The 217,614-nt window shown below is 39.6% G+C and overlaps 3 protein-coding genes across 7 annotated transcripts; 1 reads left to right on the forward strand and 2 right to left on the reverse strand.

Annotated features, from left to right (window-relative positions):
* Positions 1–33,219: 33,219 nt before the first annotated feature.
* On the reverse strand, positions 33,220–51,959 carry KBTBD11 (kelch repeat and BTB domain containing 11). 3 transcript variants are annotated; one of them, XM_062571123.1, is made up of 3 exons: positions 51,902–51,959; positions 36,214–36,333; positions 33,220–35,928 (listed from the first exon to the last, which is right to left on the reverse strand). In XM_062571123.1, exon 3 carries the CDS (start codon positions 35,856–35,858, stop codon positions 34,044–34,046), a length of 1,815 nt encoding a protein of 604 aa, XP_062427107.1. In that variant the 5' UTR covers positions 35,859–35,928; positions 36,214–36,333; positions 51,902–51,959; the 3' UTR covers positions 33,220–34,043. The 3 variants fall into 3 exon arrangements, 2 of the variants coding, with proteins under 2 accessions (XP_062427107.1, XP_062427106.1); XM_062571122.1 differs by lacking the exon at positions 51,902–51,959 and adding an exon at positions 51,552–51,628; XR_009957782.1 differs by lacking the exons at positions 33,220–35,928; positions 36,214–36,333; positions 51,902–51,959 and adding exons at positions 50,746–50,939; positions 51,552–51,627.
* Positions 51,960–59,721: 7,762 nt separating this feature from the next.
* Positions 59,722–176,455, reverse strand: ARHGEF10 (Rho guanine nucleotide exchange factor 10). 3 transcript variants are annotated; one of them, XM_062572969.1, is made up of 29 exons: positions 176,375–176,455; positions 162,176–162,245; positions 144,713–144,886; positions 143,149–143,439; positions 141,833–141,896; positions 140,645–140,724; positions 139,468–139,524; positions 135,771–135,934; positions 132,136–132,252; positions 130,706–130,820; positions 128,507–128,619; positions 123,290–123,367; positions 122,890–123,069; positions 122,194–122,310; positions 121,052–121,141; positions 119,423–119,593; positions 118,612–118,757; positions 115,628–115,803; positions 99,688–99,803; positions 98,032–98,159; positions 97,393–97,493; positions 96,020–96,141; positions 92,514–92,600; positions 90,757–90,980; positions 89,410–89,567; positions 79,220–79,362; positions 72,924–73,098; positions 65,773–65,895; positions 59,722–63,718 (listed from the first exon to the last, which is right to left on the reverse strand). In XM_062572969.1, the coding sequence occupies exons 2-29, from the start codon at positions 162,210–162,212 to the stop codon at positions 63,204–63,206; spliced, it is 4,062 nt and encodes a 1,353-aa protein (XP_062428953.1). In that variant the 5' UTR covers positions 162,213–162,245; positions 176,375–176,455; the 3' UTR covers positions 59,722–63,203. The 3 variants fall into 3 exon arrangements, with proteins under 3 accessions (XP_062428953.1, XP_062428951.1, XP_062428954.1); XM_062572967.1 differs by having other exon boundaries at positions 121,052–121,144; XM_062572970.1 differs by lacking the exon at positions 132,136–132,252 and having other exon boundaries at positions 121,052–121,144.
* Positions 176,456–197,562: 21,107 nt separating this feature from the next.
* Positions 197,563–203,765, forward strand: CLN8 (CLN8 transmembrane ER and ERGIC protein). The gene is made up of 3 exons (XM_062572971.1): positions 197,563–197,665; positions 198,726–199,395; positions 199,716–203,765. The coding sequence occupies exons 2-3, from the start codon at positions 198,853–198,855 to the stop codon at positions 200,028–200,030; spliced, it is 858 nt and encodes a 285-aa protein (XP_062428955.1). The 5' UTR covers positions 197,563–197,665; positions 198,726–198,852; the 3' UTR covers positions 200,031–203,765.
* The last annotated feature ends 13,849 nt before the right edge of the window (positions 203,766–217,614 follow it).

Genomic DNA, 217,614 nt, shown 5'->3' on the forward strand with positions numbered 1-217,614 from the left:
ACCATGGTGGGTCTGATATGCTCAGATGTGACTGAGCAGTAGTGGCTGCTCATCAGAAATCCTGCCCCATTCGGGAGGTGTCCAGCCCTGCAGATATTTGTCCTGTGACAGGAGCGCACAGGAGTCAAGGGAGGAAGAGGAGCTCTGACGAAGCTTTGTGACATGCATGAAGAAATAATCATATTTATTCAGTCTGGAAATAAAACTGACATTTATGGGAAAACCTTGGTGTACGGCAGACCTAAGCAAACCTCCCGACTGGGCCCATAATGAGACAGCTGATCACTGAGTCAGCCATACATGATAAAGAGGGGTTCCACTGTGTTTTAGTGTAACAAAATTTCTTTACATATCACTCGTACAGGAATGGAGTCAAGACCAAAGTCAGTAAGCAACAATTAAGATCTTTCAGTGCCTGCTGTAAGAAACTTTGATGCATGAACAATGTATTTTAAGTCAAATTTTTCTTTTATGTATAAACGTAAGGGAAGCAAAGCAAGATGTGGAAAAAGCTTTAGCCAGCTCATTCTAATTGTATTCACAGTATTCATCCAAGCTTCCTAATAGCTCTAAGGATTTTTCTCACTCTCTTCTCACTATCTACAACCACCATGTGCCTGACATAAACTTCTCCCTGCTTCTCATTGAGCTTAAATTATAATTCAGACTGACAGAATTAGACCTACAGAAATGGGTACAAGGGAATGAGTGCAAGCGCACTGAGCATAGATGTTGCTTCAGAAGCATCTGCCAAAGTAATTAGCATGTAATAAAGCAGAGTAAATCTCCTTATGCAGCACCTTCTTTTCTCTCCTATTGCATTTTCCTGTGGAAGGTAAAAGGCTGATTTTCAGGAAAGCTTTAATGTTCTCATTACACACTCTGCTTTTAATTTCTTGTTCTATATTTATTATCTTTTAAAAAAATGGAGGAATGTGCAGCCTGCTCTGGCTGTCTTTACGTTTGAGCTCTCTTCTATTTTAAGTTGTTTCTTCAGGGTGTGGTTGGATGTCCAAAATGTGAAAGCACATCTTAAGAGTTGTAGGGGACACACAAGAGGCAGGAACAAATCATGCTGGGCAGGCCCCACGTTGTCTTCAGGTAAGTCAGTAGATAGATATTTCTCTTCATAGATATTCAGAAAACAGAGTAGGAAGTGGAAAATGTAATATAGTATAAAACAACAATGTGGAAATTTAGGCACCAGAGCACATACTATCCAAAAATCATCCAGCATTTTAATCATAAATAATTTATATTACAGCATAAAATATATTTTCTCCCTAATTCCTTTACCTTCCCTACAGAAATTGTTTCCTAAAACTACTCAAAAAAAAAAAATAAAATAATAAAAAAAAAAAGGCATAAATTTAGCAGGGTATCAGGCATATTCAAATGCTTAAAATTAAGCATATGCTAAAATCCTTCACTGAATGCGGTCTTTTAGAATTACCTCTCTATCTTGTATCAAGCTCTTGATTTGGATGTTTAGACATACATAGGTTTAAATAATAGCTCAGCCGTTTCTCTATAAGATGAAATGGAGCCTGGAAACGGTTACATTAACTACTGGAGGGAGCATCAAAACAATAATGAAATGTAAAGACGTTACAAGAGGTGTGTTTTTTAGCCTACAGTGCCTTAATGGTGGCTTTTTTTGCATCTGAATGCAGCAATGTGTTTCCCAAAGACTGTTAATAGGATATATTGCCCTATACTTTCACCTTTCTGCAGTTCCAAGAAAACCTAATGCATCTTTGCCTGATTGCTTCTGCAGTCCAGTTTTGTTAACATTTTAGCTCTTTATTTTTTCAAATGCTCTTAATATATTTATACATTCATATGAATTAGAAGATTGGTAACTAGAAATGAAATTTTGCATCTCTGCAGCTGTCCTAATTGTTCACAAAATCCTATGCTAAGTTTTTTAAAGCCATGTCATAACAGTGGATATTCACAATCAAAAAGCATGGATTTCCTTCACAGATATCCAGGTTCTAGGCTTTCCCTCAGCATTATAAATGAAAGATGAAAAACACACATTCAACAATTCAGCTATAAATTAAGAAATCACATTCTTTATCAGCTTCTGACTTTGGTCAAAAGTTCAGGAGTATTATGTGTCTTATCTAAAAGAGAAAACTGTATAAAGTGGCGTATGATTTCCCAGGCCTTCTCTGTCCATCTGAGAGGTCCAGTTTCCAAAGCCGTGTGGGGCAGTGCTCCTGCTCACGCAGTTTAGCTGTCAGAGGAGCAGCAGCCCCACAAGGCTCCGCAGGCAGCACCATGAATGTGTTCACTCAGCAGTAACCCTGAGCACAAGTCCCCAAGGGAGGATGCATCTAACTGTTTCTTACAGGCGGGGAGAGAACATCTCCTTCCCAGCTCCTAAGACACTTGAACATTTCTTTTTTTCTACTTCCTGCCTGGTTTTCTTTTCTCTCTTTTTTTTTTTTTTTTTTTTTTTTTGTTTGTTTGTTTGTTTATTTTCATATTTTGATGTCATTTCTCTTCCTCCAGAGGAAGGCGGTGCAGCTCCTGGGACAGTGGACAATGGCAGCAGCAAATACCATTTGTAGAAGCTGTTTTAAGCACCCAAACCGGGATTTTCAATGGACATTTCTATAAAGTCAGCACGAACGACCTCCAAAACATCAGACACTTTTACCACCCATTGAACAAATGCTAAAATACTGGAATATACAAAACGTTGGGTTTTTCCCTGCAACATAAGTGTCGTTATTTTTATCCAAGAAGGAAAACACACCAGTGAGTTACAGTGAGTGCCAAGTCAATCATTCTTAAGATATTTAAATTTTATCATGTCACTCCAAGATCTAAGGCCCCACTTTAGAGCACATCAGTCAGTGGCAAGATTTTACTGACTCAGACAAGCTCTGAATCATATCTTACTTATTTTAGTGTCTCCTTAAGGAGTTGACCGACGTTTAGCTCAACCACAAACAGAAAATACAGGGTTGCCTGGTGCAACAAAATGTTTCAACTGTTTATTTTGAGAGTTATTGCAGGTGGTAATGCGAGTGTATTTTCCAGTTTGCTTAGGACAGCATAGAATATTCTAGAGTCAGTCATGGGTTATACTGTAATTAAAATTAGGAGTTGGCCCAGTGGGATTGTTTAACTAAACATGTTTTGCTGAATCTTAGGGTAAGCAAGAAAATTACAGTCTATGACCAGTAACGTGAAGTTACAGTTCAGCATTCAGAAGATTGTTTGTTTGATTGTTTTTAATTTAATCAAGTATTTTGGAATTTTTTCTGATAACATTAAATGTAAAGAGCAACATTTACCACAGTTAATATGAAAAACCATACCATGGGAGACTCCACTATCTATATATCACCTCACTTTCAGTCCTTCATTTACCAATACAATCTGATAACTTATTTTTTTTAGCCAGGAATAAAGATATAGACCATAACAATTTTGTCTTATCCTGGTAACTTTATTCAAGGTATCATACAATACATACTGAAATGTTCTGCAGGTATCTGTTGTAGCAATACTTATCTCTATCAACTAATCTCAAACTCAGTAACAAAAAATTAAATCTAGATGGAATCAGAGGTTAGAAGACGGAAGAAACAGGAACTCCTTGCATCACAGTCATGATATCCAGAGCTTTCACCATAGTGGGAAATGCAAAGGAAACAGCTATAGTCCAAAATTTACCAGTCTGTTCTAATGCTTTCAGGTTTTCATCGTTGCCAACTGGAAGCAACTGCCTTGGAGAGCATTGGTTGTCCTATTCCCCACCACTTCTGTATATCGAGTAAGTTATGCCTTCTCTGTGCTCTAGCAGGGAGTGGGGGAACTCAGCATTCCTCTGCAGTAAGTGAGGAGTAAGAGAATTCAATTTTGTAGATTCTCTGCCCTGCTCTTCTGGACTTGTATTTGTCCCTGGATGTGTGGGAATAAAAGGGATCAGAATTTCAGCATGGGGCAGTAGAGTCAGCTTATTCAAATAACATGCAATTTGTCCGCTCATGCTTCACAGGGAAGAAGGAGAAGGAAATGAATACAAAACAGATCACACTTCCAATCAAACACACAATGAGTCCAATGTGGGGGTACACAGTAAGGTCTGAGAAGGATCGACTATTGTCACAAGCCAGAGAGGGAAAAGACAATTGCATTTGCAGAGAGCCCTGGTGGAAAGACCTGAGGAGATGAACCCATGTCACCTGCCTGAACAGGTGAGAGCTGACTTGAAAACTTTGAAACATATGAAATTCAGGCTTATCCTACTATTCAGGGCTATTACATAGCTATGCTGTGTATGGCCTGTGCCATGTCTGATACACTGTCAGGCCTATAGAAGTCTTGCATACGACTGTAAATATGTTGTCAGATAACAAGCTGTTGGTGTATTTATTCCTGACTTCTCGCTGGAAGAATGATATTCTTTGATTCCAGGGCTAAATGACTCGCATCCACAAGCACTTGAAAGAGTAATACAGTGACCAGGATTTCACTGTAAACAAACAAGCACACTTGCAGATGGAACCCAGGCATTCTGTAGGAATGACAGCTGCTGGATCCCTTAATTCTTTTCTTTGCTACTACTGTAATTCTTTGAAGGACAGGTTGTTAATACTGAAAGAGCAGAGTTCAAGACAAGCAGACAAGAATTGTGCTTGCACCACTGGTCCCAGACAGGTCTCCAGCTGACCTATTTTAACAGATAACGTTTGGCACATTTAAAAGAAGAAAACATTGTGTTTCTGAAGTGCCACTAACTGAGTCCCACTGACTCATGTCCATTTATCCTGTAGGTTCTTCTCCAGGTCTTCAAAGGCAGTGCCACGGTGCATAAAACAGAGCAACATTTTGTTATGGAAAGTAAACTAAAGAGTGTTATTTGGTTACTTTATGCTATTTCTCTCCATGATATGATTTCTGGTGCTTCCAATCGGGCAATATATGGAGCTTGCCAGTTCTAACCATTACCGCTACTACTCCACAGTCTTCATACAGCTGCAAGCACTTCTGACAGAGAAGTTTCACTGAATCTTCATCCTTGCCATTTAACTGATATTTCCTCTTCTCGGCATTCTCTTCTTTGGCATTCAACTGTCACTAAATCAGTCAGCCAGAGGAGCTGACATCAGTGTCCTTGTTGCCTCTTCAGATAAAGACTCATTTGATTTCAAAGGGAGTTTTCACCCACATAAAGACTGTAGGATTCCTCACACAAACTTAGGTAAGTAAGTTATTCATATTTTGTTTTAATTTTTTTTTAAAAGTCATCTAGTAGTAGCCCATGTGCTGACCTTCTTGAATACTCCTCTGAAACCACATTTTTATCATAGACTATCATAGACTAGAAAACCTTTATAGATAAAAATATATGCATTTTGATATTTTTTATATTACTGATAAACCTTATTGATTTCTGAATCAAGAAATTTTTTTCATGATTCTTAACTTTAACCTGAGGAAGTTATATACACAGACAGCTTGATATTATTACATAGAAATGGCAGTGAAATCCTTCCTTCAGAAGTAATATAGAGCCTGATACTTTCATATAGAATTTCTGTTGCAATAAGGCAGCATTAGGTACCACTGTGTATTCTACTGCAATATATCTTAAGTAATAGATAGACAGATTCAGTGAGCTTCAGGACCAAAAAAGGCTTTCTTCCAGCTTAATAAATATCTTGAGGCCTAGGTCACATCAGAGCTGCACAGAATTTAAAACTTTGAATGCTTAGGACAGCTGTCCTCCCTCCCTGGTGGGCCTGTCCGGTTACACTTGTACCTGATCCCATTCTCTGGCAGGGTTCCCCAAGTGACACGAATACTGTAGGAGTGCAGGAGAGGAAAAAATCTTGAGCTCAGTGAGGTCGTCATGATGTCTGGGCATTTACGAGAGGACAATATCAACAACAACGTAAGCTCACAGCAACCACTAGGATTGCTTAGGACACCTCAGAGTGACAGATCCTTGCTCGAAATCAGCTGTTCAGCGTTTCCAAGGTGTAAGAACTTTGAATGGAAAGATAGAGTTTGAAGCCAGAGAAATCATCAGGGTCATCTCATTTGTCCGTCATGGTCTGCTCAGTTATGTTTGCTACATTGGAATGGTGACATCATGAAACTGAAAAAATATGCGATCAAAGCACCACTTGTCATGTGTCTACTGACATTTTTCATAAAAGTAAATCTGTCTTAACTCGGACATCTCCAGAGATTAACACTTCCTTATCTTGTACTAGGCTCTAATATTTAGTTATATTTACTCTCAAAAATGTGTGCTTTTTTTCCCTTGAGTTGAATTTGCCTTCCGTACAGAGTTCTTGTTGGCTTCTCAGATTTGAAAAATAGACTATTTTCTCCTTGAGGAGGTGCCCACACATTAATCCATATATATGTGATTTTTCCTTCTTGCAAGGTAATTCTAACAAAATTAGGACATACTACCTATGGGCACTGGTGGTGGATTGAGAAGGACCTAGATACTGTACACACACTAGTGGTAGAAGTGTTCTTTGAAATATTTGCTGTATAAGGTTTGGAAAAGAGATAAGATAGGAATATAGGCAAATGAGGGAGTCCTAGGTACAGCACTGATGACCAAGTAGGGGTTTTCTGATGAAGTGAACAGTTTTCACCTCCACATTATGACTGCCAGGTGTAAAGTCTATTTCTGATCTTTCAACGCTGGTGCAGCCCACGAGCACAGCAGTCTGTTATCAGGCATTTTGTGGATAGTGAGGAGGACTGAAGAAGGAAAACAAGTTTGATTGTGGTATCTTTATAATGGAATCTCCCAGATGTGAAGAAGAGCATGGGAGAAAAGTTAATGACTCCTTAGAAAACATAAGAAGCAAATGATAAGTTGATATTATATGTCGACCTTTGGATAGTCTATCTTGATCTGTGTCTATCTCTGATTAACATTAAACAATGGAGTGAGTAGTTTGAAGTAGTATGTTAGACAAAGTGAACCTTGTAGAAAGAGGAAGCATGGCAAAAGGACACCAAAGGATTATGTTCTTTTCAGAGGCTTTCTGGGGAATGCTAACTGAGCAAGACTGCATTGCATTCCTGTAATGTGATATAAAAACCTCAACTTGAACTTTAGCTCTGTTGATAGAGAAAGGTAGTACATTATACTTTGTAGAAGGGTTTTCCAGCTTAATCTTAGATAGGGTGAATACAAAGAAGTAAACAGCATAAGACTGAATGTGACAGCTACTAGTTGAGAGTCTTGAGAGCCCGGCTGACAGCTTGGAAGGTCATGTCTGCATAAAAATTATAAAAGAGCCAGCAAACAGGAGTACATGGAATGATCTTAGTGAGTTTAGATGGGCAACATAAAATGATACCTGTTCTTCTGTGGATCTCTCTTTACATATATATATATATATATATATATATATATATATATATACGTGATATGTATCGTGCTATATCTCATGCATGATACATCCTGGAACAGAGAAGGTGTCTCTATTCCCAGTTTCAAAAAATATGGCACTAAGAAGAGGATAGATCACTACACATGTATCTCCCTGCTAGTAGAAAGAACATGCGTGCAGTGTCACTCCCTGCCCAGTGGAAGGGATTAATAATTCACATTAATAATTCACAAGAAGCAGAAGAAAAGGGAGATGTCCCATCACTAGTACCAACTAAGGGGATGACAGGAGGACGGATGAGACATGCCAGCACTTCTCCCCATCTACAAGACACAGAACAAGTAGGGTTACATATAACTTACCAGCATAACTAATCATGCTGTCCATACACCTTCTTTTGGGGCTCTCCACAGACAGTCACACTTCCTATGGACTGACTTCACAGGCACCTGCAAGGTGATAGATGGGCTAATGTTGAAAGGCTGCCACCAGATCCCAAAAGCAGCCCTCCACATCCAGCCCCTCCAAACTCACAGCTGCCAAGGTACCATATCTCTCTCAAGGAGCCCTTGACCTGAAACTGATTAAGAGGATGGAGAGTGCTCTGCGGAACGGCACAACACATACGTTTGGTTTGCATTGTTCTTTAAATCCTTCCTAAGCATCTGCTATTTGCCATAGACATGGAAAGCACACTAAAAGTACTTTAGGGCCTGGTCTAATAAAGCCATTCCTCTATTAAAGCAATGTTTGTAAAGTATACACCCAAGAATGTTAAAAAATAAAGGAACAAAGAATCAATTTATGTTCCAGAAGCTAATGAAAATTTGTTTGCTAAATATAAAGTTTTGAGACAAAAGACTAGGAAACTGCAACTGCATAAGGAGGTAAGATAAATCAGAGTGCATATAAAAGAGACCTGGAAATTGAATGAGTTTATGGAGAAATCAGAAAAGGAGCTAAGTACAATGATGTTCTTCTAGTTAGACACATTACAGTCAACAGCCCACCACAGATCAACAACATGAAAAAATTTAAAACAGCAGCTGTCCAGAAATAGGAACATCTATATAACATGTTTAAATGTAATGATATTCTCAGTCACCTCGGACTTCTTTCAGCATGCAAGATAGTTTCCTGACTTGATAATCTGTCCTCCATTTCAGAAAATGCCAAGTCATTTCATTCTACCATTCTTAGATTAATCTCTATGTACATTTTTAAAACTTCCACACAAATATTATCAGTGAATTGCCATGATGCTGATGAGGGGATTGGACCACCTCTCATATGAGGAGAGACTGTGAGATCTGGGATTATTTAGCCTGGAGAAGAAAAGGTTCAGGGGGAATCTGATCAAATATGTGTATATATCTGGTGTGGAGTAGTAATGAAGATGGAGCCAGACTCTTCTCAGTGGTGCTCAGTGGCAGGACAAGAGGCAATGGGCACAAACTGAAACAGAAAATTCTAATGAGGCATAAGAACAAACTTTGTCACTGTAGGGGTAACTGAGCACTGGAATAGGTCGCCCAGACAGGCTGTGGCGTCTCCATTCTTGGAAATATTCAAAACCTCCCGAGCAACTTGCTCTAGCTGACCCTGTTTGGAGCAGGGCTCTGGACTAGATGAGTCCAGAGGTTCATTTCAGTCTCAGCCATTCTGCAGTTCTCTGATTATCTGTCAGGGAGCCACACAGGCCGGGGGCTTCCCATCATGGGGGCTGGTGGTGATGGGGGCTGCCAGCAGGGAATGGCCAGGGCCAGGGTGAGCGTCAGGGTCCCATGGCCAGGTAGGGCTGTGCCATAGCAGGCTGGAGCTGGCACCGCTGCAGCATCAGCATCACGTCAAGAGTCAGCAACTGATGGCCATGGGCTGCATTGAGGTGGGGCTCCAGGGGGGGGGTCCAGAGGGAGGGGGCACTCGGGGCCCCTTCATTATCTTTCATTGCAACTGTGGTGCAGTAATTATTGCAATAATAATAATAAGGTACAATAAAAATTATTTTTAATGGAATAATTACATTTGAGAAAGAAAGGAGAAACCCTCTTCCACTCCACTGACTTTTCTTCAAATACACTGCATACTATCAGCCATCAGTAAAATTGCGTTGATCAGGAAATGTCTACTGTCTTACTTAACATATAAAATATAAAATTATGTGACTCAGGAATCCAAAATAACATAGTACAGTTAGCATATTGGCACTTAGCATATTGGCACTCAGACAATTAGCACTTTAGAGCTGGCCAATTTTCTTTTAAAGCTTCATTTAACTTTTGCAATATATTATGAATTTCAAGCTCTGGTTTCAAATAAGTAAATCTTAGTAATTTTTTCAGTATTGCTAATTATCTAAACTCCATGCTGCCATATTCTTGATAAATATCAAATTCCATATTAAATAACATAGTTACAGTATATGAAGTATTAGCTTACATTCAACAGAAAGGGATCTAACATGCTTGCAGTCTGTATAAACAATGTAAGTTATTGCCAGCAGATGGTCAGGATATATCTATACCAGGCAATGATGTATGATTCAGAAAACCCTGAATTTCACCAGTCAAACCTCTTTAGGATCAGCAGCAGTTTAGCTACATTAACATGGTTCTAAACATAAGTTAGTAAGTCAGACAGATTTACAGGTTTATATGTGAGCACAAGTTAAGACAGCTATATTCCTATGAAGTACTGCACTGCCCCATGTGGATACCATAGCTCAGATCAGCACTAGCTTATGTGGATCCATTACTCAGGTTTGATGTGTAAATATCTGGATGTAGGCTGATGCTTTGGGAATCTGAATAGAGCTGCTCAGGAAAATGCTGGTGAAATTTTGTTTCTGTTACTGAACACCTTTCCCAAGCCTTTCCTCGACAGGAGTACCTCTGTGGATTTGGAGTTATTAGGAAAGGCTTCTCAGATCCCCAGAGTTGTTTCAGGTCACACTCAAGATATATTTACACTTCTTTTGAATTTATGGGTTACACTTCTGACTGTTCTCTCATTCACACCAGAAAAACACAAGACAGCAGATTTGCCTGGGGAAGCTCTGGGTGTAGGGCCCCACCAGTAATACATAAGTGGGTGGGGAGGTGAGGCCAGGCATGCACCAGTCAGGCAGCTGTACATGAAGTTGTCCACAAAAGCCTCACAGATCTGAATGCTACAGGTTCACCCGCCCGAGCCCAAGGTCAGAGAAGAGGAGAAGAGGCCAAGCATACATTTCTGCCTGATGTTGGAAAGTAATCCTCGGAGTGAAGAAAGCAACATTAGATTATGATGTGAATGTACCCTTGGAGACAGGCTACCAACCGCGCCGAGAGGGTAGGAGACGGTGGCAGTGCTCAGCCATGTGCACGGAGGGTTAGCACGTGCCCTGCATCCTCCCATCTCCACCCCTCACTCTCATGCAATCGGTGTTTGGGATCATCGCTGTCCAGCCCCACTGCAGCTCCTCCTCTTTGGTATTAACTGCTGCAGAGATTAAAGAAGGGGTTAAATCTTTCCTCTCTAAATGACCATTTCTGTCACTGTACTTAGTCTAAAATCTGAATAGTCAATGGCTATATATGGGGGAGTAGCACAGGTAGAAGAGGATACAGGAGGCCAAGGCCAGGACTTGACCCGCAATACAGTCAAGGGAGGGACTTTCATTTGCAATATCATGAGTGTCAGTATTGCCTCCCTTCAAGAACTATTTCTGAAACTCAGAAATTATCTTATAGTGACAAAGATTTTTTCTGTCTAGTCCAGAGTGGAATATAGCTGTGATGCAAAGTTTCTCTCAGATAAGATCTGTTCCCTGAAAACATTATCAGCATTCACCTTTGTCAGCCCTTCATGCCTTTCTTGGGGAGCAGACCTAGGACAACTGTTGGTCAGAGGAATAGCTCTTTTGGGACCATTGTAGCAGCCATAATACCAGCCCTTTGCTTCAGACCATTTATTCTGAAAACCATTTCTTCCAGGATCATTTATTTTAGAAACTATTTTAGCCCCAGTGGACTGAGAAACAGCAGAGCACAGAAAAAAGATTTAGAGCTTCTCCACTCCAATAAGTACAGGATTTGCACAGCTAAAGATGTTGCCCACTCTCTACGTGACTCCTGAGACAGTGTAAAATCAACTAGGCAATTGAAAGAGAGAACTGTACGTGTTCTGCAACAAGGACATCTGCTACAGAAGCCACAGAGCAAAAAATGTTAAAAAGTAACCGAGAATGACACCATATCCATTCGTACCAAATAGAAAAAAAAGATAAATCATTTGTCAGTCACAAACACACACGTTCCTCCTTTATAAATAAAGTAAACTCTTTGTACAGTCGGATTTTCAAGGCAGGGAAAGCCGTCTGGACACTAAGTCACTTGTCCTTTTTCTTTTCCATTAAATTTTTAAAAATGCAAGAATAAAAAAGTCAAGAGGCATGCAAGATCAGGCTTCAGCAGTCAAAGTTAAAAAGAGATTTCTTCCCTAATGATGCTCTTCTCATTTGAGTCAGACTCCCATTTGTCTTTCAAAATCTCTTCCTTCGGAGTTTGCAACGTGTTTTAAATACCACCACGATGCCATTAAATGAAAATAGTCAGCCCATCCTTTGTGAAATAAATCCTTACCCTGTCACAAAAATACAGAACTGCTCAGTCTCCACCCCTTGTGATCCTCTCTGAAAGCATAGATAGCACTAAATTTTTTCAGAAAGCACTTAAATCAGAGCTCATTTTAGATCGAAAGACTGTGAGCTATGCAAGGTTACAGAAACTGTCTTGAAAATAACTAGTCCTGTAAAACACATTTGCCAGAAAAACAGCTTTATTCTTACCAGAGCCTTGCTATTTCCTCTTTATTTTCCTTTTTCTTTTTTAAAAAGCAAGTTTTCAGACAGCCAAGGCCATATGTTCTGTCTAGCTATTCATCTTACTCCCTCGGGTTACACTGAACTACTTAAGTACAACTGAGATCCAAATTTGGCTCACTAAATTCATTTGACAGATGGGCTAGAAAAATGTCATTTGTAAGAGTTACTTGGATAGAGATGTAAAACTCTTTTCCATTTCTCAAGCCACTTTCTTTTCATTTCCTAAAACATACGTACAATACTTCTCAAGGCTTGTCTGAATACGGTTACTGCTTTAGCAATCACAAATATAAGCAATTCTGTCAAGATAAAATATAGATTTTAAGTGTTTGGTTCTGTCAGACCTTTTATTACTGCTGGAATGTTTCCTACTTTCAAAGTTTCCTCATAAGCTTCTTAATTTATGGAAAATTTTATAGAGTAATACTGACATCCTTGAATCATTTACCAGTGATTGTGGAATAGTCAGTGAAAAAATGCAGTCATTCCTTTAGAACAGTCCAACACATCCAGAGCTACAGAAAGAATGGAAAATCTTTTTTTCTCTACCTTTTTATGATTAGAATTTGCTTCTGCAAAGTAATAAAAATGCTTCTGCACAAAATAAAAAGTAACATTGGGCAGAGAGAGAGAGAAACAAAATCAATGTCAGCAGGAGAAGAGCAAAGACACAGCGATTTTGTTTGCGATTACTAGGCTCTGTAGGGATCTTCACATCAACTCCTTTTATTGCTTTCTATTTCTCAAAGTGACACAAATAAAGTTGCTTTTGCTGCTGTTCAGTGCAAGTCACTACCCACTAGATGGGGCCCCAAGGCAAGAATTTCTCAGCAAGCACTCAGACCACTGGGTCTGCCCTGAGAAATTGCATTTCCAACAGAAAAAAATAACAGGAGTAAAATAAGGCTTGAAATACCAGAAGCGCAGACAAGTTTAAGAGTTTGAACTGAATTTGGAACTCAATTCATAAAGGGACTTAAATTCTACTAACACCTACATCAGAAAGAAACATAGACCCTCAAAATCCCAAATTGCTGGCTACTTAATCCTTAAAAAACATAAAGTCCTTTCAAAAAAGATGTCTCTATATTCTCCCAAGAAAATTCAGACAATTTGATATATCTATTTTTGACCACACAAAGCTGTCTAAGGTTTCATTCATCCGCAAGTGGAGTGTCATTGACAAAATAACGTGAGTGACATCACATATTTCTACCCTATTAGTCCAAATATCAGCAAAAACATCATTCCTCAGAAAAATGTGTTTTCCACAAGCCATAGTCCTTGGATGCCTTTCAGCTACAGCTGGGTCTGCTAGACATCCAGCCTCTAGCAGATGTCCACCAACTTCCCTCCTCAGTCCCTGCTTCAGAGATCATCCCTGGCAGAAAAGGTGTATCTCCACCTACCACACATGAGATGTGGTTAGAAACCAAAAATCTCCATGCTTCCCAAATAGTGTCATAACCATTCATCCAGGGCATCATTCTGATTCATATTCACTTTAGCCCACAGCTGTTGCTCATTTAGCCTGCTCTAAGTTGATCCTCACCTGAAGATTTACTGCCTTGTAGATGATTGTCCTAATCTAGTGGATCTGAATGTGGCCTGCTGGTATTATATATCTTATCCACACAAGGCAGGTGAAGTTCCCTCAGGTCAGAAATGAATTTGAGCTTGAATATCTATATTGTAAATAAGTACTGCTGATGAGGTCTCCTTTTACCTACTGATGCATGTTGTGGTGGGATAAAACTGTTTGTTAACTGTTTATTAACCTCAAAAGAGGGATCCAGCAATACACTTCAGTTAGAGGAATTGGTTTCTCTCTTTTTCAGAAGGAAGAAGTCTTCTCAAGATACTTTCTTTGTATTTCCTACACGGCAGCAAAGCTGATTTTCTTCCCACTTTACTGTCCTCTAGAAATTTCCCTCTCCAATGACAAACTCCTGTCATATATTGTATTTAATGTATATTTTATATGTCATATATAAAAATATACATGCTACTTATATATTATAGAGCATATATACAATATAGATTATATGTAGTGCATATATATATATATATATATATATATAGAATTATATTACTATATTATATTATATTCACCTGAACAAAGGTAAATTATGCTTTTATATACAGTGTGTGTACATATATATATGTACACATTTATACTATATATAGCATTACTCTTGCTCATGCTAAAATGGACAATGTGTGCCATTCTGTTTATGCCTACCTGGATCAGACCTTGGACTATCAAACTTCTCCAAGAGGAACTTCTGAAGACAGAACTCAGTGGCTATCCCCATACTAACAAACCAAAAACATATTCCCAGCCACGCAAATGCAGTGCAGACACTATTGTGTCAGGGTGCTCCACAGCACCCTTTCGGAGTAGATCACATGGCAGAGCAACAGCCAAGATTCAGCATGGGAAAAGGATCATTGCCACAGAGGGCTGACCATGCCAGCTGGCCAAACTAGCATGGCCAGCCCATGCCAGTTGGGCTAGGAGACAGTAATAAGCCTGTTTATTTTATTTGTAAATATTTGGTTTGTAAATCCAGAACTTGGTAGATTTAAAAATGGAGCAGTTGCTGAGAATGAAAAACTTCCAGGCAATATTGGTATTTGTAGTGTGGAGGTGAGACAGCTTACAAAGGTGATCCATGCATATTAAGGCAGGGACACCAGCAATCCTGGAAGACTATAACTGAATCGGGAGACAATGATATACAGAGAGAGAAGTGGTAAAATTAAAATTAAGAAAGGGGAATCATTAAAGTCCAAAATCTGGATTCATCAGGAGCAAAGATAGACAAGACTTTTCTCTGTGTGCACACAGGTTGCCACTGAAGGAGAAACATGAACTCCAGGAGACATTTGTGTATTTGTGGTGTCCAAAACAGGAAAGTGTCTCTAAACTGTTAGACATGGAGTGAGCCAGTGGTTTCTTCCAAGTCTTCTTTCTCAGGACCTGAGCAGGGCAGCTTCAGACTGAAGAATACTTTCTCTCTCATTTACAGCTCTTTCAAACCAGACCATCTCCTATCAAGCAAATTAAGGAAGGAGGAAAGAAGCCTATTACATCATCCTCATGTATTTTGCAGCTGTTCTTTGCTCCCTCCTACACTTCATCTGCCGCTGTTTTCATCTATCCGCTCTCCCACTTTCACTTGGCTCTTTTACAGCGCTATGTCTGGAAGATTTTCCTTAGTCACTGCATGCCTAGCTGTGCTGGGGTCACTTTCTCACCCACCTGCAAACATTTCCTCCCCCACAGCATCTCTGGGTACTCTTTCCATCAAACAGTTAATTAATCAATTATTTCACATCTTTTTGTTATTATTTTCTTTAAGAGTTTTTGATTTTCCATGTTAATTCCCCCCATACTTGATTAGACTATAGCATTTCTTAGCTCTTTGCAAAGCTAGACAAGAGAACTAGCACCAATGAGTGAGTCTACAGGCTCTCAGACTGTGTGCTCAAACTAATTAGAAGCACATATTGTGAGAAATATGGCATTCTTTTACAATTTATCCAGAAATGAATCAGTCTGAAAATTCAGAGTCCTGAAGGCACACAGAGCCATAGCACTATATGGCTTGAAGACACTTTAGGAAGTTACAAAATGCAGAATAAGTGCATTAAGTGCCTTTAGCCAGTGAGATTCCCAATAAGAACCTAATAAATAGTCGAGGATGTTGTGCATCCTTAGGTAGCCTAGCAGGGAATTTTACTATCTAAACATACCCTGAATCTTTTTTTGCTGCAGAGTAAGCAAAAAATAAACTGATTTCTTCTTGCCCTTCCTAAGGGAACAAAGAGAACAACTGATCATTATTTCTTTTAATAGCAACCTTTTACATAACAGAAGACTTCTCATGTTCTCTGCTCAGTGTTTCATTATCTAAATTAAACACATTCAGTGGTCTGAGACTTTCCTCATTTTCTAAACCTCCTGGTCCTCTTGCTGCCCTCTGAATTCTCTTCAGTGGATCCACATTTCCCATCAAGGGAGTGTCTAAACCTAGTGCAGTATTTCAGCTAGTCTCACCTCTGCCAGGAAGAGAAATGTAATTAATTCCTCTGCCTAATAAATAATGCTACTGTTGAGATTTTTTAAAAAAGCAAATCTCCCTTTGGTATATAACAGTTTGTAATCCAATAGCCTTACTCTTCCAATATCACACCTAGTGATTTGGTGAGTTCTGTCACCTGGCAGAAATAAATTGCATTTCACATTTAATTTCTCCTTCACAAGCGCAGCATTTTGTCACAAGCCAGTCATTACCTTTGCTTAGGAAGTGGGGGAAACCTTCACAAATCTTTATAATAATCTAGACTCTGGTAGAGCCCTCTTTTAAGCATCCAGCATTTTTTAGATAAGTGTGACCATTCTGGATCCCGCTCTGCTAGGCTTTCCATATATATTTCTGTATATAGCTCATCTTTGTCATGATTCTGCCATATGTCATTCCTGACAAAGTGTTATCTGCCTCTTACTGAGTGGTTGCTCTGTATTTGAAATGCTCTCTTTTCTTCTTCTTAAAGCATTGGATTAGGAGACCAGTTTCTTTGTAAATTCTCCATACCTTGCTTTTTATTCCACTTAGAAATAAGCCACAGTTTTCTGGCCTTATTTCAGACTTTTCACAATAGCTATTCACTGTGTGATTGCATCTCCAGAAAAAGATGAGGAAGAAAATGCATCCTGTTACATTTTCTGGGATAATATAGATCTGAACAGCAAATTCCTCCTTGCTCTCAAGTTCCTTTTTGTTGCCAGCCATGGCATATGGAGAGAAGACATTGACACCCTCTGTGTGTACGAGGCAAAAAGTAATATCTGAAAAGCAGACAGCAGGAAACTGGTATGCTTGTTTCTACAAGAAAGGGACAAACACAAGACAGACCAAATGGTTAAACAGGCATATTTACAGTGTTCAGCTAGCTAGTTTTCCTTTGTGAAGCTGATGTGAAATGAATAATGTAACATTAAAACAAAAAATAAAACAAACAAACAAACAAAAAAGCCATACCATTTATTTCAACTATTACATTGCCTAAACAATCTAGTAACTGGACAGAAAAGAAAATGGCTTTTAGTATGTCCAGGAGTTGAAGAATTTGATTCTGGTGGGCTCAGGAAAGAAAACTCTAAATTCAAGCACCTTCAGAGGAATACTGTGTTCAGATCAACAGCCCCAGCTCACTTTGGAAACCCACAAAAACAAATATGTCATAGACCATTTCAGTTATGTGTGACCCACTTGGACCTTCGTGTAATGGGCAAGGCAGTAGCAGAAGTGTCTCCCTGAAAAATTGCATTTCAGTAGTTATATCCTGAAGCAGCAAAACCAAGATCTGTATCTACCAAAATAGTCACATCAGGCACATATAGTAAAGACTTCCTGGAGCTGCAGTAATTGTATTTTGTTACAATTTAAAATATAATAACCTTACTGGTTAAAAGACCTTATGCACTATTATAGGTGCACTTTCGTTCTTCAGGACTCCATATTTATCATCTTTGCACTATCTTGACAGAGTTGCTGTCAGCTTCTCCAAATCTGTCCTGCAATTTCCTATAAATTTTCAAGGCCATTCTTAAAGAAAAGAAAGGTAAAGTGGAGACATTTTATTCAGTCCTAACACATTAAAGCAAAATCCTCTAGAAAAGGCACATTTTTAATATCTTTGCCAATCATTCAAATGAGATTTTTCTCCCTGTGGTATTTATCCTTCTGTTTGCAATGTGACACTGACGCATGCTTAGTTTCACTCAGAAATAATCCCAGTGAATCCCATGAGCAAAATTTGATCCCATTAGAGTAAAAAAAAACATTTTCTATTGACTCACCCTGGTACAGCATTTCACCAATAAGATTGGTTTAGTACTAGCAGTTAAGCATAAGCATGATAGTTTGCAGATACAGAGGTTATTTTAGATAAAGTTTGAAGATATTTTATGCCTATTTAGGAAGAAAACTAATGCATGTATAAGGGGCTATATAATAGTCTTTAAAGTCTTTAACAGTCTTGTTAAAACTATTCAAACTGAGAAAAAGATACCTTGGTGTGACACACAGAATAATAATCACTTGAAGAATTGAATATGGTTTTAAAGATCCAGTGTTTTATGCAAGCTGCTATGACCCCTTCGAACAGCAGAGGACACGCAGTTCTCCCTATTTGTTCCTTCACTGGTGTCCAGCGAGAAGAACGGTGGGAACAGTGAGGAAACTCGGCCTGAAGGACGACCAAAGAGAAAGGCCCTTTTGTGCAGCTGAATAACCAAAATTCCACACACTCACTTTCACATACAGACAAAAGAGGAAAGCGAACACTTATCTCTCCTGTTTTCCTACTTTTACCGAGGTCTGCAGCACAAAATCTCTCACAGGCCGGTTGTCAGCAAAGAGGAAGCATTTTGTACACAGAAGCCCTGCCTGAATGATTAGCAATATCACTTACCACAAAACCGACACAGCAAGAGAAACTGCTGTGAAAAGACACGACAGAGGAGAGGTCTGAGAGCTGAATGAGCAAATAATAAATAGAGCTGCTGCTTTAATCATTGCACTGAGTTTCCAGCTAGGAGCTCGATTCTCCACACTGCTGAACCAATATGAGATGCCAGAGAAACTCCACAGTAGTCAGTGGAGAAGCTGGGGTGAAGTAAACCTGAAATAAAACTAGCTCATCAAAGTTAAATGTAAGTCTAATGCTGCTCTCCTACTTTCACACCACGCTGTGGTGTTCCTTTTGCCATCCCTTGTTAAGCAAGACAGATGCACAGCAACAGCTGAGAGTTGTTGCTCAGCTCCGCTGTGAAGAGTGCAAAAGGCATGAGATTGGAGTGACAGTGAGAGACATCCCTGCAGGCAGTGATGATGGACCACAGCTGGGCAAGGGAACACAGCTTTCAGCTCCGACCACAGGGGCGTTGTGCTCTTTGCATTAAAACTCTCTTGCATACAAACTGATGAACACAGAGAGCAAGGAGCAGAGCTCTGAGCCTGTCCACGGGAGACTGTAACATCAAGCACCTTCTTGCATCCCGTCTGTCTTGCCCTGTATCTCTTGGCACCATTGCACTGTGTTGACACGAGAAGTTAAGACTGCCTTCAGCCTGAGGGGCCTAGGACAATGAGGTTTTCAACTTCTTAAACTGCAAAAGGCACTAGGGGAAGTCTGAGTGATGAAACAGTTAAGAAAGGGTATGGCAGCTCAACTGCCAAAGATTTTAAAGGAATAGAGCCAGTCACACAGCTGAAAATAGTGTTTGGGCAGATAACATAAGAGAGCAATTTGTTTTGTGAATTTCAGCGAACTGGAGCACTTCTAGAGAGAAATATAGTTCTATACAAACTCAGATTTCTTATTAACTGGAAGGTATTGCCACCTCCATTCCTTCAGTTGAGCATCTCCTGTATGAAGATCACAGTACTTCAGAGACCTGGTACACCACTTTGACCTAATATGAAGCCTGAGTGCAGCCAAGTTCAAACCCAATTTGTATATCCTTCAGTCACAGAGACAGGTAGCATTAAAATTCTTCTAAGAAGACGCCACTGTCTATTATGTGTTTAGTATTGGTCGCTGACATTTCCATGAAGAAAGGTGGAAGAGATGGAAGCAGCTAGGAGGGTTCAGAGTGTCAGAGCCGCCCACACTGCAGGAAGCACGACGTTTGTCAGGCTCCGAAGAATTGGGCGCTCTTGGCACTTTACCACAAGTGCAAAAGTTGATTTGTTTCAGATACAGTCCAGAGAGTGGAAACAGCATGGAGAGCCAGCAGACTTGGTATCAGAGGTTTCCCCAGTCCTTTACATATAACGTCAACATCACCAGGACTGTAACAAGGACCAAAAGTGTCTTTTTTGCTATCTAGCTGGACAAGCCTCAGCAGCCAGTATCTCTGCTGCCACAGCCTGCTTCCTCCCCCTTGCTGTTCCTCTGAGCTCTCAGCTGCTGGTGGCCCCAGCCAGTGGTGGTGGCCATGGGAGTAATGGGAGCAGTGCTCCTATAGGCTGAAAGAAGCCATAAGGAAGAAGAGGGGCAAAGAGCAAGTTGCGTGTGAGCCCCAGCTCCCTCCCCTGGTCGTTGTAGGCTGCTGAAGACATTGTCAAGGTGACAGCATCATCAGTGGCTGGTGAAGGGTATCTAGCAATCCCTTTAGCTCTGGATTTAAGCACTTTGTATAAACTGGCACTATGAGCAGTACAGCTCTGACAGCCTCCTCCCACACAACTCCTAACTGTTATGCTATTAGCATTTTTAAGCTTGGCTTAAGCCTGCAACAGGTGCCACTTGATGCTGTTTTGCCCAGCTATTCATAATGACATAACTCTTTCAAATCATCAAAATGGTTGAAAACAAATAATTTCTTTTTCTCTATGTATTTCAGTGCTTTCCTCCATACCCTGATCTGAAACCACAAAATAAAAATGATTTGTCTTCTTCGGCTGCAACAAAAGATTTCAAGGAAGTGAATAAGTAACAGTAAACCAAGGATGTGACCCAGAGGAGGCATTTCATTTCTTGTGCTGATCAGGAGCTGAATGCAGCTCTCCACCACTTCAGCAGTGAACCTTTCATCTGCTCCAGCACTCTCAGACCTCTGCTTAGTTTACTCCAGAAGCGAGCTAGTCAGCGTTGCAGTGTAATGCTGGAAAAGGAAACCGAAGGCTGCACGTGGGAAAAGGCCCTCTGTCTGAACACGTGTCTCATCTTCCCGTGGTTGCGTATGCTCTAGCCATGTCTCATCTACAACACGAGACTGTCGGTCCTCCTGTGCGCTCCAGCACTCCCACACTCACAGGATCGCCTCGTTGTTTATCATCAAACCCACGGGTTCACATGTTTATGCACGTCTTTGCTGTCTGTCACTTTACTTCTGCTTGTTTTGTTCAGATTCATATGCCACCTACTAGTAACGGAGCAATAGTTTTGTTCCTTCTGTAATAAGCAAGTTGCGTCTGCTTCTGGAATAACTTGATTTTTTAACAGTTGTAGGAACATCTGTCAAAAGACTCAGAATACTGTTCATTTATCCTGGGCTATTTTTGACTGACTTTCCCCCTCTTTTTTCATATAGCCAATCCAGTTACGCTGACGTTTGAAATGACAAGCTAACTTAAAGTGCTGCAGCAAGTACTTCAAACTCTGTCTCATGCGAATCTCTCTGAGCTGGGTTACCAAGCACTGTGGGTAAATTACCGGCAGCCTCTTGGAGTTCTCTTTGCTGTATATCAAACCACACTATCATCATCGTAACTCAACCAGTGATTGTAACCATGGGATATCTTATTTTAAAATATCTTGGAGTACATGCCATAGTCACCTAGGAGATGCTGAGTGAGTAGGAGTTTAGCTACTGATAGCTTTGACAAGTGATATTTTGCAGGGTGAATCAACTAAAGATAGAACCTTTCTTTAGTCAGGAAGTTTTCCGTGTGAATGATGTAAAATAAAATACTAATTTTTTTTCTGAAAATGCAGTTGCTTACAATTGTGTTCATACCTCGCACTTTATAAATAGTAGTAGAAGGAGTTGGAGAGAAGCAAAAAAGCAAACAGTGTAAGAGTGAAAAACAACAGAACAGTCTAAGGAAATTACTGAAATCCCAGCTACCTAAGAACAGATATCTGTGATTCCTGTATATAATTATATGAGCTATTACCACTGGTGCGGTGCTCATAAATATCACTATGTAGTACAATGGAAAGAAAAGTTTCTTTTGTGTATTGTCTGCCTAGACATAATCTCTTGAAAAATAATCAGGTGTTCCTTAAAACAAAGAGTGCTTTATAACCTTAAAAAAGGTCATATGAAAAGTGTCATACTTTTTCAAATAGAATAAAAATGTGGTGAAAAACAGCCTTTAGGCTTAGCTTTGTTTGTTAGCATAAAACAGTGACCTGCACACAAATCTTTGCCTATTGCCTTTTAACTAAAGGAGCTGCCCCTTAGTTTTCTTAGATCAAAGAGAGAAACAAAGGAAAAGAAAACTATATGAGGAGAAAAAGAGAACAATAAGGTCTCTGTTTCCCTCATGAAATTTACTGGAAGAACCACAGTTTCACTGCAGAACCACAAGCCTTTTTTATTTACAGATTCAAAGCCCCATGTAAAGTTTTTGAAGATACTTGTGCCAAATTCTGTTTCCAATTACCTGCCTTTTGTGTCGTTTCATAAGTGAGGCTTCTACTGAGACCATAATCAGCAAGTAATATCCACAGTTGCAGGCTTGGGCCAATAGACTATTTTCCTTGTTTCTGGTATCCTCATGCTGCAGGAAAATACCTTGCTTACTATCAAAAGAATACATCTAAACATAGATATATTTGGTTTCAATTTATGCAGATCAGCAGCCCAGGAGAACACTGGAAAGTGGATATAAAGGGAGACTGATGAAAAGCATTCTTCCTACAGCACCTCTTGAAGTTTTTTTCCCTTCCTGTGACCAGCCTGTGACAGTAGATGAAACAGGCCATGCAGGATGCTTAAGCACCTAGATGTGACAGTTGGCCCTGTTTGCTAAATATCAGTATCGACAGAGGATTTCCAGCTCATAGGCCTAAATGGCTCTAGTTTAGGAAGGATGGAGAAGCTATATCTAGAAGGACTGGAGGAAGCAACTCTTTCCGTAAGCAAGCTGTGGGATTGAAATGGAGCAAGGACCCTCGCTAACTGGTTTGGATGGAGATGAAGTTGTTTGCATTGCTGATGGGAACTGGTTAGCATTGCCTCATTCTTCATTTTGAAATTTTAAACCAGAAATGGTGTGGCAACCACCAGCTGCCTGGCAGAAGCAGGCACTAACACTGAACCTCGCCAACAAACACATTTAAAAGGTCCTGACAGAGGGTTGTGTAGTGCATTTTAGATGTCCTTAAAATATCCTTACATTTGCATGTGGAAAGACATTGGCAACACTGACCTAACAAGCCAACTCTGAGGAATTATAAATCAGTGTCGTTCCATTCATGTATGCATTCATGTGTTCTGATCTGAAGCCCTTGACAAGACCTATGAAATTTCATAAAAACGCAACCCTTTCCAGGAAACAGCTTGGTTGTTTGCTCCTTTCCACAAAATATTAGGTTATTTATTTATTTGTTTTTACTGAGAGAATTATCTTTTCCAGGATCTATAAAAAGAAATGCTTGAAAGCTATAGGTCCACTTTGCTAATCTTTGATTAGCAAAGATTATATCCTTATAAGACTTTAGTTGGAAGAGAAAATATGTAGGCTCCATCCATTTGAATGCACACAAAGGACTCCAATGAGCTATTTAGTGCTTTTGATTGTTAGAATTAAAACAATGACAGCGGCAACTGCATGATCAGCCCCAAAATCTTATTGTAAAAAATAAGGTTACAGTGTTGAAAAGTCTAAGTTCTTATATGTAGACTGGGAAGTATTGAGCTGTATTTCATGTGAAGGGAGCAGGAAAGACTGAGAGGAGGAACTCCACCTTTTCACTCCACTTCTCTCCAGACCCTACACATCCTTCCATGAGCAGAAAATACATGGACTGGAGGTGAAGGTAGAGCATTACCGTTCCCAATCTGTGTAAGTCTGTGTATTAACCTGCCTGATTCCATCTGATGCATTGACAGAAAATGCAAGAGTAGGCAAAACTTTAACTGGAATTATTTCCCAGGTGATTTGCACCTAAGATGAGGCCTTGCTGAGAGAGCTGGTTCACAAGCCTCCTTTCACTCCTCTGACTGGTTCTTGCTCCCCTGCCGCCGTCAGCCACAGCACAGCAGCACACGCTCTGCGGAAGGTGCCATCTGCAGTCACCCTACTGCCTAGGCTCACCTGTCTGTTTCTTAGTGGCTTCAGAGGCAGGGCAAGGTCAAAGAAAGAGAATGTACTATCTGGGATCTTCTGCATTTGAAGGTGAGCAAGGAAGCCCTGGCACTGATTAGGAGACCTGCAGTACATTCCTCTTGCTTCAAAAATAGCAGCGATATCAAGGGTAGCTAATAAGAATAGTGATTCTTCATTGTGCCTTCAAAAATAACGTCTTTTCCAAATTTTATTTTACCACATGTAAACTGAGCTATTTCTTGGACTTCCAGGAGTTAAGAGCTACTTGTAATCTGAGTAAGAGAAAACAGGGAACCATGCTGTCCCTAGAGATCAAGAAACGAGTAACAATCCAGCCCCTGTTCCTCTCTTGTTCTTGGGAGAGGGAATATACAGTTTTACTCCTTGCAGTGGTGCATGAACACCCATCTGGGTTCAATGAGAAGATGGAGGGAGCCAAAAATCCTTCTGCTCCTCATGTCCTTCCAGTTCCTGCTTGCAACATGGAGTATCAGGTGAGCAGCCTCTGCTCCATCTTCTTGGCTCTACAACACAATGCCCCCTTCTAGGCTGGGATAAAAGTATGGTACAGGCTGATATAAATACAGATAAATATATATATGTATGTATACTGATATATGCCTATACACTTGACACTCTAAAAAGCCTGGTAGAACAACGGCAGCAAACACCATGAAGCAGACTGAGTTAAACCTCCTCCTTGGCAGTAGTGCATCCATGCTAGCTGAATTAGGGCAGCATGACCTTGTCTGGACAATTCAAATAAACATGCTTATTTCATGTGATAATTAACACAGACTAGCATGACACCTTTGTATTCCAGCTCTGTTAAAGGCAAACCGGAATTGGACACAGCCAGAATTTACATTTAAATAAGACTTGATTAATCAAAATAGTACTTCGCTAACAAGGAGATAAGAAGATCTCTCTCTCTCTAACAAGAGATACCAATTCACTGATGAATTAAGGTGATTCTAGCAACTTATTTTCAGTGATATTTTAGCATTTTTTTTTAAGAGAGGGGGCAGAGTGGCACTTCTGAGCTATATTATCAAACTACATATTTAATGTGATTATGAAGTCTGAGTCAGTATTTGCTTTCAGAAAGATATGCAGGAGCACAGAATTACAGTAACAATTCAAAGGAAAAAGGCTCAACTTTTCTCAGTTAGCTTATAGAAGCTTCTATACTGCACTGCTCCCATGCCAGAACTCTCGTGAACCTGCATGATTTTGAGAAGATGTCCTAATATTTTAAATCGTATCTTTAAGAAGACAGTCTGCCTGCAATTTCTGTTTCATTTGCTGCTTACCGTTCTGGTGTCATCACCAGTGTTTATACAGCAGAAAAAAAAGCAGAAAGAGGCATCACATTTACATTGAACTTATAGCTTAAAATCTGATCATAAAAATATAAATTTCTATTATAAATGAAAAATTTGAATGTCTGTTTTCACTCTCTCCAATATCTTGCAACTTCCTATATACAAAGTCGAGGCATCTGAATCTGGAACTTCATTATGATCTAGAGATAGACAATGATGGCAAAAATTCATTATCTTGTGTTCCCTAAAGTTAAGAAATTATTAATCTCAATTTTTATTTCTTTAATTCTAATCAGGATCAGCTTCTTATCTACAAAAAATAGGGAGAAGTATAATCCACCACAGCAGATAACATATTTGTTTATTGATGCACAATGCATAAAAATAGCTGCAGATTTTTTACTCACAAGCTATATGATTTTTCATATGTGCAAAGAACCATACAGGAGTGGGAAAAAAAAAATCTAACAAATGCACTAAAAAGCTCTCAATAAATTAGGTGCTGACCCCTGAGATACTAATTTCTAAGTGCTATAGGAATGAGCCTAATTCTGCAGCAGTTTGTGCTCGTGTCCCTCCCCAGAGACCTCCTACCTGTTTGATACTTTTATCCTGCAGCTACTTTATCTCTGCTGAGCCTACTGTAACCATGGTTTGCAGTGACTAAAAGCACAAGTAAACTCAACGAAATGAGCAGAACTCTTGGAACTACCTTAAGTCTGCAGTATGATTAATTTAATTGCTTGCAACTTTATTCTTTTCTTTAGAAAGCAGACTGCTCGTGGTTTATTATACCTTTCTGCCAAAAAACAGATGCACTAAGTCTTCCCCACCTGATCTAGAAAATTAAGATTTTAATAAGATTGTTGCTGTTTCTTTCTTTCTAGGGAGTGAAAGAATATTAGCAGGGCCTAGTCTAAGGAAGGAAAGTCTTCCTCTTAAGAAACGGAAAAGGAGTTTTTCCAAATCTACACCCCCCCCCATGGCTTAGTGGAATAATCATGCAGGGATAGAAGAAAAATCAACTCACAGAGAAAGAGGGAAAAGGGGGGAGGAAGAAAGAAGGGGGAGAGGAATGGAAAACAGAAATGAAAAGAACAAAAAAGGGAGGAAAAATGTCAAAGACATAGATGCATCACCTTCAGAATTCCCCTTATGTAAGCTGCTCATGGGGGAAGCTCATTGAGAACCGGTGCTGTCAGCACACTAAGAGAGCACAGAAATGAAACAGAAAGGAACACCAGTAAAACTACCAGGCATATATTGTTTCCTCTCTCCTTTCCAAGGACTTCTCGGCACCACTGCTATCCTTCAGAAGAAACTCATTCATCTCCTTTCTGTTATTCCTTAATGTTGAGTAAATTGTCAAGCAGGTGTCACTGTTGTGTCACACCTTGTTCTCATCCCTCGGCAGCTGAGTTTGCTCACCAGCAGCTGCTCCTGATGGCATTTATAAGATGCAGAAGCTCCTCACACTGCTTTCAAAAAGAAACCTGTAGGCATTGTCATAACTGAGTAATAAATGGCTATCGCTTCCATGACCTAATTTTAACTGCACTATTTTATTTATACTGAGGATTCTTTCTCTTTCGTGCATAGCTGCCTAGATAATGCAATCTTGAACCAGAACAAGGGTTTGCTTCTAGGAATGATCTCCATATTAATAGTTACTAATTTGAGCTGCCTTTTTCCTTGCTCACAATTTGTACATCTGTCCATAGGTTGTAAACTTGTGTTTGATGACACTGCTGTTCTGTGCACTTAATAATTACTTGGTATATCACGGGAGTTCCCAGATCTGTGGATTCACTGCTTATGCAGTCTAGGAACAGACTATCCCTTTGTCTTTTCTCCAGGAAGACTTCTCACCCTTCAAGTGACTACAAGTCAACACCATGTATCTCCAGATGTTTTCAAAAGGAATCCTTTGGGATATTTGAAGTCCAATACATGGCTGTAAATCATAATAAAAATGTGCATTGTACTTGGAAACAGATGTTAGCAGGGGTTCCTCTGCACCCAAATTAAGATGACTTTGAAACCCACATGCATTTCTGTTACAGCTGATAGTTTTGGTATTTCAGAATTGGAAACTTCCAGTTCCACGTATCAGGACACAAGCTGTTGGAACCACCCATATCATTTATCAGATACAAACAATGCTAGAGACGATGGCCTAAACATCCTGAGAGACGTGGGTGTAAAATTTTCACTGAACCAAAGTGGCGTATACGCTTATCTCACTTGAGATACAATTTCATTTGCAGTATGCTTCCTGGTGTCTAATTTATAGCCCATCAAAAAATGACAGAGAGTTAAAGAATTCACATTTAGTGAAGTTAAAAAAAAATGTACGCTCAAATCAGGGACTGTCTACTGAACCTACTCCATTAGCTGCCTCTCTTTCTTCATTCTCATACAGGCCCCCAGTCAAATATAATGGCCTGAAAACTCTAGGGCTTGAATGGCCCAAATGTTCTGGCAACGTAATATATTTGATAGAACTATTCTAGATTTATCCTGATTTAACTGGCAGCAGAACTGGACTGTAACAAAGAAAATTGAAATTGAAATTTGTACAGCTTGCATGTTTGGGTTGCTAAAGAAATAATATAAGTGACACCAGGTCATACTCCACCTAGTCTATCTATGAATCTTGGAGCTTTCAAAATGGTTGTATGACTTAATTTCAAGCCAATTATCTGATAAGGGAAAACAGGAGTAGAAAATAAGTACCAAATTATGACTGATTCTTTCACTTACACTGATGTGAATCTACTCCAGTCAAAAATCTGACATTTTTGACACAACACAGGAGAGTATACTGGGAAAGCTTACATATAACTTTTATAAGTAAATATTTTAATTTGTTGACAGAAAAAAAATAGGAAGCAAAAATTAACTGAACTAAAGCTTGCACTAGTCTGTACTTTAGGAAGTGCTTTCAGTGCGGAATATTTCACTTTCACAATATCCAGGGTACGGTGACATTTCACCATTCCAGCACTGCAATGCAAAAACGTATGAAAACAGTTCCTTCTGCTTATCCTCAGAAACATTTCCTAAACATTCTACTTTTGTGATAATCCATACGATTTTGTCTTAGAGTTATAGTAAGAACAAATACAACACTGTTTACTGTTTGGAAGGAATGACAAAAAAAAACACCAATTACCCAGAAATCCCTATGGGGGAGCATATGCTTTTTGTACGTATTTATTTCATTACAGAATAATTTGGGGTACATAAAAAGCTTTACAGTGACCTTACCTCTATATAATTTTAAAATGAACCATTAATACATCAGTTACACATGTAAGTCACCTGAATTGTGCACAGTGTCTGAAGCATTTGCATTAGTTAATCTGTGGTAAGTGGCAGCATCAACATTGTTATCTCATAATTTCACAGATTTGTCCAAGGTTTACCCACTAACATTAAGACTCAAAAGCAAACCAGAAGACTGTTGCAAAAAGTAGTTTACTAAACATTGTAGTTGTCTGAGATGTGTTCCAGCTGCAAAGTGGTAAGACTAATGAAATAATTTTCAAAAGCTGGGACTGTTTAAGGAACATTAGAAAAAAAATTGATCATGTATTCATCATTGTTTCAAGTACTGACTTTGGTTTCCCTTCCCCTCTATTTTTTTTTTTTTATTTTAGCTGAATAGGTATTCTGTCTCCCAAGTGTCATCTTCCCTCCTCTCTCTCCCTTTCACTCCCATTTCTTCCCACTAAGCAATTTATGAAACTTAAGAGAGCCCCTGAAATAGAATGCCAGTTCCTAATACTGGCGGCTTAATTCCAGCAACTGTTAATATAACATTCAGACCCAATGAAATTTCTGTGACTGTGTATTTTGAATGCAGAATTTTACTCACAGATCTTCTGTGTCTATCTCTACTTTTAGTAGCAGAATTGTAAATTCAGAAGTTCCAGTAATCTAGTAAATTTGTGGAACTATTATAAATACACATCTCAGAGTAGAAGGTTACCCAGTAGCTATATTTAAACAACAACAACAAAAAAAAAAAAACCCTTGCTACAATATTACTTGCGATCATACTGGTAACAGCTATGCAGAGATTTGCTGTTCAATTCAATGACAGTCTGGTACACAGAATAATGGCAGACAAAAAAAAAAATCATTAAATGCCTGTTACTATAACTACTCAACAGTACTACCATTTCCCCTTCCTGTGCTTTCTTAAGTGTCCCAAGAGTAATGTCATTGAAAAAAAAGCCCAAAGAAAGATATAACTCCATCTAGATCCTCTGGGTTCTTTCAAGCAGAAAGCACTCAGCATCAGCCCAGACATAAAGCAAATCACCCTGTATCAATGCTAAGCTCTGTGATAATAATAATAAACATATTAATGAAGCAGTCAATGAAAGGGCTACTATAAAGCAGAAAAGCAATAGGCCGCTCATGAGCAACAGATAACCAGGATGCAACACTCTGAGAGCCAATTAAACAGCACAGGAGAGCTACAGCTTTAATGTGAATAATTTATTCTTTTACCAGTTGAAACTCTACCAAGTCCTTATTTACAATTTTGGTTTTTTGTGAACAAAATTTACATCAGCTACTGCACAATTTTATTCATTAATAGGGTATGATTTGCATCCTTCCCATGTTTGCTTAACAATGCCTATTTTGATCAAATAGGGTTTTCTTCAGCCAATTACTCCTTTGACTTGACTTCCAAGTGTAATTAGAATTTGTACAAATGTCTTTGCTGTAACAGAGAGTCTTTTAATGGAATCAGTTAGTAGATGAAAATAGTAAATGTCTACCTGCTATTAGCATTTGCTAAAAGAGCCTATTTCTTTATTCAAGCAGGAATTTAGGTTTAGATGCAATGAAGACTTTAGGCATTTCCATGTTAAGCACTGCAATGCCTCTTTACCAAGGCTCAAGCCCCTGAGAGAAATCCAATCTTTGTGCTTAGTTCCTCAGCACCGTACATGCAGTCAGTCACTTCAGACAGGCACACCAAAAACACACTGCCTAGGAAGCTTTCTAAAGAAGAAAACTTGTACAACTGCACCAATATATGATGAAAATGCACCTTTTCCCATGCAGGAGCTGCAGCCTCGAATCTACCCAGAACCCACTGCAGGAGCCTGCATTTTACTTGGAACATATAACTGGGAGATGGGAGATGGGAGATGGGAGATGGGAGATGGGAGATGGGAGAGGAGAGGAGAGGAGAGGAGAGGAGAGGAGAGGAGAGGAGAGGAGAGGAGAGGAGAGGAGAGGAGAGGAGAGGAGACGGGAGGAGAGGAGAGGAGAGGAGAGGAGAGGAGAGGAGAGGAGAGGAGAGGAGAGGAGAGGAGAGGAGAGGAGAGGAGAGGAGAGGAGAGGAGAGGAGAGGAGAGGAGAGGAGAGGAGAGGAGAGGAGAGGAGAGGAGAGGAGAGGAGAGGAGAGGAGAGGAGAGGAGAGGAGAGGAGAGGAGAGGAGAGGAGAGGAGAGGAGAGGAGAGGAGAGGAGAGGAGAGGAGAGGAGAGGAGAGGAGAGGAGAGGAGAGGAGAGGAGAGGAGAGGAGAGGAGAGGAGAGGAGAGGAGAGGAGAGGAGAGGAGAGGAGAGGAGAGGAGAGGAGAGGAGAGGAGAGGAGAGGAGAGGAGAGGAGAGGAGAGGAGAGGAGAGGAGAGGAGAGGAGAGGAGAGGAGAGGAGAGGAGAGGAGAGGAGAGGAGAGGAGAGGAGAGGAGAGAACTGACCTGCCTCAGGCTTACCAGGAAGGTGACAGAGGCCACATAATAGGAAATGCAGCTAGAAACACATTTCTGTTGTCAGTTGTTAGGCTGCAATTTTGCAGAGAGCATATAAAGGAAATAGGTTTGATAGACAGCTACTAACGAAGACCAGACTCTGCTCTCACTTAGACTGTGTAAACAGTGAAAGTGGCTAGGCACTTCATACAACCTTTCCTAGTGATACAAGCTAGCAAAAATACCACTGCAGGTTTGCAGAATGTTTACTGTTGTAAAGATTATTTCCAAATATATTTCTTCATGATAAACAGCAACAAATATTGGAAGCAAAGAAACATTTCATTTATTCTTTCCTGAAAGTCTGTGGCATATTTTCGCAGCTTAAATCACAGCAACTTCCCAAAACTCATCTGGCAGCATTTTCATGCTTTAGTAGGAATTAAAATGCAAAACTGGCTTGATTCCTTATTATATTGTAGTATAAAGACTATACTACAAAATATTTTGAAATAAGAAGTTGTATTGTATTGTAAGATAAGACAGGTATTTTACTGTGTATCTCTGGTGTCTCTACTAAATCAAAATCTGGTCTAGCACTTAGGTCTTGAGTTTAAGTATGTACCTAAGTGTTTTACTACAGAACTTGAAATACTTTCTACAGTTACATAAAAAATGATGCTGAAACAATGCACCAATTTTCATTCCTGCTCAAATTACAATATTGTAACTTAATTAATAGCCAACATTTCCAAGGATTCCTGTCTGAAAATTAAATTTATCATTCAGAAAAAAAAAGAATAATTCCTTTGTGTATCCTCAACAAGTACGCCATCTGTGGAACAAAACTGCACTGCACAAGTCTGTACTCAGGCTAAGATAAACACCACACTCTGCAGTCCTACCGCTCCCATCTGGCTGATGCTTTCACTTAGCTCATTAGGGAGCAGACTCACTCAGCTAAGAATTTTTAGGATTGGACCACTGTTTTCTAGAGAACAGCTAATCAGATCAGCTGTTCTAAAACACTGCACAAGGCAGAAGGGAGAAGAGGGAAAAGAAAATAAGAGAAGGAAAGGAAAGAAATATTTATGAACTTCACTATTCTTTCTGTGAAGATGCTGTCCCTGAGGACAGAGCCTGCTGCCTTCCTTTGGAACTAGCAATAGGATATAAGAATGTTAATATTCTCTTTAACTGAAACATCTTAAAACATAAAAAGAACTGCTGTTCTTTGATGTAGGGACCCTATGTCTTTCTAGACTATGAAACTATACTAGAACTTTAAGTATAAACAATTCCCTTCCATAGTTTGTGCCAATTCCAGGCTGAATTGCCAATAGTAAAACTCTAATTCTGTTTTAAGAAAAATGTTTCTCTGTGATTTACTGTAAAGCTAAAACATTTACCTTTTCTATTTTTTATATATATATAAAACATATAAAATAAATGCAAGTGCCCTTTTTAATATAGTATGTCTCTGTGGACATCTTACACTTTTCCAGGTCTGAATAACTTGACAAAAAGTATGCTCCAGCTTTCCACAGGCAGGAAGAACCTTGTATCATTTCACCTTGTTAGGATGCTGCTTCATGAACAATATCCTCTAAGGTTTCAAAATCCAAATGATAGCATATGTCATCAGCATGTACGATAATTGATGAGTACTTTAATTACAGCAATCATTAGATTGAAAAATAAATAAAGCAACCTCTCAGTCAAAAGATAGGGAAACAACATCATGCTAGTGTACAGTATAATCAACATGTATAGAACATTCCTGTTTTCAATGTACTCTGATGGTCTTGCACTAAGTTGGAAAAGTTTTTTGCCACAGGATAATGAACATACAGTGAAATATTTATGCTGTCTGCAGTCTATTTCAAAGAATTTACATTTGGTTTAATTTCCTTGACCTGCAGTTAATTAAAGAGCAGTTAAACTACAAAATATTTTCCCCAACTCTAGTGGCAAACATGGTGTCATGTTAATCTGTTACAGTCTGAACAGCTTCAGTTCATTTTTGTTATAATTTAAAACCTCTGATAAAAAAAATAATAAAATATTGTCTTTTTATACAGAAATCATCACCTTTTTCAGATAAAGAACATACGAACAATTCATTTCTGCTATAACATAGCACATTTTAAAAAGATAACTTGCCTTTTTTGTGTGTGTTCTGAATACGAACATGTGGTACACGTTTGTGGTGCTTAAAACTTTAAGTCTGGTATCTGTTAAATCATTCATTGTAGCTGAAATTCCTAGGACCACACTGTGTCATGTCTTCCTTAAAGAATCTATTGCACCAAAAATGAAAGGCTGTGATTCAGATGATCTTCCTATACTTTTCTAACACAGGAAACAGTTGGCGTAACATAAAAACCCATACTTTTCTAACACAGGAAACAGTTGGCTTAACATAAAAACAATTTCAGTTAAGCTAAATTGCCATCAGTGTTTAATCACTCAGTATCATCTAGGAGAGAAAACAAACAGCAGAAAATGCTCCCGCCCAGATTGCATCTATGCGTATACACGTGACCAACGCTATCAGTAACATCCAGTTATGACACTGCTGTCAGGAATTTTTACAAATCCAGGTGTAAAAAAGTTCTCTAAGATTGGGAATTGGCACAAACATAATCCAGAGATGATCCTTTATAGCAGCTTTTCCTTCCATTTGCTTGGCTTTTCACACACAGCAAATGTGAGATGAGTTACAATGACCAAGTGACTCCAGACCAACATCGTGGGAGGAGACAGGATAAAAGGGGGGGAGACCCTTCTCTCTGCTAACATCCCAGAGAGGGTCCCCTCTGCGGGTAGGAGTTTATGGGTCCCCCACAGCCACAATCCAACCACTCGCTTGGGAGGTACCAGCCAGGCTGGCCACCTCACAGCAGGAGTGGGCCCTCCTGGTCCCCAGCTTTGTCCGGCTTCTCAGGTAGAGTGAGCACGAATGGGAGGAGGATGCCCTTGGCATCTAAAGGGGCTTTGAGCAGCTCCTCATCAAAGGTGCCCTTGAGCCCACCATCCACTTCTACCTCGCCATCCTGGGCCAGGGTGAAGCGGAGAGTGCCGGTCCGGTTGACACAGTAAATGGTGTTGCCCAAGGCAGCACAGCGGAAGGGCTGGATGGGGCCGGTGCTGGGCCGCAGGCTGGCACACTGGCTCCAGCGCTTGGCCACTGTGTTGTAGCGGAAGACCTCAATGCCACCACCAGTCCCGCCACCCGGTGCTTGCTCCCCGCCGCGGCTGCTGCTCACATCGAAGCGGTAGATGAAGCTCTTGAAGGCCACCATGTCGGCAGAGCGGCGGCGGCTGCTGTTGTAGGGGCACTCCTGCCATTCGTCACGCTTGGGGTCGTACTTGAGCAGGCGGTAGAAGAGGGACCCCCCCGACACGTAGATCTCCCCGTTGCAGGTGGTGGCTTCGTGGGCCACGGCGAAGGCGCCCTTGGGCAGGGGCGCGACGGGGCTCCAGCGGTCGGCCCGTGGATCATACCTCTCCACGGTGAAGAGGCACTCGCCACCCACGGCATACAGGTAGCCATCCAAGGCCAGCAGCTTGAGCTGCGAGCGGGGCTGGCCCAGCGGGCGCACTTGGCTCCAGGTATCGGTGAGGGGGTTGTAGCAGAAGACCTTGTCGGAGAGGCGGGCGCGAGGCTCGCCGCCCGCCGGCCCCGCCGCGATGCCCCCTGCCAGGAAGAGGTAGTTGTGGAGGACGCACATGGCGCAGCCCTTGGCGTTGGCCTCCTCGGGCAGGCGCGTCAGCACCCGCCACTCGCGGCTGGCCTCCTGGTAGCAGTGCACCAGGGCGCCGCCGTCCTCCAGCGACGCCACGGAGGAGGGGCTCTGTGGGCGGCTGCTCTCGCGGCTCTGCGGCCGGCTGCCGCCGCCCGGCCGCTCGAAGGCGTCGCTCACCTCGGCCACCAGCAGGCAACGCCGCCCGGCCTCCATGCGGCGCCGCAGGATGAGGTCGCGCTCGGCGCCGCTGAGGCGGCCGTAGACGCCAGGCTCGCGCAGCACCTCCAGGTAGCGGTCGCTCATGAAGCGGTAGGCAGCCTCGCGCAGCTCCGCCAGCCGCTGCTTCTTGGCCAGGCAGAGGAGCTGGTAGCAGTTGTCGAGGCGGAGCTGGGCGCGCATGGCCTCGGCGGCGCAGTGCAGGGCGCAGGGCATCTGGAGCACGCGGGCGCCGCTCACCACCTCGGCCAGGTTGTCGTGGCGCACCTCGCCCATGCGCGCCGTGTACACGTAGTCGATGAGGAGGCGCAGTGCCGCGTAGCTCACGCCCTTCACGCGCAGGATGTCGCGCGAGGCGCGCGCGCGGAAGTAGTCGCTCTTGGCCGCCAGCACCGCCTTGTGCGCCCGGATGCGCCGCCCCGACACCTCGATCACCAGATCGGGCTCCTCGGCCGGTGGGCGCTGCGGGCCCGGCGCGGCCTCCGCCCCGGCCTCGCTGCCGCCGCCACCTGCCTCCTCCTCCGCCTCGGCGGCCACACTGTTGACATCCCACTGGCTCTCCACCACGCGGCCGGCATCGGCCCCGGCGGGCGGCTGCTGCACCCCGCGCTCGGCAGCGCTGAAGCACAGCGAGGAGCTGAGGCCGCAGGGGGCGGCGAGGGGTGCCGGCGGGGCGCCGTGCCCGGCCCCGCTCTCCTCCGCCACCACCGCCGCGCCGCTGCCCTCCATGGCGCTGCTGCCCTCCATGGCGCTAGCTGCTCCGCGCCGCCGCCGTGGCCTCCCGGGCGGCTCCCGGCCTGGCGGCCACGGCCATCACCTGTGGGAGCACAGGGCAGAGCTGAGCCAAGCCGGGCTTCCCGCCGCCACCGCGGCCCGGTCACGCCGTGCCCCCCACCGTGTGCTGCCCACCAACACCTCAGCCCCTTTCTGGCCACAAAATCACCACGAAAGCCTGAAAAGCAACTCTGTGTTTTCCCGTTATTCTACTACAACTAGAAGCCGCTCGCCTGCACAGCATCCTCCACAGCACGGCCCTTCACTGTGCTGAGGAAAAACGTCCTTTGCAATCAGCTACTTGGGACTAGTGTCGTAATTTATTCACCTTCTGCAATGGTTTCAGTGGAAGATAACAGTCATAACATATCTGGGACGAAGATTCCCCCCGGCCAAGGTTTCCTCGGTGAAGCTTTCTTCGTATCACTGCTTCGGATAGGCAATGCCCCTGTTTAAAAGAAAGTGTAAAAAGTTCATTAGTTTTCAGATAGTTCTGTCAGCTTGTTAACTGCAGTTCACTCAGAAGTTTTGGACAAATTTGGCCATTTGTCCCCCTAATTGAGGGGATCTTATTAACGTCCAGAAATACCTTAAGGGAGGGTGTCAAGGGGATGGGGCGAGACTCTTCTCAGGACAAGAGGCAACAGGTATAAACTGAACCACAGGAAGTTCCGCCTGAACGTGAGGGGAAATTTCTTCCCTGTGAGAGTGACAGAGCTCTGGCACAGGTTGCCCAGAGAGGTTGTGGAGTCTCCTTCTCTGGAGATATTCACCTGGACGCAGGTGCCTGCCTGGACACAACCCTGTTCAACGTGCTCTAGGTGACCCTGCTTGAGCAGGGGGGTTGGACTAGATGATCTCCAGAGGTCCCTTCCAACCATTCTGTGATTCTGTGATAATACCCTAAAGTGACCAAAATTATGCTAATAAGATTCTAACTGTTTACAAAACACTTCCAAGGATTTTTTCATTATGACAGAAGTAATCTGGCAAGTAGGTAACAGTATGTAGCTGTAATACATTAGCGATGTGAAACAAACGTTATAGGGACTGGTTTATGCCTGGAAGATTTAAGACTTCGGCTGGTAAAAAGCAAAAGTGGGTAAAAATCACAATTTCCCAGCTTTGGTTTAAGTTTTGATGAGTTCTATATAAAATTTGTCCAAAGTTACTTAATTTCATATAATATGGATCTGAGTTTCTGATTCTATTATTAAGGATGCTAGTAATTTCCATAAAAATTCTATTTGACACATTTTTCACAATTCGCCTAAAAGTCACTTCTATGTAAAATACACTTTGTAATTTCCTTTCGGTAGAAACTATTTATTTAGTCTATTAAATTTACATTAGAAAAATCTAACTCTTCTGTGGTTTCTTTCCTGAAAACATAATTGGTAGATGACTTTGTCTGCAAACTCCACAAAGGGAGATGAACCCTACAAGCCCATACTGGCACAAACAATCTTCAGCTACATGGTAGTATAAGGGATGAAGGATTTCTATTTTGGACACTCGCCCTGCAGAGGTTTTTGTATTACATCTCAGTACAGTCAGATAGATAAGAAAATGATACTGAGGTTTGATTTCTGGATATTTGCGCATTTGAGACCATAATAAGGTTAGGAATTTGAAAGTAAATCTAATATTCCTTGTACTCATTCCCAAAATGAGTACTTTTCAAAAATATTCTGTTTACCATCCAGGCATTTTAAGATCTGGTAGTTACAAATGTTTTATTAAGTTTTATGAACTGTGGGTAGCCTTAATAGCAAATTTCTTGAGGTCTACACCCAAACTCCGCAGCTTAGGCTTTATTGTCTTCTGAAATCCATCTCCTTTCTGCAGCTTTATCTTAAAGAGGAGAACTGCACTGGCCTTGGTGTACAATTGGTGTGTATGTGTAAGACATACTGATTCATTAGTAGCTTAAACTTGGTAGCATCCCCATTGACATGATTTTATTTTTCAGCCTTGAAATAGACTTGAGCCTTCACAGTACTGAATCCACTATGTAACCATGTTTTAATTTATTTTATTACAGTGCAGATACTAAGATCAATCTACTTTCTGTTCCAGGTGTTCCAAAGAGTCCCAATGATCAACTTTATTCAAAAGCAGTCTTTGCAAGTGGCACTTCCAAAATGATAAAGAACAAATGCAGACAGTAAGAAGAATATGTAGAATGTCAGGTCTTGAACTTACTAAGTTCTGATGTACTCATACACTAATAAAATTGATACCATTACAACATAACTTGTAACATAAGTAAATGATTGAAACATTCTGCCTGCTCTGCTCTTTCATGCAATCTCTGAGTGCTGTGATGCTCAGCCCATATGTCTTGCTGCTATTACAGATAGCTTGACCTCCTCCACCACTAACACTTAAAAGGTGTTAATATGCTTTCTCCTATTGCTGTCAACATTATGATCCTGCCAGGATCCAGACACCTCAATTCTCTGACCACTTGTCTTAAACTTCATGACTTACATCCCCCTCTACAGGAATGAATGAGCAGTATTATATAGTTTCAAGCTCTTAACCTACTACTCTACTAAAGAAAAAAAGAAAGGAAAATGCTAATGAAAATCAAAAATATGACCAAATGAATGTAGAAAGTCAAAAAGCAGTAGCTGTAATATAATTGTAATACCAATAATATTTATATATGTTGAAATGTGTTTCCTGCATCATGTCTAAAAGGAAAATCATCAATTATAACACCTAAAGTTGTTAAAAATGCCATCCAGAAAAAGTGGTTTCTGGAACTTTCTCAGGTAATGAAAATTAAAAGGGTGAGATTCTCCTCAAGCACAGTAATCATACCTTTTTACATATTCAGAAATTTGCTTGGCCTCAAAGTTTGACTTGCCACTGAAACATAATTGAGAAAGAAGCTACCACCCAGCATTGCCATAACAAACACCTTAATCTTCCCCTTGAGTAATCAAAATGAGGAAGAAGGACTGGCGATACTGCTTGCTAATAGCAAGCAGACGAATTCTAAAGAAAATGATGTCTTCTGGTGTATTTATAGCTAACTACCATGAATATGTCGGAATTCATACTGAGCACACAGAGGATTTGAATCAAAATATCACATGCAATTTAGACAACAAAGAACATTACAGGGAAGCTGAAGACCTGAAAAAACTACAAGCGGGTTTGGAGGACTTTGTAAATTACAGACCAGTGATTACTGTAGCAACCTCAGCGCTTCTGCCTAACTCAAAACAACATATAAGAATTGCACAAAGAAAAAATTGAAAAACAATTCAGAGAAGCTATGGAACTTTTCCACTATTGAGCAACACGACTGATTCCCAGTCATGAATTTACTATAAAACAGGAAGAAGCTGAAATGGACTGATGGAAATACAATACTGAATTCCTTCTTCCTCTGTTACCAGTTAGGATCAAACAAATGTATTTTTTGTTTTTCGAATCTACACTCATGAAAATGCTGTATTGCTGTTTTGGTGCCACAGAATGTTCTTGAATTATGGAATTAAAGAAGATGATAGTTGAATTCATAACTTTGTCAGTTCAAAAAGATCTGAACTCCTATTGATCTAGCGTTGCTTAAAAAAACTTGGTTTTAGCACTTTTGTCAAAACTTGCAAACAACAGGTATTGGAAAAGCAAACAAGCTGTTTAGAGTGCATAACATGTGGGTTGATTTCACTTTTTATACTACTCTTTAAGACAAAAGACGGATTACATGGATTGGAACTGTTTTCATTATCACGGGTTTTGTCCAGGGATGATGTAATGTTATGGACAGAGGAAGAGCCAACAAACACGAACGATATTTACAGATTTGGCAATGACACATTTACAGTATCCTGGATGTGTGCCCTCAATCTCAGATGCTGCAACACATCACTAGTAACAGAACAGATAAGAAGATGTAGCTTTTTCTGAGAGAGGAAGTGTAACGAAGAGCTGCAGGTAAGGTTTCCCAGCATTGCATTCATTTGGAAGTTCTTCTGATAAAATCTTACTAAATGCTTGTTTTGGATTGATCTTTTTTTCCCCCTTTCGTGTAGTGCCAACAACCTCTGACCAAACCACTGTCCTCTAGGCAAGACCCACTTTCTCTGGGGAATATGTGCATGAGGGAGGAATTGGGTTATTGCCCTTCAATTCACAAATGAAAACTACTCTGACTCATCTCCAGGGTAAATTAGAGCAGTCCTTCCCCGAACATAAGAAACACTAATTTACATAAACAGGCTATCCTCCCCAAGGGACCATACACCAGTTAGAACAGACAGAATGCAGTTCTGCTCCACCTTAGCACAGGAGATGCTTTTATAAAAACTTGTTCTGCTAAATTTTATCTCAGAGAATTCCCTCAAGACACAGCAGTCATCTGACTGTTGAGACAATTAAGGAGTCTAATAAGGCAGGATCAGAAGGGAGAACACATCTCTTATATTTATTTAAGAAAATTAAAAGACGACTGTTAAAAGTAGAATTGGCCAATACTATCACAGAGTGAAGACACCCAGCTCCAATCTAAGAGAAGAGAAAATCTTCTGGAGGGCAGAGGCAAGTGTAAAGAGGTTTGCATGGTTACAAAAATAGTCTGATAGCCTTCTGCTTATTGACCAGATCTGTGAAATCTGAAAAAAAAATCTTTTCCTAACTGGGGAAAACATTCAGAACCTAAACTGAGATGCCACTTCTCTGGAAGAGCTTGCAGCACTTAAGTCTCGCATTTTATTACAGTTTTAAACTCCAGATCTTAATTGTTTGCTTAACCTCCTACTTTTAAGGACAGAGAATGATCTTTCAATGACCCACCCCTAGAAAAATTTCAGGAAGAATTAACTTTTGTTCTTTTCTTTTTTTAAAAATAGGAGCGATCAAAATTGGGATTACAATACAATCCTATTGTTTTACCCTGCCTACTTTATATCTATCTTTTAAAGTACTGCATCCAGAGTCAAGTTGTCTATGTAGCTTTTTGTGACCTCTCAAAGTGCTATAATTTTCTCAGAATATTTAATAGAGGTATGAATTCTCTCTTCTCATAACTGCAAAATTTCCATACAACCATAATGAAAAATAAACACTTAAGAAATGCAGTTTCTGATTACAGACCAGACGTGAAACATGTGGGTAGCAGTCCTTCATCAGGAACTCAGAGGAAGAAAAGGATGTGTATGTCACAGGGAGTAAGTCAGTCATAACAGAAGTATTATCAAAATCTTGATGAAAGGGCTATTGTAGCTAGCAATGAAAACTAAAAATATACAAGTTTTAAACAGTCATCATAACCAGAGAAAAGCTTTCATAACAGTAATATGTGTAGGGATGAATATTCTCTAAAAGGAAAATATTTTTCTGAGTTCCTTCCAGTTTAGACTCTTCAAAAGTAGTTAGGCAAGATCAGTGTCCCTTAGGAGCTCTCACATGAGAAAGGAAGTAACACTCCCACAAAAGCAAAAGTTAGCAAAGGTTAAGTGCAAGTCCTCTCTAATATCTTTTAGATGAAAGAAAGTCTAACACAAAAAGAACAGTCAGAAACAAGATTTTAAATGTTTATAGTACCTTTGGGGAAAACTCCAGAGCCACCGTCTTTGTCACTAATGCACTACAGAGCAGGAGATAATAGCATGGCAATACCATACTGAATATATTAAAGCTTTTTATGAAGAACTGCTGTTAGTTCTAGAAACTAACCTGCAATTACAGTTTAAGATATAGAGGGAGAGCATGTGGTCACATATGTGATAAACTGTAGTTTGGTTTCTTTCATCATATCTGGATGCAGCTAATATCGCATTGCACAAAAGCTGCATGCAACATACCAGCATAAAGCTGCACCCAAAATGCAGTTCTTGGATGTGTAAACAGGGAAATCATGAGTAACAGTAGGGAAAGGCTACCTTTTCATCTACGGCATTAGTAGACTGGCAATGGAGCATGCATGTACGTACTATGTTCCAGGGTCTACATTTTGGAAGCACTAATGAAACATCAGAGAGGATAGATATTAAAACAAATGGTTTTAGAGAAAAATAAGTCAGTGAGAGACTCAGAACAACCAAGATTACTCTGACTGCACACTGCGTCTGCCACAGAGCCCTGCTGTCAAGCAAAAAGGTGGTACCCGGCTTGGGTACCACCCCACAACCACACTTCTGAGGCTTTGGAGAGGTGCTGTCTGTGCTAGTAGCTTGGCAAACAGGTAGAACAAGCCTTTGTCTGCTGAGAAATACAGTGCAGACACTTCTTAAGGCTTAGTTTGTTTATTTTGTGACTTCATTACTGTGTACAAGTGTAGAAACATGAAAATGGTGCATACTGCTGGCCTTCTTAGGCTAGTGGAGAAAGGCCTAAACAAGCCAGGGAGTGGAAGCTTAAGCAAAGCAAAATACTTATTCTCCTGAGGTTAAAAAAAAATACCATCACATACAACGGATACTGAAAGTTTACATGAATTCATGGGAAGACTGAAGTATCAGTTCACGGAAGAGAAATCTACTTAAGGTTACCAAATACACAGCAAACACTAAAACTACATCAGCAGAGGAACCTGAACTAGAAAATGGTCAGAGAATATTAATATCCACAGATAATCAGTATCCCATAGGGAAATACACATTTTTACCCTGCTTTTACATGCTTCTCTATATATCATCTTATCATTACTGTGGGAGGCAGGATACTGGGCTAAGAGCACCTGACTCAGAAAGATCATTACTCTCATCTAGAGAATCTGAAACATATGATTAAGGAAAGTGTTAGATTATTGGTCTCTACATGTTTTCAAATCAGGAGTGAATGCCTTACTGGAAGGCACTTGGACAAACACAAAGAGCTGGTCTCAGTTCGGGAGAATGAAATTTAACACGATCAAACTAGTTGATTTAAATTCTGATCTTAAATTTTGGAAATCGCCGTACAATAGAACTATTCATGTTGAGCACAACATCAGTTTTTATGACTAAAAGCTTGGTTTTGGTGTTAGTGCTGTGAACTGTGTGTTATGATGTTGACCACAGAAATGCTTTTCAGCATGAAACAGTGTTGTAAACAAATAGTTGCAAAAATGCTCAAAGTATCTAAGAACACTTTAGTAATGTTGATACTAACAAAGGAGGAGGAAAATATAGACTGAAGCCTGTAAAACCAAATCAAGCAAATCAGCAAATTTCTTTAAATAGATTTCAGAAAATCAAAGAACCATCAAGCGTAGTTGTTCCTAGATGAGCAGGCAATCATTTGCTCCCAACAAATTTACTGCATTTTGCAAAAAATCCACTGCTTTTCAATAGAGAAGATGGGCCAATATATTTGGAGAAAAATTCCTTACTTAAGATAAAACTAGATTTTGCTTTTAATATCATTATGAAAAGGACATAAAGATTAAAGAGCCGAAAGCAATAGAGATCTGTCAAAGTTGTGCTTGAGAAAGAAAGAATTTGACAAGTAACAATATACATCAAAGGAAAGCTAACAAAATCCCATTCTTCTGATACTTATGCCTAGGAGAGTCACTCCTTTTCCTTAAAGGAAAGCTTCTAAAGAAAAGAATAATAACCCCCTTTATTTTCCAGAAAAACTCTACATCAAGCATTTAGGGGGCAAAAATCGTTTAGAGAAAAGGAAATGAATCAGTGATTTCTGGGCAAATTAAGTAAACGATACTTAGAGAGGTAGAGGTCTCTCAGAGACCCAGTGAATGGTATTTTTCTCACTTCTGGAGATCATGTGTTTCTTTGCTATTTTTACCCAGATGCATTTTCAAGTATGATGTTAGTCAGATTTACAAAATAGTTCCAGATTTCTGTAGATATTATCTCACACAGACTTTGGACTGAATCAAAGGGTGGTCAACGGAGGTGCCACAATTCTAAATGTGGCAAAGGCCAACACTGCGGGCAGTTTATATGGTAGATGGCAATACAACAGAGATAGACCTAAGGCACTAGCTCGAATAGCAGGAACAGTCTAGCATGATAGCACAGAGCCCATACTCCCTAACTTATCAGAAAGTAAAATCTTGCACAGACTTCTGCCTTCTGTGTCCAGTTCTGGGCTCCCCAGTACAAGAGCTACTGGAGAGAGTCTAGCATAGGGCTACGAAGATGATTACAGGACTGGAGCAGCTCCCCTATGAGGGAAGGCTGCAAGAGCTGGGTCTATTCTGCCTGGTGAAGAGAAGACTGAGAGGAGATCTTACGAATGTTTACAAACATCTTAGGGGAGGGTGTCAAGAGGATGGGGCTGGACTCTTTTCAGTGGTGCCAAGAGGCAATGGGAACAAACTGAAACATGGGAAGTTCCCCCTGAATGAGGAGGAATTTCTTTCCTCTGAGAGTGACAGAGCACTGGCACAGGTTGCCAGGAAAGGTTGTGGAGTCTCCTTCTCTGGAGATATTCAAAACCTGCCTGGACGCAATCCTGTTCAACATGCTCTACATGACTCTGCTTGAGCAGAGGGTTGGACTAGATGATCTCCAGAGGTCCCTTCCAACCTCAGCCATTCTGTGACTCCGTGCCACAGCAAGAGTGCTGCTGGTAGAATGTGCTATGTTGGGCCTTCAACTGTGAACTATTAGATGACTCACAGGAGTCTGATTTTTTATTATTATTATTGCATGGAAACCAGGCCAAGGCAGAGAGATACGTTGCAGGCCTGGGGTCATATCCCTACACAGAATTGATCTGTGGGAGGGATGCACATCCCACTTCTGCTGGACAGGCACACACAAATGGATTTTGTGTGTCTGAACTGTACTGCACTATACTACTGATCTGTTACCAGCTCCTGTAGTGCCATCTGGAACATACAGACAGGCTCACCTGCAGTCTGCGGGTACAGGTAGGTGCCAATTGATTGAGATCCTCAAAAGATAGCATACAAGACCTATGAAGGGCTAGTCAATAGTCAAACACTAAAGACTGTGATGACAAAGTGCTCAACTCATGCTGCCAGGAGGTGGTGATTGTTGTTTTGGGTGCCTTAGACCAGAATTCTCTCCAACAGAAATCTAAATTATTTTAAAAGATAGTAATACTGACTGTTGCTACTTCCCCATTCTCTACAATGATTAGAGCACTGACCAAGCCCATAGAAAACTTGCTGATGTTCCTTCCTCTGTCTGACAGGCTTGAAGTTCTCAACTGCCAACTGAGTGCCCTAACAATCAAGCCCTGGACTATGAGGTTGGTTATTCTCCTTCAGTCTAAAGATATACTACTCGTTATAGAAACAATCAAAATGTTACTGAGGGAGATAAAGAAGAATCTTGGGTTCTGTCCCCTGATGTATTTCTGACACTTCAAATTACAAGGCAAAGTAAAAGTGAAAATGATTCTTGGAGCAGGGCTTGGAAGCCAGAGCTCCACCACCATTCAGCTGGCTGGTTGGATGCCCAAACAAGAATCAAGGATGATCTCTCTTCCTTTTCTTCTGATCAATCTTGAATTCTGTATGCAAGCAAAATACATGTGAGATGATAGGTTGTTTGGATCCTCTTATTTACTGGGGGTACCATAATATCAGGACTATGCAATAATGCTTAATAATGAAATAATTTGCGGGCATTCATGGCAAAATCTACCCGTTTTACTAGATAGTCATATGGCATTTTCTTATACATACTTTAAATTCTGTTTTCATTAGATTTCAAAATCTAATTTATTTATTTTTAAAAGACAAACACATGTTAACAGGAAAAAATAATTAACTCCTTAATGTGCAAACTAATCAGGGGCTTTTAATAGATACATACTTAGGAAGGGTGAGTCTCTGACTCTGCAACTCTTTCATAGCCATGTTACTGTTTAGTTCTGTATTTCCTTTTCACTTTCAAATCTGCTGACTTTGCAGCATTTTGATCCCTAAAATAACGTATTCTTTTTTAGGTTTCCTAGCCTGAAAAACAAGTGGTAAAAACAAAAGCATGCAAGGGTATGTACTGTGCATGTTCTAAGCAAAACAAATGTCAGAGAAGTTTACCAGGTGACTGTGTTTGTCCAATGCACCTCCAGCTGTAGAGAACATCTGGAGACACCAAACTAATTCCTCAGCTGCTGCGTACTGGCCCCGTTCCATTGCCTTCTGTGGGGCAGGGCTCAATTATATTAGCTAGAATGCGATCCGTAACGGCTTGTGCTAAGACTAAAAAAACACTTTTGCTGATTTCATGACAGAAACACATGCCAGAGTCTCAGACACTTTGGTGGCAAGACTCTGGCATCAGAAAAACCAGCAGGCTATCAGCACTGACCTCACCAAGTGATGTTTTTCAATAGCAAGTGTATAACTGAGGGCTTATCAAAATATAAGGCTACCCCATGCTGTCAGTAGAACTGAATGGAGGAAAAGAGAAATTTGAGTGAAATGTATGCTGTTTGTATTACAACAGAAGTTAACCACAAACCAGAAGGGTACAGTTGCTGACCAGTGTGGGATAGAAAGACAATAGGTTCCTACTAAAACACTATTATTTCCATGGTCTAACACTTTATGCATTTGTTTTGTAACATACCTTTTTATTAAAATGTGAATTTCATATGCTGAGTTTGGGTATTCTGGAAAAAGCTTTCTGGCTTTATTGATTCCTCTGTCTTTGAGTATACTTATTTTTGGGGTTTATAGTTTAGTGCAGGTGAGTCAATATTTTCCATGATATACACATTCTTCTCATTTAATAGGGCAGTTGGTAACATTTAAGATTCCAGAATTAAAAGAAAGAAGGGACTGCCTGGTTATCTAATCTTACTCCTGCAAGAACAGGCCAAAGAATTTCACTCCTGCATCAAGCCAATAACCTCTGGTTAAATTAGGTCAAAGTGCTCTTCTGTTCTAGTCATCTGTCTCAAAGCTATGCGGCTTCTCTGTTTTGGGCAATGATCTCGCTGGAAAATCAGGTGTCAAATGGATCATCTTGGAGATGCTGAAGAAATATACAGGCTACTCTTCACTTTACACAACACTTTTTCTTATTTTACCCTTTTTATCTGCTGACTTGGCAGCATTCTGCTTCCCCAAACGATCTGTGCTCTTTTTGAATAGACCTACAGGCTGACAGTATAATCATGAAGGATGATGTTGATCACAGCTATCTTAGGATTGTCCCATCTGCTTTTTGACTTCCTTACACAAAGAAGTAAAGCCTATAGTAAGGCTGGCTAAACTACATGGCTCTTTCAAGTGGATACAACTTTCAAGGATACAACTTTGTTAAATGAATGCAATTAAATTTGCGTCATGTGAGGCAGTGATGATGTTTTCCTTGCACTTCCCTGCACTGGGCAGAGCTGAATTGAGACAGGACCTGGAGATCTGGAGTAAGAATCAGGACTTTCAAGTCAGGACCTGGGCCAGAAAAGGGGTTTGGTTTTGTGGCTACGATTGGGGGGTGTGGGAAGAAGCACTGGTTGGAGGATCTTGGCTTGTGGCTCTTGGCCATTTTGAGATTTTGATATTTTGCTCATAGATCAAGAAGTCAGGCTGCTTTTAACTAGGAAGAGATTTTTCTTTCTTTCTTTCCTTTTCTGACATTCCTTCTCAGAGCATATATTAAGGCTTTCAAACACTGCTCTGAAAGGTGCCTGATGCTAGGGGTGCAATAAAATTACTTACGTCCCTATTAGGCTTCATAATATCTTAGCAGGGATACAGTCCAGACACTGGGCTAACATATGAATCTAACAGATCCTTGCAACTCTGTTGTCCATCACAAAGGCATTCTGGCACAGAAGCAGGAAACCAGCAAACAAGTGGTACAGGCCTCATCCTGACCTGTCAGAAGCAGCACTAGTGGATATAATCGTTTGAACATACATGAACAATCTTTGCTTTCTTTTTCCTATACCACTGTGTAAAACTCCTTGGAAAAAAGGCTACTGATTAACTTCAAAGTTCACAAGCAAATGACATTTACTTTACTGCTTCTGCACTTGCTGTGAAAAACAAACTCCTTCAGAATTGTTACCAAGTTGTTATTAAACGAGAAGTATATTGTCCTTTTACTGCCCATTTTATCTAAGTTTCATACAGCTTTTTGATAGAGTCTAACATCACTATAAATCCCATCCTTGTTGTAGTCAAGGGAAATTTTCTATTAACTTCTCTGGCATCAGGATTTCGTACGCTGTATGCACATAGAAACATGTATGATAGTTTATTTTAAACTGAGGCAATTCAGGGAGTTGCAGCAAAGAAGAAATGAAGGAAAACTACAGGATAAGAGGAAAGCTTTCCCATGAAGAAGTCTTTGATTGACTGAATCAGAACATTTATTGTTAGCATACCATTCCCACAGGAAAGTGTTGGTTTTTAGTTCTTTCCATCTAAGTCTTTAAAATAGGCCATAGAAGTAATAGTTAATCTTCAGTGCTCAAGGCCTGCTGTTCAATACACTTGCAAGGAAGGGAGAGAGGAAAGTAAAACTACTTCCATGTAAAACAAAACAAAACAAAACAAAACAAAAAGAATACAGACCTGTGCCAGATTGATACTCTGAAATCATTCAAAAGTCTAAGAACGTGTTTCAGCAGTTAGGATCCACGTGCAAAGCTTAGCACTCTGCAGCTTAAATACTCCTGCCAGAATCACTGTCCAGAAAACCAGCTTTTGCTAACCTGCGAATGTTTGTGTGTAAAATAATTTCTATACTACTAATCAGTGCAAATCATGTTGTGACAGACAACATAACAGCACAGCAGCTTCTTGTCCAGCTTACACAGATTTCTATGGGATGGTTGAGGTTTCTGGCATGTTTCCATGTGAAATAAAAAAGGTTGTCAACCAGCCTGTTTTAGCCAGAGGCATGGCAATGGCAGCTCAGGAAACAATGCATCTGAAAAGCACGTATGTGACACATCTTTCTTCTCCCTCTGACACACAGTGCAAAATCTGTTCAATTACTGTTTTTTTTCAGTTTGTTTTGCATTAAACAAACAGAACCGATCACAAATTCCTGCCATCCTCACTGATGAGCTATAAGAAAGTAGAAAATACCAAATGTGCAGTGTAGGACAAAGGATCTAGCCAACAGCTTTTTGTATTAATAGCCAGTCACTCACATTATTATTACACAGCGCTGACCCAATCCTGTAATTCTTTCAAAGTCAAAACTACCAGTTAGTATTCAACCAGCATTTTAGGATGAGGATAGAGAAAAAGCTACAGAATTGTCACCACTAATGTCTAATAAAAACTTTACTACAGTCCCAATCCTGAAGGGATTTAAATGCACACCAGGCTTTGATAACTGGAGTAGCCCCATTCATTGCACTAACGCTGAACTGTGCACACATGCAAACTGAGTGTGTGCTTAAGCCAGTGCAGGACGAAGGCAAAATCTCTCCCTCTGTTCACTACAGGGTTAGGTGATTGCTAGTGCTGGCACAAGTAAGAGGAAAGGAATGTATGCATGGCCCAGGCTAGACATGGAGCAGGGTCCCTTCCCTTTTCAGTGACAGCTCAGTCATATTTCAGATTAAATTGGCTGTCAAATCCTGAACTCCTGTGAAGTAATTATTTTTGAATAAAGGGAAGTAACCATGCCTATTCTCCGATAAAATAATACTAATACTAAAAATGAAGCAGAAAGAACAAATGATGACAATTCCATTAACAGGTAAAACAGTAGATATAAGAACTGTCATGTCCCAATAAGGCTAGTAAGACTAAACACAATGAAAATGAGCTAATTTTTAATGAGTATTTCCATGTGTCTAAATATATCAGCAGTAGGAAATGACTTCTCAGCTTCTGTTCATGGGAAAGAAACAGCCTCCTAACTGCAATGCTGCAAATCTCAGTTAGTAGAAATAGCAAAATCCCTGTAAAAGCCAGAGGATCTCCTAAGACCAAAAAACAACAAAAAAAAGAAAGATAAAAAAAGAAAGTTTAATTCTGTTCTAAAGAAACTGCACCATTTCCTTTCATATTTCATTACATCCATCTTTAGCAGCCAGCTACCCCTAATATCCTCTTGCAACAGAATACTTTAGGATGCTGAGTACTCCAGTAAGCAGGCTCTAGATCCAGTCATCTAACCACATCCCTGTCTCTACGGTAACCTAGGCCAGCCCTAAATACTATAAACGTGCTTTACCATGGGATAGTTAATGGCTTTCACTGAATGCGCTAGACAAATAATGGCGATCTAACATTTACTGAAGTTTTAAATCCGCCAATATTACAGTCAAACATTTGACTGTAGAAAAAGCTTTGGCTATTATTTTAACTTGGATTTTTTCTTCTTTATATAGGAAAGTGATGTAAACAAATCAGAAGCAAGGAGGCTGTCAGTGATTTCAGTCTTTCTGCACTGACAGGCAAACTCCTGCAAACTCCAAATGATAAGAGTGTCATCACTGACCTCAGTACCACCATCGCCAGAGGCAGGGAAGGCTGGGGCAGGCAGGGGTCAGCCCTTGGCACATCCCCTGCCTCTCATCAGACAGTGCCATTAGTCCTGGATGACTGGAGGGCCTCATTGGCATGCCTTAGATGTCCCAATTAAAGAGTGAATAAATAGTGTGTGATGGGCCCTGGGAAGGAGAGGATACATAACTGGCAGGAGAGGTGATGGGCTAGAGAGTTACACTGGGGAACAAACATTGTTTTGTCAATACTAGTGACAATTTAATTATCATTTCCCAAAAGCATTCCATTTAATATCTTTTTCAGGAAATAGATGGTTAAGTCTGTGAAAAATGCAGGAGTTCTTTAGCTTCTCAGATCATATAAAATGATTTTTCTATTTTATTACTTTTCTAATTTTTATTGCCCTACTTTTTCTAGCTTTTTGTTCTAATTTTCTATTGTTCAACTTAATTGCTGTGAAAAAGCTTTACTGAATAACATTTGTATGAGGTTTTTATTTATTTATTTATTTGCCCTGATGCGCAAAAAAATAGGTTGCTACAGAATTTTTAGCGCCATATGTTAAGTCTGGGGGTTGGGTTGGATTTTTGTTGTTGTTGTTTATGAAAGACCGGACATAAAAGCCTATTCAGTTCAGACAAACATAATGCTCTAGGTCTTCTCTTCAGGCACTGCCACCTTCCGCGCTGCAAAAAAAAAAAAAAAATCACGTGTATGTGTACACCGAAGGCTCGTACCATTCATGTGCTTCTAGCAGGCTGGGGAGGGATGGCATGAAAAAGGAAAAAAAAATTAAAAAAAAAGAAAAAAGAAAAAACAGCATTACAGCGGGAAGAGCCCGCAATGCTGCTATTACACACGGAGACACCGGCGCCCGAGGCCGGGGCGCTCCGACTGCCAGGGGCCGGCGGGAGCCGGGGCGGCCGCAGGCGGGCGCGGAGCCGGGGGCTGAGCCGGCCGCGCGGGACACGCTCCGTCCCCGCCGCCGCGGCGCCCGGGCGAGGGGATTAGTGGGGACGGACGGACGGGAGAAGCCCGGTCAGAGCCGACGGGGCGCCGGGTCCCCGCCAACGCACGCGGCTGCCGCGGCGGCGGCTCTTCCCCTCGCTTCCCCAGGCACCGCCGCGGCCCGGCCCCGCAGCCCCCGGCCCGGCCCCGCAGCCCCCGGCCCGGCCCCGCCGTCCCTCCCGCCCGGGAGCGCGGCGCGGCGCGGCGGGACGAGACACCCCTCCCCCGCACGCACACACACACCCCAGGCCCGCTCCCCGCGGAGCGGCCGCGGCGCGGCGCGCACTTACCTTCGGGCAGCGCGGAGAGCGCTCCCGGCGCGGCTCACCGCCCGCACCCAGCCGCCGCAGCGGCCGCTCCGGCCCGCGCCCCCCGCGCCGCCCCTCGGCCGCGCCGCCCTCCCCGCGGCGGGGCGGGGCGGGGCGGGAGGCTCCGCGCCTCACCGCCCCGCGGAGGCCGTGCCCGCCGCCCGCACCGCCGCGGCCTGCCCGCGCGACGCAGCCCGCAGCGGCGGGGGGCAGCCTTTGTGCGAGCCGAGCCGAGCCGCGCCGAGCCAAGCCGAGCCGAGCCGCGCCGAGCCGAGCCGAGCCGAGCCGCGCCGAGCCGCGCCTTTGTTCGCGCCCTCCCCCCACACACAGACCTGTTGCGGGCGGCGCGGCGCGGCGCGGCTCGGCTCGGCTCGGCGCGGCGGCTCCCGGCGCCGGCGGGCTGCCAAGGCGGGAAGCGGCCGCCGCGCTGCGCTGCGCCGCGCCGCGCCGGCGACGCCGCACCTCAGCGCCGGCCACCGCGCGGCGCGGCCGGCGCCGCCCTCCGCGGCGGGCAGCCGGGGCGACGCCGCTACCTGCCGGGCCGCCCGGGGCGCCCCGGGGACGGTCGCCCGTCGGCAGCAGCCCGAGGGCCGCACTTCCCCGCGCAGCCTCCGCGCCCGGCGCCCTCCCGCAGGGCAACGAACACGGGGAAGTTCCCAGGCAGATCCTCCGGGCTATCCAGATTCCTGGCAACCGAGAAGGGGCTGGAGAAAGGCCAGGCGGCTTTCCGCCGGCTGTGATTTGGTTGTGGGTCCAGTTTCATCCAGCTCTCGGAAGCGGAGGCTCTACTGAAGATTCCCAGAACCAGGCGCTTTCCCGCTCTCCTGAAATAACTCACGCTAGAGTACCTAATCTGTGGGTCTGCTCCCGAGGGAGTCGGCGCACCGACGTCCCGCTGCAAGCTTTACTCGGAGCTCTACCAGGACACTGCGCGGTGCCTCACGAGCAGACACCTCATCTCCGAGCCTTTCTAATCCATTAGCAGCGTCTGGATAGTCGTGCTGCCGTTCTGATAGTCTGTTGCCTGTGATACTGCTTTCTTAAAAACACTCTTCTTCTGTAGCTCTTCCTGCCACCCCCAGCGTCCTGTCAGGCTGGTTCTTCTGCCGCAGCCTAGCGCGCGGCCTCCGGCTCTCGGAGACGCTCTTGGGCGGGCTCGCAGAGCTGCTCCCCTCTCCTCCCTCAGAATTAGCCTGCAGGTTCACCCCGTGTGCGCCCATGTGTAACCAGGTCTTCCTCCAGTTTCCTGCTGGTGGTGATCAGCATGGTTAGGCGTCTGGCTCATTTCGTTCCATTGCTCGTACTTGGTCTTCTCTTCCGCTGAAACTCTTGCACTGTGTGTTAGATGTTACTGTCCTTGCATACGGTGCTGGATAACTGTAAACACTCAAAATCACTGGCTGCACACACGTTACGCACTTACTGAAGTGCCTAACACTGAACAACGCTGAACTAGAACATTAGTTTTCAGGCTGAGGTCATGTCTCATCCCTACTGAGAGAAGCCAGCGTGCTTTTTGGTACCACAAGATAAATAAGTAAATAATGATACAGTGTTGCAGAGAGACTTAAAGTAATTGGTCACTACAACATGTCTTTAGCATAGCTGTGAATTTCCTGCTATCGCCTAATTTGGTTCCATTACATTATTGGAGTTTTGGCTTCTGGACATGGATTTATTCCTAGCTAGCTAGAAGAAGCTTCTGTGTAATACAAGCAGATGCATTAAAGCCTGCCAGAAATAACTTTTCTCTCCTGACATCAGGAATTAATCCTCCTGCTGTTTTATGTTACTTTAAATGTGATATATTTCAAGATCACACTGAGACTAGACAACTAACACAGATCTGGACAATTATTTTCATTTTTAAAATCTTCACTGCTCCTTTTATTTTTGGATGTGCCTCTCCTTGAGATGCCTGATTCCTGTTTACATTAATGAGAGTTATGTGACGATGCTAACAGTATCGTATCTGAGACCATATGAGATCTGTCTGGCTCATATTTTCTGACTCCGTGATTTTAAGAACTACTGAATTTGGTTAGCTCCTCTTCAGGTTTAATTGTTATACCACACTCATCTCTGTGTTAAAACATGGGTGTCTAAGCTGTGGTTGCTAGAGACAACAGAAAATCACTAGCTAGGAAGAGACATTCCACACATTTGTGGATCATACTTGCCGCTGTGGATACAGCTTGCAGAAGACTTCTACACACTTGAATTCCACAGAGGTGCTAGCCTCAGAAGTCAGGTAGCATTCGGCTGTTGCAGACTTTATGTGCAGTTGCTCTGACTGAACATTGTTAGAGGTAGATCAGGTTAATTCATCTCCCTTCTATTTTTTTATTAAATTAAGCTTAAGGCAGCAATTCCCAAACTTTCTGGCTTCTAATCTGCTGCCCACACTCAAAGTTTCTTTTAGGCCACCATGCACCTTTGCCATCAAACCTTAAAATAAAAAGAGAGAGATTTGGTTCTGGGACCTGCAAACCTGTTACCATAACTTTTGCAAAGTACCACTGCTCACTGGATCATAGGCTGGAAAGTTTTCCATGGAGAATAAGGCTGCTCATCTACTAGCTTTTCAGTTTTTTAGTAGATGACTGTAAAAACTAGGACACCCATAGCAGAATTCATCTTGTTTTTGTTCTCTATTTAACTTGTATTCCCTGAGGCTCTGTTTATAATTAGTGCAAAAGGAATAAGTATGTCTGGAGGGCAACTCTTCTCACCTGTCTTAGCCATCTTATCTTAGGATGAGGTGAGTCATCCTTTGGTATTACCTGTTTCACTCCATTAGCTGTAAAGTAAGGCTGATACAGATTTAGACAACTCATTTGTAAACACCTAAATTATGGGAGATGAATCAATGCTCCGTGTAGAGAAGGCCCTGTCCTGGCAAGCAGGTATCCAACAACTCAGGATATCTCATTTGGTGTTTCTGCCTGTAGCCCCGCCAACGTGACAAATATTCAGGGGAACTGATAGCTTGTAATTGCTGTTACTAGCCATCAGGACTTGCTGAGATACCTGTCTTCTGCTACAGCTGATTAGCCTGGAGCAACAGCTATAGAGTGGTGAATATAGTGAGGCAAGTAAAGGCAGAAAGGGAAGAGCTAGCTACTAGCTCCACATTGCCCAGAAACTGCAGCTAGTTCACACACAGTGGACTTCATTCTAGACACACAGCCCCTTCCTCTCTGCCTCTCACATACCATCCGTAGTGCTCAATAAAATTACAAGATAGTTTGTAACAGAAGAACTTTATCAGATATTTCTCTAGTTAAAAAAGAAAAAAAGAAAAATAAAGGGAAAAAAAAAGAAAGGAATCCAAATGAGAAATAGGAAGTTTTCTTCATCTTTTGCACATCAGATTGGACACAGAATGGGCACCTTTCTCTCTATTTAATATAATTTTCAGGCAAAACAAAAGCACCTCTTTTTTTTCCCCTCCCAGAAGACATCAGACTGATGCCTCTTGTGCAGAAATAGGCAACAGATCTAAATGATATTCTCATTATAAGGATACCTAATGGTATCCAGATCCAGATATACCTGTATTTGCCCAGAGCTTATTAGGGTCTAGCCTGCTTATAGAAGATACCGTATTTCTTAACTTTATCCCACTAGTTTCAATAGCAACTGCATTGCTGCGGTTCCCAGCTCTTAGGATGTCATGCAGGACTAGGCTGCCCTAGTAGAACTGGGGTAAATGCACTGTTCCTCAGTAAAATTAGCAGGTGAAGCATGTCAAAAAATGATCAAGCCCAGTGTTAGAAGGTTTGATTCCTGGCCTATCTACAGAAGTTCTTACTTAAGGAGGTTAGGAACCATTTAACAAAATCATTAATTCACCCAGGTAAAGTACCTGGTGCATATCCTAGACTAAGAGGTTTCAAACCTCTGTAGGTAAGGGGCTTAGTGTGTGGCTCTTGTGGGCGTACATAGGCTCGCTTTCCCAAGTGAGGTAGAGTCCCTCGGGCAGAGGAGCTATAGGAGCTGGGAGCTGAGCACTGACTCAGTGCTCACTCATTTATCCAGCTAACTGCGTGGGCTGTGCAGCCCTCACTGAGTCCCTGTTTTTGTGCCTGCATGTCCAACACACTAGCTAGTAGTGCTGGTGTATCTGCACAATCTAGACATGGCCTTGGTGTCTGCAAGGTGTGGACTATTATTTGTGTTTTAGATTGACACAAGGGTGTCCTGGATGAACACTGCAGCTCAGAATTTGGGAGCTAGCATAGGTAAAACTCACTTGTATTCCTCCTGTGCGTATTGCAGTAAGTATCAAATATGTGTGCCATGGACAGCGGCAGCGGTTGGTATCAGTGGTCCCTGCGGTATCCTGAAATCTGGTAAATGGCCAGAAGCCAAAATTAAAAAAACAACAAAAAACAAACAAACAAACAAAAAAAACTTGACTCCTTTTGCTCATCCAGTGTTTTACAGATGAACATTCCTGTGTGAAATGTTTCTTGTTATTGTAACAATGGCCTCAAGGACTGGTTTGGTTTCTATTGCTGGCACAGAAAAGACAGCTTACTTTATTTCTGCTGAGCAGCCATAGATGCCTAAAATCAAATCTTGTGTATGTGGGATGCATAAACCATACATGCCATAGGCATGTTGTACAGGTATAAATTGTATCTGGAGAAAAGTACATCTCACCAAGCTGATCTGTATTTCCGTATTAATTTTCACATATCCATGTAATTCTGCCAAATAGCAGGATTTTTTTAAAAAAGTTGCACACAGAAGAGTTATCGTCTTATAGCAGATAGAGTGGTAATAGCCATAAGGAAATATATATCATAAAGATTTCTTCAGTGTTGGGTTTTATACACTAGAGACAGATCAATATTGTTATTAATTTAAGACAAAAGATTTTTTCCAGGATGGCACTACAAAGGAACCTGTACAATTGCAGATGTTTATCATCCAGCTTTTAGTTAAGTTGAAGGCACTAGATAAGGCTAAAAGATGAGGACCATACAACATTTACATAGATGAACAAATGAGAAAACATGCACATAATCCCTTAAGTCACTAAAAAGATAATAAAAAAAGATAGGTTTGAAAAGTAGAATTAAAGCCAATCTTGCCTTTTTTCAGTGCTATGAAATGATCCACTCAACATTTATTTCCAGTCTTAACCAGCTATGGGTTGTCCCACCACCCGTTTCTTCCACATGCAACTGTGACTATGGATCTTTTACTTTTGAACAGAATACCTTGTAATTAGTACGCTTCTCCTAAAATACTCATGTACCAATAAGACTTCATCAGGTATAGCTATAGGCTCTAAGCAACCGTCCTCGCCTGGATGGTAGGGTGTGTGCGGGGACAAGAGTGCCACGCGGATTCCACCTAGCACAGATTTGGGATGCATCTCAGCAACACCAGCAGTGCTCTTGGGTTCAGCAATGCAGATGCAGCTTAAGTTAACTGATGGTGTCAGATGCTTCTTATCAGGATTAAGGGCTTCACAGACTGCTCTTAGCAACATTGTAGAAAAGTTGCATTTACAATTTTTAGCTGAACTAAGACTAATCTCCTCCTTTGTGCACAGTCTGTGCTAACTCTCCAGCAAAGAAATTTCTTTATAAAGAGAACATTAAAAAAAAAAAGAAGTGTTTAGTGTAGACTGACAGGCTTGTTCTGCAACATGAAATGCAGGCAGAAAAAAAAATCCCCAAAACCTCCATCAAAAACAACCTTTACAATTTTGCTCTGCAAGTTAATGTATTTTTATACTAACATTTAAGATGACCCTGATGCTCAGAAACCCATAAAATTTCTCCAGTCAGGAGTAATGAAAAATAAAATTAAATTCGGTAACACTGTAGCCAAACAGTATCTGTTTTCTTGGATTTAGAGCCCTTCTTATTACAAGTATTTGGGCATGTGAAAATATACAAATTTCAGTGGAAATTAGGTAGTTAGATGCTTGGAAATGTTCAATAGAGGCTCATCTCAATCTTTTGATGTCAAAATACCCTTTAGAATCATGTTTCCAGTGAGTTCTCAGAGTGATTTCATTTCCCCAAGACTTTTTGTCTTAGTTCTGGGTGTTCTGGCTCATCTTCCAGGTTGGGACACACACATTAATGATCGTGGTGGTTATCCCTGGAGTGTAACAGTATGTATGGCAGAAGAACTTGCAGTTCTGCTGTCAAGGCTTGTTTTGCTGGAGGGGAAGAAAATTCCCTTTGTACGCTTTTGAAGGTCATGCTGTGAATGACTAACCACCTTTATAGAGCAGTTTATGGAGCTTAGCCAAAGCACTTGAAGTGCTTTAGGTCGTAAGTCCACATTGTTAAACTTCAAATGAATTTCAAATGGAGTCACATAGTAGATCTTCACAGTTGCCTAGGAAATTTTCCATTCTTTAATCTGCAACTGTTTCAGTGTAATTATATATATATATATATATATATATATATATATATATATATATTATATTATATGTATGTATGTATTTTTTTTCCCCCTGAAAAATCCTGTTAGCCTCCAAGGGCAGGTGAAGAAGAATGCTTCTGAAAGTTCAGTAGCTAGGCATGCCTTTAAAGAAAATGCCATATTCAAGTACATAAAAGTGTGAAGGAGCAGAAAATCAACTAATTCTGAAAATCTTGAGTTAGCTATCTCAAACAGCGGATAAATCTAGCACAGTAAAAACTGCATTTGTGAGAGAAGAAAAATACAGATTCTACATGAAGCTACAGAAAACCTCTCTATATCTGAACTATGAATGGAGTAAGCCATTCATTATGAATGGAGTAAACCATTTTGAGCTGTGGCATGATGCAATCAGCTTCAAACCACCAGACTAACACTGAGAGTCCTCTTACTAAAAACATGTGCAAGTGTTAAGTTCACACTAATAGTTTGTGCTCTCCATTATGATCAGTGGCATAAAAGAAATGTTTAAGAGCAGTGGGAAGAATCAACCTTTTAAGTGTACCTATTTCTGTCTACTTAGGTTTTAGACTGCTAGAGTCCCATCCTATGTGCAGCAGATCATATGGAGATGTCTTAAGCTACATCAGAATCAAGAAACCAAAGAGGGAAAGCCCATCCTGTAAAGACAAGTACCACTGCACAGTTCGCATCCGTGCAGTTAAATACACTTTCTTTCTCCCTCCCACCCTTGCCAAAGATCCAAGATGAGTGGCCTTATTCAGGCTGCCTAATGGGAGCAGGCTTGTCCGAGAGAGCATGCCTGTGATCACAGCACAGAGCTCAAGCTGTACCCCTGCTCCTGCCCGGTTTACTGGTAAGGACAATTTCAACAAAAGCACCAAAGGGGCAGTATGCAATTTCTAGGACTCAGCCTCCAACCCATAAATGAACTGTAAATTCTCATTGGGACAAAATCCATCTTAAGGTATGTGAATGCACGGCATCCTGCACTCATGTGACTTAATTTTGTTTTGTATCTTGACTATTGTAGCAATAAAAATGGCAGGGAAACACAAGAAAACATCAATAATCTTCTGAAATAAGAATAAAAAGTCAGTATTTTTCAAAGCAATAAATAAAATAGATGTGCTATAAAAACAGGAACAAAAAGAAAGGTTTTAATAATAATTCCTTTTACCAAACAGCTCTGAACAGCTCTTCTTTTTTTTTATTTATAGTAGTGCAGGTACACACAAAAAAGCTATTGCTGAGTGATGAACACAAGTCTCCTGATAGAATTTAAACATAAACAAGGGATTTTGTATTTTTCCTTAGGACAGATTAACTATAATGAATTTCCAGTTAGTAGCTGAAAATTACTTTCTTCTGTTAACATTCCTTTGTCATACTAATTTTGAACATTAATGGCTGTCATTTTTACATATTGTCATGCAGGCTGCTCAAATGTTGCATTTTATCCCATGTAGACAGCACAGTTTGCTTGAGTTTGCTTGGTCAAAATTTGGGTCCATTGATACAGTGGCCAAAGTATAAGAAGCTGCATACTTTTCAAAAACTGCATTTACTGGTGTTTAGATCATAGAAGCTATAAAAATTCAAAAATATATCACTTTATTGTCTTAATCACAAACCCCATTTTCCTTTTCATTAATCCATTAAAAACCCCATTCATTAATGCATGCCCATAAATTGTAGCCTTCTTGTTAAAATGACGACTCAAGAAATGTAATTTTGATTTTTATGACTTTTTTTATTAAACATTTTTCTCAGTTTATACTTTGGACATAAATACACAAGTTTTATGGCTCATGTTACAAAAGATACTATTATTTATTAGAAAATATATATGGAATATATTGTAATGCTTACATTTGTTCTCCTTTTCTCCTACTCTTTTCCATAAATTCTATTAATCTAGGAAAGCAGCATCAGAAAGCAGAATCCAACCTACCTAGCAGCATAGTCTACTACAGCTATAAAGATTATTTGTCATCTGCAAAATACCTTTTGGTTTGTGTTTGTTTTCAGAGTAAGGTAAAATGTCAGTTAGTGTTAGAAACTAAACATTGCATGTTGTGCACAATTAGTTACTAGAAATCTAGTTCATTACTCTGTGTATTGCTATAACAAAATATATAGCTTCTCTATTACTTTACAGCTTAGACAGACATGTTTATTTTCAAAATAGTATAAAGCAAATAAAGGATCCAGTTCTGTTCTTACTGAAGTCAGTGGCAAAACTTTGATGGACTTTCAAAAGAGCTTTGCACTTTGTTTCTACTGTTTTATTAATAAAACTGAAGAAAACTACATTTCAGCTGGAGGATGGGGTAAATTTCCCTTACAAGTTTAAAACTGGCATGCATTATTGCTAGCAGATCCTGTAATAATTCTACACACTTTCCAGTTGAATATGTGGTGGACTCAGCTTACTGTTCCTAGTGATAAAGACCCATGAGAGAGTGTGTGTAATCCTTCAGCCACGAAAGCAAGGAAATGCAATTCCATACTTAAGGAGCATGCAAAATCAAACTGGTAATCTTTTTACTGTAGTGAAACAAAGGGATATTAAATTATATATGCTTTATAAACAGAAAAATCTCTTCAACATTTTTTCAATATACATACATTAAACTGTACAGCTTAGTACTTCCACATAGTGGGCAAAGAGCAACTCCCAGGGCCATAGCTATGGAAGAGCACAGAAAAATGCAACTGTCCTTGATCCTCAAGGTCTGGCAAGATTAGGCACTAGGCCAGGAAGAAGAGGAAAGGTTGGCCAAAAGTTGCCAGCAGGCTGGTTTAGAGGCATTCTACTTTTTTTTTTTTTTTGGTGCACTAGGACTTATGCTAACACTAAACCCATACCAATGATGACAACACCCTACTGAAGGTGTGAGATACATAGAGAAAGATAGAATAAAAGCACAAAGCAGTAATGAAGACCCTACGCCTACAATCCAACCCATAACAGAAGTCCTTCACAACTCACTGGAATCCACACTGTCCATTATGGGTCAAGAATCTTCCTGTTCAGATCTGGATGCAGGATGTGGCCCAAACTCTACTGAAAAGGAAGCTGGGTGGTATGTCATTTCTGAAAGGTCCATTCTGGTGCCATCTAGCAGACAAGATTCACTTGCACCTTGTGAACTTTGTGTCCTGTGGCAGGGAAGACACAACATCATTGTCCTGCTCCATCCAACTTAGTGAGTCAGCTCACCCACTGATTTTGGATTCACCTTGATACTAGTTTGCTTTCTAAAGCAGATGGAATGAACATTTAGAAAGGTATGAATCTGTTGCAAAATAAAAACAGAAATTTCAGTAATACCTAAAAAACATACTTGTTTTTAAACTCTGTCTTATATCGAACAAGATGATTTGCAGTCTTTAGTATGGTTTACCTTGAAATGTAACATGCTAGGAAACACTGTGCTTATGGCTGATGTTGATTCAAACTAGGCATATTGAAACAAAACATGGTGAAATCACGGCATTCATATTAGAAATCACAAACACAATTTGAGGCCATTCCCTTACTGTAATAAAAAGAGTCTCAATGTAATCAAAAGTTACACTTAATTCTAGTCAATAAAAACACTTGACCTATGCTCTGTATCAGATACATTTCTTTTATATTTTACTGAATAGATCATTGGTATTAGAGTTCTTAATGTATCTAAATGAAACTTAGTCCTAAATTTTCTACATCTTTCAGTCTATTGTCAAAGGAAAAGGACATCCTCAGTGAATCTATTCAACACACTATTTGAATTAAGCATCTATTTTAAAAATGTGTCTCCTCACCATTTTTGGTAATGTTTGAGCTGAAGGCTTTGTCTGATATTTCACATGCAGAGAGAGAAAAACCCTAGCACAAAAACAACTTTAGTAGTCACAATAAATTTGAAATTCCTTTTGGAAATATATCCATTCCTTAAGAAAAGATGATTAGGTTGCCATTTAGAATTCAGCCCTCTACCACTACCAAAGCAACACCTTGTCCCAAGTGAAGAAATGCAAGAAAACAGTGTGCACGGTATTTTCACAATGTACATTTACAAGATGATGCTCTTCTGAATTTCTGAGTGAAAAGGGGTCACCACTGCTCAAGTATGACCGTATCCCTGCTGTCTGCAGTTGCTCAATGACATTAAGTGAAAGATTTTTACTAAGGATGCAGCACAAATCAACTGACATGTATACCCACACTGATTACATGTACTCCCTATAGATACTGCAATATTAAAACATTTCTGTGTTCACTGTTAATTTACTGGATGGCCATGCACTTCTTCGTGTTACACCTGCTTCGCTATTACAAACCGCAAGTTTACACCTGCTTAAAAATAGCATAAAGTCTATGCCTAGCTTTGATACTGGGTGCACCTTCCACTGTCAGAAAGAGAAGGTGTTAGCAGCACTAGAATGCACAGCTGCTCTATATCTGCATTTTCTATTTATCCTAAGCCACAATGTCCTAGAACTTTCTCTGTACAATGAAGGAGAGTCACAGACACACTGCACCTACCAAAAAAATTAACGCACTTTTTATCCTGCAAAGTTTTTCAATAATACTGAACATTAGAAATAAAACGTCTATTTTCTATGTTCAAATAAACAATTACCAATCAATTACTAGAACTGGCTTTTGCATGATTTTTTTCCTGCTCAAACGCAGGCCTGTAGATTATGTCACAAAATATTATAGAGATTATCAAATTAATATTAGCCTGTATTAGAATACTTATTGTTTAAAAATATTTGCTAATTTGTTAAAATCTACATCATGTAACATATCATTTTGGAAAAAGAAACAAACAGCTGATTTACATAAGCAAAAACCAGCATGCAACATGGCATGTGTTCCTTGCCTTCCCGAAGTGCTATAGAACATAATGATGATATTTATAAATGTGCATATAAATAAGGCAGAGATTCTAAAAACATTTAAAAGGGTCTAACAAATCCTTTGTTTTAAGAATCAAAGACAGCATCAACAGCTAAATGTTTTCCAATAACCTAATACTGAAGAGTGTTCTAAATATGTGAAAACTCTGTCTTGCAGCCTTTAATCAAGTGATCAATTTCTAGTGAACTTGGTTCCATATATAAAGTCTATTAGGTTGTGTCCTAATCTGGCATTTGCTATTAAAAGATGATATCATTTTTTTTTAAACAAGAGAAAGTATCTTGGCTTTTATTCACTTAGATATTTAACAGTGGGATTTGCCAAACCATCACTGAAGACACTAGTTCATCTTGTCGCTGCTGTTTGGTCTTCTTGTTCACTCTTCTATGACCTTGACCTCCAGAAATTACTAATACTGAACTTGCTTTCATTTTCTTGGATCTCTGTCTTTTACTTTTACATGAGATACTCTGATCCTTCAAAAGCTCATAAATGTTACTGTCCTCCGGTCTATGTTCTAGAGAACTTGATCCATGAGACAACGTCAGGGATCCAGAAGATGAAGACAAGTCACTTTTTTGTGTGATGGATCCTACTGAACCTCCCAGCCAAATCGCAGTATCGTGGGTACTACTAAGGGAAGAACCTGGTCTCTCATTGTGCAGAATGTTCTTTTGCTCATCTTCTTTGGATTCAGAGCTAGGAGGCAGGCTGCTCCTGGATTTGTTTTTGTTTTTCTTGTTTATAGCTGCAGCCATTACAAGAAATTTGACTGGGCCATTATGTGCATGGTATGACACCATTCCTCTTCCTGGAGAGGAAAAAAAAAAGAGACAATTAAAGAACTTTTATTTTTTCCTTTTACCATAGAGTTCCACCACAATTAGTTCAGAAAACCATAACTCTTAAAATGTTTAAAATGTTTTTATATGCATCCATTCTGTTTTTAGCCCTGTAGGTACAGAATGTACAGAAAAAAAGGAACCAAACACATTTAATGTGCCATAAAGGTATTTTAAGGACTGTATTAAAAAATCAGCTAAACCAAGACCTTCCGAGTTTAAGCTGACTTACTTCTGTGCTGTTTTCTCAACAGCGGGAGTACAAAAACTGTCCACTATCTTCTTTTTGTTGGCATTGTCACAAGCATAATATTGCTAGTTTTCTCCAATAATCCACAAGCAAAATATCTGGTTTTCAATTAAATCTACTGTACCTTTCCAGAATAGCATAAGAACATCTGTTTCACTGTAATAGATTTTGTCACACTGTAAAGCAGAAAATAAAACTCATCCTTATAAATTGCTGTCTAGTTACTATGGTAGATTCATAAGGAAATGAGTGAATAAATTCAATTTAAATTTTTGAAGAATGTAAACAGTGGGATGTTGGAGGTATAAGGGAAGTTTTACACTGTGCTAATTGTAAGACTGTATGAGAAACACATTGCCAAATTCAGAAGCTATGACATTACATGTGTTTTTTACAGCAAAAATAAGAAAAAAAATGTAGCAGTCTTCCAAATAAGCTATAATATGAAAAAGAGCTAGGCTATTGAGGAAAAAAAATCTCAGCCCTACAAATCACCCCATCCGTTCCAAACTCCCTAATACATTCTAGGATAAAAAAAAATAATTCTACTTTAACAGAAAGTGCAATGATACCAAGATGAATTATCACTATTAGAAGTACAATTTTAAAAAGTTAAAAATTTCAAGTTTTCAGTTCAAATTACAAATCTTCTGAGGATTATGAAAATAGATCTCCAAATATAATGTTGCTAGATCTGTGAAACGTAACAGATCTTGACCCAAAATAAATGTTAAGAATATACAGGGAAGATAAACCGTAATAATCAAAATGGAAGATGTTCTCATTATGCAACTACGCATTTTCTTATATTGCATCTATTTGTACAGACTTTTCCTAGCATAGGATCCACAGATTTCATGTTTCCTCAGAAACATTTATCCATTGTCACACTGGACTACTGCTACATATTTTGCTGAACACAGCAGATTTAGCTTTCATTTTGGCAAAGTTACATAGGTTTCGTTGGGTTTGTTGTTTGTTTGTTTTGTTTTTTTCCTGAAGGAAGTTACAGACTGCTTGCCTTATAAAGTCTGCCAGCTTCCCTCCATAGCTCAGAAGCTCTGGCAGAATTCTAAGACCAAAATGTAGCCTGGCAAAGGTCCCATTAAACACACTTTTAAACTTGCTTCTACTGGTAGTGAAAAAACTTGCAAAATGATCCAGCAACATTGGTGTATTTGCATTTGAAATGGTATAATGTGAAAATAACTCATAAAACAATCTCTCCAAAATACAAAAATATTGATCATTGTCAAAAAAAACCCCTGAAATATACTCTGTCATAAATTTCAAGTCCACAGTTTTGGGGAAAAAGAGCACAAAAATGACTTACTGAATAAGGAGTCAGAGAATATTCTGAATTTTCAGTACCTATGTCTCCTAATACATATTCTCCCCAAATCTGGAAGAAAGATTATTTGGACTTTCTTCTCATCCCCACACATTTGACACTACTTTGACAGGATTCATGTCTACCCTATTTTTGTTCCTGAAAGAATAACTTTTTTTTTTTTTTTTTTTTTTTTTTTTTTTTTTTTTTTTTGCAGCAAACAACTGAGATAAAACTAGGTTAAGTGCCTGGACATACTGTAAAGCTAAGGAACAGCAGCAAATAAAATTTCATCACAAAGCTGTGACATGTCTAAGCAATGTATCTAATATAATATGTATCTAAACAATACATATACTTTTGCTGACTCACTTAAGTTACTGAAAGAAGAAAAATGAAGTCTTCAGTATAAAACCGTTCTACACAATCCAAATGTCACTCACCAGTTACTTTGGGAATCCCCTGCAAGCGAGGTACTGGTAATGCTACTATTATACCCAGATTTGTTCCAACCAGTAACAAACCATGGCACACCAGGAGGCTGGTCACAGAAACACGCTGCTGCCCTGTGAAGTTTAGGAAATGCTGCATTACTTAAGAGTGACTATTTTTGCTTGGATCAAAGTAACCTCCAGTAAACACAATCAGTTGCATATAGTTATACTGTCACAGCCTGATTCTGCAAAATGCTTAGCAGAAGTGCAAATACATTGCTGGATTGTGGTATTAAACTTTATTTGTGTGATAATTTACATACTACTAAACTTCCAAAATATTTTGTTGTAAGATCTCTAAATCACAGTATCTAAAACAAGACATAGATTATCGTTACAGATATGCTTTTACAAATAGATCATGTTTTTATATTCTCAACAATAAAACTGAAAGACATTCAATTTCACAATATTCATTGGTATATTAACACACAATGTTCGAGACAAATCTGTTCACAATTACTTTTTTCTTTTCATTTTGTGAGACCGTTCCTAGAGTACTATGTCATGGTTTGGACTCCTCCACACACAAAAGACATTGGTATACTGGAACAAGTCCAGCGGAGGACGACCAAGACGACTGGTGGCTGGGGCACATGGTGTACAAGAAAGGTTAGATCTGCTGCCTCCACCTATCTGATGGGAGGGTATACACAAGGCAAACAGGCTCTACACAAATGTGCACAGTGACAAGGTAAGAGGCAATGAACTAAAGTTGAAACATGGGAAATTCCAAATAGATGTAAAGAAAAGCTTTTTCAGCAATGAGGGTGGTCAAACACTGGAACAGGTTGTTCACAAACACTGTGGAATCTCCATCACTGAAGATGTTCAAAACATCTGAGAAACCTGGTCTAATTGGTCTGCTTCAAGCAGAAGGACAGATGAGATGATGTCCAGAAGTCCTTCCCAAATGCAATTATTCTATGATTACATTACTTTCTACAAGTTACTATTTACAGGATTGCCGTTTTCCTTATGGAAACAAAGTCATTTTTGCTTACAGTAGAAGACTAAAGATGATTGATTCAATTTAGCTGGGTTTTCAAAACGTCCTTGGCAAGTTTGGTAAATGAAAATGGAAACTACTGCCTGCCCAAACTTCTACCATGACCCAGGTTTATGTGAATGGGCATTTGAACTCCAGTGAAGCCCTCCAGGCTCAAAATGTTCGTGTAATTATGATTATCTTCACATGCTATGATAGCACTAATTCCCTTATTACAACTATCAAGCTGTTAATCACTTCATCAGTAGGTAGAGAATTTGGATTCCACATACTACACAGCCTGGATGAACCAACATGTTCCATGCTTTGCAAAAATACCTTAATTACAATGTATCACAAGTGAGTGTATTTTCCACCTCTCCCCTCCAAGCTGAGCTGATTTCCAGCCAAGAACAAATGAATTACAGACCCACTGGGAAAGCAACGAAGGAGCAGCCAGGCTGTAGCCCAAAAGTTAAAGGACTCAACTGAAAAGCAGTAGGCAAACCACAGTTCAAATCTTTTCCCACAGAACTTCACAAAAACAAAATACTTATCTAGCAATGGTCTAGCAGGGCCAGATCTGGAATACCTGCTTTGTCTGTTCTCAGTGCACCCTAAAGGTAGGAGGATTAGTTCGCTCCCTCTGCAGATGTAATAAGTATGAATAAGTTGAACAGTTTCCATCTACTCCTGCAGGTCATCAGCCACACCTACGTATTTTCAATTTAACTGTTTAGGTATCTATGCTGGTAGTATTCCATCATCCTCCTACAAATAGTCTATATCTATCAATAAATTACAAGTCTTTTAAAGCTTTTTTATATGAGGAATTCAGTTTCCAAAACAAAGTACACAAAATTGCTCCTTCAACACTGGCTGGCTGGACAGTCCTTTGAGGGGACTGAAAGTTGTACATCCTGATGTAGTCAGAGGATAGAGTGCATTAAGATGCCCAAAGATGGAAAGAAAAAGAAGAAATCAGAACCTAGAGTGATGACACAGGTGGCAGCTCTAATTACATCAGAGAATAAAAGAAGCCATGAAAAATCCCACAATAAAAATTGCTTGTACTGTTTCCAAAACAGTATATATAACACATAGTATTAGTCTCCCCATTGTCTGCCAATATGTATTTTGCCAGTATCTTTGTAATAGTTCAAACAAAGTTCAAATGTAGATGTCCAAACACCTCTCTGAATACTGCATTTTTCAAAAATTAAGATCTGAATTTTGTGATTTAGAGCACATCAAGTTATCATGATGTCATGAGGTATCTCCCACAACCTGGGCCATAGCAAATGCAAGGTAACTATAGCTTAGGTAATTCCATTCCATTCCATTCCAAGCTTGTTTTGCAATGTACAAGCAGAAATATTTAAGCACAATTTTAATTTTTTTTAAATTGTCAAAACCTCCACCTTTACATTTGCCTGGCTAATCACTTTCAGGAGCAAGATGCTCACATTTTTAAATAATAGGTCTTAAATGCTTTAGAGGTTTTTCAAAATGTAGAATAATATGCATGCTTTCATATACCAGCCCTGAGGCAAACTTTAACTGGAAATTTGCATTATTGTTTCAAATTATCAGCCAGCAACTCAGAATCTTAAACACAGAAGAAAACCTACGCATGAACCGTCTATAGTGAGGTCAAAGGAAAACTGCTTGCTTTGAAATCTCGGAAAAGCAGGAAACATCTGCACCTGAAAGTACAATTTGAAATACCATATAACAACATAAAAATGATAAATAGATAACAAATTAATATTTTCATAGGTGCTTTTATCTGCTAACCATAATTTGAAACCTTACTTTTTATTTTGATTTTCCACTTCAGAGAAAATACGAAAAACCAACTCTCTTGAATGTGCAAAAGCACTTGAAAAAAATACTAGTGGTTTTGGTTATGGGAAAGAGAAAAATATAAATGCCCAAAACAATCAAATATTCTTATCTTTAAATGAAAGCTTTCAGAACACACTGCATCAATGCAATGACGAAATTGTTAAACTTGTAAAACAATCTAACCAGACCTCAAATCTACTAAGAACTGAAGCCAACTATTAAATTTATACATGGATAAATAGCTTTATTGACTATGTTTCTGCTCTGTGTTCACCCTTCTCAGGTCTCAATTTCTGGCATGAACCCAACAACAGGATCTGTGTAAATCTTTTTGTGATCCCATGCAGCTCTTTGGAATTCAGCTCTAGGAAGGTGCAAGGCCATACTGGCACATATCCTCTTATATGATCTTCCTCTCATTATTATATAAAAAACTATCGAAAAAAGACCCCCCGGACAAATTTGTCAAGACGGCCTAAAATTTTCCCCAACTTTTTATCATCTCACAGCAGTAAAATCACAATCCAACTGTGTTTTATGGCATGGCAGCTGGTAGGGACAAAAGTAAGCTGTAATGCTCGAAGGATAGTTTGTTTTCTGCAGAGAGGAAATGATATATTTTTTCTTTGCTTTTCTCATCTGCTCCAGGAAACATATACGAACCATTAGAGGATATATAGATATAAACAGAACACAGAAACATAAACGGAAATCACCTCTTTGTTAAACACATAACCTGTCATCATCTATAGGAGCAAAGGAATTATATATATCAAGGTCCTAATCTCTTTAAAAAGACAAACTCTGTTATAGCTGAAAGGAAAAACATGTTTAAGGATATTTCATTACTCAGAAAATATTGAGTGTGACTGACAAAACAAGTATTACTAACAAGTGGACTGTGTACTTATGTTTAGCTTTTTTTTTTTTTTTTTTTAATAACCTTTTTTTTTTTTTTTAACCACCTGTTCAGAAAGCAGAAAACTGCTTGAGCCACTAGAAAGCAATCTAGCTCTACTGTGTTTAGTGAAAATAAACCTTTGGTAGTGAAATGAACAGTTACTAGCACCTATAATGATTATGTCCTTTACCTCAACCATTGTCTTCCTTTATCATTATTGTATCTGTGCTTTCTGGTGTTATATAATAAAACACAAACTTGTTACAAAGTATTAGGAAGTATTTTATGGTGTGTAGTTTTGATGATAAGCGAAGAGTGGTTCTGTGGACTACTCTGTTGATTAAATGTCCATCCCATGGTTGTTTCAGTGACTGAGGTTTATCTTCCAGTCCCAAGTTCCTCCATACAAAGTTCCCGTAATTCCAGAAAGTGAGAATTCTTGCTTCTTCATTTAAAAAGGTATGTTCAGTAGACAAAAGAATCATGTTTATATCTCCTTAGCCAGAACTTTGTAAACATAAGGTGTATAAATGAATTCTCCATAAATGAATCATGATAAAGTGCTCAATTTAGGCGGGGCAAAAAGCTATTTTTGATTCATGTTTTGAGGATGTCTGCTTTTTTACATTACTAAACTCTGCTGAATTGCAATGACAATCAGTTCTTGTGCCATTTCCCTTATACTTCGTTATACTTCATTCTTCAGTGACTCTATCCTACCTGGTGTGCTGCAGGGTTAACTTTCTTAAAGCAAAGCAGGCACATCCGTTATGATACTCAAAGCTGTCTTCTCCTATTTTCCACATAATAAAATTGTGGAAAATTAGTGTTATGAGAACTGGTTACTATAGGAGAACTAGTTACTGATATTATGGGAATAGATTATTAATTATGACAACTGATTACTACAGCTATACTTCTTTGTAACTCACAGTGACCATTCCTGACATAGTGACAGTAAAATTTTTTTTTACTCTCAGTGTATAATAATAATTGTCATTAACTTTATGGAGTTATGTTTCTCTCATTTACTTTGCCTTTAAATGAATACTCTGGTATCTCCAAGCAGCCAGTTGAGCCAATATTACGTATTGTTGCTTCTACTAGAAATCTGGCAAAAGGTGTCCAGCTTCTTGAAAGTTTCATCATGATCTTGCACTACCTTCTTTCCTCTTGTTATGTCTCTTTGTAAGATCCTTAACAATATTTTTACAGCTATTTCTTTCCTGAATTTTTACTTATCTTTTCTTTTTAAATATTAAGGAACACCAGCTGGATTTCAGAAACCTAAGAGTTGTTTCTTTTAAAATGAAAAGACTTCCTGTAGCACAAGCAGCACTTCTAAATATTAATCACCAAATCCCTAAAAATCCTCATATTTTTAAAATATGGAGCTATTCCCTTCTTAAATCTCGGTGTATACTATACAGAGTTCGTCTTATTGCTGCTGTGGCTGCTTTTAGTTCCAAAAGGCTCTTACTGCTGTTTTATGCAAGCCTCCTCCTCTTCTGCCTTTTAGCCTTTATTGTTACTGCAGTATTAATGGGATCATAGAAATAGACCCAAGAGGTGCTGCTAAATAACTGAAATTCATTTCATTTTTAGAATGGATTCTTCCTCTGGAACATTTGCTGTAATGCTGCTCTGCTTCTGAAATAAATTTCCATTCACTATAGTGCTTTTTTGGGGGGAGAGGGGAAGACAGAGAGAGACACACACAGAGAGAGAGAGAGAGAGAGAGAGAGAACCCAAGAAACTTAAATTGACAAGAATGACACCAAAGAGATATAATTAGCTAAAGCTCTTAAAAAAATCATCTAGTACATCAGCAGTTTTATTACCATGGCAATGCACACTGAAGCTGAAAATTTTTGAAGATGATGTATAAGGGAGGCCCTACTTTCTTTCTATAAGCAGCAGAAAATATTAAAAGTTAATCTTCTTTTTATACTAATCTTCATTTCTTTGCATAACTGGGATGAATTCAATAAAATGACCTATTTAAAGGCAGGACATTTGCTGCTGCTCAGTGCTGGAGCTACATTCAAACAGCAAGGGTAAAAAACACTCTGTACAGAATACTGTAAAAATGACACAATTCAAAACAGAGTTTTATTGCAAAGCTGATGTGGTCTGCAAAAAAACAGTGTAAGACAACAGAGACTGAGGAAGTGATACATCTTTTGATATAAAATTTATACCTAGCTCTTGTAAGAAAACAAATATAATCTCAGTGCTGTAAGAATTGGCTTCTGCTAAAAGCAAAGCAATACAGCTAGCACACAGTAACACCTGTGGTGGCCAGGTTTACTGCACTTAAAGCACACTTACTGTGTGGGCCATATGAATCTCAAATCAGTTCATTTATATATCTACCACTGACACCCGACATCTATAAAAAGAGATAGAAAAAGCACAGTTGTCCCCTTATGGACGACTCAAACCCAGAGCTGCCAGTACCTTTTTTCTGTCTGCCTCTTTTCCTGGCATTGCCACAGCTTTCACGTGGGGCACTCACTGGCTCCGAGGGCCAGGCAAAGCTGGCTCAGTACAGCATAGGCCAAAGACATCCCAAAGCCTCTGCTCTCCAGTGCTACATGGAACTCCAGTGCATACATCCTAACACTGGTGCTGGGCATTTGAGAAAAAGTGACAGAAATAGGTGTATTTCACTCACCCAATTAATTACATAGAGAGTCCTAGCTACTCACTAGCACAACTGATACAGGCCAGAGCAACTGTCTATGACACTGATGATTTTGAGACAACTGAACAGCTTCCGTCTTAGAACATTTAAAGATTTGTTGTTTATCCTAACAACCACAGCTTTCATCTTTATTTCAAGACTAACCTTTAATTAGAAAATTGGCAGCTCCAATCAGTAAAACCCTGAACACACTCCTTAATGGAAGTATGTGAGCAGTTCAACTAACTTCACTGGGACTACTGAAACGATTAAAGTTATGCAAGCGTTTTGTTGGTTTGGATCCTAGGCAAATTGATCTCTTCATGTGCTTTGATACCAAGTCCCAAAAGCAAATACTAAGCTTGGCAAAGCAAATATTTTCACGACAGACTACATTGCCCTACTCTTTTAGGGTTATAAAAAAGAACAGATAAAACAGGAGAATTCATCTGCTCATAATTACATTTATAACTTTTAATAAGGAGAGCTGCTCACTGCACACATTGTTCTTCTGAGCAGGTAAGACTACAGTTTACCAAAACAAAAAGTTGCGAGATAGTTATCAGCATCGAAGTTCAAAACAAATGTTCTGGCTCAGGCCTACATCTACAACACTCTGGAGAACAGTAGTGATAAAGACAAAACAAAAATGTTATCGTATGATGTGATTCAGTCACCTGGCAACATATTGTGAACAGGCGTGGCAATGTTAATGTCCTGGAGGTGTTTCAGGGTCTCAGTGTGGAACAGGCGAAGTGTAGATCCAGATGTGAAGGCAATCCAGATGCCTACGCCAGCAACAGCCATGTGAGAGATTACCATCCCTTCTTCCTGATGTGCTTCAAACTGGCTCTATAAGAAAAACAAAATCACTGAGAAGATGCAACTGAACTGCAACATTCAGCTTTCCTTATCAGCTCTTCAGTGTTGGCACTTTATCCTTGTTCTCTCCATGTCAAATACTAGCTAGCTTTTTTCACTTTGTTCGTGCTATGTCTTGACTGTTTTAACTGTTGTATATGATGTGTTAATTTTTCTGTTGCCTTTTTTTTTTCCTTTTTGGAAAATGCATCATCATTTCTATAAAAGGATCCTCAACTTTTGAGCAAAAGTTACAATTTATGATAAACTAACTTCACAGTAACTTACATAGTGTATTTACAAAACATTTGCATGGTGAAAACTGGCAGTTCTGTATATTTCTTTATTGATACTCCCCTGGGAAAGTTAATGTATATAAAGAGCCCAGGAATGGGCAGGATTTTTTCTAATATATTGCTTTTATCTGTAGTACAACTCCTGTTTCAAAAAATATAGGAGAGTTTTTTTCTGTACTGTGCATTAGGGGTCATTTCAGAACAACAATAATAAAATCAAGGAAAAAATCATCTTTAGAAAGTAGATTGTGAATATATATACATTATTTGCTCAGCTACATAATCACATGAGCCTTAATATTGTGGCCTGCTTTTTGACTCAGGCATTTCTGAATTTTGTAAGTATTAGCTATTTCAGAGTCTTGCCCTTCAGAATACAGATGCTGATTTTTAGAAATGCCCAAATCCACCACTGTCCATTGCATCCAGTGGAGCAGTGCAAGGCTTTCGGGATAGAGCTTTTCCCCTGGTCAAGGGCCTTCACAGTTACAACTTCTGCATGGCTCCAGGAAGGTTGAAACTTCTCTATCTGCCCGTGTTAAAGTGCAAGAGAAAGCTGTACTAAAGTTCTTTAATCATTAACATGAAGTAGGGATTTTTTTTCCTGTTTTTGTCTTGTAAGTAAACCGCCTCTGAAGTGAAACACAGCCTTTTAATGTTGTGCCAGTCATTATCATATATAGGCAGTTATTCTGATAAACATAAAAATTCCTTGGCTAAACAAATGACACTGTTCATTGGATGCCTATCCTTCCCTGATGGATACGGAAATAAATGGGGTGCTCTAATATCCACAACACATTATATACTTTTAACTGTATCTGCAAACAGAATGCAGAAGTTTCCCCTCCTCCTTGTTAAAAGCACCCTTAAATTTTCCTTGTTAGAGTTAAATTTTGGTCATTTTTCATCCAAATCTAAATCACACATTTCTCAGGCTAAGCTTTTTTTTTTTAATTAGTCTAAGATTATCCATTGAAAATACAGGGGATAATAGATACATAGTTCAATTTCTGCATCTAAATGCAGTGAACAGATTACAATCACAGATAAAGGAAAGAACTTTGAAATTTCACAGACTACAACTTTTGATATTATATTTGAGGATTTTTTTTTTCCATTTTATTACTGAACACTCCAAAATACTATAAAAATTGGTTCTTTCCACTGACAAAATGGCTGATTAAAATTAAGAGAAAGATTTTTGTATGTTCATTTGATTATACAATTCTTCAAGTGTTCAGTTTTCAGAAAAGGAACAGAGAAGCTTTCCTTTAGCTACTAGGATCTTGTTCAGTTTTGGTGAGTGTTGCTATATTGCCTTTTCACTCCTCTAATGATACAAGAATACAAGTGAAGCACCTCTGACACCTACATTTATATTTGCTCTTTTCTTCAAATAACCTCTATTCATTATTTATCAAATAATCTACGCAATTAAAAATTCATGCAATTTATTCAACACTAGAATCTATCCATGAACAATACCTCTCAGAGTCAGACACAGATCTTAATCCTAAATTTCCTGATTTTCTTCTAACACATTGAAGTCCCATTGGTAAATGGGTCTTCAAAATAACTACCTTTACAGAATCATGCATTGCTACTCTGATGACCAGCTGACTTTTTAAAACCTTCATGGGGACTGATCTAAGGCCACTGAAGTCAATCAGCAGCTAGTGTTTAGAATTAGAAATGTAATTCAGTTCATCATTTAAAATAGAAAAAAAGTCTCTATAGTGTTCTGACCATACCACAGATGACAATTCTGTTAGTGCAACTGTAAACAACTCACATATGCATTTTTGCCGCATTGCATATTTACCAGCTAAATCATTACACTCCCATTCTGTCTGTCCTGCAGTTCGAACAGCTGTCTGTTGAAATATTCGGAGACATTTAAAGAAAAGTTAATCTTCTCAGCATCATAAGAAGCATTTAAAAAGAAGTATTTGCTTCAGAGGGTCTTCTAACATAGATCAGGAATGTTCCTCAAATCTGGACATTGTTACAAATATAAAATTTTTGTATTGAGGATATTTTGATCTCTATTTCAACTACAGTTCTACATGAAACCTAATAGCTGGCCTTTTTCTTCAGAGGTTTTCTCCCCTCCCAACAAGAAATGAAGATGCAAAGGGACATCTTATTCTTTGTTATTTTTTAAAAAAAAATAAATTAATTTTATATTTCTCCTTTGGTTTTCATAATTACATTCCTCTCTGCCTTCTTCTCACAGTCTAGCTTCAGTTTAGCTTTTTTTTTATTTCTTTCTTTTCCCCCCTCCTCGTTTTCCTGTGCCTTGGGCTCTCTTGCTCAAAATTTACTGCAACATTCGAGCTGCAGAACACACTTGGGACGCCACAGTAAATCCTTCCCGCAGCGGAGGCTGACACGGCTCACTGCTGTTTCAGCAGTGTGGCGCAGAGCTGGAATCTTTCTTTTTAGGGACTGCCCATTTGCACAGTTGTGATTCCAGATCCAAGCAGCTGTGCCAAGAACTGAACCAGGATTTCTGAGGCTCAGTGAGAGGTGCATAATGGGCATCATTGTGCACGCAACAAAGCAAATGACTTTTACTGCTTTGAGGAGATTACAGAACCTGGGCAACATACACTTAAAGAATAGGGATTTTCATTTATTTAGCTGAACATTTCAGCTTGTTCTACTTAAATTGTTAAAACTAAAGTAACTCATCTATAGTTAACCAACTTTTTAAAATAAGCCAAAATAAAAGAGGATGGGATATCATTCATTTGGGGACTTTTATTCTGTTAAATACTCAGGGATTGTGTTTTGTTTTTAAACAAATACAGACTGCCTTTTCAGAGCCTAAGGGTCTACGTGCATGGAGACCACTACAGGATCAAGTTCTGTATCCAGCAGAAACACAACAATTGCCAGATCTAGGGTCAAGACTCAGGAGAAATTCTTTATTCATAGAAAGAGTATCAGAATATGTCATTGATATATAAGAGCAATTGATGTACTTCTCATATGTCCCTTGCCAAGGAGCTTGAGACATTGTGCCAGTAAAAGCCATTTCCAGAAACATTATGACTATGACAGTAGCATATCATTAAAACAAGTGAAATAAGAGTCTTATCCGTATCAAAGGTGGAAAAAAGTGGGAGAAGTCCCAAAACAACATAAAGGATGCTCAAACTGGTTCACCTACTTATAGTTTTTAAAAGTACCAAAAAGAAAAAAAAATGCTTATCTGAGAGTATTTGAAAAGAAGGGAGATTCGGAATGAGACTTTTCAGAGGACAATGTACTCTGCACTTAGCAAAAACACTAGCTAAAATGAGACACCTGTGAAGTAGGGAGGGCCACACTGGGAATATGTTCATGAAGCGGTCTTGAATATGTTCATAGCTTGCACAAATATGGCTTTAAAGGCCACTCAGGTGCTTTTATACCTAAGCAACATGATACAAAGCATACAAAATACATGCATAATAGTACAAAGTGATGAGCAAAAAGGCAGCTGTAATTTGAAGGATATGGAGAAACAAAGGAGTTCTGCAAAGAGTAACAGTCGAGCCCTGTGCAACACCTAATTCCTGCTGAGATAGTAAAGAAGAAAAATATGCAAAAAATTCTTGAGTCAGTGAGTCCACCTCAATGAGAGAGGACACAGAGGGAGAATAAGTATTTCCTTCCTGCTGTTTCTCCACCTATAGCAAAGCTTCTGCTTGGCACAGCAGGAAGAGGGAGTTCAGATGTATTCGACTACTAATGTTGTTAAAATATTCCCCACAGAAAGAATCTAAATTTCCTTGTATAGAATACAATTTTGAAACAATATTGCCAGGAAACATAAAACCAAGAAATTATCAAAACAAGCCAGGTAACTGAGCAGCTAGCAATAGAGAAACTGTCAGTGGGATGTGCAGTCAGGTGAGATGATAAAAATGGATCAGCACCGGTATATGCTTTAGGACCAATAAAAAGGCAGCAGAAAATAATCATTTGCAATTCTACGAGGAAGATGACAAGCTATGGCATGGATATTTGTGTGAAACAGAAAAAGATGACTGTCAGCCAGCCACACAAAAATTTGTCAGGTTCTTGAACATAATTACCCGCACACAGAAAATTTTACTCAACCCAGACACATCACTTCCAATTGCGCCATATCTTGTATGTTGTTTGCTGCAATATTCATTGTCTGCAAATTAATTACAGCTATAACAGTCAGTAGATCTATAATAATCTTAAGTCTGAACTACAGCGGACAGGCTAGTTTAAAAAGCACCACGAGGATGAAAAGAAGTGGTGCTGTTTTGGGGAAATACTTCAAGCAACAGCTGAAAAATTAAGCTACCATGTCCAAAAGTTATTGATAGAGCATTTGCTATTTTGTCTCTTCGAACTTCTGTTTTCAAAACTGTAATCCACTGTTCTATGTTTTACTTTGGTTGAATTAACTTGATACAGTCTTTAATCTTTAAAGCTTGTCTAATCCTGATTTTGTTCTGTTGTGCCAAAATAGCACAGCATAATCCAAATTGCAGTGACACCATCTAATCTAGAAGGAACTGTGATAGAATGAGGTCAAAATTACTGAACTAATTAATATAGAGATCTGGTTTTATATAACCAAACATGCACACATGTAATTTGACTGTGATTATTACTGTTGTTATGTATTTCTCAGTGAGAATTAAAGAAATTCATTATAAATTTGAGAGAGTAATTCCAGGTGTCCCAGAGGTTACCCCCACCAAGCTAACAGAAAGTTCTTTTCAAGCAACTGTCCAAATCACTTTTGCCAAACCTTCGTTCATCATACCATCCAACTTATTAACAAAACAAGCATTAAAGAAAAACAAAGCAAGAAAACATATGATTGGAGCTTCTACTCAGAGGAAACAAGTCACCAAAAAAACACAGGGAAGGACAGAGGAAATTGTAACGTGGCTATTTCCCTGCAAACCCATGACAATGACTCACAGAATCAATTGTACCAAAGAGACAATTGTTGGGAGACAACAGGATCATCAACGAAACAAACAAACAAACAAAAGCAGTAGCAAAGCACACAGAGGGGGAAGGCTGTGCTCGCATCACAGAATCCCGCTGGAAAGAATTTCATGCCTATAAACATCATGAAACTCAATCCAATTTTGTTGTAGGTTGAAGGAGAGGCTTTAATCCCTACTGTTTCATAAACTCTATTCAGGCCACTAAAACATCACTTCAGTGGACTGCTGCAATTCTAAAAGAAACGTGCACTTAAGGCTTTTTTGGCAAACGCAGTCATAGATATGCACTTGAATCCTTAACATTCTTCTGTTCTTCCAGAAAAGCTTCCTTTTGTATAATTATTCATTAGAAAACATCTTGTGCAAAGGAAATTTTTGTGTGCCACTGAAGCAAAAGTAATGAAAAACATGTTAAGAAATCATCACAAGATGGAAGTCACATCTAACTACGCAGATGCAGTCTCTTCTAATTAAATCTGTTCTGGAATTAATAGACAATTCCTATAGGAATAAACTTTGCTGGGTTTCCTTGAATCTCATTTTTAAGCAAACCTATTGCCCCAAGTACTCAAGTACCATGCACCTTATGAGTACACTGGGGAAAATGGAAGCAAACACTTTGATCTAATCAGACACAAGCAATGAAAGCCTCGGTAAAATGTCAAACTGGAAGGAGTAACGTTTCATAGAAAGCTAACCAGCTGAAGTTATATTTCACAAAAAGCTTCCTGAATCTTGAAGTTTCTTAAACAGATTTTAATTTTTAATTTTCACCACTTATACCCTGCAGCCTAGTATGTGAATTATGCTTTTAAAAGCATTTACCTCTATGGTATGTGTCACAGTACTGATTATAAAAATTTGTCCACCACATGCAGCCCAAATGGTATCTTCCATCACCAGCAGACTTCTAACAGGCAAAACTCCCAATTTCACTATCTTCTGAGGTTCTGTACTCCATGCTCCATCTTTAATAAAAAAAGAAAAAGAACGGTTATACACAATAGAATTGTAATATCTGTTTTAAAATAGTTTTGAAAACATTACTGTTTATTGTGACTGACTTAGGAAAATCTAGAAAAGCATCAGTAGACAAATCCACAGGCTTTAACATGAAACTTGTAAATATACAAAGAATGGAAGTAATGATACTGCAAAGCCTATCATTCAAATCTCTGCAACCTACCACTTCTAACGATGCTGTTTTTTAAATCTGTAAGTTTACCTTCCAGCCTAGGTTGGTAACGATAATAGAATATTGAGGAAAAACACAGATGTTCATATGTGTTAACTGAGCAAATTTTATCTGGATTAATTGATTAATAAGGAATCTCATCTTGCCGTTCATATAACGGCTTTCTTTTCTGGAAGAAATGTAGACAGAAATTCATGTCTGTAACAATTTTCTTCCAACTAATGAGGAGCTCACAGTTGACCTGCTTCAAGATAAATTAAGCTTCATTCAGGAAAGAATGTGAAAAGCATTCAGTTTCCGATTCTAAAGTACTCTTTTGTTATTTTCCCCCAGTTATAACACAGAGTTTTCTGTGGACCGTATTTGCAAATCCAAAGTATATTACAAATATAGAAGTTGCAGAATTAGTTTTTCAGAGACCTGCTGATGAGAAGTACATGCTGCCAATTACCGCTGTGGTCACTTCCACTTGACAGCTCTTTGAAGCAAGGATAAGCAGATCATTTCTCCCCAAACTTAACAGTTAACAACATGAACTTCTTTAAATACTTGTAGATATGTCTTTTATATTTACATTTTGATATACTGAATAGAACAATTATTTCAGTTTCAGTTTATTTCTGTCATAAACACTCATTAAACATAGAACATCTACGACACTGCACTTCTGCCCATTATGCTTTAGTAGTAATACCAAAATATAATAATGCATCTGTTTTTACAATCAGAGAAAATACATATCAAAAAGACTTCGTTTCCTTTCTTGACAGCCTTCTTCCTGCATAAGCCACAGAAACATTGTTACACTGTCCACTTTACTGACACTGGTTTCAGCTCAGTAACCAACTAAACTCTGATTTATGAGACCAAGGTAAGTATGTCTTTAAGCGGACACTTAACGTAAAGTGTATTTTTTCTTTCTCTGTAACAGCTACTCTTTGCTTAGGTACAAGGGGTGCCAAAAATCCTGCTTCACAAAATCAGGAGCAACAACAATAACAAGCATCAGCTCTTGCCTACTTCTGATTGCTGCTGCTATCTGTGATTATAAAAGCTTTGCTGAGTCACTCCCAGAATGGGACTCTGTTCTGAAGGCAGCTTTGTAAAAAATGACATCTAGTTTCAGGCTGTCACAATCATTTTCATGATTTGAGTTTGTAAGCAAGGAGAGTGTTTCCAATTACTGGCCCACAAACTCTCCTAGTGATGTCAAAGTCATCCTAGGTTCTTCATGACTCATATGTACCACTAGTAATAAAGAAACTTCTGGAAAAGTTTTTATTTGCTAGCTACCACATTATTCTGAAATTAAGCTCTCAGGTGGAGGATGCTTTAACCACTGCACATCATTCAGTGCAAAACCTTCAGAAAGCGCGAGCTGCACGTGGGTGCTTGCTTTCAGCTTTCTCTGTACAAAAGGCATCAACTGCAGAAGCCGTAGCAGCATCTGTGGAGTTCACATGATCCAAGATCATGTTTCCTTTTTAGAAATAAAAACAAAACCTAATTCTAGTATAGTCTTACTGCCTCTTCTGAACAACAAAGACTGAGAATTTGGACAGAGAGCAAATGTGCTCAGCAAGAAGTTTTCTTCTTTGTGTAGTTTTTCAGTCTGAACAACATATTTTACCTACAGACAAAACTGTTCACTAAACTCAGCAGCTCCTCTTCCTAATTATATTCAGCAGTCTCTATACAAAATATAATTGATATTAAATGACAGGTAAGCAGGGATTTTCAGGATCCAACTGTGTACTCTGGAATTTAAATTTTGCTCAAATCTCATTTCAGGTCTTTTCTGGATCTGGATGCCTTTAGCTTTCATGTAACTCCTCAGATAGCTAAGCACTAGCAGTTTTGATCAAGTCTTATTTAAGATCATTAACTATCAATTGTAACAGCTCCTGAGCAAAAAGGATTATTAGCACCAATGCCAGGTAGATGTTAATTTGAAAATCCAAACTCAAAAGCAATATATTGCAGGGTAAAAAGATGGACTTCATTTTTTACTAACCACTCTCTGTAGGAAATTCAACAAATGTGTGTATCAAAACTCATTTGCCGCAAAAAAATTTTTCTGTTGGTGCTATTAGCAAGCACTTAACAATCCAGTTAGATTTACGAATTCAGTGTGATTTGACAGATGAAAAAGGTTAGATGTAGACCTCATGTTCTTCATATTACCATGACTTTACACAAGGCAACCCCAATCCCAACTTTGGTATCAGCACATGAAAAAAATCAGACCCTAGCCATGTGATATGGCTATTTTGCAGTATTTTTTTTTCCCAAGCACTGCTCCCTTATAGAGCTGATAGCTTCTGAGACAGTGAACAGAAAAAGGAAAAAAGGGCAGGGGGGAAGGTTCTCTAGGCTGGTAATTAAGACCGTATTTAAATGATAGGTCAGCTGCGTTCTTCTCCTGCATCAGTGAATGATTAATTATACAAAGTGGGACAGCATCAGGAGGCTGTGCTTCTCTCTCTTTCTCTCTTGGTGACCAGGGAAATCTCTGAAGAGTTTGGAAGCATAGGTACAAATCCTCTCAAGCAAAGAAAAGGATTAAGCTTGGTAATCCAAAATACTTCTGTGAATGCTATAACCACAGATTGCTGGACAGGACTTTTTTTGCTGACCAAGAATTTTTCGTCATAGCCAAATTACTTGGAAAATTTCAGTCTCATTCATAAATTGTTTCAAGATGCCCAAAATCATACTTTTCAGAAAACATACTATTGTCTGCCTCCCTCTTGAAATTGCATCAGACATTACTAAATGCTTTCCTGCACAGACTTCATCCTTGATCCTGGTTAATTCCTGTAATCTAATACCAAGTTCATTGCTTCTAAATGGAGATGATGTTTCTTTTTACTTACATTTTACTTGTCTAGATAGCAGCAGATTCAAGGTATTATGTAAGTAGTTCTACCAAGTTCATTGGTACTATACATATATTTAAAATTAGGCAGAGCATTTGCAAAGATATGGAACGGCTTCATTTGTCTTTATAAGTATTTGTATGGTTACTAACTTAACATATTGACTCTCTTGTAAGAAGAAAAAGAAACAAGACATAGGGGTTTAAATAAAATTTTTATTTAAAATTTCCAGATGTCCTCAAAGCATACAACAGGACAAAGCCATGCAAGGAGCCCAGCATGATCCCTTGCTGAGTCTTCAAAGTATTTTGTGAAAACCAAGAATTAACCAAAAGAAAAACAAGCATTGGATAATGGGGTTGCCAGAGAGCTGACTGGAGAACACCACAGCACTGTCCATAGCATTGTGGCCTGTTCTAAAGTTCTGTTTATCAATATTTTTTCTATTTAAATAAGGCAATAGTTTACTTTTAGGAAGGCTTTCTGGCCATCTTTGTTTCTGGAATGCTGAAAAGCCACAGACAATAAATTCATCTTTCATCTGTAAGTATATTACTGTATGAAATGCAATATGCAGTGCATACATCCTGTAATAAAAGCATAGCTTGCACTCTGAGCAAACACAGGGTCAAAGCCTGACACCTGCAGAAATAGGGAGGAAACAGTGGGAGAACAGATTGCAATTTACTTTCTGCTTTGTGAGAGAAGTCCATACAAATTTTAATAATATATAAAAATAACTGTGCAATATATAAAGATAACTTTGTAAATTTTAGTGGATTGGGATCTTAGATTGACCTTATCAAGGCAAATATACTCTTACTTTGGATAGATCAAATGCCTAGTAAATACAACATGACAGTCTCTGGCAGTCTCTAAACATTATTGTAGTCTGTTACAGTAATCAATAGGGATTGCAGCTATAGCTATTTGCAGGAATGAGATGCATCTGAAAAATCTGAGTACAGGGTCAAATACAAAATCAAGTATCAGGTCTTTTAGAAATAAGTTCTCACAACTTCTAATATTTATATTAGATGAATGTTTAAAACATGAGAACATAGCTTTTAAGCACCATTACTGATATGTACTAATATCTGCATTCTGTCACTGTTTATCATATCCTCTGTAACATACATTTCTTCTGTGTCATCTGTACCATAATTTATATCCCAATGCTAAAAAGTACCTGCAATATTCATATCAGGTTGCTTAGCTGCATCAAAATAAGAAAACTCATGCTCATAAGATACATCTAAGCCTTTCACGTATAAGGATACTATTTCCATTGATATACTTTGTCATATGCCATATTATTTTTATGAAGATTTTTTTAAGAAAAAGTTATCCTACCACTCATTCAAACTGAATCAAGTAGGTAAGAAAAATGTTAAAGCAGTATTCATTTTACAGGACAAAATATTGACCATTTTACTTTTTCTGTGTTTTGTTTCCACATAACCCAATGAAGGGAAGAACTATTGCTTTATAATTTGCCAGTGCTCTCAAGTCTTTATATGATACAACCTGAGAAACTCTTTTTTTCTCCTCAAAAGTCATTTTACAGTGCATAGTAGTTTTCCCTTCCTTTCTATACTTTCAGTAGGCCTGAAAGTAACAGGCTTTTTTGTTGGTCATTTCCTCTTCTGCTTAGCAGCACTATTGATGATTTCAACAGAGTTGCCAACACAGCCTTAGGAATAGCAGTTGTTAGTTTATTTGTGCAGTGGAGCACAAACATTTTTTCCATCACGTGGTACATAAACCAGCATTATTGAGGGATAAGTTGGTAGATATAGAAATAAAGAGAAGTTTAGCACATTTGTCATGTGGAAATAAACTGGGGGACTTGGATCCACCCTTCTAAACAAAGTACAACTAGGAATCCAGTGTGCTGCACTGTATAGCCAATTTTTCTAGACATGCAACAAATTCTGCATGCTGAACAGTAGGACAAAGTCCTACCTAAAATTACAAACACAGGTAACCCTGGAAGTCTCAACATGAGAAAAGCAAATAAGACTAACTGATAGCAATGTCAAGATAATCCCAGTATCAGGCAATAGTGCCAAAAGTGGTAATACAAGTAAGATACCAGTATTTATTTCTGTTTCAATAGCACTGCTCTAGTCTGTTTCCCAACAGCTCAATATCATTCCTTATTTTTCATAGCAACACCCCTTATTTCTACTTCAAGTGCTGACCACATGCCAGAACCACAGACTCTTCAGACACTGCAACAGCAGGTGAACCCACCCGAGCTCTGAAATGCAACATTAGCCCTTTACATTGCACTTGCTCCTCCTTTCTTGCACTTGTCAAAGTACACATATCAATCAAGATGATGTTTATATTCCTAATGAACTGGTCTGACCTCTTTTAACTGTTCCTCCTTATTCTTAGAGTTGCTTTTAATTTTCCTTAATCAATAATCATTTTCAGAGGACTTATATCAGGGTCATGAAGCCTTTTTGTTCTGATAAGCTCTCAAAGCTCTTGACCAACTCCAGAGATAGTTAAGTTTTTACCAGTGAAGTCTCTCTGAAGCATGTAAAATTCTGCTCTGTGCATGGCCAGAATTGCTTCAGTTTTTCTTCTCATATCACATTTACATTTGACTGGAATACTCAAAAGTTCAGGATTCCTCCTTTAAACCCTGAGGTCAGAACCATACAGCATGCACCTAAAGGAACAGGCTCAGCAAAAAACCTAATGGCAATTACTGTTTTCATTAAAACATATAAAACATAAAATATTTACTCTTATGAATGTATGGTCTCAGTTCTCCCTATGGCAAAAGAGGTTCAAACCAGCATTTGCTGGCTTCCAGAGCAGAACTCTCGCCACCTAGGCTAGGGATACTCTGAACAGAAAAAGTAGCATTCCCAATCCATTCTTTCTGTCAAAACTGATCTGCTTTTTTTAAAAAAAGGAATTAAAGACTGGGTCAGAGGGCAACAGAGCAAGGTTTTATGTATTAACTAATTAATTACACATTTGATAAAAGGGAGATCTCATTTTCACTGATAGACTAGTGCCTTAGCCATTGAAATAGTGTATGAAACTACATGTCCTCTCTTCCTTCTATCCTTTTTTAAAAAAGGAATGAATCCTCAACTCATTCCTCAACTTAAGACATTAATAGTAAGAGCAAGTTCTGCATTGTGAATCACAGGTGGAGAAGGATATTTCTCCAGCCCAGACGACCTTGGAAATAGGAGGACTTTAAAAAATGCTTTTTTCCAGTTTCTAATAGCTTGTTTGGATATTTCTCTAATCAGCATACTGCGTACTGTGAATTTCATTCTTAGGTAGGAGAGTGCAAAGGCTCTTCCCAGGTGCTCCACACTCAAGTTAGAGGCTCCAGCTTCCATCACATGCCTAAAAGTGGTAGTCACTAGGGTCACAGCAGCAAGTCTTTTCTTGTGCATCCATTCTTTAATCTTAATTGAACCAAACTCTTTCTGAAATTATGAATATATTAATTCTTCTACTGTTTGTCACAACCATTCTGAGTTTTTATTTTCTTTTTCCTGTTTCTCTCCATACCCTTTACAAGTCTTTTTGGAAAGGAAGTATGTATCAATGTTCTTATGAGAAGGAAGTACCTGGAACTGACCACAGTATGCCAGGAACAATACACTTGTATTTTAAAAAGGTTGTGATTTCCCTTTCCTAAGATACTTCTGTGAATTAAAGTCAAACATGCACTGACCTTTTTTGCTATTATGTCACTAAGAAAACACATCTGCATGGCCGTCTGCAATCATGATAAAGTTCTATTTTAATTATTTTAAATATAGATGAACAATAAACTTTTTTCCTTAATCTCATGTAGAAGTGTTTTGTCTGGAAATATTCTTAATTCAGCCTGAGGAAAACTCTAAATACCCAACATTTCAGACTTATATTTTGCAAAGTTATTAGCACCAAAAACAAGTTTTTAACATGGAAAGAAAGAGTCAGGTGAACTTTACAATCAGCATCACCACCTTATGTAACAACAGCATTTACACCCTGGCATTTTTATGGTTCCCCAAATGAGTCTTTTCACTCACATAAAATTAAGGATGAGTTTCACTTATTTTTAGGACTAATATATCAGTTCACTTACATCCTAGTATTTGTGTGACACTGACACTTTTACAAATCACCATCTTAGCTCACATTTAAGAACTGAATAGATTAAGACATCAGTGTCTCACTGACCCTGTTTTCAGCTTATGTTCAAATATACTTAGGCTCAAAGAATTTATAACTGATAAATGAAAGCACACTGAAAGAGAGAAGACCAGGAAAACATGACTGCCCTTCATAAAGCAAGAAGTGACACCGTGAATTTCCAACTGTCCCACTAACATAGCACATATTCCTCAGTTTCCTATAAATTCTTTTTAGTTCCTATTTTAATTTACTTCAAGACAATGCTTTCTGTAGCCAGAGACCATTCAGGATGCTGTGGATTTGACAAAACCCTCTTGTGAGGAAAGTCAGAAGAGAGCACTTGCTATCTCTAAACAAGCTGAGTATTTGCACATATTGAGCCATCTGAAAACAACAAGAGAAATCAAAGCTATTTGTGTACTGAACACAAATGACAGAACTGGTAGATCTTTGGCTGCCTGTGGAAAGGCATTGACCACCGGCAGCTGAACTTACCCACTACACAGTCTGGCTTCAGAGGAAGAAACAAAAGATCACAACTCCCAATAAAAACTGTGAGGTGCATTTGCAGCCTGGAAGACAGATCTCCCCCTCTTATTCATGGAATCCCACCAAATGCTGCACAACTCTTTTGTCTGTGCATTAGATGACATTTGCCCTTCTCTAAACACAGGCTTCAAATCAGAGCATCTTGTAAAGCATTTTCCTAGAAAATGACTATATTTCACTTTCATTTTTAAATTCTCCTTAACCTTCTTTATGTTTCTACGTCAAAGACAAAATAGAGGTATGTGGTTGGAAAATGATTCCTATATAGAGCAGAAGCCAACACTGATGAATTGCACAACACTCTTACTAGGCTGCGTTCTCTGTCCCTCCTGTTTCAGCACTCAGATTGATCTGTCTGGTAAAATAGGTCATTGCTCATAAAAACACCCCTTCAGGGCTGATTGTGTCACATGACTGTGGCAGTAACCCATGAGTACTATGAATGCTAATATGTAACAACTGATTTGCACAACTTTTATGAGGCATGGAGAACTGAATTAACAATGTGGTCAAACTGTAAGGGAAGGCACTTCAAATGAGTCAGAAAAACAAGAATGTCTACTTCCCATCTCAGAGCTTTGGCTATCCTGAAATAGAAAGGGACAGACTTTTTGAATATTTAATTGCACAGAACTGGTCTCTTCAGAGGAAGGAAGAACAGATGATCCTGGTCAGATAAATACATTTTGCCGCTCACAATCTAATTCTCTGTGGTTAATAGCTCAGCCCCATTCCTCTGCAGACATGCAATCCATGTGTCCTTTCTTACCTATACTGCTACAGATGCTACAATTCTTTCTGAAATGTTCTTTTATGAAGAAGTTCAGCTGCAGTCTTATACAGCTCAAATATATCAACTTCTTTCAGAGAAGATGACAGGTCTATCTTTCTACCTCACCCAGATATACAGGGGAACTGAAGCATCAAAATGATATCGTGATCAAGGCCACCCGTGTGTCTCCAAAACAAGGGCAAATTTACTATTCATTGAGAAAATATTTTTAAAAGGAGCTGAACTCTAATATTTGGCTTCAGATCAGAGAAGACAGCTCGCTCAGGGAGACAAAAGGAAACCCACTGAGCTGAAGACAGCAACTGGTAAAAGGAAATCTCTTTCCCAACACTTTTATATGCTGCTTGAAAATAACAACAAAAAACCCCCACATCTCTCAAACCTTTCCCAAACTAAGCCTTTTCTAACATTGGACAATATGTATTATGTATCATTTGCTCCAAAGGTTCAAGATACTGAAGTTGTCTCTTCAGTGGGAGGCTGGCAGAATTTACTAGTTGAGGAACAGTGCCTCCCAAATGCAGCTCTACTGCTTATAGAGCCGGTCTGATCATATAAGCACAACACCCACAGTTATGCAGCTCATGTTAAGAAGGTGCATCAGCTCCTTGCTGGCTCTGCGCTTAGCCAGGTTAGGCGTCTCTGGGCTAGCATCTCACTTCTCCAGGGACTTGCAAACTCAGGTCTCAAATTCTGAGAAAAGCCTCAAGGCTTTCCAAGCAAAGTAGCTCTACAGTGATGCAGTATGGCAGGAAAATTAACTAACACCCTCTGGAACAAGCAGTTCTGCACAGGAAAGGACCGAAATCAGCTCTGAAGAAGCCAGTTCTGGTTCAGTATTACCAGGCACCATTCCTTTACTCAAATTATTTTGGCCAATTATCTAGCTAGATACAAAACAACAGACTGGAAGGGTAATGGGAAAGGAACCTTCTGTAAAATATGAGAAACACATACAGAAAAGATTTCTCTCTATCCACACAGTAAAAATTGAGTTACTATTTCAAATGAGATATACAGGAATTTCTACTAACAGGGAGTTTTCAGCTTTCGAAAAAGCAGAGAAGTAGAATGGAATTAGCATTGTACTGTGTAAAATACAGTCTATGATTTGTTATCTCATATACTCTGGACTTTCAGAGCACTGAAGATTTTAGGTTTAGCTTAAGTTTTCAGGGCACAGTTTCAATTTTTTGTAAGTATTTTATGGCAGCAAATGAAGTGGGAACAACAGCAAAGAATCTACTACTGCTCAGAAAAACAAAAAAAGTATGAAGTATCCTTTCAGAAGTATATATTTTTTCCTATAACTGTAGTAACCTTAGGTCAGCAGTTACGCAGAAGAGGAAAAATATAATAGTGGAAATCTGCTACTGCCAAAATATACTGACAAGGTTGTTCCTCAGGATATTATCAAATCACATCACTACTTTACCTTCTGCTTTTGTGTAGACTGCGATGTTCCCATTTACCAAGCCAACAAACAAGTTTTGAGACATATATGTTAAGCTCATAACAGTTGATTTTTCAGGAGCAAAGAAGTGTTGAAGTCGAATTTTCTTTGAGCCTTGGCAACTTTTGTAAATAGATATGCTATAAAAAGAAGCAAGAAAAAATAGGTCTGCAAAGTTATGCTTTGTTTGGTTCTTAACATAATATACAACAAAGATTTAGAAAAAAATATCAGGAAAAAACATTTTCACCTTCCACTTGCAGGAAGATGAGAATGAAAGGGACTATATCTTCACCCTCCAAAATATCTACACAGGCAATTTACCATTACTTAGCTATGACGTGACAACTCTCTTTGCATTATTTTGGCTAGAGAAACATTTCTTCAGCCAAGAGACATATAGAGACATATAAAGAGCCCTGGCCCAAAGTTCTTACTAAATCTTAGACTTTCTCTTTGTTTCAAAAAATATGGATTAAGTATTCCTGCAAAACTAGGGAAAAGAGAAGAAAAGCTCACCATCAGACATCAATTACACTTTCCATTATTCTTAGAAATTATCACTGCAGGTATGTCAGGAATATTAAATAGGCAATTCTGGAATTAATTGTATTTAGTGTTTAAAGATAACCAGAACAATTAGATCTGGTAATTTTTGGAAACACAGCATTTTCCTTACAGAGAACTTTTTCCCTTTGATTTTATATATTCTGGCTGTAAACCCTCATAAAAATCACATACTTATGCTCTCACTAGCTACATCTCAGTTTGTTAGCTTACTGACCCACAAGTTCAGAAAACATAGCCCTGTTCTTCAATATAAATCAAGTGATGATGCATTAAGGTCATCAGATCAAACAGAGCAAAATAATTCATGTTAATAATAAACAGCAGTATCATTTATTCACATGATAAATTCTGCACAGTATCACAATGTAGAAGGTTAACGTGTTCCTTATTTAATGGTTTGCCATTTTCAAAACTTTATAATACCTAAAAATATGTTATAGCATAACAAAAGTAATATTTATATTTTTCACTCACGATATATGATGGATTAAGCCTCTTTCACAGATGCATGTTATTTGCATTTCACATACTACATAGCATATTTTAAAATCACGTGGAGCGCGTTTTTTCTTGATTTAGTTGTAAGGGATAGTTTGAGGTCACTGACTATTCATTAACACATTTGAAAAAGAAAACATCTTCTAGGAAACGTTTCACAATTTTACTATAGAGTGATAAAGCTAATGTTATAGTACACAGTACTATAACACATGAATAGCACACAGTATAGTATTACAGTACACTAAAAATGAGAATCACCTTCCTTCTTCCATGCCGAGGCAAATTGTAGGAACATTAGAAGCTTTTGTAAGAACATTTTCAGTCTCAGGAGCCATGTTTAGCTGTTTTGGTTTCTCCTCCTCTGGTATGTAGACCATGCAGAGAATCCGTGACTCCACATTGAAGCATTCAATAACCTTGGGGCTGGAGTTTTGAAATGACACTATTGCAATCTGGCCCATCTGATTAGTACAACTGCCAATCTGAATTAGAAAGAGATGAAAAAGGGCAAAGACTGATATCTGTCCCCAGCAGGATCAGCGCAAACAAGAATGAATTCTTGGAAAGTTAAAGAGCATATCTCAAGTTATACACAGGAATATAAGCTTTCACAGGTTAAGACAAGACATAAACAAGAATAATTCAGCACAAATATAATAGTTTTAAAAACATTATTAAGAATACAGAATTCCCCTACATATTCATACAAACAGTTCCGAGTTTTTCTTTTTTGAAAGGAAGAATATTACGGCCTCTTTTAAAGTCATATGCATGTGTACATACATAATACAATGCAATTACAAAAGAATATCTGTGCAGTATACTATTTTAACAACCAGTTTTAGTTATCCCAGATAGTCTTACAGTATACAACATAGCTGAAGTCTGTCCTTTGCGCAGTAACAGGTTTACAAGTAAATGCTGTAACCCAACAGAAAGGGAAATTATTAATATAAAACATTTTAAAATTTGCTGATACAGGAAACTTATCCCTGATCCAAGACTAAATCTCATTAATATGTCCTCAAATCTACATAGTTTAGGGAGCTGGAAAGAGTGAAAGATGTCTGCCTGAGCAGAACAAAATGCTTTTATATAATTACTTTTTATGTTTATATGAAACAAAATAGGGTGACAAAGAAAAGAGAATATTATGCTGCAGTAAAAAGATTTTATTGGCATATCTTTGTGATGACTGTTTACAATTAGACAAGAACAAATTACAGGTCTTCTTGAAAATTACAAGTCTTCTTGAACTTGTAAGTTCAAGGAACAGGAAGTTCCACCTGAACGTGAGGGGGATTTTCTTCACTGTGAGAGTGACAGAGCACCGGACCAGATTGCCCAGGGAGGTTGTGGAGTCTCCTTCTCTGGAGATACTCAAGGCCCGCCTGGATGTAACCCTGTCTACCATGCTCTAGGTGACCCTGCTGAGCAGGGAGGTTGGAATAGATGATCTCCAGAGGTCCCTTCCAACCTTACTGATTCTATGATTCTATGAAAAGGATGACTGACAAAAACCATTCCTAACTTTTACTTTTAATTCTGCAGGATTCCAAAATGTCAGCCCCTATAATCACAGTATTGTAGTAACAAGAAAAGCTACAGAAATCATTAGAAGTTTTAAAAACGTATTAGCTATCTTACTTTGCCTGCTGGAATATCTGCATATGACTAAAATATGTTTTAAAATAAGGAAATAAATAGTGGGACAGTGCAGTCTATCATATAGGTTTTAGTAGTCTTCATTATCAGCTAGCTTATAACGTCCTTCTACATGTGTGCAGCACTTTGGAATTCATACTGTGCCACACAAAGAAATCACACACAAATAAAAAGCATATAGAGAAAATAGTGAGATAACATGGACAAAATTACTAGTTAGCCATTACAGAAGTCAATCTAAAATTAAAAAAAAAAAATCCACGCATTTGAGATCTGTACGCTGCTAAGAGTCACAGAAAATAAGAAATAAGAAACAAAATCCTTTTTTAACATTTAAAAATTAAACTTACCCAAAGAAAACCATGTTCCATGGAACAGGAATCTGACTCTGTATCACCAGACAGGTAAGGTTCAGGATTATAGGCAACACATTCAATCTTCAAACAAAGACAAAGAGAACAGTTAACGCATTAAGAAGATATGCCCATTCCTTCATGTTTAGGCTGTAATTAACATTTAAGCATATCACAGAATCACAGAGAGAGAAGGCAAGAGGCCAGTCTAGTCCATCCAGGAGGCAGCGTCCACTGCCCACCCATCATTCTCGCAGATGCCTTATCAAGTCTGCCCTTGAAGATATGACATGCCAAAGACACTACTAACTTGCTACCTGTTCTGCTGAAATGCTTCACGATCTTTGTAATTTTTTTTTTTGCAAATACTCAACCTAAAGTCCTTCTTGCTGTAACTGTTAGTCTGTTACTTCTCATTTTAGTCTCTAACACAGATTATTTCTTTCCCTTTGGCAGTGACCCTTTACGTATAATAAGACTGCTATACACTCTCCTCACGTCTCCTCTTCGTTAGGCTAAAAATAAGCACTTAATTCATTCTATCATTATTACTATTATTTAATAAATCTTGTTTTTAAAATTCCTGATTGTCATCACTGTTTTAAACTGGCATCTCTCCATCAACTCCATATATTTGGAAGTGCAGAACTTTCAAAACTGAACATACTGTCCTAGTAAAGATGTTAGTAATACTACTAACGAACGATTAACTCTTCTGAACCCTGTTTGTACATTCCATTGGTTATTTGCTCTTTGTAACAGTATTACATTGTTACCAACCCTTAGCTACTAAAAATTACTTTTAGAGACCTCCTACTCAACCTCCTCCGCAATTTGTACTTGTGAAGCAATTTATTTCTGCCTGAGCATACCTTGTGCCTGTTCTAGTGAACATCATCCTATTTTTTCCAGATTATTTCTCCAGGTATTTTATTCATTTTGAATACTAATCCTATCCTCCGTAATACTCCCACTCCCTCCCAACTTCATGTCATCCTGTCGCTGTCAGTAAATTAATAAGCACAATTGAGATTTCGTTGTCCTGCTTATTTAAGAAAATGTTCAAACTAGTATCAGACTCAAGATAAATCCTCTAAATTTAAGTCCATCTCAACTCAGAGAAGCATACAAGCACCAATTTATGGGCTCTGAACAAAGGCATTTTTATGAGCAGTCCTGGATTTCCATTTTCCCTACAATATAAACAATAAAACATCCTAAAGTTTATGCAAACACCTTAAAACATATTAAAGTAATTCATAATAGCATACAGAATGATGTTCTGCACAGTAAAAAAGTTCCTGATGGTATTACATTTTTAAACAAAGTTCTCTATAACACACACTGATGTTCTCGTCTCAGACAACAATGATACTATGATAATATTGCTTGTGTTTCTAGAGACAGTATTAGCTTAGGCATTTCTACAAAACATAGCAATATATTATCACTAAAGTGAATGATTAAAAAAAAGAGTAGGTATAACTTAGAGTGCTAAATTCTCAGTCTAATTTATTTAATTTTTGAAAGAGCAAAGCATTTCACAATTCTCCTTGAAGTCAGCAGGCATCACCAAGTGATTAGCAGTAGCAAAATCAAGGTTATTTGTTTACCAAATATTACATCATAAAGATAAAAGATGTAAACAGAGGGGGAGAAAAAGCGGGGAGAAAAAGCGGGGAGAAAAGAGCTCACCATGCCAATTTTTGCATATCCTGTTTAAACACATGTTAAAGTTGTATTGCAGTAGCTGTGACAGCTAAATACATCACTAATGAAAGAAAAGGCAGCCTGCACATTGGGTGTTTCTTGAGCTGCTTGTTATGTTTCCATGTTAGTTTGTGTCATAGTCAAAACTAAGGATGTTTTCCATATTTAAGCAGTGGTAGCTCTCAACTTTGACAGAAGCTCTTTGCAGTGTGATGGCCTCAGGTGTAAATGTGCTCTAACGGAAGAAATCACTGGCTCCATGTACTGCCAATCCGTTGGAGCAGCATACCAAGGGCTAACAAGCTGGGTCAATTGAGCAGAAGGTCTCTTCCTACCCCTGAACTGTAGTCCTAGCACCAAAACTGCTGATGAAGCAGAAAAACAAGAATAATACTTGGATGATCTTGTCCAGCAGTATCTAGGCCTTAGAAGCATGACAAATGACAGTCAGGCTCAAATCCAGCAAAACTAGCAAAGCTGACCTGCAGCTCAGCCAAACATTGGCATGCACAGTCCTCTGCTGAGGTGACCGTGGCAAAGACATGTAAAGACAACAGGCTTTCATTTTTTCTTGTGAAACAAACAGATCCTGTTGTAATTTGATTGCCAGAGTTGGAACAGGGCCTTCATGGCACCTTGCATGGACCTATAGGACTTACAAACACACTGACTCTAAGGAAACAAAGTATTTTAAATTTCCTTTAAATTAGTTGGGTTATTTAGCCAGTGATGACCTTAGAAGGTGCTCAGTATAGCCAAAGCTGAGTGTTTGATATGATATGAATGACTACAGTTTTATGGGAGACTGGAGACTTTCAGTAGACTTTGGTTGCTGTAAACTGCAGTGCTACTCCGAAAAACAGTGTCATAGGGATGGCTCCATTTAACACCCTTATACATTTCAAATGCATTTCCAGCCAGTAATTATTTTTTCCGCTAATGTCTAGGCCTGTATGCTCATTCTTTAAGTGAAGCTGCCAGCTGAGCTTCCTTCCTGTGTAGGCTGTCCTAGCAATGAAGATCTGCAGACCTACTCAGGTTTTAAGTGGTACCATGCAATAATGTCAACATTATGACTGGCTGTACATATACAACCTTACTTCCACCAGTGTTTTTGCACAAGCTTAAGTGACTGACTGATGACTCAGCAAGAAATTCTGTTGATGCATAGCAAGCAAGAGTATCCAGCACTGTTCCCTTTGACATGATGTATTTATTTTCCATCACTAAAGCTACGGGGGGTAGATACGACTTCAGACATAGGAACAAATACATTCAGACAATGTTTATATTACTTTTCAGAACAGAACTACAGTTTTATGTACAACCCTATAAGATTGAATTAAATTCAATAATTTGATCTCTGTGCAATCATGAAAATATGCAATTTGAGCAGGAGTCAGTGCAGTTACACCAGTCAAGGAGAGCTATGGGTGACGAGATTCCTACACCCCAATTCTAAATAGTAGTTTACTTTGGCACGCCAAACAAAGACAAGAAAACCTCTAAAACATTTCAAAATTTCTAGCAGTTTTATTTTGATTGAGTGCTGATCTTACATCTGAAATTGGACATCATACTATATGAAAGTAAACACAATGTTCCTTAGTGTCTCAAAGATGGTAGGTATTTTGCACTCCTGTGACCCCCTTGGAGTTTCCACTGCTATTGGTCTTACCACAAGGTATATATTAGCAGTAACTCAAGAGAGTGGGGCTGAATTTAAACTAATAGAACTATCTACAGCATGGTATCCTTTGGTCATTGTTATTTCACATAACAATTCTATTTACCTTAAACTCTTGTTGTTTAGCCATCATCACTGGCATGTGTCTAACAAGAAGAGGATGTTTCTCCTTTTTGACCTGATTTCCATCCTCTTCTGCACAGAACCAACCTAACAGGTTTTCCTCTGCTGTAATGGCAAGAACAAACAATAAATATCCCAAAGTAATTTCATTGAATAATTGCACACACTTGTCCACAGAACAGAACTGAACTTCTTTGAAATTAGTTCATATCGATCAGCCCTTCTTATGCCATCTATGTTTTTGAAAGAACAAATGATGGCCTAAAAGTATGAGCAGAAATACAATATAGTAGACCACATACCTATTAATAATGCAAAAAAGAAGACCTAATACTAGTTAAACATGAAAGATGTTTTCTTAGCAGACTGGTCAACTATCTTGTCAGTAGGATATTAAAAAAGGAACAGGCACATTCGCTTAAAAACACTATCAAATCTCTAGCAAATATGATCTGCAAACACCATCATTTCTCTGCCTAGCTTAAGTGCCATCACTAACAACTCCTATTTATTGTAATTGCAAGGCTCTTCCTCCTGGAATGATTCAGATGTTTACTCCTTCCTTTTATTTTGTCTGCCTCCAGTGAGATACAAAAAGTATCTTTTGAGGAGGTGCTAGCAAAACTTGCTTTCCATTGGTTGTATATCTTAAACATATCTCGATTTAGGCACACAAAGTGCCAGGTAACTTTTGAAATTAGGCCCCTTCTGGAAGTACAGAAGTCTAATAACATAGCAGTATAGCACATTCCTCACTGTCCCAGTGAGATCAGGCTTGTTACTAATGATCTCTCCAGTGAAGATGACAGGGTTACAAATAAATAAATAAATATCTTCCTCAACTCCAAACTTGTGTCTCAGGTATTCACCTATAGAAATATCCTATTATTTTAAAAGTATGAAAGTAAGTTTACTTTACGCTCAGAAAGCTAAATAAATGAACTCATCAGCTTTACTGCCATCTTTTAGCTAACATTATTCCTGAGCCAAAACTGAGAAATTTGATCCTGAAAGGCATATGTTTGAAAAGTTCATAAAATCTGAAGACATAAGTTTATAATAGAGTAATTTCCCATCTCTCTGTCCTCTACCATATTTTATTAATTCTGATATAGATATATCAGTTAGTAATGATTATTGCAGACCTCATTAAAATATTGTGGAAATTATCTTCCTTCATAATGAATCCTTCATCCTTTCTGGAACATCATTACCTTGTAATGATATACAACTATTTCGCACAGTATTGCGATTTTAATATCTTCAGGCAGACTTTCACAAAATAATTTCATTTTCTGTAACATACTGTACATTCAGAATTATCTTGAACAGTTCGTATAAGTAACTAAGAATTACCAAGGGCCAGCTTAGCCATTTGTAAATTGTTGATCCAAGACTGTTTGATTGCAGGGGTAAATGTATTGAATACAGCTGTAAAGAAAGTTGGCCGCCCAGACCTGCGAGATAGGGAAAAAAAAAAAAAAAAAAAAAAAGTCATTCTTGAATAAAGTATGAGTGAGAGATACGGTCAAGGCTAAAATGCTGAGCCAGATGACAAAATCTCATTATTTCTTTATTTCAGAAAAAACAAGGTTCCATTATAAATATGCAGGCTGTGATGCAATATGCCATATGCCCTTCCCCTGACACTTTTTTTTACATGAAGTCACATGAAACAGATCATCCCATGGTAAGTCAGTACAACAACAGTGGCTACTCCCTATAAGGTGTCATTTCCACAGCTACTCTTGCATCTAGAAAATCACACGGAGGAACAGGAGAAAATCTACAGTGCTGGAAAAATCTACAGTGCTCTGGAATAAGTGAAAATTGCCATTGACGTGATGGCAATTAATGACATGAGAATAGCAGTCAGAGGCTAACTGTAGAGACAAAAGAGGAGAAAGACCTAAAGATTCTCAAATCCTCCCTGACAGGTCTATGCCTAAGACATAAGTGCATTTTGAAAGCTTCAGAATCAAGATTACTACTGACTTGTCCTGTTTTCCTGGAAGTTGTAGCTGGATTCTACAGCGATCTGCAGCTCTGATTTCATCTTCTTTTTTCAAGATAAGTTTTTGTAAGCCTGATGTCCAGTCATGGGCTACTGATTGGTTTAAGTTCTGAAAAGCAAAAAGTAGTTTAGATTCAAACTGGCCTATTTCCAGTATGCTAAGGTGATCTTTGCAGAAAACTAGCAATTCCTGAAATTGACATTTTAATCATGAATAATTTAGCCAGATTTGTAAATGCATTTCAAAAAATACTTGTAAAGATTTGATAATATATTTTATACCATGATTTACTCTCACATTGTTCAAAGTTTCATGATGCACAAATTATATAACCAAACATTTGTCTGATTAACAAACATGAACTTGCTTCAAGTGTGTAAGAGCTTTCTTCTTCATTTCAAATGAACAGCTATAATGACACCTCAAATTTTGTTTCTAAAAAATCTCATGAAAAAAGCCTACAAATCGTACTTCCACTATGTTTTGTTCAAATACTTGAGTCAAAATATTTATGTGGCAATCATGAAAGGTCTGCGTGTGACTGGATTGTGTTCCAGTAGGATACTGAAATAATAACCTCCCTGCAAGCCTAGTAAGCAGTCACATGGGTAAGTATATTTGAGCGACAGTAGTTAGCTACTGCTACACAAAAGTACATTAATTTCAAACAGCTAGAACTCTGCTGAAGTTGAAAGCTGACCTCCTCACCTAAACTGTTTAAATTAATTTATACATCTCTATCTGAAAAAATGCTTAAATTTTACAATTGCCTTACATTATACAAATGCAATTGTATATTTTAGTGGATGAATGTCTTATGTCTGATCTGTAATATGCATATGCTCAGTAATTCAGCTGAAATTCATCTTTAAATACTTGCAAAATTTGTCTAAAAATGCCGTTTCCATAAACTTCCTTCATAGTGCATATTTTCACCCTGTTTGATTTTCTGTTTAATGTCCTTGACTCAGAGGACAAGATATCACAAGAGAAACTCAGCTTACACACACACACACACACAGTCCTGTATTTGCAGGTAGAGGTTTAAAAATGTGCCCACGCACGAAAGTCCTATGATTATGGAGAATTCATTTTGAAATTCAGTGTTAACTTACTGTATCTATTTGCCAGAATACATGTTGAAAACGGGATGTGAATAAAGCTGAAGGAAATTACTGTTAAAATTCCATTGAAAATCCATTAATGTTTTTATGACTTGCACTCAGTCTTAAGTATGGCTTCTCCCTGAAAGCTAGGATTATGTGTTTGGGTGGGCATCAAATGCTTTCTCCAGAAACACTAAAACAAAGAAAAAAATCAGCCTTCCTATTACTACATTGTCTGATTGTAAGAAAGTAATTTCTTAAGACTAAAATGTAATTCTTTTTTCCAAATAAGCTTAGCAGTTACTGAGCAAATGCAGACACTTGTAGTATTCACCTACACATAAAAACAACAGAGAAAAACAAGATTAGAAAGACCACTGTAATCTACTTATAACTCTAAACATTTAACAGTAAGTGAATTACTGGAGTTAAAAATTATTTTACTCTCTACAGAGATATCCTAGGGAGAGATAACTATACTACTTTACAACAGGAGCATATCTGAAAACAAATCCAGCTTTGTTTATTACCTGATAGTTTCCTTTAAGGCCACTTATTAATTGACTAATCTGACCAACTACATTCAAATCATGTAAGAGGTTCTGTAGATCATGGTACAGTTGCCCGGGTCCCATATACAGCTTGTCTGCAAAGAATAAAAACATTATATTATATATAATATAATATAATAATTATATATATATATATAATAAAAAGATGCAACTCTCAGTTAAAGGAGGAAAGCAGGACAAACATAATACTATTAACATAAATCACTACTACTTAATACTGTGTGAAAATTGAGCATATCGTAGCTCCTTTGTTCCTTTTATATTGTAAAAACAACTAATACACTGATATGCAGCTAGGTGTTCACTATTTCTGAAAATCAGAGTGTTTTATTTATATATGTATATCATGGCCCTTTTACTTTGCTGCTCCATATGCCTTCAATGTTCCCACAGCCAGATAATTGGCAAATGCATCACAGGAAATTATAGGTAGCAGTGTTATACTTTATTTTGTCTGTGGATATCCTGGTGTTACCACAGGCATTTCCTTTCTGCTCACTTTATCACTGCCTTTTACAGTTACAATTAAGACTAGAGGTTGTTCCTCTAGTATGAAGAACACTGTCTGTAAGTTTAATAAGCATGCACTGTAACTGTGCCAAATATCAAAGCTTCACTGGCTTCAGCAAGGGCTAATTCCCTAAAATCTCTAAATGACATGGAATTTTTCAATAGCATCAATCAGTAGATGTTTTTGTAATACATTAGTTTAAGTGTCCTTCATGAATATTGCTTTTGATCATGTGACTAGTCCAAAAAAGTTATTGGCAGACCTCACTATGATGATTTAAAACCCATTATTTGTTAAACCACGATAACAAGATACCTCTGGATCATATAGCCACCCTAATTCTGAGATAAACCAGCAATCTCACTGAACCACTTGAAACTGTATTACAATTCTGATTAAGTATAAAAGGGATCCGCACTGAGATCAGCACTAAATCTTAGCAGCAGCAGAAACATTTTGCCCAGACCATCAGTAAGTACACTTACATTCATAAAAGAACACCGTAACTCAGAAAAATATTCTGATTAATAGGATAAGCTGCCTACGTGAAAGCCCAAAGCCTGTGAAGTCCTGCCATACTTTGATTCACAGCACAGTGCTAGGAGCAGTATGGACGCACAGCTCTCGTGGGAACAAAGCTCTGCCCAAACCTGGCGGGCTCTGCCCACCTGGACCTGCACAGGCTCAGCATGTTCCCCTTCAACTGAATGACAGGAGCTGCACCGTATTACTGCACCAGGAAACCTCTACAGGTTGTTCAGTTTACCCAGTTTAGTTTCTGAATGATAGATTCCTTATCCTTACCTAGCCACAGTTTTGGAAGCTGGTTGGTCAGCAGATAACTGACCTGGGCAGAATAATTTCAAGGCAGTGCTGGCAAGATACAATCAAAATGTAATGCCTGGTACGCTCTCCCAGCCTAGAGGCAGACAGAGCACCTTGCCTAAAAGCAGTGCCAGACAGCTGACACAAAGAGGTAATCTAGTACCAGAAACACACTGAGCAGCCTCTGAAGTGCGAAAGAATGCTAGCGTGCTTTGGCATGCTCCTGGCCTAAGCCAGGTAACTCCTCCGTTTGCTGCAGGAGCAAGCATGAGTCACGGGCCCATCACAGGCGATGGGCTGTCTCACATGGCCACCTGCCCTGCAGCATAAGACACCTGAGCAGCAGGAACACAAGCTTCGCCAAGAGGTCTTGCTGCCCATCCTGAGAACATCATATTTTCCAGTTTAGACACAAGTAGCACATCTATTTCATAAAGTTGCTCCTGTGACTGGCGTAAAAAAGAAAGAAAAAGATTTCTGTGTATTGCCCTTGTGTACTAAACAGGGAACAACTGCACTTACTACTACTTATCCAGCCAGAGAGTAGCTGCAACTTTCAGCCACTGTTCTTTGCCTGTTCTGCATGTTAATTAAGGCTACAATGCAGCCTTTCTTATCCTCACAATCAAATCAGTCTTTAAGAAAAGATTATTCAACTTACTGTATACAGTGAAAAGAAATAATTCCAAAGTAGACCCAAGAGGAAGAGTTTTTAGATTATGTTCTGCAGAGTGTGTTTTTAATTTGTTTTAAAAAATGTAAACACTTTTCAGAAACTGTAGACTGCATACATTCATTAAGCTGCATTTTTACTTTCTTCAGTCCATATATTAGAAAAAGCAACACCTGAAAATTCAGAACAGTTGTCTCCCTGTATCCCTCTTCTTCTGTTAGCTTACATCTAAGTAATGTCTACAATAACTCTAATTTATTAAGTGTCAGAATTGCTAGTTCCTAGATGCATCAGATTGCTTATTTCAAAGGGTCTACCTGCAAAGAAAATCATTATTCAGTGTTAATAGGAGTCTAGTAAAATCTAGCTGAAAGCCATGACAATGTGTTCAGCATTATAAAAGATACAAAATGAAACCATTATTGTCCCAAATTTCTATAACAAAAAGAGAACTTCTGCAAAACAAAGTTTAGCCTGATTGTGAGTAACTGGCAGTGTAGTTTAGTTTTTGGCAGGAGTCCATTTACTTACCTGTTGTTTATAAATTCCACTATTAAACAATCCAAACTGCAACACTGAAAAAGTACTATGACTATTTCAGAAATTTATACTTGTGGGTCTGAACCAAGTGAAAATTTAGAAGTACTATGCTGTGAAAAGCTGAAAGCATGCAAGGAGTCGCCTGTACAGTATGGATACTTTCAAGGGAATTTCAGTTACATTTTTTGTATAGTTTAAATGGCAGTAACATTTTTTGCAGCTTCATAAAGACAGAGTTATCTGAAATTTCATTTCATTTAATTAATGAAAGCAAGTCAGAGAACTCACATTTACCTGCAAACTGTAATAGCAAGGGTTCAGGCAACTCTTAGATCTTGTGCCATCGCCTTCAACTGTGGCCATAAAGAAAGCTTTATCTACTTACACAGATGGATCTTCCTCCTGCAGCACGTAACTCCACTGCACCTCCAACAGCTGTCCTCCACAATCCTCTGCCTTGCAGCTTCTAACGCTCTTATAAATACCCTATTCCCATACCCTATTCATACCTTGAGAACAAGGTATGAATCTTGAATTTGATTCAGTAATTGTCACCTGAGTCGATTTTATCTGTATCATGCATATTTCATAGGCTTTTAATAAATCAAGATAAAAAAGTGCAATAAGAGTGTCAAAACAAATTAACCTATGTATATTCTGTCATGTAGAAAAAAGGAACTGAAGTCATTTTAAGCTCATTCATTAAAGAACAAGATTTTAGCACAGAAAAACAAAAAGCAAATGAGAAAATAATTAAAGAGCATTTGCTTCCATTTTCTGATATTCTAAAGGAGAAGTGGCCAAACTAAGAAGAAACTTAATTGGTCAGTCAAGGCCAGGCAAACAGCCATGGTTATCATCATTCTTTCACAGAGGTCCTTAGTGAGCACAAACTGAAACACAGAAAAGTAACTGGGCTTAAGAAATCAAAAACGATATATTAATCAGAAGAGAATTCTGTCAGAATTTACGCGTTGGTTTATGTCTGGATAGTTACAGATCACAGCAACTTCACTTCTGAATTTGGTCCTGTAAGGGTTAAACATAACTTCTTTTAAAATAGGATTAGCCTGTTTAGCTCCTTGGTGGTTAACAATACGTTAATAGTTGATCTATTGGGGAATTTTTGATGAAGGGTTTTTTCCTAGGTGAAGGAGGTGGGGCACATTCTAGTCTAGAAATGTGTCAGTTCTCACATGAGGTTTATCAGATGCGTTTCTCAGTTCAGAGCCAGAGACGGAGCAAGAATCTACTCAACAATTGCCTGCTTCAGCCTACACATGTTCCCTGACCATTACATTGCTGGCTCTTTTGGGGTGGGTGTTCACTCTTTCTTTTTTTCCATGGAAAGCACTGAAAAAACTCTTGGCTTCATCCCAGCACAGACTGATTAAAAAAAAAAAACAAAAAACAAAAAACAAAAAAAAAATAAAACTTTGAAAAGCTTTACAAATGATAAAGCCATTTCCTTCCCATTTCTAAGCCACTCTTGCTAATCATCAAGCTCCAAAACAACTTATTTTCCAATGTGAAAAACCCCCATGAGTTTAGAGAAGGTTCTCCCCAGCTGTAAACATCCTGAGTGTTACAGAAAACGATATGCCTGGGTTTAAAAAAAAAAAAAAAAAAATGCAGTATGCTATAACCAATAATCACACATATGAATCAGGAGGCAAAGTTCTCTGCATTCCACCTCCAGATGAAGGGTGAAATCTTGGCCCCAGAAGATAGCAGGATTTTTTCCAGCAACTCCTTTGTTGCTAAGATCTTTCCAGAGGAATTCAAGGCCTGTTGTTCTGCAACAGGCAAACTGAATGCCAAAAAATGGGAATTCATTCAAAATACACAGTTCCTTGCTCAGTCTTATTATGAAATCTGTTCAAGACAGAGCTATTAACAACCACTCACTCACTTTAAAAGGAAGAAAAAGGGTTTAAGTTTATATTGATTTTTGACCCTAAGTGAACCTGGGGTAGGAAGATTCCACTTTTAAAAGCAATTATCTGTAGTTGAGATATTTTTGAGTATAACATAAACATCTATTTTGCCTGCTTATTTTTCTGTACTATTCTCAGTATCACAGCTTTAAATTCACCACTACTGTTTGACTTGAAGTAACTCCTAACAACTCAAACAGAAGTAATCCTTAGCTCATTTACATCAAGCTACTTAAAAAAAAAAAAGTAGGAAACTCCCTAGGTGTGGTTTAAGTCAGCTTTACTTGGCTCAGGCAAAATTAGGAGGTAGAAGCTGTGGGTGGAAGCTGTGCATGCATATGCCCATAGAAGTGTCTGCATGTTCACTCGTGTGTGTGGGCAGAGCTGTCTTACTCAGAGCATCACTTTGTCACATTCTGGGATCAACAAGAAACTGGACCTGAATTCAAGGCTCTCACTGCCTTTTCTTGCAGCTAACCTGCCTCCCACAACATGCAGCTCTTCCCACACTGCTCGTGGCAGCTCCCAGCAAATCTCGCCCTGCTGGGCCAGCACAAGACTGGCACAGGACAGCAGCACAGGTATCTTTCGGGGGTATCCACAAAGCAACCAGTCCCCTGGTACCACTACCTGTCTGGCTCCTCTAAATTTTAAATTCTTGCAGGCACTGCAAGCGTATTGGACGTTATAATCCTGAGCTGATCATGCCCCAGTTCTTGCTCTCAATGAGTTACTAAGGGAGAGATTTATTTACAGTGCTGATATTACTTGAACACATTTTCTTCTAGCTTTTGCTGTATATTCTGTTTCTGGCGTGTGAATTACAAATTTATGACAGATTTATGCTTCTAAAGACAAAAAAAAATTGTTACAATGTCTGGAGTAGATGCAGACCTCTATAAACTAAGCATCTATAAACTAAACATCTATTTCTGAGAAGGTAGACATAATGACTCAAGTTGTCCCTTCTGAACCCCTATTTATTCCAAAATTAGAAGGATTTTTTTCAAGAAGTAGTATCACATAAATCAAAGTGACATGCAAATGAAATAAAAGCCTCATTCAGGATACCCACTCATATGTATCTGTATCATTCACCATGTTAAAGGCAAAAACTGTAATGGATATCTCTTCTACTCTAAAATAACTCATCTTGACAAGATCTGCCTTGAGTATGATCATATTAATGATCTTTTTCCCCATACAGTTCATAAACATAATACCTCAATATTACTGCTTTGAAAAAAGATGTACTGGCATGAAGTTAGAACTGATGCTTCACAGAAATTCAAGTTTATTATAAAGATTATTTTAACTGATTGAGACAGATCTCTGAAGTTAGGCTATACATTAAATGAAATGAAATTTGATAGTGAACACTGACACGTGAAAACTACAACCAAAACTGAGAAAGGCTGTTTTCCTGAGTACAGTTCCAGCCTTACTGAGGGAAAACAAAAAGTTAAAGGCATGCTTGAAAAGATGCCAGATTTAAAGACCACCCTAAAGGTTGATAAGATCTCAAATTTGATTTGCCAGCTGTGATTTGGTCTTTGCGGTTGAATGTACTTATATTGCCTCCTCCCAGTGAGCCATCTGTGCATATCCAGGCAGCATATCAAAACTTAAAAGATTCAAGTATAATGAAGGGAAGAAACTTGGGAAATATTCAAAGCTCATTTTGAGCATAAAAATCATCTGGGATCTGGAGAGAAGTGGAAGACAACTTTAAAAGTTGCTATGTCTGAGAAAGGCATAACAAACTGGAATTTGTATGATACCATGCACTCGAACAAAACAGTAAAAAGATAGGCCTCTTCTACAACTTTTAAGCCTGCCTTTGAACTTCAGAAATTTGTAGTACTCTGGAAAGTGGATCCATTCACAATACCAGATGAATTCTTGATCAGCTCATAATAAACTAGACAGATTTCATGAGACAGCTTAAACTATTTATCTTGAAAAATAATGTATAAATAATATATTTAAAAATTAAGTGCAATTAGAACCTTTTTTTTTTTTTAATATGACTTCTTGGTTATCCCAGGAATTTTTCACTGACTTTACATAACAGAACAGTATGCTGACAGAGTGCCTCACTGCTCAGTTTATTGCGTCCACCTTTGAGAAGGACAAGAATGGAGCCTGTTCAAGAGACAGTGTTATACCTGAAGTAAAACAATTTCCTGTTCTCTGAATCTTGAGTTTGAATTTAAAGAAAGAAATTCAGAACCATTAATAGGGCCTTAGTTTCCTTTACTGCAACTCAGGAATTCTTGCCCAATACCTAGATACTGGATCCTGCTTCTATAGATATACTGGAATGAAAATATATAGGATGCCATAGCAGCTGTAAAGAGTTTAACAGATCTTGTACAACATATGAAAAACAACCTTCCCAAAAGATTATAGTGAAAATAATTTTCTCAAAGCAAGGGAGAAGGATTGCCCTCATATGACATTTTCATATATAAGCCATTTATTTCAGTAACTGATAAGCAGACTCGGGGGAAAAGATTATGAAAAGAATTTCTGAGAATATTGTCATTCATTCAGCAATTGACACTAATGCCCATTGTAAAGTACTATACACTCTTCACTTACAAAAACCTTTGAAATAAAATACCTAGCTTTCACTTAGAAGCCCAGTGATGAAAATTCCTTTTTGTCCTTAAACTTTCTCTTGCCCAGAACTTGACACATCACCCCACCAGCCGGACACAACGGAAGCTTCTCCTTACCTCTAATTCCTTGTTTCTCAAAATTCTGTATCAATGTTAAAACCAGTGATAAAGCAGATGAGATTTTATTTTTAGAGGTTAAACTACAAACTTCCTGCACATTCTCTTATGTAAGCAAAGCACTTCACAGCTGCACCATCACAGCACTCACTCTATTTGTATCTTTCAACCTGGTTACACACACTGTTCCTGTTTCCATGGACACCCAAGGAAAGCATTTGGGTAGAGCTGAGGTATTTTTTGTTGTTTTTTTACAATAGCACTTAAATAGCAGATTGAAATTTCAGTGCAATATCCAAAACATTGTCCTGCGAATCTAAAATCCTGGTTTAAGAAACATGATTGGAAGCAAATGAAAACACATATCAATTTAAAGTTTATATAATGAGACTTCTTGCTTTAACCCTACTTGTTCTTTTATGCCAAATCAAACTCATGATCTCAATAGTTAAATGCTCCTGAAAAATCTGAGCCATTATAGTTCAAATGTAGCTTACTTTAGATTATACGATACAGGTCCAAACCACATAAATACTTAGAGTGGTATCAATCACTAGATTCTGAACCTACATCAGATGGGAAATCCATCATGATCTCAGAAAACAAGAACTTTGTTGGCTACCATCAATAAAATGGTAAGCAGCTCTACTAGAGCGTAACTCCAACTTAGATTTAGCTCTACTAGAGCGTAACTCCAACTTAGATTTATTAACAGAATCTAACAGAAAGAGCACAGAAACATATACAGAGCATGAGGTGATAAGCAATAAAATCTTGAGATTATTAGAATATAAACTATTAAATTCAGACATAGAGCAAACAAACCTAATTATCAATATAGTTAGGGAGTAACAACATCATCATTCAACATGAAAAACCTTATCATAAAAATCAAATCACATTTCTCAGCCTAACCTCTCCAAGCAAATAACTTCTAATCATACTTTAACCATGTAAGCACCCAGAAGTAATTTCTATAAGCTTAATGACCAAAGTTGAGCTTCTAAAACCCTTTAACATATCTATTCCAGCTGTCATGTAAAGCAGGGGAGCTCTATGAGCCCTAATCACAGATAAAGAACCAAGTCCCAGAGGTAATCCAGTACATATATAGCAAAGCTGGGAAACAAACCTCCCAGGTCTTAGCTCTGGAAAGTATTTTTAACTTCACATTCCCATCAGCTGCTAATATCTTATTCTCAAGTGGTAATTACGTGAACACTGAGACTTGTCTCAATATATGTCTCACTGTATCCAATCTGAACACCAAAGAAAAACAGGCTGCACAAGAAACAGTCTGACCACAAAACTGCTTATTCAAACAGCTTGAGTAATAAGAAGATAAAATCAACAGCCTGCAACTGCAAATACTGTGCAAAGTATCAAATGCAAATACTTCAGAGTACTATACTATCAGTGAGTAAAATTATGCAAAAATGTCACGGAAAAGCAAAGCCTTTTAAGAGAGGTTGCGCAGAGAGGTTGTGGAGTCTCCTTCTCTGGAGACATTCAAGGCCCACCTGGATGCAACCCTGTCTAACTAAGATAGTGAGAAGCAGCTTTTATGTTATGAATGCAGCTTAAGAATTATACAAAACTCCAGCTAATCCTGACAGGGAAGGGAATTTTACAGATATAATACCATAAATATGTTTTCTGATGACAGAAACAGTTGTGCTGTGCCAGAGAAGGAGGAGGAAATGAAAATAGTAGGGAACATGAAGAAAGGAGCTGGAGTCCCACTACGCTGACAAATCTGGAAGCCGCAGTCTGGCTCCACAGCTGCACGCCAACAGTGGTAACTGCAAGATGTTTTCCGGAACTACGTACTGACTGCAGTTATGGATCAGAGCAACTTCAATCCCTGGCTCTGTTCCCATGAGGAAGGGCAAATATAAAGAGGCTTTAGAATGAAAGAAAAGACTTGCCACAGCTCTTTTGCCATATCCTGCTGCAGCATCCCAAAGGTCAGGTAAAGACAGCCCAGATCAGGAAGCCTCTGCACTCGTAAGAAGAGGAAAGAGAGCTGGAAAGGTACCTTGGTGGGGGGTGTAACCATAAGGATGCAAAGCGTCAGAGAGGAACTGGATGTGAGGACATAACAACCAGCATAAAAAAGCAATGAAAGTGCATGTGTGAATACATTTAAACAATGAAGTACCGCCCGGTTCTTGAGGATAGGTTTGCTGATGATCACAGAATGACTGAGCTGGCAGAAGTTTTCATTGGAGTTCAGAGATTTAGAATTCAGAGACAGATTATCACAGAATCACAGAATGGTTGAGGTTGGAAGGGACCTCTGGAGATCATCTGCTCCAACCCCCTGCTCAAGCAGGGTCACCTAGAGCACATTAGACAGGCTCATGGCCAGGTGGGTTTTGAATATCTCCAGAGAAGGAGACTCCATAGCCTCTCCGGGAAACCTGTTTCAGTGCTCTGTCACAGTGAAGGTTTTCCTTGTATTCAGGTGGAACTGCCAGTGTTTCAGTTCGTGCCTGTTACCTCTTGTCCTAATAACTTGGCACCACTTAAAAGAGTCCAGCCTTGATACCCTCCCTTAAGGTATTTGTAGACATTGATAAGATCCTCTTTCAGTCTTCTCTTCTCCAGGCTGAACAGGCCCAGCTCTTGCAGCTCTTCCTCATTATCATTATCTGCAACTCATATGAAAACTGTACTGCAAGGGGCTTAACTCCCTCTTTCATTCTTGCTTGTATGGATATACCTAGGTTTCTACTCATTTTACTAGTTAGCGTCACGATGTTAAACTGACCTCTAGCAATTCAGAAGAAGGTTTATGAGAGCTGTACGTCAAACCCTATAACGACTAAAAATAATGTGGCAAGAAAAGAAAAGAATCTATCCTAAGTAGGTGAGACAAACATGTAACAGCTAATTTAATCTATACTTAATCCACCAGTTTGTTACACTTATCTGCTTAAGAAAATGAACTACTTAATGGCACCTGGTTTGCTCAGCCAAATAGGCTGCATCTGGAATTAGATTTATTTAAAATCTCTGATCTTTTGTTGACATATATCAATGACAGTTTACATTTATGAACATGTTATATCTCCTTTAGCACACAATATTATTTTCAATAGTTTTAAAACAAAGATTTACATTGTTACTCTACATATACTTCACAGAGATGAAAGTTGGCTGAACTAGCAGTTTAGGTCATATCACCGTTTTTAAAACCTTATCATCAATGCTAGACTTGAAATGTCATTTAATATTTAGTCTTGTTTACTCTGGACACTCTACTACCATTGTCCAGTCTTAAAGTGATGATAAAGTTGTCTTTTCCTTCCTTCACCAATTCTGTCTCAGAAGACAAACCAGCAGAAATCAGCTTCAACAGCAAGGGCTACCACAGAAGCGTTATTCCTGTCTTTGAAAAGGACTTGATAATCTTGAGCAGAACAGACAGAAGCACAAGCACACACTAGCCCTACCTGTTTCCCTGACAACACTCAGAGACCTACATAAGCTGACTGCATAAAACAGAAGGAAACTCAGAAGAGAAAAATCACGTCGGCATTTCAACATGGCGTTACTACGACATTTGACAACAAACAAAAACCATGGAGATCTAAACCACAAGCAAGTGGAAAGGAAGTACCATTTTATCCCAGTAAATCTGATCAGGAGTGCAAACAAGTCAAAGCTTAGCAGTGCTAAAGTCTGACCCTGTTATGAACTGTAAACCCGTGAAATTAAAAATAACATTAAACCCCCACCATAAATGTAAACATGCTGAAGTGTTACTTCACTTTACTGTTACCTCCTACACTCACAGCTATGGGATATATAGAACAGATGGGCCTTGCTCATTTTCTCAATCAATTTTCAGCCATATGGTTAAAATTAAATGATTCTTTGCTTAAGTAATAGTCCACAGTGTTTACCACTCCTGATCAACATGGCCAGCAGCAGTAAGCCATGACATACTGACAGACACTTGGCTTCCCACCCAGAAATCAAAAAATGTTTAGCCCTCTTTTCCCTTTGTTCCTTCAGATTCTTTATAACTTGGTCGTCTTAAATAAAGACATTGTTAAAGACTTTTACAGCTCATCCTTTTCATCCTTGGCTGCCCTGACAACCAGAAAAAACACTGGTTGTTTCCACTACAGCACCAAACTGAAGTTCATCTCAGCAGAGAATTCATAGTTCACTGTCCTTCAACAGCTTGAGCAAAATACTACCACTAGCAATAACATTCGCTAATGTCTAAGAAACTGAAATTCTGTGCTGCATATTTGACTTTTGCCTATTTTCACTGCCTTTAAAGAACAGTGAAAGACGTATTTTCAGTGTTTCTATGTTCAGCGGGGAGATTTGCAAAGGCAGGCTAACTGTTCTGATCTTTTTGAGGGGAGTATAATACATCTTGATGAGAAGTTAAAAATTGCCTTTGGACACTTTTTTTATATTTTATTGGAAACAGGACTTTTAGAACAGCACTAAACCACAAGTTGTGTTCACTGCTCTTCGACCCATCTTTTTTTTTTTTTTATCAGAACAACACAGGTAGCATTTAACTTACTGAGCACGCTCTTTCCATAAATTCAATCAACTTCTCATGTTTTTTTTACTGAATGAATATCATTCACTGGGAAATAATCGTCTGGAAGAAGAGAATTCACAAACTGACATTAACGAAAGTGTTTCTTCTTTTGAGCTTTTCAATCATTTATTACATAGGAACGTGTCCACATTACATAATCCTGTTGCTGAATTCTCTTTGGGACTTGGATCATAGATCTTGTTTCTTATATTTAACAACCTCACCTAACATTATAGTATTTCTCATATCTTCTCACAAAAACAAAGCAAATGCACTCATAACTCTGGAAAACACTCTTCAAATATGTCTTTTTGAACTCTGTTATACAATACAATTCTTTCAACACAAGTAAATCAAAATCAAGAATATACAGCTTGGTGTTCATGCCTCTCTTCTGATATTAATTCAGTTTCTTTGGTGCTATCAATGTGATTATGCTTCTTCACATGGATTAACATTTTTAAAAAGATTGAAATGGAGAGAAGAACAATTAGTAACAGGCTACCTGAAACAATATGTGGATTTGTACAGAGAGAACTTTATCTTACATCTTTCTGCAAATTGCTCCATAGAAAAAAAATAGTGCATTAGGCCTCTTCTGGAATCTCAAGTTTTGGCACACACAGTTAAAATATTTCCATTGCAACTGTCTGACTAGGATGTCATAGACTTTCAAGCAAGAATGACTCCAATATAGGAAAAAGAATTTTGCCTGATTTGCAACATGAAGAGCATGCCATTAAAAAAAAAGTAAAATATTTTGTGCTTTAAATATAGTCGCAGGTTATAAACACAAGTTATAATTCTACCTTATTAGAAAACACCATTAAGAACCCTACAAATAGAAGGACTCTGCCAAACAGCTTAGACTTCAAGCTTTCTCAATGTTTGTATTTAAAGAATTCCTATTCCACCTTCAGTGTTGGGCAGAACAGCAGCACCAAGGCAAAAGAACATGAAAAACAGAAGCAATATAGCTGAATACATTTTAGGAAAAATTTTCTCTATTCTTTCTCAATTTTGCCACACATTTTCTCACGTCAAAAGACACAACACTTTAGAAAAAGAAAAAAGCTAGGCAACCAACTCCTAATGTCTTCTCTTATTAGAATTCAGAAATAAAAGCCTAGTACATAAAGCAGAACTGGGTAAAAAACGCAAAATGATGATTTTGCCAAGTGAAAGCAATGTTCATGCTGCCTTTGTTTCCTACATAGAACAGTACTAAAGCAGTCCCTTGATTTAAACGTACTTGTAAAACCTTTCAACCTTCCAACTATTCTTTATTACAACCTCTAAGGGAAATTCAAATTTCTCTGTAGCACCCAAAGTGAAGTCTGCCTCTTTAAACCACACTATCCTTTCTTGCAGCACAGTAGAAGCCTGACGTGCCAATTGCATTTAGCCAGCGCTGCTACTGAAGGATCACAGTTACAGCAGTTACGACCCTGACTAAAAGTAGTGATTAACAGAAATGACTCCAAAAGAACAGAGTACGGAGCAAGACAAATTAGATCAATAATAGGGAGATACACTTAATACAGTTGCCTCCTCACACAAAGGATTCTAACAGGGGAAAAAAAATACTATGATATGAGAAATGTAATTAATAACCAATAATCCTCATAAGGACACAATCAGAATTCATCAGGAATCCTCACTGATTACAACAGTAATGTGAGAATATTAGCATTACAGGAGCCAAATATTTAATCTGGTGTGCTGCAGATACAATCCTCCTTTTCTGCATCTTCCAGAAATGGAAAAGGTAACACTGACCTACTAACTGCTTTCACACATTATCATCATTATTCTGTAGCTCTCCAATTTCCACAAACTGGAAATGGAAGCTGAAAACATGTTTCTAGCTAAGACATGCAGAACTCTTACCAGATCTCCTGGAAGCTAAGATTTGGTATGTAATATCGTTAATTGTTTTTGATTATTAGATGTTTAGACTGCTTTGGGTCTGGATGTATTAAAACTACCTTCTATGAAGCCACTGGGATTTCATCACAACAATTTCTTAGTACACCCTGAAAACGGAAGACAACTCATAATGACTACAAAGTCATGTAATTTCAGCCAGAGAATGATTAAATATTTAGCTGGTAGTGCCTTATAATTTGTATTAAGTACCCAGTAATCTCACTGATGAAGCAATACTACCATGATGAGGACTGTGTCATCACTGAATATAAATACAGCATCTTAGTGGGTGTAAATAAGTACGAAATGGTAAACTATTACCAAAGTTTTACCGGTCCTTCCTCTCTGCAGAAAAATTGTACTTTCTGGGCTACTTTAATCTTTAGTAGCCAAGAAAACTGGAACTAAGAAATTCTACGGAATAACTAATGCAACTGAGTCTGTCTCTAATTGAGACAGCCCGCCTAAGTCTGTATTCACAGTGACAGCTAGTGTTGACAAAGGAGTATATGCAAATAGGAAGGCTAAGCTCACTTCCTCTTTCACGACTGGTTAACATTAACCAGGATCATATGGCAGAAATGTATAATTAAAACTAAAGGAAGATTTATTCATTTGTATAACCAGTAACTTTCATATTCTGTTTTTAATTCTTACACTTTGACCCTTTTGCTTAGAAGGACATTGATCGGGGTTTGCCAACAGAACAGCAAGTTCACCTGTTAAATACCATTTAAGGTGAACATTGAGACTCTAAATGATGTGTAAAATTATTTATAATTTCATGACATTTGGTGATAGTATCACAAAAAGAAAAAACCTCAAAGCCAAGAGAATCAAGTAGGTTCTACAGGATTGTTAAGATGAGAGTTTTTCTTTCTTCCTTCATCCTCTGCTTCCCCATCTGATGTCCCTACAGGGCAAGAACTTCATCCAATCCACTGTGAAGCTGCTGCACAGTCACACTAGGAATATCACAATGAACTGTTCCTCCCACACTCTCCAAGAGAAGGAACCTCCCAATTCTAGGTAATACCCTCGTTATACACACTTCCTGTGGGGTCAAATATAGAGTAGCTGGTAATGATAATTTAAGAGCTTCAATTTCATTGCCCATTAATGTCTAAAAGAAGTCACAAAATAAAGACAGCCTTGAAATTGAAATCTACTTAACTTTAAAAAGTTTTGCGAGTTATTTATGAGGGCTAACAATAACCACTCTGGAGAACATGGGGAGGTATTAGATACTGCAGCTGCATTTCAGGCAATTCTGAAGTATAATATTTACTTCTTAAGGAACAACTGTGGGAAAACTCATGAAGCAAGAATGTAGTGTTAAATAAATATAGTGTGAAATAAATGCCCAGAGATAGCACTGAAACCAATCTAAATTACAATCCGTTAATAACTCACAAGGGATTAGAATCTAGATATACTAAATAAAAGATTTAAGCAAGGATATACAAATAATTCATTACATATAAAAGGCTAACTACTGAGTAAACTTGAAATTCATATATCTCTTCAGGGTATGTCTTCAGGCAGGCTTGTAGGAGAGACTAAGGAGCACAAAAAGAATTCTCTAACTTCAGAGTTTGAAGTCATTTTGGGGAGAGATTAGGAGGAAATTACCTACCGGCACATTGTTTCACAAACATTCACTAAAATCATCATTATTATTATTATTATTTTGAAGCACTTGATACTGGGTTTGAAGGGCGGGAGACTGTGGGCTCCAGTGAAATAACTTCTACCCTGTAGCAACCACCTGCATCCAGGCTTTTATTCCACAGAAATAGCATACCTTGTCTTTTTTTACCAAGGTAAACTTCCCTGCACTAACAATAGAGTAAGAATATATGCCCAACTAGCTACAGTAGGACAGCTGGCATACCATACAATAACCTCTTTGCATATCCATGCACAGTCATGCTTTTATGCCATAAAACTGTAAGATGAAATAAACTCAAGTAATTCACATTGTAAGGCAAGAGACTGGCTATCACTTTATGGATTTTCAGTTTTCAATAAAGCAGTTTATTACTTTTCATATTACAGAAGTCTTCAGGCAGAAAATGTTTTCCTTTGCGTTCAGTAGCCCATTCAAATTCAAATATAAGTTTTAATAAAGATTTAAAATATCTAAGTAAAAAAATGTCTGTCACTTACTTGGCTTAGAGTTAATGATGATGCTCTCAGCAGAGTGCTGAGGTGGGAACCTGCAGTTCTCCCCTTGGCCCTCACTGCTGCCATACTCTATGACTTCCACCTGTCCCAGTGGTACACTCCATTTCAATAAATACCTCTGGCCAGTTGTCACGATGCCACTGCTTTCATAGGAAGAGCTGGAAGACGCACAAATTATTGCTTTGATGAGCAATTATGTTTCATAGCATTCTATTTCTTATTTTAACTTCAAAAACCTGCTGCATACCAGTTTGAGCACTGTGCGCTGCTTTAAACAAATATATGCATCCAACTGACTTTTGTGACTGACTTTTGCAGTGAATGTGAAGAGCAGCTACACAGGCGCACTTAATCATGTTTACAAACAACACACAACTGCCAACAGCAGACCCTATATTTCTACAGCAAAACATTAATTACCATCTATTGAGATCAGCATGTATTTCTAAATCCTACTACAAGCGCTTAGGACATACTGTGGCTCCATCTCTTTCCCAATTTTTTTTTAATGGTAAGTGGACAGTGCCTGAAACAGGGCTAAAAAGTTGTAACTGCTGTATTTAGTAAAGTATGGATGATAAGACTTTTGAACAACTACCAGGAGCTGAAAGGTCAACATAATTTCCCAAGAGCCATGACTCAATATTCCTGCCGAGCCCTCTGACGCAGGATGTTCTTCATGGCAGGCCCTTTGCAACGGTTGTGATATCTGCATGCAAACTACAGGAGCAGCTGCTAAAGGAAGCATGTATATCACAGAAGGAATTTCAGAGGAAACAGGTCACTGAGGAAGCTCACTTAGAACAGAAATAGTCCTCATATACCTTTGCCTTTGTTTCTTTTTACCCCCTTATTCAAGCACACTTAACAGATGTATTATAAAAGACAAAAGAGAGATTTGTTTCCTTTAATGTTCACTTCACAGAAAGCATGGCCAAGATAAACAACTTAAAAGCAACCCAAAAGAGTGTTTCCGAGAAATTAGTAAAAGGTATTTAATGAGAACAGTCTCTCAAAACTGAAGTTCAGGTAGTCGGCTACCTTTGCAATACAGTTTCAATCAAGAGACAAGTATGAACAAAAAGAACATTAAATAACATAGCTTATGTAAATATTTATGAATTCTAGAGCTAACTCAAAAGAAAGCAAACAAGGCAAGACAGAACACAGATGCTCTGTCACTAGGGTTAGCATTCACCTCATCTAACTCCTGCTGCTTAAAACTCAGGTTTCTGTTTTAAATTGGTCATCCAGATTACATGTGAAGAAGGATCTTCTGAGCAGCATGTGCTCTGTAGAAATACATGTCTTTTGCCAGCTACAGAAAATTAGTTCTGAATCTACTGTCCACAGACTCTTGGGATTTTTGACTACTTCTGGAAAGTCTGACAAAAGGTGGCTAAGAAAACTGAGTGGAGATGTGCTGCAGGGTTGCCTGTGCACATAACATTTCTAAAAAAATCTACAACTCCCTGGGAAAATTTGTAGGCACGCACAAATGGAATAGTTTGAAAATCACTACTGTAGAAGAAACCCAGCTTAGTTTAGAAGCTACTGTTACATAAATTAACTGGATTAGAAAGCAAATCTTAACTGCTGGAGAAAAATATCCCAAAGGAATTAATTGAAACTTTTTTTGATTTAACAAACCCTTGTGACACACACATGCTTGATTACCATTCCAAAGAAGGTTGCTCATTACCAGTAATGTCCAAAGGAACAAGAGTGCTGTTTCTGACAGCTGAAACAGTTGACTAATAAGGAACTCAGCAACTTGACATAATCGTGAATTTTTCATATGGACAACAGTTTGCATATTGCTGCTTCAAGGAAAAAATCACAAAAAATCTAAACATTCATGTCACACAAAGAGATAAAATAAATGAATAAAAGCAATCTTCCCCCAAAGAATTGTAACTAAATATGCAGCTGTTAATAAAGAACTCAATAAAGAGGAAAGGAAAAATGTCACTACCTCTGGCATAACTGGGCATTAGCTTGTGCATTTTCTGAAAAGCAGAGTTATTACAAGGCAGCGTTCACTCACTAATATAACACTAGCATTCATATGATTGAAAAGTCTGAGTGTTTTCACACTTGGAGATAACTTACACACTTCAGTAACAGACAGAAGAGATCAACTCTCAGATTATGCTTAAGAAAAGCTGTTCTTGAGACGGTTTTGGTGGCCCACATTTTCTCTGTCAGAATGTATTAACACACAAAGCAAATTATGCTGTAAGCAACATTTGAAGGCAAGTCTGACCTCAGCACACAAAGATGTGCTTGACTAACAGTAATAGCTGTAGCCAACTAAAACACAGAAGGCACTATGAAAAAAATGCCTTCTTCAAAGCACCTCAGCTTTAACCTTTCAGCCTTTGCTCATAGAGATGAAACTTGTCTCCAGCTGGACCTTTCTTAGTGAGTTCTGGGGCAGGAGGAGGGCTTGACTACATTCATTAGCTTCATCTTTTCTTTTTAACGTGAAAATTGTGTCAAATTATAAGGGTGTTTGTGCGTGTATCTGTGCATGTGTGTGTGAGAGTGTGACACGGTGAATTTAAGTAAGAGAGAGAGGGGAGAAGAAAAATCCTACCTCAGAATTAAGCTCAAACTCATTTTCTTCTACTATCTAAATTAAGTGCATATTGACCCTATGAAACCTCCGCTTCATTAAACACTAATAGACAGCAATACCTAGACACTACAGAATTTTTCTATCTGTAATCTCCAATTGATAAAGATTTTCTACAAATTTATTCTAGAATTTTAAAACACGAACAGGTAACAGAGAAGAATGTAAGAAGGCTATTTGTCCATTCATTATGACGGCTGACAGAAATCAGTAGCATTAGTTTAAAAAAAAAATCCAGAAAGAAAAACAAAAAACAAGCCGTCCAGTAAGTGCCATTTTCCCAGCTCAAGTCTGAACGACCATTTAAAAAATATTAATTAAGTCTTACCGTATATTTACTGTTGCACACATCAACACATCATTTAACATGAAAAGCCGTCGTTCTTTGGTTTTGACAATTTCTCCTTTGTCATTGTAAACTGTTTCAATCATATCATCAGTCCGTATGAGGTATCTGTTTCCACTACTAAGTAGCTAGATTTTAAAAACAATCAAGTTTGTATATTATACATGGTACATCCAATATTCAGTGCAAGAAAATAAAAGAAAATACAATAGATTATCACTTGCCATACTATTGTTAGTCATTAACAATCTCAAGAAGATTGCTCCTTCTTTCCTACTAAATGTCTTTGAAAATTCTTTAAAAACATTTCTATTGCCTGATCCAAATAAATGACTGAAATAGGTTGTGATGTTCCTTACAAAAAAGAAAGATATTGGGCATATCCAGTAGCATATCTTAAACTGCTCTTTAGTTAGAAACACTGCAGTGTAAGAAACTGGTTTTGCCTTTTTTTACAGGAGTTATTCCTCAAAGTCTTCTCATGCAGAAGATCTGTACGAAGATTTGCCATAAAAATAGGAAATAGCATTATGTTCTATGCTGTCACAGAACACTGATACTGCTGTTGATATTTCAGCCTGTAAAATGCTTCAGCTCACAGTAGTTTTAATCAGCAAACCTATTTAGCCCTGGAGATAACTTACATCTCACACCTACCTATAGAATGACCCTATACTGCTGAGCACTACGGAAAAGGCTGAAGGTGTCTCCTCTGTGTTCACTCTAAAGACTGCTCAAGACATAGAAACAAGTAATACACTAACTCTTCCATCACATATTCTTACTTCCTAACCTTGTTCAGATAACGTTCATTCATTGCTTTTGCTATTTGTTTTATTTCACAGCGCTGATCCGCATCCCTTTTCCTCTCATTTAATTTCTCTGCCAGTGTTTCAAGTTCTGTAAGAGCCATCTGTAGAGGTAACCTATCAGGATGTCCTTTATTAGTATTCTTCAACATATCCTGAGGAAAAATGATAAAATAAAATAAAAATCTGATTTAATTTCAAGTCAAACTCAAAATATCACAGAAGTTTATAGTACGCCCTCTATAAAGTTACAGTATCATTCTTTACCTTAGTATTAAGACTAAAACCAATCAAAAAACTCCTAATAAATATTCAGAAAACACTCCACTTACCTTCCTGAATATCCTTATAGTTCAAAAAGATACTAAGTATAGTGTATTTTTAGGAAGAACGTATAGAAAAGAAACTTGAAAATAAATAATAATAAATATCAGAAGATGCAAATAATGTTAAACACAATTTGAAAGTCAATATTATCGTATATGCAGATATCTGTCAAGTGGAGTAAAATTAAACATTTCTGACATTTAATATTATAATATCATATTATTCTCATTACTGTTATTATTTCTCATTAAATCACTGACAGTGCATTCATCCCAAAGTAGGATAACAGTACCTGCCTCACTGAGGTCACAACAATTTCTAAAAATCTCTCTCTTTTGTAGGCTTACATTGAAACCATTTGAATGAAATTTTGCTCCTTTCCAGCAATACTTAAGCATCCTTACATATTCACTATGAGTCCTACCACATTATTTTCCATCTCTTCTCCTTCCTAAAAAGTTTTAGCCACAGCTGCCTACCTGTGAGCTCACCCCACGACTACCTTTGCTCTTTCTTCCACAGTAATTCCTGGAACTTCATCCTGATGCCTGTATTCCTCTGTGACACCTACGAGAAATAGCTAACACACAGTGGTCTTCTCTGCCAAAGACCTGGAGGGGTTCCATAAAGATTTACAAATATTATGTTCACCTGTAGCAGGTCCTCAAATTTTAAGCTTAAATGCACAACTACACTGGAACTGTGCTCATATCACAGTGGACAACACTGTGTTGAGATGAGACCCTGGGGCACCCCCAAAGCCCAGCTGTCCTTTGGGAGGAAGACGAGACACTGCAGGTGAGAAGGAGCTATGAGCCAAGCAGTACAGGAGAGAACACTCCATTGTTTCCGTGTGTACTGAACTATCCACACATGAATTATTTTCTCCTATATGTCACTTAAACAGCAAGTAAAATAACAGCACACAGCTCTTAGCGGTATTTGAAGCAATATTATCTAGCAAATTGACATAAATGAGTAACATGTTAGAATTGCAGTTCTACTATGAGGTGATTTACAAACTAAATCTAATCTATTAAGCAATCTACAGTAAATCTGATTTATTAAGATTTTCCTACAGTATATTTACTGACTGTCTCTGGAAACAGACTAGGAGATCAGAAAATCATTATCATGCACTGAAATTTGTTCTTAGTATTTCCTAAGATCCAGAGATAAAACCCACTACAGCATGCCTCTCTAGCAGAAGACAGTTGCAAAGCAGTCCCACATGTGAATACAACAAGAACATTTATTAAGTAAATCTTGTTTTAAATAGTATTTACCTGCAATAGTAGAATAAACTGTGGAAAGCGCTGGATAGGTTTCATCATTAAACCATACAGTGTAATTCGATCAGGGCTTGACTCCTGGCACTGCTGCAATACAAGAAAGTCACACTGTTTATTCACACAGGCGCATTTCCATCCATTACAGATTAAAAATGAAAATATTTCCTGAAAATTCTTTTATAGCATTTACATCTGTTAATAACAAGGATACTGTAAAAATCCCCCAATTACATTTAAAAATACTACATCTTTTTGAAAAATCACCATTAAAATGATGGCATATCATTAAACAGAAATCCCTTTAAATAAATACAGCTGGGTGAGGTCTCAATAGTAATACATATACATTAGTATAGTACATTCATGCTTTTCATATAAGTAGTGCACTGAAATATCTGCTGAACTTCCACCACTCAAACCCAAGGTACCTGTTCAGGGTCTTAAATCTGAAAATGTAAATAAATTATTTCTTGACTTACAGTCTGTAATTTGCTATTGCTGCTCTGATTCTTAGGGTTAAGAGACTGCAGTCTTTTGCTTCTTAGGGCTAAGAGACTATACCTTTATCTACCAACACATTTTTAAAAGGAAAGCACTATAATGTCAATGCTAAGTAAACAAAATGAGATTTTAATTTTCTTTATTAAAGGAAACTAAGGAAAAGAACACTGGTTTATGTTGTTAGTGTTCTTCACACTCAAAAAGAACCGTAACAACTGTTTTGGTTATCAGAACTAGCTGATAAAACAAGAAAAATTTCATAACTATTTATATGAAGCCTTTCAACTGGAAATATTTTGACCAGACTCACAGCTGATCCAAAATAAGGAGAACAGAGGAAATTTTCAATACTAAAAAAACCCAGCAAAATCAAACAGTATTAAACAAGTGTAGTGCTTAAATTGCTATTTATTGCTACAATTATCAGCTTCAAAGCAATTCTCTGTATTCACCTCCACAAACATTTTTGCCCACTGTGAGTGAATTCTCTTCCATTTATGAAATCCATAAATCCACAGTCTACAAGAACAGTCACATCATACATAGGACCATTAATTAAATTTCCTCCTAACTTATCATTTATGCAGCCTTAATTATATCATCTACTCAGTTGTTTTAAGTTCAAATGTACTCACTTTTAAAAAATCTAGAAAGGCAGGCTTGGTGGCACACGTTTTCTTGAGAATTCCCACTGCCGTACTGAAGTTGTTTACATATTCACTGTATGCGTCCAATACCATAGATTTAGAAAACTGAAACAGTAAAAAGGAAAACCTGAACTACAAATGACACCCAAAAGCGTATTTATTTAGACCTCTGACAGCTAAGGACTCGCCTCAGTTAGGAGCTAAGGTCTTCTACTTGGCCTATTGGTGGCTCTACAGAAACACTGATGATGCAAAAAGTGACCTTTGTGTAAAACAAAGGATGGGAACCTGAAGACATGAAGGCTGTGAATTACAAAATTTAGTCTGCTAAAGCCCATGCACTCTGGACAATCAAGAGGCCCCCACTGACATCCAAAACTGTGTCTAGGATCCCATTTTGGTGGATGTCTAGCTCCTCTGAAAAAGAAACCACTTACTTAAATGTCTGAAAGTTTGATCAAAGCTTGAAAATTTTGGCCATAATTCTTCCATGTCTGGTAACCAAGGTGAGACGTGTTGGTGTCAACTGCCTTACCAGAATGGATATACTGACTCTGGCAGCAGCTATAGGCATTGAAGAATATGGGAATAAAGTGGCCATAAAGTTATTAGACAGAGAGACAGGGACACTGGATAACATTTTTAAAATAAAAATAGATTATCTGTTCAGATGCATTTGCTTACTGAAGCAACAAAGACATCACCAATCATTTCAACAGAATCCCACTCAGATACACGACTGGCCAGGGCTATCTGAAACATCGAATGGCACTGAAGAATTTCCTTAATTCGATAAAAGACCATTTTCAGTTTTCTTTCACTCAGCAATTTTGGCTCCATTTCTGAAAGAGGCTTCTCATATTGCTGTTGAAAAAAACATATGCACAGATTTAAACAAGCTGAAAAATTGTGTCTTTAACATAAAATCCTATCACTTATATAGAATAGTGCACATACAAAATGTCCCCAAATATTTAGCAGGAAGCATCTGCAACAAAATCCATGTGAATCACATTACAGATTCTTTAAAGATTTAACTACTTCTCAAATTTCCTAATTTTAAAAAGCAAAAGATATTAGGTACCTCCAGGATTCTTTTGAGGGCATCCACATAATTCTTCTCACTGTCAACCACAGAGCCCAAAATGTATCTCCTCACAACCTGTTGAAGGAACAAAGCTCTCTCTGAAACTCTGATTAGGTAATATGTTCATCATGGTTGAGAATGTTAATGATAAAATTCTCACTTTAATAAAATGAAAGAAACAAAACACTTTCTTTTCGGAAACTGCAACAAAATAAATAGTGTACCTCTTCAAAAGCAATCAAATTGACTATTATTTTAAAATTATTTATTTTATAGGCCATATTTTTATTTATTTTAAAAATATTTTTTATTTCTTTTAAAGATTATTTTAAGAATACAATAGTTACTGTAAACCTATATAATATCTAATCTTAATGACTGTTGCAATTCCAGGCTTTACTTTTGAAATACACCTTTTAATTTTAGATGCATAAATTTATACTTTAACATAAATAACAACTAGAGATGATGCCAGCTACTTCAGTGAATTGCTACAATAAAATAGGTGACTAGTTTTCCAAATCAGTCTTAAAGTATAATTTCATTTTTCTGTATTTTCTAAACTTTTGGGGATTAATTGGAAGGACAGATAAACAGAAATTGCCCTTTTCAGGAATAAAATTGTATCACTGAAAAAGTCAGCATTCTTTCTGAGCAATATTCCCTTGCACAACTGAAAACCCTGTATCACCAATGTTCATAAAACAGATAGCATTGTAAGAGTTCCAGGAAATACTACTAGATTTCATATTTACAAACTATGAGTTATTTGTAACCTCCCCTTCTCACTTCCACAATTCAGCTGAAATACATGTTGTAGGCAAATGCAGGGAACAGGAGACGAAGGCCTAAGAAGCTGACCTGGCTAAAACTAAAAACTTCTGCTTGTTACTGATTCTTGCTGTTTTTATAGAATTGTTTTCACCCAAATCAATTTCTTAATCCAATTCATCACAGGGCTTTCAGAAGCTGGTTTCTGTATGAAGGAGAAGACGATACAAGGGCAAGAACAAACCACTCTGCACAAGCAAAAGGAACAGCAAAATTGCTTCTTTCACTATTTTAAGCCAGCCTAAATTACCATGAAACTCAAATTATAGTTATTTCTCTTGAAATCCTCCTGCTTTCTCCACAGTTGCCTTTAACTCTCCACATTTGTATTACCAAGCTATGTGAGAGTTACGTAAGGATCTTCTGTGAAGTACTGTCATTTTTAAAGGAAAATTTACAGCTATTTAAGGCCTCAGTTACAGACACAAATATATGGTAAAAAATTCATTTTAACTAATCTGTACTTAGACATAGCAGTTTCTTATGTGACAAAAAAAGTCTGAGCTTAAAAGCTTGGGGTTTTTTCCTAACTGTATCAGCTGTTGTAGTAAAGGTGCTATACCTCTATGTTTAGTCATAGTTCACTCTTATGAAAAGAATAAATATCTTAAGAAATTTTTTTTCCAGACTCTAGAATACACAAAATAAATAGTTAGCAGAGCCTCCAGGTTACTGCAATCAGCATGCATTGCTTAAAAGAGGCTTATGTACAGGTCTTACATTTATACTCACATTTTTGCTAGTAAAAGTAGAAAAAACATAAACAAGATTTCTGATCACAGAATTAAAATGATAGAAAAAACTAAAATGACTGAGACTTAATGCAGGATATAGCACTTAAACAGGAACCGTAATTTAAGCAAAAGCTGTTGTGCCATCTACTGTTTAAAACAAGTACATTCATGAAGTCAGCCCGCACTTCACAGAATAGTTTGGAAAGGACTTCTGGAGCTTATCTGGTCCAACTAGAACCCTCCCAAAGCTGCTTTCCAGACTGTCAGACCCCAGGCTGGACTGTGGCACAGGGTTATTCTGCCCTAGATGTAGAACTTTGTGTTTTGCCTCTGTTGAGTTGCCTCAGGCAGTTGAACTGCCTGAGTTTTCTGTCAAACCATTTCTTCACCCCAGCAAGGTCATACTGAACAGCAGCCCCATCCTCTCCTGTATATCACCTGCTGCCCCTGCCAACTTGGTATCGCCCACAAATGTGCCAAGGGTGCATTGCAGCTGGTATGCAGGTTGTTAATAAAGACAATAAACACCACCAGCCCCACACCAATTCCTAAGGGAAACCACCAATACTGGCCACCAGATGGACTTTGTACTATTGATTATAACCCTTTCAGCCTGGTGGGCCAAGCCTGTTTTTCACCAGTTAATAGTCCACCTATCCAAACCATATCTCACCTATATGGCTATAAGGATACTCCAGGATACTGTCTGGAAAGCCTTCCTAAAGCTAAATTAAGGAATGTCTTCTGCTCTCCTCTGTCCACAAACTAGTCATTTCAAAGGGGCTCAGGTTGGTCAGCCACAAATTGAATTTGGCAAATCTATGCTGGAGGCTCCCAATCACTCTCTTTACTTTATGAACCCAGAAATAGCTCCCAGGAGAATTTGCTCCATCACCATCCCAAGGACTGAAGTCAGCTTGACGACAGTACAATTCCCCTGATCTTCCTTCTAGCCCTATTTGAAGATGGGTATGACACTGACCTTTTTCCAGTTTTCCTCTGATTATAGTGATCTTTTTATGATGACAGAGTGGCTTTGCTCTAAGGACTCTTAAATGCATCCCATTTGTTCTATGGACACGTATATGTGCAACTGGTCTCAGTATCTCCTAATTATACCTTCTCTCATTGTCAATAATGCTTTACTCCATGAGGACCTGGATGTAGCCTCAGGGGTTTTGGAGGCCTGAATATAAACCTTACCAGTAAAAGCTGAGGCAAAGATGGCATTGAGCCATCTTAGCCTTCTCAGTGCCCTTTGTCACTAGGTCCCCCGCACAGGGTGGGGCCTGAGCAGCAGGCCCATATTCTTCTTAGCCTTCCTTTTGCTGCCAAGGTACATACATAAACCCTTCTTGTTGCCCATCATCTCTCTCACTAGTTCCAGCTCCAGTTGAGCTTTAGCTTTCCTAGCTTGCCCACATGGGCAGTATCTCTCCATTCCTCTTGGATCAGGTCCTTGATTCCACTTTTGGTGTACTTCCTTTTTTGCATCTCAGCCCTCTTCACCTGTGCTGGCCTTTTGCCATGCTTGCTTGATGTTCTGCAGCTAGAACGGACTGTACTTATGCTTTGAGGAGGCTATCCCAGAAGACCATCCAGTTTTCCTGAAGTCCTTTGCAATCCAGAGCAGTCTTCCAATGGGATCCTGCCAAGTTCTACAAGCCAAAATCTGTTTTTCTGAAGTCCAGAGTTGTAATCATGCTACTCATCTTGCTCACTTCTCATGGATCTTACACTTCACCACCATATGACTGACATTGTCAAGGCTATCATCAGCCTTCACATCCTTGACCAATACTTACTTGGGAGTAACAGGTCCAACATAGCACCTATCGATTAATCAGTCACAATTCATTATTATAGAAAATGCTAATAAAAACTCTTACTCTACAATATTGATAGAAGTTTTCTGTTGTTTTATTTTCAAAATGGATCTTTTTTTTTCTCTCTTTATGGGGTTCATTTCCATCCAGGCCAAATCCTCTCACTACTTAAAGTCTTCAGATATTACACTCATTGTTCACCTAGAATCATGACCTCTTCTCAAAACTTAAAAACCATGCATCTCCAGAAAATAGCAGTATTCTAATCTGCTTGTCATGTAGGGAAACTTAAATACTAAATTATGTTATTTGCATACTTCATACTGCAATACTTAGAGAAGTGGGGAATTTTAATTCTTCTGTGCCACCCAGACCTCTCATATCTAACTACCTTTTATTTTTTTTTTTTTTTTTTTTAAGAAATCTTCCCATTTCTTTGGACACTATGGAACTAGCTGTTTCCATCTTTCCATCCAGACTATTCGGGTCTCTCAGCTGAAGTCAGTTCAGTTTGTGTTGAATATGATTTTTCTCTGCCAAGTCGGCTTCAGTTTTGTAATTTCAGCTATAACAGACAGACTTTTTCAGCAATCTGTAGTGCACTGCCCAGTAATAAACACACTAAGATGAGGAAGAATCTTTCCAGAACCTGAACCTACAGGATACTTTTTTTTGGTGTTTTACTGCAATAAACAGGGACTTTTCTAGAACTGAAAACTCAGAAAAGCAAAGCATATATGTTACACAGTTACCAAATACATCACTTAGTGTTATCAGTAGAGTCACAACACATACCACAACCTCCACAACAATTACAAGTTTATATCAAAGAACTCTGATTTTTTTCATGAAGAGGAAAAAATTATTTATTATTTGTTAAAAACTTATTATTTATTTTTAACTACTTCCAAAAATCAGTAAAACCCTAGAACACATTTGGGAAGAAGGAAAATACATTATTCAGTTTGATGTTGGGATCTTACAATATAACAAAATCTTATAATAATGGAATGCTGCTTGGTAGCTGTAGTCAAACATGATGTAGCACTTTATTGCATTGAACACATTAAACATTAGAAAAATAAAGTTCAAGAAAAAGAACTGTATCACTCACCTCAAGTGTTTTTTAATTAATTTTTTCTTCAAGAAATATCATTGACTTATTCACCGTTTTCTGAAGGTACTGACCAACTTGACATCACAAGAAGCTAAAAGTCTCATATGATTATTCCTACCTCGCATAACAAGATAACATGAATCCACAGAATTACTTTCAACCAAAACTTCTCACTGATGATGATTTCATTTTTTTCTAAAGGGACCTCTGTCCTGACTACAGAGTTTGAATAGAAGAACAGCAAGATCTACTCTTTTGTAAAACTGACGCTATTGTGGACAAATTTTTTAAATCAGAAGAAACCTTAAGATTTAAAAAGTATGTAGAAATTCTCTACATTTAAAATAGAACTAGAAACCCACTAGCAATGTCTTCTGACTCAAGGAAAAAGTTCGAACATTTTTTTTTTCTCAAAATCATCTCACATTTAAGTATTCAGGAAGTAATATAATTATTACAGAAAATAACAATATAATGCAAAACAACTTTCTTTTTTCTTTTTGCATTTCTTGCTAATTTCAGGACACATGCAACTACATGCACAAATACAAATTTTCAAAAAAATGCTTATACACATTCAAGTCTGAATTTGATTTCCATTTAATTTAAGCCAAAGCATGTTTGAAAGGAAAGGCACCTGGCAGCCACTGATGCAGGAGAGAGGGAAAAAAACAGGCAGAAAAACAGATTCCCCAAAGCCTACTACCTGCTGCTGTGATAGTCCTTCAGGCATAGGTGTCATAATTGCTTCTGTATGCAAACAGTCTACATCAATAAATAAATTCAGCTCTTCTTCTTCCAGACACGGTGATCTATGGTCTACAAATAATCAAACAATGAGTATGTCAACTTTCACATCCTACAGGTTAAAAACAAACAAAAGCTGTCTCCCAAGTCCAGTAATTACACAGTAGCCTTACTTGCACTCATCATATAAATGAAATTTCCCAGCAATTCTATAGTACTTGTGAAATCATATTCCGCATTTACGGGCACTGTAATGTAAAACATCTGAATGCTTTGACCCCCAAGTAGTTATCTCAAAAGATATATCGAAGTCATAAAATCCTCATTGCAGGTGACAACCTATGTATGTTTTACCTGACCGCTCCTTCATCTTCACAGCACAGGGCTACCAGAACGTATTCTAGTACGAGAAGCAGGGTTAAAGCACTGCAGCTCCAGGGACTGCAGTTCTGAAACTACCTTCAGGAAAAAATTAAGTATAGCCATATGATCAAGTTTAAGAAAGGCCATTCAGCTCTCTATAAACAGAATTTAAGTAAGTAACCAATCATACGAAAACACTGGCTTTTGTAAGGAATGAGAATAAGAGAGCCTATGTGATCCACTATGTACTTCTCAATGCTAATTTTATGTAAAAAGGACCATCAAACTGCAGTGATAGGTGGCAGTACACAACCACTCAAGCAATCCGATGTGCAAAGGTAAACTGAGAAGGGATAGCTCAAGAAACTGGCTCAGAACAGAAATGGAATTAAGGGAAGCAGTTCTATTAGCAGTAGAATTTACGAGCTTAATTGAGCAATTCATTACCAGCTCCCTGCTGATTTGGTAAGTGGTTAAGAGATTAAACCATCCATAGATAACCTATCCCTGCTACTTAACCTCTAGAAATGTAAGGGCAATGGACACAGCATTCAGTGTCCTGTAGATTCAGGTTCTGGAAAGATCCTCCTCCCCCCTGTGTGTCTTTTACTTGGCAGTGCACTACAGATTGCTGAAAAAGTCTGTCTGTTATAGCTGAAATTACAAAATTGAAGCCAATGTAAGGCCCTGCTGATAATTTTCTCCTGAGCAATAGCAAGAGGGTAAGGATATATTTATGGCACTAAAGCTTGTGCAAATAACTTTCTATTTTCTGGTTGTGAAAACTCAAGTTCAGAACCAGTCAGAGGCTATGATAGGTATATAAGATGCATACTAGTCCTTACAGGTAGGATGCAGCTTCATGCTAATCCATTTTCTCTAGCTCACTTGCTAAGAACTTCTTACTCCAGCCTTGTGGTTTTAAACTTATGAGCTCTGAGGTTACAGCCATTCAATTAGCTGGTACTTCAGCAGAAAGACAGACTACCTTCCACACTCACCCTGAAGAAGGAAAATTCAGTTGTATTCAGTTATTGCTCCCCACCCTCCTCCTTCCTATCCCTCCCCTCCCCCCCCCCCCAAAAAAAAAATTAACTGCGGCTTGCTGCTGTTGCTGTGGCTCATGACAGAACCGTCTTCTGTTCTTAACTAGAAAAAGAATTTAAATACTTTTAGCTTTTTGTTTTAAGTCCATTTATCCTGTGCAGTATACTGTTAACAATTCAAAGAGCAGCTTTTACCAAAATCATCAAACTATGATAAGGCAAAGCAGACTCTCCCTCTCCTGCTTCCCCTCTTACATACAGAAAATTGTTGTTATCCTTTGCTCATTATAGATTTTTAAATAGTCAGCTATCACTCCACTGAAAACCGTGTCATAACAGCAGACTATATTGCTAACAGTCACTCAAGGAGTCACCTGAGGGAGGGAAATAAAAGGATTTAGTACCTTAACCTAATTCCCATAATCCCATTTGCCAATATCTAGATAGCACCTAGGACACGTTTTTTTTTTTTTTTTTTTTTTTTTTTCTTCTTCTTCTTTTTCAAGTAGACCCCTTCTGTGTGGTCCTTGGTTTTCTCAGGTCATTGCATCCCAAATCTAAAACTACTCAAAAGACATTGACCATACCCTTACCTGAACTTGACCATTACTAAGGCGCTTTATCAATATAGGCTGATTTCATGCAGCCAGTACTCAGTTTACAGTACAAAAAAATGCTAGATCATTCACTTCCTTTCTACAAGTGTGAACTAGAAAGAGTAACATGAACACAGGGCAATTGACACATACCTTGAGAAATAAAAGATTTAGTTCTAATGAAAGAACGACCCTTTTTAACAGCTGCTTTTGTTTTTTCAAGTCCATCTTTGGTACCCTCTCTAGCAGCTCGCATGAGCTTTTGCATCTGCAAGACAGAAAATACAATTTAGATGTCCTGTGAATAATAGGACACATTCAAACACACCAAGTAGAACACAAAAGTGGACTACAACACAACTTTAAAAGAATATTGTCAAGTAGTTTGGGCTCTAAATATAGCCCAGAGTCAAATGACTATATGATAAGTACACAGATCTGTCAAACCTCACATTGGCTTATCTGTACTTTTTCTTTATTAAAAAAAAAAAAAAAAAAAAAAGACCCGGAGAAAGGGACTTAGGGCAACCTTGTATGTAACCTCCAGAATAGTAGAAATGCTTTAAGAACCCTTTTGTTCCAAACATCTGAACTTGAAATAGTCTCAAGAACTCAGCTTTATGCTATAGGGTAAATAAGTACTAAGAACAGGTCATTAACTACCAGTGTTCTAGATAATCTTACAATATATCTGTAACTCTGCCAAAGTATTTCTGTTCTAAGGCAATCTCCCAGACTCAGTCTTATATTAACTAAATTCTTAAATAAACATTGTATTTTTCAGAGAACGTTTTAACTAATAATTTCATTAATTGAAGAAATTGAGAAATTGATTTATGAAGCATAACTTTATAATAAAGTAGTATATTAAAAAGAAATTTTATGTAAAGAAAAGAAAGTGTTGTTTTGCTAGAAACGTTTATTAAAAACTGCTTTGTACTCTGTCTTTCCTGAGTGTAGCCACAGCAAAAAAAAAAAAAAAAAAAACAACACTACTGCCAGAACTGTGCTGACATCATCAACCACATCAGAACAAAAACAAAGCTATCTTGCTGTAATCAGGCAATTTCTCTATTTGAGCTGGGGGTTTTTTGTTTTGTTTTTTTGTTTTGTTTTGTTTTTTTTTTTTTTTTTGTTTTGTTAGCAAAAACATAGTCTTTTCGTATTGGCTCCATTTAGAATGGAGAGGATTCGCAGTGCTATGATTTGATCCAATAGGGACAGATGGGGACAAGGGGTGTCATGAGCGCCCTACAGAGCTCTGTGGTGTTTCATGGAGGCGCCAGGGCTGCATTCCTGGCTCAGGCTCTGCAACAAGGGCATCAGGCAGCGAGGGAGGACCATGTCCTATCTGATCTTCTGAAACTGTTACAATGACGAAGCAAGCATGGGAAAAAGTCCTTGACAAAGTACTTTTAAAACAAACTATATAATAACTCAGCACATTTAGAACTCATTTTATATAAATTATTGCCCACTATTTTGACTTAAGTTGCTATTACTTAAAAGAAAAAGGTAATATTGCCTATGTTGGATAAACAATCATTTAACACATAGCTAGTCACAAAAATTAACTACACTACCTTCAGCTCATGTTTTTGCTTTAGTTGCTGAATCTCTACTGCTCCCACTGTGTTTGCCATCAAATCTTTCATCTTTTTTTCATAATGCTCCTTTAAACGCGTTAGGTCATGAGAAAGCTACAGTGTATAAAAAAACACAATCTTTTCAAAAAGCCTGTAGTGCAAACTTTACACTAAAGTATTTGAGTACATCATGCATGTTGCCCCGCTTGCCTACTGACACATAGATAACAGAGAATGTAATCACTCAGGGCAGCTCCAGTGCGATGAATGCGCTTCCAGTTACTTCTGCATATCACTGTACATACAGAAACTCAGCCAGTCATGTTTGTGGTACACTGGCAACTATGTAAAGACAGAGACAAAGTCACTTAATCTAAGCTAACCACATATTAACCGCACAGTGCACATCTCTTACAAACCATTTGGAAACAGTGTTTTAATTTTAACTGAGAGTATCATTCTATTAAGCGTGAATACTAGAAAGTATATTTCTGACTATCCTTTAACAAGGTGAAACAGAAGAATACTCAAAAGGCAAATACCAGCTGAACTATCTGCAGAGGTTGCTAGCATCTGAGAAAAGTATAGTGCTAGTAGAGTTAGGTAACAAGAATCATTAGGGAAAATATATAATCTTGTACATAGAATACAGGCATGGGAATCAGGAAGCGTGTGTCCTTTTCTCAGCTGTGTCATAGCCTCACCATATGACCTTGGGCATAACCACCTCATTCGTGAATACATCCGTCCGCAAAGCAAGGGGACTATCCAGAAAAAAATGCCTTGGAATCCTAATTAATATGTTAAATGTTTAGAGGCCTGGTAAAAGCAGTAGAAACATTATTAGAAAAAAAATAAAAATCTTTAGTGTGCCTTATAATAGAAAAGAAATCCACTGGAAAAATCCTCAGCTTGATGTCAACAGAATTCCCTGGCAAGAGATCAAAGTAAAAGGAAAGGGAATGCCTACTGAGCTGAACACAGAGGGTTAAGTACAGCTTTAGCTCCACTAGGATAGGATAGTATCTGATTACCTCCATCACTGTGATTCCGGCATTACACCATTATAACAGTATAATCAAGAACAGCATCTGGTTCACAATTTAGAAACATTAAATTGTTTCCAAAACTTTCCAACCATTAAAAAAAAATAAAAATATAAAATTAAAAAGTGACTTTGAGGGAAATCATATTACCACTTACAACTAAAATCATGCTGCCAACCTTTCTGTACTTTTCAATAGACACAAATAATAATGGCCAAGCCAGTTCCTCCATAAGATCTGAAGGACTACACAAGGAGACTTGCTGCGAAAATACTGCAAGATCTACTGTAAGATATGAAGAGAAGTGAAAGTTAGTGAAAGGAGTGGATACAGGGAATGGATACAAAGAGATGGGAAAGTTCTTTGCCTCTGTGGAAAGTCTGCGCAGGTTTCATACCCTAACAATCTTACAGTTTTTGTATTTCCTCATCCTTTTGCAAATGCCTTATCTAGTTATTTTCCACCTCCCAGTAATTCATCCAGGTAAGGTCGTCTCTTGACTTCTCCATTCCCCAACTAATGAGTTTCTAGGCACCTTATCATCATCCTCCTCAAATGTAATTCCTTTTGTAGTAAGCCTGGAAAATGTAATGAATCTTTTGTCACAAGTTTGGAAAATCTAGCTGTATGCCAGCCACTCCACAGCATGTCCCTTCTCTCCCACAGCTCTTCAGTCTCTTGCTCAGATACCCTGCGCCTATTGCTGGCACCATTCTTTCAATGCATTTCAAATATTTCCCTGTGGGAGATCAAAGTATATCTATAAACATTATTTAATACTTTTAAAGCTTGCTCTGTGCATGTGTGTAAGTAGATTCCTGTAACTGCTATCGAAGCTGAAGCTACAAATAACAGGAAAAAGAAGTATTAAAAAACAAACAAACCAGCAGCCATGTTAAGACTCACATGCTCACATGTAAAGCATTTCCCAGTCTCTTCCAAAGGTATTCAAAAGTCAAATTCAGTTTGCTTCAGTCTAGTTCAAAAAGTCCCAGAAAGAAACACCTGCAAACAGCTTAAGTCAGGGGCAAAAAAAAAAAAAAAAAAAAAAAAAAAAAGAAAAAAAAAAGAAAAGAAAAGAAAGAAAAGAAATCAGCACTCAACTTACAAAGTGCTGATTTGAGTAGGGTCAAGTCCTTCAGTTAATCGCTCACTCTGTGATTTCTGAAGGGCTGTCAGCAAGGATAGAGGTTAGGGAGAGGAGATAGTGGGTACCGGGCGGAAACATATACAGTAAGGTTTTTATTTTCACTGAGATAAGAAACCTGCAAAATCAAAATATGGGTCTGTGTCTCTTCAGTATTCCCATCCTTAGCAAGTTCCCTAGTTTTGATCCTTCTCATATATTTTCTGTTTGAAAGTGCAACTTTAGTAGGATTGCATTCCCTGTAAGAAAGGTGCAAAATGAAGATGGAAACAAAAGTAGTATTTAAATTAGAGCAAAAAATATCTGGAACCAAAGAAGTAGAAAGAAGTTAAAGAAAGAAAACATACCTTTCTCTATGAAAATAGAGACAAAATGCACAGATTCAGTTCTCAGCCTGCAGATTTCCCTTTTCTCTTGCTGTGTTGCCCCGGCTATAGGTGCTACTCTACCACCTCCTAACCATCCTATGTGCATCTGAAGCATTTTGTACTCTGATGGTATCAGGTAGAAGTAACTCACAGATGCCTATTACTAGGTAGTATAAACCAGAGAATCGCTGAGGTTTCCACAGTTACTCCAGGCACTGGGCTGGCCCCCATTCCCCTGCTAAGTGAAGCAGGACACTGCGTGAGGCTTTGCTGCGCACCTCAGTCCTCCGGCCATTCAGAGCAGGGACTCGCAGCAGGAAGCACAGTGCACCCCTTGGCTCCCAAAATGGGACTTTCTGCTCAGAGAAAGGGCATAAGGAGAGGAGCCGAGGCAGCCTATGAAAGTCAAGATTTGTTCCTGAGGCACAATCAAGCCCCTGCCAGTATATACCACACCATCAGTGTTCTGCTTCTCACAGCAGAGAGGCAGCCAAAGGTATTAGACCAGAGGACCCAGAGATGGTGCAGATAATTTATTTCCACCACGTTACCTTTTTTATCCTTACTAAATGGTACAGGCTTCTCTCAGACCATAATTTTATTATTATTAAGTATAATCACCCCCAAGCAAAAGTGATACAGATTTAAGATAAAAGGATAGGGAACACTTTTGAGCACCTGAGAGATCCCAAACCGAGTTTTCTCAGGGTTACCCCATTCATTCTTCACATTATTCTTCACACTTATTTATCACTTACATAAATCTATCAGCTGCAAAAGAAGAAAAGATGAGGAACAGCCCAAGAGAAAAAAGTCATCCCATTTTTAATTCCATTTTTATTTAATTTGAGGATTTCTTTTTATGGAGCTTCTGTTTAACAATTTCATCTTTTCTCTTCCCTGCTATATTTTGTTGTGAATTGTCACTCCCACACTGATTCATTTCTCTCTTAAGAAAAGATTTCTTGGTATATGAAAGTGCACCAAAAAGAAGGAAAAAACAGCTGAGAAAGGCAGGTGTTGAAAATCAGAATAATCTCAATCACTGAGCAGCACTGTGGGAATACATACATGTCTCTTATGGTTGCCTCGCAAAAAGGAGCTGGGAATTCCATTTTTACACTCAGAATCACTTTGTTCTTCATAGCTTTCAAATTCACTTGAACTCCACCCATATTCCAGAGAGCTGTTTCCACCATCATCACCATTTTCAACATCATCATAAATCATTTCCTCTGCAAGAATTACACCAAAATAAAAAATTAAGCTACACTGAAATTACTGTTTGTTTAAACATCAAAAAGCTTGTTCACTATGTACTATAAAAAAATAAATAGGCTTTTGTATGGTCACTTCCTAATAGAAATAAAATGATGAAGTCTTCAGACAGCCAAAGGAGGTCTTCATTGTTGAAACAGGATACTAAACAGGAGACTGACCAGTGTTCTGAGCACACACCATGATCCCTTCCACAGAACTGGAGGGGATTCCATGAGGAAGGCACCTCTGGAGATCACCTAGTCCAACTCCCTGTCAAGCAGGGTCACCTACAGCATGGTAGACAGGGTTGCATCCAGGTCAGCCTGAAGATCTCCTGAGAAGGAGACTCCACAACCTCCCTGGGCAACCTGTGCCAGGGCTCCATCACTCTCACAGGGAAGAAATTCCCCCTCATGGTCAGGCAGAACTTCCTGTGCTTCAATTTCTGCCTGTTGCCTCTTGTCCTGTCACATGGGACAACTGAAAAGAGCTTGTCCCCGTCCCCTTGACACCCTCCCTTCAGGTACTTGTACACATTGATAAGATCCCCCCTCAGTCTTCTCTTCCCCAGGCTGAAGAGGCCCAGCTCTTGCAGCCTTTCCTCGTAGGGCAGGTGCTCCAGTTCTCTGATCATCCTCGTAGCTCTGTGGTGGCCTCTCTCCAGTAGCCCCATGTCTCTGTTGGACTGGGGAGCCCAGAACTGGACACAGCACTCAAGATGAGGCCTCCCCAGGGCTGAGGAGATGGGCAGGATCACCTCCCTCCACCTGCTGGCAACACTCTCCCTAATGCACCCCAGGATACCTTTGGCCTTCCTGGCCACAAGAGCACATTGCTGGCTCAGTCAACTTGTCCAACCAGGACTCCCAGGTCCTTCTCTGCAGAGCTGCTTTCCAGCAGGTCAGCCCCCAGCTTGTACAGGTTATTCCTCCCTAAGTAGTATGGGGTTATTCCACCCTATTCCTCCTATCCCTTTAAAAATGTACCGTACTCAAACTATATTGTTTTGTCCAAATCCCATGATATGCTTTAGAAAGGATTCAGAGCAAGCTGAAACTGTATCTGTGAACCTGGGTCTCTACAGATTAAAAATCAACCATCCATTTGCAAGCTTGCCATTTATTTTTAGGATTTTTTGCATGATCAGTTCAAATAACAAATGCTGAAACACTGTGAAAAATCAAATGAAAACATCACTACTTACATCAGAACAGAGCAGATCCAATTAGCAAAAAGCACATAACAAAACTAAGATATTTCATAATTATTATTCTTGCAACTATACCGGTATTCTACCAGCCACTAGGAAGTTCTTACATCTTACATCCGCATGCTACCTTTCCCATTAGCTAAGCTTGAAATATTAGTTTTTTTAAGATTGAGAAAGCTCTATTTCAAAGGCTGACCAAAGCACCACCAGTTAAAGTCACTGGAAAAGTGTTTCAAAAATACTAATGTAAAAGATTGCTACAAGATTGCTCCATGTTATTTTAAGGAAGTATTCTTAATAGCTTTATTTTCTGTTTTCCAATCCTTAACTCAGCTGTTGTTTTAGTTGGCACAGGCATCAGATTTGACAAACTAACTTGAAATGAAATGGAAGAATGTTTATTATCGACTATTTATTAGGGAACAGGCATGTACTTTAAATACACAACCACTCGTCCCATTACAATTACAGAAGTGTAGACATTTTTAGGGATTCCTGTTGTCAGAGATTATTACTTAGCATTTAAAGCTTCATCACATAACTCAGTAAATAAAATTTATGCTTTTAAGACTAGAATTTCAACTGTATTTAAATTTAAAAAAATACACATTCAAAAGAAGCAGATGTTTTACATATCTGCCTAATTTAATGATTCTATGATTGAAAAATTATGTTATTATCAGTAATAATCTTCCTATATTAACATTAATGATATTATTTAGAATTAACATGAAGTAATCGCCTCTAATTTGGGATAATTAAAAGCAAAGGGTTTTTTAATCTCCGTGCATATCAAAGTTGTCCTTAAAATATACTTCCTGAAGGAGAAATTTTAGTGGCAATTAACACAATGAAAATTTTTAAAAAGATCATTGTAATGATACAAGTCCAAATTTTGCAATGTCAGTACTGTGGCAGAATACACCCAGTGATGCAGTGGATGTATCTTGCCCACACTCTAATGCAGAATGGGGCACTCAGATTGAGATGTCTGTGAAACAGGTGTGCTTTCTTGTTAAAACATACAATCTAACCATACAAAACGTAAAGACCAAGAATACATAAATATGATACTACCCTCACTACATATTTTCTCAGAATCTTTCAACATCTGTGGACAGAGATAGAAAGCTAGAATTTGGGTTAATAACTTCTGGGTTAAGCTGAAAATTCTGATTGATACGCTCAGCAAAGCTTTGTTCCACATCCTGTTCACCTCCCCAAGTCAGCCCCAGCTGCCATGTACACGTTTCCTGACTGAGCTGGAAGATGTCCCTGCCCAGGGACTTCTAAGGAACTTTCCAGAAATTAAAAAAAAAAAGTCATTAATGTAATAAATCCAAATAATAAATGAAACATTGCAGGAATAAAATTTGCTGAACATCTGTTTTGAACTGTACAAAGAACCAGAAATGAAAATATTGCAGCTTTTAAGTGCTTTTTAGAATCATTAACATGGTTATAGTCAAATTCAGCAAACACCCATACCCTCAGAGAGGCAAGAAAAGTAGATGCTAAGTTCCTAACAAGGCAGTCCAGTCAAACAAAATCTGTTAGCACCAAAAAAGCCCCAAGAACAGAATTCGCTCTGACCAACAACTGCAAAGTAAATCTTCGAGAGTCCTTGCTTAAATAAGCTTCTTGATTTCTAGTTCCACTGTTCCTAGTCAAGACAAAACCTTGGCTCCAATAACTGCTTGAAATCTATTCTTGCCCTTCCAAAAATGGACATAAAATAAGGAGCTAGACTATTCTGAAGCTGAAGTAAAACACTCCTGCAGTCACAGTTAGGGCAGTAAACAGCCTCTCTGAATCTCCTTTTCAACAGATGTTCAGTGATCTTAACACAGTTTTTCATCTATCAGGTATTTTTATGCAAAGCAGAACTTTGAAAAGAGCAGTTCTCTGTAAAACCATGATGATGCATTATCATAAATTGGTTGATCTACTTAAAAATATCCTTTCCCAACTTACTTTGCTTTGTCTAGGTCACCATGGCTACAACATCCAAAACTATAATTCTGTCTTTTCTCTAATACATGAAACACCACAACTCAACAGTATCTGTACAATAAAGTAGAATCCAGCTTTTGAATAGAACAGTACAGGAAGTCTGTGCATATAAATTCTGTTAAGAGTTAGTTTAGAATTTTGCAAGGCCCATTGATTATTGATACAGTGTTAATTTCATGTACATATATATTTAGTGAATATGTATATTCAGTACACTCACAGAGATCATATTACATTTACACCTTAAAATAGATATACATCATTTATACTACAAAGACCTCAAACCTGGTTCAGAGTCTGAATTTTCTCTGGGCACATCATCATAAATTACTTCATCTGGGTCTAAAAGTAAAACAAGAAAGAGAAGTGAGAAATCCCATAAAATTTTATTGGGATCAACCATGAATTTTGGTTATATTGGCACATACGAATATAATGGAGATACGACCCACTCTCCACCAACATTTTGCTAGTATATCTAATTATCATTAATCAAATACCAAAGGAATGTACAATAACAAGATATTTGAGAAATGTAAAATGGTGTTTCCTGTGTTGTTTATGATAACCTTTGTGAGTCTGGAAACAGAAACCCATTTCCGCAGCCAACACTTTTCCCTCCTTTTCACAGCACCATGGTATGCTCTGCACTTGCTGAGCACTGCTTGCTGCCTTACTAATTGGTTCTAAGAAGCTGCAATAAACATTTTTTTTCGAAAAAAAGAACCAAACTGGAAATAATGTAATGATCATTCTAGTATGTTAATAGGCAGTTGGAGATGATGATGCAAATTCCTCATTTGTTTCAAATGCTATGTAAAAGGAACCTCCAGCTCAGTGGGAACCCTCACTTAGTCTGAGCTGAGCATAGCCAGGAAAATCTGCCCTCAAACTACATCGTCTCTATTCTGGTCTAAAACACACCTGCAGCAAAGAGCCAAGGAGAAGTACTAAGGAAGAGTTTCTTCCCTTGCACCTTCTCCAAGAACTTATTTGAGAAACTATTAGAAGAACAAACTCATATAGTCACAAAGGAGACTGTGAACCTCAGCAAATTCCTACTGTCTATACATCCAGTGGAGTCAAATGATTTGCCTTAAACAGTGGCATATGATTCCCTTGACTTCAAAAAGTACTCCATGCAAAAGTCAATGTTAATCTTGCATTAAAATATTATACTACTGAATATTTTTAACTGGTAAAACTTGACTCTGGAATACAGACATCCTTCTAAAATGTACTCATGTTTGTATGCCTATATACATTCATATACATATACACACATTATGTACACACACAATCTGTATACACACACACTATACACATACACACACAAAATATATATATATATACACACACACACACAAACACACACATTGTTGATCACAACTTAAAACTAACCTTCTTCTAAAGTTGTACTTCAGTGTTCACTGGTTGTACTTCAGTGTTCACTGATACTTACTTTCCATCCATGCTGTATTTGCTGGATCTGCAACCCACTTGGCCAAAGCATCATCCTCTCTCTTGACCTGGTTATCTTCACTTGAAAAAAAAAATACCACAAAATAAAAGCATTAAAAGCTACGCTATAATGTTTTTAAACAACTGTAAAGACAAGAAAATAAAAAAAAAAATGCCTTCAAGTTCACACTCTGAGGCTGCAGATTACTAAAAAATGCTACTTCAGGAAGGAATTCAGAGTCTAATAATCTATTCTGACCATTTTAGTCAAGAAACTGAAATCACTTCCCCTCTCACAGAAATGCTTTGGTTTTGAATTATTCTACCAGAATACAGAAATCTATCTTGTTGAAAGCTATGAAATGAGAGCTGCTCTTTCACTGTAAAAAAGACTTGCACCACTACATGAGAAGCTATGCAGCCAGCAGACTGAGGGAGGCAGTTATCCCCCTGTTTTTGGTACTGGAGAGGCTGCACATGGAATACACTGTTCAGGATTTGTGGCTCTTCATCTCAAGAAGCATATGGAAAAATTGGGGAGGGTCTAGCAGAGAGAGGGCTGCCAAGATGGTCAGGAGACTAAAGCACATGGCCTACACAGAGACAAGCTGAAAGAGATGGATCTATTTAATCTGGTGAAAAAGAGGTACAAGGTGACCCAATGGCAATCTGCAACTACCTGAGAGACGCAGATGTGATAAAAGTTTTGTCTGCAGTGTCAAATCATAAATCAGGGAGGTGACAGCAAACTGAAAATTGGAAAATTCAGTTTGTTCACCAAAAGGATCATGCAGCAGTGAAGACATTACTCACAAATGCTGTGGAATCTCCCTCTGGAGATTTTTGAGATAATACTAAAACCATAGCTGATCTGATCTCATGTTGGCAGCACTCCTGCTGTAAAGTAGGAGATTGGATTATGAAATCTCCAGAAGTCTCTTGCAGCCAACATTGCTACGATTCTATAAAGTTAAACCTTATTCCTTCAAAAATATGCAAGGCTGTACATATTAGACCTTGATCACTGCTGAATTTGGTACACAAGCAGAGCTGTGGAGCTAAGAAAGTGAAAATAAACAAAAAAAAAAGTTTTAGAAATGAAAAAATTAAACGTTTGGCTTATCAAATGCAAACTTTCTAAGGAATTAAGGTTTTACAGATCATTAAATTGTGTTGAACAAAAAATCACCTATTTTGGAGATCCTCTGAGGTTACAGAACTACAATGGCATTCTTCAGTTGCTGACTGCATACCTGATAAGTAGAAACAAAACATGATCATCAAAATACTTGAAATAAAACGTAAGTGTGCTTTAAATGGTATGTCTGAGCATATGAAATTGATCTTACTAAAACTGCTAATGAATTAGCAGATTCATTTACTTCTGTAAATGAATCATTTACAAACAGAATCATTTACTTCTGTACAACATTTTTATCCCTAAGCGAACACATCTAAAACATTTTAAGAGTTTCTTTTCACACTATTTTTGTGAATGAAAGCATTAATTCAAAAGACATTGCGGTTTAGACTAGGAGGAAATCATAATGTCTGATATATTTAATTATACTTTCTGAAATATATATTCCTTTACAGGCAATAAAAAACACCCGAAGACATTTGTTTTTACCTGCTAGTACAGCTAACAGCATTTGACAGCAATAGCTGCAAGAAAATGTATCACTATGTAGAATTGCTGCCAGTGAAACAATAGTACATTCAAAATACAAGAAAGAAGAAAGGATATGGTATGGATTCTGTTCTTCCTGGATCTCTCAATATTAAGCTGTCAATTTTTCCCAATTTTTAGTTACAAAATAGGGGATTATTTCCTTGACGGTTTTCCCTTTTATCTTAAAATTAGGACAAATAAAGGACAAATAGAATCTGTCAAATCACTGAGGGGAAAAAAAAAACCCACAGCAACTTTAAATTCACTGAGATTGAAAAGAAAAGAGAAATGCATATAAAAGGATAAAAAGGGACAAGAACTCTGCCAGGACCTAGCTAAAACATGATAAAGGTTTGTGAAAAAAACATTTATCCTCAGAACTGAATTATTGATCTGGAAATTACTTCATGTCATTAGCAGAGATCAACATTAATCATTCTTAATGGCAAGATGAGACAAGAGTCCTGATTCATGTTATCTGTCATAATATGGTGCTGGAAATCAAAGATCAAGCATCACTCATTTAAGTAAAAGGAAAGATCTGCCTCTGTCTATATTTTGTTTTCTCATGCATCTTTACTTACATATCTCAACCCTAACACTGCAAGCAGATCCCCACAAGAACTTTTTTTAAATAAACCAACATTTTTCTTCAATATCTGACTCTAAGTTTTAGTTCCTACTCTAGGATACTAGAGTTCTTCTTCAATTTTGACACAAAATCTCCCACAGACATGAAGGAATAGTGCTACACAAGCACTTACAAGAAAGTACAGTTACATTAAGTTAAACAATGATTATTCTCAATAAAATAAATTTGATAGATACAGTACCTTCTTCATCCACAGAAACACTGCGTATTATAACAGGACTGGAGTATGCTGGCAGTATCAATGGTAAATTGGATGGTACAGCATAGCCACAAGGTACAGGAACAGAGTATCCACTGCATGAATTAGGACTCATACTTTCATCTTGAGGACTTGGTTCTGGTGATGAAGACGGATCCTTTTCTTGGATTGGTGAAATATTTATAACTGAATAGGGGTTTACTTTTGTTGGAGTGCCCTCAGCAGCAGGTTGTGATGTCTGTATTTTCTCATTTTTCTCTAAATCATCAGTCCCTTTATTTGAAAGATGAAAAACAAAAAGGAAAATTTTATCTTTCATGTTTAACCCTTACTTTAGAAGTAGCTCATAGTCTATAACTCACAAAATTCCTACAAAGTAAAGTAGTGCTATTGTCCTCATTTTACAGATATGTCATGCAGAAAGTCTGCAGAAGAATAAAAACTTGATTCCAGGACTCCTAAATTCTGTATAGGAGGAAGCTTGACAGAGGATTAGAGTCTCAGTGAACACAGGGTTGAAAACCTTAAAACCTGAAGTTTGAAATTAGGATTCTAGAAGAATGTGTGTCATATATGAATCAATAAATATTTCAATAATAGCTACAAGGAGAAGAAAGAAAAAGCTTACTAGAAGTTCACTCTTTAAAGAACATTCCTGAAAATATTCTGCTAAGAAAAGGGGAAAGAACTTTTCCAAGTTTTCCTCCTTAAATTATTTCCTGTAATACAAATTTTCTGATATCTCCTGAGACTAGCTGGGGTATAGTGGAACCAAAGGCCACTTCAAAATCAGCTGCAGAACTAGAGCCCAAGCAATTAAAGGTTTGAGATTTAACTGCAACTTCACAAAAAAGTGAGCGAGCAACAATACAAATTTTCAGAGCAAGGCACTGTTTAAGTTCCAGGTTGTCAAACTGTACAGTCACCTGAAGAGTTATCTGTCTCTAATTGCTATTAGCACAAAGACTCTATTTACAAAAGGAAACTGGATTGAAGTCAGTAAAATTAGCTGCTGTAGGTTTGAGCAGAATTCAGTGATTTCCGGAATATACCTCAGCACAGGGAACATCTGCACGTGTTATAACAAAGTATAAAGGTTTCAAAGTTTGATAAAATAAGACATCAGCTTATGAATAAACTTCTAACGTTCTGATGCCATTGATTTCTATATATACGTACTCTTCAGCAACCAGCAGCATGTGGGCTGTGAGGAAGGCTTATCTCAAGCCACCCACATGCAGCTGCAAGGGCATAAATGTTTCCCTGTAGCACAGCACCATGAGTGAGACCAGTTCGCCGGTTTGGATATCAAAGACAGACGGGAAACCTCACTGAAATGACACAATTTGTTCGTTCGCAATGTCAAATCTACCACAAGTATAACTAGCAGGAATAAATGAAACACTTGTATAGTCTTTCCATAGAAATCTTTGTATAATATTTCCATGGCACTCTTACAAATATTTAATTATATCATCGGAAAAAGGCTCCTCTACTCCAGCAGTCTGATCTCCGCTTAGCCTAGGCAACTGGCAGGCTGACTTACCTGTGACATTAGCCTCTTCATGCTCTGCGTTATTTCCAAACTCAGGAGGAGGTGGCATAAGGGCTTGTCTGTCTGCTTCTGGTATCTCATCTCCGCTATCAAAATCAAACTCCTCTCCTTCCTCCTCCTCCTCATCATCATTTGTACCAGAGACTTTAGGTTCGTTCTCTACAACTGTGCAGAAAGACATTCTTTGTTGTTTGTTTTTATTAATGATTCCATGTGATTAGTAAGTGTTTCAATTACAAATGAAGCTTACACAATTAAGCCCTGGAATTTCAGGTTAATGGAATAAACCAAAACCTCTGATATGTTGACAAACTCACACAGTTCTCAACAAGCCCTTTAAGGCTAACTATGGAATTACTATGGAAATTATGGAAAGCAACAGATAACTGATAATACAATATCTCCGCCTTTGTCAGAATGAACTAAAATCAGAACTTTTTTTTTTTTTTATGAACACAATCAGCTGATTCTTTAAACAGCAAGAGTTCATAGGTGAATTTGTATTTTGAACTGGAACTCTGAGACTTCATGACTTCAAGTCTTTATTCCTTTTTAATTCTTCCAAGTCTGCTCTTTTGCAACAATCCAAGAATTGTGATTTTAAAATTGTGAATTTAGAAGAAAATGAAAAAAGAAAAAAAAAGAAAAAAAAAGGTTAAAGGAGAAGTTCTGTCCCCGGGAAGTCGCTGGTCTCCCGGTGTACACTATGTGTCAATGACTAATCCTTTTTGAGAGATGAAAGTACAGATTAGCTTTGGCTTCTACAATGATACCTGCTAGTGTAAAAATGCCAGTGACAGCAACTTTTCTCACACACACCGTGAAAGAGCAGACCAAGACAAAGAAGTCTGCTGAGTTAGTTTTATACCAATGACCTTGTGGGCTGTGCTATCAACCAGACTATCAAACGCTTCGGTTATCAAGGCATCATTTTGTCGTGAGGTGAGGGGGTCAATTTTTCAGTTCTTACCTTTGAAAAAGTACTGGTTAAAACAATAATTTTATTTTCTAATTCAGATAGGAGTGTGTGTGTGTGTGTGTGTGTGTGTGTGTGTGCATGTCTCTGCTTATGAATGTGCTGCAGTAACCCCACACCGATTTGCTATGAACACCAGGGTGGGGACGGGGCACAGGAAGCACAGAGCAGCTCCCTCCACGCTATTGTTCGTATCCACAGGGGCATGGAGATCCCCTGAAGAGTTAAAATCTCTCACCGTGTTACCTCTACCACTGCTTTCACTACGCATTCACAGGAAGCCAAAGCTTCTGCCGGAGCAGAGTAGCTGCCTGGCGGAAAGCCTGTGCCCACAGAGGGGCATGTCCACAAACCTTCTCTGCAGGTTGCTCAGACAAAGGGTTCACTCCTGTCTCCATAAACCACTCATCCATAGCTCTTCTCCTTCCTTCTGAAGGAAAAATCCTTATCAGAAGTCTGCTCGAGGTGGAAGCAGTTGTTATGGATTTTTTTTTTTTGGCCAGGCCTCCCTTCCTCCCAAGCTTTGCCTCAAAACTACAAGCTGAATCTAACTTTTATACAGATGTTCAACAATTTATTAAAAATGTTATAAAAAACATAACCATAGCATAAAATATACACCATAAATGCATAAATACGCAAAGATGCTATAAAAATAGAGATGAAGTTCACAGGGTTCCCCCCACCCCTTCAGGTAATACAATACTAAAAGTCTTGCAGGGACAATGAGATCTCCTGAATCATGATGCTCTTATCGCAAAGATACAAAACATGTCCTAAATGGTAGGAAAGCTGATAAAACCCACAGAGCCCCTAGCTCTTGACTGCTTAGATTGTCATGGTAATAAGCATTCTAGCCAAAGCTTCTGTTTCTTCAGGCAGGCTGAGCCAGCATATTTTATCACAGCCACAAATAACAAGATCTTTCATGCAGCCTTTCTGCAGGAGAAAAAAAAAAAGCAAACTAATTACAAAAATATTAAGGAATGAAGAAAAAGGGGTTATTCAGTGTTTACTGCCATGGTTTATGGCTGAGACAGCAGGACATTTGATTCAATTTTGATGCTTTTATTTATTTATTTTAAATCCTTTGCTAAGAAGCTAGCCTTTGGACAAAAGCTTTTCATATTCTTATTTATCCATTAGCATGGACATTTGTCCATTTTTATGAAAAATGGTAAAATTCTGCAGAGCTGCTCCAGGTGACTGAAACGAGGCACAGAAGCTCTCCTAATTGAGCACCCATTATAGACTAGGCTTTGCATGACCACTTGACAGCAATGCAGAAAAGGGAAGGATTTTTTTTATGCTTTCAATATATCCAGGTACTTCAAATATATTATTTCACAGGTTTTCCACATGGAATACTTCTGTGATCACCAGCATAAGAAATAATGTTTATTCAGTAAACAGGTAACAAGCACAGTATTACAACTGTTAATGTTCACACACTGCAGTCTGCCACTCCCTTTGCCATGCTACACTGAAGCGGGGACCATCAGCAACCATTTCAAAGACATGAAATGGTTACGTCTGCATTTCATACAGTAGGAGGCGTTGGAAAATGAGCTTAGTGGAACGAGTAAAACATGCTCTGATCACTGCTATGGCATTAGAGGCCACTTGGGGAACATGGATGTTGCTCAAGCAAGAGCAGAAGATCCACCAACTTGCTGGAGGCTGGTTCTAAGCATTAGCAAAAGAAAAACAGTGTAGACCTACAAAATGCCCAAGCCACACAGGGAAACACCCAGAGAACCCCAGGCCTTCCCAGGTTTGTGGCTGCTAGATTAAGAAGTTTCAGGATCAGAATTTTTACCACAGGCATATACAGGCAACTTAGGTACCTGATACCTAGTAAGTCTCTACTCCAGCACTTAGTTTCATATGCATGCAGTTGCCCAGGCACATGCATCCAGTGCAGTGCCATTTGTCAGGGACACACAACAAGCGCCACTGGCAAAAATGTAATACAAGATGCTTAAAGCAGAAGGAATGACAAAGGATCCAGGAGCCAAATATGATCAACTGATGTACCATGTTCCTTCCACACTGCCTTCCACTGTACATATATCTTACGGTTCAAAGAAGAAATCCAGACATCGAGATTGATTTTCCCAACTTAGGTAAGTTTTTTTTTTTTTTTTAATATCATCTTATTTTTAGTATAGTTTTTGTTAATACTGCCCTGCTTTGTTTATTCAGAAACATTGATTTTTATCTCAGAGATAAACAAAGCACAGAACCCTGCATTTGAACAGTAAAAGTCCTCCTAAATTACACTAGTGACAGAACAGTGAGTTAAAATTAAAAAAGAAAAAAAAAAAAAGAGAGAGAGAGAGAGACATTACACATCTTTTAGCAATGGTGGATTGGACCAAATAACTCCCCTTTATAAATTTGTTTCACTTCTGCATTCATTTAATTCTTCACATTTAAATATAAGCTTTTACTCTTTAGTGATCCCTTCGGTCTAATTAATTATTCTCCTTTGAGCTTTTAATCTTGAGCGTATAATATTTCATTTAATGGAACAAAGTATTTTTATAACACATAAAGAGAGGATGGGGTACGCTTTAATTGAAGATAAACTTAGAGCTATCCAGCACTGCAGATAAATACAGATTATGTCATACAAAAAAGACATCTTGCATAACTCCAGTTTCGAAAATATGTACTTTTGTTACAGTTGTATGTTCTCATGTCAAGTCAATAAACACAAACTAAAGCATTTTTCTGCTCTTGGGAAGTTCTACAAAGATTAGGATGACATAAAGCATAGTTAAATGTGCTCTGAATCAAAAAAATAATCACATATCTTGCAAAATTTCATGTTTATAAGTCCCAGTTCCTCCAATTCTTTAAATGTAAGATGATCTAACAAAATAGTGGATTTCCAAGCAATTGTGATTGTAAAGATAAATCTGAAGAAAAAATTATTCCAAAGCACTCCCCCAGTCACATAAAAAAGAATAGATTTTTATACCATTTTAAAATTCATGACTTTTCCCAAGTCATAATTAGAAACTTCAGAGGATTAGCATTTGTGTCCATCAAAAATTATTCCAAATAAACTAGTTGCTAAAAATCTAACTTGCTATTTCATTACTATTGACATTCTTAACTTTATGCATGTCAGCCAGTGATGAAAATACAGTAACTGATTTAACCTCTTCATCTTGTGCCAGTATCATTCTGTGGTGTACGGGAAATATTTGTTTCTAAAAAGTTCCATTTTGAGTTTAAAAAGAATAATAATAATGGGAAAATTGCCTACAGGTTAAATTAGGAGTGAAAATGTGAATTTCAAATTAAATAAAGGAATTCACATTACGGTACTTTTTAGCACAACATGTGGATTAAACAAAGTAAATTTGAGGTTCTTCTGTAATGTTATTCAATGAAATGACTTTTCCCTTAAGCTTACTTCAAAAATAAGCAAACAGACAATGTTTTCAGAGACCCGCTGGGGCATAACCAAATTTAAACTATTTTTTGTTGCTCTGCCAATTGCAAAGCATTCTTGGCACCTTCCACTTTCCCATTCCTTTTCCGTAAACTATTTATAGTTTAACCTAGTACAGCTGAAAATGTTATAAATTTAAGAGTGACATTAATTTTACACCTGAGATTAAGCTAGTGAAGTTTTATTAATAGTTTTCCTCAAAAAAAAAAAAAAAAAAGATATGGAAGTAGAACAAAAAAATTGGCACTTATTACCACAGTCTTTAAATTCTGAATACAGTGGAAACACAAGGAGGGAGGAGGGAAACACAACAAATTCTGTCTTCACTTGTAATCCTGTAAATTAACTATAGTACTAATGAAATCAGCCAAGATTCTTCCATAGAAAACTATGTACAGGAAGAATTAGAACCCTGATCAGGAACAATTCAGCAGTCTGGAGCACAAATACAATAAACCTGGAAGCTTTGTACTTAAACAGGCACCTTGCTATCACAAAATATTCGTATCTGAATATATCTGTTATAAGGTTTGAAAAGTGTCTTTACAGACTAAATGAAGGCTTCTGTATAATTAGGGGTGTCAACTGTATAATTAGGAGTGTCAACTTTGTACTCAGCTGCAGAGTTTTTTTTTTTATTTTTTTAATTTAAAAATTAGCAGGCGACTATGGAACAAAAAGAGGAAATACACCTATTACATTTGAAAGACTCCATAGCAAAGAACAGTTCAATGACTGCACAAGACGGTAAACACACATATTCCCAGAAGTGAAAGCTACTTTTCCTTTCTCCTTCTCACTTCTCAATCTTTTTTTTTTTTTTTTTTTTTTTTTTTTCCCAATTATACACAATTCATTGTTTCACCTCTGGAATGTAAATTGGATGTCTTTTGCATATTCATTAAAGGACCTTTTTTTTGGGGGGGGGGGTGTCTCTAAGTGACATATTTTCAATTGCTTTAACCGATACTTGCCAACTTTTACTTTTCTCCATCTGTGATAAAGAAAATGTAAGTGTGCTTTGTGTCAGATACAAAACATTATTCTTTTGTAAATTAATACTTTTAATAGAGTTAAATCTAACACAAAGACTGAAAGAAGCTGCTTGTCATTATTCCAGTATGCAGTCTGAAAACATCTTTTTTATTTAAGTATTTTGGATTGCAGCAAGATACCTGGAAGACCAAAGATCCAGCTTCCTTCAAACTGAACTCCTCTAATGCTTTCAACATTCTACAAATTCTTGAGCACCTTCAAAGCAAAACTCTTCAGTAAAAAGGTTTACTATCTCGGAGTATATTTAGTTATCATAAAATTTGGTAACTTAGGAAGTTTACAAATCACAGCAAACAGGCAGACTCAACAATTCCAGTGCATATTAACCTTGATAAACGCGAGAGATGTTCTTAGCCCTCTTCTAAGATAAGATATGCTTGCTTTTCCAGACTCTTTTTATTAATAGTCAGGATCTGTCTAGCTCCTTGTGTGAATGTGCAAGACATCACATAGAAGAACGAACTGGAATTGCAATACAGAACAGCAAGGCTCTAAAACCCAACCAGCAAAGTGCTTTTTTCAGCAAATGAAAAATACCTTCTTTTAAGTACTAGTGTTAATACATCACAAGTATTAACGTTCTGCAGGAATAAAAAAATCTTGAAAAGAATTCTTAAAAAGAATTATTCTCCTCTACCTGAAAACAGTTTTAGGAACTGTACTTCCCATATAGTGTAAGTATATATGCAGGACTAACTCAGACCAGACACATTTTCCTCTAAGTCACAGCCACCTGGTATATGTCCTTTTCGAAAATCGGCATCAGTCCAAAACTAATGTTATAGATGTAGAAAGAAGAATGTACATAATCATGAAATAGTCTCATTTTATCACAGGTAGGGTTGAAAACTGGTTTTAGTCCTGTAACAGGAAATACCAGAATTTTTCAAATTATCATTGATTTTGCAAAACCACCATTGGGGCTTAAATGTACCATGCTGACTGTGGTTAAAGATGAATTGGTTCTGAATTTGTTTGCTTTTAATGTCAGGTGAAAGTTTGTAGTAGAGACTTGGTATTTGTCAGGAAGGTGAATCCTGTGCTAGCAAGCACTTCCAGTGTTCCTGTTAAAATGTGACCAACTTGTTAACCTTCAAGAAACCACAGCTGATTCATATTCAGCAGAAGCTTGTTACATCTCAAAAAAAAGGTTTTAGGACTTGATCTTCACTGGGTAATCTCAAGATTATCACAACTTCTTAACGCTGATTAGATTGCATTCCTACAGCCAGAGAGCAACAAAATATTTTCTTTCAGCTCAACTTATCCTGCATGTGACCATGACTTCTTCACTACCCGTAGAGAAAAATGAACTTAACTATTCTTTCACTCAGCTTAGCAGTATCCCTTCCATGTTCCTCAAACAGACCTCTTGCTAGCATCCATGCAGGGAGAAAGTGAAGATGAAAGCCAGCTGACTCCTAGTGCAATGTGGAATGTATCTGGATTAGGAAGAATGGAAAGAAGTAAGACAATGCATGAAGTCTGGTCAAAATGGAATTTTGGATGAGATACGGACTTATTTCAGGGTGAAAGGACTTGAAGCCAGGTAGCTGGAAAAGGAGGAACCTAGAGAGCAAGAACAGAACTAGGTCTGGCAGAAGAAGGGAGGAGGCTGCAAATGGGAGGACAGTGTCAAGCCAAGAGGTAGGAATTGAGGAATACTATATGCTTACATGCCAAATGGGAAAGCGGAATATTTTTCCTTCTACTTTCACCTGCAGTTGTGCTAAACTGGTGTTACAGGAAACTCAGGTCCCTGTGGTCTAAGCATGTCACTAATTATATGAAACTCATGCACAAATCCAAGGCAAGACCACAATATGATCATTAAAAGTCTTTGCAAAAACTATAAGAAACAAAACAAGACAAAACCCAAACAGTACACGTTCGTACATGAAGTCTTGCCAGTGACTGAAACAAATGCAAAACCATACAAATTAACAGGTTCTCCATTGAAATAAACAAAGAAATAAGTTAACAACATCTCTAATATTTGATAAACAAACACATTACATACAAATTATGCTGTTAAGCATAACAGAAATTATTTTTCTAGATAAAAAGCAAAGTCCAAACTGAACTCAAATGGACCTTGAATCTGCCTGTCCAAGTCTAAGATAGAGTCTAATATTCATACTATTATTGCTAACAGTAAAGACATTTATTTTGCAATAAAGCACATCTGTGGTTGTTAGGTAGGATACACAAATATCAAATGCATTGATTCTTATAAATTACTCACTATGCTAAAAATTAAGCTTAAAGTTAACTAAAAGTTAAGAGCATTGAGTTGCAAAAAAAAAAAAAAAACAAAAAAAAAAAAAAAACAAAAGGCTAAAATGACAGAGTTAGGAATCAGGCAGAGACTACCAGCAGCAAAACAAGAAAAGCTGTATTCCTTTGCAACTCTACCAGATACTTCTCAATGCTAGTTGCACTATAATCAGAAAAGCTGCTATATAAGAACAGTAATGTGACCATTTTAGCTGACTTTATTTTCATAGTCAACATACTGACAACACTGATATTGCATGCCACTGCCACAAGCAAAGACTGAACCTGGTCCTGCAAAGAGTAGATCTATTTCACTTCATCACTGTATTAATAGATTCTATAATTACATTCCATCAACAAATGCCACACTGACTTGCAGTAAGTGAAATACTTTTAGAAAAGAAACTCATTTTAAGTATGTGTAGGCATTATTTGGAAATCTGCATAAATATGCTCCCACATAATAGATATCTATCCATGCTACAGAAATTCTATTGCTGTTAAAGAATATTAACTGTTTATCAGTATTAAAGGAGTTTCACCACTTACTAAGGTCGTTAGTCTGAATTAACTTAAATGCCACCAAGCATCTAACAGGAGAAATATCACTCAATTTTTCTGAAGATATCAAAGCAAAACTGCATAGGCTGTAGGACATGACTTTTGCTAGTGACATGTGCTTGATGGCCACCATGTAGCTGAGTTCAGCCTCCGCTGCCCACTACATCAACAGGTGAATCATGACTCTCCCCTCACAACACGCTGCCAAACAGACAGTCTATGAAGGGTACGCAATAAACACTGAGTTTTACTAAACCAGAAATCAAACAAGGACTACAAAGTCCTTGGGAAAATTAAAAAAATAAATAAAATAATAAAAATAAAGTGTCCAGCTCCAGGACTGCAGGGAAGAAGCATGTTGACTGCAGTCAAGATGTTCTTGTAGTCAAGAGTAGAATGCCAAGTGTCATGTAAGGAAAGGAAGGAGAAGGAAGATTTTTCTGGGAAATCTAGTTCTGCACACATAATTCATATCTGTAAGAAAGCAGTCATATGTTAAGGAATTTTCCACAAGAGAATCTGGCTTGTTCTTCACTTCCTCCCTCCCGCCCCAAAAAGCATACCATTTATTGTCTCTAGTTATATAAATTACTACTTTTTACATTAAATTATTTATTGTTTTGAGGAATATGTATTTCTCTAATCTAGTCTTTTCATTCTGACTAGCAACATGAAACTGCTGTATCATCAAAAACCTTGGATGGAAATGACTTAGGAGTCACTGGCAGTCCTGTGAAACAAAGTATGTCACTTACCCCTGGGGCCTAAAGCAAGTGGACCATGAGATCCCATTCCATAGAAGAAAACACACCAGTTGGGTACATAAATTGTGCATCAGATACTAAAAAGCGCTGAATCTTACCCAGATCAAAAAAGCTTAAGCACCTTAGGTTTTGGACCATGTCTAACAAGATCTTTTTACCACGCTAACATATTCTGGGTACGAAACAGATTTGGCTTCAACTTTGAATCATGTTTCTTTCTCCTATCTTGCCATCAGGTGTACATGCATCCTTGATCAAGCCCTCAGCTGGATTTAGGTAGTGGGATGCCTATTTTCTAGATCATTAGTCCAGGGCTGAAAAAGTCAAAACTGAAGCATTTGCTCGCACTCCTGAAAGCAGAACTTTGAACACCTAAAAGCCCTCATCTCAGTATTAGAACTGGAGATGGATGACAAAGGCGGGGTTCAGAAGACACATGCTGTTTTGGGAACTGATTTGTTTTCTTGGAACTTTTATAGTGGAAAAAGTAATCTGTTGTAGCATGTCCATCTTAAACTTTCAAAGCAGTGCATGTAACCTATTCACATGCTTAAATATAACTTAGATTTAACTATTTATTTTGCATCTTCTCCTCAATGTATTCTGAACAAAGAAAGAACCTAGAAACCCATTTTCTTGCAGAAATTATCTTCTTGTACTACAGTAGAATTTACACATTAAAATAGAATGGTTATGTTAACTATGGGCAATCATGGAAATATTTTGGATTTCAGCTTGCTTCTCATCAACTCATTTTTCCCATTCCCACAGCCTACAGAGTGCTACACAGATAAATTGATTTGTAAAGAAAGTTTGTTTCAAATTTGCACAGAGAGATAGATGGCACAGATTAAAATGAAATATTGCTGCCATGGGATAGGCTTAACCAATAACCTAGGCAATTTTCTGGTAAGACAAAAATAGTACATAATCAGCTTTTAAGAAAATTGTGGAAATCATCTTGGAAGATCAAGTGGATACCTAATATTTTAACACCTAGAGCCCACTGATCAGTAACAACTAAATGGTTTGCACTGAACAGAAGCTTCCTGAAATTTGTAGACTTCCAGAAGATAGCAAAACTTGACACGGGGACACAAAATATCTTCTGGCATGCTCAAACAAAGCAGAAGTTCTGGATTGTTCTAAATTTTAGCCCTTTTCTCTTTCACGCTTTCCCCAACACCCTACTGCCTGATGCATCTGCTTTAATCGAATGGTTACTGAGGCTCCAGGGGCTCCACTGACCAGACCTCTACCAGTTGTTATCAAAGTTCCTCCACAATCCATGTTTACAAAACTTTATTCTGATATATTTCCTCTCAAAAACAAAACTAAACTATGAAACCTCAACACAAACAAACCAGAACACTACAAAATGAAGTTTTCATCTACAGGAAAGAATATCCAAAACAAGAACAGTTACAGAACGTACAGCTACACTTTAGCATCAACCATACTTCTTATGAGTAACTGCAAGACCTGTAGCTCACAGACTACAGCAATCCATATTTTATAAAACAGAACATTATTTTAACAAAAGACTATCCCACTTGGAATGTGCACAGTCTCCAGAATTTGATCGTCTAACCAATGTTACTGAGCTTAACCACAGATTATTCTAACAATGATTATTCCTGCAAGGACCTTAATCAGACATACTAAATTATATTCTCTATTCACTATATATGAAACTACGACAAGGTTTGGTTTCCTGGAAAGAATCTATGCGGATGCCTGGAGCATTTTTTTTTCCGAGGGTTTTTCCAAAAGTAGATTTACCTCAAATTGCTAGGCATAATTTCAGTTCCTCTCTGCAGAGAAAGAAAGCAGCACCTAATAAATGCTTCATTCAATAGTTCAGACCTTTAATTTATCTTAATGCAAACAAATTTTACTTTTTTATACATTCTTCTCTGCTGTGTATGAGTGCTAATACAATCTGTCTATCTAAATATTGCAGAGCTTTTAGGCACAGCTGGTGAATCTGGGATGAGTGAAATGGAATTAAAAAAATATCCCTCTGTTACTTGGCAGCAATTTACTCTGGCTGCTACAAGTTACTGCCAGTTACAAGTCCTAAAAAGGCAAAAGAAACAAAAAATAATTCACACCTTTCCTTATATGCTGGCTTGCTATTTGAAATTCAAATTTCAGAGCTTAACTTACAAAAACACTCTTGCAGGAATATCCAACAATCAGCATAACTGCTTTTAAATAAACAATATTAATTATCCCAAAGTAGAGATGAATTTTCCTGACATCCCTCAGTATCCCTTTGTCTCATCATCAATCCATCTTTTCAGTCAACATATCTGGGGCTTGTCCCTACACACTGCTGTCCAAGTTAAGTTTGACACTAAGGTCATGTTACAGAGCAGCTGAGTGAATAAGAAGTTTTTATGAGTAAAAAACTAACTAAAAAAGTAAGACTATTCAGAAAGGAAGTATCATACTTCCAAAATGAAGATGCTAGTCACTTAGCGCACTGATCATTTAACAAATCATAAATATCTATCGAAGATTTTACTGGATTACTTCAAAGCAGAGAGGACACAATTACATCTGCATAAACTGTGTTTGTTTTGCAGATACTAAAACCAGAAATAATTTGTAATTAACCTATTTCTCTTTATTGCTTTATTGCTCAACTCCCATATATTCTTGGCTAGAAGAAAAAAGACATAATTAGGAGTGACACATGACACCATCGGTGCATTTTTGCAATCTGAATCTTCTTGTTACTGTTTGTTATATGGCTTGTCTGCATTGTTACATGAAATAATTGATCCTTATGTTAACCAATGTATTTTCCCTTACTGAGAGTAATGTGATCTTTAAAAATAAATTGTTCTATTACAAACGGGATGCCAGACACCAACAAGCCACAGCCAGCTTCAAAAAACAAGGCACCATTCATAACTACAATTCATATTCTGTTCTCATTCTTCTGAATCTTGGCTCTCCTTTTACCATCATTTGTAACTGTCTGTATGCTGAAAATAGACATGCCTAACAAACAATGCCATATAGCCTAAGACCACCTCCTTTTATAGTCACAGTTTAATGTAAGCAGTGTTCTTACTTCAATTCCCCAATCATGCTAAGTAATGTCTTTTTGTTTTACTCCAGTCTGAAATGCAACCTCATTTTCCTCACTGTTCTTCACTTCCATAAACCAAATCATAAGACATATATGTGATTTTCTTTCCGATATTATAAGAGCCCCAATTTAACTGCCTCAGTCACAAAAATTGTTTTAAACAGTTAAAAACTAAATAACCTGTAAAATTATTCACTGAACAGGACAAAAGGTAATTAAATAAGCAGAAAACAATATATAGCATACAAAAGAGAAAGCAGTTCACCTAGCAGAGAAATAGTTATCTCTATAACAAAACACAGCAGCTGTTCAACAGCTCCCTCTTAGAGCTAATCAAGAATGTTTCTAAAACTTTTTTGTTGGAATATGCAAGTTCATCCTAATGAGAACTTTCATAAAAGCACAGTTATTCCTATCTAACTTATATGGAAAGCTCTCTCAGACTCCACACAGAATGCTTTTTCAAGGCCAGAGGAACTATGACTATTTTAGAACTCGGGGGTTGGCAGGCAAACAAACAAAAAAGAACAAAAACTCAGACACATAGTACTTGATCACATGTAGGAGATCCAGATTTAAGTCCTTGGCCTCCTTGATTTATGGTTTTCCATATCAGGAGCATAGAAATCCATACTCACAGCCCTAGAAAGCCAACTACTTCTACAAAAACATGCAGAATATTTTAACAGTCAGTAGCTCAGGGATCTCTTTGGTCTGTTTTTGCTTTGAAAGACAACTTGGAAATGTCCAAGTTGTGAAACAAAGGCTTCTCATCTAGCTCTATTCACAGGATAAGAGACAGGGGCATAAGTAAGGAAAAGAGGTGAGAGAACATACTCAACTGCTCTTTACACTACACCTACTCTTTAACTGTACCTCACATTTCTCAAATGAAGCAGTTATAATGGTTATTTCTCATGTAAAGAAAATATTTAGCGTGAGTACGAAGACTATACAATCAAATTCATTCTCACATTGTCCTTGTATTGAACACTGAAATTTCAATGCTATTTTTAATATTTAAGAAACAAAATATGCTGGCTATTCATGATACCAGAACTGTATTGCTATGTCTCAGTATTAAAAATCTAATTCCAAGAAATAAACCTCTTGATAGACTCAATTAATTATAAAACAAAGCTTAAAACCTATTCTATGTCCTATGACTGTTATAAAGGTTAACTTAATTTAGGAGGATTGGGCTGAATAATTGAGAAGTATTCTCAATATAGTGAGAACTCTTTCTAATAGTTCTCATGGAGAAACCATGAGTCATACTGCCACGTACCAAGAATAATGAAAAGGAGATTTATCCAGAGAAGAAAGTACAAAGACAGAAACCTGTTAAACAAAATGCACCCTATACTTCCTTAAGGCAAGGAGCTGTTTCTCATGTGTCCATTCTTGCTAAGCACAGGAAGACATTTTTCCTTTTAAAACATGCCCAGTAAACATCTCTAAGTCCTCATATAAAGAATAAGGCTTTCATTTTGCAAGAAGACAAGATACTCTTCCCGTGAAGAAAGGAAAACCAGCCAGAGACCACACCTCCCAATAAATTAGCAGAACAAGCACAGACAATCTTAAGTGAACACTATTCTAGCATTAAATAACCAATCTCAAGTCCTAGCTGGTCAGGGCAAAGAAAAACACCTCTACAGCAGAGCAGTGAGCAGAAAACAGAGCTCATCTGATTCTCAGAATTGCAAGCTCTTAAATTCCTAACTGCAAAATCTGCAGTCCGCACCTTTCTTGTCTAAATGGCTTTGGGAAGTACATTCCTTCACAGTAATCAATTACAACATAATTGTAACTTACAGTCATAAAAACCTACCACCATATTCACTTAGCTGTTAAAGAAGGAATTTCTGTGTTGATGGGCAAGAAAGAATCCTCCTCTATTTTATTTCACAAAATAGTCAGTGGGTTTTTTAATATACGAAGTCTTACACATAAATTCCAGCACTTTGTTTATAAATTCCTATGCACATACAAATTGAAGGAGTGAAGAAAAGCTAAACTATCATCACGACTGTCAATTTTGGAAGCATTTTTTTGACTACGCTCTTAATCCAGCCTTACATTTGAAAGCATTCCCCCATCCTTGCTCCCTCATGGTTAACACACATTGATTCAAAATATATAAGCAACAATACTTAATCATGACGAAAGAAGAATTAGGTTTATAACATTCTGGAGGGAGCAACAGAAGGGTATTTAATTTTTGCAAAACTCTTCAAGGGTTGCATTTGCTCTGGGGTGAGAGAATTAACTAGCATAAACTTGTCACTATGTAATTAAAGACGCATGAATGGAATGTCCAAACAGCAGTAAAAGGCAACAGGCAGATACACTGCATAAGTATAATAAATAAAACAAACAAGAATAAAACATTTATCTTCCATTCCTCTATCATATGCATGCTTCCTCCTATGAAGGACTGGCAGAGGAAGCTCTATCATTGACCTTAACTGATCATTTTACCAGCAAGGTAGAGATTCAGATGATTAGCGCTGATTAAAAAAAAAAAGAAAAAAAAAAGACACTATTTAAGGTGAATTTAGTTGCACAGCTTTCATACAGATTCCTACAACATTCCCATGACAAAAATAAAGGTTTACGTTCATTTTTCCACCTTGTATACATTGACATTGATATAAACAAACCTGGTGAAGTTACTTGTCCAAGAACAACACTGGAAACCCATTAAATAGGAATACAGTTGAAATTCATCATGCAGGCTATACTGTCACTTTAAACAGAGGAGAATCCAAATGACTTTCATCACTAAAGTTGTATCTGTGAAGGGAGTGAATAGATAAAAGAATAACTTCTGAAAAATATTTAATGATGTGATCTGTAGCCACCGTTCAGGATTTTATAATCACTATGCAGCAGCTGCAATGTAGTAGAGGCTCCTGCACTCAGTACACAGTGGGTCCCTCAAACGCACTATTCACTGCAGTAATTTGCCCATTAGTCCACTGTCCAAAGGCACAGACAGATCCTGCTCATCATTTCTGAGCAGGTATCTGGATGACTGGTGTACACACATAGCAGGAAAAAACTTAACCACTGCAAACCAACACTGTTCCTTTTTCCTTTAACTCAGATACGTGACTTTGCAGCTGTACTTGCTCCTAAAATTCTCAGGGTTATCTAGGAAATGAACTAAACTATAATTAAGAGTAACTTTTGAAATGTTTACTATAATATTCTGCACTGCAGAAGACTTTTTTTTAAAAAAAGCTTCAATGATATTGTCTTCATTAATATGACTTCAATATGACCATTGGTAAAGTCAGAAAAAATTCTAGTTCCAGTAATTTTTAGACAAAACTTTGAGGTGACAGTGAAAAAGTCCACTGATACAAGATCAGATAATGCTTTATCTTGAGCACAATCTCAATTTATTTAAAGTAAGTTTAATCAGAACATTAAGGAGTAACACATCTGAAAATAATAAAAATTCAGTGTAATATAGCTCAACATGATTCTGGAATTTAGGTTCTCTCTCTGCAAAGCTAGTTATAACATATGAAACTGAGTTTGTGTATATGAAATGCTTCGAGTATCACACATGCTGATGAGTTTGACCAAGTTGGAGCTGTTGCCACAATTATTAGCTGTCTTTAAACAACGACAGACCCTACTCAAGTGGAAACACTGATTATTTAAGGATGACTCTTCCCCCACAGCAGTACATCCTTTGTAGATAAATATTCTGATAAGGATAGTTTCACAGTAACTGTCACTAAATAAAATATTTTGACCACATGGATTAAGTGAAAGGCAGGAAACATATTTTGCCAGCACAACATTCAGTGATAGCTCATAATATACAACAGTCAATAACGATAGTCAGAAACATGCCTTATCCATTAGAAGATGATTTTATAACTTCCTGCTTCTTTGACATTCCCAATTTCCCAGGTAGAGATCTAATATTAGACCTCTACCTGTGGCAGTAGTTAAGCTAAAGAGAAAGCAATTTCTAACTCGGATGACAATTCTCAAGTTCCTAAATAGTTATGGCTGAACAAAACTAAGATAAATCCTTTTTCATATTTAAAAAATTTCTCTATAGATACTGCATCAACAATAAATAAAACGTAGTAATTTTTAGAAAAGGGATACATCAGAAATCTATGGGCAGACTACAGAAAGCCCCTATCTTGGCAAACTATATTAGCAAATTTAGCTAAATAAGAACAGCTGTACTGGGTTCAACTGCAGGTCTACATAACTGCTGTGTCCATCAACCAGTGCTTTGGGAATACTAAGATTAGACTACTATTCCTAAGAAGTCTCCTAGCCTCAAACTATCAAAAGCCAAATGCTCTTAAAAGACACAGTGCCAAATAGTACAGAAAGGTGTGTTTATAGGAAATCAGATAAAAAAAGATACAGCTGATATTCCTTTACAACAGGCATAACTCCGATGCAAGACACGCTGCATTTGTATATTCTGTCCTTAAGCCCTCTGAACTCCAGGCTCTAGTAGTTGCCACACGGCTACCAGTATACAGCAGCCAAAAGGCACCACGGGAACTTTGGAAAGCAGTTACACAGTCTAACACGTGTGGCAACCTTCCAGAAATGTCTGTGCTCCAGCCAAACAAAGGTTCAGCCATGCACGCTTCCACTCCGCTTCCCACAGGGAGGCGTGCTGCCTGAGCCAGGAGCTGCAGGCTCACGGCGAGAGGAGGACAGCTTCAAAAGACGGTATAGCCCTCCGCAGCCATCCTCCAGGTTAAGCACACCTTGTGGAAGTAGCACGTGTTCCAACAGAGAAAAATTCACCCCTCTGTCACCTCAACTCATGCTCCAAATCTGTCCAGGCATCTGTGCCACTGGCCCAGATATCCTGCCCACGCCACAGATTTGCCAGCTTCCTCTCCAAGGAGCACCGTATGCATGAGGGCTCAGGATTGTATTAAACGTATGAGGACAGGCAGCATGCTATGTTGCCACAGAAAACCTATTTGCAGACTGGGACTGAAGGAACCAATTGCTCCCCAGTTTTCTTCCTGTCATGCTCTTGTAATACCAGTAAGCCAGCTCCAAGAATGGAGCAGGATAGAGGGTGGGAATTTAGTCTCAGGCACTGCCAAATACCCCCAAGAGAATATCAGCACGTCCCAAGGAGATGTGGGGGCTGGGAATGCTGGAAAGGTAAACATATTGCTTGAAAAATAATCCCATCTGTTACAGTGAAAGTGATTTTAAAAACAGTAAGTATTTTAGTTACCTTCTGGAGGTGGGGGAGGGAATTCCTCTGTGTCCATTCTAGTGTATCTACCGTGCCTTTGGCAGACCTCCTACAAAAGAAAACATGGTTTGCAAATGAACATCATTTCCAGATTTTCAGACACTCCTTTTTAATTTGGCCAAGCGCATACCTATTAGCTAATACCGTTATGGACTAGAAGAAATGTGCCTGGCTTCTAGCTTCAAAATACATCTAGTCCAAATTTTTTACGTACACAGCCTTTCCTTAGCACTGGAGCCATTTCTTGTAATGTTCTCAATACGCCAGCTGAATAAAGATGAAGCTTTTAAACTATTTGATACTCTGCAGCTCTCATTGTGACAGCTACAGCCAGATTATTAAAAGATGTTATTTTAGCGCGTGTTTGTGCCAAATATTCTGCTTCAAAATCTTCATGTAGGAGGGAGGGTGAAAAACTCTAAAAAGCTTATCAGTCTTGATGATGCTTTTTTCCACTTGGCAATTAATATTGAAAATCAGAAACATTAGCACCAATTATTTTTATCTTGGAACATGCCATTTCTGCTTATAGTGTTTTAATTTGTAGTACGATATATGGAGTCTCTACAATCATTTTGAAAAGAAGCAACCATAACAACTGCTGTACTTTCCCCATGTCAACTGTCTTCTGCCTAGCTTTAAAGGTCATGTTTTCTTCTTCCAGGAGGGGAAGAAAAAAAAAAGAAAGAAAAAGAGAGAGAGAAAAGTTAAAGAAGATTAGAAGGGTTCTTAAAGCACTTTAAACACAGCTTTTTTCTGAAAGAGGATTCAAAAACACTAGTTGAGTCTGCTTTGCTTTTGCTGCTCCTGAGAAGAGTGAAGTAATAGCGAGGAATCTGCATGAGCACCTAAGCTTTTCTACTCTTCTCTTTAATGCTTGGTCTAATGTTTTAAACTAAAGAATAAAACCATTTCCGTACTTCGGCTCAGAACGCATCCTAAGAGAGAGCAAAGCCCAGAACATACAGGAGAAATCTGCCTTCTTTCCCCAAGAGCATTCAACAGTGATTTTGCAGTTAATAGCTAAAAGGACAAACTGGATCTGTCGTACTAGGAAATGCACATATTCTGTCCAAAAACATTTCCATTCTAAGCAGCACATCAAAAATAAACAATTAACAGAAAGGCTGTAAAGAAAAAGTAAGTTTCTAAAAGCTATAGAAGACACTACGGAAGAGCCAATACAGAAGTTTCTGCATCTCTATCTCACTCGGAGTAGTCCATCGGTGTTGATTTCAAAAGGTTATTTTTTGTGCTTGCAGCAGTTCACAAAACAGCTCAAGCCTTTCGCAAGCATCCGTAGCCTAAGGACAGGAAGAATAAGTTAAACAATGTAGTGAAACTCAAGGCACAGTAGAGAAATAATAAATTAAATGAATCTGGATGCACAGATCAAATCGATCACCGCTTCCAGAAAAGGTGCCAGTGAAGGAAAGGAAGGATGACAATTCTGGCGAGGTCCTGATATGGTGAGACAATTCATAAAAACTTCAAATTTTCTAAGTGTATGAAACTGCCTTCTAAAGGAGCTTTAGCTTTGCTAACTGTCAATCAAGTCCTAAATATTAACAAGTAATTTCAGAGTCAAAGCTTAAAAACGATTCCTAAACTTATGTACAACCTCTGCCTGTAACACACAAAATACTCCACTACACATTTCCACTATACATCACCCCTTCTAAAGTTTCCCTCATTACCCTTTATTTCTGTAGAGCTAAAATGCATGTTTCTACTTACAGATATCTGGAATGCATTTTGCCATACTAAGGCTGTCAGGCAAAAAAGGAGTAATTATGGTCTCAGGAGAAGGCTATTTTTCTTTAACTTTTAAACTTGAATCATCATTGAAACTTATATTTTCAAGGATGAAACATGTAATAACCAGCAAATCTGTGGAAGTTTCAGTACCCCTTCGAAATATACCTCTCAGAGGATAGTTGAAAGGCTTTTTTTTTTTTTTTTTTTTTTGGGGGGGGGAGGGGTGTTGCTGGCTTTCTTTAAAAAAAAAACATAGATGATTCAAGATTTTAAACATATTGAACTAAGTTTCGTATAATTAGTTTAAAAAATATTTTCTTCCTTACAAATACTAACAAAATGTATAACTGCACTGTGAAAGTTTCATCTCATTTTCCTTTTTTTGATCTAGCTCACAGTGATGTGTTTCAAATCACACAGGAATTGTGTAGAGGAAGGACACAGACCCAGTGTTGGAGTCCTGACCACTGAGCTGCTTTCTCTCATTTGAACAGTGCAGTTATTCACATGAAGACAGACATACTTTCTCACTTAAGAATGCCTTATGGGTTGATTTATACATTGCGTTAATTTGTCTTGAAGTTCCACAGACTTGTTTTCAGTTTTTAATTACTTAGACAAATATTCTGTTAGCAAGGAGAGCTAACAGAAAGTTCCTATTATACCCTCTATAAAAATAAAATAATTGTCATTTTATATTGCAGAGTATGTTCATGAAACACACTTTAGCAGCATCATGCACAGAGTTTTTACTCTTCTGTCAAAAGACATAGGAATTAAATTAAAATGAAGGGATTTAAATCAAGATTTAGGTAGACTTTAATTCATCAAGTAGTGTACAATTCAGTTTGCATTTGTAACCCATGTGCTTCTTCCCCATTGATTCTTGTGGCTGTTAAAATTTGGAACTTCTGTTAATATGTATAGCCATACCTATTTCTTTAAACAATTACCATACAAATCATCAGTAAAATTAAGTTGAAAGGGACCTATGGATGTTTTCTTATCACTCAAGACAGAACTAACTTCAAAAATCAAACTAAGTGCTCAGGGCCTCTTCCACTCAAGTCTTGAAAATCCCCAAGGAGGGAGATCTTACCACCTCTCTGGGCAACCTGTTCCACTGCTTAATCAGTCATACCATGAAAAACTTTACCCTTACGCCCAATTGGGCTTCCCCTTGCAGCAACTCGTGCCCATTACCTCTTGTCCTTTTGCTGTGAGCCTCTGAAAAAAGTCCCGCTCCCTCTTCTCTACAACTCCACCTTAGGCAGCAGAGGACTGCAGTTAGAGCTCTCTTAAGCCATTTCTTTTTAAAACTAAACAAGTTTAATTCTCTTAGCCTCTCCTCACATGTTGCAACCCCCTAACCATGGCAGTAGCCCTTACAGGACTCGTTTTTATGTTTCAGCATCTCTTTTGTACTGGGGGCCCAAATCTGAACCCAGTATTCCTGATGCAACATCATGAGAGCTGAGGAAGTGTTTAACATAAGTTATTTCAGAATCTCAATAAACATGTACTTTTAAACTAGAGAATACCAAATTCCTGTTCCAAAGGAATACTTCTGAATTTCAAATAGGAAAAAAAAAAAAAAAAAAAAAAACCTACTGACCAAGAAACACATGAACTAGTGTGTATTGCAAGTATAGTATGCGTTTCATGTGTATTGCATTGTAAAACTAAGAATCTGAGCAACTCTGAACAACTGTCCCAGAGTACTTGGCATGACAGGAAGTTTATCAGAATAGGGAGGGTTTTTTTCAAATTAAAATTAATTTCTCAAATGCAGTGTAAACCCTAGTTACTGACTCAAGTCACTTCCTTCCATGCTCTGTAGAAAGTAGGGAATCACAGGGCTAAAAAGGAACTCTTGAAGTTATCTAGTCCAAAGTGCTTATACTAAAGTTCTGCATTGGCTTTAGACTGCCTGATCAACTGAGCTGGCTCAGCACTCACTATCTTCTTTCCTTCAAGTGTGGGTAGAGAGGTAGCAGTGGGTGACATGGATCATGTTGGTGATCTACAGACTGACTCTTTTCCATCTCTCCCCAATGCTGCAGGCAAAAGTGTGCCCCAACATACAGCAGATGCCCAGCTCATGCCAGGAAAAAGGCCAAAGCACGTGATTCCTAGGTACTTTTTTAGAAGAAAGTCAGTGATCCATTACGGCCAAAATATTGGCCATGTTCATCTGGTCCTTCCCCTTCAAACCTTTAGAAGTAATGGGTCTTTTATTGCTCATTCATATTTACAGACTGAAAGAGGAAAGGGAGCTTTCCTAATTTTTCAGTTGTTGAACCAATCTATTTGAACAAATCTACATGAAGAAAATAGTCTTTCTGGTCCTAAGAGACTATTACGGCTAAAAATCTATTTTTAACAGGTTAGTAAGCTTCAATGCTAGGGGTTTAACTAGTAACTTCATAAGTCTGACTGCCTGTAAAATTCAGCAAAACATGTTAAATGTGTATATTTTAAAAAAAATCAGATACCTTAATATATTGTGATATATTTAGATCTTTACCAATTTGTCATGATTTCTAAACTTCAATTTGATATTTAAGAATGAATTAAGGAATAATTCATTCACAATAAATTTCAGAATTTCAGATTAAAATCAGATTTTCTGGGATGATCTTCCTCATACAGAAGAAAAGTTACATGCAGTGAAAGCAAACAGATTTGAAATGGAACTGAAACCAGAAATCTGTCAAGTGTGAAACAATCTCAAAGGACAGCATCTGAAACTTACTTCAAATTTTTCATCATGAGCATTCATCTTTGACCATGAAAGCTGATATAGGGAAAACAAAGGTTTGCAATGTCTGACAATAGACTGTAAGACCTTAAGAGCACTAACACTTCTATAAAAGGGTCCACTATGGAATCAAAATTTCAGTCTTATCAATAACAAACTAATTTTAGCAAGAAAATTAAAGTCACTTTTGTAATTGTCCAAAGACCATAAAAGAAAGCCAGTATTCCTTTCTGTGAATCAATCTGTCCTCTCATAACATTACTGGGATTATCTTTGGTAAATACTTCTACCTGCCAGGATGAGAAAGTATCTCAACTGTGCCTGCACATCAGATTCTGCTCGATAGTTTCCTCTAATTGTGTGATAAATAACAGACTATCAGTTTTCAACCAGCAAGGCAGAAATAATGATTAACATCTGCCTTTCTACTTCATAGAAACTATTTTCCAAAAGTCATTACTTGTACAATAGTCAGAAGGCAGCAGAAACAGGACTGATGCAAGCTCCTCCAAAACTGCAAGGCAACTCAGTGTACAGACCTAATGGCATAATATCAACTGAGCTCACAAGAGATATACACTGCCAAGTTTTTCCGCTCAGCGGGCCTAAGAATTGTAAAGACTATATACATTTTCTTTAAAAAGGAATGTGTATTATAACTGCAGTTACATCAAGATTCTTTATTCCTAACGGAGCAGAAAGAATGAGGCAGTGAGCATTTCTTAACAGCAAACAGAAAAGAAGAAACTGGAAGATTGATATCCAAGGAACTGTGCCTCATGGAGAAAGCTTAGCACAGGCAAGCCTTGAAATAACTTCTCTGAGACAGCCTGCAAGCTTAAAAATTAAAAATCTGAACACAAAGCCTGCAAATATCTAAAACATAAACTCCTGTCCGTGTCACCGACTGAATATAGCTCTATAATGCCTAATGGAGTTTTGTTCAACTTATTGTCATAGAACTCCTGCTGGGAAGTAAAACTTGCTGAATTTTGATATATAGGCTCTTTCAGGGGTGCATAAAAGCAAGGAGAGAAGAAAGAATGAAGAAGAACAAAAAAATTCCATTTATTTTTTCCTATTCCTCAAGACACCTCTATTAACACCACCCCCCAAAAAAATAGCGCAATTTGTTATCTGTACAAGACTAAGAACCACAGATCATAGACTTTTTTAAAAAAAAAAATAGATTGTTTTATAGTACACAGTGTAAACGAAGCAGGTGTTTATATTATAGCAGCTTATCACCACATACTAGAAGCTATTGAGGAAGGTTGTACCAAGACTGCATCATCATTTCTTTTAAAGTATATTTGGTTTAAAAAATATTTAACATCTCTATTAATAAAGTTTAACAATAAAGCTGCTACAAATATCTAAATCTTAAGTAGTGGAATAAAAGTTAACTGTATGAGCTCAAATTGAACATAAATATGAAGCATAATTCTTGCCATACAAATCCAAGCCTGCCTTAGGTAAAGCTGAGGGAATTCTGTTATCAGCTACAAAGCTAGTAAGATCAGATCCATGGAGATGCACATTTTTTAAACAATGTATGCACAATCCATTTGCCATAAAGGCACTTAATCTCTTTTTTGCCTCCCTTTCTCACAATCAAACATTATCCAGCTTAAACCCAGAAGACAACATGGCAGAAAGCACTGAACAAGGAACCAGTCTACAAGAACACACTGAGAAGACGACTGAAGACGTTCAGTACTGCATTGTTTCTTTTTTAGAGATTTTTTTACCATAGTTCTTTACCTAGGGTGGATTCCTTCCTAATACATCAACTCTAGTAGAGGGTGGAAGACAGAAAGAGCAACGTTTCTATTTGCAGGTTTGTGTGAGAATTCCTATCCACAACACAAGAAGAAAGCACCAAGGAGTTGTTAGTACTTACGCGCTTACTTCCCTCTGAGGATAGACAACGTAAGGCAAAACACAGAACCACTGAATCATAGACTCATTGAGGTCAGCATGTTCCTTAGGAGGTCACATAGCCTGATCTGCTGCTCAAAGCAGGATCAGCTATGAGGCAAGACCAGGTTGCTCAGGGCTTCATCTAGCAGGACCCTGAAAACCTCCAAAGGCTACACAACCTTGCTGGGCAACCTGTTTCCTCATTTGGCTATCCTCAGAGAAAGACGTCCTTATTAGAATCCCTCATTTCCATTCGTGACACTGTCTATTGTCCTGACAATTTTTTGATCCCCCTAGGCACTGAGGGGCTGCTCATCGGTTTTACACACACACACACACACACAAAGCTCCCTCTCTCCTCCATACTCACAAGCCCAGCTCCCCCAGCCTCTCCTCCCAGGGCAAGTGCTCCAGCCCCAATCCATCCTGGTGACCCTGCACTGAGCTCAACCCAGTTTAATCAACATCATTCTTGAATTTGGGGGGGGGGGGGGGGGCACAAAACTGGATGAAATATTCTAGATACAGTCTGACAAGTGCTAAGTGAAGGGGAATCTCTTTGCTTGGCCTGCTGGCTGTGCCCCTGTACAGTCCAAGATGCCAATAGCTTTCACTGCTGGCTCATGGTCCAGCACAACCCCCAGCCCCTTTCCAGCAAGGCTGGTGCCCCAGCAGTCAGGCCCTAATCTGCATCAACACCAGGACCTCTTCCATCCCAGGTGCATGACTTCTCACTTGTCCTTGTTGAATTTCCTGAAGTTCCTGTTGGCCCGCTTCTGCAACCTGCCTAGGCCCTCCTGAACAACAGCCCTGCTCTCAAGCACATCAACTGCTCCACCCTTGGCCCAATTTGGTGTCATCTGCAAAATTTGTGAGCAACAGTTTGTCATCTTCCTAGTCATGGATAAGGATGTTAAACTAGACACATGCTAGGACAGACAGCTGCAGCAATTCACTTGTTACCAGCTTCCAGCTGGACTACAACTCCATCAGCCTCCTCCGAGTCCAACCACCCAGCCAGATTTTTCACTCATTTTGCAGTACATCTGCCCAAACCATGATGCCATTCTGCAAATGATCTTGCTGAATCCAACACAAGTGTAACTTTATCAAGATCACTATCAATATGTTTTATTTACAGATGGGAAAGCCGGGACATAAAAATATTTAAGGGGGTAGGGCGAGAGGAAGGGAGGACAAAAAAAGTAGTTGAGACCAGGAAAGCAAGTGGGTACCTGAACGTGCATTTAGGGAACTTGACTATGATTCAGTTCTTCGTTCTGTCTTTTGTGCTGGCAATTGTTTTAATATTGTACACTTATTCTTAACAATTCTCTATCAGACAATCAATTATACTATGGATCCCATCCTGAAGTCCTTGATGCTTCTTGTGTATCATAAAGTAAGAAAAAGGGCATCACTATGGATTCTGAATTCCTTGCTGGTAGCATGCTGTAACAATCAAAGCATCAGAAGAACCAGAAGTGAATATGAGTGCTACACACTTTTAGTCGGGGATAATTTTTTGGTCTGTGCCCCACAGAACGTAGGGGCCAAGTTAATGGTTCAAGAGCATTTTCTTTTGGTCACCTGCACAAAATCATATGTATGCTGAGAACATTTTTTTAAAACCTCATTGCAATTAAGTAACTAACTTTGTCTGAAAAAATAATCTTATTTCCAAAGTTCCCTCTTTTAAATTTCATTCAAACTTTCAATATTGGGTAAGTACCAAATGAACTGTAAATATTCTCATGGAGATTTCTATGAAGTTTCACATACTCCATAACACTTCAGTTGTGATGCAAATTCATGAACACTTTAGTTGCATACAATACACATATATAATGATAATCAGAATTCTTATGCAGAGACCTTATGAATGTTATTATAAAACATACATCAATAGTAATTAATTCTAATGCTTTTTGATCAGCCCTATTTGTAAAATAGGGCAATTTTGCTGCAGGGAAAATGCTTCCTTCTGAAAACTATTTTAATTCCCCAGTGAATCAAACTCTTACTACAGGTGAATCTTGGTGTTTTTATGGATGCAGGAGATGTAGCATTCTTCCCCTCTAACTGTATCAAATATCCAACCAGAAGCAGAAAGTCAGGCTCAAATTCACATTAAATCTATAAGTACTAGTTTTAAAGCATAGCTGCATTACAGGAAACTGATGACTACTGAAGGAAGCTCCCACAGGGAGCTCTTTTTAAATGATACCAATGAAATGATACACTGAACTAAAGATTCAGTTCCCATCAGTATCAGCAAATCTAATCTAGACAGAAAAAATTTTCCTGCGCATTTTCAGTTCTTTGGGTACTACTGCCCTTGGAAAAGTAACTGTATTCTCTCTCCTTAAGGAAACCCACTACAGACAATCAATTACATCTGATCATTGCTTAATTGTTCTACTGGTAAAACTGGCTTCACCTGATGAATAAAGTTATTAAGAAAATAAATAGACTCTTATTCTAGTGTTTCTGAAGTAACAATTTGGAGTAAAATATGGAAATACATTTCTTATCACAGCTTACATATTCGTAGTGCATGCTCTAGAAACATAACACAAGTTTCTTTGTTTCAATTCCCGTAACACCAAAACATTATTCAAATAAAATAGAAATGAACTAATGAAGCTGTTAAAAAAAAAGAAAAGAAAGAAAGAAAGAAAGAAAGAAAGAAAATAAGAGACAATAGTAGGAGTACCTGCACAGAACAGCCCTCTTTTTATTTTAAAAGTAAGTATAATAGCATGCATTTTCCCATGGAAACATTGGTCCTGCATCTCATTTAAGCCATCATTGAACTTCACTCTTTCTTGCCTTAGGATTGATGAAGTAGACCTCTTCCTTCTCCAGCTTCTGTAATTTTAAAGTGGAATCTAAAGACTCATGCATTAGTCAATCCATGGTTTGCAGCAACATAAATACTACATATACATTTTTAAAACAACACTGAGGCTGGACACTGAATGCTTTAAGACAGTACAAAATACAAAGTTAAGAGCTGTAAGCTCAACATTAACTGTGGTCCTTGTAGTAGGTTTTGATATTACTATTTCTTAATAAGTTATTTCTTCACCTGTAAAATGGAATGTCAGTGTTTATATCCTTTCTTTTATTTTTTATGCATCTTTAGTTAGAAGAGCCGGGGGAGGAGGGAGAGAGAGGAGGAAGGAAATCACCCAGCATTATCAGAAAATACTCACATTCTCCTATATTTTTGGCTGGAAAAAAAAATATCTGTATGTTTTCTGCAATCTTCTTAAAAGCATTAAAAAGAGAGAGAGAGAGAGAGAGAGAGAGAGATTACAGAACAAAAATGAGAGCAAATTTTTGACCTTGAGCTGAATCCTAGGAGTTTGTATTCATGGTTCAGTCCCAAGTAACAAGTATTGTACAGTACAGTAAGTCACTGAAACCGATTTTCTGAAGATAATGCCCCTATTCACCACCACTTAAGTAGAACAATTTATTTTGCTCTGGTTAACTGCTTTGCCTACGCATCTGACATTAAGCTTCAGGCTTCCTGACTGAGCAGCTAATGTGTAGGACATGAATCAATGTTGTGCAGTTATGCACTGCTTCCCACAGTTTTGCTGATTAAGGCAATTCAGAATTAAATTTGAATCATCTTTCTGATATAAAAACACAAGTTCGCAAAAATATTTTTCAAATCTTGCTTAGCTTCATTAATCTTCTTTCACCTTAAGGGAAAAAAGAAAGTTGTACTTACACATTCATGGTTTTAAAATAAATTGAAGTATTTTCATGTAAAAGTCAAATTCCTACTATAAAAATAAGTGCAATTTATATCGCAGTAGATGTGAACAACTCAACATTCTCCTCCCACAGATATGTGACAGATCTCGACTCCCAAGCTTTGTTCTCTTCAAATTACATATGTACATACTGACATTACTGAGAAATATGTGAAACTGAAGAGAACTAAAGATGGAGAAAAATACTTATAACAATCCTAACACACCTCCCCTCTTTACTATAAGGAATCTCTCTCCCCTCCCCCAAAGTACCTGCAGCCTTTCTAAGTAACTCTCAGGCTTCAGCCTATGAACCCCTGAAAGTTTCTAGGAGTCTGTTAGTAGGCTTTCAGAGGTATAGTTTTCCTGCACTTTTCCACTTTCAAAACTACTTTTAGAGGCAGCAAGGAATTTCTCAATAATAATTTTTTCCTAACAGATGTAGCAACAAGCAAGAGTTTATATGAATAAGAATACGAGAAAAAGCTCTATACACTATAGCTCCAAATGAAGTTTCTGTAAGAGACAACTGCTGCAGTACATATTCTGAAGGAAGCATCCAAGCATGGTATGGAAGCACACTTGCAGTTCAAGAAGCTATCAGGAACCTGAACTTACTACAGAACAGTTCCTTTACATTTAGAGACCATCAGGTGATTTTCCATGCTATCCCCTGTATAGTTCTAACTTGAAACTGTAAAATGGAAAGATAAAATAAAAAGTCAGTAATAAAACAGAAGTTCCCTTCCAGAGGCAGAAAAAAAACCCTACTCTCCTACATACATAAAGATGAAAACACTACAGATTGCTAATTTCTCCATTACATACAAAAACCAGTGTATTATCAAAAATGCACAGAATAACTGACTGCAGCTCTGTACAACATACGATTTTAATATGAAAGACTGAATCAAAAAAATATTCCTCTTCCTCCTCCCAGATTATAGGATTTGCTTCCTGGCACTTCAAACAATGAAGACTGACTTCTTCCAAAACAGACTGAAGTTGATAAATTTTCTACAACAGATTCTAAAAATAATTCCTATTTTTTTATAGGACAGTTAATAGACTTCCTGTTATACAAATGAGTAATGTACTATTTCCAGTTGCATTAAACTCCATTAACAACTGTGAAGTTTGAAAATAGCATTTTAGGTTTTAGTTGAGCTTGTTTTCTCCCTTCAAGTGTTTATAAACTATACAAGGACTCCTAAACAGCTCAGAATCAAAGAACACCACTGTTGTTGGTGTTTTTTCCTATCAATATTTATTAGTGCCAAAACTTCCACCTTAAAAAAAAAAAAAAAAAAAAAGGAAACAAAAGACACCCCCTGCCAATGAAGAAGTAATGGAATATCCTAGGAAAAAAGGAAAGATAGCCAATATGAGCTTTTCTACACATAAAATCATTAACAGTATAAGAAGCTTTGTAAGGAAATATAACTTACATAGACTAAATACATACACATACATGTATATACATGACACTAAAATACTCCAAAACATTTCAAAATAAAGTTGCAATGTTTAAAAGTTCAGGCTACTCAAAACTAAGACTGTACATCATAAAATATAGATTCTGGAAAACCATAGTTAAGACATGCTAAAGAGCTGCTAGGTTTAGAACAAATCAGAACCATTTTGTATTGGATGTATGTCTAAAGACTTAAGGACTTAAACTTAGTATTTCAACATGCTGTAAATCAGCATATACTTGCACTAAAGTTAATGGACTAGAAGAAAAAGAGGTACCTAGACTCATGATTTATTTTGCAAATATGATAAAAATGAGAATACAAATATTCTATTTATGTAATACTGTGGATTTTTTTTAAAAAAATAAATCTAAGAAATGTAAAATTTGTTTCACAGTATTCTACTCCAGGAAAGGAGTACCATTGCCTGCAGGCAGATCAGCAGAACCCACATCATATCTCCAGAGAGTAACTGTATTTCCTGTTCAGAAGAGTGGTCTGGTGGATGTGAAGAGATCTCTCTTTATAGGAGAAATTGTTTTCAGTATTTTGGTGTGCCAGTCAGCCCTAACACCAGCATTGCACACACCCACACAGAGCACTAGGCTCTTCTCCATACCATATAGTGCACGGAGTCCTGAATCCAGAGAGACTATCACACCACACCACATCTCCCTGCTGGGTTGGCTACTCCATGGGACCCGCAGGACAATGCATCCATCAAGCATCAATCTGCATCCACGCTCCTTTCTCCCTCAACTTGACTCTATGCATGCGGTATCAGTCACGAAAGGTCCACATGCTGGAGACCCAGTGTCTGCCTCATCACAAAATACCTGTCTCCACTCACATAACGCTTAGTGCCTCACGTACAACTCCATAGGTAAGTTCAGACATCCATAAGCTGTATTATAGTAAGTGTTGAAATAGCACTGTAAAACTTTCAGAAGTATCAGATTTCAAGATAGTGTCTAAAGAGCTACTGTTCATAGCCAGATAAACACATGTAACTAGTTCATGGGCTACTGAGCCTCAGGGTAAAAAAAACCAAGATAGATTAAATGAAGAAAGTCGGAGAGATTATCAAGATCAAACAGATCACTCAAGTGAAAAGAATGAAGGGGCTATTGAAGAAAACTGCTGAATGGCCAGAACTCCTGTGTGAATAACATGCTTGCAATTGTAGATGCCCAACATGTTCCACATTCAAGCAATAAATCTGCATCTCCTAAGTGCCAACAGAAAATTTAAAAAATGCAACTTCCCCCTCCCCCCCCCAGAACCAACTGCTTACCCAGGGTTTACTAAACAGAGCAAAGGCTTTGGGAAAACAACCATTTTCTTTACAAAAATCACAGACTAATATATGTTGATACACTCTCACTATATTTATTCAGCATGAAGCTGTTTATAACACCCAAATTTTCTTATTCTATGAATAGATGTGATTTATGAAAAAAGTTACACAAATGGAAGAAGAAAATACTTTTTATACTGACCAACTTAAAATTGCAGATAAAATTCAAGATCTTTCTAGCTTTGAAGAAAAGAGCATCGAGTAAGTATTTATCTCGAAGAAGCTAGAATTCAAGATGGATACAAGTCTTTTCAGCCAAAAAAAAAAGCTAAGCAGCACCTGATGGGCTTTAAAAGAAACCCTTGTTGTAGGCAAATTATTAATAACTGTCTTCCCAAGCATCTCATAGTAGCAAAGCATCTCATAGCATCTCATACTGACAAAGATCAACTTGCTTAGGTGAATGACTGACCAACTTTTTAAAGTTGTTCTTACCTTACCCTGCAAAAGCAGGGCATCTTCCAGAAGTAACCACATGGTCTGGGACCACCACGGACAACTCCATAAATCCTTCCACAGTTTAGAATGTTTTTTTAGGAAGAAATCAAATAAAGTCTTTATACTTTAGACAGAAAAAAAGGAGGAAAACAACCCACTGAAATGGATAGAAATAACAGTGCCGAAGTATTTTGTTTCCAGTTAGAAGACAGTTAGCTTATTTTAGCTGCCAGCTACAAAGCCCACGTTGAACAAACAGTATCTTAAAACAGGGGGGAAGAGAAGAACCTCAAGTCTGCCTAGAAGGTGGGATTTTTAACAGCCTTGCCGATACGTGGCTAACAGGAGAGGCCGCCCTAGAGCTGGGCAGGCTCCGGACCGGGAAGAGCACGACCCTAAGCGCGCGCCGATGCGGTGCGCGTCGCGCACCAGCGAAACGCGGCGACAAACCGTCAGAGAAGCAGAGCGGAGAGACGGACGGGCGAGCGGGAAAGCAGGAGCACGGGCTCTGCCGCTGCGGCCTCATCAGCCGCGGGGCCGCCGGGGAACCGCGCCCCCGCGCCGCGCCGCGCCGCGGCCCCCACCGCCCGCGCCCCCGCGCGCGCAGGGCGGCGGCCCCCGCTGCCTACGGCGGGACGCCGCCGCCGCCGCCCGCGGACACGTCACGAAACTGCCCCGCCGCCGCTGCGCACTCACCGCCGCCGCCGGGCGCAGAGCAGAGGCCCCCGAGTGCCAGCGGGGAGCCGCTCGCCCCCGCCTCCCCCGCGGCGGCGGCGGCTGACGGCACGGCTGCGCGGCGGCGGCCTCCGCGCCCCTCCCCTCCGCCTCAAACGCCCCGGCGCGCGGCGCCGCGCAGCGGCGCCCCGCCCGCCGCCGGCCCTCGGGGGCAGCGCGCGCCGCCATTGGCCAGCGCGCCGCCCCGCCGCCTCCCGGTTGGCGCAGCCGCCCGCCGCTCGCGGGACGGGACCGACCCCCCAACACGCCCACTCCGCGCGCCCGCGCGCCGCATTCCTACCGCCGCACGTGACGGCGGCCGCCGCCCGGGCCCCGCCCCGCCCGGGCCCCGCCCCGCCCGGGCCCCGCCCCGCCCGGGCCCCGCCCCGCCCGGGCCCCGCCCCGCCCGGGCCCCGCCCCGCCCGGGCCCCGCCCCGCCCGGGCCCCGCCCCGCCCGGGCCCCGCCCCGCGGCCTCCCCCTCGCTTTGCAAGATGCGGTTATTCCAGAAACACCGACTTTACGGCTTGGAGTACGTTGAAGGCTGGAGCACTTTATTTACTCTCCTTCCTGCTTACTGGAGCTTCAGCGAAGATCTCTGCCACCTCCCGGCCACCGCAGGCCAGGTTATCTGCTCCGGTGCAACGCCTGCTGGGCATCTTCGGGCGCTCGGGGCGCCAGGCAGCCCCTCGGGATGCGGTGTGGTGGAGGACGAAGGACGGACCCCTCTCCCTGGAAGTCAGGGTGCTTGAACGTAGATGGAAATTCGCCAGAACCGGGCATAGCCCCCCACCTCAGGGGATACAGTGGCATTCCTCTGGTTCGCTCTCCCAACCCCAAGAAAAAGCTTTGTAAAACATTTCCCCCCTCAAGAAGCTCCACGAAATGTGAACAAGATAACGGAAATTTAAGATTACCAAAATCTCCAACAGCCTGCCTTTCCAGTTTCTTCATTCTACTTACCAGACTATGTAGCAGGCAATTTCTCTTAAGGAGTTTTCATCCATGAAACATTCAGAAACTGCTTCAAATAGTTGTTTCTTAATAAATACCTCCCCCACGAGGAACTTTTGTCATTTGGTTGCTGTAATCTTGCTGTAATCTTTCAGAAACCACTCCGAGTGCAGATATCCCACAGCCTTGCTTGACTTGAGCAGCCGCAGAGCTCGGGCTGGAGCCTTGTAAATGTACAGCTCTTCTCTGCTTCCCTCATCAAAGCTGACTGCTGATATTCACATCAAAAAATGGCGTTCTTAAATCCACACTGTTAAACCAAACTAACATTTGATTTACTAACTCAACAGCATTTTTTCAGTCAGTGTCCGAGATGACATCCACTGCTGTGCAGACTTGCAGGTCTCCCTGAAGAATCAGCACCGTTTCTAGGTGACAGTCTGTTAATTCTGAGCATGCTAGGACTTGATAACATAGTTTTTATAACCACTGTGATATTACATCAGTACTAGAACCTCTTTAATGCCTTTTACATCTCTCTGCTAATGGGGAATCTTTGCAAGTCACACTCTCAGATTGCCAATTCAGACAGCTGGACTATGTACAAATTTCCCTAAATTTCAATATCTGTCTTCACTAGAATCCTTCTGTTGCACCAACTCCTTTTGTCCAGACTGGCACATTAGCTGATGCCACAAACAGTATACATATGAGAACTTATTTCTATTATATAAAATTTATAGTTTTGATTATGTAGAAACAGTATCTCTCAATGAGAAGTTGAGCATGAACAAGTTTTCCTAAAAGGTCCCTTCCTAAATCCTGTTATAGCAAAAAACATCATTATCCAAATATATCAAGGACAGGTATTTGGCATCATCCATTTAATAGTTTAGTAGACTAGGCCATAGGAAGAGGGTGCTGTTCAGACATATGAAAAATTCTCATATTAATGATGTCACATCCTTGTCTAAGTCAAGAACTTAAAAAAAATTAATTGTAAGTGGGAATCTTACCTGTATAAAATAAATGAGGGAGAAAAAAAATGAATTAGCTGTCACAGGAAGGCTATGAAGTTTTCATGGAAGCCAGTAAACCACGAAAGAGAGACAAATGCAATCTTAGGGTAGAGCAGAGCTATTTCCAGTGAAGATACGGAAATGTTAATGTAATACAAAGTATTGACTGTATATGAAATGCTATGCACCACTCTAGCCAGTAACATTTAAGAAAGAGGAATTCAAACTGAAAAAAAGGCAAATTAGAACTATCAGGATAACTAGGAAAAGAAAAAGAGCTGGTTGTTTTACTCTCATGAATATGCAAAGGGACTCAAGGGACAGAAAATAATTACATAAGATAAAAAGGCAATGATAGTACAAGAATAAATTGGTATGAATTAGAATACACTATGGGTTCTTTCAGCTTTAGGCATACATTAGTTGGGAGCTTTGATGCCCTAGAAGAGGTCCTAACCTACCCTTAACAATTTTTGTTCTCTGTCCAGTTATGCCAAATATACAAAGGGGTTCAAAAAGGGATTAGACATATTCAGGGAGAATAGGTTCATCAACAACAGTTGAAACACCAGCTCCAGTGCAATCCTCAGCTCAAAACATCTTTAAGTCACCAACTGTTAGAAACTGAGTAATTGTGTTGTGAAAATCCTACTCTAAATCTGTTTTCCCTAGGAACTTGTTGCTGGTCTCTGCCACCAGTAACTGTTATAGTAGTCCACTCATGAAGAACCTAGCTAGAAGGAATGCTCTTCACACTCTCCATAAGGTATTTATTCAGTGCAAGGAGCGGTGGTGCAGGATCTGCTCCTGTGTCTGTGTATCCCTTGGGGCAGGAACAGCCTTTTACTGACATTGAGTCAACATTGCTCTCTCTTAGCTGCCTGGGATTTCTGTGCAATACAGGAATAATAGTAATTAGTTCAAGGAATTGATAGCAATATTCCAACCTAAAGTGTTTTTTTTTTTTTTTTTTCAGGAAGGCAAAAATATCACCTGTAAAGGTGACTAGGTCTTCTTTGCCTACTTTTAGTAAGTGAATTGGCTCAGAAGAGTACATATATATGTACAGGGATATAAATATATGCACAAGCCTTTGAACCTAAGTGTGCATGTGTGCATGTAAAAGGGAGAATGTTTCTAAATCAATCTATAGTGCAGTAAAAAAGAACATTGCTTCTCATAGTTGTCACTCTAAGGGTAAGAAAAACTGCCTAAGAATAATGTCTACCAACCCAGAATGTTAAAAATATGTCTACAGGAGGGGAAGGGAATTTGCTTTTGAAAAGTTTTTGGTTTTATTTATTAACACAGTTTAATCCAGTTTCAAAACATTCAGCCTTTGAAAAAGTGCTAGGAAAGAAACGCTTTGCTTCAGATCCTACAAAACTGAGCATTTGAGTTCAGTAAACCAATTTGCAGTGGTTTCTTCTGGGCCAGAGGCTCTTGTCCCTTGCTGCAGGGGAATGTCTCATGCTCCCTTCTACCGCATGAGTGGTCTGATCTCCCGCGATACATGTTCACGTTCACTGCCATAGGTCAGGGAACACACCAGTCCTTAACACTCCTCTAATTTAAAGTCATTTTTCTGGGAGTTCTCAGCAGTGTTTCTTCCCCAGACCAAATACTCATGCTTATAGTTCTTTTAAGTTGCATCTCAGAACCACAGAGGCTGAGGAAGGAGAAATATTAGCTGATGGTGTTCTTCCCAAGGCAAAGTTGTTCCAGCTCTTTTTCCATTGATTGTGATTGTCCGCCACTACATGTAATAGCCTGTCCCTCAGTCACAGAATCTCTATTATTTAGGATGTCCCTTCTGCTGCTCAGTCTGCACTATTCAGTACAAAGTTTAAGTCCTTCTAGATTTTTTTCCACCTCCATCTTTTTGGTGTCTTTAGCCCTCAAAGACTGAAAAGGGTTTCACTTGACTGTCCCAGGGCAAAGCTCTGCCGCCAACCCTGCTAGCAGAGACCTGGTGTCCTTAACATCCTGTTTCCCCTTCACTATGCTGTGGGTGATGTGAGGGGGCATGCAGAGTCCCTGCAGCCAGAGCCTTTGCACTGTGGAAGCCTCAGTAGGTTCAGCTGCCTGGGAGGAGCTGTTCAGAGAGATGTAGAACCACCCCTCTCCACAGCTGCTCCAAGTTATGTTTATGGCCAAAATCTATCTTGTCAGCCCCAACTAGTGAGAGAGATGGAAAGGAGAAAAGTTTTTTTGTCCTTTCGCAAAGTGTTGTGGAGGGAGCACTGTAGAGGCTGCCTGGGGAAGATACTCACTTGCGTACCCTTGCGCCTTTTCACAGAACACAGAATGGTTGAGGTTGGAAAGGACCTCTGGAGATCATCTAGTCCAACCCCCCTGCTCAAGCAGGGTCACCTGGAGCATGTTTTCTTCCTGGCAGGCTGCTGTAGAGAATTTTTGGTTTCTTTTTCTTTTTTGTCTTGCTCTTTTTGTTCTACTTTTCCACCAAAGTAACTTTCACTGCAAGAGTTGATGTATGCTGCCAGCTGCAAACCCCAGAAATAAACTCTTGTACATATGAACATATGATGTTATACTTTACACAGAGATCGATACCTGGAAACCACATGGACACGGGTAGTTTTTGAACGGCCACTTTGGATAAAAACTCATAAAAATAGGGAGCCTCACTGTGTGTGTGTGTGATATTGTTTGGGGCTTTTCCTGACAGATAGCCAGAGTCAGCATGACTTGAAGAGGCCTCAGCTCCTGAAAGCTCTTTCCCACTATTGGGAAAGCGATCAAAAGGAAACTTACTGAGTTTAATGGAACTGTAAACTAAATAAGCTGAGACAGTTCTCTACATAGGCTTTGGTAATGAGTCCACCATTATCTGTGTTTTTCAAGGTACAGAGTGCATTTTTTCGGATGGCTACTGAGTGTTTCATTTGGTTTTATATGTGCTGCTCTACATAAGATCTGGGTTTGTGTCTGAGGATTCAATTCCAGATGCAGAACAGTAGTGAGAAAGGAGTGTCCTGTTATTTCCAGTGAGCTCTGTGGGACTGGATTTCCATGTGGGCAGCGTCCACAGACACGTTTTCAAAGCAGCTGTACACATGAGCTTCTCTGAAAATTTCCCCATGTATTTGGAGTACATATGGGATAGATAAAAAAAAATTTGGAAGATATGGTCCAGAAAGTAATTTCTGATTTTCAGCAGTTTAATTCTGGCGCTTCCTTTTTCATCATGAAAATTACAGGGAGATTTCTGTGAGAGTCACAAAATATAAAACAAAAGCCGAGAATCCTGGTCATCTGTGCATTACAGCCCCCCCCCCCTTTACTCACACTGGGTGTGCTGGAGCTGTGCTGCACCACTTCCTTCAGCCGGCTGAAGCACCTCATCCTGCTAGTGTAAAGCTAAAGCACGGAATTCTGACTCCACAGCAAAGAGGTGAGAGTCACTCCTCAACACCTACTGGAATCACAAGAATTGCTTATCAGCCCAGGGCTAAAACATGACATGGAAATGCTCAGCAGCTACAGTTAAAAAGCACTGATACACAGGATCTTAGTGTTGACTGTTGGATGACCTTAAGCGAAAGGTATGATGTTGGCTCCTCATATTAGAAATATGACAAGACTTTAAAAAGCTCAGCACATTTGTGGTTTAGCACAGGAAGAAACTCCAGACAGGTGTCACTAATGTGGTATGTACAATCTGCATTGGGTCAAACATGCTGAGCCCAGACACAGAAAACACACTCCCACTGGAAGTGTAGGAAGAGATGAATGGCAAGGTATGTTTAACTCAGAAGCTGGCTACACTCTTTGGGGCACTTTCAAGCCATCCACCCAGATGCCACAACTGCAAAAGCTAAACAAGGGAGCATCTCTGTGCCTTGGGGATGCCCCTCAGCTGGGCTATCTGCAGTGTGACAGTCAAATCTCTCCTCTTGCCTCCTCTGAACAACAGCAGCAGTTGCCTTGCAGGTTCCCTGCTTCACACTGCAGCTTGAGCATAGCTCACAGAGACAGTGAGGGATATGCTGTGGACGCAGCTGCATGCCTTCCCCATGCATGGCATGGACACAAGCTATAGCTAGTGCCATACTGTTTGTGTTGAGCTCAGTCAATCTGTTTGCAATTTCAGGGAGTAGAAGAAGGAAGTGTACAGAAGGTGGAAGAAAGGACAGGCCACTAGGGAGTGTGTAGGGATAGGAGTAAGAAGGCCAAGGCCCATTTGGAGTTTCAAGTGGCAAGGCACGTCCAAGATAGCACAAAAGGGCTTCTTGAAATACATCTGTACCAAAGGAAGACTAGGGAAAAAAAGTGGGGCCCCTACAATGGTGCCAGGGGCCATGGAGACAAAGGATACAGAGAAAGCGGAGAGCCTTCTTTGCTTCAGTCTTCACTGCTAAGGCCAGTGCTCAGGAATCCCAGACTCTGGAGACCAAGGAGGAAGTCTGGAGAAAAGAAGATGTTCCGTGGCTGAGGAGGATCAGGTTAGAGATTGCTCTGCAAAGGTCTTCTGACTTGCAGTCCATAGTCTCTTTCTCGTCTCTTTCCCCAACAGGGGATGCAGCCTGACTTCAGTCCTCCACAAAATCAGCAAGTGGCAGGGGGGTAGGGGAGACAAACAGGTAGTTTACCACTTGGCCTTTGATGGTTTACCCACATCCATCCCGAGCTGGATCCTTGCATACGCCAGAGGTTGTGTGTCTGAATCAAGAGAGTTGGACATTTGTATAAACCCCTAGGGAGGCATCTAGTATGCTCCTCACCAAAATCACCTTCCCTTCCTCTCATCAGTGCTGCTTAGGGAAGGGGTCTTCCTCCTGCCCCCTTCCTTCCCTCTCCCCTCCCCAGTAAGGGTTTGATACATTTCATTTCTGTTATGCTTACTATTGGCATGATGACCTGCAGTGGACTCCAGACTTTGCAGCAAAGGAATTGAGAGCTTTTTCAGAAGACCTGTACTGAATACTGTTTAGTAAAATGAAAGGATCCTTACCCCATTCCCAACGTGATTGCAGGGCAATCCCATCTTCTCAGCACTAAAATTAGCCTTCTCTTTGGAAAAAAATAAAAAAAAATGCTCTTGATTTTGGACAATTCAATCTGCAATGGAAACTGTGTATGTCCCCCTTCCTCCTCTGGTAGCAAGAGTGGAACAGAGCAACCTGTGTTGCACAAAAAAACTCTCTTTCTTCTCATAAGGAAAACAAGCGAAATCCAGGGACCCTGTGTCTATCAGCATCCCCAGGCCTCAAGCCTCCTGCGGGCGGATGGTTCCCAGCAATGCTCTGCTCAGCCCCTCACAAGACCCACGGCACCACCTCAGAGACACTTTATCTCATCTGCTGAAGGAGCCTAATATGAAGGAACCTAATATGAACTGTCACAGGCAGACATGGCATACAACAATGTTTCTTGGACCCACAGGCTCTCCCAGAGCCCTCGCCAGGTTATGCTGGGGTAGAGGCAATGCCAGCATATCTGATGCACATGCACCTCACGGGATGCAGGAACCTGCACTGGGCAAGTCAGTGTAGAGGCAGGCGCTGACACCATGCAGCCCCTGCACCCACTCTGTTGTACCCACTTCACACCCCTTATGACACCCACTCTCAGTGGATTGCCAAGGTCCCAACCCATGTTCTTCAGTAAAGAGAAGGCCTTTCAGATCGGGATCATGGAATCTAACTTTGAGGCTTGTGGACTTTTCTAGAAGTACAGAGTATTAATATTTATTTCTATCAAAGAATTGTCCAGAAAATCCAGGCACAGGCCAACGCTCAGCTGCAGAAGGTGTTCTGCTACTTTTGACTGCTGCTGTAGCACAAGTCACCCTGCCCTGGGTTGCCCTTCACCCTGAAGCACAGCTGTGGCCAAAGGCACCTTGCTGCCTCAACTTCTAAGTTCATGTGGAGAAGCTTCATGCCACTGCAGCCACAGAGCTACAGCTTTCGAGGCCGAAATGGCAGTCAGGAGCAGGAAAGACTGTTCTAGATATTTTCAGTGCCTTGGCATTAAAGAAAGAGCTTACTGTTTGCAGGTGTTAGAGGAGTTCCTTACAGACAACTGTGCAGCAATGTTTGGAGAGGACATGGCCTTGTGTTACAGCCCTTTGGCTGAGGAGTCTCACGAGCCCACAGGCAGCTCTGCAGGTAGGAGCAGGACTGAGGCCTGTCACCAACCCAGTGCTGCTGCTTCCCGCTCTTGAACTGGATTGCAGAAGACCTCAGAGGAAATGCAGAGAGGTGCAGAGGGTTCAATATGTTATCGCAGGGTCTTGCTGCTGGAACACTTCCCAGAAGCTCCAAATGACAGCACTCCCCAAACAGAATGTGGGCCAGATGTTTAACATCTCTAATTCTCCAGTCTTTCACAGAGTTGCTCGCTATGCACTACAAATGCACTCTCCCAGGATATTGCCCTTCCTGGCACTTTTATTTCTTTATCTGCTCTGCAAGGCCACAGGTTCTTAGGTTGTACCTTGTGATCTGTTCTAGGTGCAAATGGTCGCACCGGGAAAGTTCCTTTTCCCTTCAGGTGGCTACTCAAACTAGCTGAAGCTGAATGAGGGCCCTGTATGTGTGTTTTTCTGAGATGAAGCAGCCCAGAGGCAGAAGCACCAGTGAGAGTGCGAGATAATCAACATCCTGCTGTGCCCCTTTACTGCCTCACTTAAGAAATGCTGTCAGCATGATGGGCAACAGGCACTCAGAGCCAGACCTGTCCTTCCAGAACTGCTGAGGAGGCAGCATGAGGCATGAGAAGCTAACCAGAAGTGCAGACAGGACTCCTGTTCTATGTTTATACAACAAGGCCCTGGAACAATGGATCACCATCTTGCCTTCATGAATACCTACTGATTCTCTCCCCAAACCACCTTCAAATTCTCCCTGGAGAGCTCCCCTTCTTGTCCTCAGGGCTCGGGCTTCACCCACTCCCCATGACTTTCACCCTCTCAGCCCCAAAATCCTTCTTACACAGGCCCCCATCTTCCTCCGGCAAGCCCATAGCAGAGACATCCCAAAGAACTCCATGTCCCTCTTTTGCAAACCACAGGAAAACACAAAGAACAGTCCAGAGCTGGGTGCCTGGAAACACGGGAGTTTTGTGAGAAATAGCCTTCTGAAAGCTGGCAGCAATCTTTCCACAGCAAAAGGAAGGCAGTTCTCGTGCAGAACTGTGGAGGGAAAGGGCGTGATGAGAATAAGCCTTTTGACAGTGGCATAGCAGCAAAGCTGCATTTCAGGTGAGCTGATGAAGTGCAGCCAGCCAGTAGACCAGAGGAGTGACGGAAGGCTACACAAAATGGTCTGATCACTGGAGATATACATCCTTGTAAGGAAATAGTCAGGACTCCAGTTTTCAAGAGCTATGCCTGCTCCTCATTTGTAAAAGAGAAAATAAATTAAAAAGAACTTGGCAGCATTCTCGTGACCTTGTAAGAATGCCTGGAAGGGCAATGTGCTTGGACAGGTAGGAACCTGGACTGCACTGGTCAGCACTTCAGCCCCTGTTTAGGCATCAGGGTAGCCTGCAAGCAGCAGCAGGGAGTTTGTTTGACTCCTGTGGAACTTCTCTACACAAAGCACTTCTCAGCATGACTCTTGGACTGTTCCTTGTCTCTCTCTAAAACTCTCAGGCACTACATGCTATATTCCTACATTTATGCACCTCTGCAGCTACAGCAGATCTACTGGCATGAGCTGACATCTCTGTGTAGCAGGAGGAATCAGGAGGACTTGAGCAGTGGCAGCATCAACACAGTTGCTGATGCTTCTAGTTAGATTTGGGGAAGAAACGCCTTTCTGCCAGGGCATCAAGGCACAACCCCAGAGATCAGCAGTTACCAGGCGGCGGGGACAAAAGTTACAAAGAGGTGCTGCTGCTCCAGAGGTGGCTTTCTAGAAAAGGGGCCCAGAGACATCCCTGCTGTGATGTTTCCCAGCTGTAGCTCTTCCCAGGACATCAAGGAAGGGGCAAGAGAGCACCTGGTCTCCTGAGAGGAGCAGTGCCTGGGAGCAGGAGCATGCGGGTAGGCAGCAATTAGACAGCATGCCACCTCCATGGGCCCCGGTGAGCAGAGGCACTCTCCTCTCAAGGATGCTATGTGAGAGGGTCCAGTTGCAAGTTGGAAAAGACATTTGCCCTTTTCTGGAATCTGGAAATGATTTCAGGGTGGGCAGACTTACAAATGGGAGAACTGATGCGGTATGTGCTAGTCTCTAGCCAGAGGCCACTGTCTGCTCCTGCCACTGTACCCAAGCAGCACCAGCAGGAGATGTGGCCATGCAAGTAGGCCAAGGAGAGGGAGGAGGCAAAGTTCAGACCACCCACACTGGTTTTTTCCTGGATGCAAGCAATCTGCTCTTGCACAACAGAGGCAGAAGCCTTGGAGAACTCCTCCTCACGCAAAGCATGAGAGCACAGCGCTAAGGACCGGGCCTGTGCTTCTGCAGTGGCCGTGTTGCATCCAGCTCTGAAAGACCATGCTGGGAAATGCTCTGCCCTGGAGCAGGAGCATCCACACCAAGAGGGGTGGGGAACAGGCAGCTGCACTCAGGGGTGTTGGGGCCTTGCAGCAGCATGACAGCAACTGGGGATGTAGCCAGACTTTGCCAGGATGCAGAGGAGTGTCAGAGAGGCCTTTCAGACAGCTGCCCGTTTCTGCTCAGAAGCCTTTGCCAGTCCACTAAGGCAACCAGGGGTGTTACAGCAGGGTGGGGAGGTGTTTGGGGGATTTCACTGACACGTGTTGGGGGTATTTCACTGAGGCAGCTGCTGAAGTCAGGCAGTGCTTAGGCACCAGGGCCATCTCGTCCCTCGTGCCAGGGAGCATTTGCCTCCCCCAGGCACCAGCGGCACACCAAAAGGCGGCTCCTAGTCTCCGAGCACCTCTGTGAGAGCCTCTCCGTGGCGGGAACGGGCGCTGGGCACGTGGGGCCCAGACCCAGGAAGCAGGGGCACGGCGTGAGCCAGCAGCGGTGTCCTGGCTGCCCCAGCTGCGCTCGCACACCGCCAGCGTGGGAACCCTGAGGCCCCGGAGCTGCCCGCGGCCCGCCCAGCGCATCACAGCGTGCCGCGGTGGCACCCTGTGACCTCAGCCACGGCCACCGCGTCCCTGCCCCAGTTCGGTGCTGCGCCCGCGCAGGGAGACGCGGGCTCCTGGCTTCCCGGCACTGCCCGGCACTCGGACATCTCTTCACCCGCCTGGCCGTGCCAGCATGGGACAGGCAAGCTGCTGCTGCTGCAGGGGCGACGCCTGCCCCGCTCCCGGCACGCAGCCACAGCCCGGGGCGCCTCGTGCCCCCCACGGGCTCTCCGATGGGAAAGCCTCTCGGTGCCCGCAGCTGCCGAGCACCCTCGTGTCGCGCAGGAGCCCCGAGCTGCTCCTCAGCAACCGCGCATGGGTGACCCGGCACCGGCGGACCCAGGAGAGGCACCTCCTACTTTTCCCGTATGCCGTAGCTGTTGCCAACTTCAAGTAAGCAGAGCAACCTCCGCAGTGCTTCCTCCCGGCCCCGCCTCGGCCACCGGCCCCCGGGCACCGACGCGCAGTGCTGGCCCAGCCTCTGCGGCCTCACTGCCCACCCGCCGCGGCCTCACTGCCCACCCGCCACCTCTTACGCGTGCCTCCCGCTCGCGGAGGCTCCTTGCGCCTGCCTGAGGCTCGCGGGGGGCCACCCCAAGGCTCTGCCCCCCAGGCCAGGGCCCTCCCCTGGACGACTGCTCTGGCAGCCCTCCTCGACAGCAACCTCCAAGGCCGGCCCTGCTCTTGCTCCCGGCAGGTGCCGCGCCACCTTCCACCTGCAGCACCGCGTGTGCCTCAGCCAGCTGTGGGTGGTGTGCGGCCAGGACGAGGCAGGGAGTGAGCGGGAGGAGAAGGGGAGGAAGGAGGAGGAGGACGGCGACGAGGATGAGGAGGTATTCAGCCTCTCAAGGCAGAATACCCTGATCCTCGCGTGGCACACCGACCTCTGCGCGGTCACGTTCTGGTGAGTCCCCGGGCCGGGCGGCCGGGCCGTGGCAGCTGCGGGGCACCGTGCCCGCCTTCTGTCTTCTGCGGGCTTGCCGGGGCTCAGCTCAGCCTGCGAGGGGGCACGTAGAAAGCAGAGGCCCCGCTTTGGTTTCACATCAGCCCCCAGTGGTTTCCTGGAGGTGAGGACAGGAACGCTGGGGCTCCTGCTTGCCCTGTGGGAAGGCAAAGCCACGTGCCTTTGCGGGAAGGGAGGGAAGCAACCTCATTTCCAGGAGGGCCGAGCTCACCCACGGGCTTTTTCCACCAGTCTCTGGGCAACCCACGGCCTCTCGCGTGCTCTCCTTGTGGGGTGAGTGTGCCCATGTTCCAGCACGTCCAGGTGTGCACAAGACACCTGCTCCCTTCCACGTCCCTGTAGCTCTGCTCTGCCGAGGGACACTGCTGGGGGACACAGAGCAGGGTGCTGTGGTGCATCCCACCCTTTGGAGCAGTGCCAAGCAGGCAAGATGTGTTTGGGGGCCTCTGTGTGTCCAAAGGATGAGCAGCAGCAGTGTGCAAGGCTGTTTCTCCTTTGCTTGGCAGGTCGCGGGAGGTGAAGGAGCGCTGGCTGCAGGCCATGCTCAGGTGAGCCCTGCCAGGGGGTTGAGTGTGCCTACTGCATGCGGGATGGAGGAGGTGGAGAGCTCCAGGTGGAGCTGCCCCCAGAAGTGCAGCGGTGGAGCTCGGGGCAAGAGACACCCACTGCAGAGCAGGCTCCTGGGCAGAGCGGCACGAGGGGCTTAGCCAAGTGCCAGAAATTAACCCCAGCCCCCTGGAGCTGTCACCACACCTCCTCCTTGCTGGCATGGATTGGGAGCCCGAGCTGCTGCTCCATGTTTCCAAACGGAAGAGGCCTCCCGTATGGAAAGCAGGGCCGGGGGCCATTGCAGAGCAGTGCTGCCAGCCAGCGTGGCAGGAAGCTCTGCTGGGTCAAGGTGGCGTGGAGGTGCTGGGCTGGTGGCCGGGGAGAGGGCAGAGAGGGCTGGGTGTGACGGAGCTCTTCCTTTGTCCCTGCCTGGCAAAGCCGAGGAGACCAAGGGCCAAGGGTCACGCGACTGCCCTCCCTTCGCTTCCTCATGGAGGCCATCAGCTCCTCACACCCTGTAAGTGTCGCCTGGCTTTCCACTCTGCCAAGAGAGCAACTTGGCTTTTGGAAAGAGCCCCGGGATGAGCTGCTCACGTTGGCTCCGCGTTCTCTTGCCTAGGGGCTGACTGCCGAGACCATGAGGACACTGATTGGGGCGGACGTAAGCAGTGGCTCCCTTTTAGCCAGCCCTTGCTGGGTGTCGGCGGGAGGTGTCTCAGCAGGGCAGGGGCAGCTCCGCGGGGGGTGTGGAGGGGCCCCGTGGGGTGCAGTACAGGGCAGCCGTCCGGCTGGCCAAAGCTGCAGTAGAAGCCTTTGCCACAAGCAGCCCTCGGGGGCAGAGAAGCAGAGTCATTGCTGGCCTGAGGCATCTCCTCAGCGAGTGTGTGATGACCGCTGGCTTTTCCCTGGAGCCCCTCCCACCTCACAGCCTTGCTGCAGCAGCTTGCTCATGGCTCTTCCTGCTGAGTGGCGGCTCTGTAACCTGAACACGTTTCTTGCAGGCTGAGGTCAAGCAACACCTCATCTCGGTCCCACCACCTATTCAAAAGGGAAATTCTCACTCGACAGGTGAGAACCATTCCCCTAAAAGGGCTGCAGTAATCCCCGGCAGCTAGGGAGCAGGCTCTGTCTGAGGGCCTACTCACTAACCTGGTGTCTGCTTTCAGGGGGCAGTTAGGTTTGGGGTTTTTCCTTCACAGAAGCCACTTTCCTGCCCCTTCTTCGGCTGTTGTTCTCCTTAGAGAACTGTCAGGGTTAAAAAGCACAACTTAAGCAAAACAGCATCCAACCTGTAGCTTTTGCTTTCTAGAGCTGCCTTCAGAAGAGCTTAGGCAGCAGGTAACAGAGCTGCACATGCAGTGCCAGCAAAGTGACAGGTCACCCTCTCCACTCAGCATCGAGACTGAAATAGGAGGAGAGGGGGCTGCGCAAGCAGGACCAGGAAAGGTATGAGGCAAAGTGTGGGCCACAGGAACAGTCAAAAGATGTTTCCAGTGGGAAAGACGTTTTCGCTGCCAAATGGGGGCAGCAAGTACAGGACTTCTACTGACAGAGCACACTTAAAAAAAAAAAAAAAAAAAAAAAGTTTCTAATGCCTACTACAAAATTAAGGAAGGTGCTTCTCTGTGTGCCCTGGTTGTGTTGCTTTCAGCTAAGAACCATGGTGAGAAATGTTCTCCCCTATAGAAAGAGAACCCACATTGAGAGAGGTTGGGAAGAGGGAGGTGAGCAGAAACAGGGTGGAGGGAGCCCTTTGCCTCTCCTTGGCAGCCTCCAGGGAGGCTCTGAGGGGCCCAGTTGGGTTTGAGCTGGCCTGGGGCCCCCTCCTGTACAGCTCAGCACTGCCAAGAGCACAAGGGCTTTGCTCATCCTCCTCCCCTGCTGCGCTGTCAAGAGGGATCGTCATCAAGGGCTTTTTGTCTCTCTTTCCCTGACCTCCACGCTCAGGTGTGCGACTTTGATGCTGCAGTCAAGCCGCTGCTCAGAGTGCTGATCAGCACGGCTGTGGAGCAAGCTTTCCTGGAAGTCGTGGTAGAAGAGGAGCTGGCCTACCAGTGGGAACAGCACTGTGTCTCTATGCTCCGTCATAATGCCGAGCTGGCTGAGGCACAGCGCCTGGCCGAGCAGCAGAGGCAAACCAGAGAGCAGAAGGTAGGAGTGACTAAGAGCACAGCGAGCCTGCGTGAATGCTCGTGGTAAGAGGGAAAACCGTTTCCAGCGGTGAAAGCCAAGCTGGGCAGCAAGTCGGCTTTGCCCCAGACAGGACCACGCTCAGCTCACCCCCGTGCTCCCCCGTCAGTTCCTGAGTGTTCAATAACTTTTGGCAGATCAGAGACCAGGAACAGCTCACTGCTTTTCAGTGAAAAGCAGCACACCCTGAATTGCTCAGGACGTTTCCCTGTACAACACTGCTGTGTGTCTCACTTGTGCGTGCCCTCGGATGGCAGCAAATGAAAAGCAGCTCCCACCATCCTCTCCTTCCCTGTTAATAAGAGAGTCCTGGTTTTTATCTGCTTTTTCCTCTCACATTCTTGCAGACACACAGACAGAATTCCTTCCCTGCTGGATGGTGGAAGTGGAAGAAGCATGGACAGTGCTCGACTGTGGCTTAAGCAAAAGAAAACCAGCTCCCAAGACCCTGCACTTCATCTTTAAATAAAATAGTTACTTTGTCTTGTTTTCTTCTGGCCACAGTGCTTTCCTTCCTCTAGTAACTCTTACTCCTCACGTGGTGCAGCCAGTGCTGCTGTGCTCTTTTCCTTCTTTTCCACGGTGTTCCCAGTTGTGCCCGAGGATGCCCCCGCCCTTGCTGTGGGAACAGCAAAGTCCGTACTGCCCACAGCCACTCGTATCCACAGCAGCCTTTCGTCTGCCTCGTAGGAGCTAGCTGAGCTGCGGAGCGCTACGCTCACCCCAAGCAGAAGCAGCAGCGGCCGTGGTGTGTGTCCTGGTGGGTACACTCGAGGATAACTTCTTCATGTAGCTCTTCCGCGGGGAGGAGGAGGGGTGTGTGTGTGGCGAGGGGTCTCTCCTTGGAAGTAAAAAGTGTTGCATCCAAGTGCTGAAGAAACACCCCAAGGAGACTGTTAGTGTTGCACATACTCTCGAGGTAAACAAACTTCCAGAGACAGTAAGTAGCTAACAGTAATACAGAGCAGGTTTGCATCAACAGCTTTTCAGAAGTAGAGAATGTTTTGGTGGTTTCCTTGGTTCCAATGTTTCTCATCACCAAAAGGAAAAAAAATCACATCCTGTGCAGCCAGTCCCCTGGCTAGTCCTTGTTTCTGGCATGCAGCACAGTCAGTATATGTTTTGGTCCAAAAGAACTCATTTTACCATGTCCTTCAGTGGCCTTAGCCACTGAAGTGCAAGCATAGCCGTTAGAAAGATTTCCACAGCCATAGGAGCAGCTGCAAAACCAGTGTCAGACTGACTGATGTAACCTGAGGAGGTATGAAAAAAGACCCTTTCTTTACTCTTGGCTCAAAACCAAAATCCCCAAAATATAGATTGGAATTATAATGGCACACACTGATTCCTTACTAATGGGAGCGGCTGTGGCGGGAAGCAGAGCTTCAGCTCTTCATGGGGCTCTCAGCTGCTGATACAGAGGGTACAAAACGCTGCCCTCACTTCCCCACTGGGGCGCAGGAAGGGCTGGACAAGGAAGCGCAGCTGCAGCCCCGGCATGGGAACGACGAAGGGGAAAGCTACTGTGCCCTCACTCCCTCCTTTCTCCACAACCCTGGCTGGGCACCTCAGCAGGTACAGGAGCAAAGGCTGTCGTTCTGGAGTTTTTGGAGCCACCTGCCACCAGGACTTTCTGTGGGTACAAAGTGCTCCTCATGCTCCCGACCCCCTTACTAGAATAGTCTAGTGAAGTAGTTTGCTTGGAGTAGATAGGAAGCATCTAACAAGAGCTTGATCTGCTTGTCTTGTGGGTCATATTTATAGAAAGAAAATGTATCCTTGAAAGCAGTAGTAATCTTGCTTAGGAGTTACGAAAATGATCTCTAACTCGATCCTCCTCAGCCAAGGGAATGTCTGCATTTCTCCAGACTTTCTCCGTGGTCTCCAGGATCTGGGATTCCTGAAGGCTGGCTTATCTATGATTATGTGACAGGTCAGCAGAAGTTGTGTGCATATATGCTTATACATGTATCTATGTTTGAAAAATATGTAGTCTTTTCTAAAACTAAGACTGGGGTCCTGACTTTAATACTAGTAGACTTTTCATGAACAATTGGTAGTACTAACAGCTTGGCTTTTATTTATACTCATAGGAGTCAGTTAAACATAAAACACCACTGACTACAAGTTTTATATACTCTGATACTAAAATATGAATAGAAACCATCTAAAACAATAACTTGAATTCCTTCATATGCTTTGCAGAGGATAACTCAAGATTTTTTTCTCTGTTCGTTCATGGGTTCCATTTTCCCCAAAACTCAGGGTTGAGGTTTTAAGGGATATCACCAAGAAAACAGAATAGATATGAACAAAAAAGAAACTCCTTCAAACTGTCCAGAAGACTAGGCTACATAAATAGGTCCATCTACACTGACAGGTAGCAAAGTTCTTGAATGGTGCCCCAGTAAAGGTGACACATGTTCAAATGTATTCATATATATTCATAGTGCAGGCTTAAATGTGACTCTCAAATGGCACAACCCACATTCATACTAGAGCACAACAGTTCCAAATTTCTTGTAGCCTCATCAGTTAGGTTCTTTAGGTACTCCTCCAAGGGTGGACTCATTTGAACCATGAGTGAAACAGGAATAATAGATAAAAGGTCTTATCTATTACTCAGTTTAGTCACACTGATACATCTGCACTGTTTTTGGTTGGTCACCACATAAAATATCCTGGACAACATTTCTACAGCAGGACATATCTGACCATGACAAGCTTGTTCACCTAGTTTCCCTTTAAAAGGTTAAAGATAAATAAAAATAATATTTCATTGTATTTCAAGGCCTTGCAGTTCACCTTGCACAGTGGCCACATGGTTGCGTGCATGATACCTGCATATTTAGGGCTCCGAAATCTTTGCAGTAGGCTGGGGAAATGTTCTTGTCCCATGAAACAACCTAGGCTTCCAGTGTGTGAAACCTCTTGCTTCCTCGCAACTGGCAACGCTGTTCACCTTCAGCTGCCATGCAATGCCTTAAAGCTGAACCCATAGCAAAAGGTAGACTTGTAGGTGGTTTGCATGGACTTCTCTGTCCCCACATGTGTAAGGCTGCACGTTCTGCAGCCACAGCACACAGCTTTTGTGGAAGAGGAAGCTACTCCTCTGGTAGTATAATGCCAGGTGATTATCTGTCCTGCGTTGCCCCAGGGAGGTATCGGGACTCAGGAGGTGACACCACATGCTTCCCAACCCCTCCCCCCCCACCCAATGTCCTTGGTTCCCCTGTCACTGAAGGTCTTACTGCTTGGCTTGTGCCCTCTATCCACACCTCCCAAGCCTCTGCTGATAGGGTGCTCTCACACCTGAGGACACTGGTCTGGCTCTGAATGTACAGAGAGCAGGAGAAAGACATCAGATCATGGCACTTTGATTTGAGGGGTGAAAAACTAAAAAGTGGTAAAACTAAGGACATTTCTAACCATCATTGGCTAGTATATTAGCAAATAAAACAAAGCATCTACTGATCCGTTACTGTGTACAGTATTTAATTATTAGTATGCTACCTGGAAGAAGTTTGGTCTAAACTTCCTAGACAGTTCCCAGGTATGTGGGCATTAGTCCTACTCTGAGTAGAAGCCTTGTGAAGATAACTACCAGAAGCCAACATTTCTATGGATGTTTTGGGGAATAGCATGTGCCAGAACTATATTCAATGGGCAGCTTGGATATAGCCACCATGTTTCAAAGTGAAAGACAGCCCCCACATTGCTCTAGGCCTGCTTTATTTAATAGGACAGATGTATTCCTTGAAGCAAGAAAATAGATACATGTTGTAAAGTGGAAAAAAGCCCTTGCTCAGTTCTAAATGGCAAGCAAGCACTGTTGAGCTGGAGTTAACAGACTGCTTCCAAGGACTTAGCTACGAAGCGTGGATCACCCAGGCTGTACGTACAGCTCTGCATACCCAGAGGTGCGCGTTCCTGTTCCACTCATAGTTTTCTGAACGTGCCAAGAAAGTCTTCCAAAACCAAGGAAATTTGGCTTTAAAAGGGTATCGTGTAGGATCCAGGCAAACTGGCTCTAAGAGTGACTGAATATGACATGAAATGAAAGATGATCCTCGTTGCAGTAAGAGCCATTTTGTAATACTTGAGGTAATCATAATTAACATAATGAGGCACCTATTAAAAAGCTGCCACTAAATAGGGTTGTAGTATCAGTAGATTCAGAAAGTAACACTAAAACATTATGACATGGGTACACCATGGCTGGCAGTATTTAAAATACTAGATTTTCTGTAAGAAGGCAAGAAAGGCAGCAAAGAGAAGGAAAATCCATAAAGAAGGCACTACTTGGGTCCCTCTGTGATCCTATTTTTTACGGTAGCATCATAGGGCCTTATATATAAGTAGAATGCAAATCTCCTGCCTCAAGATGTTAAAAATTTAAAGGATTTTTTTTAAAGATAGCTATAGAAGAACAAAATTAGGGGAAGTAAAACCACATGATCTCAGTGCGTCAGCTCCAGCGTGTCACTCAGGAGAGCAACTTCTTACAGAGATCGAGTACTTCACCCAGCCTTTGCTTGTTCAGCTTTCTTATCCTTTTTATGTTACCTGTAGCAGGACAGAACTGGCATCTGCTGGGGGTAAGAGGTTATTGAATAGATATCCACTATCAGTTAGGAAGCACTTCCCAAGTGACAGGCCCCCCAGATCTTGTACTTACCATGTCTCAGGCCATACAGATTTTCTTCCTCTTTAGCGTTAGCGAGCAGCTCGGACTGTAACCCAAAGCTTTTCTACAAATTTGCTTTTGCTTTTGTAAAGGATAAATCCAGGATCCTTGTCACTTGACCATGAGTGTGCTCTCTGTTTAAAATAAGTATTTTGGCTGAAATTTCTTGCCCTGAATTTAACATTGAGTATTGGGCAGAGATTTAGTTACTTCTAGCCAAGTGGCAGGTATGTGACTAACCCATGATACATAGGAGGTGTCTGTGGGTGCCGGCAGGGCTTCCCAAGACTTTACCCGAACCGCTGTGTCCCCTGGGGTCGTGGAGATGCTCAGGGAGAGGGCCTACTGGCGGCTTGCAAAGCCTCACACTCTGCATGTAAAACCCCCTTCCTCCCCAGCTACCCTGCTGCTGCGGCATGGCTCATTTTTTCACAGACAGCAGCAGCTCTCGCCCCCCACAGGTTGGACTTTGGAGACTTGCTTCCCAGGTCGGGCCTTTCACCCCATGCAGGTGCAACGCCGGGTGTCAGCTGCTCTGCACCAGCCCTCTCTGCAGCAGAGGTTGTGGCTTGGTGGGTTTGGTGGAACCGCCTGGCCCACGGAGGGACCGAGCTTTTCCGTGGAAGAGCTCTCAGCCGCCACCAGCCGGCTGTGCAGATGCCCGGCGGAGAGCCGGGCGCAGGCGTGACCCGGAGCTGAGAGCGTGTCCCGGTGCGGTTTCACTGCCTGCTTCCACAGCGCTGCTCTCTGGAAACGGCTGTTGGAGCGACGCTGTGGAAACCCCGCAAGCCGGCTCCAGCCGAGTAACCTCGAGGAAACCACAACACTTGAAAGAAGGTGAGGAGCTGACAAGACAAGGACAGCAGAATAACCCAGAGTAACCTGTAAGTTCATTAAGGCTTGGTAACATGTTAAATTACACTCCCCTAACTGAATCATGAGATGGCAATGACATGATAATGATGTCACCACCTTCTTCTTTGCTTCTCATGCTAATTAACAGGAGTTAAGGAGTAAAGTGCAAGCGCGGAGCCAATATGTGATGCGATAAAACTCTAAGCAATAGAAAAACTTGTATAAAGTACTCCCTGAAAAGTGTGTATATAAATAAGGAACCAGAAAGAAGATGTGCTAGCTTTGTGGATCTAGCACCTAGTACCCATCTCTGTGCAGAAACAAATATCTCGACCCTGTGTGTCTACTGGGTGGTCACACATGTGGTAAAAGAACCCAGTTTTGGGACAACGCAGGCTGAGCCGTTGTGATGACAGTACCAATTTTCACAGGTATGCAGGGAATCATGTAGGAGAACCCTGCAACATCCATCTGCTAATTTGCCATCCTTAATGGAATTAGATAATTATAGGAAAAGGTACTTGCTATTGCATCATGACATTTCCTTTTTTTTGTTTTTTGTTTTTGTTAAACATGCATCTTATAAGTATTATTTATGAGTGTGCTGTTTAGGTAAAGAGAAAAGAAATCCTCTTGTAAACGAGACGTTTCCCTTCTGAAAAAGGAAAAGAAAAACCGCCCACACAACCGGATTTCTGGCCCCGCTAGATTTCTGCCGAGGGAGGTGTGGAAGGCGCTCCCCGCCCAGCCCGGTGGTGCCTCCCGCCCTCCCCCGCGCGGCGCCGGCGATGGTACGCGCCGCCGGCCGGCAGGCGGGGGCGGGGCCAAGCGTGCGCATGCGCAGCGGGCGGGGCGGGGCGGAGGGGGCGGCGCAGCCGGCGCCGAGACCGTGGGCGTGGGAGGGCGGCGGTGGCGGCCCCGCAGCCGGGCCGGGCCGGGCCGGTGTGGCCCCGCAGCCATCCCGGGCGAGGAGCGGCGGGCGGGATCGAGGTCTGTGGGCCGCGGCCGCCCTCGGGGGTGTGCGGGGGGCGGCGGCGGCGGCGCTCGGGACCGGCCCCGGCGGCCTGCGCGGCGCGGCCTGGTTTTGCGCTGCGAGGCGGGGCAGCTGCTGGGGCCCGAGCCCCACGGCAGCGGCGCGGGCGCGATGGCGGGGCCGCGGCTGGCGGGCGGCGGGGAGCGGCGGCCGGTCCCGGCAGCGCCGAGGGCCTGGCGCTCCGCCGCGGTGGCGGGACGGGGCCTGCGGCAGGGCCTCGCCGCTCCCTAGGCGCCGCCGAGCCCCCCGGCGCTGCTGGCGCGCCGGTATTTGCTGGCTCTTCCCGTCGCCCCTCAGGCTGTTGTCCTTAAACTACGTTGCGCTGGGGAAGGTGCTGCTTACTTGAGGCATTGACTGCTGGTCGGTTCAGTTAATTACAGTAATGCTGTTAATAACGCACATTAATGTTGCTTGCCTGCATTCCGTGCTCTTGGTACATCTTTTGGAATATGTTTTCTGTTGGAAAATGATACAATGTTCAGGAATTGATTGCAAAGTTCTGTTTTGAGATACAGTTCTGAAGATTCTTTTTGTAAGCGATCTCACTTACTGGAATAAGATTTTTCAGTTTATGCCTCAGATCTAGATTTGAGATTCTTAATTGCATCAAAAGCTATAGGAAGTAATGGAAAATCAATGAAGAAAACGTTTCTGTAGCTGGGGAGTAGAAGAATAGTGATTAGTGACTGCACACTGCTGTTGAAATGAGTTTCGTGCGTAGAAGGAAAAAGTTTGTTTCTAGAATGTTTTTTCCTCTTTTTTGGGTTCCTGCTTTGTCCTCTTTTTGCTTTCATTTCAATGCATTACTGTATACTGATAGAGACTTCGTAGGCTTATTGTTAATTGTAAACACGTTGCTTAAGTTTTTATGGATTTAAATTCGTCCTTGGGATGAGCGTTGTTAAGGGAAATAGGACTAAACTCTTAGCTGTGATGTAAGTGAGCTCCCAGTAGTTCAGGAGCTCTGTATAAGGGTAAAATGTTTTTAAGACTTTTTTTTTCCCCTCCTTTTTTCAGATGGAAAAGAAGAGTTCATGGTTTCTGGTTTGTGTAGTAGCAGAGAGTGAGTAGGCATAAAGGAGACTAGTATTTGAATGAGAAGTGACAAGCCCCTTGCAAGGTTTTTTACTATAAAAAAGAAGAAATGAATCCTACGAATGATGATACAGTGCTTGGGACCATATTTGATTGGGACTATCTCTTATGGGAAGTTCGTTTGACACTTCTAGCTACTGGATTTTTAATCTACCTTGGAGTTTTTCTTCTGTCTCACTGCCTGTCTTCATGGATAAGTACTACTTACTGTGCCTTGTATGCAAAGGAGAAGGTGTTTTGGAATATGGCAGTCACACGTGGTGTATTTGGACTTCAAAGCTGTGTTGCTGGTTTATGGGCTTTGCTCATAGATCCTGTTTTTCATGCTGACAAAGTATATTCACAGCAAAAATGGAGCTGGTTTAACTGTTTAATAGCTGCTGGTTTTTTCTTGCTTGAAAATGTGGCTGTTCACTTGTCCAATGTTGTTTTTAGAACATTTGATGTGTTCTTAGTAGTTCATCACTCCCTTGCTTTTGGTGGCTTGGCTGGTCTAGTAATTAATGTAAAATCTGGACACTATCTACCTTTGATGGGAATGTTGCTGGAGATGAGTACTCCTTCAACCTGCATTTCCTGGATGCTTTTAAAGGTAAGAATTTGATAATTTTCAAAATACAATTTTAACAGTTTTTGTGCATCTTACTTTTGCATAAAAAATCTTTGTGGTTTTGACCTGCTTTTGTCCTGATCATACTTCTATAGGCCTCTATTTAGGTTTCTGTTGTGATGCTGCATGCACGTGGATGGTTTACATTCATTCCGAACTGGGAATGCTGTATACATGTGAGAATATCAGAGGTCTGCCTGAAAAATGCATGAGTGTGTGTGCTTTAGCTCTAGAGAGTCTTCACTTCCTTGTCTTGAAGTAACAATCTCACTTCTGCATACTTTCTATTCTTGTTTTTTTAGGCTGGCTGCGCTAATACCTTCTTCTGGAAGGCAAACCAGTGGGTAATGATCCACCTGTTTCACTGCCGCATGATTCTTACATATCACATGTGGTGGGTGTGTATTGCCAACTGGAATTATGTGATGGAAAATCTGGGACTTCTTCATTTTATTGTTTTATTTTCGGGATTATTTGCAGTCACGCTAATACTTAACCCATACTGGACATACAAAAAAACTCAGCAGCTTCTCAGCCCAACTGACTGGAACTTTGAAAGTAAAGCAGTGAAAAATGGAAAATTAAATGGTGATACATATCAAAAGAAGAAGATATAATGCTGAAATGGCTGTCCCCTAAGATAATAGTAAAATGCAGTAGAAGAATACAAAGCAAAGTAATCTTTGCCCATGAAATAGAAGCACTTGCAGGGAGCTCATTAACACAATGATTCCTTGCTGTTAGTATTCTATGCATAAGAAGTATTTAAAAGCATTGTCTGTATTTAATGTATACATACATATGTGATCTTTAACGTCTTAGTTAAGGATTATGCCAAAAGTTTTTTGAGGTTAGACAGTACTTCATGATTTAGCATTGACAGGCTCTCTAATGGTATCTTTTGTCTTAACACTTCCATGTGACTTAATTTGTCTGTTAAGCTTAACTTGCATGAAGTTTAGCATGAATCTCGTTTCACGTGTTTTGGAGATACTGAAAATTTTGTTAGGAAGCTTATTAAAATCAATTATGACCCAACTTAGGTATGCATAGGTACTGAATTCCTGTATGCCATTAAATCATTCTGAACGGTTGAACTGGTCATGTTGCAGAATGCAGTTGTAGCTAGGCTTTTGCTGGTGTTTTTTATGTTTATGTTACACTTGGGAAAAAGGAAGATAATCATTAGAGCATTTGCTGTCAGGATGAGATAAAGTTTCTAAGTTGCCCTCAGTTTGGGAGGAATTTGTATCCACCACAAAAATACGTGTGGTAAGGAGTAAGGATGCATATCTTTATTATGCTGGTGGGCTAGCTAGATGATCATAATGGTTCTTTCTGGACTGAAAATCTGTGAGATCTAGGAGTTAACGATAAAACTGTTGGCGCTGTTTCATCCTTGAAGGGCTTGCTGATTGATGGGTAAAATTATCTATATTGTTGTTCCCAGATGAACAGTTCATTCCATTCATGCCCCTTTTATGATTCTTCTCTAGTTTTGGAAATCCTCTGTTAACAGAGGTTTTTAGAATCTGAGGTGACTTCTCTTTAGAGGAAAACTCATGTAATGTCATTTGGAAGTTCAGTTCTTTTAATTTTTATTTCACTTTGGGAACATATAAAATGAGGCTAACAATCCTTTGCACTTTATCTACCACAACAATAAATTTTTCCTTGACCTAGAGAACAGAGTTCTTTAGATAAGGGCTTGACAAATTGTGATGGATATTGTCCCACAAACAGTATTATTCTAGTCATTCCTGGGTGAAGTTTTGTGTAGGCGATCAAGATATAAAGATCATGATGGGAAAGAGTGACACCTGGTGGCAAGAGAGTGACATAAATATATTGCTTATGATGCACTAAACTAGTGATATAAAAAGCCCATCATCTGAAACTTTTTATACAATTTGACGTGATTGCTACATAGTTAATAAATTTCCAATGTAATAAGCTTGAGCAAGCCCTGTGAATAATTTTAGGTCAAGACATATTAACTAGAGGCTTTGTGCATTGATCTGTGGTGGGACATACTATTTTAAATGTGGGGGAAACACTGCATTTGCTGTAAATAAGCTCATTTTATTTATTTTGGTTGACACTGTCATTGGTTTTTTTTTGTTGTTGTTCAGAATGAGCATGTGAAAACAGTGGTCACATTACTGTGTTCCCTAATTCACTTTGCTTGAGCATAGAGTTGAAGAGCTGCCCTATAAGGGAGAAGAAAAATCTTTTACTATTAGGTCACAAATTTATATCCAAATCATGTTGAGAGTGACAAAGTGATAAATATCTGAAATCTGGTCATTCAGAGCTAGACTGAGCAGATTATAGTAATTTTAAATAGTCGCGCTTTCTAATACTCTGCTGACATTCGGTACAGAACATTTGATTTTGTGCAGCCTTTTTATTTCTGGAGCAGGAAGGTGACGCCGTTTTGGCATTATGGCCTGTGTGGCTGCCATTCTGTAGAAAAAAGAATCTCCAAAGCTGGGAATCAGGTACCTCTCCTGAGGAGTTGTGTGTGAGGGAATAATACCAAAAGTGCTTTAGAATAAAGCAGAGGATGAATTCTTGAGAAACAGTACCCAAATATGTCATCCACGTACATATCTTAGAGAATCCAAACCTCATTTCTAGGAATTCCAGAGGGGAAATGAGAAGGATAAGCCACCAGGTATCAAGATGGTGATAAACTCTATGCAGTTTAGCATTTAAAGGTTTGGATTCCATGAAACAAGGTGGTAATAATAGAAATTCCAGCTGGAGCATTGCAAAGAATCCTAACAGAAAATGGAAACATCAGAAGAAATAAGTTTGGACCAAATATGGATTTTTTTATGGTCACTGCCTAAAGGAGATGGTGTTTGCATGTTCTAAATTAAAATAGTTGATAGGTTTGGGGTTAGTAAATTTGATACTGAAAAAAGATTGTGTGGTCTGAGCAGACAGATGGTTAGTTATCTCAATGACAGCAGACTTATAAGATTTATTTTCTTGCATTATTAATTTATGTCTAATGTTCTAAAGTGAATATAAAATTTACATTAAAAGTATTTTTGATCAGAACACTTTTTTTAGTATCTATCTTAGTGTGAGTTGCTTCAGGTAAAGATCATTAAAGTACATCTATAAAAACTTTTACATGTCTTAGTATTTAATGAGTGATAGCTAACAGCACCTGTTTATCCCAAGCAGCACTAGAACAAGAGAACTACACAATAAAACAAATAATATCATTTATTTTCTACTTATGTTAGTTTAGGCAGAGGATTTTACAGTCCAGCTAGAAATACAACAGGACATAGAAATGCAGGCAACCTTTCTTCTTCATCTTGATGGTCTGGGTTTGGAGTTATCAATTCTATTACTCTAAACCTGTGTTTTCTACTCAAGTTCTTGTTCACTGTCTTTTTGCTGTTTCTTTCAGAAGTTTGCCTCATTTATGATTGTGGATGATTCTGTCTCGTTGCTCTTAAACAAAACTGAAAAGCTCTTTGAGGGTGTTGGTGTCTAATTACTCTTAGAGCTGACTGCTACACTTCAACCCAACTTAGAGTAGACATAATTTGTTTATAAATTTTGATAACATGAAAATAATCTCAGTCTTGCTGGGCTTCTATTATAAGAGTTCATTCACAACCTAAGGGAGAAAAATTAATCATCAACTTCCGTGACAGGTGGATCAGGTCACAGCATGTTCTGCTGCCATGTTTTGGACAACTTCATCATATGTTTTTGGATTCATTTTTTGATTACCTAGGTGACTCTTAGAGATTTCATCACACTTTCTTGCTAAACAGGCTTATTTAAACGCTGCTTGCATCACTTTTCTTGCTGATGCTTTATATACTTTTTTTTTTTAACTAACCTAAAATACCCTAACCAGGCATCTGGTTCTAATTGTTTTCATACAGCATTCCTAAATCGTGATGTTTGTATTTGCCCCCGGTTGTGTCCAATGTCTTCTGTTTTGTTTTTCTTTCATTTTTCCCCCCAAACTCACCCCCCCCCTTTTTTTTAATTTCCTTTTATGGTGCTGGTCGTGATCTTGTAGCAGTCATATTAATGCAATGCTACCTCTGTCTAACAGATCCCTGCACATACTCTTGAGCCCTTCTTCTGTGAAATATCTGTGTCCAAATCTTTCAGGCTTTTTTCCTGATAACACTATTAAAATACTAGGCTTCATGTACAGTTGTAACAGATACGTCTTAATCTCAGGAAGAGTCCCAGTTGAAGGGAAGTTATAAACAATAATTAACTAATGTATTCAATTCTGTTCCTTTTACAATATAATATTTGTTAAATGGATCTTTACACTGTGTGCATAAATAAATGTATTTTATTGAGTAATTGTCTACTGTGAATTTCATTTACTGATGAAAGTAATGTCTTTTAATTATTTTGTACTTGCTACTTGTAGCTGAAACAGTTTTTGCAATGTATATACTAAAAATAGATGTATTCTATCCATGAAGGTAATTTATTTCCACATGACACTTAACAGTTTAATATGAGCCATGTTTTTTAAATATCTCGTTGCTAAGTAGCAAAATGTGATTCTAAACATTGAACATGCATGTTTTGAGTGGTACTCACAGAACTTAATTCCTAATGCTTTTGAGCATCAGAGAACTAAAGGAGAACACTGCTATTATTGATAAAATTTACAGATGATTCAGTGATTGGAAGAACATTTTAACAGCAGGGGATCTGGATCACTAGCTAAACTGGAAATAAAGAAAAAGTTTTAACTTAGGTATTTTCTAGTCCAAAGTTACAAGTTTAGAAACAGCAAGTGCTAGTTATGTTTACAGGAGCAACTCCTTTCCTGGGAAAAGTGACAGAAAATGGCTTGGTAAGAAAGAAAAAAAGTTATGTTGGATAATAGATTTCTGTCAGCAAATACTTATGGCCAGTAAGATCTTTAGATTTTTAAAAAGTAATCATAGGTACAAAAAGACTGTATAATCTCTGCAGTTGCTATTAATATGACTGTAATTGGAATATTGTATCTGCATCTTGTGTCAACAGCTGACATCACCTACAATTTTAATATACTTTTTTAAAAAAAATAGGCATGATGAGAAGAGCCATACTTAGAAATGAACAATCAAATTTATTTGATTTATTTAACATATCAAAGAGAAGATTAAAGGATGTAGGAACAGGACCTTACAAATTTTAGCACAGCTGAAGCAATCTGCAGATTTGATGGTTGCTAATGACTTACAAAAATACCAAAATGACCAATCTACATTGGCTTCAGGGCTAAAGTATTACAGTTGTGTTAATGTGTTATGATGAAAAATTTTGAAAGCCTTTGTCATCTTGCCGTCAGAGAACTGGTTAAAGAATAATAATAATGGAAGTCGCAAGGAGGACACCTGATCTAGGAAGCTTTAGCTGAGTGCTTTTGACTGTTTCAAATCTCTCTCTTTGTAACATAATTAAAGCTCAAATTGTGTGTGGAGGAAGATGAATGTGTGTTTTTTCTTTCTTTCTTCTTTTTTTCTTTTTTTTTTTTTTTTTAACTGCTACTACCTGGTAACAACTCCATTTGTGGTTCATCTAGCCTGTTGGCTTGTGCACTACACAAGGGAACGGGAGTGGCCATCTGTTTTCAGAAAAGGAAAATCATTTTTGTTGCATATGTGAAACAGGCATTTATTATAAAATCTATGCTCTTTCTGAGACACTGTTACGGAAGGCATGAAACCTAGCAAAGTCATAGGCTTGTTCAGAGAGTAATGCCCCAATTAGAAGATGGTTATCTGTTAATGACATCAGTCATCCACTGTTAAAATCCTGGTTTTGTTTTCTGATTTCAAGTGGAGAACTGAATTGGTATGTTTCCTGGTTCTCATTGTGGCTGAAGATGGTTTGGATTATTAACTGTTTTGGTAATCTTGAACTGGCTTTTTTTTGTTGTTAATTATTAAAATGGAAAGGATCATGTAATGTAAGCAAGATTTTAACTACAGTAGCTGTCTCCTGTCTTTGCCTTCTCTGAGAAGGGTTGGATACCATTCATGTTCTCCTGAAGTCTAGCATGGGTAGGTGGGGAGCTGTGGAAAAGTTGTGCTGTTGTACTATGCAGAGAGAAGTAGTAGTGCAACTGTGAGGAGTGGGAGAGGAATTTGGCTCTGGACCCTTTTGCTTCCCCTCTGCACAGTTTACAAGAAATACTTTTGTTCATTTAGATAACTGATGTGTTTGAAGGAAGGGGGAGCTCAAAGCTGACTTGAAAGTGCTAAGTAGCAGCACAGTTCTCAACCATCAGAGAACATAACTTGGGTATAACCAGCTCCACTCTGATACAGGTTGTGTAGCTATGCACCACCTGAGTTAATATACAGAACACATCCATGCTGCGATCTATTAAAAAAAAACAAACAAACAAAAAAAACCACAGAGCTCACAGGACTAGATAGTGAGGGAGAGACAGAGGAAGAGGAATCGTGCAGTGATGATGCAAGGTGACTTTGCAGCCATCACTGGTGGAAGCTGTGCCTGCGCTGAATGAGGGGATGGGGGGATTTCAGGCTAGGATTTGACTGCTTGGTTTTGCAAAGGCTGTTTTAAAATGGTTGAAACATTTGACTCCAAAAACGGCGTCAGGACAATAATTGATGAAATGGGCATTGGATATTATAAAATATAATTTCTGGAAAGATTTATACTAAGAATTACCCAATATAAGTTGGGAATAAATTTCAGATGAGCCAGTTCCTCCTCAAACATAGTTTTAAAACTTGATAATGGTAGTAAGTATTTTTTTTTTCTTTTTAAAGCCTCTTATCTGAAATGCTGCTGAAACCAAAATTTGTCCCTTTACCAGCTTCTAACCTGGAGTCTGCACTGAAATCTATGGGAACTTTACTGCATACACCCTGCCTCAAGGAACTTGGTGGCAATACCAAATGTGTAATCTAACTTTGATAATGTTTTACACATACCCTCAAAGGTCTCCTGGTTCGTGTCCAACAATACTTATGCACCATTGGTACATGCAAACCACGGTTATTCCAAGAAGAATCATTTTGAACATGCATATTTAAGGTGTTACGCCTCTCAAATAATAGGAAACATACCCAACTTCTTTCAGAAAAACCTGTTTCACAAAGTTTCAGTGTATACTAGAAGTTCGGGAAGTCTCTGTGTTACTTAAGATGCTCATCTGCCCGGGTCGGTTTGTTTTGCTCCATACCTGTAGATCAGAACAAGTTTCTGCAAACCATTTTTCTGTTTCACTTATGCCCAGTTGTAAATGATGTAGTCAACTTTAACTCTTTACCTTCCAGAACAAATAATGATAAAAAATATCTTTACGAAGCACTTGTTACTCAGTATTTTTAAAAGTTTAGATTTGCTGAGCAGCCAGATTTAGAGCTAACAGTTGTGGGAAAATAGCATAAATGAAACAGGCAGTTTCTGCCTATTCAAATCTTTCCAGATAATTCAAATCATATAGAAGAACCGGAGATTTTTTGCACAATTCCTTCCACAATTAACAACAGTGCGTTTTTTTCCAAAACATATTATGAAAATGCTGGAGATATGCAAGTTGAGATATAGAAGTTCTGTTGAGCAGTGCCAGGTGTCCCAGTCTCACTAAAAATGGTCCCTGTACTCTGTTCAGGATGTTTTAGGATGTTTCATGATGACTCTGATGCCTGACCATTCGCTGTCCAATGCTTAATTGGACCTCACTAAGTACAACCCTCAGGCAACTTGTCCTCTAGTCTTTCCTGCCTTCTCATTCATCTGTTTTTATTCAAGGTAAGATATCCTACCTTTTTTCATCTAATCCCTGTTTCTCTCTGTTTGATACAAGACACTTTCAGGCTTTCTCCTGCTTAGCCTAACCATTTCCAGAATCTCTCTAAATCTCAGTTTCTCCTTTTAGTCCTTCAATTAATATTGCAATATATAACCTGTTGCTGCTTCACCTCTTCTTTGTCTCTTTAAGTTCAGAAAGCTAGTTTATTCTCTTGCTACTATTCAAGCTGCTATTTATGTTCCATGTACCATAAACATCTTGAATCACTCCTTAAATATATTTCATTATAACATTTTTTTTCCTCCCTCTTCTCCCTAACACTATTAGAGCCCTGGTCAATCTTTATTTCTTTATATTCCTCCCTGAGCATTTTTTCCTCACAGTGTCCGTCATCACTGGTGGCACTATAACCACTTCTTTTACCCTACAGAAATAATAGATAAGAATAATACCAACTGACATCCAGCACTGGATAAAGTTCCTTGGTTGCTTCTGGTTGGTCTGAAGTAACTAGTGGTGACACAAGCTTGGGTTCCCAGCTGAACCTTTTTATTCCTCCCTCACAAATCCACATGTCTTAACAGCATTAGCTGAAACAAGTTATTATGCATTAGTAGTTAGATTCTTACTTCATAGCTGTAGTCATGAAGGGTGATCTAACTGGTGTTTCAGGTACACCCTGGTTCTCTAGTGCTTCTTTCTTGTTTCTCACACAGGTGCCTTTGGGGCCTCCTTGGGAATCAAAGAAAAATCCTGTATGTCCCCCCAGATTACTACTTCAGGCCATCTTTTAGCTGTATCTGTAGACAACTGCATAAAGTTCCTATGGAAATTATCAAAGGGAGATCAAGGACCCCACAGTTACTGCTTGCCAATGAGAGGGCTGACGGGGAGAACCAGCAACATTTCTGTGGCTTTAGAAATTTAGTAAGTTTAATCTTGGGAATTTCAGTAAAATGCCAACAAATCCATTATATTGACAAGTTCTCAACAGCTTAAATGATTTGGTGGAATAAGCAGTACCAGAGGATGGAAGGTGAGTAGCTATTCTCAGTTTCATCCAGTGGGAGACATTCAGGTATTTCACAAGTTGCAGTACTGTGCAATAATGGCAACAGTATAAAGCTGAAATCCATGAGGTAATTTTGGATTTGGAAAATAAAAAGGAAGTTTGTTAAAACATCTTAGTAGAGATATTATGAAGGAAGTGACAAGATTGAAAACACTGCAGTTGACAGTGAACTTCTTTCATAGCAGATTATTTTAACTTATTAAAAAAAAAAAAAAAGATTCTCTTTTTGTGTAGTCTATTTAAATGTATTCAAAATAAGAGGATTCTAACAATTCACTTCAGATAGTCCTGAAAAACAAGTTCTACAGATCCATTTTAATGTAAGTAAACATCAGTAATCTAGTCCCTTTTAATAGTTAATACAGGTTGTAATTTAACTAAGCCTCTGCTACTGAACAGTCTTCCTAATACCTCCTTTTTCTCCAAACCTAGCTTCATATGAAGTGGTCAAGAGTCAAGCATCTGATTTTTGCTGCGGATGTGTCTGAGTCGGAGTGCTGAACGATTTCAGTGATTCATCATAGTCCCCTATACACTGCATTATGGCATCTCTGTGGTGTACTGAAGCAGAAGGCACCATCCAGCACATGACATTCAATTGGCTTCTACTGATTGATAGTCAGGCCCTATGTGAGCCTTCTCCATTTCTTTGTACCCCATCCATACTGAAAGTGAAGATTCAGGAAAATGTAAACTGATTTTTACAGTATTTCACTGGACTCTTGCAAAGTACAGTAAGTTCTTCGTGTACTTTAATGTTGGAGGGTAAAACTTGAGGCCTTCTATTCGCATGAGTCAAGTCTACAGAGAGGAAGAAATATTTCAAGAGTAAGAAGAAAGAAGAATGTGGTAGGAAATTGTCTGCCAGTTTTGCTCTCATATTTCTTGCAGGCTTAAACTAAAACCCCCTGGAATAACTATAAAGAGCTGTAATATGTTATGGATATAACCCATTATAGTACCCTTTAGACTTTTAAGGAGATGTGAAAGAAAACACAACCATCAAACAATAAAATCTAAAGGAGATAAGGTTTTATATAATCTTATCCCATGTGCATCAGCCCATTGGAGATTCTCACAGTACCTTTTGAACCAACAGACCAGTTTTGGCCAAAGTAAATATGTTCTTAAAAGTTTATTAAAAATCAGTGGATGAAAGCTCCAAATCAGGGCCCCCGGGAAAGGAAAGGCTACGCTGGTTTTCTGTTCTGTTTAGCTACAGGCCTGTCAATCATTGCAGGCAACCCAGAACCAACCACAGAGACAGCTCACCCTGCAAGTTGTTAAGGTCTGTGGAAGAGGCAGTAGGAGAGAAAGACAGACTGCAAAGATTGCAGGAAACATTTCTCCTTTGTTTTGCTTCTCATAACAATTTGATTCAGCCATCAGTAATGGTTACTGAGAAGTGCTAGCAGGCTTTCAAAGCCACCTTCTCAGTAAAGTTCATGCTCCTATTAAAGATTCAGTGGGATTCTGCACAGTGAAAAAATGTGAGTAAGTCTTAGTGGACTGAGACTGTAATCTAGTAATGTATGTATGAGTGTTTCCTCAGTTTTAAAGATTAAGCTGCTGCTCAGCCCCACTAGTGACTGGCAGGTTATGGAAGGATCCAGTTCTCAGAGGTCTGAGGGCTAAGCTCTGCTACAATTACATAACCACCCTCCTCTCTCAGAAAATGCTGATTCTAGAGCACAATACTTTATCTTTTACTAGATGCACATACTGTGTCCAAGATAGGTGATTTTTACTGTTGCTGCATTGTTTCACTTCAGAAGATTTAGACATTCCAAAATACAGTGCAAGGAAAATTTAAATATATTCTGCATCATTTTGCAGTTTTAAATTGAGACATTTCTGAATAAAGCAGGCCTCATTGTAATAATTAATTTCTTCCCAGACACTCTTTTCATTTGTGTAGAATTTCACAGTTTCACTAAGCAGGAAGACAGCCTGATTAGTTTGATCTTGGAAAAAAATCACCTTTTTAGACAGAATTGTTTTAACTGATACTTTTGTCTTTCTATAGATCTTCTAAGATGGAGAAATCCTCTGCAAAGGATATCTTGATATTGTGATGAGGCTGAGCAAATCAATATCTAAGACTTGCAGCACACACCTAAGGTATAAGGTTGTTATTTGGAGTGGATAAATTAAAGAACTCAGTGATTAATTCAAGCTTTACAATTACTTATTTACTCTAGCCTTTTGAGTAACAGATCACTGGACTTCCATGAATTAATTTGCTTCAAGCCCAGTAGATGTTGCTGAATTAAAACATCTTTGTCGAATAAAAATCTAACATTGATTTAATTCTTTTTATGATGGACAGTTTTTGATAGATTATTCCAAATGTTAACATCTGCACAGCTAGCTGATGAGAGCATTATTTATGGTCTGAATTAGCTTAGTTTCCTTTCACAGCCATTGAACCTCCTTATACCTTCAACAGCTAGCTTTGGCACTTATAAATTGTCATCGAGACTTCGATCATTTAGATAGATCGAGCTCTTAGGGTGATTAAGCAAACTATAACAATCTTTTTAACTTTCCTCTCTATTTGAGTTTTTTCTTTTCTTTCTGTCTTTGGACACATTATTCTAGTAGTTGTTTTCACTGACAGCATATATACAAGTAACATGATAATGTTGTTTCTATTTGGTAGCCTCCTGTTTTCACACCAGGATTACCAGAATGATCTCTACATCTGTCTCCACATTTCCATTTCCTGCAAACTCTTTTGGCTGTCTTGGCTGTATGACCTGTGTTCTCAGTGTCAGGACTCATCTGCTTGCTTCTGACTGAGGCAGCTATAGACATTCTGCCTGTGATGAAGCTGTTGATCTCAACTAATTCATTGGCACGCCTGCTCGTGTGTCAAGTTTGCATTCCCATTGGACAAATTAGCAGATGTTAAGCCTCTTCGTCTGAGCTCTTTTTTAACTGAGACACTGTAGCTGAGAAATGATGGATTTTTAAACCACTCTTCAGCTGTAATTGACTGTGTGAGTTCTGCTAGTCTATTCCCCAAAGAAAAGATGGCGAACTTAAACTGCTATTGAAAGAACTTTGATCTGACATATCATATAAATATTTGGTCTGTATATATCACATACAGCTCCTTACTCATCTATGTGAAAATAGGGAGTAGGAGGCATGCATTTTTAGAGAAAAGTCTTTACACATGAACACATTTTTAAATAAAACCATTATTCTATAGTTATAGGTAGTATCCACACTTTTCTGGCCAAGAAAACGTGTTATAGCTATTTCATTAAAAAGAAGACACATGGAAAAAAGCTTGCTCTCTTAAGGTAGCATTAACTGAGAACTCTTTGTCAGGAAAGCAGCTCATAGACCATCATTAGACTAATAAAGCTGAATGAATCAAACAGTTATGACTTGTGATGTGCCAGATCCATATCAAAAGAGCTGGGCTGTTATAGTGATCAGCTGGAGAGGGCAGCAAAAAACACAAGGCACACTGCTCATCCAAGTTTATTGTGAATCTTGCCCGGAAGACTCTAGACAGTAGAAATACAGGAACATTTAGAAAGAAATTGCAAATAAATTTACAGTAAAACAATTCAAATAAACAGGTAGGTCACCAAGGTCTTCAGTTTACCAACACGAGGCTACCACAAGACTTCCGCAGTCAGTCATTTCCAGTGCAGCAGCTACTTGACAGAAAATACTCATCCTGCAATTAAACAGTTTTAGCCATTGCTGATCATCCAGTGATTACTTAACATAGAAGGACAGGTAACCTGCTGCTGCAAACACGTATTACTGTGCATTACCTCACTGTTGGTAACTGCTTGCCTAGCAAGAAGTTGTTGGGAGAACAACATTTGTCTCTGTGCGTGGGGAGGGCATTAACAATGATCAGGGTTGATAAGCTTGTTTAATACTCCTGTTATGTCCACTCCCTCTTGCATTTTGCAATGCCCTCAGGCTCAATTCTCAAACTGCTCCAACAGTTCACTGCTTGTCTCCCCTTTCCTGTGACTGCGAAGTACCACATCCTCACGTCTACCTTCTCTCTTCCCTACCGCAACGGTCCCTAGCCTATGCCTCTTCTCTTCCCCATGCTCTGTCCACAAGACCCTATTTTCAAAGCTGCCAAGCTACCAACTTTTGTTTTTCATGGCCCTTATCCAACACTATGCCAGGCTCTACGGCTTCTTACTCCTGATCTCTCCATGCTATATGCCTTTTTAATCCTTCTGCTGATATTTCTTTCCTTATGTCTTGACCCACTCGCACTTCACAGGGCATGTTGTGTAAGATGCTTTAAAAGATGAAGTGAGAGTGGCTAAGTGGTCTGCTTTTCAGAGCAGGCTATGACAGCTGTGGCAGATACAGTTTGCTTTCCTGCTGATGGGATAATAGCTAAAGGGAATCTTCTACAATGAAATCCTTAATCTTATACAATTAAAGCTTAAAAGAGATATTTCTGCACACAAGGAACAAAATTTAAGCTGCACACAGGATGAGACCTTACATGTATTTTTTATTTAACATTTCTCAACAGCTAAGCAATGTTTCTTCAGGGGCTGACAACCCTGAAGGAATAACTGGTTTGACATCTTACCTGCTTTTAACCCAAACCTATTGCCAGATGCGCCACAGGCTGTCAAAAGAGATCAGGAGCTAATTCAGCAGAAATGCACTAAATTGGGGAAGAAGTATGAAATTCAACCTATACATGTCTATAGCCATAAAAACATTTATGTGACTAGTTTTGTGAGCTGCTGTGCAATGGAAACATTAAGCACCATCTGGTGACTGCAGAAGCTGTGCCATGGGTGATTTACATCGCAGTTTTCTCTACTGCCTGAAAGAGAGAACAGAAAATATGACCTGTAAAACCCAAGGAAATTTTGAATGGAAAGTGTTTAAAATATATGGATTTTGTTTTGTGTATGAAGAGTAGTGCTAACATTTGAGGAAAGGATAGCTGAGAGGCCAGAGGTAGTTAACAGAGTAAGAAGTGTAGAGCGCCCAGGTTAGGTGATGGAGTCATCAGGCAAGCAAATGTTTAATGTATAGTTCTGAACATCTTCTCTGCTCAGTACATTACAAGCCCCTGCAGAGGAAAAAGAAAAAAAAAAAAGCCGTAAGAGAGGAGACAAAACTGATTATGGAAAAAAAAAAATCTATACATATGTTTTAGATATAATATTTTTTAGTTGAAAATATGTGAACTATCTCTGTTATGGAATGCCTCTGCAGTGAGCTCTGTGGTATTTATTGTTTTTGTTTCTCATACAGAAAAAGAACTAGAAAAGAACTGGAAAAACAAAAAGAGTAGAAGTTTGATTTTTGAGTTTGGGGAGAGTTTTGATGTGAAACTTGTTGGTCCATGTTAAACTGGACAGATGGTAGAAAACAAGTACAAAATGACTTTAAACCAAATTTCAACCCTTTGTCAATGTTACTTCACTCAAACTCAGTCATACTATAGTTAAAATTTAGGTTATGTTCACTTGTGTGTCTAACAGACTCTTGATTTTCATTTTGTTGTGATTTAGTATATATGCAAAAGAAAATAATATTACCAAATATTTATTTCTGAGGTTTTTAGTTCTGCTTTGTTCCTGTGAAAACGTTGTTTATTTTTGTACTATAGATTTCCCTAATAACTCTTAGCTATTTCATTTACTGAATTGTGTTATTTCATTTTAGTATATTGTAAGTTAAGCGCTGATGGTGTTAGAATGGCACTTTAACAGAATCACAGAATCACTAAGGTTGGAAGGGACCTCTGGAGATCATCTAGTCCAACCTCCCTGTCAAGCAGGGTCACCTACAGCATGGTAGACAGGGTTGCATCCAGGTGGGCCTTGAAGATCTCCAGAGAAGGAGACTCCACAACCTCCCTGGGCAACCTGGTCCAGTGCTCCGTCACTCTCACAGGGAAGAAATTCCCCCTCACGGTCAGGCGGAACTTCCTGTGCTTCAATTTCTGCCCATTGCCTCTTGTCCTGTCACATGGGACAACTGAAAAGAGCTTGTCCCCGTCCCCTTGACACCCTCTCTTTGGGTACTTGTACACATTGATAAGATCCACCCTCAGTCTTCTCTTCCCCAGGCTGAAGAGGCCCAGCTCTCGCAGCTGTTCCTCACAGGGCAGGTGCTCCAGCCCTCTGATCATCTTCGTAGCCCTGCACTGGACTCTCTCCAGTAGCTCCATGTCTCTCTTGTAGTGGGGAGCCCAGAACTGGACACAGCACTCGAGATGAGGCCTCCCCAGGGCTGAGTAGAGGGGCAGGATCACCTCCCTCCACCTGCTGGCAACACTCTTCCCAATGCACCCCAGGAGACCATTGGCCTTCTTGGCCACAAGGGCACATTGCTGGCTCATGGTCAACTTGTCATCTTCCAGCACTCTCAGGTGCTTCTCTGCAGAGCTGCTCTCCAGAAGGTCAGCCCCCAGCCTGTACTGGTGCCTAGGGTTATTTTTGCCTAGGTGCCGGACTCTGCACTTGCCCTTGTTGAACCTCAGGAGGTTCCTCTCCACCCAACTCTCCAGTCTGTCCAGGTCTCTGTGAATGGCAGCACAGCTCTCAGGTGTGTCAGCCGCTCCTCCCAGCTTGGTATCATCAGCAAACTTGCAGAGGAGGCACTCCGTCCCCTCATCCAGGTCGTTGATGAAAAAGTTGAACAGGATGGGACCCAGTCCTGAGCCCTGGGAGACGCCACTAGCCACAGGCCTCCAGCTGGACTCCACGCCACTGATGACGACCCTCTGAGCTCTGCCTTTCAGCCACTTCTCAATCCACCTCACTGTCCACTCGTCTAGCCCACACTTCCAGAGCTTCTCTAGGAGGATGTTATGGGAGACAGTGTCAAAAGCCAAGGTACACAACATCCATTGCTCTCCCCTCATCAACCCAGCCAGTCATTCCATCATAGGAGGCTATCAGATTGGTTAAGCAGGATTTCGCCTTGGTGAATCCATGCTGGCTACTCCTGATCACCTTCTTTTCTTCCACATGCTTAGAGATGACATCCAGGATGAGCTGTTCCACCACCTCTTCAGGGATGGAGGTGGGGCTGACTGGCCTACAGTTGCCTGGGTCCTTCTTCTTGCCCTTTTTGAAGACTGAAGTGACATTGGCTTTCTCCCGGTCCTCAGGCACCTCTCCAGTTCTCCGTGACTGTTCAAAGATGATGGAAAGCGGTCTGGCAACATCATCTGCCAGCTCCCTCAGTACCCGTGGGCGCATCCCATCCGGGCCCATTCCAGCGTCGTCATGATGGCCTGCTACTGTGCTGTCATGAATCTGCCCCCGCTGCTTTCATCTTGTCCCAGAGGTTGTTATGTACTCTGCAATGTCCACATGAACTGATACCTCTTTTGTGCTGCTTCCAAATATGGTACAAAATCATTTCTGGGGTGTGGACCTCGAAAATTGCAGAATATAGTCAGAACTGAGAGTGGTCATTCATGATGATAGGTTGACAAGGCATGGTGGCAGACCTTGTGAGCTCTTGTCTGAAATGGCTATCAGGGCTAGCAAAAACACGAGGGAAAAGCTGATGATCTCACTGATCCTCCTCAGGACTCGCTGGGATTTCAGCCCTTTCTTGGAACAGTGGATTGATCACATTTGGACCAGCTGAGAGAGAGAAGGAAGGAAAACTTCTCTTGCATCAGGCACTCCAGATAGCTGTGGACGTGCAGAGGTAGCTGACTATGATTGAGCATCTCCAGTAGCACACCAAACTGTTTTTTTTCTCTGGCTGGAGAGCACACTAGGCCACATCATCTGCAGAACGAACAGAAATGGCACTCCAACACGTCCCTCAATGCCTCGTCTGTTTGCCAGGTGACATCTGGAAGCAGCCAGAGGTTCTTAATCCATTTGTAACTTAGGTCTGACTATTAGTGGCACATCAAGGAAGTACCATAGCATAATACCACCAATACAAGAGGTAAAAATTAACTCATTCTCTCTCAACTCCTCTGAGCAAATTTCATTTTGTCTGCAGTCCAATCTGCAGACTGCTGCAGAGCCATATAGGTCACCAGTGCTGACCTGAGTGCTGCCAGCTGCCCCAGGCTCTTGGGTAGTTAATACACCATCCTGCCTGGTGGTCTTCTTGAAGAACAGTCTGGTACACCATCTGCCTAGGATAGGATTTGCCAAAAAATGAGCCTAGCCTAAGCTCCACATACACAACTGCGGTGTCTGAGAAGAGCATGGCTCAGGAGCCTGTATCTAGGCAATGGTGCAATAACAATTTGACTCCAAATGCTACCTTCACACACACATACTGAGGGTGAAACACCAGTCCCTGCTTCCCACACAACACCAGGCCTTGGCAGTAATAAGCTTCTAGTGCAAGGCTAGGGGAAAAATGGCCTTGAATGTCATGAAAATTTAGGCAAATCATGACCAGGTGACATGGGAAAAGGGAGAATTTCCCAAAAAACAAATGCTCTTCCAGTTTCATTGGAAAGTTTTGAAAAAAAAAGGTGCAAGATCAACAGCTCCTTGGCTCATTTTTATGCTTTTCAGTAACTATTTTGTTCAATTAATAAAATATTTTTGTATAGTTGCTTTTTTATCTCCTTAGGAATCTCTAAGGCTCTTCCTAACTTGTTTTTGCCCCACTCTGGTCTTGAGCAGTGTAGTAGCATTGGCATCTCCTCTGTGAAAGGATAACTTCATGGATATAGGATAAAGGGTCCAGGATCCTGTGTGTGGCTGGTATCAATGGACTATCTCTGTGAAGAAGGTAGCAATGGAAATGGATAACCGCCAATGGTAGATGGCTCCCTCCCACAGGGCTTTTACCTGTGGCTGTCCAGTGGACCTTAATTGTTCAAGCTACTCAGCCGCGTAACCTGTAGATGCAGACTGGGCCACAGTGCAGATGGATGCTTTTCATAGTGCTGATGTTTGTGTGCCACGGTGGAACAAAGTGCCTCCTAGCATCCAAATGTGTAATGTGGTCTAAATAGTCAGTACGTCTTCTGACCAGCAAGCTTTGTAATATCAGGAGGTTTTGTCCATTCATATTGATACATATTGATTTATATATCCCAAGGCACCATAACGAAGCAGACTTTGCCAAAGCTTTAGAATTCAGACTGGAATAACTCCAGTTAGCATTTTTTGACTTTTTTTTTTTTTTTTAATTCTTTAATTAAAAAAGAAATTACTCATAAAAACTCCTGCAGAGGCCCAGAAAGACAAATTAGATTCTTTCAGAAATTAAGATCTGCAAAAAAGCAAAAATATCCAACCAGTCTGACTTGCACAGACAGTGCTCATCCATAGATTTATCCTGCAGCTCTTCTAAAGGCTTCTCTACCAAATAAAAGTGAAGTAGT

The sequence above is a fragment of the Rhea pennata genome, chromosome 3 (assembly GCF_028389875.1).
Source record: "Rhea pennata isolate bPtePen1 chromosome 3, bPtePen1.pri, whole genome shotgun sequence".
Lineage (NCBI taxonomy): Eukaryota > Metazoa > Chordata > Aves > Rheiformes > Rheidae > Rhea > Rhea pennata.

Excerpts from the sequence above, each read along its gene's own strand:
- KBTBD11 (XM_062571123.1), bottom strand. The coding sequence starts at position 35,858 with ATGGAGGGCAGCAGCGCCATGGAGGGCAGCGGCGCGGCGGTGGTGGCG.
- ARHGEF10 (XM_062572967.1), bottom strand. The coding sequence starts at position 162,212 with ATGGACACAGAGGAATTCCCTCCCCCACCTCCAGAAG. Across the intron at positions 123,368-128,506 it reads AAGGACTATCACAGCAGCAG|GTTGTGAGGAGATACATTTT; the intron begins GTAGTAGGCTTT and ends TTCCTTCAACAG. Across the intron at positions 63,719-65,772 it reads GGGGATTCCCAAAGTAACTG|GAAGAGGAATGGTGTCATAC; the intron begins GTGAGTGACATT and ends TTTCCTCTCCAG.
- CLN8 (XM_062572971.1), top strand. The coding sequence starts at position 198,853 with ATGAATCCTACGAATGATGATACAGTGCTTGGGACCATATTTGATTGG. Across the intron at positions 199,396-199,715 it reads TTTCCTGGATGCTTTTAAAG|GCTGGCTGCGCTAATACCTT; the intron begins GTAAGAATTTGA and ends TTGTTTTTTTAG.